The sequence below is a fragment of the Coptis chinensis genome, chromosome 8 (genome assembly GCF_015680905.1).
Source record: "Coptis chinensis isolate HL-2020 chromosome 8, ASM1568090v1, whole genome shotgun sequence".
Lineage (NCBI taxonomy): Eukaryota > Viridiplantae > Streptophyta > Magnoliopsida > Ranunculales > Ranunculaceae > Coptis > Coptis chinensis.
Window position 1 is genome coordinate 12,489,739 of NC_141463.1, and position 288,358 is coordinate 12,778,096.

Sequence of the window (288,358 nt, forward strand, 5' to 3'; positions counted from 1 at the left end):
CCCTAGCCCAGACAAGCCCAGGAAACCAACTCTATTATATTACTACCACTTACATTAGAAAACATAAGGAACAGATAGATACATTCACTCACCACTGACAAGATTCAAGAAACATTGGACAAATTCTCAGTAGCCAGAGGCTCCAATACGCTCTCCACAATGGCTCCAACAACAGCATCAGAAGAAGCACCAGCGACGGCCTTGTCAAGACGACTTTGCATGAAATCGAGAGAAGTACCCAAAGGTAGAACATCACATGCATCTTCAGGTACGTCTAATACTGGTGTACCCAAAGCCCGCATTCATGTTCTTCCTTTAGAGCAAAGTATGCATGCTTGAGCTCTACATAGTTAGTATCCATAGCATTGTAGGCGTCATTCGCTTTTTGGGCGACTTCCTTGCAGTGTTTGGCATAATTAGTAACAGTCGCGAGCTCTGCCTTCACCTGAGTGAGCTCGTTACCCATCACGATCTTATCCAGACAGCCGTCCTCGTACTTGGACTTCATCTCATCGAACTCCTTCTTCTTAGCGATCTGAACATCCCTCCATCAGTTTCCATCAGTTTGTCCACAAGACCTTTATCCGATTCAACGATCTGAGCAGTCTCTTTGAGCTTCTGGTACCCGCTAATGAGCTAGCAAATGAACAAAGGAGATAATCATGTGGAGCCTAACTAAATAGAGGTCGCAAACAAAGGACTCTGAATAGCATTTACCAGGCACAGAGCGAGATCCATTAACCTCAGATTCTCGACAAGGTCCTTGGAATTGAGATCGCTCTGGTCACTGTCCAGAGCAATACTCTCGAGCAAGCAGGACGCCAGCTTCACAGACTTGTAGCTGCAATCACCCCGCTGCACAGTATGCTTCACCTAGGAGTGCCTATTTTTTTTTTCGAAAACCCAATTTTTACGAATTTCGATCTAATATTTTTCCGAATTTGGCTATGATATTTGTGTTTCGATATCCAAAATTTCGATATCTGATTTTTCCGAAAAATAATTGGATCGGAATTGGATGTGTTTTCAAAATCCAATCCGATCCGATTTCCGATTAATTTCCGAATTTTTAACATATAGCGATCTGTTTCATATAGTTACTAAATTAAAACTGCAGATAGTTTACAAGCCAAATAAAAACCCTAGAGAAGTAGAACATTGTCTCTCACACAATTTCAAAAAATCAATATTGTCATTCTAGTACATGTCTCAATTTCTCCCATCTTCCTATTTATTGAATTAATGCATTAACATGAAGAAAAATCTTGCTGAATGAACGTATTATAAAGTCTAACTTGTTTACTGAATTAAAACATTTCAAAATGATTGCTAAATGAATGTATTAACTGGATAAAAAAAAATGGTTATCCTAAAAGAGAATCTGATTATATAATTCAAATTTCCGATTTACTTCCATATTTTGTGGATTCTGAAATTTTCAAAAAAATTAGATTTTTCAAACTTTCTGAATTCGAAAAAAAATTGTCATCCAAAAATAATTGGATCAGATTTGGAAAGGATATAGCCATCCAAAAAAAATTGGAAATTTTTCCGAAATCCCTTTATCCGATCCGAAGTCACCCATAGTTTCACCCCCAGCTCATCTACATACACAAGATTCCGATCCAGATCATTATTACCCATCACAGACTTCCCAGTTACCTTACCAAATACTCTCACCTTCACACCCGAGGTACGTGCACCAGGGACAGCGAGCTGGCTCTGACTAGCCTTAAATGCCTCTAAGTCCAAACTGCCCAAATCGAGAGCAACCCGTGACCTATAAGTGGACTCAGGACACCCACCAGTTTGCTCAACCCCAAAGGTAGGTCGGCGACCCTCCACCCTGGCACTTTTACCAGGCCTAGTGTCGGACGGACCAACTTTCCTCTTCAACTGAGGCTGACACACCGCGACAACAAGGTCGTCCATCACCAGCGGGGAGCTCTCCCCCTGCTGCCTCCCAAGCTCCCTAGCAACAACCTCTGAACTCCCCCCAGCACGCGGCCCAGATCGCCTAGTAGTTCCAGCTTCTGCACCTGAGCTACCAGCATTCCCACTCGTCCTCGTTGGCCCGGTATGTACCCGGCGGCGATCTTCTCAGCGTTATCAGGTTGCTCCCCTCTCTCTCCATCCCAGAATCAACCTCTGAACTTATCACAACATCAGCTCTTGCTCTCCTCTTTTTTTTGCAGCCTCCTCGACCTGATTCCTTCACCACCACGCTCAGTAAAATAGCCCGAGACTACTGCAAGGAAATCTCTCTTCTCAGATCGATGAAGTCTGGCAAACCTCTCGATCTCCCCACGAAATCCCCAGATTCGAAATAACAACGTCTGCCACAAACAAACAACAATCAAAGTCAGTATTACCAACGAAAAAGAAACACGAAAACATTACAAAAGCAAACATCAGTACACACGTACCATCAAAGTTACAACTCATACACCTCAAACTACTTCCAGCGACACAATAGTTACCCTTTAACAACAACGGTCTTTGCTCCCAAGACTCGTTGCTTACCCCATCCAGAACAGAAAACTTACCAGTTATAGTCTGAATACTAAAGTTGTTTGACCTAGATCGCTTTACAGTGAAGTGCTCAAGCACATCATCGAGTCTTATATCGTACTCTCCAAACTCATTCAACAGGTCGAAAACCCTAAAAAGCCTCTAGTTGTTCCTAATGAACTGACATGGAGCCTTCCCACAGAAGTTCAGGATATCACAAGTCAATTTTGAGAACGGCAGATGCAACCCCGCTCTCAATTGCCTTATACACACAATAACCCCTCGATTTATCGATACAAAACTACTGCTAAATACGTTATCTACATTACCCAGGTCGTGTATCTCCAAGTCGGGGATGTTAATATCAAATCTAGCCCTAATTTCTCCAAAGCTCATAACCGCACTTCTATTTACAACACTAATTGGTAAACTTGAAGAAGAACCATCCTCTACAAGATCATCACTCGAGATAGAAAAAACAGACCCAGAAACTTCGTCCTCCACCATATCTTTAGATCCTAGTGATCTCTCAATAATCTCATCAGAACGTGTGTCATTGGAGTCTGACATTCTTTGCACTAAGAAGGTTACAAACCTAAAACAAAAACAATATCTACGAAAGCGAGAGAGGCAAAAATAGCAGAGAAACTAACCTGATACTCTAAAAGCTTTGCAAAGTTCTAAAAAATGTGGGAACGATGGCTCTTCAGATCACCAGCAGCGTTTTGCGTAAAAAATCTTTCAGTTCCTAAGGCAAGTCATGATTGCACTCAAAACCCTAGACGACACATCACCCTATGTCCTGTCTTTTCAAATTCCATGAAACGAGGCGGTTGCAATTTTAGCTCACACCTGTTCATTTCCTCACATGTGCTAAACACGTGCCATCGTTCTCTCTCATCAAGTCATTCCACAAAAAACCGACCTACTGAGATGGGGCTGTGTGAGGGAGTAATATTCACATCCAATGAATATCACACACGTGTCTAACACACACATAACTACCAACCGACCTAGTATCCTTGTCCTCATAGCTCGCTCATAGTGACTCAAATCCGGCAAGCAACATATTCAACTCGCACCAAGAGTGACCACACCACCAACTGATCTTACCCATTCATCCTACGAGCTCGCTTCAAAGTGACTCAAGTCGAGTGGACAATCTCGTCCAACAACAACCTGCATAACGCTCACTCTTCTCGTTCTACAATGGCTCGTAATGTATGTGTTTATTACAATCTTCCAGACCAAATCTCTAAGTACGCACCACAGTAAATGCCCTTAACTCTCCATCATGGCTCGCAAGACTTGGACCTGACCTGACGCGGGAGAGCAGAAAGTACGGGCACCTTGCCTATATAAAGAGGATGAGGAACTACGTCTGACCTGATTCAAGTCTCCCCCCCCCAACAGAGAGAGAACTTGATACGTAGGCAGTTCGTCCACACGAATTCGATCAATTCAATCCCTTAAACATCTTTCTCCCCTCCAATCACCTATATCAGTAAGGTTAACGAAACATAACCTTTACAACAGTGGTGAACCAAAATGCTCAAGCTATGAGAACGATAAAACTAATTTGCTGAAGTCTCAATAAATAATCGAATCCAGGTTGAAATGACTTTTTGGACATATCATTATTGCTCAACAAGAGCTAGGACATGATGATTATTCACTTTCATGAGTGCTCAAAATGAACCCCCCAGGCTAAAGATGATACTGTGAAATGTGAATGATAGTAGTAGTAACAAGACATTGTCACACACTTTGAATGGTAGCTCTCATAATATCATCCGATGTTACTGAAACTCATCCAGGGCGATGTATCTTGCGCAAGTGGAAGCTTTGCTAAAGATGACACCCTATGTACAAGGTCAAGAACTGTTCCCAACGACAATGCCCAATGAAGGTATTATCATTGAACTTAACGGTTAAAGACTTTTAACGGTTATTGCAAACTACCCCAGTCAGTGTGCTTTAAGAAATTTATGTTTCGAAAGCAAGCCAGATACTCTTTTGCCTTTAGTGGATTTCGATACAATCTTCACTGGATTTCTGCGTTCAAATGGTGGTTGGCATTTAACAGAGGGAGTAATTTCTCCAAGTTAGAGCATTCCCAATGCAAGACACTCTTATTCACCTCCACGTCAGCTCTATTTTCCCTCTTTTTCACTGTTTTGATGAAAAGCAAGGTGAGGCTACCCAATGCAAATGTGACTATTATTCTCAGACGGAATGTTTGATTCTGTCTGAATGTAAAAATCGAAAAAATGCGCTGGACGGAATGAAACATCCCGTCCGAAGTTTTAAAAAAAAAAACCAAAAAAAAGTCGAAAAAACTCGCGAGACGGAATGTTTCAGTCCAAAAAAAAAAATTTTTTAAAAAAAACACACGAGACGGAATAAAACATCCCGTCCGAAGTTCCCAACTCAACTACTATCTCGGTTGAAGGTTTCACTCACGTTTTGATTTGGAAAAATAGTCACCTTGATATTCACCTTTGCATTGGGCAAAGGTTTTTGACCATTCGGAGGTGAATATTGTCACATCCCCTTGATATTCATCTGCATTGGGAATGCTCTTATGATACTTGGACAGCGAGCAGATTAATATTGCAAGCTCAGCACATCAGATTACTGCGACTTTTCTAATTATATAGCGCACCCTTTTCCGTTTATGCTAGCACTGGTTATTATGTCATTCGAAGATGATGGTGAGTTAGAGCTAGGTATGTAGGCCCACGGGAAATTAAGGGGGATTTCTACCCCGTGCTTGGTGCTCACGAGTGGTCGGGAGACTCTCACCCCTCCACCTTTGTTTTAAAGAATTTAGTGCCATGTCTAATAGCAATTCTTACCGTAAAAACGTAAGAATTGGATTACAACAGTCTATGCTAGGTGATTAAGTTGGATTCGAGGTGGATTCAATTCCCCTCTAATTCTTTATCTAGATTCACATTTCAGTATTCCGTAGCATTCCGTTATTCGTAACTTGTCAATTGAATCCACCCCGTAGTATAGAATTCCCCTCGTAAATCTCTCACTAGACTTAAGACCAATTAGTTAACTACGAAATCATTCCATGCTAAAGAACTAGGAGTGGAACGAATCATCTACTCCACCATATCTCAATTGGATTGAGAGTAGAAAACTTGATAGCTTCCCGTAAAATTAGTTTAGTTTACTTATGTTTTGAGTTCATCGTTCATTTCGTAGGTAAACTACTCTTTTTATCGGTTATCAAATGGCGTCGCTGCCATCTTAGTTACTGTTAGCATTGTTTTCGTAGTATAATTAGTCATTTTTAAGTCCCATTAAACCCACCCACCCTTGTTTGATTCATACTGTGGTTGTCCGTTCAGCACTTAAATTTTCTTCGCGAAAATACACTGAGGCGCACTTGCGCCCAAAAGGAGCGCACCTGCCCTCAAAACACTGACATTCGCAAAACCCTCAGGCGCACCTGCGCCCAAGGAGAGCGCACCTGCGCTCAAAACACTGGACATTCACAAAACCCCCGAGGCATTATGCCAAGGAGAGCACTTACCAGCCGAAATGAATTTTGCGGTTTTCCACGGTTTTTTTGAACTTCGATTTTTTAAGTTTTTCGGTGTTCTAACTTGTTATATACACTGAACACGCGAAACAAGACGCTTATTCATAAAGCGAAGCAAGGACGTAATCGTATTCCTTTCTTCCATACCTCACATCTCCGTTAAAGGTTTATACTAATATATCAAGATTGTTTGGAGTGTTGTCGTGTTTTAGACTTAGACTTGCATGAGATTAAGGTCCGGTGGGAGAAAAACACCGAGCGTAATTAACCGTCAACGCCAACAAACAAGCCTATCGAAAGTATACCAATCACTACACCTCTAGCTACTATCCCACACACCACACCCGACATAATGGCTAAAGAAAGAGAGACTACTCTCTCCGACTTTTACAAAAAGCCTTGCGATAGCCCCTAAATCTTGCATTGTTCTAGCAGACCCGGTGGGGATTTTTGAATCCCCAAATATATTTAATTTGTTACCCGTTTTCATGGTTTAGACCATGAAAACCTTATCGGACACGCGCGTAGGATTGAACAAGTCCTTACAACATTCCATCATCCTACGGTTGGTGCGGAACAAATTAAATTGAGGGTTTTTCCTTCACCTTAGCCCGATAAAGCGTCGTCTTGGTTAACTGCCCAAGCGCCTAATTCTGTGGACTCATGGGCTAAACTTGTTCAATTATTTATGGAACATTTTTACCCACCCCTAAAGACGGATGAGATGCTTTCCAAGATTCATTTCTTTCGACAGAATCCTCATGAATCATTTTCTGAGGCTTGGAATCGTTTCACCGATCTGCTTATAGAGTGTCCACACCATAACCTAGCAAAAGACACGTTAGTTCGTGCCTTTTTCAAAGGACTTCTACATCACCATAAAGAAGTCATTGACATAATGAATGGGGGTAGTTTTCTAAGTAAAGGAGCCTCGGAGGCTTACAAATTTTTAGAAGATCAAACTAAACGCAATAATAATTGGGGTGGTAGTGATGATATCCCACGCTCTGCTAGTTCTTCTTCAACAGTTAAGGCCGCCGGTATGTTTGAGATGAAACCCGATCCAGAACTTAAAAATTTAATCGAATCTCTAACTAAAAAGGTAGAGGCTATTTCTGTTCAACAAAAGCCTATCCCCATCATGAATGTAAACTCCAACCCATGTAATTTCTGTTTGAGTCTTGAGCACCCTGACTCCTATTGTCCTCTCGCCTATGAACAACAACAATTAGAGTAAGATCATGCTTGCTCCATTAATAGCTATCCTATTCCTAATGCCCCATGGAGACAAAATCCCAACTTCAATTGGCGAAACAATCAACAAGTTACACCTCCAGGGTTTAATAACCAAAATGTTAGGCAAGCAAACAATTATAACCAAGCTCCACCTAGGCAAGGGACAAGGACAAGGTCGGGGAATTATAATAATTATAACAACCAAGCGCAACCACGACAAGGTCAAGCACAAGGTCAGGGTAATTATAATAGTTATAATACCAATAGAGGTATCATTCCGATTAACAATAGTAACTATCACAACCCACCCATAAATAATCAACGTGAGATAGTTCCAATTAAGCACCACCCGTGACTACTACACCTACACAACCGATCGTGTCGGCGCCTTTATACAAAGTTACCCAACAACTTTTCCAAACAATGACTCAATCAAACCAACAGATCTTACAATCCATAAATTAGGGCATACAACATTTAGCCCAAGAGAAAGCCCAACCAAAAGGCATGTTTCCGTGCCAAGCGATACCCAAACCCTAAAACCAAGAAACCTTTGAGGTAAACGGTAATACTAGTATGGAAACTACAATGCGTAGGTGAGCTAAATGCCATCACCACTCTCCGCTTACGGAAGAGTGGTTGATAACAAAGTAACTATGCCTATAGTTACCCCATCAGTACTCCCTACACCGGATATCGAACTAGATACCGAAATAGAAACTAAAGAGCCTACTACTATAGAGGTACCAGTTAAACCACAACCTAAGAAACAGATACCCAAGGTTAGACATCCAGTTGAGCCATACGCTAAATATAGAGAGAAACCACCGTTTCCCCATAAATTAGCCATGCTAACCAGGGATACAAACTTTGAGGAGATTAGGAACGTTTTCAAAAATCTAACGATAAACCTTCCTTTTCTCAAAGCTATTAAAAAGCTACCTAACCACGCTAAGTTTCTTAAGGAGTTGTGCACTACTAGGCGTAAGACCAACATACCTAAAGACGCCTTTCTAACCTGAGCGGTTCCCCAACTTTATCGAGAAAATAATGGAATTGTTAAGTACAAGGACCACGTAGTCCCTCTTCAGAAAATACACCTTAGGAGATTCCCACACGATGACCGCTTTATTAGACACGGGCGAAAAGTGTTAACTTACTCCCATTTTATTTGTATAAACAAATAGGTCTACGACAGAAATGCAACCTACAAAAATAACGTTGCAGTTAGCGGACAGGTCTATCCAAGTATCCTAAGGGTATAGTGGAAACGTGCTTGTTAAGGTTCGGGATTTCTACTATCCTGGCTGATTTTGTTATCCTCGATACGAAGTCGCTAACGACTCTGTATCCGATCATCTTAGAAGCGTCCCTTCTTGGCAACTGCCAACGCGCTTATAAATTGCCGCGATGGTAAGATGTCCTTATCTTTTGGCCATCTTTCTGTTGAGGTAAATGTTTTTAAAATGATGAAACAGTTACTAGAATCGTCTATAGATGGGGAGGTTAGCATGATCGAGAGCTTAGCTCAAGATTATTTTAACAACACGTTTCCCGAAAACAATATGTATAAATTCCTTTCTTTTGGAACTTCAGATTTTGTAAATGACTCCTACTTAGAGGAAGTCAACACCATCCTTGAGTCCACACCAATTGTAGACCCGTCGGTTGCTCCATATACTGAGTATGAAGATTTGCTACCTAAGCAAGTATTCATTACGCAAGATAAGGACCCTGATGAAACATCTATTGACATTCCTTCCACCCCAGTGCTTAAACCTCTTCCCCCGGAGTTAAAATATATTCAACTTGATCCGGATGGTAGTCATCCGGTAATTATATCTTCTTTGTTAACTAAGGATGAAGAGACACGTTTAATCAAGGTGATTAGGGAACACCGGTCTGCGATTGGTTGGTCCCTAGCCGACATTAAGGGAATTGACCCTAATGTTTGCACTCATCGTATCCATTTGGAGGATAACACGAAGACTTCTCGCGAACCTCAGCGTCGCTTGAACCCTGCCATGAAAGAGGTGGTTAGGGAAGAAGTGTTACGATTACTCAATGCGGTATCATATACCCAATCTCCGATAGCGAATGGGTAAGTCCCATTCATGTAGTTCCTAAGAAATCGGGAGTTACCATGGTACGTAATGGGAAGGGTGATTATGTTGTCACACAAGGTCCTATGAAATGGAGAATCTGTATTGATTACAGGCATTTAAATGCTATGACACGAAAGGATCACTTTCCTTTACCTTTTATAGATCAGATGCTAGAACGTCTAGCTGGTCATGCTTTTTATTGTTTTCTAGTCTGGATGGCTACTCTGGCTATTTTCAGATTATTATTGATATTGATGACCAAGAAAAGACAACCTTCACATGTCCCTTTGGAACGTATGCCTATAAACGAATGCCTTTTGGCCTTTGTAATGCTCCTGGTACCTTCCAGCGGTGTATGCTTCATATATTTAGCGACATGGTAGAGCTCTTTATGGAAGTTTTCATGGATGATTTTTCTATCTATGGAGACTCCTTCACAGATTGATTGTCTAACCTGTCTAAGGTTTTGACACGGTGTGAAGAAAATAGCCTCGTTTTAAATTGGGAAAAGTGTCATTTCATGGTGAAAAAGGGCATAGTACTAGGTCACATTGTATCTAGTGATGGCATCGAAGTAGATAAGGCCAAACTAGATAATATAGCGACTTTACCTAAACCACGGACTGTCCGTGATATTAGAGCCTTTCTAGGCCATGCAGGTTTTTATAGGCATTTTATTAAAGATTTCTCGAAAATAGCTAGGCCTTTAACTAATCTGCTTTTGAAGGATGCAATCTTTGATTTTAATTTTAACTGTAAGCAGGCTTTTGAAACTTTAAAAGTCAGCCTGCAACCTCTGCACTAATTATACAGCCTCCGATTGGTCTAAACCTTTCGAACTCATGTGTGATGCTAGTGATTATGCGGTTGGTGTTTATCTTGGGACGTAAACTAGATAATAAGTCCAATGTTATTTATTATTATGCTAGTAAAACCTTAAACGATGCTCAAATGTAATTATACAACTACTGAAAAAGAATTCTTAGGCTGTCATTTATGCTTTAGATAAGTTTCGTCCTTATTTGGTTGGTTCTAAAACTTTAGTTTACATGGACCATGCAAAACCTTAGGTACCTTCTTGCAAAGAAGGATGCTAAGCGAGATTAATCCGATGGATTCTTCTCCTACAAGAGTTCACATTAGAAATAAAGGACAAAAAGAGGGTCGAAAACGTAGTTGCCTACCACTTATCTAGACTTACAAATGACGATAATAGTGATTACGAGTCCATACCGACTTTTTTTTTTTGATGAGCATCGTATGCTATTTTTTCAAAGACCATGGTATCTTGACATTGTAAATTATTTAGCGGCTGATGTTATTCCTTATAATTGTTCAAGAAATGAACGTAAGAAGTTCTTGGCGAGTTAAATTATACTCTTTGGGATGAGCCCTACCTTTTTAAGTATTGTGCGGATCATATTATTCGTCGTTGCATTCCCGGTGGGAATATAATGAAGTTCTATCGTTACGCCATGACAAAAGTGTGGTGGCCATTTTAGTGGAATGAAAACAGCCGCTAAAGTTCTTCAATGTGGATTTTATTGGCCTACCTTTTTTAAGGATGCCCAAAGTGCATTGCAAGGCGTGTATTCGTTTTACAACAACTTGGGCTTAATCCTGGCGTAATATGATGCCATTAAATCCAATCATGATAGTAGAAATTTTTGACGTTTGGGGCATTGATTTTATGGGTCCCTTCCCTGTTTCCCACGGTTTCATTTATATTCTAGTTGTCGTGGACTACGTGTCTAAATGGATAGAGGTCATGGCTTACCGTAGCAATGACCATAAGACAGTGGTATTTTTTATTAAGGAGTATATTTTCTGTCGTTTTGGCATTCCTAAAGCCATCATTAGTGATGGTGGAACACATTTTTACAACAGATTTGTTGCATCCCTAGTGAAAAAGTGTGGAGTTACACACAAAGTAGCAACTCCTTATCATCCACAAACTAGCGGACAAGTAGAAGTTTCTAATAGGGAAATCAAAAAGATTTTAAAAACAACTGTAAATCCAGATAGGAAAGACTGGTCGAAGCGTCTATCGGATGCCTTATAGGCATATAGAACTGCTTTCAAAACTCCTATAGGTATGTCTCTCTTTAGACTTGTATTTGGGAAACCTTGTCATTTGCCCGTTGAAATAGAGCACCGTGCTCTGTGGGCTATAAAAAGTCTTAACTTCAATATTGATGAGGCCGGTGTCAAAACCTTGAGTTGCAATTGAATGAGCTTGAAGAAATCCGTGGCGATTCTTACGATCTCCATGAAAGGATTATAAAGCTAACATGAAACATGTTCATGATAAGCAAATCTTAGCGCCAAAAGAGTTTGTGGTTGGTCAAAAGGTTTTGCTTTACAACTCCGCCTACATATTTTCCGGGGAAACTAAAACCCGTTGGTGCGGTCCTTTTTAAGTTCTTGAAGTCACCCCTTACGGGGCAATCACCTTGGTAAATCCCAAGGATAACAATACTTTTCAAGTCAATGGCCAACGGTTAAAACATTTCCACGAGCTTCTGTCCCCTTATGTAGAGGAAGTCCTTTTACAGGACCCTGTCTATGAGGACAGACCTTTGTCAAATGGTGCACTTCCTTTCACTTCCATATAGTGGTAAGTGCACCATTCAGGTAACCGGGCCCTCCCTATAGAGTGTGTGGCTGTAAGTACCGGATCATAAGTCCATGTTTCACATAATTCACGTTTTCCACTTTTGCATGTTTTCTCGATTTTAGAGTCATATTCCTCTATGGAGTGAACTATGTATTTAGTGTTTTTTTTTATTTTCTAAAATAAATAAATAAATAAATAAATAAATAAACTTAGATACTGTCGGTCTTTCCATCCGGATTGCTTGAACTTTCCATTGTGTTGCTTAGGCCCTTTAGTCGTAGTTCATTCGGGTTGACGTAATCTATAACTTAGATTTCCTTCGTTCACATAACTTACGTCACACACGCACTTCGAGGTATTTTTCCACCTTCTTATACGTCACCCATGGTTGGAATTGAGTGTTTTATGGATCATTGGATTGGAAACTTCCCTCTGATCATTTCCATAACTCATTCGCCAAAATCGGACCAGTAATGAAGCAACAAATTGAATTTGAAATTGCGCGAAATATCGAAAAAGTTCGGAATTCGAATTGGGCTTGGGCCCAAACCGCACGCACGTGTGTGCGTCTCCTTCCTTCCCAAAAACGCACAGTCTTGTTTCCTTTTCCATCCCACCAGTTACCAAAGTTTAAAACAAAACCTAAACACCAAAATAAAAAATAAAAAAAAACAAAAACACACCTATCTACACCACGCCCATTGTAACCACCAGCCCGAGTTCTCTCAAACAAAATTCCCACACCACCGAAAACAGCCACCAATTCAAGCTTCCAACACCACCGTACCCACCATCGCCACCACCAGTGTTTTTAGGTTGTTTTACCGTTTACAAAACCATTGGTTGCTTCAAAAACATCAATAGCGCTACGACGAAGAATTTTACCGGAACAAGCATTTAGGCTCGACCGTTTCACGCCATTCTACGCGGCGGAGATGATTAGGAGGGATTGGAATGGACTGTGGTACTCGACTGAGGAGTTCTACCACTGTGATTTAGTAGAACAGTTTTATAAGAAGCGAGAATTGGAGGGGGATAGAATTTTCATTAAGGTAGCAGGAACGAGGAAGGAAGTAACGCGATAGTTACTGGCTAAGTTGTTAGGCGTTGCGCCTGAAAGCAACCTAGAAACTACCATTCAGGAATCCCAGTATACTAGAGTTCCTGCTTTGATGAACGATACTATCGTGGAGGGTGAATACAATACGAGTTCTCATTGCGTCTGCCAGTCAAGTCTAAGAACCAACCAACTGACTGTAGCTCAGTGGATTGGTAGGAACGTCCTCGGCAAAGAAAAAGTCAGCGACATTGGTCTGCAATGTCTCCACGTTCTCTGGATATTGCAAACAAATAAGTATAATTTCTTCATCCTCGAGTTAATTTTAAATGTGATTAGAGGAGTGGGACAGAGCACTGCGCCCCTTCCAGTATTGATCACTAAGATCATGCTGTCCTTTAGAGCTGTCGCAAAATTGATAAGCACCCAAAACTGTATTATAAAAACCTGTAGAGACATAACATTTCGGTCAATTTTGTGCTTAATAACCATGAAATAATCGCATCTTCGTGCTTTTGCGGGTTGGAGCAACTAATGTAAAATTATGATAAAGCCGACATTTAAGCACGGAATAGGGGTATACACATGCCTTCCGATCAAGCCCATGTGAAGCCCAACAAATTCGGACTAAAGCCCAAAGACTCAAATAGTACGTAATCCAAATAAACGAGATTCGTGCACAGAAGCATCAAACTTCCGAAGCTCATATCTCTTGAACCAGGACTCCGAATGCGACGAGTGAGCTGCTCCGACGATCAGTGCGATGAACTCTACAAATAGGCGGGAAGTTGTAAAAATGCCAAAAGACCGGACTGCCATTGGACACTGTACGTGGACCCACTAGGCGGGCCCATAAGATTTGATGAGTCATCATGCAAGTCAAGACAAAGGTGCAAATAATTGGTGCAAATTTGACACCTTGCATGAAGTTAATGAGTTAGTTGGATTTAGGTGATGATTATCTAAAAAAATGAAAGGTGTCAAATGGGGGTTAGTTGTGGATAAGTGAAAAATAAATGAGAGGAGAGTGTTTCACGTGGGAGAAGAGAAAAAGGCTCTCTTATGTAAAGGGGGGCTGATTTTGGGAGTTGGAAGCTTTTACTTCCTTGACTTTTACTTCTCATTTACATCCATGTCTTTAATTTTGTTTTTAGTTCTTAGTTTTTTAGAGAAAAGCTTGTAACTTGTTAATGGGGGAACTCTCTCTAGTTTTTAATAAACTCTTCTTCATTTAGGTAAACAGGTTGTAGTTTTCTTGTTTCATTCTCTTTCTTTTTCATTTCACATATCTTCTTGTAGTTTAATTCAATCCTAGGATCATGAGCTAAAACTCTCCCAAGGGAGGGTTAATGATGCAATGTGAGGATCACGCTACAAATTTAGGATTCCAAAATCACTACTTAAAAGACTTCGGGTTCTATTTTTCATCCCGTCCCAAAATGACCGAGATTGACAATTATCGATCAATTGTTGTAAAAAGTAGAACTAGGAGTTGGAATGATATTTCGAGAGATGAAATATCATTTCAATTCTACATGCTAGCATGATATGTTTAGAGATAGGTATATTATGTTAGGGATTTGAGATGGTAGCGACCTGTTTCTAAAAGACTTGTAGCTAGGCCTTGCATGAGTAGGATTAATCCTTCCCTATCTCTCTCTCTCTTTCATTTAACTATAAACAAACTTACAAATTTTAGATTACTTGTGTAAAAAAAATCTATCTATAAAATCCTTCTCACTTAGTTCTCCAAAGTGTAGATTCCAGTTGTGATCATTTAAATTCTTGTCTTAGAAGTTGGAACGAAATCCCTACTCGAACTAGATTGACATTTTCAAAGAAAAAAAAACAGTGAGTAAGAAATTATTGAGTTTTAGCACGTAGTAAGTCAACTTCTAAAAACACTGAAAAGTACTAAAAGATCAAAAATCTACTCCTACTGTGATCAAATTGCATTCTAATGCAAATATTTATATGAGTTGCATCTAAGAGACTTGGCCGTTGTCTGAAGGAAATGTAGTAGAGTCGGAGAAGAAAATGGAAGATATGACATGGTTGGATGAAGATGCTTTGGATAGTTGTAGTTCTAATTTAGAACGCATGCAAGTGCTGCAAACTGGCTTGTGTTGTGTTTATCGTATTTGCAAAGATATCCGAAGTAGAAAGATAGTAATTCGAAATAAACAAACGAACCTTCAGACGAGAGTTGAAATGCTCGAAAGGGGTCAGGAAAATGTCTTAGCTAACATAGAGACTATCACCGAACATAACACAGCCTAGTATACAGTACACAGAGCTGAGATGGAAGCACAGTGCTTGTTCCAAATAGAGATGCTACGACGCATGCCACCCTTGGAGGGTTCTATTTCAGATGAGTCTGAGAGGCATGAGCGTCGTCGCCAAAGAACGGATGGCGCAGGCAATTCATCATTCCAAGACCAATCTCCATCTCCGGGTCCAGTTTCATCACGTGGCTAGGAGTTTCAAAGAATGTTATGTTTCGATGTTATTTTGTCTTTATTTATTTTATGGTTTTATTAGTTCCGATATTAGTTCAATTTTATTTAGAATTTGGTTGTTTTATGTTGTTTGAATTATTTTATATATATATATATATATATATATATATATATATATATATATATATATATATATATTGGGTTATTTTCAAATTGTGCATTGCTTTTATCCTTTACCCCACCTTCCCGAATTGTTTGGGGGTGGTATTATTTCACCTAGCACAATTCGTTATATCCTCATCTTTTGTAAATTTGTTTTGGAGTGCGGGTTGACAATTTGGCCGATATCGGCATATCTATGATTAGATGTGGTGGTAGGATGAAATTTAAGCGATTTTAGAAGTTACTATTCTAGATTCAGCCTAAGATATATTTACGTTTATAATAGAATCCAGAATATGGGTTGTTTCCGTTTTCGTTTTGGAAATTTCTGTTTCCGGCAATTGCCTTAAAACGTTTTGGAAATTTCCCGATTCGTTTTAGGAACTCAAACCCTATATAAACTGCATTCAATCTCCACACAAAAACTCACACCTCTCACATTCAACCATCACCCTTCACTCCCACATTTTCCCTTCTTTTTCCTCTCACATTCCGCGGTTCGGAACTTCGGGCCTTTTGCCCTCTGTGGGCGCCACTTTCAGCGCCTTAACTACTGCAAGAAATTCTAGTCGAGGCGCCTTAGAGAATCTTGTAACTTCGAATTCTCCTGAGGCACACACCGCCCCATCTGAAGCCACTGGCACCGCTCAAGTACTGAAGTCAATTCTCTGGCGCGACTGCGCATACCTTTCCGTAGATGCGAAATTTCTGATTTTGGGTGAGTTGTTCCAGGATCGTTGCAGCTGTCCCCGAGAGTTGTTTTGAGATGACATCTCCTATAGTCATACCTAAACAGTCTTTCGAGGCCTTGATGGGAACCGATACCTACGGAGCATCATTCCACGAGAAAATCGTGCAGTTAGGATGGAGACATCTTCTGGTGACTGATGACGATTCCTTTTCACCTCAGCTAACTGATTTTTTCTATAATCATATTACATTCTATTGTACCCAAGAAGGAGAACAAAAATTTTCCCTTGCTATTAATGACACGACTATGGAATTCAATAAGAATTTGGTAGCTTTGGTTTCGGATTGCCCTTGCCTGACCCTATGTTCACGTGGGGGTATATGACAGATAATTCATACCTCTATGAATATGCATATTTCAAAGCGCATTATGGGGGAGGGGTATTTCGTGTCATGGACCAAGAGCAATATAACATAGCCCTGGGTAGCCTATCGCTGAATGTAGGCACAACCATGTTATTCATTATGATGAATATTTTAGGGGAACGATAGTTTACTTCTGCCAATAGTACCGCTGGTGGCGTTTTCCTTGCTCTAGCTGAGGGACGTTGCCGATATGACATTCCCCGAGTTTTAGTGGCTACTCTGAAGCGAGCCCATACCATGAGGCATAAGTACTTTCTTATGCCTGTCTTGGTTTGCCGCATTATCTTGCGGTTTGCTTACCGGTGATACGTACCCGATTACCGCGGATTGGAAAAGGTCGAAATCATGAGACCCACCAATCACGTGGTCGATCATTCGAGCCATGACTTGGCGGGATGGCGGTGCAACCTCAATTGGTTGCCCCTTACACCCCATCGGACCAAGTGACACTTTCGAGAGGTTAGCAATGGTTGATGATACGGCGGAAGAAGCGTGGCAAGTTGTTATGGCATGGCAAGGCGAAGGAACCTCACTTCTTTATAGAAGAAGAGGATGAAGAGGATGACGAGTAAAAGCGAGAGAGAAGGTAAGTTTTAGTTTCAGTTAGTGTCTGCTTATGTCCCAAGCAATTTAATTATGTTAACCCCATAATGGGTGGAACTCTTATAGAGTTGCGTCAATTTTTATTATTTCCTATATTAGTATGTTCTAATCTTGTTTTGCAGATGTTCCAGAATTTCACACGTTTCCATGGTATTTTTCTACCCTCTTTATTTAAATGCTTTGAGGACAAAGCATGCTTCTTGTTTGGGGGGCATAGAAACACGTGTAATTAAGGCGTCTGTTAGGATATAGATATATATAATATGCATTTGTTTTCAAGTTAAAAATTTCAAAAATATAAATAAATAAGTTTATGCTATACACTTAGGAATATTGGTATTGTTTTCTTTCTCTATGCTCTTAACAATCTAGAAGTCTCACATAGCTTTTGCATCAGAATAATTGTTAGAAACTTAGGTTAATATGTAGGTAATAATCTTTGCATCTATCTATAAATATATTACATGAGTATCTATGATTGTTAGCGATAAGTTTAAAATCTAGGCTAGAGTACTTATTCTACAAATCCTGTGAGAATATAGCCTAAAGCCTTATATGAGCGAAACATTTGAGAAATGACACAAAGGAGAAGTAAAATCCGGATAGAGAAATCACACGTCCACTTGCTTGATCACTATGCCATATCCTAAGCGAGAATTTAGGCCCTCTTTGGATCGATATAGCCGAAATTCAAACCTATGAATTATTTTCCGCTAGTCGCCCCTCGAGCCTTTCTTTAGCCTTTCCATAAACCACAATTCCTTTACCCCTTACAAAAACAAAACAAAATAAAATTAAAAAAAAAAAAAAAAAAAAAATCAACTTACCCAATCTATAATAAGTCCGAGAATAGAATGAGTGAAGAAAGAAAGAAGAGAAAAACATGTAAACAAAAAATTAGTTAGTTGCTTGAGGAAAAAAAAAATTTTCCATCCAAGGAAAAGAAAAAGAAAAATAGAAATAAATAAAAACTCCAAAAATAGAATAAAAGGGAGTCAAAAGCCAAAGAAAAGAAAAGGAAAAATATGGTTAAGGATGGAAACAAAGTATAGAAGTAAAAGAAAATAACAAGGTTTTCTCTAAGTTACATAATATAAAGACTCTATTATCTCAGACTTGTCCTTTTGAATATCCATTTCCTTCCTTCTTAAACCATCTCCTAATCCCCGCAACACCTAATAAAGACCTCTAACTCAATTAGGAATAGGTTAGTGTGATAGTAAGTGACAGATGTGTTTGATCGACTCCGGCTTCCTTGTTTGTCATTGAGATTGTAAGGTAAAGTGTGCCCACTGCACACTAGAGTAGTTAACTTGAGCGGAAAAATCAGAGTGGTTTTTGTCTTGACATTTATGTGAGAACCTACTTAAGGACGCTATCCCGAGTTTTCAAAAACTAACCTGCTAGGCATTTCATAGTATTACTCATAGTATATATATTTGTATCATAGATGATTGATTATTATGCATATATTAGCTTAGGTTTTTGACTTGGTTATTCTTATTCATTTGCTAGTGAGATGTATAGATAGTTGGGACATGAATGAGGAAACAATAGTTTTATTTCACTGGAAAACTCTCACGAGGCTATAACTCGTCCACTAGAGAATTCCTAGTGGTTTAAGGCCTTATTGCATATGGTAAATGCAATCGCACTAAGCGAAACGATAGTAGTTAGAACTCCATTTTTGGTCACTTATTCTAATTTCTCATATTTGCTTGAGGACAAGCAAAATGCTGTTTGGGGGTGGTTTGATAAGAGCCCAAAACTGTAGTTTTAACCCCTTAACAATCATACTTTTAGACCAATTATGTGAGTAATAATTACGAGTTAATACTGATTACGTGTTTTTATGCATTTCAGGCTTCAAAGTAAATTATGTGCAGAAATGTGCCACTTTAGCGAGATAAAGGAGCAAAGGTCGGTTGCTAAGGAGTTCTGTGAATAAAGGCCAAGATTCAAGGAGACAAAGCCTTTGTAAAGCCCGGTCAAAATCTGAAAAGTCAACACGGGAAAAAACAGTGCACAAGTCAGCAGAACTTCCGAATACCATATCTTTGGATTCAGACCTCGGAATTGGGCCTACCTTATGTCAAAACGACCGGCTCGGAAAGAGCTTTCCAATGGTCTAAGACTTGGCCTAATCAGAGGAGTATAAGTAGACGAAAAGTCTGTTGAAGCCGAATCCAGCTAAAAAAGGGTCTATGGACTGAAGGAATTGGGTTTTGGGGCCTGATTCTCTGGCCTAAAACATGGCTCCAAGCCCATGCACGATTTTTTGATCTGAAACATATAAAACAAAAGCTTAGCTCTTTGTTAATGGTAGCTAATTAGACCTAAAACTATAGATAATTCTAGATCTAGTTTTAATTGTTTTTAATTCAGTTTAGCTTCATTTCAATTCTTGTTTTAGATTAAACTTTTAAATCATTGTTCTTCATTAGTTTGATAAATAAAATAGCTAGTTTGTCAAATTCAATTTTTGTCATTTCAATTTATAGATCTAGTTTCAATTCTTGTTTATTATCATTTCTTAGTTGTTAAATTAGATTGAAGTATTGTTAGTTAAATTAGTCAAGTTAGAATTTTGGTATGATGTTTAGTTATAATTCAATGGGAAATAATGGTTTGATGAATCAAGGCTAAAACCTCCATTAGAGGGGTTGATGAAGCCTTGATGAAAACTTAGTTGTATAGTGTAGAGTCTATTCCATTCTAGAAGGTCGTGTTTCGCCATGAGAATGGGTGGACGACCTCACATGCTAGTTATATTTGGTAGAAATGTCATGTTAATTAGGGATTAGAACGAGCAATTCTTACCGTAAAAACGTAAGAATTAGATTACAACAGTCTATGCTAGGTGATTAAGTTGGATTCGAGGTGGATTCAATTCCCCTCTAATTCTTTATCTAGATTCACATTTCAGTATTCCGTAGCATTCCGTTATTCGTAACTTGTCAATTGAATCCACCCCGTAGTATAGAAGTCCCCTCGTAAATCTCTCACTAGACTTAAGGCCGATTAGTTAACTACAAAATCATTCCATGTTAAAGAACTAGGAGTGGAACGAATCATCTACTCCACTATATCTCAATTGGATTGAGAGTAGAAAACTTGATAGCTTCCCGTAAAATTAGTTTAGTTTACTTACGTTTTGAGTTCATCGTTCATTTCGTAGGTAAACTACTCTTTTTATCGGTTATCAGTGTTCTTCCGCACTCACTTCCAGGAGTTTAGTATTGTATTATAATGGATATGAGATAAATTTTAATTTTTGTTAGTGTCTGCTTATATCCCAAGCAATTTAATTCTTGTTATCCCCATAATGGGTGGAACTCCTATAAAGTTGTGTTTGTTTTTATTTATCTATATTAGTATATTCTAAATTTGTTTTGCAGGTGTTCTTCAATTTTCACGTGTTTCCATGGTATTTTCTACCCTTTTTATTTTAATACTTTGAGGACAAAGCATGTTCTTGTTTGGGGGTGGCATAGAAACACGCGTAATTTAAGGCACCTATTACGATAATATATATATATATATATATATATATATATATATATATATATATATATAATATGCACTTATTTTCTAGTATAAAAATAAAAAATAAAAAAATATAAATAAATAGTTTATGTTATACACTTAAGAATTATTGTTATTATTTCTTTCTCTATGATGATAATAGTCTAGATATTTCACGTTAGCTCTTATATTAGAATAATTTTTAGAAATTTAGGTTAATATATAGGTAATAATCATTGCATCTTTCTAACCCCCTCTTGAATTTGAATATTGATTATGATTAACAGCCGAAAAAGCTTGATTCACAGTATTATTTTACATTAAATTGAGATTCCTCAATTCAATATTCAATTCTTCTGTTAGCAACAACCCATGTAATTCATCCAAACTTACTTGTTCAGTTCTCATTATCAGAGATGTACCAAACGTATCATAATCAGAAGATAATCCATTCAAAACATACATTATCAAATCTTCTTCCTCAACAACACTCTCAATAGCAGCAAGATTATCAGAAATTTCTTTTACTTTCTGTAAAAATTCAGAGATAGTTGAGTTACCTTTCTTCAGGTTTTGAAGCTTTGATTTGAGTTGAAGCTTATGCGAACGAGAAATTGATGAGAAACGTTTTTCCAGAGTGCTCCATAGAATTCTTGCTGTTGGAGCTCCAACAACATAAGGAAGTAGTGATTCGGAGATAGTAGCATTTAACCAAATAAGTAAGTTTTGACCCTTCTTATTCCATTCAGTAAACTCTAGATTCACAGTATCAACTCTTAATTCTCCAGAACCAGTGACTAAAATTTCTCGTGGACACACTCATGTTCCATCGATGAAGCTTGTTAAACCATTGCTTCATAGAATTGGAAGAAATAAAGACTTCCATAGCAGATAATTGTCTTTGCTTAGCTTGATTGGAACAAAATTAGCAATATTGGTTGAGGTATTCATGATGTTTACTGAAATCGATGATTGATGTGGAAGAAACCTGAAAAATGAAATCAAGAACTTGATTTCGTGGTTGATTGAGCATAGATCTTAAATTTGAAATGGAAATCAAAAGCTTGATTCCTTGTTTCAATTGATATGAGTAAAGATTGATTGAATCAAAGGTTTGATTCGATCAGAAAACTTGATTAGAGAAATTGGTTTTTGAGGATGAGGAAATTTATTGAAAAAGGATCGAGATCACCATTTGGTGTTTCTCTGCTCTGATACCATGTTGAAAGAAAGTATTCTCATTAACTAATCATTCATTACAATTACACTTTATATAGTATTACATTCACAGTCTAACTGAATTCAGAACAGAAATCTAACTAACTAACAGAATACAGTTTCTTTACTAACAAACTTTCTTCTAGAAACTAGCTGACGTGGACTGTTGTCTAGGTTGTCCCAATGTGTACACACCTAACAATCTCTGCATCATCTCCTTCTCCTCATGTAACAATAGCACAGTTGGGACTTGGGAACAATATTGCAAGCGCCCCACCTAAACTATGGCCAGTCACAAGTCACAACAAACTTGGCATTCTTGCTCTTTTCCAATAAGTTGTTGAGCTTACTCCTTACACCATAAAAAGCGGCCATCTCTCCCATTACTAGTACCTTTTACTTGCCTATGAACTCCTCAATATTACATAGGTGAACTTCATTCTTCAAGTCAGAGGATATAACAGGCTCTATACCATTTGAATCGTGTGTTGTGACTGACAGAGCATTATCAGAGAGTAGTCGAAGTCTGTGCTCCAATCATCTGCATCAAATGGCTCGGAGGAGTTCTATAACGAATAACCGATTTTAAGAGTGAGAGAGACAACGATTGAAAAGTTTTCGTATTGGGGGAGAAAACTTGGAAGATGGAAGATAGTGGATTGGAGAAGGTAATTACTAATTACCTCCAACTAATTGCAAAAAAGCCTTTGGAAACCATGGGTATTCTTAGCTGCTAAAGCTAAGCACAAAAGTTGTGTTTCATTTGGAGCATTTTCTCCTGTTGAATATTAATGGTCTTTGATTTATATTGCAAAAAATTTACAAATATTAGCAAACTCAAAATCCCACCAAAATTGGAATAACAACCAATCTACTAATAATCTCACATAAGTCTAACAATTTAAAATGCACATTCATAATCTAATCTGATGAACTCAAGTACATAGAGACTCATACTTGTATTTCAAAATTACAGATAAAATACACAAAATACATTTTGGAATGAGTTTTCACTGACATCAATATGTTCTTCCTTATACTCAAACCTCACCAAAATTACATTTAATATTGAAAAGCACAAAGACAAATAAAAGTTTGGAATGAGCTTTTACTAACGTCAACCTATTTTTCATTAGGCTAGTGCCTAGTGCTTATTATTCTTTTTGGCAGCTAGGTTAGATGGGGAGTTGTGAGTTGTGAGATAGAAACAAGTAGGTTTACAAGTTTTTCTTATATAAGACAAGTTATTAAAAGTATTACTACTGTAAGTGATAAATTACAAAGGACAATGTTATTTAATTGGAAATATTTAACAAGGAATTGGATAGTTATAATATGGTGAAACTATAACTAGGGTTTAGTTAGGGCCGGGTTAATGATGGCTGAATTAGGGTCGCGCCTATATTTCAGAACCTTATCCATAGCCCTGCCTTAGAAGGCATTAGGACCGGGCCTGCCCTCCTCTAAACTCTGTGAGAGCTTGTGAGATCTTTAGTTGTGAGAGATTTATAGGGATTAAGGTCGGCCGGGTTAGGATTCCACTGAAACTGGCAATCCACTAACTTCCATCTGCCACAAAATCTGTAGAGATCTCTCCCAGAAACCAAGCCTTTGACAAGACATTAGAGCTGTGTTATATAGACAAAAATTTAAGAGGGTACTCTACTTTCTTTTAATACTTCCAAAAAGCCGAAGAGCATCCATATATCTGTTCCCCCCTGTTCAATGCACTAAGCAACATTAGAAAGTTTAAATGCTTTGGATATCAATGCCCAATGTTAGCTATATTATATTTGTGAACATGATGGCGTGATGATTAGGTTTAGGACCATCTGATCAGTTAACTCACCTGAACTAATAGTGATTATACTAATATAGTTACTACATAATATAATTGACTGGCATGTTGATATTTAACACTCAAGGACTCCCTATCCCTTTCATATTTTTTATAATATATCCGGTATAGGCGTTGAAAGGGTTATGTTTTATACAACTTATGTGTGCAGTTTAGAGCATCTTTAGGAGAGCTACCAAAAAAACACCAAAATTTTGAACAAAAAAAAACACCAAACCAAAAAAACACCAAGCAACTTTAGGAGCAACATCAAATTTTCACCAAAGCAACTTCGCTGGCGGTTTTGGATAAACCGCGTCATATATAGCCGATGGTTTTACCAACACCGCCCACTAAAGCCCAACCGACAAAGCTTAAGCCCACGCGTTGTTCGAACACCGGCGTGCTTACTTTTATATAAACAGGTCCAAAACCGCCGTTCAAATCACTTTCAACTCCTCCCTCAATTATAAACCCTCTCCTTAGTTAAAAAATAAAAACAAAAACCTACCTAAACTCTTGAAATTTTATATGGATCCTTTTGAACCTTTCGACGGCGATGATTGGCAGTACACAAATGACATTGGCAATGGAGGAGAAGAACCCGATGAAGTACAATACGGTGGGGGAGAAGACAGTGGGGGAGAAGAACCCGAGGATGTCGCGCCGACTGATAGACATCCCTATGTACTATAGTATCAGATGAACGACTTCGATTGGCAATTTGCACCTGGTGAAGCACTTGATATGGAAGTTGTGTCTTCTACACGTGATACAAAACACGTGTCGAGTGCAGTGGCTAATACTCAGGTAATTAATTAGTTTTGATTAAATATTTTGAATATTAATTAGTTGAGTTGGACCGATTAATTATTTATCTTATACGCATTATTATTTTTTCATAATATCAGCATGTTATTGACTACCCAGTTAGATCGGCTTTACATGGTGTTAGAGAGTGGTGGAAGGTTATTAAGAGTTTGGATGAGTTTGTACATATTAGAGATAGTATTTTGTATACACCTTTGGGTCTTTTGGTTGATGTGGATTATGAGAAGGTTGATTGGGCAGTGGTCATAACTTTAATAGAAAGATGGTGGAGTAGAACTCATACATTTCATTTCCCTTGCGCGGAGTTAGGGTTCACACCACTAGACTTCACTATGATTTATGGGTTGAGTATCGGTATAGGCCAACCGATACATTTTCATACAAATTATGAGAATATGGATAGTATGCTTATAAGTTTTTCTCGCTTGGGTGCGGATGCTTATGATTCTTCTGGTATTAAGCTATCTTATATTAAGACTGCATATATGGAACCCCTCTTAGATCCTGATACACGAGCGGAGTTAGCTTTGACTGTTCTACCTGGTAGTGAGGGTGCTGATGTATATGTTAGGGCTTTTTTTATGTTTTTTATTGGGCATGTTCTGTTTTCCAATGGTAATTCTATAGTACAACTGGGATATTATGCTTATGTATTTGATTTGCATGCTATGAGAGATTATGACCTGGGTAGCTCAGTATATGCCACATTGATAGCGACATTAGATAAAGCTTCACAAACATTCGGAAGTAGAAGTCCTCAGATTGCAGGATTCACAAGACTTTTAGAGATTTGGTTTCATGAGTACTTTCGAACTCTTTGTCCTAACATAGACATGATTGCTGATACTCGCCCTAGATTTGGTAGTTGGTGAGGGCTTCACTTGACTCGTAACAGGGGGCATATTAGAAATAATGTATGTATGGCTCGTGCTCAGATTGATATTAGATCATTGTCATCTATTGAGTGGAGACCTTGGCGTTTGACTACTGCCTTTGACGATCCAGTTGTGCAGCATGCTTATGTGTTGTCCGTCCGTCCGTTGTATTTGCCGCCGCGATTTGTATGGTTTGATGGTTTGTGGCGCGGGATGTTGGATGTCGATTGACTAGACGTTATGGAGTTCAATGTGCTCCCATGCCAGATGTTAGTGATGCGAAGTCGTGGGATAGAACTCAAGTTCATGAAGTTCATGCCAGTGGTGGTCCTTGGCCAGATGCGTCTTCTTTTATTGTTGAGCAGACTGTTGATCAGTATTATAGATGGTGGAACCGTGTCTCCATGGGTCCGTTGTTGCCCTCTGTTAGTCGGGCTAGCAACTTTGAGTTTGTGGGCCTGGAAGGGATAAGACGTGAGCTACGTATTCCTCATCTACCACAGCCTGTTTACAACCCACAACCTCTAAATGCATATCATCCAGCTCCTGTGTCTGCCAGTAATCCTCAGATGTTTGCCGTGTGTGGACCTGATGAGGAGGCTACTTACATTTCCATTCCTAAGGTGCCTCGTGCTCGTTGCCATGAGTTAGAGCCGCAGATTGATCAGTATACCACGATAAGTTTAGTTATTTTATTTTTCTTATTCATTATATATATAATATGTACTCATAATGTATTTTCTTAGATTTTCGGTGAGATTCGGAAAGATATGAGAACCGTTTGTATGTTTGATGGGATGAGAACTACCGTGTATCATTATAGCCAAGAAAGGGAGGAGGCATATTCTCAAACATATCAACAATTCCAACGTCGCGTGATGACGAGACTTCGAAAAGCGTGTGAGGATATTCAAAGCAGTGTATCTGCCAACAACATCGGGGATATGAGGAACTTCAGTCGATAGTTAATCTTCGATGCATGCAGAGAAGATCGTGATTCTCCGGGGTTAAGAACTTAGAGGAGCGACTTAGGAATATCCAAATAGAGAGGGAGGGATCGAGTGGTAAGGGGCATAAGAAGAGAGCTAAATAAATTTGATGTAATATGATAGGTTTTGGATTATTTTGGATATTATATGATTATATCATAATCATAGGTTTTTAATTTCTTTAATTTTTTCGATTTTGAATCACAATTCTTAATTTCTTCAATTGCACAATTATTAATTTCTTAAATTCTATGCACAACTCATAATTTTTCAAGTTCTATGCACCACAATTCTAATTTTCAGAAAAAACGCACGCGGTTTTGCCAACACCGCGCTCATAGAAGCCCGAAAATGCGGTTTTGCTAAAACCGCGCCATAGAAGCCCATTTAGCAGCCCAAGCCCACGCAGTGTTAGGAAAACCGCACAGTTTTGGCAAAACCACGTGAGTGATTTGATACAGCATCAAACCTGGAACCAAATATTGGCCGATTTGGTGTTTGGTTTGGTATTTTTTTAGTGTTTTCATCAACATGTGACTCTCCTAAAGTTGAAAAAACACCAAATTGTTAGAAATTTGGTATTTGATGGTAGGTTGATATCACTCCTAAAGATCTAAAGATGCTCTTAACTTGGTCTTGAAAATCAGCAAAAGATTGGATTCTTACTGTCCATCAAATCATAGCTTAGTTCAACCTTTTCTGTTGTTTCAGATTGTGGGCGTAGACTCTGCAGAACTATTGCACACCTTCACGCCTTGCCGAGAAGTGGATGATGATAATAACCCCCCACGGAGCCTCCCATAGTAAAAATGTTCACAAGTTCTGACGGACAGTGGTTAGCTGCCATCAACTGTTTTGGAGATATATATGTGTTCAATCTTGAGATACAAAGGTGAGCATACCACCAGTTAGAAAATTTTCATTGTTGATAGTCTTTAAGCTCATATTAAACCTTTAGGCAATTATCAAATTATCATATGTTGTCAGATCCACTTTATTTTTTTCTCCCCGTTTTAAACTTAATCAACACTCTGAATATGTACTTTGTCGTTAGTATGTACTTTGTACACCTGCATGCTTTGTGACACAATAGGTTTGTTCATACAGGCAACACTGGTTTGTATCCAGACTGGATGGAGCTTCTGTGACTGCTGGTGGGTTTCCTCCTAATAATAGCAATGTACTGATCATCACAACCTCTTCAAATCAAGTTTACGCATTTGATGTGGAGGCGAAGCAGTTGGGAGAATGGTCAAGGCGTCACATGTTTGTTCTGCCCAGAAGATTTCTTGAATTTCCAGGGGAAATCATCGGGCTCTCCTTTCCACCCTCCTCACGTTCAACCTCTGTTATTATCTACAGTGCCAGGTGCGCGTTGCTCTTGCGCCTTTGTAAATGTTTAACCAATTGTATGTTAGGTGAATAGTGGGTGAATAAAGGGCTTGGTAGGTGGGGTTCCCTACCGAAATCCCTACCAAAGGTGATGATAATCTAGTGAAAACATTGGTGCCATTTCAAAACTACAGTGTTGTGTGTCTATTTGCATTTTCAATTTTTGGTAGTTGATCCCTATTTCAGAGTTGTAAAGTGTAAACGAAGTTTATTCCTGTCGGTAAAGATTACTTATTAAGCAAAGTTTATACCGACTGGATCCTTCAAAGTAAAAGAGAACATGACTATTTTTGTTTTTTTTTTGTTTTTCTATTTATACATGAAACAAGGAAAATGCACTTGTAGCATTTGTGGCAACAGTGAATTTCACATTGATTGGTATCATTCTATTTCATCGTCACATTTCTTATTTTTTTGTTAATTTTCAGGGCAATGTGCTTGATTGACTTCGGAATGCCAGTAGAGAAAGAAGAGGAAGAGAGAATGGTTCGGATATATCTTTGAAGAAATTGAAAAATTCATCCGATAACGCAGGGTTGAAGCGTAAAAGAAAAGATTCAGGTCTAGAACATAAGCACAATGACAAAAAGAATTTTGAGCTTGGTGCTTTTAAAGACCCTGTTCTATTTGTTGAACATCTATCAAAGGACTCATTGTTTGTCATGGAGAGACGTAATCCAGAAGTTTGATGCTCCAGTCCACAGACATATTTTTGGTACTTAGACATGCCCTGTTATATGTGTTTGCAGCAAAGGAGGATTTTGTGACCATCATGTGTTATTGTTCTGGTGGTCGCTTGCTGGATTTGAATAGCAAAATGTGTAAAAATATTCATTGGTAGAGAAATCTGCTAGAAAAATGGATTTGCACAAATCTATTGAGATATGAATTCCAAATTACTCCACTTGAGATGAAATGGGTTTCTCTTGAAACAGTACGTAAAGTGAAAAAAAACATTTTTGAAATGGTGCACTGGTTTGAAACAGTGTATTATGTCGAAAATGTGTGACCTTTCGAAATAGACACTATGTTGAAACAGTATTTTATGCCGAAATGGTGTGTCCTTTCGAAATATGTGACTTTTCAAAGAATTGCTTATTTTTTCCAAAGAGTCACTGTGTTGTTTCGAAGATGCATCACTCACCTATAAAATAGTTGATGAATTTAGAGAGAAAGACATACCAGATCAAACAGAATTATGATTTTTCTCTTCTCCCTCTGTTCTTAGTCAAATACTTTGTTGTATTTGCTGAGTCTATAAAATTGAAGTGCTAGCTTTCTATAAAAGAAATTTTGTTATATCTTAACAGACAGTTTCCTATCAATCTTCAAGCATCGTGAGGGGGAAAATCTGTCTTAAGGACATAGTGAATCTTCACTAGGCTCGGATTTAATCATTGGTAAATTAAGTTCATTAATTGAACTAGATTTGTTTGTTTGTTGAACTAAATGTTCATTCATGATATATTTGTTATATCAATTTGATTTTTTTTATTTACTTAACAATAAGTGTATTTTTTGAATAAATTTCCTACAAATTTTTGCATACAAGTATGTTGATATTCACAAGACTGAATAGTCAACCATTTAGTACTAATTTTGTTGGTTATTGGTTATATTCACAAAGAGTTACAAAAACTCCAGGCTTTGAACCTTATCTTACCAACAGGCCGATGTCTTGTTTGAAATATCTTGGTTCCGCTTTCCAAGTGTTTGCCTTTTCAAACAGTCGCACCTTTTCGTTAAGTTCACTTTAATTCCACCCATGTTCAATGAACCATCTTTGTTTAAACCCAAACCATATGGCGCCAAGACTATTACAAAGACCATGGTGGTTATTTAAGTTATTAGACGGGCATCCATTAAATTGGATACAAACTAGTGTGCTTCAAGCACTTCATCGACTTTCTATTCAATCAGTATGTGAACCATTCCCTTCTTTCACATCTTTTCAACTGGATTGAAGGAATTTCAAAGGTCACCTTAGCGTTCACTACTAAAGAACTGCCAAAATATATAATTTTTGAGTGTGTAATTAACTAGAAATACATACCTGTCCCAGTGCATGGAAGCATCATAGTGAGAAATTCATCATGGAAGAAGCTAAGATTATGTATCTTCTTGAATTAATCAATTCAAAATTGAAAATTTGTTGAAGCATTACTCAAAAGACATCAAATGTGGTGTTTTACTCTAGGAGAGATGAATAAATTTCAAGAAAATCCTCAAAACAAACGTGCATAGCAAGGTCCACTATAGAATTCATAACATTGGACAAGGCTGGAGAAGAAGTAGAGTGGCTTCGAAATTTCTTAGAGGATATTATAAACTTGGCTAAACCTGTGCCAACAGTGTATATACACTGTGACAGCCAATCTGCTATTGGTAGAGCATAGAGTAGCATGTATAACGAGAAGTCTCGACACATACGTCGTAGACATAACATCGTTAGACAATTGCTCTCAAATGGAGTTATCTCAATCGACTATGTAAGGTCAAAAGATAACATTATGGATCCGCTTATAAAAAGTTTAACAAGAGAGCAAGTGGAAAGATTATCAAGGAGAATGGGCTTAAAGCCTTTGATATAATCAACCAAGAGTCTTTATAATGAGAAAACTAACCTAGTTGACTGGATATTACCCAAGAAAAAACTGAAATCATGCCTTTCAGATGAATTGTCTGGTTTCAATGGCTGACCGTGTTTTTCAGATCAAGTTCCTAATTACAACTTCTGAATCACGTTCTCCTTCTCAATCATCTTTTTCAAGTATACATAGCGCTTGGACAACATGTAAGGCATAATATCGCCCTGCAAACAACGTCCAATCCTCTCCTTTCTAGGTACAAACGAAAAGCATAGAGTAAATCCTCATCCAAATCCAGTTCGTATGCAATATTCTGAGTTCCAAACACTTTGAGTAAAAGCCGATCAATGACAACAACTCTAAATCCATCACGCTCCAAAGTGCAAAATATTTCTAAACAAGGTCGTTCATCTTCTTTGACCAGTGAGAGCAAGACAGCTATCCCAGTCTAGTACACCTTGTATGCTCTCACCAGTCACCAACCCACTATAGCCACCATATTGCCTTTCTAATACGATTCCTGTTTTATCAAGTATATCAATGATTTTAAATGGAATTATTTCTTGGAGACATCTTTCTTGTCTCAGCACCTCATCGTATTCTTCATCATACCAGAAAAGATTACTGTCCACATCCGAGAAGCAAAATGGAAGAAACACCGTAGCAGGCTTTTGTACCACCATTTGCATGGGATATACGTACAACGTTGTTGTTGTTGTGTCGAAAACGGGGGAAATTAAAGCAGACGTGATCATCTGACTACCTAAACTTTTCTCCCTACTATTTTTGTACTGGAAAGCAGTGGGGACAACAAACAAACACGTCAAGGCTGAGATATTTTATTTTCTTTGAAAAAGAAAAGACGATAGAAATTCCATTAGGGTTAAAAAAGCAACCCACGACCCGACCCGGCCCATATGATGAACTCCCGCCTGACGTGCTTTCATTTCAAACGTGTCCTCATTTCTCTAAAAAAATGGAAATCACAGAAGAACAAAGAGCTCGGGCAGAAAGAAACAGATTAGCAGCATTAGAAAAACGTAAAGCATCAACACAAGGATTAATGGGTCTTTTCAAATGTCGTAAAATTTCACCAGAACGCCAAGAACAATTTCTTCCCAAATTTCGTGCCCGTCTCGAAATTTGCTCCCCAGACTCGTTTATGATCACCCCATTGCCACTTCCTGGGTTTCCATACACCGGGGAATTCGATTGCTTGCAAAAGCTCAGTTCTTGGCTCTCATTTGTAAGAAAGTTTTTTCATTTACCTTTTTTTTTTTTTTTTTTTATATATATAAATATACACATTATTATTATTAGTATTAATCTATGACCTGTGTGGGTAGGGGTCAAACTATTGACAATTCAAGTCGAAGGGGTGTGATTTTTCATAGTTTTTCTTTGTGTAAATTGGTGAAGGAAAGTGTGGAGCATTAAGGGCGGTTGAGGCATAAGCTTGGATGTCCAAAAAATGGGGAAACAAAAAACTCTGAAAAGAGATAAAAAATATGAGATACAACACGAGTTATTAGTTGTAGAATTAAAACATACTTAAAAGCTATTAGATCTTTTCAATGTTTACTTGATTGCTACGTGAGGTTTAAGTGTAAGTAAGGTCACTTTCATTTACTTTTCATCTAAATGGTATCGTGTGATACTGTGATGTTTATGTATAATTGTGTAAAAGATTCCACTGGTGTAACTTGTTGTTACAGAAAGGGAGATCTAGTTGATATATGCTCCATTTATTTTGGTACGTATTTGGATCTTGGTTTGTTTGAATCCCATTGTTTGGTTAAATATATTATGAGAAATTAAATATTTTTTTTTTGGTCAAATTAACATTTATTGTTTCCGTCTTTTCAAATGCTGAACAGGTTGACCCTTCACATTATACACAAAATCATGGCGTGAAAAAGCTTCTGTGTATAAGCTCGAGATTATGATATGGTGCTTAAATGTTTGAAAAAAAGGTTGAAGGCGTTGAGCCCCAAGAGATCCCATGGAGAACGTTCAACGTTGTGCATAAAGTTTCAGAGTCTTTTGTTGCCAATCGTTGGATTCCTTGCTTGCCTGAGCATTTGCGGACGATGATGTTGATAAACTGTTAAAATTTCTGCCAAAAGTTTTGTCTGATGCACTTCTTCCTTTTCAACGTGATGGTGTGAGGTTTGGTCTCTTAAGAGGTGGATGTTGTCTCATTGCAGATGAAATGGGGCTGGGAAAAACTATTCAGGTACTACTTTAAGTGATATGTGCCATGTTGTGTGTTTTTTTTTAAAATGGCTGATTGTTACTGCTTTAATTGGACTTTTTTGCTTACAATTTTCACAAAAAAGGTTGCTGGAGGTTTGGGTGATGATTTGTTAATTCTTATTACAAGATTTTACCCATTTTATATGTGCCAAGTGTCCCATTCTTTTAATTTGACAAGTGGAAGTTAAACAGGATTAATATGCTTATTTCGTCTTTTTTGTTTAATTTCTTGGAATAGTATCATTTGGAATCCTGTGTGCATCCTTTTCTGGTTTATGTATTGCTATCATATTGTTAATTTCAGGAAACAGTATAAACACTTATGTGGTTTCCCAATTTGGGTTTTTTCCTTTTGATTTAAGGTGTGTGTGATTGTACAAGAAAACAGTCTGCTTTAATTTTCTTTTCAGTAGAGAAAGTTTATATGATAAGCTGTAGGGAGCATATATGGCGAGTCCCAATTTGGGTTTTTTACTTTTGATTTATGGTGTGTGTGCTTGTTTGAGAAAATATTCTGGGCTAATTTCTTTTTTAGTAGAGAAAGTTCATAAGATAGGTCATAGGGAGCATATATGGTGAGAGATCAGAGAATTTTGCTACCCTCGAGAACTTTTTAAGGTCTGTTTCATGGGAAACTTTTACTAGGAGAGGCTTGGGAGACATTTCATGGAAATGATTGGAGGAAGTGAAACTGAAGAATACAGCTTCCCTTCTCGTGAAAAATCTGCACTCAGATTTCCCTTCTGAACTAAACATACCCTTAATATTCTTTTGTAGCTTTGATAAAAAAAAGTAGTTCTTTGTAGCATGGAAATGTTCCTTACCTGTTGCTGTTGTTCACAGTAAATTTGATCATATATGCTCATATTTTGTCCTTTTGGTTTCCACGAAAAGAAGAATCTTATTTTTGGCGTGAATGCTGATCATTGGCAGGCAATTGCAATTGCTTGCTGCTTTCTGAATGAAGGTTCTATACTTGTTGTTTGTCCGGCTATTCTACGATTTTCATGGGCAGAAGAATTGGAGCGTTGGCTACCAATTCTCTCTCCCAAAGATATCCATTTAGGTATGCATCGTGAATTCTCATCCATTTTTTTGTTTGCATTAATGGTAACTAGTAACCAATATTTATGCAATCTGTTTACGCACTTTTTTTTTAATATATTTTTATTTCTTTATTTTTTTGGCAGTTTTTGGCCATAAAGACAATCCTGCCAGTTTAACAAGATGTCCAAAAGTTGTCGTTATCTCTTATACGATGCTTAACCGTCTACGGAAGAGCATGTCAGCATTAGAATGGGCTCTTTTGATTGTTGATGAGTCTCACCATATACGATGTACAAAGAGAGCATCTGAGCCAGAAGAGGTAGGGAATGTGCCTTCCATGCTGACATTGTATATATTCCCAAGCCATACACACACACACACACACACAAATACATTACTACTGATTTTTGGGATGATTTGCTCATCATGTTTGTCATCTTTGTATAGTGATCTGCTCATTATTTGTAACATAACATAAAATGGTCTGCCTAGAATGTCGCCATTCTAGGATCCTCTGTTGATAAAGTTATGTTTTATGAACCCAATGGCACGGCGCGTGGGATTGTTTTTTACAAAAAGTCAGTCCTTGAATCATCTCTCATAGTGTGAAATCCAATATGTGATCTCCGATTTTGCGTTTTTATTCAATATATTATTCAGAAACGAGAAGCTTGAAGAGGATATATCTCCTTGCTGTAGTGTCTTTATGGAAGCATTTCTCTCCTTCTTTGAATCATTTGATCTTTGAAGTTTGAGGAGATTTCCTCTATTTTCAACAAAACAGCCTTTGGATTCTTCCTCTTCCCTCTTGAAGCTTTTATTCTTTATCAATCCTGAAATTTTTTCGAGAAATTGCTGCAGTTCCGCGTTCCAGTCAATATCTCGCACGGCGATTGGTTATTAACCCCAGCTTACTTCAAGCCAATAATAATGCCACTTGATGAATTCTTGGATATAATTCCTATATTTTAGTTTTACAACTTTCTTTCACTTTATTACAATTGTGCACTCTGTTTTTTTTTTTTTTCTTCAATTTATGCATTCCTATTGTGTTGCTAACAGATAAAAGCCATTCTTGATTTTGCGGGAAAGGTCAAACGCAAGGTTTTACTCTCTGGGACACCTTCTTTGTCAAGGTTGTGTACTGACCTTTAAAATAGGTTATTGACAATGCTTGATTTATATTCTTGTTTGTATATACAAAAATATAGATTTGTTGTTTTTTCACCATTTCACTTTACTGTAGCCTATTATAGTTTACCTGCTTATAAGAAAAACTCCAAAACTTTAGTTTATTTCCCATTCAAAATTCTTGGTCTCTTTTTCTTGTTCAGTCCAGACATCATTCGGATAAAAACTTCTTGTTGTACAGTGACATGCCTCTACCATCAGTTAATGTGATAACAAATTTAATGTAGGAACTATTAATTTAATATATTTATTATCGTTTAGTATATATATATATATATATATATATTTTATCTTTTTGGTTGAGACTGGTAGACTATAGACTGTGTACTAGATTCATGTTGAATCTACACAAAGCATGCACAATGTGATGCTAAACATAGAAAGAATAAAGGAGGTCAGACTTGTTAGATGGGAAGGTTCCTGCATCTGAAAAGACAGATTGCCCATATTTTCTTTCATTTCCGGAGAATTACGACCGGGGGGGGGGGGGGGGAGGGGTGTAATTCACCCCTCGGGTAAAATACGAACAACACCTACATTCAAAGAAACTAGGCTGGTCATCGAGCTACCTGAGTTGAGTATTGCCATGCTCAAACTCAACTTGCACCTTTAGCGAGCATGCTCGAGCTTGACTCGAACTCTACTTCGATCTATGGGGATCAAGCTCGACTCGCTCGGTTGTGCTAATAGCTCGACTCGGCTTGACTCGTTTTGAGCTAGAGTTCGAGCAAACACTCAAGCTCAGTTATGCTCGTTTGAATTCGAACAATTTTTTTGATGAAACATCTCTATATAATCAAAAAGACAAACACAACATAATCTAATCTACTAAAATTGCATAAAAATGAAAACTAACAAATACCCAACACTTGAAATTGACTTAAAAAACCCAGAAACAGAATAGATCTGTCCTTTAATAGCCATAAGCAAAGTTTTTTAGAATCGGATCCATCATAAACATTCAACTCTTCTTCAGTAACTTCCCCAACTTGTACAGGTGGTGCTAAAGGTTCCATCTCAGCTTCATAAGACCTTGGTCTTGGACTCTTGGTGGTGGAGCTGTGGAGGTGGTGAAGCAAATAACCTAGAAGCAAGATAATAGAAAGCTATTGCTAATTTGCTATACCTAAAACCGTGAAGAAAGTTGATGGTGACAGACCTGTGTATGCTATTATTGATTCTTTTAAGTATGTTGGGGCGTTGGGCAAGTGGGTACGGGTCAATGGGTCATAGCTTTATGGGTTGTGGACTTGTGGGATATAAAATGGGTATGGGTATGGGCTTATAAAACACGTAGCTCACGAGCTACTCGAGCTCGAGCTCGAACTCGAGTTACTCGCCATCTAGAACGAGCTTTAAATTAAGCTCAAGCTTGACTCATATTTTTGCGCGGACGAGTTTGAGTCAAGCCTTCGACGAGCCGAGCTCGAGTTACACGCGAGCAGCTCGATTCGATGACCAGCCCTAAAAGAAACCCTTTTACCATTAGAAAGAACTTGTTGCAGTTGGATATCGTAAGAAATTCTAACTACTACTTCAAATACTAACGTGAAAATCTCTATGAAAATACGAAATAGTGTAGATAGTCAACAATCAACGAGATTGAGGTATTAACATAAACAAAATAACTTCAACCATGAAGAATATGAGAAAACAATGTTGCCGCAGTTGGCAACTGTTAGAATTAAAATAAGAATAAGAAAAGTGTAGGTTGACAGGCTCTTCTACCATTTGTCAACTTTCTATCCTAGCAAATCAAAGATTAAACCCCAAATCTTTTGATTATGTCTGACATTATGTAACATTACTCCATCACGCTGCGTTCTTATGTTCTATTTTGTGTTTCTTCCTAGGTGATCATAGGCCGTATGACATATTTCATCAGATAGATATGTTATGGTAAGTCTTTATGTGCCTTATATTGGAAGTATGACTAAACTAGATGAAATTTTATTTTCTTTATTTTTTGGATGTCCTCTGTGGTTCATTAACAATGATGCCACTTTGTGTAGGCCTGGCTTGCTGGGAACGAGTAAATACGAGTTTGCAAAAACATACTGTGAAGCAAAAATTGTTCAAGGTGCTCAAGGGAAGGTTTTCCAGGTATTCCACTGGAGTTGATGGAAGCAAGTGAGCTTTGCATATGCCGTTTTTTTTTTTGGCAGTTCAGCTATTGCTGTATGTTTCTTTATTCCAAAAGAAAATTCAATCTGCCGATTTTCCACGTTTATTGTCATTTAAGTTCCGAGGTGCTGTGAAAAGTTAAAAAAGATAAAATTGAAAAATCATGTGGTTTTGATCTTAATATTATTTTAATTCTGTTCAGTTTGGTGCAATGGTATTTTTGTGCAAAATTAACAGTGAGGTGCTCTGTGATACCTTGTGGGTGTACCCCAAAGGGGGTATGTTTGATAGGAGCCTAGCTCATTAGCATGATGGTAACACCATGGTTTAGTCCGCATTTAGTTAGGAAGTTGTCCTAGATCATGGATATATCATATATGTAATTATTTACCACATCATGCTGCCGAGGCCTTTTGGGGTAAAACCCAGCAACTGGGAGGTTGAATTGCAGTTTGGGCTCACTGGGACAACATTGTGGATATTAACTAAAATTAACTTTTATCTAGCTTTGGGAATTGATATCCTCAGCAGAATTATTGATGATTCCTTTGGTTCTTGGGGTGAAAAATGTAGTTTCTATAGAATGACTCGAACAGTTGGGACAGGTGTGACACTTCGCCTGAAAAAGACGAACCTATGCTTGCTGGGTATACCGACAACATCCACTGTAAATAGTTAAATACCAGTTTCCCATACTTGAGTCTTGTAGGTATACTTATTAATATACTGTCACCAATTGTTGATGTAACAAAATTTAACACCAATGCTTAGAAGACGATGCAAGTTTCAATTTTTGAGAAGAGAAATTGCTATTTCTTACTTGAGTTTCAATTTTGAGATCCAGTAACATTTACTTGTTCCATTCTTCAGGATTTCTCTAAAGGTGTTCGCTTGGAGGAGTTGAATGTGTTACTTACACAAACTGTCATGGTGTGCTATGTCTCTCTACTGGATTTCTTTTGTACTATCATTCAGACTTGTATAAACTATAAAGATGGTGCAGCAACTAGGGTTTTACTTAGTTACTTGGTTGAAGATTGATATTCTTCATACTTCTTTTTTAATGTGTGGAATCCTGATTTCTTTGTCAAATCAGTCGTAGTGGACCAGATTAATTGTTAAAAGTTATTGAAGCAAACAGGGTTTAATCCCATATACCCCCACCACCACCAACCCCACCCCTGTGAAATGGTTTAGTGGAAAGTTTGTGGTTGTTCCCCTAAAACCAGAGGCAGACCTAAGAAGTAAAATGTTCTGCTGCCCATCCTCAAGTTGTTAGATTTGTATGCATAGGTATTTTAAGGATTTTGGAAATGGCATTAAAGTAGAAATTTAGCCCCCTTTTAAAATCTTACATATAACTTTGTTTTAACTTTTAAAAAAGTTTTTAAACCCTTGTTTTTTGGTTAACCTCCATGCCTGAACCTCAAAAAACCAACTTCAGAGATAGTGGCAACTAAAGAAGATAAGAATCTTCAGTATATCAGGAAAAAGATGCCTAATAACTGGCATCATCTATTGGGTTTTGCATGTCGATTGAACACCCCCACCCACCTGAACTCAATTCCTTGGTCTGCCCCTGGCCTAGACTATTTTTTAGGGTTGCTATGTTATACCTGGTTAAAGTAATATACAGTGCTTAACTTCGTTTGTTGTTCATGAATAGATAAGGCGTTTGAAAGAGCATTTGTTGGTACAACTACCACCTAAACGTCAGCAAATTGTAAGTCTGGTTTTAGGGAGATCAGATATAAATATGGCAGTGTCAGCTATGAAGGAAGGTGACACCAGCTCCATGGAAAATAGACAAGAAACAGAACCAATGGCGAACAATTGCAGTTCTGAAGATGATGATGATGTCTCTGGGATTCCAGAAAGTGTTAGTGAGTCTGATGGTAATTTCTAGACTTTGACCAGTAATTTATGCAAATAATGTAAATTTATGAGCTATTTTAAATTGTCTCTTTGAAATTTCAGTTACGTTTGCTGTGGTAAGTGTGATCTAGCTTAATCTTTGGGAGTGTTATCCAACAAATTTTAGAACGAATCTAGGTTAATTCCTGCTTCATGCCTGTGATACGGACTGCCACTGTATTGTAATTTTTCTAGCAAGAGGAACAAGAGAACATATATTACTCCATCTATGGAGAGAACTTACAGAAAAATGAGAAATGACATGTAATGAGTTTGATATGAGTTCATTAATTTGTCCTGTGAAAATGACAAACACTTGCATGAACGGTCAGTTACTTTAAACAGCTCACTATTATTCTGTTTTTTCGGATTGGAACCGTTTAATTTTTCAGAATTAGTAGTCCTGTAGGTACTGCTATCCATCAATCCTTGAAAGTCATCATTTAAACTATTACTTAACTCATTCAGTATAATATAAACTCTAGTAGCGTTATATAGCTGATTTGTTGTAAAGATTTTGACAAATTGTTGAAGAAATGGGATAAGCCCTTGCTTAAGTGTTTAATAAATGAATCAAAGACACTGCTATAGCCTGCTAGTTGTAGGCCGCAGTGCATGACCAACCAGGAGAATCTGTGTACTTTCCTATATAGGTCATCTTTGCATGCCAAAATGCATAAAATGAGCGCAGGTTTACAGGTGTGCTTTTCCTGTATTCAGAATTTCGCATAGTTGTTGTGATTTGCACAGTAATCACGCTGAAAAGTAAGCTCCGAATCCTACTTTTATGCAAAAATGGTGTTTTTAATGCAAACTGAATGCAAATGCTATTTTCAATATGCAAAGGGAAGCATAGTGTTTGATTACATAGTTATTATATGGAAAATGTAATTTAGATAGGAAAAGTGAGAATAGAGAAAGAGGGAGGTTGGAATTTTCTCCTTTTTCGGTGGTGTTTCCATGTGATTTAAGTTTGAATGAGAAAAACACTATGCAACCTGTAATTTGCAAGTCTGGAGGGAGAGGACATGGTCTCCCCTTGTTTGGTGAAAAGCAAGGATGAAATGTAACAAAGTTTTGTTGCCCTGTCCTCTTTAAGCTGTTCCCGGTCATGGTCCCTCCTTGTTTGGTGAAAAGCAGGGCTGGAATGTAACAAAGTTTTGTTGCCCTGTCCTCTTTAAGCTGTTCCCATGCAAGGACCTCAGCTCTATTCTTATTGTTAATATTTTTTTTATTTTTAATTTTTATTAGTTTTACTCTTTGCTATTCTTATCTTCTCTATCATTATAAAAACATGTTTTACTGTATGTAGAAGTTCATGAAACTAAAATTATCCAGTGTCATGTTGGACAATTAAGAAGCATAAGCGATGGTGTGAGGAAGTTCTTAATACAGATTACGATATATATATATACAGGGGGCCAATCGTAAAAATACATACTTATTTTAAGTTAAAAGTAAGTACGTAAGTAAAACTTCATCTAGACAATGAATTCAAACGTAATATTTTGTGGATATGATATATTCACCATAAAAATCATCTCCACAAAATTTTAGCTCATTTGGAAACCTCTAACCTAGATAAAATATGATTGCAAAAACTCGACATTTCTGGACCGTTAGATTTCTTCTTAAAGATGACATCAATTTTTATCTAAGTTAGAAATTTCCAAATGAGTTGAAATTTTGTGGAGATGATCTTTATGGTGAATATGTCATACCACAAACCATTATATTTGAATTCATTTTCTAAGTGAAGTTTTACTTACATACTTATTTTAACTTACTTCTAAGATCGGCCATATATATATATATATATATATATATATGACATTTGCAAGCTCCAACATCAATGTCATTATATACAGTGTTCTAAAAAACGCTAGGCGGTAGTCGGGCGGTGGGAGAGCGCCTAGTGCCTAGGCCTTCTAGGCAGTGCCTAGACGGGCTAGGCGCTAGGCGGTTTTTTTCCTAATATATATAGTAATATACACATATACTACAAAAAATAAAGAAAATCATTTACCATAATTCAAAAAATAAACACAAACAAAAATACTTATTACAAAAATGTGTAATAGTTGAAGAATATTGACTTCATATAAAAACATACTCTTTGTTATAGTGACATAATTTACATTAGACTTAAGTATTTTAAACTCATTTAAATCTTAAGCCTATAATCGGCCTTTATTTTTTTTTTTTTTAACATTTAATCATTTAAAAAAAAAAACTTGACTGGACCGCCTAGAGGCCGCCTAGACCCGCCTAGCCCGCCTAATCGGTCCGTCTAGACCCGCCTAGTCGGTTCACCGATTTTTTAAACGACTAGGGCCTTGGCGAGTCGGTTGGGCACCGCCTAGCGCCTAGAGACCGCCTAGGCGGCCGCCTAGACCGATTTTTAGAACAGTGATTATATAAGATGGGTTCTTGCAGACATCCATATAGATTTTGTTAGTCATTGGTTGACGATAGAAATGGGGTTTCCGTGTGTTTAATTTCTTAGAGTAACTACTATGTAATCTAGTTTCTGATTTTTTTGTTTGTTTGTTTGTTTGTTTTCCAGATGAATGTGGTTGTCCCAAGAGTTCAAGGGAACTTTCTAATCAGGAACTTGGTATTGCGAAGTTTTCTGGGTTCCAAAAATGGCTTGCCATCCACCCAATTGTTTCACAACCGGAATCTGAAGGATATTCAGACGTTGATCTTATCTCTCATAAAATGATAGTTTTTGCTCATCACATAAAAGTTCTTGACAAAGTACAGGTGAACATTTTACTTGTTATTCTTCTCTGTGATAGTGCGTCTGTGATGGTCAAAGTAAGTTCATAATGATAGATTGATAGAGGAGTTGCTCATTATCTCTGTTTCAATTCCTTAGAATTTCCTTTGTGAGAAAGATATAAAGTTTGTTCGTATTGATGGGAAGACACTTGCTAGAGACAGGCAATTAGCTGTACAAGAATTTCGATCATCTCCAGAGGTCAGTTATTTTGCTTCTAACTTCTTACACTGTTCTGTGAACACTGCTTATTTATTTTTTGAAGCTTTGGCTTGGAAGTTTGGTAACACTTCCAGTGGGCCTTGAGGCACCGAGAGCCTTTAGATGCATAAGGTCCAAAAAAGCACATTTAAAAAAGTCCAAAAATATAAAAACAAATAAGATATGATGAGATGCTAAATTTGTATGTATGAAGGAATTAAAACACACCCAGGACTTGAGATATGAGATACAACCTAAGTTACATTGACATGGATACATGTGTCTGTATCCAATACGGATACAGTGTCCGACTTGGCAAAAATGTGAAATACCAAACATTGAGGTATATCACATGCAATATGAGCCTGTGTTGTGTTGGACACGTATCCGACAGATTATTTCTATAATATGGCATGTCCACGTAACGTAGGATACAACATGTCATTTGAATAAAATGAATAAACTTAAGCCTCATAGCCTGCGAGGGTGTGAGGCTCAGAGGCAAGCCTCAATGTGTTTTTTTAAACACTTACTATCTCCTTCTCTCTGAACTTCACTTGTTGCTTTGCAGCTGGAAAAGTAAAAATGTTGTTGAAATATGTAAACCTGTGAATGACAAATTTATTTTGCTTTTGTTCCTTTTCATTGTTCAACTAATATCACCATGTTTTTTGCGCTGTAGGTCAAAATAGCAATAATTGGGATAACTGCTGGGGGAGTCGGAGTGGACTTTTCATCTGCCCAAAATGTTGTTTTCCTGGAGTTGCCCAAATCAGTATCAGTAATGCTTCAGGTATTGGAAATGTTGTGAAGCTGTTTAATCTTAGTTTGATTTTCTTAAATTTGGCGCTTTTGCACATGGTTAGCTTTTAGCAGCAAGTTCACATATACTGCTTATGGACTTAGCTTAGCTCACGACTTCATGACTATATATGTGTACTAAAATTATATATTGATTTTGGTAAGTTAGGTAAATTCTAAGCAAGATTGAGAATGGATATTTTAAAGTTGGGCCTAAATGATGTCAAGTTTGGTCGAATTTCTTTCAGGGTGGTAGTTGTATAAACTTTGTATGGCAATCTAAATGACCTGTCTGTGCTAGACAAATTTTTTTCCCCTTCAATTGGTTTTCTAGTTGTAAATGTCAAATTCGTGGTATATTTATCAAATGTGAAATTAATCTCCAAACTTGTACAAACAACATGTTGAGTTGATTAGGATTTGCTCGTGCCATCTGGCATGCATGAATTCATAGTTAGGCATTTTTTTTTCGTTTAGTTCTTTTCTTATTCTTATCAATTACAAATGTTGGCCTTTTTTTTCTCTTCTATACCGTTTTACCCTTGTAAGTTGTAACTATCCCTTTTTTATCCCATAAGTACCCCCTTGTAACCACCCCTAAAGTCCCATACCAAATGAAACCTGTTAAACTGACAAAAATGCCCCTAAAAGAGCTTCACTATTTTAGACGGTCAGAGCATCCTTATATTGGGGAGGTATTTTAAAATTTACTGCAGTTTACAAGGCTGGTTTTGGTTGCATGGTCCCAATTACAAATCATGGGAACATGAAAAGTAAAACTATTTGAGGAAGTTGTCATTTCTTAAAACTTTTAATTTTTATAAATTATTTACGGCAGCAGTCTACTGTAATGCATCTTTTATACGTATTTATGTATCCCGTACTTGAAATATCTTATGCTCCATGCATGCAATATATTACCATGTCTGTCCCTAAAGTTCACTTTGATTCGAACTTCAAGAAAATTTTAGGGTTAACTAGTATTACTGCCCCCCCACCCACTAGATGAGCCAATTAGGATTTCCCACTCACTAGATGGGGGGGGGGGGGAATTAGGGTCTCCCTCCATCCCCCAAAGTACACACAAAAAAAAAGTCAACTTGGGTTGACCGTGTTTTTTTTGTGGGGGAGACCCTAATTTCCCATCTAGGGGGGTAATACTCGTTAACCCAAAATTTTATTTTGTTGCTCTTCTGCTTCATGGCTGACTTCGTCTGGCAGCTCTTTCTCTACTCCCTCTCATTAAGTTTGTATGTAGATTTTAACGTTTATCCTGTGTCCTAGTATATTGGTTATTCTTGCTGATCGATGTGGATGTTTTCTATTTAATATGAAAAGGCTGAGGATAGAGCTCATAGGCGAGGACAGACTAAGGCAGTCAACATATATATCTTCTGTGCAAAGGTGCTCACTGCTTCTTAGAGAAACCTAGTTTATGGCTTTTGTGCTTGTGATTTCTGAAGAGGATTGTCGTATTTTAGGATACCTCAGATGACCTGCATTGGCAGTATTTGAACAAGAGTCTCCACCGTGTTTCATCAGTGATGAATGGCAAGTATGATGCAGTTCAAGAGATTGCGGTAATATACTATCTTTATATTGGTGTATATGTTTTTCATATTGGTTTACACTGTTTAGGAAGTGCTTACCCCTTCAAAAATTCATAGATGCTACATTAGTTATCTGTAATTTTGATCTTCCATGTCCAAGTCATAGATGTGGTAGCTTTTGGTGTTTGTGTTTACTTACGATTTGGCTTTTTGTGGATGTCATCTTTCCATCATGGAAAACAACCCGCAAAAAATTGGCTCATTTGGAAATTTCTAAAGATGCCAAACAAAGATTCTAAAATTTTAAATCATGACTGTTAAAAAAAAACCACATTTTCAAATCAACTTTTGAAAGGGGTAGAGATTTCGAAATGAGTTTAAATTTTGTAGATATGATCTTTATAGTGATAAGATCATACCCACAAAGTATTAGCTCTTAGTTCAACTTAAAAAAGGGTGTTGTATAAACTATTGTACAAAAAGTGTTGTATATGGATCCCTCATAGAGCCACTCCCACTCCAGCCACATCCTAGCTACTCCCAAGATGTACAAAGCCATATCCCATCCTACCAGTTGAATTAAGGGCTGGTATTTTGTAGTTATAATCTCCCCACCATGAATAACGTGCCCACAAAATTTCGGCTCATTCAAATATGTCTAACCTAATAAAATGTTATTATGAAATCGGAAAATTCTAAACCGTTAAATAAAAGTTCAAAATTGAACATTAGTTTTCGCAAGGTCAGACATCCAAATAGGGTGATTTTTTGTCAGGATGATATACACTGTGAGCATATCTTATCCACAAAAAAATCAAGTCCTAATTCATTTTGTACGTCTTGGGAGTGGCTCTGCACGCCCCCCCCCCCCATATATATTGGGAGGGATCAATATTCCTGTTGGGGGGGGGGGAGATATTGTGCCCTATTGCCCCTCGGGAGATGTCCCTTAGAACTCTAACACATATTACATCATCATTCATCACGTCCCCCCCAACATACATCCTTGGCAAGACCACAGGTATCATAATCCCACAGGTAAGCAGTGGTTAAGTGGGGACAATATCAACACTTCTATATGGTGAACACAGATTTTGAAAACCAGTTTGTGTCAGTTTACTTATAATTTTGTACATAATCGTCTTTTTTGAAATTTGAAAATCTTGGTCCTACTTGGGCTTAAATTCCTTTTCTTACTGAACAAATTTGATTTGTGACAAACGATTAACTCAAATGAGAAATGTTCCAGATTCAGTTCCTTGAACCTATGATTTTTTTGTATTGGCAGATAGGGGGAGTTTCTGATCTTCGTTCAAAAGAAAGGCGTGCCAAATTTGTGGAGCCAGAAGAATATGATATTCAAGACAGAACAGTTGAAGCTGCAGATGAAAATCATGACATCAAGAGTGATAACACTGTTTGTGAAGACATGTTACAAACGAAAGAAGTATGAAGCAAACTCTCTGAAGTAGATCCCATATCTAAGAGCACTTCCATAATATTTAATATGCAACTTTTCGAGGCTTCTTGGACCAATACCTGATTAGGACTAAGTTGGCAAGATCAATCTGATTGAAACTAATTAGTAATCATATGCACTTGGGGATCTTAGTACAGCTCATTCTGAATTTCCTTAAAAGTAATTCCACGGTAATCCAATTTTATGAATGTACAGGATGATGGGGATTCTGATGCGGAATTGGTTAGGAGTTCTGGTTCAAGTGAAAGCTTAAAATGCTCCAGTTCAGAAATATGGAGTATTAGAAGGTACAGTGAGGTTTGTACTAACATATTAACCAAGGTGAGTTACATGGTGAGCTGTTGCAGAACATAGTAGTCAAATATTCTTTTCTCATCATGATCACCACCACATAAATACATCCTAAAGTATTTTGTAGTTGGAGTTGCAGAAGGAAAAATTGTTCTTGGCACCTGATGGAGATAGAAACATATCTGTTCAAGTCAATGAAGCCAATTCCATTCCTGCTGATTCACTTCGGTTTGAGGTAGAACATTGAAACAGTTTACATACCCTGATTCCATTTATCCAGTAGCGGTCCAAACTACATGATTTACATCTGATGCTCGATTAATTTTAATCTTCGAAATCAGTTTACTCTTATTGCAGGACTGAAAGAAATTTTGATTGAGTCCATGGTAGGATTATAGAATACATTGAATTTGCACCACCTATGATAGTGAATTTGGTGTCGGACTACCTTTTAAGACTACTTTCTAAGACTTAAATTTCACACAGACAAAATGTCAAGTTGGTCAAATACTTCCCTTGAACTTACTGAAATGAGTATCTTCAGGTCTTTGCTGTAAACTTTTATTTGCCTCTGCAGGTTAGCCAATTTACTGGCGAATCCATTTGTACACTTATATTCTTGGAGAGGACTCAACGCCAAGGCCATTGTTTGAGAATTTTTCGAATCGAGGAGCTTGAGTCACTGAATGATTCTGCTGTCAATGAAAGGAAGGACAGAAATCCGAATCTTTTGAAGGAAAATCCTGCTTATAAGAATGTTCTTTGGACATTCATCAAGGAGTGGAATAACCTGAGACCTATTGAACAAAAGAAACTGTTTGGGAAGCCTCTACGGTGTCCACTAAGCCTTGAACTGTGTTTTCTGAAAGAAAGCATTTCTCATTGCAGTGGGGTATGTTCCTTAAAAATTAAGCCGACTAGTTTTTCCTCCAACACGATGTCATTGAACAAAATTTTGTTTTATCAATTTATGAATTGCTGTTGTCATGATAGGGTCTGTTGAAAGGTGGAAGTAAACGTCGCATGACACCTTTGAGTGAGATAAGCCATCCACTGCCAGAAAATGCTGTCTGGAAGAAGATTTCTCTATGTATTAGCTATAGGAAAAAGGAGATAGAGTATGTTCAGGGTTGGAGCATTACTGGTGAACCACTCTGTAAACTCTGCCAAAAACCGTGCAAGTAAACATCTTATTATCAATGGTTTCTCATAACAATGCTTGGTTTCATGTCTAACGCTTTTACATTTGTAGGGGCAAGTTTGCTCGGTCACCAGAAATATTTGAGCATCTGTTCTGTCAGTTTAGCTGTGCTGAAGGGTACCGTGTAAGAACCAGCCAAAGATTTCTTCGAGAGGTTAGGACACGTATTTCATGCTAAGCAGATGTATGTGCTTGTAATCCAGGTTATCTTGGATGCAGGCACTTTCAGTTCAACTTGGTTATTTATGTTATTTGTTGTACGCCTTTTTTCTCAGCATGTCAATTAGTGCTAACGCTAATGAGTATTTCCAGGAACTTTTCAAAATAGAACACGGTGTTTGCAGAGGCTGCGGGCTGGACTGCCATAAACTTGTACGCTTTATAAGACCATTGCCTGTTGCAAGGAGGAAAGAGTATATTGTGAAAGTAGCTCCAAAGCTGGCAAGTGATAAGAGATTGTGAGTCATCTACTTTAATTCTTTTGAACAGAAGGTGCTAACATCATTTTCACTCATCTAAATAAATTGCTCATAAATCAGTAAATTTGCTCCGTTTTTAATTGCTGACTACTCATGCATTTTAGATTGATGCAGAAACTAACAATTTTTCAAGATTCGATCGCTTAATATTGATGATTTATAGATGATTTAACATATTTAGTCAAAACATAACAGCAACAAAAATATTGAGAAGGTTAAAACTTTTTTTTTTTTGGTTGGCGAAGAAGGTTAAAACTTGCATAAGCAGGGATTGGAAAGGGAACTTAAATTTTCACGGAGCATTTTTACGTACGTACAGTTTTACGATTTAGCTAACATAAATACTCTCGCATCTTTTAGTAAAACCAAATAGAACTCTAATGATCTATAACGTTTCATCTTCTTCTCTAACAAACCAGGTAAAATCAGTCTTCTCTTGTAAAACCTCGGATAAAGAAAATGAGTAAATTTAAACCGAAATAATATGAAATTGGATTGAAACACTAGAAGGTAAAGAAAAGAAGGGGTGAAAAATATGAAAGCTGTAATTTTAGCATATGGTTTTTCCAAATCTTCCCAATTACATCTTTGGGGGAAGAAGAATAGACACAAGTTGGAAAAGATAATGTTATTCAAGTAATCAACTCCAATAATTTGAAGCTAACGAATTAATCAATTAATTGATTAACAACTGTTAAATTGCCAATTTCTCCATAAGCTCGAACTTATGTGAGGAGGCGAGGAGCTAATTCTATTAATATATTAGAGTAGGCTCAGGGACATTTATATATGTCAACACTCCCCCTCAGCGGGACACGTTGGAAATACACAGGTAGAAGGACTGGGACATCTTCACCTGGCAAGAGTTGAACCCGCGACCTCTCAGAAACCAGAGGCTCCGATACCATATTACCATGTGAAATTGCTAATTTCTCTATAAGCTCAAACTTATGTGAAGGGTCAATTCTATTAATATATTAGAGTAGGCTCGGGGATACTCATATATGTGCTAATTCTAAATTGGTTTTCGGTTATTTACTTGCAACAAAATCCCACTTTGATTTTCTTTGATGATTCATACGATCCTCTTTCCATGTGACTTAAAGTTGCAGGAAAAAGAACATGATTGTTTAGTCTTTGAATCCCAATTTGATTTTTTTAGCTTCTTCCACTTTTTAATCTCTAAATTTGCAGAAGTCTTGAAAGTGGAAGTAATTTAATTTGGAGAGGAAACGTAAGTGCAGAGCTACTTTAAGGTGTAAAGATCAAAACACAGCTTTACTTGTTGGAGAAGATGAATCATTTCGTTCGTGAAAAGTTAATTGACAACTGTGTTTCCTAAAGTAATTGTAGACAAGAATTAGGACCTCTGGGACAGACCTAAGAACCCATTTAAAAATAATTTTTCACATTTTCAGTAGAATTTTGCTATTATATGTTTTAATAATTCGAGTAACCAACTACATGCATTATTATTTATTTTGACTGTATATCTTGCAGTACCTAGTGTGGTTATTCTACCACTTACGAGATTATTTATTGATTGTGCAGACTTGATAAACTTGTAAATGAACCCAGAGAAGGGAATGCATGGCATGCAGACCACATGGTAGCTGTCTATAGGGGTGGAGGTGTAATTTTTAAATATCTTGCAATATCATTTCTTAGGAACTTTACACTTGGAAATGTAGATTCTCTGGATGGACCAATTTGATCCTTACCTACGTTTGATCGATTCTAAAACTAATCTAATCACTCTTGACTGTTAAAAACCTTTTGATAGGGGAATGCACCGTCGATAACATGAGGACTCTCTGTGTGGCTTGTCATAAAGAAGTTACTGCAGCTCAAGCAGCTGAGCGACGTGTAACTAGGATCAATGCTAAAAAACGACTCAAAGGGATCTTGCTTGGCCTCAGCAATGGCAGCAAAATTGAAACAATCAACTCTAGTCTAATGGTAGACGTAAGTTGAATCTTTGTTCAAAGATGCATCTCTCTTTTTTCATTTGATTTGATTTTATGTTTTTCCCAAGATTATTTGCACTTTAGAATTGATATTTTGTGATGTTAGGTCTTCAAGTGATATGGTGCATTTTTTAAACTAATTCAGATATTATTTTAGATCAAGTGCTATGTAGAACAACACTGATGGTGAATTCCAGTTAATGGTTTAAAATGAAGAAGAGTCATGACTAATCTGTCTTATTATCTGTTAATAATAGGTTAGAAATCCATGGTTTCCTGATACAGATGTTCTTTTTTGCGAAGTTAAAGGGTGTGCATGCCTACCGAGAAACCCTGGTCATTAGAACTTGTCACGACTAACAAGTAATCAAGACCAAGATTTCAAGTATCTCCGTTCCCAGTCTTTAAAAACCAGTATTGCAAAAAAAAAAATCTCGAATGAAGACGGAGAATGGCGTTGATAGGAGGATTTAATGAACTAGCCCACTTGTCCTGATGTGAAGGGTTAAGAAAAGAAAGAAAACATTGGACCCTTACCCCCGGGTTATATCGTCAAAAACCTCATGATTATGATAAGTAGGGCCCATTTGTTTTTTATCAAAATTTCATTTTTATAGAGATCTGATTAATTTATTAATAAGAAAAGGATAACCTGGATTTCATTTGTGTTTTTTAGTGTGTACTTTTGCTGACTAGACACCTCATCAATGGTGTTCTTATTGACCATCAGTTCAAGAACCTAGCGGATCAAAACCATCAATTTATAGTTTGTCATATGGTCAGATACTCATATGTGAATGGAAGCTATGCACCAGCAAAGTAAATTTTACCATATTAGATTTAGAAGGAAATTAAATGTGTAGATGGATTCAATTGGAATTAGCCAATGATTATTATTTGAAGGTACATCAAATACATGATACAGTATCCAATTCTCAGATTTTGAAAAATGAGCATTTCCTCCTTTCTTATTCTACTTGGCGCTGTCCATATTAGCATCCATAAGCGTAACTTATTAGATGTTTTTTAGGTTTCCTTTCTTCCATATCTTGAACTTCCCAAAAGTACAAATTGTTCCTTGCTGCAGTTTAAATATTTACTTCTCCGGACTATATTCCCTCTGCTACCGTGAAAGATAATTTTGTGACTTTGCCTCCTAAATAGTAGTAGCTCCAGTCCCTACTGTATGATGTTACAGGTTTTGGTTGTATAACAAGTTTAATAATGTCTTGTGGTTTTTCAGGATGAGGATGAACTGCTAGTTAAGGTGCCCGGTAGTGCCTACACTGGAAGTGAACTGAAATGTCTTTGCACTGAAACCACAACTACAAATTATCAGAATAATTCTTTTGGCGAAAGCTAAACTATTGAAATTGAACATAATAATTCCTCCACGGGAACCACATCCACTGAAAGTGAACTTATATGTTCCTTAAGCGGAAGAACAGCTACTAAATACGACTCTGTGAGCATGAAAGTTCTTCCTGCAAAAGATCAAACTGGTCATTATAGCTAATGCTCATGCTCCGAGAAGTTTGGACAGTATTTATTACATAATTTCTTCATGAAAGGCTCAGTTATTGCATTAAGCGCTAGAGGAGCCTCCAGCAGTCCAGCTTCTGCACAAATACGCTTTGTTTGAATTGCATGACCGAGGCATCTTGTGTGCAACCGTATGTTTTCTGAGAATTACCTTGTTATAAGAAATGGCTGGGAAACTGAAAGCTGATGGTCCATCTTGCTTGGTTGACAGCTCCTCTGGTTAGGATTTGTATTTGTGTATCTCTCTTTATGCATGGAAATTGTGAGGTGAAATGAACAGAAGCATCAGATGAGTGTACATGTATTCTGCACAGAAAGTTATATATACAGGATTTGTTGTATCAAAATTCTTTGAACAAATGGTAATATGCACAAATCCTATTATGTTGCATCAAGACTCAAGAGTTTGTTTGCAGTTCATCGAAAAAAAAGATAAAAAGAGTTTGTATGCAGCTTCATTGTTGACTGCGTACACTGTCACGACACATGGAAAGGCACTCATCAATGAACATGCAGTTCTGTTTTTATTTGATTGTGCCTTCTCTGAAGTGTTAGCCCCGTACAGGAGCTTGTACTTGCATGGTTCATCCTAGTTAGGATTTCAGTTTTATTCTTGTAGAGTGAATCACTCCCAAATCATACTGTTATGTGTGGTTGCTTCATCATAAATTTCGTCATTTTCCACTTATGTATATCTGCATATGATATCTGAATGTTACCACCAGGCACCAGACTACACACAATCCGGATGCAGTACAATGACGGGTTTTGAAATATACGTAAGCTACTGGACTCATACCAATTACAACGTGTTAGTAGAAATGGACCATGTCTTAGATTGTCCAGTGTCGTAGAAGAAGATGAGCGCATCTCAAAATTTGATCTTATTTCAAGGGAAAAGTTCGTGAAGTTTTTGTGAGGGTATCTAAGCTTCTCGAAAGATATTTTTCCTATCGGTATGACGCTATGGTGCCCTCCACATTGAATTTAGAATAGGTGTGCACCCTTAAGCATTTGTAAAAACAACATAAAATCCTAAAAAAGCTAAGCTATTTGTTTGTTATTTTTAAATAGAATACAAGTTCTCCAATTATGGAGTTGTATTGTTGCTGGGGCATCACACTCTGATGGTCCTAGATGTGTATTGGTCTTTTGGATGAACCATGCATTATTAGTTTTAAATGAATAGAAGAGTTGGGCCATTCCCTCTCCCCTACTACGGACAACTGCTGCCATCGGGTTCTGCATGTGTCTGCTCATTTCTAGCTTCACATACAAGTCTCACTAATTACTCGACAGTTTATGTACTTCGTCTCTTAGATCTATATATCTGCATGAGTGGATGTTATTATTTCCGCACTCATTTCAGGTACGCATGTACTTTGACTTCGAGGTTTCCTTCTTTATATTTTTTATTTTTAAAATTTTCTTTTCTTTTTCCTTAAGTGAAGCTCGTGTATTCGTAATTTCGTATTACTTGCTAGGAATTTTTGGATGAATTTAACAGATAAATATAAAAAAGATATAGCTGATCAACCATCCTTTAAGGCTTAAGCCCATGACCTTTCAAGCACGTGCCACACATCTTGGCCCCAGAATCAGTCCCATATTCACACTGGGTCAGTGGCACAAGTACGGGAATGAAAAATCTGTGTCAATTGCTCAACTTGAGGATTTCATAAATGCACAAGCCTATGGTTCGATGTTCGGATATAGTTTGAAGACTTGAAGTACCTTCCCTTTAAACGTTAAAGTGAATTGAAAAAGCAATTTCGATACAAAAACTGATATGTATAGAAGTCGTGAAGGTCGCAGTAATTACTAGGGGTCTTAATTAAATTAAGCTGAAGCATAAAACTATTCTTATGGTATAATTGATTATGGATACCCATTTGCATGTCCTTTTCTGCTGCAATTGACATTTGTTAGTGCTTTTGTTGCTTCTATGGTTGTATGATTCGCTTCTTATTCTTTTACATTTGGAAATGGACAGAAGAACGTTTGCATTTAAAATTTTCCTATAGCAAGCGCATCTTTTATAAAACAGAAAGATAAACTGAACACATGTTTGCGTTTTAAGGTTCCTTTACAATCGCTACTCCTTGAGTTATTATTGACTCAACCCTTTTTGCTATTTTCAGGTGAACTAGTGAAGGGTATGGTGCATTGTAGCATTGGTGCGCATATATAAGATTCTGAAGCAAATTTGTTGGATGAGATGCCTTGGTACAAAAAGCTATCGTGTTATCACTCTCACTTAATCCAAAAATAGACCTGAAACATCGACCAAGTTATCAGACAAAAAAAACTGAACGTCACAAAGTCGTTAAAAATACTTAATCAATGGCTAAGTGGCTAACAATAAGCAAAACAAAACTAAATGACGGATGGGCCCCGACAAGAATATATAATTGTAGTAGGAAACAAACCTCACATGGGAGAACATGCATTTCCTTCTAAAGTCCAAGTCACCCCCTTCAAAAATTCCTCACTCCACCCATCCATCCATTTCTTATTTAGGAGATTTTCGCACAATTTCACACCTATTTTCAAATCATGTATGTATGAAACCGTTCTCGTAAAGTAAAATATTGGAATGTGTCGAGCAAAAAAACATGTATGTATCATCTTAGGGTAAAAGCACAAGTTGGGTACCATAAATCGCGGATATGATAGTTGTACGTTGCAAGCCAAAATTTTCAATGCCGGTAATGGGGGTAAATGCAAAGGAAAAAAAAAAAAAAAAGCATTCAAGGCCATCATTCGATTATACCAAAGCTCCAACTGCAAACAGTCATTTGTCGGCCAAATGGTTATTGAGCAAAATTCTCCTCGTCGTATACACAAACTTCTTTGTTTGGTAGGGTTAGGTACTTAGGTGAAGTTAAAAAAAAAAAAAACTCCACCGAAAAGATTATTAGGAGTTTTAATTACAAAAGAAATTAACTCCTAGGAGTGTAGTATACATACATATGTATATTATATAGTGATCACCAATTCATATAAGTCAAAGTAAAAGTTATGGGTCCAACATAAACACATTTTATATCGAAAAAGGCGAAAAATAAAAAAAATTGGACCTCTTCTAACAGCCATAACTGTTTATATGGTTTGATTGTGAAGGCCTAAAGCTAGAAAATTAATTGATATATACATTTTATACTTATTGAGTTGGTCACTAGTGTCGGTGGTGGTGGGAATTTCCTAACATAAAGGGCATTCACCAACTGATTTTTTAAAAGAACAAACAAATAATGGTGATTAGGAAAGTTAGCCTAAATTCATAGACCAACAGTTCCGGTATTTTAAAATTTTCCGTCAAGTCGAAAACCAAAACATCATTGAAATTCCAGGTCTTGTTAGCATATTCCGGTAAATATGAGTTGGTATTGAGTATTGACATAGAGTAGAAGTTTCTAAGAATAAAAAATTATTCATTGAATTTTGGCATTTGGAGCCAAATTAATGTCAATGCCTCTATATTGAGCTGATGAGCATCTTGAAAATTGCAAATGGATATATGGATAAATAGCAGCAAGTGAAAGACTTGCCACGCTTAACGGCCAAACTACCACTGATGCCTCAAATCACGATTAGAATGGGCCCATTTGTATTAGTTTAATCACACCCTTTCTCCCCGACTCATTCCTTTATAAATCCCCTCTTCATCACACTTGCTCTCTCACACCTCTTTCTATCCATTCTCATTCGATCTCTTTTACTGTCAGGTTCAAGAGAAACAATGGGAATGCCTGCTTATCACTCACTTTCTCTCCTCTTCCTCTCTTTACTAATTCCTATCCTCATTTCCTCCTCACCAGTTCAAAATCCTGATCTTGTAGCACAAGAAGTAGTGAGGTAATATATTCCTACATTATTGTACGTACATTTTTCAGTACTAGTACACACTAGTAGACACATATATGGTACGGTAGTCAGAGGTCATTTTGTGTTATATCTACTAACTAGCATTCTAGCATACTTATGTCCGCATGGACTTCCACAATTATATGAAAGAAATTCTTATACAAGTAGCTAGTTGAATTGTTGATATTTTTTCGTGACACGTATACTAATGTGTCGTGCTAACATTTGCTTTCTTCTTCAGCAAAATCAACAATTCAACTAGGAGAAATTTGGGCTATCTTTCATGTGGAACCGGAAATCCAATAGACGATTGCTGGAGGTGCGACCCAAATTGGGAGAAAAACCGTCAACGTCTAGCTGATTGCGCCATTGGGTTCGGTAAACAAGCCGTTGGTGGTAGAGATGGTCGCATTTATGTAGTAACAGATTCTGGGAATGATGACCCTGTGACTCCAAAACCAGGAACTCTTCGACATGCCGTCATACAAGATGAGCCATTGTGGATCATTTTCGAGCGCGACATGGTTATTAAGCTCAAGGAAGAACTGATCATGAATTCATTCAAGACCATTGATGGTAGAGGTGCAAGTGTGCATATTGCTGGTGGACCTTGCATTACTATACAGTTCGTAACAAACATCATTATACATGGTCTTCATATACATGACTGTACACAAGGTGGGAATACGAATGTAAGAGATTCACCGAGCCATTTTGGTTTTAGGACATTATCTGATGGTGATGGTGTATCGATCTTTGGTGGTAGCCATGTTTGGGTGGACCATTGTTCTTTATCTAATTGTCGCGATGGCCTCATTGATGCTATTCATGGGTCCACTGCTATTACAATTTCAAACAACTATTTGACCCACCATAACAAAGTTATGCTCTTAGGGCACAGTGATACTTATACTCAAGACAAGAACATGCAAGTCACCATTGCTTTCAATCACTTTGGTGAAGGCCTTGTTCAAAGGATGCCAAGGTAAAAATCTTCACTGAACCTCATATTGCTCTTTATCATCATATCTTCAATTCAAACATTAGTCAAACAAATATTATACCAGATTGCCAAATATATGCTCTGTGTAAAGTATTTATTTACTGCTGTATAGATATAATTAAGCATATGTAGTTTCGGTACGTATTCTTATTTTGGAAGCGGTCCTTGAATTGGTCTTGACTCTTATTTTTGTTTGGTCTTTTAATTCACTTGCAGGTGTAGACATGGATACTTTCATGTAGTGAACAATGACTATACACATTGGGAAATGTATGCTATTGGTGGGAGTGCAGCACCAACCATCAACAGTCAAGGAAATAGATTTCTTGCACCCAATAACATGGATAGCAAAGAAGTGAGGAAGAAATGACTTTATTTCTTTTACCTTACCTTTGCACAACTTTATATTAACTCCCACAATTTATGCAGATAACCAAGCATGAGGATGCACCAGTGTATGAATGGAAGAATTGGAACTGGAGATCTGAAGGAGACTTGTATTTGAATGGTGCGTTCTTTACGCGATCTGGTGCAGGTGCATCGTCGAGCTATGCTAAGGCTTCAAGCTTGGGCGCAAGGCCATCTGCTCTTGTCGCTCCGCTCACAACAGCCGCAGGTGCACTCAATTGCAGGAAGGGTTCGCGATGCTAGTCCAAAACTCCGGAACAGTTGCCATAATTATATTCGACACCATGGTGATGGTGTGCACACTAAATTAACTACATATAAGTTTAAAATTTTAGGTGTAAAAGTGCAAGAAAGGGACATGAATGTCCCAAAGTGTAAGTAAGGAAGTGTCGCATTTCGGTTTAGTTTCATTTTTATCTTTTTTGATCTCGTATTACAACCTCGGCCTGCTTACTATAAAACCCTTTTGGATTCTAAAGACTCCTAATGGGGCTAGTAGTAACAAGTGCAGAAGTGTTGATAGATTGAATTCACTATGTATTGGATTCACACATCAAAGCTTAATTTAATCTTTTGATTCCTCTTGCTATCTCGCTTACCATATATCACCTTACTCATTGTTCTCTAGCATGGGAGACTGGAAAAGGTTTGCAAATAACAAATATATAGTGCCTCAAAAGACAAAAATGAAAAGAAGCACCAAGATCTTTTTAAATGTACGCGCGACATTACATGAAGGAACAAGATTCCTTATACAAGTTCACTAAATAGATTTGTGCCGAAGGGGTGAGATTCCCTTGGCCGACACTAGGATTTTGTATAACACGACTAGCTGTTTTGACTTTTAATATACCTGGATCAGTAGTGAGTAGACCATATATGATGGCACGATTGCAACTGTTTATGCAACATTACATACATTCTAAAGTAAAAGGATCAGCTATCTATGCAATATGAGGTAGTGTTAGACCCAGACCCACACCCACCAAGAAGAGGATAGATCCATGTGTAGCATTTCTATATTCTCAATCCCGAAACAACCATCCATGGTCCATTCAGACCGCCCCCATAACTTGTGAACTACAAGAAATTGTACAGCAAAGGTATTCCTCTTTCTCTCTTGAATTGAGGCCAGATGGGTGGAGACGTGGAGTCTCATACATATAAGCTATGATTGAATGGTTGTTATTTGTTGGTAGGACGACATAGAGGGTGCACATGCCTTCGGTTTTAAGTGTTAATGGAGCATTCTTTCGTGGAAAAGCAAGTTACTAAGTGGTAAGTACATCTTTGACAAAGTTGCGCGCTTCCACATGCAACCATCTCACGTATGATTAATACTTCAATAGACATAATAACGATTGCCTATAAAGTTTCCTTCTAAAAGTTATTTTCTCCCACAGGTTGAGTTGCCCCAACTCGCCCCACCAACCTTCATTATTAGGCCACATTCCTCAAATAGTGATACATGCTCTTCCTCTTAACAGGCACGTTGCAAAGTGCAAACAAAATCATCCAACTAAAATAAATCGCCAATATAGAGCTAGGTCAGCTAGCTATCCCATCTTTTTTAGTTACCTCTATTATCACCTATATGACTGCATTTCATTAGAAGTATACGGTGAATCAAGGTCGCATTGCTCTAGAAGACGAAAAGGCTGCATGGTGCTTTGCACATCACAGGATGTTCTTTTGTCAATCTCCGTTGCTCTAACTTAACTTACCACAGCAAGTCAGCAACACTATCGTTTTTTTTCCTTTTTCTTTTTCGCTTGACAGCAACACTACCCATTGTGTCTGTTCTTTTGTCAATCCCGTACATGCTTCCTTTAGTGACAATTGCGGAAGACAAACAAAAGAACAGTCACGTAATATCATCAAAGATACAAAAGGTTCACGCGGTCACGCCTAGAAGTGAAGTACTATCTTACTAGTGACAGAATGACAAATGCAGAGGACTTGTCTAAACACAACTCATTCTTTCATAAATCAAGCTCCTACATATTAGTCAGAGTGTCAGACTCCAAATCAAAGTAGGAAACAGAATTCGTAGCTAAAATTATTTTTTTAAAACAACCATGGTCGACAAGTTAGCAATGCTTTTGCAGTAAAGAAAAAAGCTGTATGGCCAGAAAAGTCACAGTATGTAAGCCTACGACCACAGTGATTCAGATTACAAGGTTTCAAGCCATAATCCTTCAACAGTCACATTACGATCGCCACAGAGCATTAATATTCTTATCAGTTATCACTCATGATCTGATCAATGATGATCCTCTGTCAAAACCTCCTAAACTACACACAACCCAACCCCCAACTTCAGTACAATGGTATATATATGCCATCCTTATCTTACTGAAGCAAAGTGGTGGCAAAAGCCCCTGAAGGTCTCACTATGAGTCAGAAGAACAACAGGTGCAAAAGCTTCAAGCATTCACACAAGATTATTCTTATTGCCGAAACGAATACCACAAAGAACCTCATTCAAAATTACTAAACATCTAATAGACCGTACATTTAGGAAAGAAATGCGCATGACTAAGATAGCAACACACAGAAAAGACATATTGGTCATCCTACTAACAAAAGTATTGTTACTAAGGAACCCTGATATCCATATTCCCCAATTTGATGTTGAAGTGTTGAACGATCTATCGGTGCGGAGCTGATGAGCCCAAGAGACTATGAACTTTGAAGAGCTTTATACTCCCTTAGAAGGTAACGTTAGAGGAGTCTAAGACTGCAATAAACTCTACAATTGACCTACCCTTCAGATTATGCCAATATATACATCTGCCTACAACACATGAACTTCATGCAAATGGGCTCAGAAGTGTGCATACGTCCATAGGTGCGGTCTCGTAAAATAGATACTAAAACCAAATGAGGAAACATCACCTCTTCAATTCTTCTTGTCAAGTTCCTTTACCTGATATACCTTTTCTGCAGAGTTAAAAATGGACATTTTCTTAATCTGCTAATTGAACAAAAGGAGAGTTGACAGAGCTGAATCTAAGGTATTGACAAGTAATCTCCAAAACCCGCAAATATATATTTTTTATAGAGGTATTGTCCTAGATTTCATCAATTTCCTATACTTTCCACTACACATTTAACATGGTAGATATTCAACTCATCGACCTATATCAACTGTATGACAATGTTTTAATAAAATGTTTAACAAGTACCATTCTTCCAAAATAATTAAGAAATCAAATTCCTTCAGTACATACCAGTCATCCAAGGTAATACTAAGTAATTCAACTCTTCTAATTCTTTGCTAATTTGAGATTACAAAATATGCTTATCCTTATCCACACCAACCAATTGTCTTGTTCGTCCTAAAACCTGTTTCTGACTGTTCTGGCTCAGGTTTTGGTGGTGATCTCCATTCTCTTGGTTTTGCAGGGTCCACAAAAATAACCCACCCATCTAAAAACTTTGCATTCATTTCCTCTCGAGCCTTCTCAGCCTCCACGATGGTTGCATAACTTACAAAAGCAAACCCCTTTGACCTTCCAGATGCTCTATCAACAACAACTTTTGCTGCAAAAATATTATGCAGAGAAATTATGACAAAATGTTACGTACAAAAATATATAGGAAAAATGAAGAAGGAAAAGCTAGATCAACTACCTTCAAGAATCTGGCCAAAAGGAGAAAATGCCTCTTTAAGCTTTTCATCTGTGGTTTGCCGAGCAAGGCCTGTAACATGTATATCAGAAAGAAGGTCAGGTAAGTCCAATTTGTTGGAGTCTTGTATCATTTAATCATACACAGGAATGTACTATTTTATTGTATCAAAAGGCCCAATGAATTGGGATTTCCCTATCGGGCCAGGTCATTTTGGGACAAATGGACATTCATCATAAACGACAGAAAGGGGACGAGCTTCGAGATAATGATTCAGAGTTCTTGCAGAGTGGAACCATGCAGTATCAGACACGAGACAGATCATTCAAAGAACAAGGCTTTCTTCGAATAAGCCAACTCATTTGGGACCCTGCAGATCCATTCTTTTTCCTATTTAGTTAATTAGATCAGCCTTTTGTCTCTGTGTTCTGGTAGTTTAAACTGGCTCTGCTTCCTCTGATTCCTAAGGAAACGCTTTCATTCTCTTTTGTATGAGCTCAGTTGGCTAATTTCAGACCTCATTTTACTTTGTGTATCTAGTTTATGGACATTTAATTAGCACATCTATTCAAACTATTCAAAAGGGGACTACATCCCCAAAAAGTTTATCACACGCATTTGTCGAAGGTAATTTCATTAGAATAGAATGTCATAATTGAAGGGGTCAGACTGTTTGATAATTAAGATGTTCACACCCTTTTGTTTGATGTAGATTCCATGGATGAAGTATCAGAATTAAAGGGGTCAGAGTGTTTGACCATTAAAACGAGCACCCTAAACCAATTCAATGTCTATATCTTCCACTCTACACTATACATGAACAAAGAAGTATGTCATCTACGACATGGAGTGGGGAAAGAACTAAAAGGAACTACAACAATCAAAATTACGAAAGCTTAAATGGAGAGGGTGATCTGTGTGCATAAAATGCTAAACTAATCTCAGAGTTAATTAGCATAGCACCGTCATCTCAGAGTTAATCAAGTGAGCGGAGCAAACGTTATGGGCAAGAGAGGGGGCAAAATGCCATTTTGTTGGGTTTTGTCTGTCCTCATCTCTTCTCTTCATCAGTAACTCCTCCCTCTCCCTCTCCCTCTCGACTCCCTTTCAATCTCTCCTCCTCCCTCTCCATTTTCCATACCCTTCCAATTCTCCGCTCACGCCCCCACTGCTATGCAGTATACTAATTAGCGTAGCACCTGTGTCACCTTCTGAAGCTACCTAGATCTTAAGCATATGTTCTAGCTTAGCACAATAGAGAAACGTTCTCCTGTAGTGGAACATAGGATTGCCAACAAAATTAACACATTGCATAGCGGACATGCAATTTTGCGAAGATCATATAGCTGAGAGGGGGTGGCAGCCAACGTCAATGTCGTAATAGTCTCACACAAAGAAAAATCTTGTCAGGTTTTTAATGCACTTCTAGACTGATTGCATTGTTCTGACCAAAAACAGGGATGCAGTGTTGATTAAATGCAAAACTAACAGGAATTTACCCTAATAGATTAGTTTGTTTTCCGTATTTAAACTTAAAACCTAAAACAAGTCAAAAAGCCTACTGCCCATATCTCCAGTCCCCTTACCAACAACTATGCAGTTCACAAGTGAAACTGATCCAACCAATATAAAAGTTACTAGTTCAATTAAGACAACTCCCAGAGTTTATTATTGTACAAACAAAATAAAGATGGGTACTTGATTGTTATAAAAAAAAAATAAAACACGTACCGCTAATGAAGAGCTTTGGAGTTGTGAGGGGTGTAGTAGTAGCAGTAGTGTTTAGACGGATTGGGATCAATCTTGTCCATTTCGGCTCAACAGCTGAAGCCGCCGCCGAAGAAGCTGATCCGCCGTTTCTAAGGATGCGACGTAATGTTAAAGCCAGAGCCATTCTTCCCCTTGGTACGGAAAGTGATCAAATCGGTATATATATATCACCGAAACTTTCCAATATATCAGCGTATTTCAAGTGGCATACCGACTCAATTAGTTTTATGACAAAAAGATCTTGGATTTGGGTGTGGGTCGGGTACTCGGGTATCTACTAAAAAACCTGGATTTGGGTATGTGGGCCAGACATCTCATCCAGTCCGGTGTTCATTTCAAATTCAACTGTCTTGGAATTAATATGCACTCCTAGTTTAACGCCATGACGTCTTTATCCTTCATTGGAGAAATGGATAGATAAATGCTTCAGGACAATTTTATGCAAGTGGAAGTAAGGGAAGGCAATGCAACCAAGTGGCTGACTGGATGGCGAACTATATATGCGCTTCAACGTTTATTTCATTATGAAATTTTGTATGAAGATGTAATAAGATGTTACTATCCAAGAGCTAGGAGCAACTATATAGGTCTCTCTATATGCAAACCACGCTTGTTTAAATAAATAAAGTGACGATTTCATATGATCAAACAATGTCAATGTTGATAAAGATTGATAAATATTTGTAATGTCGATGCTAAATATTAGGTTGAGTTATTTTGAAAGAAATTTATGATTTTGACTAGTAGTGTGGTAGTTGACCAAATTATTTGAATCTCCCCTTCATATCAATCATCAATAGTTGGCCCGGTTGACCTAGTCATTTGACTGGTATAGAGTCTATGACACTCTGTTAAGAAGAACTGAAGAAGACCGACAATATCTATAGGGGCGACTACACCACATGGCCTAAGAAAAAAACCATCCGAAAGTCAATTGTGATTGGCTGGTTTAGAGAGAGAAAACAGAAGAGAGGAGATAGAAAGAGAGTTTGAGTTGTTATTTTATTTTTATCAAACCAATCACAGTCGATTTCGAACGTTTTTTTTGTGCTGGGCCATGCGTTTTAGTTCTATCCATACCTATATCCTTTCAGGTCTAGGCAAAAATAATGCAGAGAAAGGGTGTAAAAATTTGTCTGAAAAATTAACGTGATTGCTCACAGCTCACCCCATACTAGACTTTCAAGGTCAGGTGGTGGTGGTGGGGTATTTCAAGGCGTCCAGGAGATGAGAGGTTGTATTTAAGGATTTGGTAATATGAGTTCCAACTTTGCTCCATCAAACATTCTAATTTCTTCATCTTATTCTACCCTATAATGAGGCGCACGCCAGTGAGCACTTAGCCGAAAATACCGTTCGTCCGTTCGCACACTTTTCTTTTTTTTTAAGCCCCATCCAACCACAAAACTGAACCTTTTCCCATCTATATTAGTGGACCTACAAAAGAAAGAGAGAGACACGAGGTAAGAGGGGAGAGAGAGAAAAACAATGTTTGAAAAACACGTGTAATCAAGTTATTGCTCATTATAAAAAGTGCTATGCACGTACATAGAGAGTAGTTTGTTTAATGATTAATCTGAAGTTCAGTTGGTATAGTAGCATTTTGTATTTCTCGTTTTTTAAACATTAAGGGTGTGTTTGTTAACTGCCAAATTTCTAGTGGGAAAATATAAGATTTGCCAGTGTTTTCCCACTATAAATTTGCCAGACAAATCTATAGTGGGAAAATTTTAGTTTGCAAATGTTTGTTTGCAAAAATTTATAATTTTAAATATAAGATTTGTCGGGCCATTGCAAATTTTGTTTATACGGTTTTTCTCCAAATGGGCAAATGATATTTCAATTTTTGGAGATATTTTTTTGTTTTCAAACTCAATGAAGTATAACAAAAAATTAAATAAAATACAAATTAAATAAAATAAAATACAATACAACTCAACTTTAATAGTACACCACCACCACTCCACCACACCCACCACACCACCTAATTGCACACACTAGGGCCACATGCCCCCAAATGGTTAGATGGTTCGCTCCGCCACTTGATTAAACGGGCTAGTGCTATTTTGTGTTTAATTTCTCTAACATTTGGCGCTTTGTTTCATTATGTCATATTTGATATAAGTAAGGGATCGAGGCAAAATGCAAAATGAAGAGCCATTTCTTATAAACAACCACACAAAAATTGGAAACGAATAGCGTGAAAAACAAGGGGAACGAAACAACACTCGGGATTTTTACATGCATGTTAGTAAAAACGGTGGTTAATAATAATAAAGTCAAAGAGACCTTCTCAAAGCCGAATACACCGCAAGCCAACCCTGCCACTGGAAGGATGAACTCCGGTCCCAAAAAGAATGTGGACTTTGGATTTTGCATATCATATATTTCTTCACTCCATGCTCATCAACGCTTCCACATGAATAATCGATTACCTATACCCAAGCAAAGAAGGCTTCAAGGGGTTCTCAAATTTCGAAGCTTCCTGCATAAGTTATCGAATTATTCATCAAGATTTCAGCGACTCATCACATGCGCCAATAAAATGCACAAGGAGAAATGTAGCAGCCATCGTCACATGCGCCAATATTGATTACCTTTCTCAAAACAAATGGTGAGGATAGGCAATACTTTAGGAATAACAAATACCAAGACTGATTTCAGAAGATGGATGACTACGATGCTTTGTCCATCAACTGTATTGGGCTGAGAATGTTCGACTTTGTTAGTTTCAACAATGCAGCCATTCATAATCATCTCCTCTAGCATGAAACATAATGTCTAACTCACACACCTGCATTACTGGGTCACTTTTCCATTTAATGATAAGCAAAATGAGGTTGAATTCAGAGAACATACAATTTGCAAAAACTCATCCAATTTTTTTTCAATACATTATGTACGCACTCAATTCAGAAAATATTATGTATATATGTAACAAGAGGTGGATTGAAAATTCTCACTCATCGTCGTCGTAGACATTTTTTCCCTCAAAAACAAGATCATTGTATCTAATGAATCGAGGTTTCAAGCAGTAGTAGCAGCACACCACCACCACTCCACCACACCCACCACACCACCTAATTGCACACACTACACACACTACCACACACACCAACCAACTACACACACACAAAGACTCAACAAGAACACACAATAAAATATCCAAAAGTAACATCAATGTCACTTAACAATAATATATCGGTCCACCACTTAACAACAATCCCACAAAAATATATAGTTCAAACATAAAAATAAACCAAAAAACAAGGTTGAATCAACGTCCAGCTTGTTCTAGCCTCCTAAACAACCATGAAGCCTTGATATCCTCTTTAAGGCCCAAGAAGACCTTTAATAAGCCTATCATTCTCGACCAAACCAAGTCAAGCGACCTTAAGAAAAGCTCAGATTCATATCGGAAGAAGAGACTCGCAAAGCATCCTTCAACAAATCTATTTGGTCTACTTCTTCTTCTTGTGGTTCTCGGTTTGAGGGCCTCGCAATTTTGTCACCGCCGCTTAACACCTTAAACGGGGGGTTCAGTATATCCTCAAAGAATCGAGACTTCCTAGTCTTCTTAGAAGTAGGTGTAGTGCTTCTAGGACCACTCTCAGTTTGAGAAGTATCCCCACTAGTATCTGAGGGAGCACCAAAAGTTGAGGACTCACTAGCATCAGAATCGTCACCCCCATCTCCTTGGGTTTGCCTAGAATCATCTAAACAAGAAGTTGAAACAAAAAGTTAATTTCAAAACTAGTTAGACACACAAAATTCAACTCTATTTACATCTAATCAACTTACCTCCATCCACCATGTCATCATCGAACCCACTATTGCCCCCTTTCTCCAACTGCATAATCATTCCCAAAAATGAGACAACATTCATTCATAGTAAGGAAATGATTTCTCGCCTCGAGAGTGTTTGCCAACGGATGAGCCTAAATCCCACAATATACCAATTAATATGGCATCCAAAACCAAATCCTATAAAAAAAATGAGATTATTTTATTACCTTTACATAACTCTCTCATGCATTCTCATCTCAGATCAATTCTTTTGGTCTCTTTGTTGAAAGACAAACCAAACCCACTAGCATCAATCAGATGTTTCGCAAGAACTTGCCAAGCAAGTCTCATTGTTTTCAACCTCGACCGACATTGTCTCAAACACAATTCATTCCAAGTCGCAGATTGATCTCATCAGCAAGACGCTTCAAGCTCTTTTCCTCCACCCATTATCTCGCCCTTGCCCCCAAAGAGCTAACTCCTCTAACAACACCTCTACCAAGATGGCTTCCATGTTGGGATACCATCTAATTTGGGGCGATCTTGTTTTCACAACTTTTTTCTGTTTTCCAACCATACCTAGTTTGAAGCAATGACCAACAAAGAACATAGCATAGTAACATATCAAGGTAACAAATAAAAAAGATTGCATGTGAATAAAACATTATAAGTAGTTGAAACATAATAGTGTCTATTACAAAAACAATCTAATAAAATCATAAGTCTACTACAAAAACATCACTCATAAAATCATAATATCTATTACATCACTCGTTATCTGCCCACATTGCAATTGACAACTCATCCCTAAAATTAGTCCACCCAATGCTTGCCTGCATATCAATATTCATATTTGGAGCATTCAGAGAGTTGTCAGCCTCTTCCTCATCATCAGTGAGCTCCTCATCACTTAATGTATTATCAGGATCTTCTTCTCGCAAGAAGTTGTGCAATGCACAACATGCAAGGATAACCTTTGTGTGTGTTTTTGACATCGTGGAAAACTGCATGCCTTAGATAGGCAAATCGCTTCTTCAAGAGACCGATTGTCCTTTCAACAACAAGACGTAAAGATGAATGGCTTAAAATTATATTGTTCTTTATGATTTTGAGGTTGAACTTCACCGATCTCTCTAAGATGGTACCAGACACCACGGTAAAGGCGTGAGGAACCCCGGCACTAAAGCAAATCCAAAGATCCGCAAGATAGTACTTGCCATTTGGAACAGTAAGCTTATGCCCGGACGAGCCACAACACTCCTCAACAACCGGCCCATCGTGTCTTAGATCCCTCCCACCCTGCTAGCACGTATGTGAACCTCATGTCAAATGTGCAAGCTACTAACACATTTTGGGTCACGACACCTTTCCTGTTACGATACCTAGCCTGTTGCGCTAGTGGTAAATTGATTGGAAAGTGTGTACCATCAACCGCACCCACAACGATCCTAACATAAAAAACTTCATAAATATTTATTGAACTATTAAACATTGAAATCAGAATGATCCTATCCATTTTCCAAAAAGTTGACTGACCTTGAAATAACAATGCCAATGATGTGTGTTGGTACACTCGCGAGGGGAGTTATCAGCGGTAGCATTTGTTACTAACTCTCTGAATAAACAAAGGATTGCATCCAACACAAGATGGAAATAACGGTGAACTGTTTCTCCTGAACGGAAGAATTGAAATGTTTCATTCCGATTACGCATGTCATGCCCAACAGTGTTGAGAAATAGGGCAACTTGCTCTTCCAATGTAACATGTCTGCTTTCACGTAGACCATGACCATGCAAACGAAAGTGCACAAGTTTACGAACATTGATCGCCTCATCCTTAATTGCTCGTGGCAAAATCATGTCGCTGCTTGTATACATCCTACCCAATACATTCTCCGCACTTGATCCCAATTCCTACGAGGACCTCTAATAAGAGCTGGGGAGCCCTACGCTAGGCCTATACCTCCCAATATACATTCTCCTATACCACCATGTCATCATTATATATGCACTTATAACTATAAGTAGAAATGCCACTAACCTACGACCGCGCTCGTAATCATTCTACAATATTTCAAAAAAAAAAAAAAAAATTAATAAAGTATACAAATTCATGTACTCAATTAACTAAACATACAAATTGATACAAACATACATGCATGAACAATGTAGAGGAAGCTCACCAAACAGAAAAATGACAAAATAACAAAACAAAGACAAAGACATACTACGACACCAAACCATACCCAAATTCAAAAATAAGCAAAGTAGCTAAAACCATATAATAAGAGAAGATTCGAAACAAAGGCTATGGTTCACCAGGTTCTACACAGACAATATTTAAAAGGGCATTCCCTAAACTCCTACAAGAATTAGACCACCACAACAAAAGGTTCATATTATTGGATCTATAGAAAATTTCCTTGCTTTTTTATGACGTGTGAAGTTTCCATTCTTGCAATTTGTTAGAAGTCAAATTGCATTAGGTAAACCTACTCAATATGGGAACTTCGTATTAACCTTCGATGGTTTTAGCAAGATTTAGTTTCCTATTGTAAGAGACTGATTGGTTGGGTATGTAGTTTCTTTGTATGGGATGTCGCCTAGCGCTTAAATTTGGTCGAAGTTATATTTGCCTCTTTTTATAGGGTATTATTCCTCACAACAGTTAGTTGACAATCGATTGCTGATCAAATGATATCGAGAAAGCTTATATGGACCCGACTCTACAAGAGAGAATATAAGTTGATTGAGCGAAGTTGATTACTACCTGTTTTGGGTTGGCTTAATCTTTAGAGTAAGAGGAAGTGGGCGCTTCCGTTGTCCTTAACCAATGTGGGAAGCTTATTGCTTAGCAAAGATTAACGCACTTATGAGCTTCTATTAAATGTGTGGCTTCTTTTGTTATGACGATGTTTCTTTAGATGATGGCACTAGATGGGTGCAAAAAGATTCTCACGCGGTGCATGCGGGAATGATGGCATAGGTGCTATAGCTAATGCTTATATAGCATGGGACATGTCGTGTTTAGGATATCTATTTGCATTTAGCTTTCTTTGTGTCATAATCGGCTTCTCCATATGCAATAGTATTGGTGGAATCATTCAAACAAATGAAGGAGAGGTCTTAATTGGGCTTACACAAAAGGGAGGAGAGAGATCAGTCCCCATATAAGGAAATGAGGGCATTCCAATTTAAATTAAGCTTTGAGAGAAATAGACAGATGATTAGGTCAGAAGTTACGGACTTATGCCCACACGCCAAGTTTTAATATTCACGATTAGTATACATAGAAGAAAAATAATATAGCAGAACCAGTATTCAAATCTCAAGGCATCAAACCGACCTCTGAAGTCTGAAGAAGGACGAAATCACCTTTGCTAGTTTCTAATTTTTAATGAGAGAAAATTCAATCAATCACATTGTAAAAGACAGTAATCATGATTGAATTTTCTAAAAATACAAGGCAGATAAAATCATCTCGATAACGGTAACGCGTGCCTTATGTAGAAAATTTACCCAAAGCAGAGATTTGACAAGTAATAGTGAAAAAAAAAGATTGAGATAAGAGAGAAGAGAGATAAGAGCGAGTAGAGAGTATACCGAAAAGAGAGCGAAGTTGATGAGAGGGCAAAGGAGAGAGAGAGAAGAGAGATCGAGTGGGAAAGTTGTTTCTATTTGCAAAGGAGAAAGAGAGGAGAGATCGAGAGGGAGAGTTGTTTCTATTTTCCTATCATAGTGGGAAAATACCGGGTGACTAATTCAACTTTGGGGAGGTGTTTTCTATTTTCCCACTTCTAGTGGGGATAATTTGATTTGCCGGCTAATTCCAAATAGTGTTTGCCAGGGCCCTTAAATACACCCAAACACTGGCAAATGGTGCTTCTAGTGGGAAAATACAATTAGCCACCCCCATTTGCCAGTTAACAAACACACCCTAATATATTTTGGGAACAAGGATAGGGCGTTCTAAGACTTCTAACGGCTGAAAATGGGCTTTTCTTTGTATTGTTGTTTATTGTTGTGTAGCCCAATGATTCACACTTTCTTTATGTTTATTCTAGATGAGGCCCAATTCAAACTTGTATGTATATTGTTTTGTTTTGTTTTTTTGCCCAAAACTTACCCTAAGCAGCCGGCAGCGCTCTCCTAGCTCCGCCCTTGTTGTAGAATGATCTCAAAATGAGTGCACATTACAAACATAAATATAAACAAAAGCAATGGCATAGGAAAGAAGGAATGCACTTTTGAATTATAAACCAGTTAAGTACCCACTTTTTGGGTACAGAGTTTTTGTTAGGCTAAGTCCAATGGTTTGGTGCGCCATCCCGCCAAACCACAATAGCATAGTGTATACAGTTAGCGGCTTAGCGTTTCCCAATCCAATGGTTTTTTTTTTTTGGGACTCTTCAACCGCCATTCCTAATAAAGCGTGTGGAAAAAAAAAAAAAAAAAAAAAGATTTTTTAGACTCTCAACCGCCCGCCAATGGCGGGTAGGATTTTTTTTTTTTTTTTTTATTAAGACTCTCAACCGCCCGATTGCCTATGGCGGGTAGGATTTTTTGAGACTCTCCAACCGCCATTCTCGCAGCGTGTGGGGGAAAAATTAAAAAAATATATATATATATTTTTTTGACTCTCTAGCCATTCCCAAAGGCGCAGTGGTTTAGATTTTTTTACCGCCACTTTGAGTGGCGGTGTAGACTTGACGCTATCCCGCTAAAACCGACGCTATATATAAGTAAATTTATACCGATAGCGTTTGCGGGTTAGCGTTTTGACGCACCATTGGATCAAAATTTCCGTGATATTTGGTGTTTTGCCGCACCATTGGACTTAGCCTTAACGAGAAAAAAGGTCGACTCTACCAAAAAACAAAGGAATTGTTGGTTAGAGAACTGAAAGCCAAAGTCAATTGGGAATCTACCAATATTGTTCTTCGAATATAGTAATTTATGATGCTATTTAAAAAGGGTACCCTTTAAAAAATCAACATTGTATAGTGTATTTATCATATCAAGTGGGTAAAATATATTGCACCATTTTGCCTCGTAAACGGCCAGTTCAAACTTCAAAGTTCTATATGCAGAAATTTTGTATTTTTGGGCGGCTTGGGAGCCAGAATTTAACTTTGGAACCTTGGAAAGGGTAGCACAATTGGTCCGGCCTTGGGTTTGCTCTTCAATAGTCACTAGTTCCATTCCCCTCAAGGCGTTCCATTCCCCTCAAGGCCACTGGTGAGGCAGTACCTAGTCGAATTTCCAACCAAAGCCCCGGGATTAGTTAAGGTGCGCCCCGGACACCCGGTTAGCAAAAAAAAAAAAAAAAATCATACCCCAAGCATGTATCGGGTATACTGTAATTTACAAAATTAAAGTTAAAATCAAATTTGGTACAAAAAAGATGGTGTGATGTAGGATTAAATTTGCCCAATGACCAAACTACATAGCCAAAAGTTTTGTTTGGCGGAATCTTTGTGTTCTGGTTTACTTCTGGAGCTGAATATCCTATACAAAAGTAGGTCCTGCTTTTATCTTTATTCAACACTACTCAGAAGTCACGATCAGAAGATCTATCAACTATTTGTATCAACATTTTGTACCTGAAATTAAAATATCTGAAGGTTTCAAATCGGCTAAATTTGGTATTGCTCTGTTCCAATTTGTAGCAAACCATGATACATAACAGACTAACACGAAATTCTAGCGAAAAAAATCAGACTAACACGAATTCATGTATTTCGAGACGATCCAATGGTTAAATAACACGGTTACAGAGGAATCGGACTCACTATTTAAGCTATGTTTGGCGGTAATTGGATTGTTTCACACTTTCACTAACATTTAAGATGTTGTAATGTTATTGTGTTCAATTTGGAAAGAGCATGTAGGTTAATCTCGGCATCAAGGGTAAACAAAGAGTAGTGCATTTTTTGTTTTTTAGACAACACCCTTACACCGCTTTTGTTTTTGTATTTTGAATTGGTAATCAACAGTTATATATACATTAATTTAGCAGAGATGTTACAAAAGATCTCTTCGTGTCTAATACATCCATTAGTCATGGAGGAGGTACATCCATCCATTCTATAGGTGAAGAGATTGAGTTACCATAAAAAGCAAGTTGGTGTGCAACTATATTAGTGTTTCTTGGCACCCAATTAAAACAGAAAGCATCATAGGTAGTAATAATATCTGGTGCATCATATAATAGGAGCTTTGATTTCCAGGCCAAGCTAGCCTTCTGCTATTTTAGGTAAGTAATAGCAGACCTTTCATCCATTTGTACTTCTAGTTTGGTGGCATAGAACTTCCTGCTCCATTCAGCTGCTCAGAGTAGGCATTTGCATTCAGTTTCTTCTACACTACTTGCTTCACCATGGGCAGCTAAAGGCAATCGGGGGCCCTAAGCAAAGTTTGAATATAGGCCTTATAATATTAATATATACTAATAAAATTGTTACATCTTATGGATTTGTTTACGTTATTTCATATGAATGCAAATCTCAATTTATTTAACAAAGAATTTAGAATATAATAATTATTATAAAAATTGATCCTAACTTTTATTTTTTATTTTTTTTCTTTATTGAATAGTCATCTCATAAATTTGAAACTTCAATAATTAATTTAACAAAAAAATGCACAAGAGAGAGAGAGAAGAAAATTTTTATACCAAATAAAACAATATATATAATGATGGATTATAGAAAAAAACCAAAAAAGACAAAAGAATAATAGAGGTAAGATTGAAGTGTTGGCTTTAATGCCCCATATTTGATTATTTGTTATAGAGTGATGAATAATTTTAATAAATTATAGAGACATGTATGTATTTTTTTGGAGAATGCGAAAATGCGAGGAAAACGAAAGTGTTTAACGTGATTTTATAGTTTCCAATTTTTCAATGTAAAAACATTTATCTAAGGATTAAAATAAATGAAAAACAATAATAATAAGAGTTTTTTTTTTTTTTTTTTTTTTGGCTAATAAAACAATAATGGGCTGTGAGCTAAAATATATTGGGGCCCTTTGGGCTGCAAGCCCTAAGCGGCTCCTTATTATGTTATGGGGAGAGCCGGCTCGCTTCACCCCTTCACAATCGCGATTCGCTCCTCTGCAGCCGAAAAGACACAACCGCTAGCGAACGCTAAACTTTAATGAGGTGACCAACCATTAAATGCTATGTTGTACACGCGTTGTCATGTCAACTCTAACACTAATAATATGCTAAATGCCTAAGAGCATCTCTAGGTGGTGGTAGCATACTCTTCAAATTTGAAGAATGCTACCACAGAATTTGCTATCAAATTTCGACCAACTCTAGGTGGTCGCAAATTCGTAGTCGCAAAATTCATTGGGGACCCACCTGCGCGACATTAGTATTTGGCGCTACGCAAGATCACCGTCATCGAACAATGGTACCGGGCGCTACCATTTCTAATGTCGCGTCTTTGCGTTTTTTTTAATGTCGCGCGACAGTCGGACTTTTGTCATTTTACAAATTTTTTCAACTCAGTCACTCTAGTTAGTAGGAAAAAAATGAGTTCCGACGCCGAATCCGTCTATAATAACCAAACACGATGGAGTGGTGGAGATGAGGAAGAAGAAAAAGCAGCATACGTTTGGGATAATCCTAGTGGTGATCTAGATGATGAACCAACCAAACTTCCCGAATCGAAATCAAGGAGTCGAAATTCGACGATCCATTGTTTGCTTCAATATCGCCAAAGTCGATTTTGAATTTCTGAAGCTATTGATTTCAGCCATCTTAGGCCGGTGTCTAAGAGATTTCATGATAGGCATGTCTCAAGAGTTGTTCTTGAACAACAGGTATGTATTTTAATTTCATAAATTAGTAGTAGTAGTAGTTAATTTTAGTAGTTCAATACGTTATATTTTTTATTTTTATTTTTTTTAATTTTAGTTTCATTTTTATGCATTACATCGGAGATGTGTTATGTATCGGGTTGATTGCACTCCACGCGCTTAGGGCGTGGTGGGATGATATTAAGAAAGTCGGTGCACTTGACCATGTTAGAGATGCAATTTTAGCGACTCCCTTTGCTCATCTAGTTGACATCCCTTATAATAAGACTGACATTCATGAAGTTATTAATGGTTTAGTTGAGAGATGGTGGGATAGTACACATACTTTTCACTTCCCTCGAGGGAGAGTTGGGTTTCACTCCATTAGATTTTTGCATGATATCTGGTTTGAGTATAGGATTAGGTGATCCGCCGAGATGTAGCAATCAATTCCGTGAGTTGTGCCCAAATGATGACTTTCTTCCTTTGTCGACCGAGGAGTCATATGACGCCGATCTTTGGTGTTAGGATTTCTGGTATCAAGGCTGCATACATTACACCGCTTGACTCACCGATTCAGATTGCAGTTTTTGATAGATTATTTGTCACTTGATTCGGATGATGGTCAAACACATGTTGATGAGTATGTAAGAGCTTTACAGATGTATTTGATGGGTGTCTTTTTTTCCTTATGGTCATTCCACGATTAATTTGGGATATCTAGCTAACTTTGAGCACTTGCATGAGTTAGGCGGTATTGATTTTGGTGGAGCCATATAATCGTCATTTGTTCGTTGTTTAGATAGGGCGCCTCGACATACCGGGTGTTGTCGTGAGTCCCCGGATGGGAGGGTTTGTCATTCTCTTAGAGGTATGGTTTTATGAGTATTTTCGTGCTGCAAATCCTATCCTCACAGAGTATACCGATGAGAGGCCTAGGCTCAGGGCTTGGCACGGACCTTGTCGGCGCCCGACCGGTGAGATCAGTCATAACATAACTTCTGTCCGAACCCAGATCGAGCTTAGCACACGAGCTTCTATTGTTTGGAGGCCTTGGAGGACATCTGTGCACATCGACGCGAATGACTGTAGATATGCATTGTTCATTTCTCATAGGAGGATGGTATTCACTTGTGGGAGTGATATGGAGTGGTATTTAGGGATAGATGTTACAGATACCTCACACCATACTTTGGTATCCCTCCCCGATCCGCCTACCCATGTATCGAGGCTAAGGACATGACCTTAGAGCAAGTCATCGAGAGCGTAACGCATTGGACTTGGCTACGTGCTTCGACCTAGTTACATTGCAGACTTATGAGCAAGATTTCTACCGCATCGGGTTCGGGGTGTCTATTGGTCATTTGCTCCCAGTATGTAGTCGTCACATGCAAACATTCATACGGTTAGCAATTTGGGTGTCGACGCGTGAATTCCAGATTACAACCGTCCACGGTGGCGACGCTTCACTGGACCTGCACACATTTGTTCCAGCACCAGATCCCCCTCAGTCAGAGTGGCCTTGGGTTTTCAGTTTGAGCGATCCGAGTGGTCAGACGATTTACCAGCCCATTTCTTCTATTGATGCCACTCGGTCGTACAGTTAGAGCCTAACCTTGGACATCTATCTCTGGTAATTATTTTTATTGGTTTTGTTTTATTATTTTGGTTTATTATGAAAATGTCAAAAATTATTAATGAATAATTATTTCAGGATGACCTACGCATGAGATATGAGACAAGCATTACGTGTAAATGATGGCTTGCTCCCTCGGTATTCGCTACAAGTGTTGAGAGAGAGACTTCTTTCCTGTGCTCATGTGGATTATGACGATTTGCAACGCCAGATTGATGAGTTACTGCTTAGATTGATCGCGAGAAGGGTGAGTTCATCACAAAGATGGAATGACGGAGAGAGTTCACCTGATGGGCGGTCGAGGAGGAGTTCACGGCAGAGAGGAGGTATGTAGGATAGTCTAGGAGGTTGTTGTATGACGATTATTATTATGTTGTGTGATTTAGAATTGTTCATTTGATCATTTTGATATGTTGTGTGATTATTATTATGTTGTGTGATTTAGAATTTACTTCCTTTGATTTAGCAAATGAATTACAATTTTTATTAATAGAACGACAACTAATACATGATTGCAAAAACATAAAATAAAAATAAATAAATAAAATATAACTATTACATATCACCCTTATGTAATACTACTAGAGTTACTCTAATTATCAAGTCAGTCATCATTTTCTTCATCATTGACTTCTTCGTTGTTGGAAGCTTCATTTGTACTACTTGCTCCAGCCTTTTTTTCATATTTAGCTACAATTGCATCTTGTTTTAGCTCTAAAACCCTTCGCAAACGAGGATTGACATTGTCGAGTGACATTGCCAACAACCTAGTCTCATTTTCCTCCTCTCTAACACGGAGTTTTTCTTGCTTCAAAAATAACTTTTTGTGTCTTCTCTTGCTTCAATTTCATCATACTTTGAAATTGCTCATTTTGAATCTCTTCTTTATTTCTTCGACTTTCTTTAAAAAGCTTCAAGAAAATCATCCATATTTTTAGCGATGGATGCAACATTACCCTCAACAACAAGTAGAAAGCAACTTTCTTGTTCTTCTCAATTTCTTTTGCTCGCTTCCTACCGACTGACCTCTCCAAAAAACCTTCGGTACTGCTAGGATCGTACTCCGAGTACAGTGAAGGTGAAGGGGTAGAGTAAGGCGTTGAAGGGGTTGAGGGTGAAGAATCGAAACCTTCAACATCTCCGGATCTTGCTTTCTTCTTTGGTCTTGGAGCAAGCGTTTCATTAAATATCGAAGTTCTTTTGCCACTTTTACGTATTTTTACTAGATTATAACAATCTTGCCATATCCATGGTTTTCCGAAAGAGTAGCCGCGATAAGTTGTTGTTGGCCACCAAAGCTACGTTTATTAAAAAAAAAAAAAAAAAAAATCAATATCAAGTAGTATATAAAATGAAGTATAAATTAAACGAAGTATAAACGAATCTTACAATGTCTTCACGTCCCCACCCGCTTGGAGGTTGTTCTTCAAGCTTTCTTAGTATAGCATGATATTTGTTGAAGAACGGTAAAATAATCGTCCAACGTTGTGAGACTCCTTCCACTTACGGTTCGCGGTCAAAACCTTGAATTTGATTCATTCTAGCCATAATTCGTCCCCAATAAACTTGACCCGATTGATCATTCCCTACTATAGGATCTTCTCCAATCTCAATCCATGCTCTAGTAAGAGCAATATTTTCTTCATTTGTCCAACTTGGACCCCTTCCTTGTTTTGGTTGTGACATTGAGAGTGTTATGTGTGAAAGGTTGAGAGTGTTGTGTGTGAAATGGTTGAGAGTGTTGTGTGTGAAAATGAAGAAGGAGATGAGTGTAGATATAGGAGGTAGAAATCCGGCCGTTTTTTGCCCGTTTTTTTTCCGTTGGAGCACGCGACATTAGTAGTGGCGCGCGACAGTTGTCACAGCCCGAATTTCTAAACAATTAAAAAAATGAATATTTGAAATATAAATATCTCAAACATCACTTGGTTCAATTGTCTAAAAACCCAGGCTATGACGGGGTGGATACAACACAAATCAAAACCTAAAACCCACATCATAAACAATCTTAACCACAAATTCAATCTCTAAAAATTCTCTTTATTACTTTATACAAGTCTATCTTCCAAAAAAAAAAAAACATCAATATAATATTCTAAGAATAACAGGTCCTCAACATCGTATTCTCATGTCATACTAAAATGTAAACTACGTTATTACATCTTTCCAATAAGAATCAGACCTAAAAGAAAACTAACGGACTGCTCCAAGCAAGAATCCAAATCACACGCCGCGGTTCCACTGCCTTCCACCTATGTTCCCAAGAACACACCCACGTTGCCAAAACAAAGCAAACATGGGTCAGCAAATTGAATTTGCTGGTATGAGTAGACTAAACACATATAACCATTATCATACTTTAATTATTCAAACAATCCCTTTATTTTATCCCATAACTCAATCATTCACGGCTTGGAAGGCATGTGTAGTTCCGGCCATTTTAACCTAAGATAATTTCTTCCCAAGCAAAACTTCCATTTTATTAACTTCCATCTTATTAACTTCCATCTTATTAACTCATTCTAATAACTCCTTTTAATATCTAAATAATTGAATTACACTTACCGATATCCACCGGCCAGATAAGGGTAGGACCGCCCCCCAAGACAAAATGTTATTAAGTCCTACCCTCCTGCAAAAGAAAGTTAGAACTTCTATATATCATATGTAGATATTATATTAGGTATTCAAAAGAAAACCCAAACACTCACATAATCAAATTAATTTCTCTTATTAATAATCAATTACTTTTCTTATACACATATTTCACAACCTATGTACCTTAGGTCATTCCCCTCACATTTCAAGGAATACCCAACCTTACATTCCCTCAGACACTCAAGGAATACAACTAACCCGCAAGGCGAATACCTTAGTTCCTCTCTAGGGTAGTCCAAACAATCTGGTCATTCATGGCACATTCAATGAATACCCGGGTCATTCATGGCACATTCAATAAATGCCCACCTAACATATGACATCAACAGTCATAAAACTCAATTCTAAGACTTGAGGCGTGGAGAGTTCTAAAAGAGGTGGTAAATTTATTTACGCATTATTGAAATTTATTGTATATATTATTTCAGAGAACGTAGGAATGTCTTGATTCAATTATTTTTGGTTTACGCGTTATTAATTTCATGGATGTCTAAGTGTCAACGTTGTATATCATAAAATACTGCACAATCACATATTAGTTAATACACGTACACACGTATATATAGAAAGGTCTTAGCCTAAAGCCAAGCACGTTAATAGTCCTAGACTTATCCTATTAGACTGAATCATAATTTAGGAAAAAGTCAAATTTTCGTGTCAATCGGTCAAAGTCAACCCCCGGTCAAAGTCAACAAATAACTCGGTCAAAGTCAACAAATAACTCTGGTCAACCCGCCTAAACTCCAAAACCCAAAAGCCCAAAACCTAAGGCCCATAGTCTAATCTAAAAGTCAAATTTAAAAATCCAAAACCAAAAGAGAATAGCCCACGATTTTGGCCCAAGCCCAAAATCGTTTTGAATCTTGTTCATCTCCTTCTTCTCTACTTTCAAACAACCACTACCGACCACCACACAGCCACCACCGCCACCCATCAAGAAAACAAACCCCGCGGTTTGTTTCCTCCATAAAACCCCCACCTACCCATATCAACAAATCGTGATTCTCAAGATCTCGCCAAATTCAATTTGACGCCATTAAAGCCAATTCAAGCTTCAATTGTCAATTTCCAACACCCAAATCAACCCCCAACCATCAACATAAACCCAACAACAACAAAGAACAAAAATTCATACACAACAAACATTCAAAACAACACCAAAATTTGGGACGGTTTGAGTTCTTGTTTGAACGACCATTAATGGTCGCTCAAGCTTCACTTCACATCCCCTCATCCTCAAACAAACACCTCCACTTCACCACGCCGGTCAAACATCATCAATAGCATTCACAGTTATCAATTCAACCATACAAGTAAAACCATACAAAAGAAAGAAGAAAAAAAACAAGGAACGGTTTGATGCTGGCGATGGCGGCGCCGTCACCACACTGAAATCCGGACTTCGGCAATTTAATTGCCAAGAGTCGCCCTAATTTCTCTACTGCAGGGGTTCAAAATGGTGGCTAACTATTTACAAAGTTGACAAAAAGAAAAATGAGAAAGAACGGCATTAATGGTGTGTTTAAATCGAAACCAATAAAAATAATGGTATAGTATGACTACTCACAATAACAGTTTATATGGACAGTAATTTCATAAGTTCTAAACACACCAAAATCATAGTTCTAGTAGTGGTGAGAGATAAAATCTACTCACCGGTATGAACAGCTCCTACGAATTTCTCTGAGTCCGAGCCGTCGCGCTCCACCCTCCAGAAATCCAGCTTTCATCTCTGCCTCCATTTTCATTATTTTATTATTCTCTGAACCCTATTTTCTAGAACAATGTGTTTATATACTTGGGTCCGAAACCCAAGCCCAACACAGACTCGGGCCCAAAACCAAGCCCACGATCCCGAGTCCAATCCGGCCTAATTTTTAAAATAAACAATTTATTTAATTAATTAAATAGAAAAATACGTATAAAAACACGGGGTGTTATAATATACACACCTTAAAAGGATCTCGTCCCGAGATTCAAGGTAGAATGTAGATTAACCAAACAACAGTACGTCAAACAATTAAAATGAGACATACGTGTATACGCAAGTATACACACCTTAAAAGGAATACACATATACAATATCATATAGATAGACATACTAATATGCAAATCACATACTTTGAAAATGTATCTATATAATATTGAACCCAAGAAATCACGATATCCGCTAGCATACACAACTCAAAAAGAATAAATGTAATTAGTTTCTTCAATTGCCAACACTTAATTAAAACCATTATTTCTCAATTTAGCAAAACCCATATTCTTCAAATTAAGTCATACTAAGAAGGCAATGTAGTTCCTCTCACACCGAGGCAATCAGTTCCTCTCTTAATATTTCCCAACTAGTCCAAGCGTTCCACATTTAATATACATTTAATAATTTCATTTCCCAACAATCTTCCCAGTCAAATCTTTTCACTAAAAAAAAACTCACAAATTCCCTCCACCATCTTGGTGTTTACACATATATCAACATTTCTCTCAGTGTCTCACAAACACCACATGTTTGAAGATAAAAATATAAAACGTATAGACTGATTCATATTATCAACGGCCTACACTATGTCCACCATCACATAGGATCAAACACCTACAATGTGATGTATGCATACTGGCTCACACACCAACAATATGCAAGTATACACTGGTTCACACACCAACGATGCATACTAACTCTCTACCATCACATAGGATCAAACACCAACGATGTGTGGTATGCATACTGGCTCACACACCAACAATATGCAAGTATACACTGGTTCACACACCAACGATGCATACTAAGAGATGTTATGTATATTGGATCACACACCAACGATATACATAACTTGGACAATATCAAATATTTCAAATCCAACCTTTATCAAAAGGGTTTTCTTTATTCCTTGGATAATTCCAATTTACTCAACTATGAAATTTAAAATAACAATTTTTTTCTTTAGTCAATACTTACTTAAAAATAGAAAACCCGTTAGGAAAACAACACTATAACATGCAAAAATTCGATTATAAATTTCATAAGAAATTAACCGTTAAAACAAGCATTTTATTTTCCTAATCATATCCCAACATTCCACTATAAAAGTACACACAAAAACAACAAGCCAAACCAAATACCACAGAGAAACACTCCAACTACCCATTCACCACAATCCGAGGATCACCTAGACCTTCACTATCTAGGCTAACCTAGGCTCTGATACCAAAATGTCACAGCCCGAATTTCTAAACAATTAAAAAAATGAATATTTGAAATATAAATATCTCAAACATCACTTGGTTCAATTGTCTAAAAACCCAGGCTATGACGGGGTGGATACAACACAAATCAAAACCTAAAACCCACATCATAAACAATCTTAACCACAAATTCAATCTCTAAAAATTCTCTTTATTACTTTATACAAGTCTATCTTCCAAAAAAAAAAAAACATCAATATAATATTCTAAGAATAACAGGTCCTCAACATCGTATTCTCATGTCATACTAAAATGTAAACTACGTTATTACATCTTTCCAATAAGAATCGGACCTAAAAGAAAACTAACGGATTTGCTCCAAGCAAGAATCCAAATCACACGCTGTTCCACCGGTTCTTCCACCTATGTTCCTAAGAACACACCCACGCTACAAAACAAAGCAAACATGGGTCGAAGAAATTGAATTTGTCGGTATGAGTAGACTAAACACATATAACCATTATCATACTTTTAATTATTCAAACAATCCCTTTATTTTATCCCATAACTCAATCATTCACTTTTTGAAGATGTGTAGTTCCGCCATTTTAACCGCATAATTTCTTCCCAAACAAAACTTCCATTTTATTAACTTCCATCTTATTAACTTCCATCTTATTAACTCATTCTAATAACTCCTTTTAATATCTAAATAATTGAATTACACTTACCGATATCCACTTCCAGATAAGGGGTAGGACCCCCCTCAAGACAAAATGTTATTAAGTCCTACCTCCCGAAAGAAAGTTAGAACTTCTATATATCATATGTAGATATTATATTAGGTATTCAAAAGAAAACCCAAACACTCACATAATCAAATTAATTTCTCTTATTAATAATCAATTACTTTTCTTATACACATATTTCACAACCTATGTACCTTAGGTCATTCCCGCCACATTCAAGGAATACCCAACCTTACATTCCTCAGACACTCAAGGAATACAACTAACCCATGGCTTAATACCTTTAGTTCCTCTACTGGGTAGTCCAAACAATCTGGTCATTCATGGCACATTCAATGAATACCCGGTCATTCATGGCACATTCAATAAATGCCCACCTAACATATGACATCAATAATCATAAAACTCAATTCTAAAGACTTGAGTGGGAGAGTTCTAAAGAGGTGGTAAATTTATTTACGATTATTGAAATTTATTGTATATATTATTTCAGAGAACGTAGGAATGTCTTGATTCAATTATTTTTGGTTTACGCGTTATTAATTTCATGGATGTCTAAGTGTCAACGTTGTATATCATAAAATACTGCACAATCACATATTAGTTAATACACGTACACACGTATATATAGAAAGGTCTTAGCCTAAAGCCAAGCACGTTAATAGTCCTAGACTTATCCTATTAGACTGAATCATAATTTAGGAAAAAGTCAAATTTTCAGGTCAACTGGTCAAAGTCAACCCTGGTCAAAGTCAACAAATAACTCGGTCAAAGTCAACAGTCAACTCTGGTCAACCCGGCCTAAACTCCAAAAACCCAAAAGCCCAAAACCTAAGGCCCATAGTCTAATCTAAAAGTCAAATTTAAAAATCCAAAACCAAAAAGAGAATAGCCCACGATTTTGGCCCAAGCCCAAAATCGTTTTTGGGTACTGTTCATCTCCTTCTTCTCTACTTTCAAACAACCACTACCGACCACCACCACACACCACCACCACCGCCACCCATCGATAAAACAAACCCCGCGGTTTGTTTCCTCCAAAAAACCCACCTACCCATATCAACAAATCGCGATTCGTTATATCGCCAAATTCGAATTTGACGCCATTAAAGCCAATTCAAGCTTCAATTGTCAATTTCCAACACCCAAATCAACCCCAACCATCAACATAAACCCAACAACAACAAAGCAACAAAAATTCATACACAACAAACATTCAAAACAACACCAAAAATTTGGGACGGTTTGAGTTCTTGTTTGAACGACCATTAATGGTCGCTCAAGCTTCACTTCACATCCCTCATCCGAAACAAACACCTCCACTTCACCACGCCCGGTCAAACATCATCAATAGCATTCACAGTTATCAATTCAACCATACAAGTAAAACCATACAAAAAGAAAAAGAAAAAAAACAAGGAACGGTTTGAATGCTGGCGATGGCGGCGCCACCACCAAGATGTCCGGACTTCCGCAATTTAATTGCCAAGAGTCGCCCTAATTTCTCTACTGCAGGGTTCAAAATGGTGGCTAACTATTTACAAAGTTGACAAAAAGAAAAATGAGAAAGAACGGCATTAATGGTGTGTTTAAATCGAAACCAATAAAAATAATGGTATAGTATGACTACTCACAATAACAGTTTATATGGGCCGGTAATTTCATAAGTTCTAAACACACCAAAATCATAGTTCTAGTAGTGGTGAGAGATAAAATCTACTCACCGGTATGAACAGCTCCCACTTAATTTCTCTCGAGTCCCAGCCGTCAAGGCTCCACCCTCCGTGAATCCAAATTTTCATCTCTCAGCTTCCATTTTCATTATTTTATTATTCTCCTCGAACCCTATTTTCTGAAACAATGTGTTTATATACTTGGGTCCGAAACCCAACACGCACTTCGGGCCCAAAACCAAGCCCACGTATCCCCGAGTCCAATCCGACGAATTTTTAAAATAAACAATTTATTTAATTAATTAAATAGAAAAATACGTATAAAAACACGGGGTGTTATAACAGTGGTAATGGCGCCCCCTTGTTTGTGGTCAAAGTCAAAAAGTGGCGCGACATTACTATTGTCGCTCCGCATCCGCATCCAAATTGCCAAATTTGCGAACAAGAATGCGAACAAACAGGTGATGCGACCACGAATGCGACCACCTAGAGTTGGAATTCCGGGAAATTCCGACGCATTTCTTCAAATTTGAAGAATGCGACCACGGATACGTCCACCTAGAGATGCTCTAAACCATGCCAAAATGACCCCTTGCGAAATCATCATAAACACCTGCTTCCAGCCCCAAAATAATCCATAATCAAGGACATTTCCTTGAGGTTAGTGAGTGTGAAGACTATAGCGCATACCAGTTCCAGTCCTAATTATATGTCTTTCTTAGGGATTATGGTATCGGTGATCACCTGTCTTCCCATAAAGAAGGATTATCGCATCATATTTATTTTAAAATTTTCTGAACAAAGTTTTGCGCTGTTGCAATTTTTTTCTCTCAGGAACACCCTAGTACCCTACAAAAATTGTCATTGAACCGATAACCATCTTTCGGCTAACGTAGCCCCGTCTGTCCCTCGGGATCAACAACGGGTAGTACAGGAATATTCACGACTGCGCTTGTTTTTTAACATACTAAAAATTTTACATACTTTTGAGGTTTTTTCACGTGTGCCAAGTTGCGAAGAGTCAACTATTTGTGTATGCAGTTTTCTATTCAAACTATTGAACGAACACTTGCATAGCTGCATCTACAATTAATATGTTGACCGTAGTTAATTGGTCGGTCCTAAACAAAGTTGGGTTAACCATAAACTTAAAAGTTTAAACTCCTATCCTTCACTATCTATAAGTACACAACTAGATATCTCAAATCAAGCAAGCAACCAATAACAAAGAGCAAAGAAAAATGGGAAGCATGAGTGATGAATCCACCAATAATGGCCTTTCTGTGCCAGGTGAAACGAGAGGGAAGGTTATCAATTGTAAAGGTAAGTGATCCAATCTCTCATATTTCTTCCCATCTCATTACCATGTTTATGTTCACTATCAGGATAACCTTATATATATATCAAGCAGAGTTGTTCATATGTTTATATGTGTATCGTGTTTCAGCTGCTGTAGTGTATGGTCCCGAAGAGCCATTAGTTATAGAAGAAGTGCAAGTTGCTCCACCTCAAAAAATGGAAGTTAGAATCAAGATCCTCTACACTTCTATATGTCACACTGATCTTAGTGCCTGGATAGGAGAGGTAAGAAATAAGATCCCATCTAAATTCATTATTCCTATACAAAAAGATCAATCCTTATGCTACAAATTTCATTTGACAGAACGAAAATCAACGCGTTTATCCTCGAATTCTAGGCCATGAAGCTGCAGGGTATATCCAAAATCTTCTTCAACATTGCCAAAATATACTTAAGATTTTACACTCACTTGTCACTTCATTTTATCATGTTACAGAATTGTTGAAAGCGTTGGGGAAGGAGTCGTCGACATGAAAGAAGGTGACCATGTGATACCAATATTTAACGGAGAGTGTGGAGATTGTGTATATTGTAAGTCAGAGAAGACAAATCTTTGTGGGAAATATCGAGTTAACCCGATGAAAAGCGTCATGGATATCGATGGCAAGCCTAGATTTTCGACTCCAGATGGAAAACCTATCTACCATTTCCTCAGCACTTCTACATTTAGTGAATACACTGTCCTTGACTCTGCTTGTGTTGTGAAGATAGACTCAAAAGCTCCTCTAAAGAAGATGAGCCTTCTAAGTTGTGGAGTTTCTACAGGTACAATTTCAAATGATCTCACACAATATAAATATGGTAGAAATCCGTTAGTGGCGGTACTAAAGTAGATGTATGAAAAAAACATTTAAAAATAAAGAAAAGAAATAACTGGTTGAGATTTTAGATTATCACCTTACTTCTTTGCTATAGAAAGAAATTAAAGAGAACAAGCTTAATTCCCTTTAATTGTACGGTACCCTTAATTGTAAGTGAATCCAAATGCCTGAAATATCTATGCACAATCACCTCATAACTTGGAATTTTTGGCGGAAAGGGAAGTTACTTGGTGCTTAGGTCGGGCAATACTTTATGAGATAGTGGAATTTATCTATTTATAGTGATGGGCCTCCAAAGCTGTTCAATTCATATATTTGACTAAATAATAGAATTGATAATGAACCATTGTACAACAGTACAAGGAGGCGTAGATCTCTTAATAATTATTTGGATATGAGTTGCCATCCGGAAAAAATCTATTTTGTTATAGAAAAAAAATCCATTTTGTCGACATTGAAGAAGAAAATTATTTCGTTCCTATATGTAAGTCAGGACTTGGTAGAAGTGGGAATGCCCATTTGCTTGTCTGCTTCTGACGACTATGGTTGGCTTCATTTCCAACACAATGGGAGTCCAATACTTAATTTAGACTTTGGATACTTCTAATTCAGTAATAAAAACTAGTTGCAATTTTAAATCAGACACTGCACATCATGAAATGAGACAGTGAGATTTCTTGACTTTGGTTGTAGGAGTTGGAGCAGTATGGAACACGGCCAACGTTCACTCTGGGGCAAGTGTAGCAATATTCGGTTTGGGTGCTGTTGGACTTGCGGTAAGTCCAAAACCAAGCTCAAACAATATTTTATTTTTTTGTTTCTTTAATTAATCATTTTGTAAAGTATTTACTTCCATTAATATTGGTCAATGGTATACACAGGCCGCTGCTGGAGCAAAGTCCAGAGGTGCTACTCGAATTATAGGTGTTGATATCAACAAAGACAAGTTCATCAAAGGTTTATTTACTATTTTCAGTGATTGTTAGTTTGTTTTAGAAGTCTTAATGCTACACTCTTTTTGTGTTATTTTCCCCTCTAATTATTTGAACAAATTAATCCAGGTAAAGCAATGGGTATGACAGAATTTATCAACCCAAAAGATTTGAATAGGCCGGTGCATGAGGTAAGTTTTTTTTTTGGTTCTTTTATTTTTTGCCATCAATGATTTCGCGCGTCTGTTTGAACTTATATAGTTAATATAATGTGTGTGACTTACACTCCTAAAGTGTTGCTATAGTGTCCACAAGCACATGTATTATGTTGTTCAAGAAATTGGTAAAGAAAAAGCCAATTTTGGGTTAAAATCACTTTCTATCACAGTAAGTTTTCAAAATCACTCAAAAGACACATTTCAAATACAAATAACTCAAAAATGCATATTTTCAAGTGTAAATAACTTATAAGGACAAATAACCCGGATTTTAAAAAGAAAACAAAAATCGATTTTACCATTCTATTGTTTTGTGCACTTTGTATGTGCATATATACTTCAATTTGAATTGGATAATAATAATAAAAAAAAAATACGTATCATACAATACATTGCTTATCTTGCATTGTATGTCACTAGGGTATGCCCATGCCTACGACCCGTGAGACCTCAACGCGCCTGCCGCGCTACCCCGACAACTCGTTGTGCCTTTGGCGCAAGGCGTACACATGCTGAAACATGTGTCTTCGACCTGAAAAACAACCGTGCGCCTTCCGGTAGAAGACCGGCCAGCGCCGGCACAAAAACAACTCATCACGCCCGCATACTGTATGTCGTCTTCGCCAAACACAACTTCGTCGCTGGCGCAAAGGCCGGTGCCCATTATCCATAAGCCTAATAACATCAATTGGGTGGTATTAATCGCGATCGCCAAATGTCGATTTGGAGGCCAATATAAGCCATTAGGCTGATTTTTGGATGCCTACCCCCACTATTACAATTTTTTTTTAATTGAGCCCATGCTCATGGTTCCAAGCCCATAAAATATTCAATCCATAAAAATTTTGTCCAATTTTGACTTTTTTGTGTGGAGGTGGGCGAGGGGAGAAAAACTGTTTAACTCATCCCATAAAAAAAATTTAATTCACCCTCCATGAATTTTGAGTGACTATGGTTAGGGGGTGTGTCGACCACGTCTCACCTTATGACGTGGAATCTGTCCTCCCACTCCTCCCTGTTTTGTTAGATAGATTGTGTGTGCATACCCCAATAGGTACACACTGAATGTGCATACCTCATTAGGTAATGTCCACTAATTGTTTTGCACATTGAATGTGTGTGTATAAGCACATTGATTGTTATGCATACTTCAATCGTAGAGACACTGATTGTTGTTGTGTATAACACAATATGACAATAGGTATGTACACTGAATGTGCATATTCCATTAGATAATGCATGTTGACTATTGTGCATATGCATGCTGGATGTGCATACCTAAATAAGTCGGGTCGTTTTTCATTTCGTGAATGGGATAAACTTGATATTTTACCGTCGGAGATTTTGGAAAAACAATTAGTTTTAAGAGTGATTTAAGGGCAGAGAATTGTCCCTTTTGCTTGTTCTCGGCCTACATTGTCGGTGGTGCTGCTAATACACAACAGCCTTGATGTCTGTTGCTATTATTTTGAAGATGCCATTACTCGGCAACCAACCAAATTATGTACTATAAAAAATGTCAGTAAAAACAATAACGACACCACAAGAATACATATATGATATATCTATCTACATCAGTATTATATTCTATCAGAAATTAATTGTTCCATTATTTGTACAGGAAATAAAGGACTTGACCGATGGAGGGGTACACTACACTTTTGAGTGTTCTGGAAATTTGGACGTTCTTCGTGAGGCTTTTTTGTCAACTCATGATGTACGTATACGATTATATACGTCTATATTCATCCGTACACGCGTCAAGATGTTTTCCATTTCGTGAATTGGGACCTATTCTTAAGGGTTCTTAACCATGATCTATACCATGCTCATCAAACGACTTTGAACAAGCATGGAAAAATCAAATTAAGTGACCAAAAAATTTGAAATGTCACCATAATAATAATCAACGGTTAAGGAGGATCCAAACCGAGTTGCTAGACAGAAGTAGTGAACGAAAATATATTTTAGGCATCTAGTTTTGATTTGTTTTCATTCTTTTTTGATATTTTCATTTACCAAAATTCTATAGCAATCGAATCTTTTGAACCGAATTTGTGAACACACTGAAGTGGCACTCATCATGCAGGGGGTGCGTGTGTATTGGTCAAAGAAATACTGAAAATCAAGGTCTTTCTGTTTGCCACGTGAGTGTGTTCACAAATTCGGTTCAAAAGTGTGAGTTGCTGTAGAAACACTCTTTCATTTATGCAATCCCGGATAGAGGGTGGCGTGTTTTTTTTGGTCTCAACCCAAAATTTGCGGTTCTTGCACAAGTCTATTGTCAATGATAGACCATGGAACTCTGACCTGGGCTAGACTTCAAATATCTAGGTTGATTTGAATAGGTTTGTCTTCTTTTTAAGTTGAGAATCATCCCAAATATCAAGTTGAGAGAGGCATTTTGTTTTTACGTGATCGAGATCCGTATAACAAGCTAAGAAAAGTAAAAATATATCATCATCATCATAATTAATTAATTATTCATATCCAACACTTTTTTTTTAACACTTGCATCATATAACATGTGACCTTGATGTTACGATGTTGCGATTGACCTCGAGTCGTTGACAGAACTTATGTTTGTCTAGATGGTTGATATAATGAGCCAAAATAGAAGTCCTAATTTTGAAAGTTCACAAACGTCCTATAGGCACCTTAGCTGATTTGTTCGAAACAATGAAATTTCCGAATATGCCTTGTGAAAATGAGCAGACCACCAGATTTCTGTTCCATATAGTGGCATACTTCTTTTGTCCAAGGCACTCAATGGGTGCGTGGGAGGATAAAGTCTACTAGTGATTTCTGTTGTGGTCTTCAGCTAGATGCTTTGCTAGATCTATGAATAATGAGTTTGTGATTCTATGAGGAGCTCCCTAGCTCATTGCAATTCCTGGTTTGTGTCTATCCTGTTCTCACTTCTTTGGGCTTAGTCAATAGCTCCCACTGGTAAACATTCCTGGGCAACCGTGGCTAGTCTTAAAGTTGTGATGGATTGGAGCTCATGTCGGCAATGTACTTTAAAGACATTAATAAAATGAATTATAATTTTGCCGATCAAAAAAATAAATTGAGCATACCTTCGAGAAGTTACAAATTCTAGTTTCAAACAGGCTTTTCAGTTATTTAATATGACTATATGCCTTGTATTAAACCTTATATTTGAGTAACAATATTATAAAGGATTAACGAGTATTACCCTCACTAGCTAGATGAGCTAATTTTTTTTTGTGTGTATTTGGAAAGGAAATCCTAATTTCTCCATCTAGTGAGAAAAAAATCCTAATTGTCTCATCTTGTGGGGGATAATACTGTATAAAATATACATATTACATCCCATAAAAACTTAGTATTATATGAGTTCATCTATATCCCATTTCAGCAATCGTTTTTTCTGACAAAACTCGCGTGAGTACAATTTTGTTAATTATATTTCATGACATATTCAGCATACTAAAGTTTTTTATGTCAAATACTTGACATTGTTAATTATAGCTAGTTGACTAGCCACCAGCCTGATTCTATTGGAACAAGTGCATAATCTGAACATAGATTGCCATATTTAAATCCATGATGAGGACAGTGTGGATTTTATTTTTAATTTTATGTATTATTAAAATTATTTCGATAATGACAGTTGATATTCCTTGAATAATCTCTAGTTTAATTTTATGCAAATTGAAGAATTGGCTAGTGGTTACATCATGAAAGCTTCTCAGATAATAATACAATTTCATACAATATCAGAAATATGTTATCAATTTATCACTTCACTGTCATAGTTATATTGGAACTAATTAGTAAATGACACTAGATTATACAAGATTGGAGTTTGTCTTTCCCATGGCCTTGGCGGCTTGCATGCCTGTATCCCTTAATTGAGTTGACTTCCAAAATGTAAATGGGCTTTAAACCCATGAAGCAAAAAGAGTAGGGCCTATGTGTAATCTGAAATAGGCTATTAACTAGGGAAATTTATGTGTAATTCATTTTACAGGGATGGGGATTGACAGTAATTTTGGGGATTCATCCGACACCAAGAATGCTGCCTATCCATCCGATGGAGTTGTTTGATGGTCGGAAAATCGTTGGATCTGTCTTTGGAGACTTCAAAGGGAAGACCCAATTGCCTCATTTCGCCGAGGAATGCATGCGTGGGGTGAGTGTCCCACTCTTAATCCTAGTATAAAATAAATAATAAGTACGTTTATATGTTGAATTCCTGTGAAGTGCTCTCATTACTTTGTATATATTATGTGACATTTGTTTGCATTATTTGGGTGGTTTCAGGTGGTGAATCTAGATGAGTTCATAACTCATGAGCTTCCATTCTCAAAGATAAATGAAGCATTTCAGCTCCTCATTGATGGGAAATCCTTGAGATGCGTTTTACAGCTTTGAAATTTTATGTATCTGGACGAATGTAGTCTGTGTGTATTGTGTAAGGTTTCTATGGGTTGGGCTTGGCTCTTGGACTTTTAATGGACTGGCTTGGGCCACCAGTTCAAACCCATAGGCCGCCAATGTAGTTTGAATGTAATAAAGATATGGAGGATTTTCTCCAATATACATACATGGTCAGTTGACTCAGTTCAGTGACTGTAACTCGATCCGCAATCTACACTGTCATGCAGGCATGATTCTGAGGATAGTTTGTTTTTCCTGAACAAATTATGTATGTGACGTTATGTCATCTTCACCTAAACACAGTCACACAAGAACAATGACACCAAATTGAGACAGTTGGCCAATAAGCTCCTTCATAAATGGACTATATACCAAACACACCTCTCATTGCACATGCAGTACAAGCCCAAAGTTTTCTGTACACCATCACCCCTGTAGTGTATTAACCTGAGCTGTTTCCCCCCCCACTACAAGACTCCTTATACCGATACTTACTGGTGCCATCCGCCACAAAAAAACCAAGGCGGTCAGACAGCTAGATCAAGATCGGTAGAAGTTAGATCTAAGCTTCAGGCTGTGGTCAACCATTGCATACTATGCAATAAGTTATGTTAACGGCATTTGAAATGACCCTGTTGAAACTCAAGTTACCAATGCTGACAAATCATCACTTAGATTATCACCTGAAGATGAAAACTGCTGCTCTGCATTGGAAGGACCAAAGAGCAGCTCCAAACAGAACGAAGGACCACATATAGATCTGCCGTTGTACCCAACCTTGTCCATATCCCGTAGAGAGAACTGTAAAGGTTCAACAAAAAGACATGCATAAATAGTTGAGAAATATTAAAGTTTCCAACAATGGGGACTTCACAGTAAACATGAAAGGAAATATGTCAAGTTCAAGAAAAACTACTGCCTACACCAAAGGCCTCATCTTTCGTCCAAAATGCCTACCGATACAGACAGCTGTTTCATTTTTTATATCAACAATTCTAGCTAGGTTACATTTTTAAGTGAAAGTGTGAAACACACACCACCAGAACAGCACAAACGTAATAAGGTTTCTATTTTAATTAACACCCCCACCCACACACACACACACACACACACCCCACCCCACCCCACCCCACACACAAACACCTCCCCAAGTGCTGGTGGGTGTTGAACCCATGCATGTGGTAACAAATACAAGCTTGCCTGTGCTAACAAGTACAAACTCTACCAAGCTACCAACTCAACTAGCTCGCAAGTCGCACCTGCAATATAAAATAAAGTCTAGGATATTGATTAAGTGTAAACACACTCTCTTTTCATATAGTCTTCATATCACATTAGTATGTGTCTAGGGATTTACTGATTCGTCGTGTCCTAAGTTGATTAGGGTAAACACAAACAAGTTAAGGGGAAGAAAAGATGTGCGCACCTGCAGCAAAGCAGCCTGTAATAAAAGCTGTGTTGAAGCAAGCATAAAATAGACGTCCACCGACCATCTTTTGGTAAAAGATAACTCGAACATCCCCTGTTACCTGGCCAGAACAAAAACATTTTATTTCATTCTGTGAAACCTGCACATATATACGCATTTTCTGTGTGCCTGACATGGGTGTGTTATTGATGGCTTACCTGTAAGGGTTTCTCGAAATAATAGTCAAGACAAGTCTTCTGGTAAATAACTGAACTTTCTGTGTCCATCTGCACTACAACACGGGGTGCCTCTGTTTCAGGTTTCTTGTCGTCCTCCTCGCTTTCAATGAAGGATAGGTAGTATCGTGGGCTGTTTGTTCTATGATAACCTTTTTTGATTTCACGACAACAACTCCTAGTAACTTCCACACATGGTTGGTACAGTTGGTTAGGAACCTGTTCCAATGTCGCCCAAATATACAGTCACTAATTATCCAAAGAAACATAGAGAACTTAACAGGGGGACAAAGGATGTCCAAAATCAAGGGTCTAAAACTCATTGGTTGACCAAGTCAGCTTCATTTTGAGGCCCCTATCTGTGTTGGTTCAAGTGGATGATTAGCTTATTTCCCTATGAGAAATGCTAGCAGGCTAACTCAATTATGAGTTGCATACACGCGCCACCTCATGAAAAACAACCACTTTTATCTTGATCTATAACCTGTACTTAATTAAGTTTGGGAATCCAACTCAAAACCAATTGCAATGAGGGGAGAGGCCGATGAACGTATATACTATATTACAAGGCTTCAAACATCCCATGTGGGACTAGAATAAACATCACCACGCCCCCTCACGTGGTTGGTATCTGAGCCCAATACGTGGACAAACATACTTGGGTGATGTGGAGTAAATGGGGGCAATGAGCTCTTTGGGCCAAACACAATAGCCAGAACTTTTATACTATAGTGCAAGGCTTTATAGATCTCAACACGCCACCTCACTTGTGGCGTTACTTGAGCCTAACGGGTGGACATCGTACTTGAGTGAGGCGGAGTAAACTTGCACGGAACTTGCACCAAATACAATGCCTGCTCAGATACCATATTAAATTTGGGTATCCAACTCAAGGCCAATTGGGCATTGGCAATGAGTGGAGAAGCCTAGGAACATATATAATATACTGCAAGGCTTCAAACAACCCATGTGGGACTATGCTAAACATCTTAAGATACTTGATAGCAGAATCTTAATGTCAAAACGGTTGTTTCTAATGAGGTGGTGTTCTAGCAACTCACATATGTGTTGCCTACTAGCATTCATAAAACTGTCTTTCAGTCACTTTTGCTAACTTAAAGCAATTTGCATATGTTGAAATCAAGAAAAAGAAGATAAAATGTTGCAGAAACTATTAATTCCGAGGCATATGTTGCCTTCGTACAAACCCAAACTCTAATCTTGAAGACTAACAGCATGTACAAAGACAGGAGTTCAATTTTATCAAATGTACGTATCGTTTCTATGCGTAAACCCTACTATTTTCCTATATAAAGATGTGTAAGAGAAGGCTGAAATGAACCAAGGTCATATATTCTTTTCTCTCTTCTTCTCCAGACTTTTTCTTCTTCTTCTTCTTCTAACATTCAATAGTCAATACTAATATAATTTAACTCACATCATCAAAACGTTTCTTTTAATCATTGAGATGTTTTCCTGTGCAAGCTCCACCTAAAACATATGTCTCTCCAGACTTCTAAACGTGGGGAAAGCTCAGAGCTCCAGAAAGAATGTTGACTGAGGCAGACACTTGTGAAGCAGCTAGGCTACGAATGGAAAGCAATTGGTCTAACAATCACTAGTTGCTGGCATGACTAAAAAAATATGCAAAACTCCCATTGATTACAAACAGCCATTACCAACATGCTTCTAAAGTATGGAACTTAAACAGCCGAAAGAGAAAAAATTTGGCAGCACATGCATGAGGAAGAAAAAACATAAGGCACCTTCAACAATCCTCTTTTAAGTCCAGAGCGACCTTGAAATTCATGTATCTAGACCTAATTGAATGGAACAATAGGATTGACTCAAGTCCAATCATTTGGAATAACTGCCCTGTGTGCCTGCATGGTATATAGCAAAAGGTTGCATAGCAAGTGTGGGTGAACTACGTCTAATACTCTTTAACTTGAGTTAAGGCAGTGATAGTAGGAAAATTATAAATAAATAATTCAACCAAAGATCGCTACTTGCCTTTTGCAACTCTGAGACAACAAAAAAGACGGCGTTACTGTTAATTGTATCATAAAGCCGGATTCTCCGCAATTCTCGACTACAAGGTTGCGGTAAGTTTACATCAGGAGGTCCACCGTGAACTTCATTCTGATAAGTCAATGTCTTCGACCAATACCCAACATAACGTCGCTGGCTTGGTATTGAAACCTATTAAGGGTAAGAAATTAGTATGCTTGTACACTAGTGCAGTTACAAGAATTAATTGGAATGGGTATATATATACCTATATATTCACAAACTACTAAGAATAGTTAGCATAATGACACTAATTTCGCGCAAACTACCGAAAAGTAAATTCAATAAATGACACAGACACTTAGTATGTAATTCCGCCAACTTCGCCAAGGTCAAGTTTGGGCCTACTGGAACTCTGACGGTGGTTTCAACTCTACTGCTGATAACGTGCCCATTTAACCACCTCCCTGCAAGCTAGAGGTATGAAGTTTTCTTGAAAAGGCTTGGTGCTAAGTAGAATCCAGTCAATCACTTGCGATTCCATCCTTCGGACAGTTCATAATGGAAGTGGGACTAAACTCTTGGTGCAACCACCAGCCCTTCTGGGGTAGCTACCTTTCCAGTATACCTTCGTAGACATAACGTTGGGTATCACAGAAATTGTCACATTTCCAGGAAGTTAAATTTTGTTCTAAACACCAGGACCTAAATACTTGGATTCTCAATGAAAGCTTGGTCATCACCAGAGGAAATGGGTGAACTTTTTGACTTCAATCTTCAACTGTGAGTGATATTGCACATCATGTGCAGGTGCCGACTTGCAAAGTCCGTAAAAGCTCTGGGTGATGATACCAGAGGTCTGGGGCTTGAACCCAGCCAGTATCAAAGATCAGAAGAAGAAAAAAAACATGCCATAGTTATGCAATTGGCGGTGTCTTTATATGGGGTTGGACCTGAGTAGTCCTCATGTTATACATATAATGTCAAGTTATGGCAAGCCATGAAATTTGACAGTAAAAACGAAAGGATGCAATCTTGACAGCTCATACAACGAGGAATAGATGATCAAGATGGCATCCATGGCCAACACATCAAACCATACATACCATTTTGACTGTCAATGAAAAACTCCAAAATGAGATAACCAAGGGTAACATCCCCAGCACGAATATATTAAGACTTACTCCTTCATTGTTGACAGTCCGCTTTGTCTGCATACAGCTGAAGAGCCTCCTCTGCTGACATGCCACAGTAAACCAGATAGGCACAAACCATTAAGCCAGTCCGACCTTTCCCTGCCTGAAAAAGTTAAGTGGTCAGTACTGAGACTAATATATAACGTAAAATATACAGAAGTAATTTCATTGCATGTATATTCTTTCTTCACAGAGCCCGTGTTCAAAACTCTGTATCTACATTGTAACTCCACTGCACAAATATAAAATTTGATTTTAAATTTAGGATTGCCATGAGCCTAGTAAGCATTCATGTTCTTGGATTATGATTTGTCCAATTTACAGGGAAATTATATACTTGCAGGAGTCTGTTACAAAACTGTTCTCATATCTCTCTAAATGAAAGCAAGACTTGCTGAGTTCACCGACGAGAATACTAACATGATTTGATTGTTCTGAAGTTGACCAATTTGGGCAAGTCAAAAGTCGCATATCATTTATTATAAAATTCTAATTACTTGGGCTATTTGTTTATTTGGAAATGTTTTTAAACCAGGTTGAGAAAAAATTATGGCAATCAAAGATACTGATCAGGTCAACGTGCCCAGAACAAACATGGCGGGGGCACTCTTGAAACAGTAGGACAAATGAAATAAAGTTAGTGAGCCATACCATGCAATGGATAACTGCAACGTTCTTTGCATCACTAGCTAGCCATGAATGCACACTTTCACAGAAAGCCTTGATCATATCAAGAGAAGGAACATGGTTATCATCAAATGGGAAGATCTCAACGCGGCCATGGAAATGAGACGGATCATAGCTTTCTTCTACACACAAGTTGTAGACCTACAAAAAAGAAACCCCAAGACAAAATAAGGAAAACAGTGCAGATCTTTTTCGGAATTGATCATGGTAGTAGGGAACCGTTAGCTATATAAATATAATTTTCATTTGATTTATCTGAAGAAAAAATAAATTGTATTAAGGAAGACCGAAGATGTATTTGATGCTGTAGTATGTAACAAGGAAAGGCCAAGGAAGAAAACAAGTTTGTAGATTTAAATAGCTGCAAAGATATAGTGAAACTAAATATTTTGATAAACAGGAGTTCCTGTCATTCTATGCTGGAACATCTTCTGATAGAAAGAAATGAAAATAGAACTAAATAAGTGCAAAAAAATTAGCTTATATACATAACAAGTTCTTTTTTATTCCAAAAGAAGAAATCTCTGTCTTATGACTTTCTCATTAACTTTAAAATTCATAGACAGAAGCAGTAGAACATAGAGTGAGTACAACACAGTACATCGGGTTATATAAATGTTGCCACGGAAGCAATGAGTACCTTGTAATGCCCTGGGTGCCTCATGTCTAACACAGACTTGACCTGCCAAAGAGGATTCCTATACATTGCCCGCGTACGTTCTGCAGGGAATGACATCGCCAATACGCGATCAGTGATGTATGACATGTCAAGATCATAACCGTCAACAAGCATTCGCCTCCTTTGCTTAGAGACCAGATGATGAAGGTAGAACTTTCTTGTGAGAAAACTGAGCAGGTGAAAATGACTATGGTGCACCACTGTGTTCCCTGCCTTCCCCACACCTGGCTTCGAAAGTTTCAACCCCATTGTGACTGATCTAAAATAGTTTTGAAGGTGTTTAGCTATACATTACCTGCAATATAGAATCTCACCATTAAATAGCAATAAGTCTTTTGGCATTTACATATACCATCTTCTCCTTTCTCAGCAGAGAGAAGAAGTTTTGAAAGGAACTCATATATGAAAAACACAAATTTTCTTCGTAAATGTATAGAATGCATTTCCCGCTTGATGAATATAATGCTCAAATAAACTAGTTATTCGGTTATTCCCCACCTATGTGCAAAAAAAAGTTGTTCAAGTAGCAAAGAGTAAGTAAGAAAACCAATATGAAGATGAAGAATACGATATAAATATTGAAAAGAAGAAGTGTGTTTTAGTATCTTCCTATAATCCACACTGACTTGTCGCGAAAATCTTTAAGCAGAGACCGCATTTCCTATAAACGCATTGTTGTAATTAATTAATTGATTCATTCAGCAACTACAATTCTATATCCATTATGACACATTATGAAAGCTCAAAAACGCTGAGTCGAACAAACACATTACCATTATAACAAATATTAATTGCAAAATACATCATATTAGCATAAATATACCAGAAAACAATAATAATAATAATAATAAGGATGGGGAATTACCATGAAGCGAATTCTAGGATTAACCCAGAGAAGATTGGAACCCTAGAAAACGCAATGCAATGAATGAGGTGATGATGTTAAGGTTTGATGATCTCCATCATAATTTGGGTGTGATACAGATAGATAATATTTTCTGTGCGTTTCGAATTCATAGTGTCTAATTTTGGAGGGAGTGGCAGCCTCATTTCTCGGCCAGCAAAACTTGGCGCATTCTTAGGACAACCTTCTCTCTTCTTTTATAGCTTTTGGTCCATCTGTGCATGCATGTGTGCACTTCATTATATTTGTTAGTGCAAACTGCAAATTCAATAATTTAGACTAACTCCAAAGGTGCATCTAATTGCTATATATATGCGACAATAATACTGATTCTGTTAACCTCAAACACTACTTCTCCAATTATTATTGATTTGCCCTTTAATATAAATAGTCAAACTCCATATTCCATGTGAGTTTTGTTTCTGTTGGAGACATGATTGGATAAATTTGGTGTCGTCGATAAAGAAACTTTTCAGAGGCACATGTGGGAAGAAATTGTACGTGAGGTCTCCTATTTTTTGGAAAGGAGTGCATGGGCAATATAATAAAATGAAAAGTGGCTTCATTTGGAGAACTTTGATATCAACTATCAAAGGAGTCATACATTAAATTAAATTAGATTAATAACGAAAAAAGGAAATTGTTTAGGAAGGCTAAACAGTAGAAGATATTTTGAGGGGCTTTGGTTACATGTCTCAATCTCATGGGGGGTCTCTACCTGAAATGTGAAAGACACACACATGCAAGTGGGGGATGCGAAATCAAAATATTTATTTATTTAGCCGTCCTAATAACGACAAAAAAAATCTCTCTTCAATCCATTGAACTTGTCAATACTAAGAAGAGTACACCCCAACACTTCTTAGTCGAGGTAAATTTCTTTAACTCTCTAATGTTTGTTGATTTCGTTTTGATGTAAAAAATATAATCTTTGTTTCTAATTTTGCATGCAGAAGGACTGCATTTGTTGGAATTCATGGGGAATGTTTTAGATGAGGTGAGGAAATTTTTATTTGTTTGTTTCTTTGTTTCTGTGAATCTATTTGTTGTTATTGATTGTTTGATTGAGTTTTGAGTTCAATTATGTGGTTGATAGAAAATTTGATAAATTGGAACTTGTAAAATGATCAGAAGAAGCTCTGCTTGCTTGTGTATTATTATTTTCGTTCTTGTCCTTTTTGTGAAATTAATTAATAGTGTGTCTCTGTTTAGTTGAATTTTCCAGTGCATTATAATGGGGGGTTTAAAAGGAGTTAGAAAGTGTACTCTCTATAAAATTTGTGGAGAAGGTGGAGGGTAAGATTTTGGGTTTACATGGATTATTCCTTTGTTGTGTTCGTTCTAAATAATGGTGCGACTCTAGGCTGATACCGTACTGTAGGCATCATTTTTTATAGGAGTTTAATGCCGGTAGAACTCACGAGGATATAAAATTTGATATAGGCTTGGTGTCTTGCTGATTTGAATCTTGTTTTAAGATTTGAAATACTGTCTCTCTTTGTCATCATTATTTTAGCTCATTTACTTCTAAGGGCAATGTCGTGACATCATGAAAGAAATGCTCAAATTTTAGGTGTCACCTTCAATATATCCGGAAAAAAAATGTTGCACGGCTAACTATTAACTAGTTTACTGATTAAGTTTAACTGGAGCAGGGTGGTCATTTTGAGTCCCAACTAGATGCCCATCAAATCCGTCAATTCCGTTTTATTGAGTAAAAAAAACCCTTACATTACTCAACGTCTCTTTGAGTTTCAGGTCTCCTAAAGTTTTAACATAAATTTCTCAATCCAATTGCTCACTAAACCAAATTTTTTTTGCACAGATATGAAAGATCTGTCAAAAGTGAAGCTGGTAGCCCATAACCCTTGCGCCTTGTCATGGGCTTCCAGACCACACTGACCCCAGTATAATTCACGTACTCTTTCTCCTCATTTAATTAGAATAGTGATATATGTTATATTGGTTTGCTTCTTAATAGACCGTATGCTGATATACTTTTATTCCTTAATTTTTTGAACTTCTGAATTTTAAGTTATTTATAATTGCCTTGTTTCAGGTATCTGCTTAATGATCTCCGATCGTGCTTTGTTTCAGTTAATTGAATCTTCCATCATAACTTCTTACGAGTATTTTCAAAATGAAAATTAGTTGCGAGGTCTAAGTTTTACACTCAGTTTGGGGAGTTGCAAGCTGGATGATGATAGTTGCGAAGCAGTTCCGTTGTATACACTCATCGAGTTGTTTATGCATGAAAGGTCATTTGGATGAAGAAGCAATATTCCATATATTTGAAAAACTGAACTGGAACCCTAGGTTGATTGCTACTTTATCCTGTGTCTGCAAGTGGTTTGATGACATTGCCAAACGAGTTCTGTGGAAAGAGTTCTGCCGGGCACGAGCCCCTAAAATGATGCTTGATCTGCAATCTAGTGGAAGTCACAATGTGGATGGGAACTGGAAAGCACTCGAAAGCTTCTCATTTACTGTTCAGGTTGCACCAAGGGTGGCCTGTTTGGTAGCATTCAAATCCCTGGCCACTTTGTTTATAGAACACGTTTTTCTAGGACATCTGGGAAAAGTTTTCTTTTACCCCAGTGCAGAACAGATGTGTTGTATGTTTCAGATCCCTGTGAGCATCTTGACCAAGGGGAGGAAGGTGATGTTGGATTCTTTCGGGGAGTTTTCAAGTCGTTTCCACTTTCTAAAGTTCGAAAGATGCTTATTGAGAGGGAAGCCAAGCTTCATCCAACTGAGGTGTGCCCATATTGCAAGGCAAAATTGTGGAACATGCTACAAGCCAAAATGATACCACGGAGTGCAGGCTGCAGGTTGGGTTCTTCACGGATTGTATTGAGTATTATGTGTGCCTCAATGGGCATATGCTTGGGGTCTGCACGCTCTTACCCCTATCTGATTCGGAGGAGGCATCTGAGGTGGAGTGATTTTTAGAGCTAGACAAAGGTACACTCACTAGGCAACAGTTTTATTTATTTATTTATTATGCTTTTTGTAAGAGAGGAAAATATTCTGGTTTAGAAAGATTTTAAATAATTGATATTCTTGACACAACAGGGCAACATGCTTACTTAATATCAGTGTCATTGGATGAAAGTTGATACTGTGTTTGGAAATTATGTTCATACTGAGATGGAAGAAACAGGATACATTTGGAGAATATTGGATCACTTCACTTGCAGGGTTAATAATATTTCATTCAATATATTCAACCAATTATATGATTGTGTTAAATGGCAACCCATGTTAAAACGCCTTTAAGCCTCCAGGCGGGAGGCCTCCTTTAGGCCTGAGGCTGTCATCAGTGGCATACGAGGCATAAGCCTCAAATTCTTTTTTGTAAAAGTTCTTGAAAATTCTAAACAAATACTAAATATGTCAAGAAAAATACAAAACTTAGTGTCATGTCAACAGATTTACTTAAGCAAGATTAAATTGAGGCTATAAATTTTACCTGTTAGTGACATTGATGAGCTGCATAGGATAAAGCTTGAATAAAGCAAGAGATATAGCATTACAAAGGACAAGAAAAATGGCTGAGACCTTAGATACTCAACAGGTAATATGTCAACATCAAGATGCTAATTATTAGGGAATTATAAGTGCTATATTGAAGTAGACAACAAAAGTTCCCCATTTTAACATCTAAACAAGAGTTGATAACAATAAGACAAGTATAAAACAAAGCATAGATCCATAATATATTTTTTTTTTTTAAAAAAAAAAAAAAAAAAAAAAGCAACAACAACAATCTAAGGAAACAAAAAGTAGAAAGACAGTCTGCGAGTTTATGAGAAGTGTAAAGCAAAAAAATTGGAGAAAATTCGATCTCCCAATCGATTCTCCATCCTCAACATCTTCATTGTTCTTACATCCAAGGAGTTGCAATTAAGGTTTTAACGCAACATGACCTATTTAATTGTGTGGGACTTGTCTGTAATTTTCGTACTTAATAGTTTTTTTTTTTTTTTTTTTTTTTTAAAAAGATTAAAAAGGGCTTCATCAAGGCTGAAGCCTCAATAGGCCTCGAGGCATAGGTATTGAGGTGTGAGCCTCTTCAATTAACAAAGAGACTTAAGGCATGAACAATTGATGGTTACTCTCGTCAGATGATCTGGAGTATCTGTGTATGGACTGCCATGAACAATTGACCCATTACTGATGCAGAACCAATCGTTAGTATCATCAGACTGGAATGTTTTTTTGAATCTATGATATCTTAGTTGGGACCCATCACATGGTGAATAAATGAACAATAACCAGTTGAACTCCTTTCTATGCATACTGAATGTAGTAAGAGAGCAAATTTGATTTGAATGCGCTTTCCTCTTATGCATGTAGCATTCTGCCATAGCCTATTGTTACTACTGCTGCTATGTAGGCTGCTACTTTTACTTTTAATATCGTTAATAGAATGTTGCTCTTGTTACTTAAGGGTCAATTCATCTTTTTTGTGCATTTGTAACGTATTTCTCCCGGCTTTTTTTAACTCTATTACTCTGTCTGTTTGCGGTTGAAAAGTCCAGGAACCCAAGATATATATATATATATACAGCCCGGCTCCTAAAAGGACCTTAAATAAGTACTAAATCTAAAACACCCACAACTTCACCTACAAAATGATTTAAACCCTAATCTTTTGTACATATGATCTGCTAACTATAAATAACATCTCTACAAAAATTCAACTCGTTTGACAATTTTTAACACTGGCAAAAGATGAATGCAAAAACTAGACATTTCTAGACCTTTATATATATATTCAAAAGTGGAAAACAATTTTATCTAAGTTAGAGGATATCAAATGAGTTGAATTTTTGTAGAGATGTTCTTTATGGTTAGCAGATCATATGCACAAAAGATTAGGGTTTAAATCATTTTGTAGGTGAAGTTGTAGGTGTTTTAGATTTGGTACTTATTTAAGGTCCTTTTAGGAGCCGGGCTATATATATATATTTTATCGGTAAAAATCAATTCATTGATAATAAGATAAAAATGTAGTGTTACAAGTAATAGGCTAAGTAGCAAGGAGCTACTCAATGCCCAAGAGGATCCCCTATACCCGGTTACAAACCCTTTTATAGTCCCCTATGCCCAAGATCCCAATATATTATCTTTAGTGTTTCACTAAAGCTACAGAATTTTGCACTTGAGGTAGTTTCTTTCACTTTTTGATTAGGGAGACTCCATTAGATCTCGACAAAACTATAACTTATCTAATGACCTAAGCTACATGATCAATATCTATTTCACACGACTAATGTTCCATTCATGACGCCTTGTCTACTTTGCTTCCATTACTTTTCCTTTATTAATTATATTTTACTTTACCAAGCAAAATGAAAGAGTATTCTATTCTAGCTTGATATTATCTTATTTATGTTTAAACTGTAATCAGCTCGTTTGATACATTTTTTTCTCTTTCTTTAGTGACAGATAATTAAGCAACATGAATTCATTCATCTGTTGAATCTGATTTAGCTGTGCTAACGCAGTGATAGCAGTCATCTTGTGGCTTATCTTTGACCAAACAGCTTCTGCCATGGTTTCTCAACATAAATCTCTCCACTTGTGCCAAGATTACAAAAGCTGCTCCCTATCTTTCTGTAACACACCTATTTTTCCATTCCAAGGTCAGGAGCTAAAGCCGCCCATTTATCAATTGTTTGTTAGTGCTGTTATTGTGAACGCTGTATTACTCACATATGTATCTAAAATCAGTTCAATGTGCAGTAGTTTAATACTCTGTCTTGGGTTGTTTATTATTCCTGTATAATTGGGTCTAGCGAGTACACTTGTTAGTATCTGAAGTTGATAACAAATTTCTGATTAGCCACTCACTGCATTAGTCTTCACATTGCCTGTAAGTGACTAGAAAAAACGCAGTGCTGTGTAATGAAATGTTTCCTTGACTTCCATGATACATTCACACTGCTATCATTACATGCTGCTTTATAATGTTACATTTTTACGCTTCTAAGACCTTGCAGATTACAAATTATCGCTGAAACTAGGTAGCATTGTCTTGTAGGAACTTTGATTCGATATCAGAAGCAGAAACATGAGACTGGAAACTTTCCTGTTGACCTGATCTTGTTGGCTTTTTCTTTTGTCTTCATCTCTTCATCTCTTCTTCTCTCCTCTGGCGACAGCTCTTGCCCCTCCGCAATTTGATCAATTCTTGTTATGTCATTATGAATCGTTGAACAGCCCTTTGCCCTTCTCCTCTCTATTTCACTCTGCACATAAGTAAATGAAGCGGTTAGGAATCTGTAATCCCGCTTACAAAAGTGTTCAATTACAGAGAAAGGGAATTGGCACCTCTATTCTATCCGCTCGACGCTTAGCTTTTGCCTTCTTCTCCTTTTCCCAGGAAAGAATGGTGGAAGTCATCCTCTCATGCCTGCAGATTCCGTGTGTTAGATGAAACAAATCTTATCATATTTTCTTATACTGTAAATGCTCAAGCTAAGTATTGCAGTCTTGAAGTATATGTGTCATGTAGTCAGTTTCTTGTGCTTTATAATGTTTTCCTTTTGCTCTTTCTGATTAAAAAAAAATTGATATTCATCCCTTGGATATGCCAGCCTACAGGGACAGTTCAGTTGGTTACCATTTAGATTATCATGCTATGCCGCTCAAAGAGTGAATTTACCGTTTATTTATTCTTGTCATCTGATCTTTCTCCCAAGCCGCCTGCCTTTGTTTCCCCAACGACTGATGCCGTTGTTTTCTCCTCTGTTCGACCTCCAGCAGTTGGAAATGTATCATATACAGTTGGTCTAGCATCTGCCGTGGTACCAAACTTTGTACTACCAGTGCCATTCAGGTGTTTGTCAGCAAAAGTTGGAGACTTTTGATGCTTGGAACGCCATTCAGGTGTTTGTCAGCAAAAGTTGGAGACTTTTGATGCTTGGAACGGTACGCACACCCTTCTGTGGCATCTTTTGATTGTCAGTCCAACCCTCTGGTGTTATCTGCTCTGCCACCTCAGGTTTCTTCATAGAAGCTTCACCTGTTACAGACCATTCCAAATTTCCAATTATTTTCCCTAGAAACTAGGCCTACTGGACGAGTCATTGCAAAAGTGAAAATCGCCTTTTTCTTCCTTACCAGAAAAACGCCTGGAAATTCTACCGGCAGTGCTATCCTCCTTTCTGCTCATGGTTCTGGTCAATGAGGTTTCAGGTCCTTCACTCAGCTTTCTTGGAGCCTGTGATCCTTCTTCAAGAGCGGTGATGGCGAATGCTGCTGCTGCGATTGCAGTTGCAAAGTCGTAGTTACCATCGTTATCCCGACTCATTTCACCTGAGAATTGCCTTCGGAACCAGCTTTGTACCTTCTTCCCTATGATGAAAGTAAATAAATGTGTTTAGGGAATAGTTGATACATTGCAATTCTTAGCTTTATTTCTTTAATCATATTTTCTCTGCCCATACACAACTGCTTATAATGAATGTGAGATTTTATTCATCACTTGCTACCTCCTTTGAAGGATTGCGTCTTTTGGAGGGGTAACTTTCTTTCTCTAACGTAACTTCGCCCTTCGTCACTATCCTGTCCTAAACCAGAAAATCTCACCCTAACAAAATGATCAGTGATATCAGAAGGAACATAAACAAAAGGAATGGAGATTAGAACCACAGACGTATGGCAGGACTAAAAAGAAAGCCAGCAAATGGTGATTAGAGTATTAGACTATGTTTGGGATGTGTAAAGTTAAGCATAAATGTCAACAGAGATCACTACGAGTGACATTTTTGCGAATGCTAAACTGATTATTCAACTCTTACTGCAAGTAAGAAGATGCGCTAGAAAATAATTATAGCATATGCATGATGATGTCTATGATCACCTTATCTGCTTAACCAAATTTTCCATTCTTTGGAATGCTTCAAATCGATTTTCTAAGTTGAGTATTGGAATCAGAAGAATAGGGACACTACTTTTATACGAAGGTAAGGGAAGCCAAGGCAAGAGTTGAAGGTCTGTTGGCGTTAGCCGATAGGTAGTAGTGAAATGAGGGTGGTGGCAAGCAAACTGATATGCTTTGCATGCAAAGACAACTTTTGTATCAAATATCTGGTGGACAAAGAAAAGTATTATTCCTTTTTCTTGATCCTAAGTTCCTAACATGGTTGCTTTGGCATGTCAAACATTGATCGATTCTCTTTCATTTTCTGATGCATGGGCACTACTCATATTGCCAAATTTATTCTTTGTTCACCTGCGTTTCTCCGTTTTTGTTTTTTTGTTTTTTTTAGCTAAAGATAATCTTTTATTGCTTTGTAATTTTATAACTCGTTCATTACAGACTCCTTGGATATCCATATTTGTTCAACTAAGTTGATAAATACTTTGTTCAAGCCCATTTGAGTTTATCAAGGGGATTGGGGTATTTGCATTTACCACAAGGATTTTATTTGTTTTGTTACATTATTCACAGAAATTCAGTGTTCCTTTTTCGTCAATCATTTAAAAATTTATATGTCATGTGCAATAATTGTGCATACAAGATCATATATGTATGATCCAATAAATAAAAAAGAAAGGTTTTCAAATGAAAAGCTGAATTCTATCAGCGTGCTGGCCTTTGGCCAAGGTCTCCTCCGATCTAAGATTTGATTGAATTCGACCATAGAACAACGTAGAATTATGCAGGCATGGCACTATGGCAACATACAAATACGGAAATAGTTATATGAACTCCACCTTAGAGTGACTCCAAAGTTACTCCACTCTTAATAGTTGACTTGCCAAATGAATTGAGCTAATTTTATGTGGAGATATACATCACATGATGGAGAGCACTCCCACAAAAAAACAGCTCAATTGAATACGTTTAATATTGTCAAAAATTGTACCGAAATTAAAAGAATATGAGTCGTTGGATAATTTTATAACATTAATTATAAATGATTTTTGACGAGGTTGTTCATCTTCAAATGAATTGATTTTTTGTGAAGATGATCTTTATCGTGTGGAGAACATCTCTACCAAAAATTAGCTTCTAATTCATTGTATTTAGTGGTGGAGTTTTTTAGAGTCATTTTAACTGGAGTTCATATAACCATCCCCTACAAATGCACTCATTGGCCTCATTTATATATGGCTCTTTAAGTCTTTTAATTAAGTTTTCCAATTTCGTATAAAGTCACTTTTTCACAATATGGACAAAATGGCTAAGAATATCAAATGCTCTATTATTGCTTTTAAGTTCATCAAACAATGGATAACTTTCAAATTAAGCCCAAAAAAACCCCAACCCACCAAAAGATAAAAGCTTAGCCCATAAGGCAATCATTATTGACTAAATCAACAACGATCTAATATTTTTGTGCTACCCAAATAATAAATTGCACATACCTCAGAAGTCTTTGGATCTGCCGTACCATAATTTGTGAGGAGAATTTATAGCCGCCAGATGGGGCCATGCAGGCTCCACACCGGCCTTTTTTATTAGATAGATACTTTTATTAAATGTATAAAAGATACAAAAGTGTCTGCCCGAACAAGGCGAACTGTGAGAGATCAGAGGACCTCACTTACAAGACCTGCAAGTACTGGCAGAAACTCTAAAGCACGGACGCACCTATCAAAACCGCTTTATACGCGGACGCAACGCTATCGGACGCGGCATGGACGCCGGACGCCATCAACACGGCAACCCGCAAGACGCGAAATCTAAACCGACGCAGTCAAGACGCAAGACGCTGCCAACATGGTCCGACGCTGATTTTGACCCAAAAATAAAAAATAAATCAAAATAATATTAAAAACTCAATTTTTTTTATTTTGTTTTGTTAAGACTTATGATATGTTTTAAAATTTGATTAGGAAAATTAAACTTAATTTTATGGTTATTTATCTTTAATAGTTTTGAATTTATGAATGTTGACTAATTTAGTTTATAATGTTTAATTTATATAAAATAAAATTATAAATATTAATTAATTTCATATTCCTTTGAGCTCCTCACCTCCTCCGCTGGCCGTCCATCCTGATGAAAAACAAAAGACCATATAATGCATAAGAAAAGAACACCCTAAACTACTCTCCTAAACTATTAATCCCCTTAGCTCCTCACCTCAACGATGATATCATGCCAATACAAAACAATGTCCTTGAAATTGTAATTTGTTCTTTCCATTAAGCCAGAAGTCCAATACCCTAAGAAAGCCTTAACTTTTATACAAATACACCCTACATCTGGTGGTCTCCTCCTGAAAATGTGATTGTTTCCAGCCTTCCATATAACCCAAATCATAGCATAGGGCACCAATCTCCAAATCTTTGCTCCAAACCTCCTACTTCTCAGTCTCGGCGATGCAACTAGCCATTCCTCCACAATATCAATCTGGACAATTCTTGGGAAAGCACCCCCAATCGATCGGTTGCATAAGAACAGTCCAGCACTCCAAAGCAAAATGACATGCATGCTAAAAATAGATGCATGATGGATTCATTGAAACTACTATACATACATAGAACAAATGGGGAAACATTGAAACCTCTCAAATCGATGAGTCGGCCGTTAGCGTCATCTCGCGACCTTGTAACGCCGACAAAATAAAAAAATCTAACCTTGAGCGGATTGAATAGGAACTTTCCATACAAGTTTCATAAGAGACCTCATATTGCTTGTAATGATCCGAACTATCATGGGCATGCAGGGCTTCATAGAAAGAACTAACATAAAAGTTACTTCTTTGATCCACCTCCAACTCGCGTGCTCCAAGAGTCACTTTGTTCCGTAAAGATTATTTTCCAATAGAGCAAAAATATTAACATATTGCTCTGTCTCCCAATCATTACATGCCCGCCGAAGGTGAAGGTTCCAACTGATGCCATTATGGTTCATCTTACCAAAATCCTGTACCACCCCCAATTTCTTACTGGAGACTTGATAGACAAGAAGAAACTGATATGATAAAAGTTTGTTCCCAACCCATAGGCATTTGCCAAGTAGATTAGCTATCAGTTATCACAATAAAACAAAGATAAAAGACTTCTAATTTTGCACACCACCGTCTGACCCAGTTCCGTTAGTATTCTAAAATTACCCCTAAAAAAGAGTCGTTATTACATTTTGTATTTTTCTTATTTACACTTGAAAAAGAGTTGTTAAATACCCGTTATACCTTTGGTTCAGGAATAATTTTGGTATTAGATGGAATACCAACGGAAAAGAAATGGAAGTCAAACGGCGTGGGGGTAAATCATGATATTTATAAATATTGAGAGTTTTAGAAAAATGTGAGGATTTTAGAAAAATTAACCCTAAAATAAACACCACACCAAACAACTGGTAAAAAATCATAACAAACAAGTTGCACAAAACTGGTCCCTTGAGAATATTATGATATAAACAGAAGTAAAGCACACCTACAAAAAATTAACATTATTATGAGTTTATGACTGTCTCTTTCAAGGAGTACGTGCTCACGGAATTTCTAATTTTGCTGCAAAATCTGGAATATAATATGCATGATGTCGCCCACATATTCCTCCCAAGTCACGAATAGTGGACCGTGCAGCACATTTCCTTTCAAATTTAACGAGCTCAACTAGTTGGGTTGCAGCAGACGGAACGATTATGGGGTGTGATCATGTGAATTGGGTCTGCTGCCATTTTTTTAACGCACACCTATTAGCTTGAAATATTAGAGGCCATGCCAATATGGTCTGCATAGTGCATACTAATGAGTCCTTCTGGCTCACCTTATAAAAAAGAAAAATTGAGATGCACACCAACTTAGATCACTTTGATCTCGATAATGGTTTACCCTCTTTGATGGAGAACTAACGATGTCTTGCTCGACACTTTTAGCATGTCCAAAAATAGAATCCCACTTTTTTAGAAATGGTTCTAAACTTCTAATACTACAACATGGACACCAAATTAATTAATTAGCTGGCCCCATATTATTAGTTGTTAATTAACACAGTTCATGATATAAATTAAGCATCGGCCGGTACCCATTCACAAGAGTGAATACTAAGAGACATAGAGAGGAAAGAAAGAAACAAAGAGAGTGTTGCATTGAAGTATATATTGATGGGAGGAGAAAAAAGAAGCATCATTGTGCCGATATTATGGATGATGGTTTTGGCATTAATGGTTGTAACAAGGACACAAGGAAAGCGGATTAACTTGGGAGGCGTTAAAGAACAAGGATGGAAACCTGATTATAACTACACTGAATGGTCCATGAAGCAACGTTTCTACGTGAACGATTGGCTTTGTAAGCATATATCCATCTCTCTTTTCCTCTTTGCATAGTTTCTTCTACTAGTTAAAATAAATCGTAAAAATATAGTTCCTCTTATTGCTCTTGTACGTGTGTCTTGTTTTTATTGCATAAAAAGTATTGACGAACAAAAATAATACTTGTACAATCATCCCAAGTCACAACCCTAATTCAAAGAGACGGAAGTAACTCTGCTTTTCCCCCAAAGGTGGGGTGGCCGTAAGGGCTGTCAATGGTTTGAAAGTAACTCTGTTTTCCCCAAATAATGGCTGTCAATGGTTTGATAACTAGATAACCGAACCAAATCGATAAAAAACGGTTTGGGTTTTGATAATTTGATTTATTTTCTACCGATTTGAAACCGAACCGATAAGATATTAGTTTGGTTTTGAGTTTGTCCTCTACCAAACCGATATGAATCCGAACCGATAAAATCGATAATATGACATTTTAATAATATTTATAATTAATTTTGTATATGTTTATCAACTGTGTAATTGTAATTAATTGATTTAATTGATTTTATAATTTATGATTCATATTTGGTTTGCAATATTTCTTATCGGTTCGGGAAACCAATCCATTGACAACCCTAGGCGGCGATCCTTTGTACTTTAGAAAATTTACGTGTTTCAACCAGATTTTGCTTTTAAAAGAAAGAAAAAGTACATAACATATATTTTTTGCACGAAAATTTTTGTTTGCAAAACCAAGAAATCTAAAAGGGTAATAGCTTCGTGTTTTTACAAGATAAAATTTGTCCAATAATTTTGTTCTTTTTATGTGACAGATATTCGATATTCTTGGGTTCTACAGGGAAATTTTAATTGGTTTCCAATTACGAAATTGTGAAATAAATTAGAAGAATAACTTAGTAATGATTAAATTGATTAGATGATATTCTTTTTGTTGCGAGATAATTTTCAGTGAAAACACAAACCTTAGGGAATTTAGAAAATAAACCAAGTCATTATCATCATCATCGTGGTCATCATTAATTAACTTTAATTTTATAATGGCTCTGAAAACTCATTCTTTTGGGATCCACTAAAATGGGGAGAATTTGTACAGCTAAGGTGTGTTTGCATATATATAACATTATAACGTAATTTGGTATCAAACTACTTTTTGTGGAACGCTTCACAACTTTGGGATAAAGCCCCATTAGCAAGATTATGGCCCAAACACAGTGCACCTAATGGCTGTCAAAATAACCAACTAGAAAGGACCTTTTGAATTGATTCCAAATCATCCAATAAGAAACACTGAAGTTTGAAACTTTGAACTTGTTCCCAAACAGTGATCACTTCAATGCATTAAAGCTTTATCCTACTGATATTAATTATCTCATCTAATTGCTTCTCACATTGATTCTTTTTGAACTTCAGATTTTGGATACGACAGGAAGTTTTATAATGTTCTTCAGGTGAACAAGACAGCTTATGAGAACTGCATTTCAGAGGACCCAGTATTTAATGTTACGGGAGGGGCAGGAAGAGATGTGTTTGAGCTGAAAAAACCAGTAACATATTACTTTCTAAGTGGTGGAGGGTACTGCTATCATGGCATGAAAGTTGCTGTACACGCTGAAAATCACCCACCACCACCTTCTGAGCAACCTTCACCACCTGCTAAGAATGGTTCCCAATCAAACTTTGGCACCTACAACATAATGCTACTACTAGGCCTAGCCGTCATTACCACCCTGGCTCTTCAAATCATTGTACTGAGATAGTGAGACACTGAGACCATATACTTTGAGGAAAAACACAGGATTGTGCTAAAAGCAGAAAATACTCGTAGTTAGCAAAAGTGCATGATTTGTTTTCGAATTATACAATGAATTTGTATCATCAATAAAGATGCATATTCTGATGTGATTGTGGTAACTTTTTATACATAGTTATTAAACAATGAAATTGTGTGTCTGTGTGTAGATCAGCTAGCTCGCTGATAAAAAAACTTCCTGTAGGAGTGTGGTCACATTAGGCTAATCAAAGAGAAACTATGTGATACAACAAGGGTTCGAGCTTAGTAGAAATGCTACCGTAATTTTCAATGATTCCAGTTGTGATTATCAATGATTCCCAGTGTTAGGCGAACTAAGTAACTTAATTGGGATATACGCAATCCAAAATGATTCTGAATTTTGGTTTCGTCTTGAGTTGGAATAACAAACTGCAATATCCCTCGAAGATACAATATCAATACTCAATTTGCATATTAGTTCAAGATGCTACCAAATTTGTATAAGCATAACACCTGAGGGTATGACATTACTCATCATCGAAGTACAACATCAGAGGGAGGAGAAAAAATCAAAGCAAATGCAACTTTTCATATATTTGGTATTTGGTAACAAAATTTATCAAAATTTCAGGTATCCTTCTAATTCTAGCTCTGATACAATTAACTTTCAGGAAAAGGATCCAAAAGACATCAAATCATGGGAGCCAAAAAAAATAAAAATAAAAAATACAGTGACTTTGCCAATGTAATTGTTTGTTGCTGAAATCCTCCTCCAACCCAATCAGAGGGTGACAGCAGCTGATTCAATAATAATTTCATATATCGATATTCCATTGTCGATTGCCAGTAAGACTATGATGCACCATTCCAAGAAATCGGATTTTCTGTTATGAAGGGCTTCTTGAAGGAAATGAATGTTATGCTGCAAAAGGACACCAAATACAGATACCAGAGACAATCAATTTGACTTTACAACCAAATAAAGTCAACAAATCTACGACAAAGTTTTGTAATAAACCCATAGTGAATGCAAATTAAGTTATACTCATACTCATATGTTTTTCGGATCTTTCACTGATGTTTTCGGGTGTCTCTGAGATTGGTTTCTGATGTTTTTTGTGTTTATTGTATTTAACATAACCAGATGTTTTTAATGGAAATGCTCAATTTTGGTCGGAAGGTCCAGCAAGGGATGTCGTACGTATTTGAGTGTTTTCCCAGTGAATTTGCAGTATTCCCCATGTCAATTTCTAAATTTGGGCACACAATCAGTACCAACAGGTCATTTAGAAGTAAAGAAAAGATAACGAAATTGAATTTGGTACCTCTACAAACTTCAACTTGAAATCAAGGTTTCCAAAACGCTGCGTGACCTCATATTCCTCTCGGAGATACTCTAATATTTGCGCATATTTTCCATCTCTCCAAGCAATTTCCGATCTGAAAATGGAAGAAAAGATAAATGAGGGGCACCAAATCAATATCCCAAATGGAAGCATAAACGAAGGAATCACAAGAGCATACATGGTAAAGTACCAAAACTAAAATTTTAATAATAACTCAATAAAACACAAATTTGTAAGAAGCAATATGCTCCTTATAGCTTGATAAAATCACAAAAACAACACACATCTCCACCAGGAACCTCATGTAAACACTTTGAGAAACTCCGTTGGAGGAGATGTGATGTTTACTTCTATGTTCCTGAAACCAGCTGTCTATTATAAAAAAATAAGATATAACAAGTGAATATCTACTATGGTATGGTTAAGACATACCTATCAAAAAAGACCAACTTTCAAAATTACATCAGCTAGACTTGAGTTTGCCTTCCTACTAGTTGAAATAGCTTCTTTCTCTCCATGGTAAAGTGTCCCGCCTTTTCCATGATGCATTTATATCTGTAAATTCTCCAAGTATACCATCAACCTAAAAAGAAAACGAGTTTTAATGAGCCTCACGACAAATTTAGTACACCTTCTTCCCACAACTTACCAATTACCTTTCTCTCTCAGGAGATACAAACTAGTGTTCAAATTGCAAACTCCAAAAATCAATATATGTGTGTCATTGTTCCAGAATGTGTATGTCGACAGGGTGTGCAAAACCATATTTTATTATCGTTTCTTTTCTTCAACAAACAATATTTTGTTAATAATGAAAAGAAAGTAGTGTGACACCTTTACCAAGACATAAGGGTCTCGGCTACAGAATTAGTCCCATCTTAAGTTAAGCTTTGGTTTTATATGTTCGAGATCAAAATCGTGCATGAGCTTGGATCCATGTTTGAAATGAGGAAAATCGAACCCGAAACCAATTCTTCGGTCAGCAAAGGCCTCTTGGCTGCAGTTGGCTTCAACAGACTTTTCGTCCACTTCTGCTTCTCTGATTGGATCAATGCTTAGACCATTGAAAGCTCATTCCGAGGCGGTCATTTTGACATAAGGTAGGTCCTATTCCGAGTTCTGAGTGCAAAGATACGGTCTTGAGGAAGTTCTCTGGACTTTTTAGGTGCATTGACTTGCCCGTTGACTTTGACTTTTCAGCTTGACCCGGCTTTTTAGAAGCGCTTTGTTTCTTGAATCTTGGCCTTTAATCACGTAACTCCTTTAGCAACCAACCATTGCTCCTTTATCTAGCTAAAGTGGCACATTTCACATAATAGACTTTGAAGCCTGAATGTATAAAACACGTAATCGCGATTAACTTTCTTACTTATTACTTTCCGCATAATTGGTCTAAAAATATGATTATTGGGGTTAAAACTACGGTTTTAGGCTCTTATCACCATCATTTCATGGAATTAAGGACTAGGGATGGAGGTCTAAAGATGATAGTACTTTCTGAAACTCGATACTCAGATACTTTAATTATTGTTTGTGAGAATAATGGAACCGCGGCTTTTACTTTGTCAAAAACTGATTTTTTTTATCGCGGCAATCACCCTCCCCAGATTTGGTCTCATCGGAACGTGTGACCCTACCCGAAACAAAGTAGCAATGGAAATATTACAGATACTTCACTTATAGTTTAGACATTATTCTCACCTGAAAAGATACATCTGGTTACAAAACAACCATCAACAGCTCTAAGTTATATCCATTCATGGAGCAAAATACAAGGACAAATTAGAGCTTTCTGCGACAATTTATGGTAGCCGAGGGGCGGATTAGGCATAAGAAACTAGAGAACCAATTGAAACTTGAAGCAAAGCTTCACGAGCTTGAGGTAATGACTTTATTCATGTTAGTTGGTTAGTTCTTAGAATCTCTATTCACTCGAACTTTGAACGCATGGGTTTGGGGACCAATGACGGTGGTATGCATTGTGTGGACGGGGTGGTGCGGTGTGTGAATCTGGTGGTGTGGTGGTTTTGTTGTGGACTGGTGGCAAAGTGTATGTGGATTGTTGGTGTGTAGTGTGTGGTGGTGGGTGGTGGCGGCGGTGGTGTCAAAACGCAGATTTAGAGTTTTAGAAATATAAAAGCCAAAAGCATATGTGAGTGTTGCCTCCTCCAAACAACCGTACTACAAGATGCCTATAATGAGTCTAGGAATAATTCCCACAAATCAAACACGCCCTACATATACTTTCAAATATTATCATTTATAGGCTTATACCTAAACCTCTAAACATTGAAACCCCCGTGGTAGTCACAAACGTGCATGGGAGACAAAATTGGGCTCGAGGTGAAGTCTAAAAATAAGCATTTTGTAGTTTTGTACATTAGTTGCCGAAACATTTTATGAGGCCTTTTGTCGCAGACATCAAAGCATCATAAAGTCGACATACCTTCAATTGAAGAAGAGGGATTATCGGTTGGACTAAAGTTTCTTTGATGCATCCTTTGATAGGACAATTAACAACGAGCAATCGGAGCAATTCCGAAAAAGAACTCGAGGTGGGGAATTCTAGCGTAAGCATACAAAAAAGTCGAGCCCAAAGACCTAAAGATGCAGAATACTTGGCAGCAGGTTGGGCAATGCTAGCAACCGGGGAAGGAGAACTTCCGCCCACCGGTAGGAGATAACCAAGGAGTCATCACAAGACCTTCGGGGAGGCCGGAAGAAGCAAACCGGAGGATTACCAATGTGGTCGCAGCCATTTTGTAGACTCGGATAGAAGTAGTGCTAGGATTTGATTTTGTAGAACTCGTTATTCATTTACTTTAACGGGTAATGAGATTTTGGGTGAAAGGATTGGTAACTAATAACTTTCTTGAACCTCAACACTAGTAGGCACTTAGACAGGATAGATCTATATATATGATGCTTGCTAGATTAGTAAAAAAAAATCATATGTCGAAGCTAGATCAAGCTAGATAGGGAACCACATCATTTAGATCAGTACAAAAATACATCAATATATCAAGCTAGGTATCCTACAAAATATCAAATATATTAAAGCACTTTTTATACTTAATATATATATATGGCCGCCTAATTGGGTGTTACAAGTGACAATGTGACTGACACATGTAAACTAGACCCATATGTTAAAGAAAACAATACACATGCCTCTTGAGTTTTCATTCTAAGGCTGAAATTGTCGATATGCTTCGCAAACACACATACAATGATGAGCTTGATACTTACAATTGTTTGAACTACCTCCTTTGTGGCATCATCAGCATATTCACCACTTTTGTCTTGTCGAAGCTAAACGCCACAAAAAGAGATCTATCATCTTCATTTATAGGTATCCCATCTTCTATTTATTATCAATTACAAATAACCAAACCAACCAAGTAATATTAGATTACCTACATTGGTTTTATCTAACAACCTTAAATATAATATCTACTTACCATCTTATCGATAAGGCCATCATAACCTAATTTGCTTAGTCAATGGTTACACTTGTTCAAGTTTCTTCTTTCCAATTGAATCTTGCTTAGTTCCTAACAACCCAAATGAAAATAGTATATTATTTTATCACACCTTAACAAAATTATAAATTTATTAGAAATGAAAATTCAAAGGAAATGATGATATATACCTAGAACTCTTCCGATAACCTTATTTTTACAAATTTCTCCCAATCTTGCTTCTTAACATTCGGATAGATTTTTGGTGGATTCATTAGATCGTGGTCATCTATGTAAGGTATGACAAAATATTTTGTCCAATAATTATTAAATTTCCATCATATCTTACCACATTCTTTGCAATCCTTTTTTCTTAAACTTAGGATCCGCCTCAAATTTTTCCCTCGCAAATAACCAAGGCGAGATGAGTCTACACTTCTAGAAAGACAACAATAATAATTCAAAATCAGTATAATAGGCAAAAACAACCTTACCAGCACTCAAAATCAATCCCATACATCATCTTTTATTTGCTTGTCAACTTTCATCTTTTATTTTCTTGTCAACTTTCATCCAGTTTGGGTACTCAGCTAGTGGAACCATATTTTTAACTAGTGTGCCAACCCAATTACTGAACTCACTTCGAATAAATGCACCTTTGATCTTTCCTTTCGCATTAAACTCCACCACAAGCTTACCTTTAAAATGCTTAGTGAGTGAAAGCTTTTTAGCTTGACCCCTAACACTTGTAATATTGTCACCTTCCTCGATTGGATGCTTCCTTTTTTTTTGAGATGATTTGGCACTTGTTTTTGGATCCATATCTAACTAAACCTTTAAAAAAAAAACTATAGAATAGGAAAATCATTAGAAGATGACATGATCAATAGAAATAAGCATGTCTATGGCAAAAACCTAATATCATAATTTGAACAGAACCAAAATAATCGTAAGGCCAATACATAAAAGACAAAAGTTGGTCACAATCTCTTATTAACAAACCAAATTTCGATTCCACCACAAAAAACAATGAAAACTAATAAATCAAGAAGTTTTTTTATGCTCAACCCAAGTGCCCTCACAATCTTCATGGACGTAAACTGACTGAGATTCGTCATTAACTTCCAATGAGTAAACATTTGGCAATTCAACAAAATTGTCATCTCCTACATGAGCATCAACGAGCTCATCATCATTATCGTCGTCGTATTCGTGAAAGCATCTTTGAGGAGATTCTACAACAACTGACCACGTTGGGTCAAGTTGATCAGGTACATAGAAAACTTGACCGGCCTGAGAAGCTAGGATGAAGGAATCAAATTTATGGCCAACTCTACCAAGATCCACTAAAGTGAAACCCATGTCATCTTTCCCAATTGCATTCTTGCTATCAACCCAGTCAAACTTGAACATTGGAATCTTGAAATTTGTATAATCAAGCAACCATATTTCAACAATAACATCGTGAGAAAGACATGTTCAAAAAAATCGGTTTTGATCCTTTCAGGCTTGAAACCTCCGGTGTTGTTTTTTGCCAAACTCACGCCATTGTTTTGATTTACTCGTAAAGCGTCTTGCCGTTTCGTAGCAAAACGATAGCCATTAGTGACATAGGTAGAATATTTGTAAACATGTGCCAAAGGCCCCTTCTGGATAGGGTTCTATACTAAAAGCATTACTTTTGTATTAACTCTAATTCTTTATTTTTTTAATGAGAATCATATGGGCAAATGTTGTGCATATTATATATGTTATTAGTTATATGCATGTGTCTAATATTTTATGTTGTAGATGATATGGTGTGTGGTGACCCCATAGAAGATCATATCATCGGTACCTTATAAAGTATAAGTAAACGTTCACAACCTATATGGATTTGGACAAACCATTAGTATGGTTGTAGTATGATATGGTATTAGTCTATCTTAACTATAGGATTACACTAGTACACTTTGTGTGTATTGAATAGGACCAAGTGAGGTTATTTCTTTTTATACTGACTATATAAGAGAACAAACACTTTTGTTATTATGGATGCTTGTCCTCTTAATCCGGATATAATAACGGCACTTACGCATTGTACATTGCTTTTAAATCATCAATGAGTAAGATTCATTTGTGAATCAACAAACTCGATGGATTGGGTAATGACATTGTATGTAAGGTGTGTTGTTGATTATAGAAGGAATCTGTAACCCACAGGAAGTTGGGTTGATGATGTCCCCTTGAGGAGCTCATAAAGATTGTCATGTAAACCCTACAGGTGGATTTATTCAGACATGACAATGAGGTTGAGTGGTACTACTCAAGGACATAAGAAGTTGATTGATGTAGTTGTCAAGAATAACTTGACTTAATCAACGGGCATTCGATATCTTAAACACGGGGAGATCAACAAGCATATAATATGGAGCCTATAAATATAGCACGTAATTTGGGATTAGGGCAGTAGTGCAACAATGGCCTTTAGTGGAATAAGCCATTTGTTGACGGACTTGGGCGCAGTGTTCGGCTTAACATGGGAAGCCCAAGCCCGTCAGGAGGCCCAACCCTAATTTCTCCTCATGGTCCCTGTTATAGCCTATAAATAGAAACCCTTCTCTCCTGGCCAAATTCACTATTCATTATTTCATTTTTTATTGGAAAAGAGAGGCAAGGAAAGAGAGAAAGAAAGGGTTGGTAGATCGCTTCCCACAGGGGGCCAGGGCATAGAAAGTCTAATAGCATAGGCTAACAAAAATTGCTTAAATCCATTGTTTCATCATTAATTGATGAGAACACTTGTTCCCCATCGGGTCAATAAAAACCTACAATTATCATATAAATAAGCGATGCGATGAGGAGAATAAGATTCATCAAGACTTACCATTAGAGGTCTGCCAACCCGATTGCGCACAATCATGTTAAGGGAACTAGAACCCATAGGTGTCACTCTCGAGCAATTCTTCAAAGGATCTGCTGCCCTCTGATGATTTGAGGAGATTTTATAGCAAACAAACACACTCTTGAACTCCTAGAATTTACTATAGAAAAACCAAAAAATATAGTACTGGATGTATGTTGAACTAAGGGCACGGGCGCACTCAGAATGGCTTATGTCAGAGGGCGGGCGCGCATTCTATTGATAAAAACAAATTCTGCGATCTTTGGATTACAAAGACAGCGCCGCTTCTATGTTAATGCAATATATAGGGGATAAGCCTCCTCGAGCAAGACTTGTGATATGAATTTCAGAGGTGCAGAGTGAAGTACATGGCGTGCCATGTATTTATAAGCCACAAGCTTCTTAAACAAAAGGTTCCCAAATTGATAAGGAAAGAGATGGAATAAGAAAAGGGCTTCTAAAACCAAAATAGAAAAAGCCAAGAGCGGAGACTCCACAACCAAACCTATATGGTTTTAAGCATGGAATCAAAATAACAATCTTGATGCTTCTAACCCTTGAGGTTGCACCAAATAACAGTAGCCAAATCTAGCTACACTCTATTAGCAGGATGCTCATATAAACTATATTCCTTAAGCATTGCAATATTAATTCCAAAAACAAGTAGATATGGTAAAATACATTGCTAAACAAATAATGCCACCCCCAAACAAGTCGGAAGGGTGGGATTCATGAAAAATAGATAGTATGCGTAGACAAAAATTAAACCAACTTAAAATTCAAATAACAACCAACTTACATAATCTAATATTAACTATTTAAACTAACAACTGGGAATACTAATTCTACTAAAATAGGGAAATTTTCTTAAAAAAATAATACAAATGAACTAGCCACGAGGAGGAAGCCCCCGACACTCCGCTTTCCAGAGTCAGAGAGGAAGAACCATCATGAGTTTGTCAGGGTCAGAGAACTTTGTCTTCAAACATGCCTTTGTTGTTCCCATACAATATCCATAGACTTCCCAACGCCATTATAAGTACGAGCGAGAGTCTCCATGTTAGCCTGGAGATCCTCGTGACTATCACCGAGCAACTCAATATTTGACTGAAGCTTATCTTGGTTACGGATAATGGTACCTTGCCTAGTCTGGATGGCCTCACAGAGGTCACTAAGAGAACATTGGCCTATTCGGATCATCTCATACTAGTTATGGAGAGATCGCATGCCACGATGAAGTAAGGAGAAACAGGCTATATCCATAGTAGCCCTTTCCAAGGCTCCTGCATCAAAATAGGCTGCATCTTCCTCCTCCTACTCCTCCAATTCTATCTCAGCAGCCAAAACTTCTGGCAAATTCCATTCCATCTTAATATACTCTCGATAAATACGTGCATTCTCATGCAACTTCAACTTAACCTTACTAGATTTCAGAACACATCCCCAATACAACATAATCTTCGTGATCAATGCAGGGAAAGCTGCGGTCAATTGACCAACTGCTATAATCTCATTTAATAAAAATTCGAGGATGCAAAACCCATACCTTCTATTCTGAAAGGTTCAGAGAATATGCAGACAACTCGAATTTATGTCACTGGCTTTCGTGGTGTCAATAAGATTCCTGCCAACCCATTGAGCCACCGCCAGTTAGTTTCTTCTCAGAGACGATTGACGAACACAATGCGACCCAGGATTGTAACATCCTTCCAACACCGTCTCCATCATTAAAGTACTGATACCTCCAAGTTGAGATTCCTGCATGGTGACTACGATGTCTCTTTCCTCAATGCCAGTAATCTCAGCCAACACTGCTGTACTCAACTCCTTACGACTACCATTCACATCCAGTACAATCTTACGACCACTAATCTCCCTCTTCTTGTAAAAAGAGAACACCAAATCAGGGTGATAAAAATCATCAGCAGGATACCACAACCCTTCCCACTTCCTAATACGCATTTCGGTATCGAAGAAAGGTGCAAACTGTGCACTAGAAAAAACTTGTTCTAGAAGAATTTTTGGGTTTTAGGAGCCATGGAGATCTGGAATTGGATATTGTGGTGATGGTTAAGGTGTGGGAGAGTGAAAAAATAACTCGGTTGAAATTGGAAGGGTAGGTGTGTGGAGGTAAGGGCACGGGCGTGCTTCATATGGCCTGAATAGGAGGGCGTGCGTGCTTAATTTTTTTCTTTGGTTCAGGCGGTGTTCTTGAGTGGAGGCGAGGAAGAAAAAGAGGAAAAACGCGTGGGGTTTTAAAAAAAGGAGTCACTTGCGTGGCACATGACCTCATAGGGTTTTAATTTTCGGGCCCAAGCCCAAAACAAATCCATAATGCCCATCATGTCCTATGCCTCGTATAACTTAAAACTAAAATTCCCAATTCGTTAACAATCCGATTTTGGCGAATGAGCTATGAAAATTATCAGTAGAGAAAATATAATCGAATGATCTATAAAAAAAAAACTCAAATCTAACCGTGGTTGACACATAAGGAGATGGAAATTGCCTCAAAATGCGTGAATGGTATAAGTTATGTGATCGAAAGAAATCTAAATTCATAGATAGTGTCAACCCGAATCAAAGCATGACTAAACGACATAAGGAATAAGAATAGGAAATTGAATGGTCAAGAATGGAAAGACCAAACACCCCACCCCCCAAACAAATTTTTTGAAAACAGGGTTTAGAAAATTTGTTTTAAAACGTGGGTCTTTTAAAGTTAGATTCTCGAGACTTACTAGACTAATGTTTATTGGGTTTTAATATTTTTTTTACTTTTTATGAAAGGTTTAATATAAAAGAAAACAATATAGCAATAAGGACGTAAATCACTCCATAGAGAAATACGTCTCAAAAACAAGAAAACATGCAAGAGTGGAAAGCGTGAATTATGTTAAACGTAGACTTATGATCCGGTACTTACAGCCACACACTCCAAAAGGAGGGCCACGTTATCTTAATGGTGCACTACCAATATATAAGGAAATGAAAGGAAGTACACCAAACATCAAAGGTCAGTCCTCATAGACTGGGTCTTGTAAAAAGACATTCTCCACATATATGAACCTTAACTCGTGAAAATGTTTTAAACGTTGACCATTGACTTGAAAGGTATTGTTGTCCTTGGGATTTACCAAGGTGATTGCCCTATGAGGGGTGACTTCAGTAACCAGAAAAGGACCAGACCAATGGGTTTTTAATTTTCCTTAGAAAATAAGCAAACGTGAGTTATAAAGCAAAACCTTTTGACCAACTACAAACTCTTTATGCAAAATCTGTTTATCATGAACACGTTTCATGTTAGCTTTATAATCATTTACGAGATCATAAAAATCGCTACGGATTTCTTTAAGCTCATTTAATTACAATTTGCGTTTGACACCCGCCTCATCAATATTGAAGTTCAGGGTTTTTATAGCCCACATAGCACAGTGCTCCAATTCAACGGGCAAGTGACAAGGTTTTCCAAACACAAGTCTAAAGGGCAACATTCCTATAGGAGTTTTAAAAGCTGTTTGATATGCCCATAAGGCATCTGTTAGACGCTTAGACCAATCTTTCTAATTAGGATTGACTGTCGTTTATAATATTTTCTTAATTTCCCTATTAGAGACTTCTGCTTGGCCACTAGTTTGTAGATGATAAGGAGTTGTCACCTTATGGATAACTCCATATTTATTAACTAAAGAAGCAACAACTCTATTGAAAAAATGTGTTCTGCCATCATTAATAATGGCTTTAGGGATGCCAAAAAGAGAGAAAATGTATTCCTTAACAAAAAAAAAATACAAGTGTCGTATGGTCATTGCTACGGCAAGCCATGGCCTCTATCCATTTGGAAACGTAGTCCATGGAAACAATAATATAAATAAAACCGCAGGAAATAAGAAAAGGACCTATAAAATTAGTGCACCATACATCAAAAATTTCCACTACCATAACGGGATTTAAAGGCATCATATTACGTTTAGTGATACGCCCAAGTTGTTGGCATATAACACACATCCTGCAGTGTACTTGGGCATCTTTAAAAAGGATAGGCCAATAAAAACCACATTAAAGAACTTTAGCTGCCATTTTCATACCACTAAAATGGTCTCCACATGTGATAAGAGCCCAAAACTTTAGTTTTAACCCCTTAATAATATTACATTTAGACCAATTATTTTTATAATAAATAAAAGTTAGTACTGTTTATGTGCTTTTGTATATTTCAGGTATTGGAGTCAAATATGTGAAGAAATATGTTACTTTTGCAAGAGAAATGAGCAAAGGTTGGTTGTTAATAAGTTTTATGATTAAAGCCCAAGTTTCAAGGAGAAAAAACATTTTTAAAGCCCAGTCAAAGTCAATGCGGGCAGAAAAAGAACATAAAAGTCAATAGAACTTTCGTAGGTCGTATCTTTGGACTCAAACCTCGGAATTGGGCCTACTATATGTCAAAACGACCTGCTCGGAAAGATATTTCTAATGGTCCATGCATTGACCCAATCAGAGGAGTAAAACTGGATGAAAAGGCTGTTGCAGTAATTTCTAGCAAAGAAACCCTTTTTGGACTTGAGTAATTATGTTTTAGGCTTGATTTAGTGGCCCAAAACATGGCTTCGAAGCCTATGCACAAAAATTGTAAATCTAACATCTCCTATATAAAGAGGACTAAGGCAACTTTCTTAGGGGATAACCCTAATTAGTTTAATTTTAATTAGCACTCTCTCCTATTACTAAAAGAGAACCCATTAGATAATAAATTAGTTTTCTTCTTTTGTTTTAAACCATAGTTATTGTTTTATTAGCCTAGCCACCTTAATTCAAGTCAAGTTATCTTTATTAAAGTAGTTCTTCATTATGTCTTGTTCTACTTATCATTTTGTTTATCATAGTCTCATAATTTATAGCTAAACCTCCATTTAGAGGGTCGATTAACGCAGCTTGATGAAGACTTGATGTATTAGTATAGAATAGTTGTAGTAAGATATTCCACTCTAGAAGGTAGTTAATTCACTATGAGAATGGGTTTCAATTGCCTCACATGCTAATTAATAGTTGGTAGAGATGTCATGAATAATTAGGGAATAAAAAGACATAACCTTTATGTGGAAACATAAAGATTAGAAATACTACAAAATCTACACTAGCATATTAAGAATTAATCAAGGTGGAATCAAATCCCCCTAATCTCTTTTTCTCATTCGCATCTTCTCATTAAATTGCCATAGTATAATTCAGAATATCTTAATTAGTTATTTTCGTCATATTAGTATAATTAAATTATTGCTCTCATTAATATTGTAGAATTGTTAAGTTAGAGAAATTTACGTCTAAGCAACTAGGAGTGGAATGAATTCTGACTCCAATTTTATTATAAGATAATTGAGAGTAGAACTTTGATAACAACTAGTGGTAATTCACGTTTTTACTTCTACCAAGTTTAATTAGTTAAGTAGGAGTAAAAGCGTGTTTTTATATTTATCAAATGGCGTCGCTGCCATCTTAGTTGTGTTTAGATTTGTTTCCCTTTGTGTTTTCAATTTTACCAATATCCCACTTCACCCACCCACCCGATTGTTTGTGTTCTCATTGTGTTTATTTTTTTTAGAAAAAACGGGATTTTTTGCTCTTGGAAGTCGATTTGAAATTTTTTTCGAAACAGTACCTTGATCGCACCCGTGCCCCTAATACCTCTATTTTTTAGCGTGCCTGTCCTCTTTGTACTGGATTTTTTTTTTTGAAATAGTACTTTGACTGCGCACGCGCCCTTGGTTACTCTAAATTTGAGCGCGCCCGCGCCCCTTCGGAAGAAAGCCCGATTAACCGGTTATATACAAGCTCTTTTTTTGTTCAAGTTATTTTATTATTCAGTGTTCCGAACTTCTTCAATACACTAAGATTGCATATCAAAGACGCTATTCATACACGTAGCAAGGAGGCATTCAGGTACTCCTTCTTTCACTCCTCGTCTCTTCTATCAGAAGAGTTTTAATTCTAGTATATCAGGTTGTTGTTTGACTGCTGCTAGTGGTTTTTTTTTTCATATTGAATTGGGTTTAGCCTTGCATGAGATTAAGGTCTGGTAAGAGTAAACCATCTAACGTTATCTATCGTAAACGTCATCGCACACGCCTATCTAGAATACCACACACTACACCTGCATCAATGGTTTGAATTTTAAAAAGCGAGACTCCTCTCTCTAATTTTTACAAAGCCCTAAACGATAGCCCTAAGTTATGCATCGTTCTTGCAAACCCAAGTGGGGATTTTCGACTTCCCCTAATATATTTAATTTGTTACCGTTTTTCATGGGTTAAACCATGAGAAGCCTTATCAGCATATCATTAGGATAGAACAAGTTCTTACCATATTTTATCATCCTACCGTAGGTTCGGAACAAATTAAACTAAGGGTGTTTCCTTCCACCCGAGCGATAAAGCGGCATCTTGGTTAATTGCCCACGCACCTAATTCTCAGAGACTCATGGGCCAAACTTGTTCAATTGTTCATGGAATAGTTTTACCCACCACACGGAAGACAGGATAAAATGCTTCAAAAGATTCATTTCTTCCGCCATAATCCTCATGAATCCTTTTTAGAGGCTTGGAATCGTTTCATCGATCTTCTCATTGAGTGTCCACATCATAACCTTGCGAAAGAGATGCTTGTTCATGCCTTTTCAATGGGCTTTTGCATCATCATAAAGAGATTCTTGATATAATGGGGGGTAGTTTCCTTAGTAAAGGCTTTTAGAGGCTTATAGGTTTTAGAAGATCAATCTAAGCGTAATAATAAGCGGGGGTAATGATATCCCTCGCCTCGCTAATTCTTCTCCATAACCAAGGCTACCAAGATGTTTGAGGTTAAATTTGATCCGATCTTAGAACTCTAGTCGAATCTCTCACAAAAAGGTAGAAGCCATTTTTGTTCAACAAAAGCCTACTCCTATCATGAACATCAACTCTATTTCATGTAATTTTTGTTTGAGTCCTAAGCATCGACTCCTATATTGTCCTCGTCTATGAACAACCATCCGCACAAAGAGGATAATGTTTACTCCATAAATAGCGAACCTAACGCACCTTGGAGACAAAACCCCAACTTTGGTTGGCGAAATAATCAACAAGTTACACCTCCGGGTTTAATAATCAAAATGTTTGGCTAGCTTAACAACTACAACCAAGCTCCACCAAGGCAAGGACAAGGGTAAGGTAATTATAATAATTATAATAATAATAGAGGTATCGTTCGGTTAATAACAACTATCATAACCCCCCGTTAATAATCAACGTGAGATAGTTCCCGCCACACCACCTATGGCCACTACACCTTCACAACCGGATCGTTTTCGACACCTACATGCAAGCTAACCAACAGATTTTACAATCCATACAATAGTTAACCCAAGAGAAAACCCAACCGAAAGGTGTGTTTCCAGGTTAAGCTATACCAAATCCTAAAACACCAAACACAGCCTTTGAAGTAACCAGTAATACTAGTAATGCAAATTTACACGTAGGTGAGTTAAATGCCATCAGCATTCTCCGTTTTGGCAAAGTGGTTGATAATGTCGTAACTATGCCCATTAATACACCACCAGTGGTCGTTGAAAATGAAAAATTACTAGATACCGATATAGAAACTAAAGATCCTACTCCTGTAAAGGTACCAGTTAAACCACAACCCAAGAGGAAAGCGGCCAAGGTTAAAACTCCTATTGATCCATATTCTGAATATAGAGAGAAACCAACATTTCCCCAGAGACTAGCCATGTTAAATAAGGATACAAATTTTGATGTAATTAGGGAAGTTTTTAAAAATCTAACGATAAACCTATCTTTTCTTGAAGCTATTAAAAAATTACCACAACATGCTAAGTTTCTAAAAGAATTGTGCACTACTAGGCGGAAAAAAACATTCCTAAAGATGTCTTTTTAACTGACAGTTTCCCACTCTATCTGAACATAATGGAATCTGTAAGTACAAGGACTCGGTCGATCCCCATCAGATAATACACCTTAGGGGATACCCACATGACGACTACGCTATTAGACCTGTGGGCGAGTGTTAACATACTCCCTTATTATTTATATAAACAAATAGGTCTAAAAGATATGCAACCAACTAAAATGACATTGCAATTGGTTGACCGTTCTATTAAGTATCCTAAGGGTGTTGTTGAAAACGTGCTGGTTAAAGTTTAAGATTTTTACTACCTAGCTGATTTCATTATCCTCGACACAGAAGTCGCTAACGACTCTGTTCCTATCATTTTAGGGTGTCCCTTCTTGGCAACTACCACGATGGTTCGATGTCCATGTCCTTTATCCATCTTTATGTTGACGTAAATGTTTTCAAAATGATGTAACAGTTACCCGATACAACTATTGAAGTTAGCATGATTGAGAGCTTAGCTAAAGATTATTTCAATAATACATTTCCAAAGAATCAGATGCACAAATTCCTTTTCTTTGGAAGTTTCGACTCCGACGCTTTCGTCCCCACACTAGTAGATACCCCTCTTATGGATGAAGACAAAGATCACAATTTCGACTCCTTGGACGAGATTGATGACTTTCTCAAAGATGCAGATGAATACCATAATTATGTGGATGCAACCAAGCTAGATGAGGAATTCGACGAGTTTCTAAAAGCCTGTGATGATCCACCCTCTCAAGAACTACCTAACACACCACCCAACCATCACCCACCTGAGCTAATCCCTCATAAAATCTAATCATTTACCACCACCTCGATTCCCCTTCCTCCACCTTTTCAAAGGAACCTTGAGTTTACACTTAACCTTTTTGCTTCTCCGTTGCTTCATGACTTCCTAAACCCATCTGGTAAGGACATAATACCCAAAAAAGAGTCACTTGACATATTTATTTTCAGATGTGTGATAATACCAACCCATGCCACCAATGAGTTTTGTGCTAAACCCACATTCTCATTTTTTCCATTCCTTCCCTCTAAACCTTATCCATATCTCACATATCTTCCACAACCATCCATTTTTTCACGATCTTTCACTTAGCTACCCTTTCGTTGGAGAAAAAAAAAGACATTGTATGCTAAGTTAGGTTCTAGATCCTTCAGTATTCACTCTCATTTTGCTACGCCACGTCATAGGAAATCTTGGTACCTAATTCTGTTTGGGTTTCCAGTCCGTGTTAATTATTTATGGACAGACCCGCAACTCTTTAGATTGTTGATATATGGTAAACTACATATTAATTATATTTTAGATAAAGTCTCGAGTATCTGACTATAAAAGACTCATTTTATTCTTTGGTGTACTCCATTCCAATCTTATATTATAGGAGTGCACCATTAAGATAACCGGGCCCTCCCTTTCGAGTGTGTGGCTGTAAGTACTGGATCCTAAGTCCACGGTTAACGTAATTCACGATTTCCACTTTTGCATGTTTTCTCGATTTTTGAGTCATGTTTCTTTATGGAATTATTTATGTCTTTATTGCTTTATTGTTTTCCTTTATATTAAACCTTATTCATAAAAAAAATAAAAAATTTTAAAAACGATAAACATTAGTCTAGAAAGTCTCAGGAATCTGACTTTAAAATACCCACGTTTTAAAACAAATTTTCTAAACCATGTTTTCAAAAATTTGTTTGGGGGTGGGGTGTTGGTCTTTCCATTCTGGATCACTCAACTTTCTATTCTGGCCTTTCCTCATCTCGTGGCTAGTTTGTTTAGTTGTATTATTGTTTTTAGGAAATTTCCATGTTTTTAGTAGACTATTTTTTTATTTCCAGTTGTTCAGTTAAGTAGTTAATTTTGGATTATGTATTTGGTTATTATTTGAATTTCAAGTTAGTTTAAATTTTGTCCGAAAGCATGCTATCTATTTTTTTCATGAATCCCACCTTCCCGACTTGTTTGGGGGTGGTATTATTTGGTTAGCATTGTATTTTATCCTATCCACCTATATTTGGAATTTAATATTGCAAGGTTTTGAGAATATGGTTTGTGTCAGCATGTTGCTAATATGGTGTAGCTAGAATTAACTACTCTTGGTTTGTGCAACCTCAAGGATTAGAAATTTGGATGATTGCTATTTTTAATTCCAGCCTAAAAGCTATAGGTTTGATTTTGGAGCCTGTTTCTATTTTGGTTTTAGAAGCCTTTTCTTATTAAATGTATTTCCGTATCAATTAGGGAAACTTAAGGACCTTAGATTAAGAAACTTAGGTTATATAAATACATGGGATGATCTAAACTTCACACAACACCTCTCACTTCATACCACATATAGCACTCGGAGCGCGCACGCCTTCTCTGATGCCTTATAAAAGAGCGCACCCGCGCCCAAGGACCTGGAACACAGAGTCAAAGTTGAGCATGTACGCCCTCTTCCATAGACCATTCTGAGCGCGCCCGCGCTCTAACCTCAACATACCTCCAGTTCTATTTTCTGCGGTTTTTCGCACTCACTTCCAGGAGTTTAGTAGTGTATTTGTTTGCTATGAAATCTCCTCAAATCATACCGGAGCAGTCCTTCAAAGAATTGCTCGAGAGCGACACCTATGGATACTAGTTCCACGACTTGATTGTGCAAAAAGCGGGGATGGCAACCTCTAATAGTAACTCGCCGATAAAACATATTCTCCTACGCCATTCGCTTATTTCTATGATCATTGTAAGTTCTTTTATCGACTGGATAGGGAACAAGTGTTCTCTATCACCATTGATGATGTAACAATGGACATAACCAAGTTTTTGGTAGCCTTTGCTGTTGGGATGCATATGCCTGCTCCCCAAAACTCATGGGGCTATATGTCTGATAATATATACCTATATAACTATGAGTGTTTCCATGAGACTTATGGGGTGAGGATTTTTCATGTAGAGGACCAAGGGAATCTTAACGTAGCCCTTGGTAGCCTGTCCCTTAACGTCGGCACTATCCTGTTCTTTATCATGATAAATATCTTAGGGAAATGGCATTTTTCTTCTGCGAATAATGTCACTTGTGACATCTTCCTTGCTCTAACTGAGGGACGTATGCTCTATGACCTTCCCCAGACCTTAGTGTCCCTAGACCTTAGTGTCCAGTTTAGCACGAGCCCAAAGTATGAAGCATAAGTACCTTCTTATGCCTATTTTGGTTTGCCACATAATGCTATTTTTCTTTCCTAAGTTCTGTACCCGTTTCAAGATTGCATTATACTCTCTTTCCGTGCAATGATTTGGCTGGGGTGGAGGCTACAACCTAATTGGGTTGCACCTTACACCCCATCCGACCAAATGGCTTTTTAACAGGGTTAGCAAAGGTAGATGATAGATGGCATGAGGCCTGGCAAATTATCATGGCTTGGCAGGATGCAAAGGAACCTTACTTCTTTATAGAAGAAGAGGATAACGTTTAAATGCTGGATATGAGGTAAGTTTTACTTTTTGTTCATGTCTGCTTATGTCCCAAGTAATCTTTTTTGTTATTCCCATAACGAGTGGAACTCATATGGGAGTTGCATCTATTTTTATTTATCTATATTAGTATGTTCTAAATTTGTTTTGCAGGTGTTCTAAAATTTTAACGCATTTCTGATAAGGTTATATACTAAAAACATTACTTTTGTATTAACTCTAATTCTTTATATTTTGAATGAGAATCATATGGGCAAATGTTATGCATATTATATATGTTATTAGTTATATGCATGTGTCTAATACTTTATGTTGTAGATGATATGGTATGTGGTGACACATAGAAGATAATATCATCGATTACCTCTTTATAAAGTATAAGTAAATGTTCACAACCTAGATGGATTTGGACAAACCATTGGTATGGTTGTAGTATAATCTGGTATTAGTCTATCTTGACTATAGGATTACACTAATACACTTTGTGTGTATTGAATAGGACCAAGTGAGGTTATTTCTCTTTATACTAACTATATAAGAGAACAAACACCTCTGTTATTATGGATGTTTGTCCTCTTAATCTGAATATAATAATGGGCACTTACGTGCATTGTACATTGTTTTAAATCATCATTGAGTGATGAGATTCATTTGTGAATCAACAAACTCGATGGATTGCGTAATGACATTATATATAAGGTGTGTTGTTGATTATAGAAGGAATCCATGACCCGCAGGAAGTCGGGTTGATGATGTCCCCTTGAGGAGCTCATAAGGATTGTCATGTAAACCCTGCAGGTGGATTTATTCCGACATGACAATAAGGTTGAGTGGTACTACTCAAGGACATAAAAAGTTAATTGATATTTTTTGTCAGTAACTTGACTTAATCAATGGGCATTCAATATTTTAAACACAGGGAGATCAACGAGCATATAATATAAATGCTGACACGTAATTTGGGATTAGGACAGTAGTGTAACAATAGGCTTTAGTGGAATAAGCCATTTGTTGATAGACTTGGGTTGTGTGTTCTGGGCGAACATGGGAAGCCCAAGCCCGTCAGGAGGCCCAACGCTAATTTCTCCTCATGGTCCCTGTTATAGCCTATAAAAAGAAACCTTTTTCTCTGGCCGTTTTTTTCTAAGAGACATCACTCAAGCAAAAACAGATACAATTCGGTTCTAAGGTTGTGAGAGAGAGAGAGGCCAAGTGAGAAAGAAGAGGTTGGAAGATAGTTGCCCACTGGCGCCCACTCGTGCATAGGAATACAAAGGAAGATCAAGAGGTTTCTTTGATTCGGATTCTCGAGTTATCACAACCGATCTACAAGCATGTTTTGTTTTGGAGTGGCATAGAAATACGCGTAATTTAAAGGCACCTATTAAGATATATATATACTATGCACTTAGGAATATTGGTATTATTTCTTTTACGTGATGATAGTAGTCTAGAAGTTTCCGTTAGCTCTTAAATTAAAATAGTTTTTAGAAACTTAGGTTAATATGTAGGTAATAGTCATTTCATCTTTCCATAAATATATTGCATGAGCATCTATATTTATTTTGACATTAAGTTTCTAAAATCTAGGCTAGAGTACTTATTCTACAAATCCTGTGAGAATATAGTCTTAAAGCCTTATATGAGTGAAATATTTGATATAATGACACAAGGGAGAAGTAAATTCCGAATAGAGAAATCACATGTCCACTTGCTTGATCACTATACCATATCCTAAAGCGAGAATTTAGGCACTTTTGGATCGATATAGCCAGAAATTCAAACTTATATGAAATTATTTTCCGCTAGTTGCCCCTCACGAGCCTTTCTTTAGCTTTTACATAAACCACAAATCCTTTTACCCTTTTACAAAAACAAAATAAAAATAAAATTAGCCTACCCATTTTTGAATGAGTCCCGAGAATAGAGATGAAAGAAAAAAAAAAAAAGAGAAAGACATGGAAAACCAAGAATTGTTAGTTGCTTCAAATAAGAAAAGAAAGGAAAGTTTTCATCCAAAGAAAAAAATATATATAAATAAATAAATAAAATAAAAAGTTAGAACTCCAAAAACATAATCAAAGGAGTCAAAAGCTAAAAACCAAAAGAAAAAGAAAAAATGGCTAAGGATGGAAACAAAATGTAGAAGAAAAATAGAACAAGGTTTTCTCTAGTTACATATTTTGAAAACTCTATTATCTCAGACTTATCCTTTTGAATATCAATTTTCTTCCTTCTTAAACCATCACCTAATCCCTGCAACACCTAATAAAGACCTCTAGCTCAATTAGGAATAGGTTAGTGTGATAGTAAATGGCAGATGTGTTTGATCGACTTCGGTTTCCTTATATGTCATTGAGATTGTAAGGTAAAGTGTGGCCACTTACAACTGGAGTGAGCGAAACTTGAGTGGAAAAATCAGAGTGTTTTTGTTTTGACATATATGTGAGGACCTACTTAAGGATGTTATTCCAAAGTTTCATAAATGGACCTGTTATTGCATTTCATAGCTGTTTCGACCCCCACCTACGTGGCAAACGTCCATGGGTAGGAGTCTCCACTTTATTCGTTTAATCGACAGAGCTAAAGCCCAATTCACAATATCATGGATCAATGTATATGCCCATTAACTCATGTGGCTAAGGCTGAACCTTAGCCACATGGCTTGCCACTAATGTACGTTGATTTATGTCCAGATTCGTTTCTTATCAAAGAGATAATTATCAGTTGAAAGTTATAGTATATCACAATTACTCAAGCTACAAGATTACTTGAGCTACAAGGACTCTCTACTCTACCTATATAAATACCAAACTATTTTTCATTCAGAACTACGTTCTTGAGACTTGATCCCACTAATAATTTGGGTACGTAGGCAACCGCAAGGTACAGTCTCATCATTCCCCCGATCACCATCATTTTTCTAATTACTTTTCTACGTTCTTCGTCTTTTTTTCATCAACACTTGGTGTTTTGATCATATTTGGTGAAACATAATTGGCTCGCCGTCTGCGGTTCTTATACTACACCCTCGATCACGTTCTGCGAAAGTTATGACGCGATACCGAAGAGCTTTAAGGTCCCGATGTGATTTCGGCGATCATCACGAACATGATAGTCAAGGACAACTTTGGTACCGATTATAATACCTTCTAATCTGTCGTTCCACCAATGCGCCAAATTATTCAGCGTGAGGTTATTGCCTCTGACGATTCTCCAGTATCTGATGCGGATAATGTAAGTCATATGTCTCGAGAAGCACTTCTTCAAAAGTTAAAGACAGTCCACAAACAGAATAATTACTACATGCGTCATCTTAAACAACGCACTCCACTCGTAGATGATGTTGGATCTGTCACACCACAACGTTACACACGCCAACGACATAATAGTGTGTGGGATCGTTTAAGTGGTGAGGATGAGATTCGCGATATTCGCAACAGCTATCAACGAGTTAAGAGTAATGGGCGACGAATTCCCCGACCTCCGCCGAGAAATCTCCACCCACTTGGTCACGTTCTCGGTAGGCAAGGTACTGCTAATAATCGTCCGACTGCACCCCACGATCCTACAAATTTTTAGCAAGTCCCGAGGAATTCAAATGGCGAACAGAATAATGATCGCACTCATGATCGGAACCATCAGTATGGTGAAACACTTCAGCAACGCGGTTCTTATCATTCCGAACATTATCGTACTGAAAGCCCAACGTACTATCCACAATCATCTCGACACGGAAATGATGAATCTTCGTCATTTTCTTCTCGTTCTGTTCGCTCCCATAGGCGTCATCGTGACTATGATCACAATCCAACAGATACGGATCTGATGACTCCTCAACGTGTCAGAGAAATGATTACAAAAGCTCTTATGGACAGCGATTCTTTTGAATCGACACTAGAAAATCTGGCAGTTGAAGATGGTATTTTGGACAAATTTTCTTTCGCCGTCCAAAGGGCTACTCATAACAAAGACTTCAAACAACCAGAGTTTGATCAATATGATGATGTCGAGGGTTGCCCTATGCTTCATGTGATTAATTTCACAAACAAACTGGTTTTATCGGGAGGTGATGATACTTTAAAATGCAAACTTTTCCCTTATACATTAAAAGGGGAAGCGTTGGTATGGTTTAGTGAATTACCTCCGCGCTCTATTCGTCGATTCAAGGACTTAACCGAAAAGTTTTCAAGACATTTTCATCATAATCTCAAACGTCCAAATGGAGTCCGAGTTCTTTTCAACATCAAGCAACAACGTGAGGAAACTCTCCGTAGTTTTATCGTAGCGTTTTCGCGTTTTATTGCGCGCTGAGATTTACGAGCAATCCGATCTAATGGTGGTTTACGCTTTTAAAGAAGCTATCTTGTTTGATAAAGATGGGTTATACAACTCTCTTGTTCGGGATATTCCATCTTCCCGACGTGCGTTATACCAGTGAGTTCAACAATTTATCAATGTTGAAGACGACACGGCTGCTCGAACTTCTCGTGACAAAGATAATAAAGGAAAGGATTTCAATGATCAGCGAAATAAACAGAAGAATCCGACTTTTGACCAACAGCAACACAGTCAGAAGCCTCCGTATAAGAAAGAAGACTCCACGAGCAGGACTGGAAAGCCTTTTACTGATTTTGAATTAACTCCGCTTAATACCAAATATACGGTAGTTTACGACAAAATCAAGGATAAGAGTCTGCTCACTCCGCCGTTTCCCTTGCGCGACGACACTAAAACAACTCGCGATAAATCATTATGGTACAAATTTCATAATGATTATGGTCATGAGACGGAGAATTGTCGGTCTTTGCAGGGAAGAATTGAAAAGCTTGTGTAGAATGGGAAACTTGATCAATATGTGCAGAAGAAAGTAACAACTCAAGCTTTAACTATCACTGATCACAATGTCATTAAGGTTGGACATGCCATCATTGATTCATTGTCTAATACTCAGCGGAAAACTGCTTGTCGTTCTAAAGTCAAATATCTGTCTAATTTGTACGGTTTAGCGGGATCAATTTCGTGGAAGGTTTCATACGGAGACTATTGAAGATGAACCATTATGTTTCAATCGACCAAGATCTAATGGGCGTGCATGTTCCTCATTATGATCTTTGTCGTGATAACTGCATATATCAGTTGTATGCGTGTACAACGTATAATGATTGACACTGGTAGTTCAGCTAGCGTCATGTTTTCTGGGTGTTATCGCAGTATTTCTTTTATTGATAACTTGGTCACCCCTGAAAATGTGCCTCTCGTTGGTTTTGATGGTACCGCTACTCATTGCGTTGGAAAGGTGTCTCTCCCGGTCACTCTTATGCAGAAGGAAGTCAATATTGATTTCTTATTGATGGATTGTAAATCCCCTTACAATGTCATCCTTGGCCGAGATTGGATTCATTATATGGAAGTTGTCGTCTCAACATATCATCAAGCCATCAAGTTCCCATTCAATAAAAAAGTCTGTAAGGTGCGCAGCGATCAACTGGCATCTCTAATTTGCCACGACAATGTTCTCGATGATTATAAGAAGTCTGAAGTTGTTGGACGAACTATTCTGAGTTCCAACGCCGTCAAATAGCAATTACAAAGATCCGGGACCTTCGGTTTACTCGCCAATAGAAATGTTGAAGGACCCCGACGGTCGATCCACTTTTAGAAGTTCAAATTGGCCAACTCCACGAAGATACTACTTTTATTTCAGGTAGAACTTCCGTAAGAGGGAGAGACAAGAGCTTATTTTGTTATTGCGGAAGAATAATCATGTGTTTGCTTGGCGAATAGAGCAAATGCCTGGTATAGATCCTTCGGTGGCTTGTCATAAACTCGACATTAATCCTAATGCAAAACCAGTTCGACAAAAGCCCCGAAGGATGGGCCCCGATAGAAAGATGAAAGTGAAAGACGAAATCGACCGTCTCTTGTTTGTTAACTTTATAAGGCCTGTGACTTATCCAACATGGATGTCAAATGTTGTCACAGTGCCTAAAAAGAACGGCAAATTACGTGTTTGTATCGATTTCACAAATCTCAATAAGGCTTGTCCGGTTCATCCGTATCCATTGCCTCGTATATCTGAAATGGTCGATGCAACATCTGGGTTTCAGCGTTTGTCTTTATTGGATGCTTATTCTGGTTATCATCCGATTCTGTTATTCATTGAGGACCAAGAGTTCACTCCATTCATTACGGACCAAGGCATTTACTGTTACCAGGTAATGCCTTTCGGTCTGAAAAACTCTGGAGCCACATATCAAAAGCTAGTCAACACTATTTTTTCTGACCTACTTGGAAAGACAGTCGAAGCATACATCGACGACATGGTTGTCAAATCTACATAAGCACCTGATCATCTTACTGATTTGCAAGCTGTTTTCGACAGACTCTCCAATTTCAAAATGCGTTTGAATCCGGCAAAGTGTTCTTTCGGTTTATCATCTGGTAAATTCTTAGGATACATGATGACTAGACGCGGAATTGAAGCAAATCCGGATCAGATTCGAGTTGTCCTTGAAATGCCTTCTACGATGTCAAAGAAAGAAATTCAACGACTTACAGGACGCTTGGCTGCCCTAAATCGCTTTATATCTTGGTATTCTGATCGATGCAGTCCTTTTTTCCAAACATTGAAAGACGCAGCAATTTGGACGGAGGACTGTGAACTTGCATTTCGTCATTTGAAAGCATACTTAGTCCAACCTCCAGTTCTTGCCAGTCCAGTAACGGGGCAGCCTATAGGTCTGTATTTAGCCGCCACTGATCATGCCGTAAGTGCCGTCTTATTTGTCAACGGTGGCGATAGGCGTCCTATATTCTTTGTTAGCAAGACTCTTACAACTGCTGAAACAAGATATTCTCAAGTGGAGAAAATTGCATTGGCTTTGGTTCATGTTGCCCGACGTCTTAAAGCTTATTTCCAGGGACGAGTCGTCAAAGTTTATACGGAATATCCACTGCGAAAGCTTTTTCGTAATGCTCAGGAATCAAGTCGCCTTGCAGAATGGGAAAGTTACCTTAGCGCTTATAGCATTGTGTTTGAAACTCGAACAGCTGAGAAAGGACAAGATTTGGCTTCGCTAATGGCTGATTTTCCAATTGAGGATATTCTTATGTCTGACGCATTACTAGACGAAGAGAATGTCGTCGACAACACGCCATTACCTCTTAGGGATGATGATTTGCCAAACTTATCAGATGTATCTGCTGATTGTTGGATTGTTTACACTGATGGTTCGCATAATAAGTATGGCTCCGGTATTGGGTGTGTAATCTTGCAACCGAATGGAGAAAAAATTGAGAAGTCAGTGCGTTTAGGTTTTAACGCTTCAAATAATGAGGCCGAGTACGAAGCTGTCATTTGCGGCTTGCGCACTGCTCTTCACTTGGGGGCGACTAAGCTACAATTATTCATAGATTCTAAGTTAGTCGCTAGCCAGTTTGGTGGATCGTATGCAGCTTGTGACGATAGAATGGCGGCTTATGTGGACTTAATTCATCGGATGGCTCGAAATTTTGATTCTATCAGTATTGTGCAGCGTCCGCGTCATGACGTGCGACATACGGATTCTCTCTCATATTTATTCGCGGCAGTTAAGTCAGCTAAGGCCAGATTACCATTGAATTTCAAAAGGAATCGAGTATCGATCTGTCCATCGAGGATGTGCGCGATATGTACATCACTCAAAATTGTTTTTTCATCAAGACATTTTCTGAGGAATCACGTCATGCCAATTTGATATCTCTTGTGCTGACTCGGAAGCGCAAGCGTGATCTTGATAATCAAGCTATCATTGCAGAGAAAACGCTTGATCCACAACTTATGCTATCAGATGACCACAATGATCCTGTCAATGATATTGTTTCGGTCCATACCGACGACGATCATGAAGCTGACAATGCTCCAGAGGTTCCTGATATAGAGCTAAGTTTTCCACTTACACCTTGTGACGAAGATGATTGGCGTCTTCCTTATATCACATATTTACATGATCACATCTTGCCTCCCGATCATAAAGTAGGTGATCGTGTCAAACGCGATGCTTGGAAATATTGTCTCATATCGACTTGAACGGATTTAAGGTAACTTTATCGCAAAGGCACAAGTCTTAACCCTATGTTTCGTTGTCACCAGAGTGAAGGTTTGCTCGATCTGGCGGAAATTCATTCAGGCCTATGTGGGAACCACTCCCCGGGGCTAAGTCTCGCTCATAGAGCAATGACACAAGGATACTGGTGGCCGTACATGCAAAAGGATGCTAAGCGTTTGTCTGAGAAGTGTGTTCCTTGTAAAAATATGCTAATATGGGAAATCTTCCAAAGAACGGAACTTCATCCAATCTTGAGCCCTTGGCGTTTGCAAAGTGGGGTCTTGACATCGCCGGTCCTCTTCCTCAAAAAGCTCCTGGCGTTGTTTGTTTCTTACTCGTCATGGAATCGATTATTTTACCAAGTGGGTGAAGCTATGCCCTTAGCCCGGATCCATGTTTCAGATGTTAAAAATTCTTATGGCGAGACATTGTTTGTCGTTTGGTATTCCAACATCATTGACTTCCGACAATGGCAAACAATTTGATCTTTGAAGAAATTCGACAATTTTGTTCTCGACTTGAAGATTAATCACAATTTCTCGGCACCATACCATCCTCAAGCTAATGGACAAGCTGAAGCTACTAACAAATCCATTCTTGCAATGCTCAAGCGACGACTTCAACAGGCCAAAGGAAATTGGGTTAAGGAACTTCCTGCGGTTATGTGGGCTTATCGAACCACACCTAAACATTCAACTGGATTTTCTCCGTTTAATCTTGCTTACGGTATGGAAGCGGTCTTTCCTACAAAGTTGATGACACCAACCACACAAACTTCTAACGTGGAATTGGAGTCGAATGATCAAGCACTTGCTCAAGCCAAAGCCTTGATAGATGAGACAAGAGAGGTTGGTCTTCAACAGTTAATTCGTTATCAAGCAGATATGAAACGAAAATATGATAAGAAAGTTCGACTTAAAGTGTTTGAGAAAGATGACTAGGTACTCTGTCGAAAGACAAGGTTGATAGATTCTGGTAAATTTGGAGAAAACTGGACAGGTCCATACATCATAGATCGCCCTGCCACCAAAGGATCTTATTTTCTCCGAGATTTAGATGGGAATGTTCTTAATAAGCCGTGGAATGCGTTTCATCTGCGCAAGTTCTATAAGTAGATTTTAGTTGTGTTTTTCCGTTATCCTGGAGAAATAAAATAATACAATATTTTGTTTCCAGTTCAGGCATGTATTTTCCGTTGTTATCTTTGTATTTTTTAAGACTCGGTAATCAATAAAGAAGTAGTTCTTTCACTTTAGTTCCAATTGTATAATTTTGGTTTTAGCGAACTTTATAATCGCTACAACAAAATCTGGCGAAATTACCACGTTTAATTTCGTCAGTCTAAGTTGAACGCTTTTACGCTCGCTTAGTCGTTACTATCGCTACAACAAAATCTGACGAAATTACCACGTTTAATTTTGTCAGTCTAAGTCGAACGCTTTTATGCTCGCTTAGTCGTTACTATCGCTACAACAAAATCTGACGAAATTACCACGTTTAATTTCGTCAATCTAAGTCGAACGCTTTTACGCTCGCTTAGTCGTTACTATCGCTACAACAAAATCTGGCGAAATTACCAAGTTTAATTTCGCCGCCTAAGTTGAACACTTTTTACGCTTAGCTTTTTAGTCGTTACTATCGCTACAACAAAATCGCGAAATTACCACATTTAATTTCGATGGGTCTAAGTTGAACGCTTTTACGCCGCTTTTAGTCGTTACTATCGCTACAACAAAATCGATGAAATTACCACGATTAATTTCGATGGCCTAAGTCGAACGCTTTTACGCCATTAGTTAGTTACTATCGCTACAACAACAAAATCGGCAAAATTACCACGCGTTTAATTTTCGTCGGTCCTAAGTTGAACGCGTTTTTACGCCGCTTAGTCGTTACTATCGCTACAACAAAATCTGGCGAAATTACCACGTTTAATTTCGTCAGTCTAAGTTGAACGCTTTTACGCTCGCTTAGTCGTATTATCGCTACAACAAAATCTGACGAAATTACCACGTTTAATTTCGTCAGTCTAAGTCGAACGCTTTTACGCTCGCTTAGTCGTTACTATTGCTACAACAAAATCTGGCGAAATTACCACGTTTAATTTTGTCAGTCTAACTCGAACGCTTTTACGCTTGCTTAGTCGTTAATATCGCTCCGACAAAATATGACAAAATTACCACGTTTAATTTCGTCAATCTAAATTGAATGATTTTACGCTCGCTTAGTCGGTTACTCATGCTATGTCAACATCTGATGACATTACCCCGTTTAGTTTCGTCAGTTCTGCGTCGGAGCATTTTTTCGCTCAATCGAATTTTGCAAGCTTAAACTTAGCATTAGGGGCGTTTCATTCTATTTCGTGTCATCTATACAATTCAACAACATTGTCAGTTTTCCACAGGTATGTTATCTGACATCACAATGATATTCAATTGGCAACACATACTTTATTTTATTCAAAAAGAATTTTTAGCTCTATGGTATTACAAACGCAAAATCACATGATCATTGGTTTGGGCAAATCCAATGGTTCCTTACAAACTTTTCGCATATACAACTCGTACAAATATTTGTAATTCATCTTCTCCGTTCTAGTTCATCTCCGTTTCTATTAAAGTCTCGTCAATTGTCTTACGGACGATTCACAATGTGCCATTTGCACGTGATCTTGGCCGAGCAGCCTTCGTTTAAATCGTCATTCGCTTGTTATTTTTTCTCCGCCTTTTTGCGACGCGTTTAAGTTCGATCTTTGGTCGCCACGAGTGCTTTTAATTCTATCACATCTGCTTTTAAGTGTTTGTGTTCTTCCATTATCTCACAGGCTTTCCCAAAGTCTTCGTACGATCTCTGCTCAGCTTCTTCCGTCCGCTCGGTTAAGTTTTTGTTTTCGTCTTCTAACTCTCTGTTGGTTCCGCTTAACGCTTTGTTTGCCTCTTCCAATTTTCAGTTGAATCTTTTCACTTTCTCTATTTCTTCTACGGCATTGACTTCATTCGGATCGATACTTTTCTTCGCAACTTTTTCATGAATTTCTTTGGCCCGTACTACCACCGTTTTAACCTGCGGCGAAAAATATTCATTTTCATCAATCTTTTAGACTTAAACACAAGTTTGCAATAAATGATAAATAAATAAATAAATAAATAAATACTATCATACCTGGTTCATAGTATCAAAAATCATTGACACTGCTCTGTCATATTCTCCGATGTTCTCCGTATTCTGGTCACAGTTTTGATATTTTTCGAGCCCCTCCATTGGCGTGGTCTCTGGCGATACCTTCGCTTCATCGTCCAGACTTGAACATCTTTGCTTCATCTACCAATTTCATCGATTTAGTGTCGGACATAAATTTCTTTACCATCCTAATGCAATAGTAAAAGTCAACGGTCCACTTACTGTTAACAGATTCTGTGGTTTTCCTCCATGAGTAGTATTACCCCGGACAGTACTTGCCAGTGGTGGTTGGATTCTTTGCTCCTGCATTTTGTTTTGCCGTTTGTTTTCTTTCACCGACTTTGTGTTCTATTTTGCACTATTTTTGTAAGTATCACGGTTTCGTTCTTTTCCCCGCCATTCTTTTCCTGTATATACCAAACCAGAGCGAGATATTACATCTCCCCACACTTTTACATATATATGTTTTCTACGGTACATACCTTTTCCTCTTTGTGTTGAGAATGTACTTTGTTTCGTCAAGGCTGTTTTGTGCATTGTAGTCTCGTCCCTCGAGGCATCATACATTGTAACGTTGGTTGTCTCTCTTGATCTCTGTTCGCCCATTTTCTTGTGGAACATCTTCTTTTGTACAATTCGCTATTTGTGTTTGGCAAGCTCAGCACTAATTCTCGCTGTGTTAATTCCGTTCCATCTTCTTTTTCACTATCGCTATTGCTGCCAAATATTGCATTTCTGAGAATCTTATTTTTCTTCGCCATTTCACTATGTGTCTCCTTGGACCTATCAAGCTGTTGTTCAATACCCCCATAGTGTTAGAAATCAACAATATCATTGAAATAGCTCAGATCTACCAATCTTTCGTCAGAACATTCATGAAAGAAGAAACGAAGGTTGTTCTCCACTTCCTTGTCCAATTCAATGTTTGGTAGTGTACTCGCATTTTATGTTAGACACAAAATAACTCGTGTTAGTCAACAGTTTACTCGTAGTACACTTTTCAATACTTATATTTTGGCTTACCTCGAAATTTGTTCGGTACTTTAAACTCGGCCGGATTCCACTTCCCTCTAAGCGTACAGAAATCTATCCCATCGGTGTATACTTTTAGGAACCCTTTAAAAGTTCTCGTTTGAATCCTTGAATTCAACTTCAAATTTTATGTACCCTTTCGTCGATTATGGCTTTCGGTCATTATCAACGCCAAGATTTCTTGAGCCCCAAACCTTCGTTATATTCATTTTGTAAATGGTGCTCGTAAAGATTAACCGTAATGATATTGGCGGTTGTCGGTGCAATTTGCCACCACTCCAATAATTGCGCAATTTCTTTGTTCAACGGAATTGTATTCCCGCAATTTAATTGTGTGTAAGCCATTACTACTTCATCTTCTTCAACTTTCGTTTCAAATTTCGTACACTTCTTCCATCTCAAATTTCTCGAGTCCTAGTATTTTTTCTGTATTTCCTTAAAGCGACCATCGACGCGGTTTCAAGTAGTCGCCAGATGATTCACCTTCTTTCCACCTCACCAAGTCTCCGATCGTCATCGAAGTTTTTTTCTTCTCGATTATCTTTCATCCGCGGTAATACTGATCGTTTCTACCCAAAAAAAAAAAAAAAACCGGGTCGATAGCTCAAAAACTGGATGCAATAGCTCCACAAGGGTGAACTGGGTCAGATCAAGGCAACACAGGTACGGTGCCCCTCCTTGGCTGGCATGACACCTTATCATGGTTTGTATTTCAGTTCCAGATGCACCTGGCCATATTAATAAAGAGCAGGTACGGTGCCCTTTATTAGCTACTAAAAAGAGGGCTTTTTGTGTCACTTATTTTTTTTGTCTTGTGTCATTTACTAGAAAAAAGTGACACACAGAGTTTTGATGTGTCACTTTTTTATGGAAAGAGGGCTGATGTGTTGCTTCTAGGAAAAGTGACACAAGTAATTTTATTTTTTGTGTCCCATGATTTGAAAGTGACACTAGTGGTTTGACTTGTTGTGTCACTTCTGGGTGTAAAAATGTCGAAAACAAAATTAACAAATTATAGAAATAAATAAGCGGCAAGAGTACGAGTTTTTTTTTCTCGATAACGACACGAGTACGAGTAATTGCTTCGTATGCCATAAAATTCAAAATCGTGATTTGGGCATGCGGCTATATTTTTAGGTTCCCTCCCAAAAAGAACTAAAACTTACTAAACCTAAAAGGAAAAGAAATAGAAAGGGAATAGAAATAGAAACTAAAGTCGTTTAAATCACTTAGGACTCATCACTTAGGGTTAAAAAACGGAAAAAAATAGAAGAAAAAAAAAACATAAAAGAAAAACTCTGTCTCGCAAAAAACGAGACCTCACCGTTCGATCTTCCTCCAAACTTCTCACCGAGGTTCTATAGCAACACACGCGCTCTCTTACCCGTCTCTTGTCCATCCCTCATTTTCCGGTTCGCTTTCCAGCTGTCTCTCTCTCTCTCTCGTGAGCCAGAAAATAAAGGTAATATTTTTTTTTTGTTTTTATTTAATTGTATGATGTTTTGGATGCTATTGAAAATTAATCTGATCAAAGTTTTGTTTTTGAGTCTATTATAGCACTCTGTATTTGTTGTTGTCGAATGTTTGAGTCTATACAGGAAACGAAACATAAACTTTTATAAAAAATGAAACGTAAACTTTGATCAATAACATTCGAGATTGAATGAAAGGGAATTGGAAGGTTGTGCTGTGAGAGACATGGAAGAGTAGTAGGAGGCAGCTACAAATTTGCCAGTTTATTGGATGTTCTCAAAACACGCAGAACTTGTGAATGGTTGATATCCACACATAAACTCATTTTAATTGTGTATTTCTTGTAGAAGGTCTAAATGTAGGATAAATAGGTATAGACCTTATTAATATGACACTTGCAGTTGTTGAATACGTTGAAGAGAATTGCTGCAACAAGAATCTTGAGTTAACAAGAATCTTGAGTTACCCTGAAACTTGTAAGGCATATGTTGCTTGTTTCACTAGAACACATGAACCATATTAATCTCACGTACATTAATGCTGGTGGTCCTGTTTTTTGGAAATATGCATCCCTTATAGTTTTATATGCCTGGGGTCAGTAGAAGAAAAGAACAAGATCTCCACATTATATATAACTCATTATATCTCATTATTTGTTGATATCTCATTATAACTCATTATTTGTTGTCGTCGAAAGTTTACGTTTCATTTTTAAGTCTATATAGGAAAATTAATCTCGAATGTTTTTTATTGAAGTTTACATTTCGTTTCTATCACTGCTATTATATCACTCTGTATTTGTTGCACACCATTGATTTCATTACTATTTTATGGTTTGTAAGATGATATGAATTACAAGATTACATACACATGTTCATATGACTTAAGAAAGAAAAAAAAAATTGAAGGCTAGAGAGAGTGTAAATTATCGACTTCATTCGATGCTTTTTGTCAAAATTTTCTTATTGTGTAATTTTTTATGCTTCTATTTGGTTATTGAGTGTAGCCTAAATTGGTTAGTTAGATTTCCAATGTAATTTGATTTTGCATAATACCATTATCATATCATCTTAGACTTACTTAATGTTTTTCCTACTAATGTGCCATGTGTTGATATCATCTTGCCATGATACTTTATTTTTGAATGTGTGGTCTTTGTACTTGATTTTTTTTTTTGACTCTGTTTTTCTTTAAGAGATCGGTTTGTTGCATTTTTCTATGATATGGATAAGTCTTGGATGTCCAAGGACCGGTTAACAAGTGAATATATTCAAGGAGTTGAAAGGTTAATTAGTGTTGGAAAGGAAGAAGGAAGTTTCATACGTTGTCCATGTAGAGATTGTTCAAATATCAACGAGTTAATTAAGACTGAGGTCTAAAATCATCTTTTTGAACATGGTATTAGCCAAGGTTACACTATTTGGCAGTTCCATGGTGAAAGCTCTCTATTTTTCGAGACCCCGACTAGTTTTACAGAACAAGACACTTTTGGACATTATGATGAGGTTGAGACTTCTGAAGATGTTGGACATTATGATGAGACTGAGACTCCTAAAGATGTTGAATATTATGATGAGATTGAGACTCCTAAAGATGTTGAATGCATGAAAGAAATGGCAAAGGCTGCAGAGGACCATTATACGATTGATTTTGAGAAATTTAAAGAATTGCTTGAAGATGCTAAAATGCCTTTGTACGAGGGTTGCTCAAAATTCACAAAGCTATCAATAGTTATTATTTTATTTAATCTAAAAGCAAATAGTGGGTGGTCTGACACAAGTTTTTCGAAGTTATTGAAGCTACTGGGACAGATGCTTCCTCAACCAAATATCTTGCCGAAATCCTTGAATGGAGTCAAGAAAACATTGTCTGTTTATGGGATAAAGTACGAGAAAATACATGCATGTCCAAATGATTGTATACTCTATAGGGGTGATAAATACAAAGATGAACCTATGTGCCCTATTTGTGGAGTCTCAAGATATAAAGAGAACAAGAGAGCGACCAACAAATCAGGTGGAGTATCAGTAAAAGTTTTGTGGTATTTTCCACCAATTCCAAGATTCAAGAAGATGTTTCAATCTGCCCAAACATCAAAGTCAATGACATGGCATGTCGATGAAAGGGTGGTTGATGGTAAGATGTGCCACCCAGTAGACTCTCTAGCATGGAAGTTGGTTGACGAAAAATGGCCAGAATTTGCAGTAGAATCCAGAAATCTTCGCCTAGCACTTTCAGCCGATGGAGTCAATCCACACCGTACTCTTAATACTAAGTACAGTTTATGGCCTGTTATGCTGGTCACATACAACCTCCCACCGTGGCTATGCATGAAAAGAAAGTATATGATGCTTACGATGTTGATATCAGGTCCAAATCAACCTGGAAACAATATTGTCGTCTACTTGGCACCCTTGGTTGATGACTTACATGTTCTGTGGGAGATAGGGGTGGAGGATTATGATGTGTACCGTCATGAATCATTTATACTTAAAGCTGTTTTGTTATGGACAATCAATAATCTTCCTGCGTATAACAATCTTTCTGGGTGCACTGTGAAAGGTTATTTTGCTTGTCCTATTTGCGGCGAGGGCACGTCCTCAACCAGGCTTAAACACTCTGGGAAGAACGTATACATAGCCAATAGAAGATTTCTTCCGCGCTATCATCCATATCGAAGACAAAAAAAAGCCTACAATGGTAAAACAGAGTTGTGGGAGGCACCTAAACCCTTATCTGGTTTGAAAGTACTAGAAGAAGTTAAAGGGATCAAAGTCATATGGGGAACAAAGGGAACCATTACGGGTGCTACCAATTGTTTTAAGAAGAAATCAGTTTTTTTTTTAGCTTCCATATTGGAGATATCTAGAACTCTAATATAATGTGGATTTTATGCACACAGATAAAAATGTATGTGACAGCATTGTTGGGACCCTACTTAACATTCCATGTAAAAATAAATACACCATTAAGTCTCGTCTTGACCTCCAAGAAATGGGTCTAATGACAGAATTGGCTCCAACAATTGGGGAAAAGCGATCGTTCTTCCCTCCAGCTTGTCACACACTATCTAGAGATGAGAAAAAAAAGACTATGCAAAACTTTGCATGAGTTAAAAGTTCCAAGTGGATACTCTTCGAATTTTAGGCCTCTTGTCTCGATGCAAGATCTAAAACTGCAAAATATGAAGTCACACGACTGTCATGTTTTGATGCAGCAACTTCTTCCGGTTGCAATAAGAACAATTTTGCCAAAGAATGTGAGATGAGCAATTATTAGGCTATGTTCTTTTTTTTAAGGCTATTTGCTCAAAAGTAATAGATAAGGAAAAATTGCCTCAAATTCAGGAAGACATTGTGCTCACAGTATGTTTGCTGGAAAAGTATTTTCCGCCATCATTTTTCGACGTTATGATTCATCTAACAGTGCACCTTGTCAGAGAAGTTAATCTTTGTGGTCCTGTATTCTACCGATGGATGTATGTATTTGAGAGGTACAATGAATTATATATTACCCTTTAATATTTCTTAATGCGCTTTTCTTTATAAACATTACTATTGTGCAATCTCTTAGGTACATGAGTTAAAGGGCTTTATACACAATCGAAATCGACCGGAAGCTTGTATTGCTGAGAATTACATTGCAGAGGAAGCAATTGAATTTTGTAGCGAATTCTTACCTGACTTAGATGCAATTGGGATTCCTCTCCATAAAGATAACACTACCACATATTTGATATCATCTGGAAATCTTCCCCGAGGAAGTACCCATAGTCAAGTAGATAGAAAAACATTAGACTAGGCATATATCTATGTGTTGTAAAATACAAGAGATGTTCAGCCTTACATCGAGTAAGGTTTCTTTAGTTGTTCACTTTAAAAGTCTATTTTAGTTCCTTGGTTTCGGATTCCGATAGCTAACTATTTTATTTTGTGGCCTAACATGATAGAGAACATATGAATTATCTGAAGGAACAACAACCTCGTAAGTAAAAAAAAACCCACATGGTTGCATGCTGAACACAATTGCTTATTTAGTGATTGGCTTAGAGATAAGGTATATTATAAATTGGTATTTTTTTTGTTTTTGTTATTTTTGTATGTTAATTTAACTTAGATTAGGATTAAAATGTTTACACAACAATGCACAGGTTTTGCTCGGGAGGGGAAATCCTGGCAACATGGTGTCAAACATCTTGAAGTGGGTATCGAAGATGTAGGAACCGTTATTTCAGAATGTAAATTTCTACAAACCTTGAAAACCATGCGCAGCAGAATTAATGGGGTTCACGATTTTGATTGGAAAACATACCTTTAGATCGGCTAAGATAACTCTGAGAATATAAGATATATGAATTAGCAACCTATTGATCTTCTGTTGTATTCCTATCCTTAGATTGGACGTTACTACTAAAAGAAGGGCTTTTTGTGTCACTTATTTTTTTTGTCTTGTGTCACTTACTAGAAAAAAGTGACACATAGAGTTTTGATGTGTCACTTTTTTATAGAAGGAGGGCTGATGTGTTGCTTTTAGGAAAAGTGACACAAGTAATTTTATTTTTTGTGTCCCATTATTTGAAAGTGACACTAGTGGTTTGCCTTGATGTGTCACTTGTGGATGTAAAAATATCAAAAACAAAAATTAACAAATTATCGAAATAAATAAGCGACACGAGTAAGAGTAATGAAAGTACTTAATAATTAATTATTCAGATGCCATGAAACTCAAAGTTATGATTTTGTGCGCGCCGCTATATTTTTAAGTTCCCTCCCAAAAACAACTAACTTTCTAAACCTAAAAGGAAACTGAAGGTGTTTAAATCACTTCGTAACTTAGGTTAAAAAAGAAAAAAAAAACAGAAGAAAAAAACCAGAAAAGAAAAACTGTCTCGTAACCATTCTTCTTCCCAAATTCTCACCGGTGTTTTATTGCACCACGCGCGCTCCTCACCCATCTCTCGTCCATCCCTCGTTCTCCGGTTCGCTTTCCAGCTCTCTCTCTCTCTCTCTAGCAAAAAAATAAAGGTAAGATTTTTTTTTCGTTTTTATTTAATTGTCTATGTTTTGGATGCTATTAATCTGATCAAAGTTTTGTTTTTGTGTGGTAGCAGTCTATTATGTTGCTCTTTCAGTTGTTTCTTTGGATTTTTTTGCTTTTGTCATTTGTCAAAAGCTGTGGGATTTCGAACATATGCGTCGACCACCTCTAATCTCCCCCGTTTGATACGTGTTGTGCCCTTACATTTTTCCTCAAGACGCTTTTATTGTTTGGTTACCCACGAAAGTTGTATTATAAAGAAAACGTTCTTCTATCCTGTTTTGGCCTCGAAAGCAACTTTTTGCATTCTTTTCATGTTTCAAGATCTTTACCAAAAATTCTTTTGAAGTATTTTTGTTTTACTTAATTTTTTTTCAAGTAAGAACCCTTCTCTCGCTCATAGGAAAAGGGCATTTTGACAGTGGTATTCTCGGATGGATCCTTGTGTATTTTGCTCTTTGATTGCCATGTTACCCTGTGTTTCTTGCTGAAAGGGCTTTGGATTGCATTGTTTGAGCTCTATCAAATATATCAAGTTTAGATAACTATGTTAGTTTTGATATGTCACTTTGTTGTATTTTGATCAACGGTTCTTTTTGGACACCGCTTTAGGGAAATACTAGTATTATGATCGGCAAAGATGCATTAGTGAAACTTAAATCTCTTTTTAATGGACCTTTAAATGTTGTTTGTACTTAATTGATTCATTTGTGCCCATTTCTTCTTTTTGGATTTTGGTGAAGAAGCAATGCTTGGAACCTAGACTAGATCGGATTGTTATATTTTTATGGATCATTTCCTCAGAGGAGGGGGCCGACCCGACTTAGGAGACTCATGAAATCGAAAGAGATTACACTTGTCATTGTGTCTAGCATTTTCTATAGATCTATAGGAATTTTATGGTGTAATCTTGGATCAAAGATATATGGTTAGGTCTCAGATATAGAATTTCATTGACAAATTGTCGGTTAGGACCCTTTGCATTGCTTTTGGTGCCCTAATGTTTCAACTAATTCATCCATCTTCTCGATGGGCATAATAATGAATGAGTGCAGCAGTTGTGCATTTTATGAATGTTGCAAGTGATATCGGTTCATATGGCCGATCTTTTAGCCCGAAAGCACGTTAATTCTGAATTCCTGTTGTCACATGTATGTTGATTGTTGTATTTTCAATCTGTTGGCTGTTGATATATATTGTTTGTAATTTAGTTATTTCCTGTCCTTGTAAACATCAGGATGAGAAGTTTTACAGGGTACCAGTTAATGTACCCACTTTCTTACATTTGCTAAAAGCCTAAAACTACTTCGTAAGAGCCACTTTTGGACTGGTTCAATAAATAAAAATTGGTTTTATATAAAAAATGCAAAACAACATATGCAAATGGGAAGCAGGTGCACCCTTTACACTTAATTTGTTTCTCCTTATGGTATATGATTTAGTAAATCCCTGCCTGGCTATTCTATTTTAGAAACTCAGAAGTAAAAAAAAAGTGGTATGGTACATCATTTTGTTGACCGAGTACAGTGCGAAGAGATTTTTTAACCCTTGTATATATAGCCCACCTCATCTAATTTGGCGGTCCTATTTTCGAGTGAAACACTTATGTTTCAGCAAGATTGTCATTTTGGTTTCTGGTACAACGTATATGCGGTGTGAATTCTTGTAACGCAAGTTCAATGAAGTTTCCAGCAGTTATGTTCCACTAGAGAAGTCAGCTGTGGAACTCCATGTTGCATAAAGATTTTTAGTAATCTTGATTTATCAGATTCTCAATCACAAGGCAACATTCATTAATACTCAATCGGGCTCGTGCCCCTTACGTGACGGCGAATATATATATATATATATATATATATATATATATATATATATATATATATATATATATATATATATATATTATTCAAACGCGTGTCCGGGACGATCCGTTTCCTATATTTTTGAAAAATGCCGCGGTCCGCAGATCCGTGTCGGTCGTGATCCGTGGTCGCATGTCGGTATCCGTGCTTCTTAGCTTCTATTTGGTTATTGAGAGTAGCCTAAATTGGTTAGTTAGATTTCCAATGTAATTTGATTTTGCATAATACCATTATCATATCATCTTAGACTTACTTAATGTTTTTCCTACTAATGTGTCATGTGTTGATATCATCTTGCCATGATACTTTATTTTTGAATGTGTGGTCTTTGTACTTGATTTTTTTTTTTTTTTTTTTTGACTCTGTTTTTCTTTAAGAGATCGGTTTGTTGCATTTTGCTACGATATGGATAAGTCTTGGATGTCCAAGGACCGGTTAACAAGTTTAATATATTCAAGGAGTTGAAAGGTTAATTAGTGTTGGAAAGGAAGAAGGAAGTTTCATACGTTGTCCATGTAGAGATTGTTCAAATATCAACGAGTTAACTAAGACTGAGGTCAGAAATCATCTTTTCGAACGTGGTATTAGCCAAGGTTACACTATTTGGCGGTTTCATGCTTAAAGCTCTCTATTTTCGAGACCCGACTAGTTTTACAGAACAAGACACTTTTGGACATTATGATGAGGTTGAGACTTCTGAAGATGTTGGATATTATGATGAGATTGAGACTCCTGAAGATGTTGAACGCATGAGAGAAATGGCGAAGGCTGCAGAGGACCATTATAATGGTGATCCAGAAATTTAAGGAATTGCTTGAAGATGCCGAAACGCCTTTGTACGAGGGTTGCTCAAAATTCACAAAGCTATCAATAGTTATCATTTTATTTAATCTGAAAGCAAATAGTGGGTGGTCTGACACAAGTTTTTCGAAGTTATTGAAGCTACTGGGACAGATGCTTCCTCAACCAAATCTCTTGCCGAAATCCTTGAATGGAGTCAAGAAGACATTATCTGTTTATGGGATGAAGTACGAGAAAATACATGCATGTCCAAATGATTGTATACTCTATAGGGGTGATAAATACAAAGATGAAACTATGTGCCCTATTTGTGGAGTCTCAAGATATAAAGAGAACAAGAGAGCGACCAACAAATCAGGTGGAGTACCAGCAAAAGTTTTGTGGTATTTTCCACCAATTCCAAGATTCAAGAAGATGTTTCAATCTGCCCAAACATCAAAGTCAATGACATGGCATGCCGATGAAAGGGTGGTTGATGGTAAGATGCGCCACCCAGCAGACTCTCCAGCATGGAAGTTGGTTGACGAAAAATATCCAGAATTTGCAGCAGAATCCAGAAATCTTCGCCTAGCACTTTCAGCCGATGGAGTCAATCCACACCGTACTCTTAGTACTAAGTATAGTTTATGGCCTGTTATGCTGGTCACATACAACCTCCCACCGTGGCTATGCATGAAAAGAAAGTATATGATGCTTACGATGTTGATATCAGGTCCAAATCAACCTGGAAACAATATCGACGTCTACTTGGCACCCTTGGTTGACGACTTACATGTTTTGTGGGAGATAGGGGTGGATGCTTATGATGTGTACCGTCATGAATCATTTATACTTAAAGCTGTTTTGTTATGGACAATCAATGATATTCCTGCGTATAGCAATCTTTCTGGGTGCACTGTGAAAGGTTATTTTGCTTGTCCTATTTGCGGCGAGGGCACGTCTTCAACCAGGCTTAAGCATTCTGGGAAGAACGTATACACAGCCAATAGAAGATTTCTTCCGCGTTATCATCCATATCGAAGACAAAAAAAAGCTTTCAATGGTAAAACAGAGCTGCGGGAGGCACCTGAACCCTTAACTGGTTTGAAAGTACTAGAAGAAGTTGAAGGGATCAAAGTCATATGGGGAACAAAGGGAACCATTACGGGTGCTACCAATTGTTTTAAGAAGAAATCAGTTTTTTTTAGCTTCCATACTGGAGATATCTAGAACTCCGACATAATGTGGATTTTATGCACACGGAGAAAAATGTATGTGACAGCATTGTTGGGACCCTACTTAACATTCCACGTAAAAATAAAGACACCATTAAGTCTCGTCTTGACCTCCAAGAAATGGGTCTAAGGACAGAATTGGCTCCAACAATTGGGGAAAAGCGATCGTTCTTGCCTCCGGCTTGTCACACACTATCTAGAGATGAGAAAAAAAGGCTATGCAAAACTTTGCATGAGTTAAAAGTCCCAAGTGGATACTCTTCGAATTTTAGGCCTCTTGTCTCGATGCAAGATCTAAAACTGCAAAATATGAAGTCGCGACGATCGGTGTCATGTTTTGATGCAAAGAACTTCTTCCGGTTGCAATAAGAACAATTTTGCCAAAGAATGTGAGATGTGCAATTATTAGGCTATGTTCTTTTTAAGGCTATTTGCTCGAAAAATAATAGATTAGGAAAAATTGCCTCAAATTCAGGAAGACATTGTGCTCACAAGATGTTCTTTGGAAAAGTATTTTCCGCCATCATTTTTCGACGCGTTATGATTCATCTAACAATTGCACCTTGTCGAGAAGTTGATCTTTGTGGTCCTGTATTCTACCGATGGATGTATGCATTTGAGAGGTACAATGAATTATATATTACCCTTCAATATTTCTTAATGCTTTTCTTTATAAACATTACTATTGTTCAATCTCTTAGGTACATGACCGTGTTAAAAAGGGCTTTATACGCTAATCGAAATCGACCGAAGCTTGTATTCTTTGAGAATTACATTGCAGAGAGGAAGCAATTGAATTTTGTAGCTTAATTCTTACCCGACTTAGATGGAATTGGGATTCCTCTCCGTAAAGATAACACTACCACAGATTTGATATCATCCGGAAATCTTCCCCGAGGAAGTACCCATAGTCAAGTAGATAGAAAAACATTGGACCGGGCACATCTCTATGTGTTGCAAAACACAAAGAGATGTTCAAAATTTTACATCGAAAGTAAGGTTTCTTTAGTTGTTCACTTTAAAAGTCTATTTTAGTTCCTTGGTTTCGATTCGATAGCTAACTAGTTTATTTTGTGGCCTAACATGATAGAGAACATATGAACTATCCAAGGAACAACAACCTCAGTAAATCAAAACCCACATGGTTGCATCTTGTGAACACAATCGCTCATTTAGTGATTGGCTTAGAGACAAGGTATATTATAAATTGGTTTTTTTGTTTTGTTATTTTTGTATGTTAATTTAACTTAGATTAGGACTAAAATGTTTACACAACAATGCACAGGTTTTGCTGGAGAGGGGAAATCCTGACAACAAGGTGTCAAACACCTTGAAGTGGGTATCGAAGGGGCCTTTGGCACATGTTTACAAATATTCTACCTATGTCACTAATGGTTATCGTTTTGCCACGAAAACGGCAAGACTTTTTACGAGTAAATCAAAATAGTGGCGTGAGTTTGACAGCAACAACACCACAGGTTTCAAGCGCAAAGGATCAAAACCCAATTTTTTCGAACATGTCTTTCTACGGTGTTATTGCTGAAATATGGTTGCTCGATTATACAAATTTCAAGATTCCAATGTTCAAGTGTGACTGGGTTGATAGCAAGAATGCAATTAGGAAGGATGACATGGGTTTCACTTTAGTGGATCTTGGTAGAGTTGGCTATAAATCTGATTCCTTCATCCTAGCTTCTCAGGCCGAGCAAGTTTTCTATGTACCTGATCAACTTGACCCAACGTGGTCGGGTTGTTGTAGAATCCTCCTCAAAGATGCTTTCACCGAATCTGACGACGATAACGATGATGAGCTCGTTGATGCTCATGTAGGATATGACAATTTTGTTGAATTGCCAAATGTTGACTCATTGGATGTTAATGACTAATCTCGGTCGGTTTACGTCCCGTGAAGATTCTTGAGGGCACTTGGGTTGAGCATAAAGAAACTTCTTGATTTATTAGTTTTCATTGTTTTTGTGGTGGAATCGATATTTGGTTTGTTAATAAGAGATTGTGACCAACTTTTGTCATTTATGTATTGTCCTTTGCGATTATTTTGGTTCTGTTCAAATTATGATATCAAGTTTTTGCCATAGACATGCTTGTTGCTACCGATCAATGTCATCTTCTAATGATTTTCCTATTCTATAGTTTTTTGTAGGGTTTAGTTAGATATGGATCCAAAAACAAGTGCCAAATCATCTCAGAAAAAAAGGAAGCATCCAATCGAGGAAGGTGACAATATTACAAGTGTTAGGGGTCAAGCTAAAAAACTTTCACTCACTAAGCATTTTAAAGGTAAGCTTGTGGTGGAGTTTAATGCGAAAGGAAAGATCAAAGGTGCATTTATTCGAAGCGAGTTCAGTAATTGGGTTGGCACACTAGTTAAAAATATGGTTCCACTAGCTGAGTACCCAAACTAGATTTAAAGTTGACAAGCAAATAAAAAGATGATGTATGGGATTCAAGTCTTTGGTAAGGTTGTTTTGCCTATTATACTGATTTTGAATTATTATTATTGTCTTTATAGAAGTGTAGACTCATCTCTGCCTTGGTTATTTGTAGGAAAAATTTGAGGCAGATCCTAAGTTTAAGAAAAAAGGATTGCAGCAATGTGGTAAGATATGGCGGAAATTTAAGAATTATTGCACAAAATATTTTGTCATACCTTACATAGATGACCCCGATCTAATGAATCCACCAAAAATCTATCCGAATGTTAAGAAGCAAGATTGGGAGAAATTTGTAAAAATAAGGTTATCGGAAGAGTTCCAGGTATATATCTGTCATTTCCTTTGAATTTTCATTTCTAATAAATTTATAATTTTGTTAAGGTGTGATAAACTAATATACTATTTTCATTTGGGCTGTTAGGAACTAAGCAAGATTCAATTGGAAAGAAGAAACTTGAACAAGTATAACCATCGACTAAGCAAATTAGGTTATGATGGCCTTGTCGATAAGATGGTAAGTAGATATTATATTTAAGTTTGTTAGATAAAACCAACGTAGGTAATCTAATATTACTTGGTTGGTTTGGTTATTTGTAATTGATAATAGATAGAAGCTGGGATACCTATTGATGAAGATGATAGATCTCTTTTGTGGTGTTTAGCTCGACAAGACAAAAGTGGTGAATATCTTTGATGATGCCACAAAGGAGGTAGTTCAAAAGATTGTAAGTATCAAGCTCATCATTGTATGTGTGTTTGCGAAGCATATTTGATATTGTGTAGGATACCTAGCTTGATATATTGATGTATTTTTGTACTGATCTAGATGATGTGGTTCCCTATCTAGCTTGATCTAGCTTCGATTTATGATTTTTTTTTTACTGAACTAGCAAGCATAACGATGAACGCTCCGACCTGAGATTGAATGTAGTCTAGTAGTAGGCACTTCTAGGCACCTTTCCATCAGGGTTCGGTTCCAAACCCCTTTTGAGAGATAGCTTTCAAAGCTTCTACGGGCATGGCTTTTCACAGCCTTTGCTTGCTACCTTTGACTTCGCCGCTTATCCCTCCAAGGCTTCCTTTCTTGAAAGCTTCCTCTCCTTTTAAGTGGAGTGATCTTTCGCTTCCTCGACGCATACCCGGAAATAAAGATCAGGGTATCCCTATTGAGTAAGCCAAAGCAAGCAACTGTCTTTAGTTCTGACGGGAAGCTCCTCGCTTCTGGAGGGTTTGATGGACTTATTCAAGTGTGGGACATCACTTCAGGTAGTCTCAAGTGTACACTTGAAGGTCCAGGAGGGGGTATTGAGTGGGTTAGGTGGCATCCAAGAGGATATGTGGTCTTAGCTGGTTCAGAGGATTCCACAGCATGGATGTGGAATGGAGACAAGAATGTCTTTTTGAATATGTTTTCTGGTCATAGTAACACTGTCACGTGTGGTGATTTTACCCCTGATGGTAAAATGGTTTGTACTGGTTCAGAGGATGCATCATTGAGGATCTCGAATCCCAGAAATGGAGAGTGTGTGCATGTTGTTAGAGATCATCCATATCATACGGAGGGACTGACATGTTGAATTGATAATAGATTGTCATCCGTGATAAGTTTAGATATTATAATAATTAGCACCATTTTCCATATCGCAGTTTAGGTTGTAACGAAATTGAAATATTTATAGTGAGCAGTTGGCTTGTTTTACACTGTTTGAAACTTGTACTGAAGTTTTGTTTATAAGCTTAAAATTGAGAGGAATTACTGTACACAGAGACCTTTGATGCACAAAGACACGTTGATTATTAGATAAAATTTACGCCAGTTACATTATAATACCTGCTATAGGTAATCATATGGTACTAATCGAGTTATGAAGATATGGTTCCTGAAAAGATCCGAATTCTGTCTACTCTAGCATTGGTTGCCCTTTGCCAAGATAGATCACGCCAGGCAGCGGTGTTGGATCGCTATCACATCCGGTGGGCACCGTGGCATTCTACCAAGTTTCATGAGAAGACTATCGATTCCATCACCGGTGATTACTCAAAATGTTCTGTTGTTTTTGCCGAGGCTCTCTCCGCCGCTAGTAATGCTTTTTGGTTTCATCCTCTTCGGTTGCTTCAAGATTGCGTGAAGCGGGATTAATACCTACTCTTCTTCCTCTTCTTAAAGACACGAACCCCAACATTTACATTTGGTTAACCGCAGAGTTCATGTTCTTGAGGCATTTATGGATTATAGCAACCCAAAGAAATGCGACCGTTCGAGACTTGGGGGTTAGACGACACTATTGCTCGCGTCTCAAGACGAAGTTTGTTATATTGAAAGTGGCTCCAAGAAACAGGGTGAAGACTCTCATAGTTTTGGTAAGGGAAAACAAGTTGTCGATGTTGAGGCCGGGCGAAATGGATAACAGTGCACCTATTTATTCGATGGATTGGTTGCATACCACCGCAGCCTATTTATTCGACTATTTATTCTCGACTCTCATAGATCCTACTTGTTTTCCTATCTTAGATCTTTGCTGATTTGCCATCCGCTTTCACGAGGCTGTAATGGGTGGTGTTATTTGCTCTCTGGCGAAGCCATTTGCATGCATACCACGTGCTTGGATGCATTGTGCTTGAATAACAAAGGCCCGCAAGCCGTTAAGGATTGCAATGCTTTGAGGTCCTTTGTAAGAATATTTACTTCGGGACGTATATGCGGGCTCTTTTGGGGATGCTCCGGGATCATTGTCTACGTGGATTGGATGAACTCTACCGATATATGTATTTACTGCATGTGTACCGCATCACGTATCGTGTAATCGTATGTGTACCGCGGTAATCTTTGCATGTGTACCCGGTAATCGCATGTGTATTTACTGCATGTCACGAGAATGTATTTATCGCATGTCTACCGTGGTAATCGCATGTGTATGCGTGATCACGAATTAAACTCTACCGATATATGTATTTATTGCAAGTTCAAACAGTTATAAATGAGATCTTTACACTATTTTCAGTATTTTGCTCTTCTTGTACCGTGCGGTTTTGCCATTTTGGCTATTTTCCTCGTCTTGTCCAAATGTTAGACTTGGTCTTGTGGTGGTATTGGCATCGCTTGCCCACACTTGTGCCACTTTATCGTAAGGTTTTCAGATCACAACTTTGAGGTTAACAACACCTCAAGCAAAGGGTGTTGAGCTAAGTTGGACTCTATATGCATTAACTTGGTCAATTTCTTGCAGATACTTTTCTATTTATGGTTAGTTCATCCAATTGAACCACCTTACCTATAATAGTATAATACTATCTTATTTTCTACGACAAAGTAATATTTCTTTTTTCTTATTATAGTATAGATATAGAATAAGTATGGCTCCACCTCCAGATGAAACAACTATTGCTACTATAGTTGAGATGGGTTTTACTCGAGCCTTGAGGCAGGTGGAAACAAACAGTGGAGCCGCCAATCGAGTTATGAAGATATGGTACACAATCCAGTTGAACCATAACTTTTACCAGATCTCGAGTCACCACACGCTTGACACGTATCTCGCCAACTGAAGTTGAGGTGTTGGCAAGATCTACAATTCCAATATATCGGTATCTACTCATCTTCTCTGTCTGAAGAAAGATAAGAATAATCCGATCATAAATTAGCTTAATTATTTACATATCGATATTATCTCCTACACATTGACTAAGTTTTCTATGATGGTTTTTAACGATATACTACTCTTTGCGTAAAACAGAATGACAATCTTGAAAATCCACCGTCTTCGTCTCTTCTTAGAACAGCCTGTGGTCGCTCATTCGTTGATTTTGAATTTTATATCTATTTTTGCAGGAGGAGCTGAAAAATAAGGTAGAGGAGGGGGTTTTGGCAACGGAAGGAAAGAATGACATACTTACTATGGCATTGGGAACTCCAGAGCCTAGTGGTCGAGTTAGGGCGGGTGGACAATATACGACTCCCACTATGTACTTCAATCTTCCTAATAAAAGATCAAAGAAATATCACGAGGATTTGGAAGTGAAGTTGAAAGAGAAAGAAGCTCAAAACGAGAAGTTGAAAATTTTGGTGCTACATGTGCTTAAAGAACAAGGTGAGACTAATTCACCAAATGACGATTTTAACTTGAGCGAAGTTGCTCAAGCAAGGACCAAAACTTCGTCAACTCGTTGCCATTAGAAAATGTGGAATCTAATAGTGCCAAAAAAGTGATAATAGGCATAAGGTGATTGGCAAGTCTAAGCAGGTAAGTTTTTTGGCTTTAAATTTGTATTTTTGATTTTCTACATATTTCAAGTGTTCTCTTTAACTAAACTCATATTTAATGTATAGAGAAAAGATGGTGGTCAACAAAAAAAAGGTGTGACTTCAGTAAAACTTAAGTCGAAAAATGTACAGGTAAGCTCATTCTATAGTTGCCTTAACCATGTTATATTCATTGTGGTATAATAAATGCAGGGAATGATACGTAGCTTTTTTCATTCCTTTATTCCAAGTGCTTCACATATACTAACTTGATGTACACTTCGTCATATAGTCAAAAATAGACAACGGAAAGAGCATTGTGGATTCCGAAAAACTTAAAGCTAAAGATGGGAAGGTAAAAAATATTTTCTTAATAAAAAAAAAGGTTGATTAAATGTTTGTGTCAAATTTGTTACTAGATAATGTTGTTTTGTTTTGCTTATTTGTTATAGGAGTAAATGCAGGGGAATGATAATGTAGTTTTTTTCATTCTTTTATTCCAAGTGCTTCACATATACTAACTTGATGTACACTTTGTCGATAGTCAAAAATAGACAAACGAAAAGAGCATTGTGGATTCCGAAAAACTTAAAGCTAAAGATGGGAAGGTAAAAAAAATATTTTCTTAATTAAAAAGGTTGATTAAATGTTTGTGTCAAATTTGTTACTAGATAATCCTGTCTTTGTTTTGCTTATTTGTTATAGGACCAAGATTGTAGATTGGCATTGGGATCTAAAGACAACATTGTTGCCGAAGGTCGTGTTTTAGCAAGGAAGGGGCCAGAGGATACTGTTCACAACATGCCTTTGGGAGAGTCATATATGAAGGTCTCAATAAATAAAGCATTGTGTGGTGATGCCTTTCTCCCAGTTCGAAACGGCGATGAACATGTATTTGTTAAAGATGCAGTAAACTCGTTTGTGGCATGGCCTAAGGAACTTGTGATACTTAAAAGTGACGAGGTAGTATAAGGATATGGATATTTGTATGGTAATTTATTTAATTTTGTTATATAAATATCAATTTTGTTCATCAACTTTTTGTTAGGTAGAGAAGCGTATTCCACTTCCGCGGGGCAGTATTCAATATAAGATCAGAAAGTTTGTGGATTGTGTCGACAAAATAGTGAAAGAAAACGCTTTTATAGAAGTTCCAATGGTTGGAACTCTTTTCCATGATGAGATGGAGGAAGTAACGAAGTTCAAAAAAGATGAGTTGATGGATGTGTGTGAGAAGAGAATGTTAAATGGTAGCTGCATTATCTCCTACATGAGGTATGAATAATTTGGTGAACTTATTTGTGTTAGTTATAATTTAACTTTTCATATGCGACGACTTAACAGAATGTATATATATGTTGTAGATATTTATATGCGACTTTTGGAATTGCTCGAGCAAAGTATGCATTTGGTAACCCAGAAAGTTTTACTATTTATACAAAAGATGATGAGAAGGCTCGATATATTCAGAAGTTGGCTGAAGAACACGGTGATCGTGTGCTTTTAATTCCTTTCAACACAGGGTAACTGTGTTTATACATTTGTAGTACATATACATTATTTTCATATAATTAAAATTATTTTATTTTTATTTTTATTTTTATTTATTTTTTTCCGATTGGTTATATAATTAAAAGTACTTAATTGAATTTGTATCCACATAACTGGTCATGTAGGGGGCATTGGGTCTTAATGGTTCTTGACATACCATCAATGGAAGTGTACTGGTTGGATTCTTTAAAAGATTTTCGTGGGCACGGATCCAGCTTTTAAAAATTATTAGTAAACACGTGAGTTTAGTCTTTATTTATTGTATTTTTCATTGTATATTTGATTCTATCTTGAAAATAATGAGAATGAAACAAATGCATTTTCATTTTCAGTGCGATCAAGACATCAAATATGTCCAAAGGAAAGAGAAAGATGAATCCAAATCCAAATTGGAACTATGTGACAAGTAAGCTTAGTTTCTTTGGAGTACAATACAAAGTATCTTTCAATTTGTGTATGTGTTAATGCAAGTATTAATTATGTATAGTGCCCACAACAACAAGGAGGGATTGTCGCGGATATTATGTATTGCGCTTTATGCGAGATTTAGTAGAGGATCCTGGTCCACCGATAAAAAAGAAGGTGACTACAAAGTAGCATTATTTTTCATATAGTCTTAGCTAGCTTATAAATTGGTGCATTTGTAAATATGGTAGGCAATGCATTGCCTGCATCATTTATTTTCATAATATTTATAATATATTTTTCGTCGAACAGGTATTGGAGTTCTCTAGCAAGAAGAGTTACACCAATGAAATAGATGAACTTCGTCTTGAATTCATCGACTTTATCCAACAATTTATCGAGTAGTTAATTTGGGTAAGTGGGTTTCCATATTTTCCCTTTGTTTATGTATATATATACTTTTCTTATCGTTTTTTTTTTTCTTACTTGTATAATATACCCTTCTTGATTCACTTGTTTTTTAATTTTATATACTAGTCATAGTGGAATGACGACTTCATGATATGATGCAGGTGTCATGGATCGATGGATCGATTAACAGATGAATAGATGGCAGCTAGGTTTTTGGTGTTGGAAGTGCGCACAATAAGCTAAGATATTGCTAGGATAGTATTGGCGTTATGTAGTTTTTTTTTTTTTTTTTAATTATGATTCTTTTGGTATTGGAATGACTTCTTTTGTTGAGAGTCAAACTAGATGAAAAATACTTGGTTTGATCGATGAAATCAATAGAAGTTAATTGTTTTAAATGTTGTTTCTTTCTTTTGAGTGGATGTTGTTTTCAGATCATAAAAGCAAAAGTTAAAGTGATTTTGGTTGTGATGTTTTGATAAATGTATGTGGATGTTGTTTATGTCATAAAGCAGGTTAATGGGATTTTGGTTATGACGTATAGGATGCAGGTTGAGAAATGAATACGATTGAATACTAAAATGAGAAAATGTTTTTAAAAAAAAATTATTTTCATTTGTCTCACTTTTGAAAAAAGTGACATAATATCTATTCAAAGTGACACAACTGACCACTCTTATGTGTCGCTTTCTTTTTCATATGAGTTATATGGAGTTGATTCCCAAAAGTGACACAAGAAGTAAGGGGCTTTTGTGTCACTTTTGACGTACTTGTGTCTCACTCTGGTCCAAAAGTGACACAACTAGTATACTTAATGTGTCACTTTTGACGTACTTATGTCTCACTCTGGTCCAAAAGTGACACAACTAGTATACTTAATGTGTCACTTTTGATGTACTTATGTCTCACTCTGGTCCAAAAGTGACACAACTAGTATACTTAATGTGTCACTTTGACGTACTTATGTCTCTCTGGTCTAAAAGTGACACAACTAGTATACTTAATGTGTCACTTTTGACGTACTTATGTCTCACTCTAGTCCAAAAGTGACACAACTAGTATATTTAATGTGTCACTTTTGACGTACTTATGTCTCACTCTAGTCCAAAAGTGACACAACTAGTATATTTAATGTGTCACTTTTGACGTACTTATGTCTCACTCTGGTCCAAAAGTGACACAACTAGTATACTTAATGTGTCACTTTTAACGAAATTATGTCTCACTCTAGTTCTAAACGGATACAACTAGTGTCACTTTTAATAAGCTTAATCGACGGACACTCTTTCTTAAAAGTGACACAAGAGGTTATTCTTAAGTGTCACTTTTATTAACAAAAAGTGACACATTTAGTAAGGCTTTTGTGTCACTTTTGGTAGAACTTTATGTGTCGGGGGCTTATAGGTCACTCCAGAATTAGTTTCAAAAGTGACACAAGTGACTTCTTGTGTCACTTAAAAAGTGACACAAAAAGCCCTTCTTTTAGTAGTAGCGCTGCACCGTATCATATTGGTTAATATGAGTTTGAATGTGAGCGCCATCTTCAGTGCCAAAACAAATCAGTATGGCCACCTCACCATCTTCTCCAGCCGATCTTCAGAGGGTCTACAAACAAACCAAAGTTAATATGTTTTTCGCCACCTATGTTGACCCTTACAAGCCAAGGTAAGGTCGTTTTCTCTATCTTTTTTTCGTGATGCTCGCTGCTGATGGTAACGACCCACGAAAATCAGCACCGCCATGCATTTTTTCCACACCTGGTTTCTCCGAGTCAGCGAGAGATATCTACCTCATACCACCCGAGCTCCCCACCAAGACAGGTTGAATCTTCATGGGCCAAGGGGTGTTTGGTGATATCTCCTACTCCCGCATGCTTGATGAGTGAGATGTTGGGGAGTACGCTTGCTGCACCCTCTACTGCTGTTTCTGCAGACAAAGTAGCCAGGGAACGGATTGCTATGGCACTGAAGGTCAAGCTAAGGTTTTCTCCACTTTCAAGGGCAGGACGTTCTAGAGCCCCAAGTGTGAGTCATTAAGAGCCTACCGTGTCAAAACAAGATATATGCGAAGAGCTGATGGTGAGAGAGCGTACCTCATTGCGACGGAATACAACGTTCTAGAGCGGCAGTAATACAGAAGAAGACGAGCTTTATGCGACTTCAAAACTTTTCTTGCCTACGGCTGTTCTATTGGATGAGCTTACAATGTTTTTTCTGGATTGGGATATGCGGCCCCAGCACTTATATAGGATTATGAGCGGGTTTTCCAGTGCTGGTGGGATTCTTCTCCAACTCCAACTTTATCTATACTCTCAATTCTTATCTCATCCGAACACTTTGAGTCCAATTCATATTTAACTAACTTTTATTATTATTATTACTAAACTGCCCCTATGTTTAATTTTCAACGGTATAATCCAAGTATCGCTATTTCGTTGGCACGCATCGTCGAATTCAAATTTCGTATTATTACGTGGACGTTGCTCTGCTGTTTTTTTAATCGATTTTTTTTTTTTTGCAATTTTATTTCTGTACATTTTCGGCCATCTTTTATTTAACTGCATTGCGTCCCGTATACGTTAGTTTGACATTATTTCGTTACCGCTAATTCACGATTTTTTTTTCGACAGTCAATTTTCCAATTATTTCTTTTCGCACGACACTTCGTTATACATTCCGCTAATTTTTCTTTCTTCTTTGCCATATGAACTTTGTTCGCATGCCAAAGAAGGGGCGGTGTTTCAACCCCCACCTACATGGCAAACGTCCATGGGTAGGAGTCTCCACTTTATTCGTTTAATCGACAGGGCTAAAGCCCAATTCGCAATATCATGGATCAATGTATAGGCCCATTAACTCATGTGGCTAAGGCTGAACCTTAGCCACATGGCTTGCCACTAATGTACGTAGATTTATGTCCAGATTCGTTTCTTATCAAAGAGATAATTATCAGTTGAAAGTTATAGTATATCACAATTACTCAAGCTACAAGATTACTTGAGCTACAAGGACTCTCTACTCTACCTATATAAATACCAAACTATTTTTCATTCAGAACTACGTTCTTGTGACTTAATCCCACTAATAATTTGGGTACGTAGGCAACCGCAAGGTACAGTCTCATCATTCCCCCGATCACCATCATTTTTCTAATTACTTTTCTACGTTCTTCGTCTTTTTCATCAACACTTGGTGTTTTGATCATATTTGGTCGAAACAATAGCATAGTTCATTATATATATGTTTATCCGTAAATGATTGATTATTATGCACGTATTAGCTTAGGTTTCGAATTGATTATTCTGTATTCATTGCTAGTGAGATGTATAGATATCTGAGAATAAATAAAGAAACAGTAATTTTATTTCTTAGTCATTGTAGTATAGATGAAATTTGTGAGTAACTTCTCTAGAAAACTCTCACGAGGCTATAACTCGTCCACTAGGAGATTCCTAGTGGTTTAAGGCCTTATTGCATATGGTCAATGCAATCGTACTCGGCGAAAGGAGATTAGTTAGAACTCCATTTATGGTCACTTATTTTAATTTCACATATTTGCTTGAGGAGAAGCAAAATGCTATTTGGGGGTGGTTTGATAATAGCCCAGAACTATAGTTCTAACCCCCTTAATAATATTATATTTACACTAATTATGTTTATAATAAATAAGAGTTAGTATTGTTTACATGTTTTTGTGTATTTCAGGTATTGGAGTCAAATATGTGAAGAAATATATCACTTTTGCATGAGAAAGGAGCAAAGGTTGGTTGCTAAGAAGTTCTATGATTAAAGCCCGAGTTTCAAGGAGAAAAAACATATTTAAAGCCCAGCCAAAGCTGAAAAGTCAAAGTCAAAGCGTGCAGAAAAAGAGCAGAAAAGTCAATAGAACTTCCGCAGACCGTATCTTTGGACTCATGCCTTGGAATTGGTCCCACTATATGTCAAAACAACCGACTCGAAAAGAGCTATCTAATGGTCCAGTCCTTGACCCAATCAGAGGAGTAAAAGTGGACGAAAAGCCTATTGCAGTAATTTTCAGCAGAGAACCCCTTTTTGGACTTAAGTAATTAGGTTTTGGGCTTGATTTAGTGGCCCAAAACATGTTTCCAAAGCCCATACACGAAAATTGTAAACCTAACCTCTCCTATATAAAGAGGACTAAGGTAACTCTCTTAGGGGATAACCCTAATTAGTTTATTTTTAATTAGCACTCTCTCCTATTACTAAAAGAGAACCCATTAGATAATAAATTAGTTTTCTTCTTTAGTTTTAAACCCTAGTTATTATTTTATCAGCCTAGCCACCATTAATTCAAGTCAAGTTATCTTTAGTAAAGTAGTTCTTCATTATGTCTTCTTCTACTTATCATTTTGTTTATGATAGTCTCATGATTCATAGCTAAACCTCCATTATAGGGGTTTGATTAAAGCTTGATGAAGACTTGATATGTTAGTATAGAATAGTTGTAGTAAGATATTCCACTCTAGAAGGTAGTTAATTCACTATGAGAATAGGTTTCAATTGCCTCACATGTTAATTATTAGTTGGTAGAGATATCATGAATAATTAGGGAATAAAAAGACATAACATTTATGTGAAAACATAAAGATTAGAAATACTACAAAATCTACACTAGCACATTAAGGATTAATTAAGGTGGAATCAAATCCCCCTAATCTCTTTTTCTCATCCACATGTTCTCATTAAATTGCTATAATATAATTTCTAATATCTTAATTAGTTATTTTCACTATATTAGTATAATTAAATTATTGTTTTGATTGATATCGTAGAGTTGTTAAGTTAGTAAAATTTACGTCTAAGCAACTAGGAGTGGAACGAATTCTGACTCCTGTTTTATTATAAGATAATCGAGAGTAGAACTTTGATAACAACTAGTGGTAATTCACGCTTTTACTTCTGTCGAGTTTAATTAGTTAAGTAGGAGTAAAAGCGTGTTTTTATATTTATCAACACGCTTTGTCACTACAACAGAAAAGACATTTAAAATCACTCCATAAGTGATGTCAAAAATATACGACGTCACTTTTGCAAGTGATGTAACTGGTGGCGACGTGAAAAGTCAGGGTTTTCCACATCACTTTTTAAACGATGTCCATAAGTGATGTTACTTCACATCACTTTTTAATTGATGTCCACAAGTGATGTTATAACTTTGCATCACTTTTTAATCGATGTCCACAAGTGATGCTATAACGTTACATCACTTTTTAATCGATGTCCACAAGTGATGTTATAACGTTTAACATCTCTTTTTAAGTGAAATCAATAAGGCCGATTAACATCACTTAAGAAGTAACGTCTCATTTAGATTCTAAATTACTTGTAAAGTGATGTGAAATAACTCTATACATCACTTTAAAAGTGATGTCCCATTTATCAAAATAATTAAAAATAATAATAATAATAATAAAAATAAAATAAAATTGCCAATATTATCCAAATATAATACCATTTTCCTAGTCATTTATCATCAAATAAAGATGAAACGTATCTTAAAATCACATTCATCACACAAATATCATCTCCAGTTACAAATATTACACTAAATACAAAAAATTGTAACGAGCCAACATATACCAACAAAATCTAATCTACAGTACCGAACTGAGCCAAAGAGAATACAATCACCCAACCAAGAACCTATCACAGCCTGACTTGATGCAATCAATTTAATGCAAGAACCTATCACAACCTAACAAACCACTATGTTTTCTTTTTTCTACAGTACGAAACATTGTACTAGAAAATCAATGCAGACTTGTACTCATGCAAGAATAGTTTGACAATGTCTGGATCTTCATGAGAAGCAAGATAGGCTATACAAGGAACAAAACCACGCAGTCAGATAATGTACTTGATAGCATAACAAGTTTTCCTGCATCCATCTTACACAAACAAAACCCTTGGAGAGTCACCAAGAGAAATATTCTTCAAAGCACGTCTGGAGATATTAGCATGGTCAAAGATGTAAGGCTCAATACTCCTATTATTTTCAACCTAGAACATGTGATGCATTAAATGAAGCGAGGAAGACCAAATGAATAGAGAATAAGAACAATAAAAGCAAATACTATTTTGATTTAACATATATTTATATTTGAAGATGTCATACTGTGCTAAGAAATTCAGCTTTCATTTCCGAAGCAAGAAGTTTCCTGATGAAAGAGCTGACAGTATGAACAACATCGGGATTTGCAACCTCCATCATATCCATGATCTCCCCATCTCCAGGAAGAGTAAGCACCTTTGCGATGAATTCCTAAAAATTATCAAGTAGTAGTTAGAACTAATGAGTAAATTGATCCTGCATTATAACTTATTCCAGCTTTAAAAGACCGACAAAGATGTACTTTGTTTTGATGAGAAATCAATATGGATCTACCTATTTTAGCAAAGAACCTTCTATGCAAGAGAGGCGAACCATCTTTGTCGCGTCGAAAGATCCTGCCGCAGAGTCCAACTTGGTTAAGTTTTCTTGAGAGGAGAGTGAAGAGCCAAAGCTGACAAAGAAGTAACCAAAGATGTAGAAAGTGCCTTAACACAGTGAAAGTGACTTCGTTAGGACTCTAAATATACTAACACAACTTCACACAATAGGGCTCTCAATGCCCCCATCAAGTAAAATGTATCATCATACCCTCCGGCGCCAAGGCGTAACACGGACACAAAAAGCCAATCCAAGAAGGCATTCAGAGAGATAGCACCCATGCTGATCAGAAAAGGCTGTTTCCCATCTCCTAAAGCATAAAACACCATGACTAACAACTCTCGGACGATGTAGAATGGGGAGCCAATATCATCTGTTTTATACACAAAAAGTTTCATGATGTAGAAATTTTAGTGGATTTAGTTCATTCATCCGTTTGGCAAGAATCAACTTGAAACAATCCGGTTTATGAAGAATAAACTACCCAGAGAAACAGATATACGGTGCCTCGGTCATTGGTATGCAACTATACAACTGTTAGAATTCTAAGAGGAAGGCCCAAATCGCCCGAGGGAGATGTTCCACAATGCTAGTAAATATATATGGGTTTGACAAAACTCTATTAAATCTCAAGTAATCGTTATACTCGACTTTATCCAAGCCGGAGTCGATAGAAGACTTTGAGTCCATGTAAAAATTTTGGGTTCAAAACCGTTGATTTGTTTTTTTTGAAAGTCACGACTAAGTTAAGCATAAGCTTCACGGTCATCACTTGTCCCGCCTCCCAACTATATAACACATATATACCCATCACAATGTGCTTTGTTTTAACATATTATGTATTTCCGACAATATCAAGAAAAGGGTAATAGACAAGACATACCGATTAAATTCATCCGAATCATGCGCTAAAGTAGAAAAAGGTGTCACTTTGAGTGAGATCAGAATCAAGACAAATAGGGTAATCTGTAGTCCCTTAAGATAGATGGAATTGGTCTCTCAAATATATTTGGAAATATGAACTCGTCTTCCTTCTACTTTGCATCATAAAGAAAAGTTTGATTAATGAAAAAAATTAAAAACTCTTATTTGGTCTACTTAAAATCAGCATTGGGGAATGGGGCTAGGTTAAATAGAGGGAAGATCAAAGCTTTTGAGAAGGGCTTACCCTCCATCTAGATGTTCCTTGAAAATTTGGTCAAATGCCCGACAAAGTTCCAAGATAGTATATAAATGAGCCTGCAAGGTAAAGTTGTAGCAAATTTGGTTATGAACTTGAACTCTCATTGATATAGCTAGATCTAAGAACTCAAAACTCTATTATACAGATAGCTAGATCAGTGAACGCAAAAGTCACTACAAGACAAACATGAGATAACATTGTTCATACCCCTGCGTCAAGAGCAATAGGCCTGCCAAGGTGGTCCATCTCAGATTCAAGTTCATCAATGGTTTTGTTAATCAAGGATGTGATATTTGGTATGCGTGCCCTAATAACTGCCTCCAAGTGCTGCAAAACATAAAAGTACAAAAATGAGTTTCCATATTCATGATACCATCCAAGTGTATCATATCCTTTCTACGCAAAACCATATAATTGATAAAGGGAAACCTTCCGACCTGAGTGAGTGACAAATGTTTCATCCAGGCTTTCCGCCTTTCCAAAGAACTAACGCAAACAAGTAGCAAGGTTTCTTGAATGGGTCCTCCCAGAGAACATAATGTCTACCACCCTTCAAAATGAATGAGACAACAATTAAAGTGAAAAAACTAACATGAAGATGATTTAGTTCCAGCCCAGTCCATATTCCGTAAGATGTTAAAAATACCTCAAGTTCTCCTTGTTCAATTAGGTTCCCATTTGATAAAGAACTGGATACAGAGAATACAAACTTCTCCATCTCATTGCCACATTGAGTATGACTAAATTTTGGGAGGCTTAAAACTCTTCTAACTGGTAAGTCCTTAAATGTATTCAAATAGATTCCGTAAGTCTAGGCAGCCTTTGTTCTCATTCAAGAAAGCAACCAACCTATTTCCTCTACCACAACATCAAGACATGTTGTATTCAAGAGAAAGTAATCGACAGACATCGCAAAAGGAACCATGCTACCCGCTTATGGAAGAAAAGGTACCATCGATACTATGGCTATGTAGATCAATGATTAGGCTTGAACAAGAAAATCATTAATTAAGCTTTTATTTCGCGGTCAAGTATCATTCAAACAATTGAGTTCAACATTCACAAGAATGAAACAATTTCATGTATCACCCAACATAAAATGAGTTGTGTGTCGATTCATGGTGTAGATGGTCTATTAAAGAAGACGACCTCCAAGATAATAAACCCATATGTAACTCTTAAGTAGTCAACTCTATATCTATATACTATACCGACGTAACTTTTATTTAACATTTTCTGAAGTTAATAAAGCGACAACTAAATTTTTATGATGAACAGATATGGAAGTTAATGGTGTTGAACCTTTTTCTCTTTTTCCTATGCCTATTGTTTGTTTTCGTTGTTTCATTTTCTTTTTCTTTTCCTTTTAAATTGGGTTTGCCTACTGTTCTTGTAGGTGAAGATATTTGTCCACCTTTCCAAACTGGATCGTTCCTATCTGCAAGCTATAGCTACAAACTTAAATGTGTATAGACATAAACTAAAGGGGACAATATCGAACAAATATTAAGTTGCAGGGGCAGATTTAGAACGAGGATAAAAATAAATGTAAAGAGCTCACTTACCATGTCAACCACAGCTTGACTACAAAGAAGGGCAACTATAACTTTTATATTTTACTTCTGGTTGCAAAGATTTGTTCAAAGTTCTGCGAATGATTGCCTCCCATTTAGGAATTGGCTTGTTATCTTCAGCTCCAAGTACATTCCCAGCATTCCTACAAACCTACAGTCTTGCTCGAAGCTCTTCAATCTCTTTCTTTTGACGCTTCAAAAAAAAGCCGATCTGGCCAAAAATCTGCAAAAGAAAAGAATGATAGGAGTTGTTACCAAAATCACTATAAAAATCTCACCACACCAACTCAAGCCATGCACATGTTCTATCTCTATTATATTTTGAGAGCTTAAATTCATAAGAATAAGAGTTGGGGACTTTAAGAGGTCCCAAAGAAAAGAAGAAAATGCAAACAATGAAAGATATAGTGCAGAAAAGACCTCATTCACACGTACGGTTTGTAACACGAACGCTTCTACTTGCAAACTGAAGACTACTTTTTGTTTCATCAAAGATGAATCTGCAATCACATGGCAAATAGTATAAGCATAGAGTTGCCCAAATATATTTATCTTACATTATGCAGGGAAACTAGTAAGAACCATAGTAAATTTAGAGAAGACTACCTGTGCAAGGGTTATATTACATATGATTGTAGTGTTTGCATTTCCACCAAGGGAAGGTTGCAAAATGCGCGTCAGCTTGCTGTCACGATATGGGACATGTCCCCTACATCACATGGTAAAGAATGTAAGGAAATAGAAGATAAATCCCAATAAATCTATGTGTTAGAACAACTGAATAAAACCTACCCTTGGCTCTCAACACCTTCACTTAGCTTCTTTATCACAGCCCAAGTGTCATCGGGCTTTTATTTATATGAGATCCCTCTTTCAAGCGTGCATTCTCAAAGACTAGTCTTAGCAAAGACGCCTCGAACCAGCTAGGTCAACTAAATTCTACAAACAAGATTTATTAGGACTAACAGAATATTGAAAACATGAATAAGTATGTTAAGATGTCCCACATGGGATATGTTAAGCCTTGCATAAAAAAAAAAAAATATATTGACCATTGTATTTCAACAACATTCTTTGGGTGATCGTTGACCATCAACCTAGTTGTTCGCCATTGCAATGGAGACTTTTAGTCGCTTGATCACTAAAGCTATGAACCTTACTCTTCCACTGTTTCAAAACACCCAATGCCCAAGACACTCAATTTCATGGATCAACAAGTCAAAGTGCTCATGCTCAAGTGTACTCTCCTAATTATTGAAGCATTTCTGAATTGAGAGTTAATTTTGCTAAACCATTGCAAGGATCATACGTCATGAGGTTGGTATTTCCCTTCTAGATACTCGGGCCTCCCCCTTGGTGTTTCCTTCAAGCTCAAGTCTATGTGGAGCCGCATGGTCAGATCATTAGAAACTAGGTTAGGAGGTTGGCAAACGAAACTGCTGTCTAAAGGTACAAGATTGATCCAATGTGAAGAGCACCCTTGCAAATCTACGCATCCACTACATGTTCCTCTACACTATTCCAATAAAAATACCCGAGACAACAGAAAGAAATATGAGGGACTTCTTATATGGTTTAACCAAAGAGAACAAGAATATTCACTTAGTGGTGTGGGAGAAATAAAGAGCACCGACGGAGAGTGGACTTGGCCTTAGAAGATAGAGCCTATGAACCAACTTCTTCTAGGATACTGGTTATGGAGATAAGACCAGGAGCACGATACTTTGTGGTCACTAAATCTGAACATGCATGGAGGCCTAAAGCCTTAAACAGGTGAACCAACCACAAGGGTCTGGAGGATGGAATGGCATTATAGAGGTTCTCCCAATCTTTAAGAACCAATATCATGTGTAATCTTGGACACCATAAGATTTTGGTCTGACAGATGATGGAACCCTTTCTACTTGTACACCACCTCTCCCTCTAGTTATCAGCTAATTGTAAAGTGTAAACTCATTTTGTATCTACTTACAACTGAATCTCTCTCACTTGCATTCATTGCTTTTATATATATCACACTTCTATATATAATTAGCTTTTATGTATCACAGAATAAAATAAAATTTCGAGAAAAACAAAGCGACAAAATTTGCTAACAACTAATGTCCACTTTCATGTAGTTTTACTTTACCGATCAAATAATAATAATATTAATAATAATGTCTATGTTATCTAAAATTAGGAAAACCACACTCCCAAAATTAGGACTCGGATTTTCAAAATAACTATTTATTTATGCAAAGGAAGGTGCAACTTCTCAATAATAAAATTTCAATATTTCTTTGGAAATGTTTAATCAAATTAAGGGTAAGACAGGTGGCAAAGTTTAAGAACCAATGGGAGGCACTATGTTTATCAATATTAAGCCCACGTGACACACATTGATGCACTGCCACTCGCAATAGGAAACCAACTTCTTATTGATGTTTTGATGAATTTTCTTTTATCTAATTGTCTGCTATACTCATTTGAGATAGTTTCATTTGATGAAGTTCTTTTAAATATACAGTGTAAAGCAGTACCTGCTTTGAGATCTGAGCGTAGCCCAGGTTCCCAGTTCTGCAGCGCTCTACTGATTCCCAAACGCATTGCTCCAACTTGTCCTGTGCAAAAACAACTTAATTAGATAGAAGGTGTTTATGAAAAAATAGATAATTTTGCCCCTTTTAATCAGTATGTGCAGACTAAAACGTCAGTTGAAAGATTCGACAAGATTAAGTTTTCCAAAAGAAGAGTCCATACGACTTGGAAATCCCACTTCTAAAACTTGACCTACAAAAGAAACTACCTAGGAAACAGGCAAACCACAAAAGGAAATGGATATAAACACGAGATGAGTTCTATATCATATTCACTACTTTCAAAAAATCTTAGTTGTTCACACTTGGAGGCAAAAAACTTGAAACTCTGGCACTGAACTATATAACCATATCCAATATATACAACTGGAAAACTGGAAACAGTAATGTTACATAAAATGATTTGCATGTCAACATGTTTAAGGTGCATGTTTCTATTTATGGAGCTTATTAAACTCAATCCAAGTCCTATTTACCAGCTAAGATCGACCTTCTTCTAAATGACCCTATGAAAATGGTCCAAATTCTAGCTTAATAATCAAGATTAATTATGACGCTCATCAAAGATTAGAACCTGTCAATGCACAGAATTAAACAGTGGAGGGAATAAGTGCCCATGTTTGCGGCTGGGTCTGGAGCTACACTTGAGTTCGAGGACTATTCTGGCTTTTCCTGAGACATTTTCGTAAAACATCAGTTCGTTGTAGTGAAGTCAAGCAGAATTGTATTAAGAGAAAAGATGCTGAAAGCACTAAGACTCGAGGAGATATATATATGTTCATTGGAAATATATATATTTTTTTAAATAAAAATAAAAAAGAAAGAAAAGAAGTGGAGATGCATATATTTCCAGAGGGAATTCATTTTGTGGTCATTTTGCCAAATCAGCACCTTGAGGCTTAAGCCTCAATGCACTTTCTTAGACCTTGCTTGCATGTAATCCACTCAATGTAACAAAAATACAAGAATCCAATTAGCTAAAGGTGGTAAAAAACAGGGTATAGAAACCAGTTCAAGTTCCAGCTTTGTATCTCCTACAATGATTAAATGATTCCAATTCTCACTTTCCTAATGCACAACATGAATCTTGAGCTACTCGTCCAATTAGTGTACTAAACTATACGCCTACTAAAAACAATGAAATACAGTTTTAATCTCTGGAACAACATTACACATCTTAGAGACCATACATTTCTAGAACAAAGAAAAGCCCGACTTGGAGTACTCTGGAGAACGGTTGGAAGAGGAGGGACAGGGACAATTGATGATCGGGATAGATCAGGGTCATGTGATTGGGTGGATCGTTCACGGTTTCTGGTGGAGAAGTCTGATGGCAACTGCAGTACTGGTGTTGCCTTGGTGGTCATCCTTAGCAGTTTGCTTGTTTTTAATGCTTCTTTTTCTACCCGCTTTTGTTTGTACTTTTTTGTCTGAAGGTTGCCTATGCTGACCATGGTGGTTTGTTGGTCTTGTGAGTGTTGAGTTTTGCATCATTGCATGTATGTGGGGTTTAGGATCGTGGGCATTTCTGCCCTATTAGCTACTGGCTAATTCTATAGGTGTTGATGTAACTCTCTTTGTATCAATTTGATATCTGCTATCGATAAAAAAAACAAACACCCCCTGAACCTTCCAGAAGGCTGCCTATGTAGAATTTTGTGACTTTAACCTCTATATGTATGACAAATTGTAAAAGCAATAAATAAATAAACCTCACCTGAGATACCACCTCCTTTCACAGTACACTTGACATCCCAAAGACCCAAAGTTTTCGTCTCACAAAAAGGTCGAAGCAGGTCGGCACGATGATCGATAATCAAAGTAAACATCAAATTGCTTATCGTTCACAAGAAATTTTCCCTCACCAGGTTCAATCCAAACACGAGCTACACTGCACTTCCTTCTTCCAGTTCCATAAGCTCTTCCTTTCTCATCGACCCGCCTCACTCGTGATTTGTCAATTTCCTCCTGCTTCCGGCGTTCTATTTCAGCTCTTGTACAACTCTTCTGACTTTTCTCAGAATTAGTGTCTTCAATTTCACTTAGAGGGGACAATCCCTCCACTCCTTCTAAATCCTTCAGAGCGATCAAACTGTCTAGCATGGCATCTGTTATTCCGGCTGCTGCAATCAGGTCTCCAAAAGCACGGTTCGGACCTGCCAGTTGTTCAAATGGAATAGTGAAATTAATGACTTGCACTTACAACAAATATAATTCTATTACATTTTCCAAATTTTCTCCCCAAGCCAAGTATAGGGGTGCAGTTCATATAGGAAAAGCCATAATGAAAATTAAAATTGCCTTATTAAGCTACGACACAGCTTAAGTGCATAAATGTCTCAACTTTAGAACAACACAATATGTAGGAAAAAGTTTTATCTGAGAACAAAACTCTTCATATTGGTTTTGGACAATTAGGCAATATCTATCCATCAAGAAGATACTGACCAATTCAATTTTAGCTCTGCACTTTTGCTTCTTTTCATTTAAAATGAGTTAAAACTTAATTCCAGAAGTCACAACTTGCATAAGAAATTCTTCACCAAAAACCAACTCATAATAGAGTTCAAGTTCCTAGAAACCATATCACGGAAGCAAGGATATGCCCTTTTCCTACAATGGTTTGCATCTTTGAAGAACATCAAAGAAACTTATCATTAACGGAAGCTAATGCCATCCAGCACCTCACCCATCACCATGTTTAATTTCAAAGAGAAAACATCAAATTTTACTCATTATCCTATACTCTGTCTAGCATCAATATATGCTGAAGACTATGGCTATAACTTTTTTAGTCGTATATCCATGTAATTTCACCAATACCAAAAATATATATATATATATATATAACCAGGTCAGAAACATATGCATCCTACTGCTATATACAGTAGCAAACATGTGCTGACATTTATCTATATTAAGTCACTAACTTATATTATAAAGAATTCCTCACCGAAAAACAGCTCATCTTAACATTCTCCAAACTCCATCAAATCAAGAACCTGTTCTGGGGTGGCAACAATCTCTTCCTTCAATCCAGCAACAAATATCCCCCTCTTCAGAAGAATATAATCAATCACCAATGTTAACTATTATTCAAAGATATATGTAATACCAGATTCATTTACTAAATTAGGAGATAGGTACCTCGAGGTTTTCATGAATCTATAATTTTCGATGTTCAGGAGCTAACAAGTCGTTGATCTCCTCATTGTAAATTTCCATGTAGGACATGCGCAGAAGAAATTCCCGATCCAAACTGAAATTAAATAAACATCAGTACACTAAATGTTAGTGGTGACACTTCTGAGAAAAACTTATAAGAAAAAATAGCTGACCCACGCATCGTATGTGTTTTCCCACTGTTGGTTTGCCCATAAGAAAAAACAGTGCCTATGAGAAAGCAAGCATGAGATAGCAACCATGAGTAAGCAGGTCTTCATATTGGTGATAGAAAAGCACCAATGAGAAAATACAATCAGCTGAAACATTCCACTTTTGTCCCTCGCATCAACTTGCATACCCTAGGTCTTCATGTTTCTTGGTGATATAAAAAAGTATCTAAGGTGGTCTCAGGTTACACAAATCAATGCAATTACATCACCAAGACAACAAGTATTACAAATTTAGTCTATAGTCTCCTACCAAAAGATAAAAGATAGAGAGGGAAACAGGCACATTGCATAACATTGATAAAGCGGATGATGCAAGGACTAAGGTTTTAAGAATAGTAGGAAACACTGATAATATACATGACGAATTACCTGTATCATTCCAGGATGATCCTGGACATTGTTCCCAGGCCATGGTGTTCCATCTTGCATTGTCCAACCCTCCTTGGGAACCTTCTTTGCCATGTCAACCAAACTATTTATCCGAACCTTAAAGCCTCCGTACTCTCTCTGAAAACGAAATGATGCAATCAAACACTTAATTTGAACTTGAATGGTTTCATAACCATCAGTAAAACATAGTTTAAGTAGATAACACTAAGATAAGATCGGACAACACATCCAACTAATTTGTCTACGGCCAACAACATAATTTCTTCTAACAGGGTGCGTGTTTGTGCTGTGTCTGGGAACTGAAAGCAGACATACTAGACAAAAATAAACCAAATATGGACAAAAGATTAAAACCTTCATTGCACATCGTTCTCTCACAAACTTTGGATGGACTTTGTCTTTTAGATAGTCAATCTTCTGAGAAAAGTACCACTCAGGGGCTCGAGGTTCTATATTGAACTTTTTGTAGAATGTAACCCACTTCCTTGCAAATTGAGGGCGACGATCGAGAAAAGAGCTTCAAAAGTAAGCATAGCAGCACCTATGGTACAATAACATCATTCGAAGTAGTACAGAATCCACATTTGTGTAAATGTACATATAGCTGTAATGCGACAAGATAAACATTTCAGGTTCATGACAATCCATGTTCATACTTTTGAAAAGCCTCGACTCTAAGCAAAGTTTTTATGCGTCTTGACAACTTTAGCTCCCTATTGAGCACAAATACAAAATGAACAATCAAATAATGCAAACCATAATTATCAAACTAATTCCTAAAAATTATCAAGTAGTAGTTGGAACTAATGAGTAACTTGATGATTTTGGTTATGACATAAAAGTAAATACAAAAAGAGGTGAAGTAAATACCGTGTTACAGCAGTAGATCATCTGCTTCACTCCCAAACTTTGATATATTTTAAAAAGTGAAAATTTTAATTGCAATACCCTATACTCTTCCCTTTCCCCTCCTCCTTTATCCGGGCTTGGGACCGGCATTGTAAAGCTAGCGACAACTTTACAAAGGCGGAGTTAAAAGTGTTGGCCTGCAAGAAGCAATAGAGAACAATCAATATGGATATATGAATAATGATCAGTTCTAAAACCTGCAAACGGATCAATAACAAAGCTAAGAATAATAAAGAAAACAGATACATATAGCACCAAGTAGAAGAATCTAAACCATTCACCATTCATTGAGTCCAATTCCAACTAACACAACTGCCCAAACACGCATAATTAAAAGGTCTTCAAAATTTAAGTGTTTTCAAACAACAAAAGACTAGCTCTTAAAATTGAGTGCACATCACAACTTAATTATGGAATTGGTTGGCCAAGCCACAAAACTAGAGAGACATCTTCTTCTATCGTCTTCAAAGCGTTATTCCCCTAACAACAAGCAAGATCCTTTTTTGAATTGCAACTTCAACGTAAACCTTTGAATAACCCGGGCCTAAAGGCTTAGTATGCATCAGAGTCTGGCTTTGGATCATCAAGATACCACAATCCTTACGCCCACGACACCTTCAGGGAACAAGTCTAAACAACTTGCACTTCACAACTTTGGATTTAGTACCTGTGATGAAAACAAAAGATATACATACATGACTCTAGAAATTCACATGTTAAATGAAATAGCATTTAGCAAGGATAACATACTGAAATCAGATTTTGATTGCTTTGGGCAGATGGACTTTGATGGTCACGTTGAGCCCCGATGAGTAGGTCTTTGCATAGATACAACTTTGGATTTAGCCCCACCCTTTACGAAAACATGAAAGAAAAAAAAAAAAAAAAAGACATGAAATTTTCAAATTTAATGAAATAGGATTTAACATGGAAAACTTCATGAATTTTGATTGCTTTGGGGCGGATGGACTTTGGTGGTCACGCGTCGACCCTCAAGAGATCTTTTCAGTAGACACATCTTTCGATTTAGTCCGTCCCTGTACGAATATAAGGAAACAATAATATAAATGTAAATCTAGGAATTTGAAATTAAAAAAAAAAAAAAAAATAGAATCCAACATTGTATACATACAGAATTCAGATTGTGATTGCTTTGGGAAGATGGAGTTTGAGGGTTCATTGCCACCTCTAGAGAAGGTTGAAGGGCTAATGGTTTGGCTGAAAATAATTTTGATGTTAGTAAATCAAAACAAAAGTATATATGGAATCCCCAAACAAATTTGAATACCTCTTCACTATTCAATAGTTTGGCAACAAGTTTCTTGACGTAAGACATTTCTTCCAATACAAAGATCATATTTCTCCGCAATTCACTCATTCTCCCATTGCATTGTTGGATACCATACAAAGTAGATGGAGTAACTCCATATCCCACTCCCGCGCCGCGCCCATTAGGATCGGGACCTAAAACTTGTGAGAGGGCATCTCCTCTTCCACATTCTATATCACAGTCTATTTCATTCAACTTATCCTATAACAGCAACAACAACAACAACAACAACAAGAATAAAAAATATAACTAGAGTCGCATGAAAATCGAATAAGCATGCCTTTAATCTTAGAAAATATTTTATGAACAGTGAAGGACATACTATTTTCTCTTTAGCAAACTCATTTACTGGTTCTCCGTTTTTCCTCTTGTGGCCTGCAACCCATACAGTACCTCTTGTAACAGGCTTACCAATCTTACCCTTTTTACGTCTCTACAGAACAAGGAAATAAAACATTTCACATATATATTAAGTACTCTTAAGGGGGAAAATCTTCACAAGTCAAAAATAGATCATTCAATTACCAACTCATCTTCCAATCTTGCATAACCTTTACGACTACAAGTATGGGGCATCTTGTGGTGTTGAACTGCCTTCTTCCCATTTTCCCTTAGTTTCTACAAAAAAATAATATATGAGTCTTGATATGCAAAATGGATTTTATAACCAATATAATGTATGATGAATACCTTGTATCCTTCAAGTGAACAATTTGCAACAAATGCTTTCCAATCGGGTAACTTTACATCGGTTGGACAATGCGCTAATTCTAGCTTGGTCGATTTATCATATGCATCATAAATTCGATCTCAATTTTGTTTTGAACCCACGCCAGAGCTTCCCAATAGACTTAAAAGTCTGTTTTCTATGCGTTCACGGTGCTACAAAATGTTCTTTGTAAAAAGATGCATAAACAAATATTACTATATTTCTTTAATAATATATAACTTGCCATGTAAATAAAGAAATTTACCTTTATAACAAATCCACATTTTGTCCTTAATCTCGTGTGTTACTTTATGCCAAGTAGGATAGCCAATTGGAGTAGCGTCCCCTTGCTACTTTGCCCAAGTAATCTGTATAAGTTCGAATTAGGACCTATAGGTAGACCTTTTTCATTAAAGTCAAGCACAAGTTTTTTGAGCTTGTTGGATCCAATTGATTCAGGTTTTTGCCCCCCCGTGTTGTTGGCTGGTTGAGGATCATTGAACCTTCGATGCATTACCTTCTCCTTCAGTAGTCATTTTCACGTGGTTTTCCAACCATTCGTCATCTTCCATTTCCGGTCATGATTTCCATTTTGTTGCTCACTTGGTAGCTTTTTCCATATCCCCGATTTTTATTTGGTTGATCCCTTGGCAACCTTTCCACTTGAACTTTCTTACCATAAACTTTATTTGGACTTTTGGAACCTTGTACATGACAAAATAAATTGGTATAATATACTCACAACCACACCTTAATGACACAATCACAACCGAAGCATAATTATTTTTCTAAGTGGAAATTAACAATATACACAAACCTGAATGTGCACGCCCACTTTTCTTAGATGCTTCTACAAGTGCTCTTTTAAACTTTTGAACCTTAGCTCTTGCCGCTTTTTGGTACTAGACAATCCAAAACAAACGAGAAAAAAAAAATTAAAATACTACAAATACAAAGGCGAATAAAAATTGAGAGAATCAAAATATCTTACGGGGTTAGTTCTCTAGTCTTTTCCTTTGTCATTCTTCACATGCATTGAAAAGATTAGAAAATACGTATAGCCAAAAACAAAACAATCATATACATGGCACTTAGATAAAATAAAGTACATAATTTGATCATCACCATAACACAACATGCCTTGCACCATTATAAGAAGCACTCACAAAACAAAATAAAGTCAATAACTAAATAGACAAAAACAAAAACCACATAATAATCAGTCTAAATGGACAAAATGAAAACAAACAGACCCAATTACACTCTATTTTTTTTTTTTTGTAGCACCCAAGTTCCCTCACAATCTTGACGCTTATAGACTTCGCCTTCTACGTCACCTTCGATGTCATTAACTAGCTCCACACTTGCAAAAGGTGGTGGTGCAAGCACATTGCTAAGGTCCTCCTCCATTACTACATTCAAAAATCACGGAATCCACGAGAAGGTGCTTTCAAAACCACATACCAACTGCTGTCATGTGATTCTCGTGAGTAGAAAACTGGTTCAGCTTGGGATGCAAGGATAAAAGGGTCTTGCTTGTGTGTTAAACTTTGATGCAGATTAACTAATGTGAATCCCTCTTCTACTTTGATCCCACTTCCTACGTTTGCCCAATCACAATTAAATAATGGGTACTGAAAAACACCATAATCTAGCAAAATTATCTGTTTTATCACACCATAATATGTCACATCTTCCTCGATTTGTGCGGTGTCTTTAGCACTTGCCCTACACAAGCTACTAGTGACAATGACACTCCAGAGTTTTGAGTTCCTTTTTCTCCATCCTTTATGTGGAAGCGGTAGCCATTTATCAAATAACCTTTATAGCTCCAAGCATCGCAACGAGGTTCATCCGAGAGCCAATCCAACATATCAGATACATGTTTGGTTTTTTTCTCATTTTCAATCTAAAGACAAACAAAAATTGAAAGTCAAAGTCTTACATCAATTAAAACTTCTATAAATTTAGATAACAAAACCTGCTTCTTCACCTCAAGCTTAAACCACTCAATCGAACGCGTTTCAAAGATGCTTTGCTCTAAAAAGCACCTTCATTTCTTAAGTAGTTTAGGTTCCTATGGATGAGCAGCGGATGAGCTTTTTTTGTGTCTTCTATTTAAAAGGTGCTATATATATATATATATATATATATATATATATATTATATATATATATATATATATATATATCTATTTTATTTTTGTCACATTAAACATATTAACTTACTCAATGTAATTTGAACTTCTTCGAAATTGAACAAAATGCAATGATGTGCTGCTTCAACCATGTCTCTTGTTAATGTAATAATTGTCCCCTTCAATAGTGGCTTACCTTCAAGAATACTAGATTTGGTGGACTCATCATTATAGTCTTCATTTCTACTTGGTTGGTCATTATTAATATCAACTCGCTTCATATGCTCGGAAAAAAATGTTACACTCTCTTCAGCCAAGTTACATTCCGCCATGCACCCCTCGGGCCGTGCATGATTCCTTACACTTGCTTTCAAATCCTTCATATACCTATACTCAATAAATAATCAAATGTTTAGAATGCAACACTCTACAAACTAAAAGGTGTATCTTTTAGCTAAAATATATTGTAGTAATAACAGGGAAATAAAAAAAAAAAAAAAAAAAATTAATACCTTTCAAAGGGATACATCCAACGAAATTGCACCGGTCCTCCAAGGCACACCTCCCGCACAAGATGAAGCGTCAAGTGTACCATAATGTCAAAGAAAGATGGAGGAAAATATCTTTCTAGTAAACACATTGTCACTACAACTTCATCCTCCATTTGTTCCATTTTTTCCTTATCAATAGTCCTTTGACATAGTTCATTAAAGAATGAACAGAGTCGGAAAATTGCATTCCTAGGCCCTTTTGGTAAGAGATTCCGCAAGGCCAAAGGCAACAGTTGTTGCATTAATACATGGTAATCATGAGACTTCAAGTCATATATAGCATAGTCAGACAAGGAAACACGGCATGATATATTGGAACTATACCCATCAGGTAACTTCAGCGCTTTCAACCTTTCACAAAAAATTTGCTTCTCACTCTTTGACAAGGTGCATTGTGATGCGGGAAGTAAAGTTCTACTCCCATTCTGTACAGGATGCAAGTCAGGTCTTAATCCCATTTCTTCCAAGTCTTTCCTAGATTTAAGGTTATCCTTTGATTTTTTTTCAGATTCAACAAAGTTCCGAGCAAACTTTCACAAATGTTTTTCTCTATATGCATAACATCTAGATTATGAGTTAACAAAAGAAATCTCCAGTATGGCAAATCAAAAAATACAGATTGTTTCTTCCACAATTTTGCACCTCCAGTTTTTTTCTGCTTACCTTGTATGCCCTTGCCACGTTTTCTTTTTTTCTTTCCTATAGGTTTTCCCCAATCATCTCTCAAATTCTTTTCGGATCTTTCCCCAATCATTTTCTATAGATTTTACCCGAGTAAAAATCTCATCAGACTTCAAAGGAACCGGCTTAGCCCGTGTTCTTGCTTCCCATTAAACCAACTTTTCTTCAAACGATATGGATGATCATCTGGAAGGAACCTACGACTTCCCATGTAAGAGAATTTCATGCTATGTTTTAGCCAATCTGCACATGTATTAACGCCACACCTGGGACATGCTAATCTGCCCGCCGTTGCACATCCGCCTAGGTTTCCAAATCTTTGGAAAATCATTAATGGTCCACATTAAAACAGACTTTAATGTGAAGGTGGATTTTCGGTATGCGTCATACGTTTCCACACCATCTGTCCACAAAAGTAGCAGGTCATCAATCAATGGCTTTAAATAAACATCTATGTCATTACCTGGCTGGCTAGGACCGGGGATTATCAATGTCAACATCAAATACTTCTTTCACATGCACATCCAAGGAGGTAAGTTATATATTGCCAAAATGATGGCCAACAACTATACCTCGAGCTAAGAGTTGCGATGAGGATTGACACCATCAGCAGACAATGCCAGTCGAAGATTTCGTGCTTCATCACCGAAAGAGGGCCAACTGCTATCAATATGTTTCCATGCAGGACTATCAACCGGATGACGCATGTTTCCATCAGTACTCTCATTGGATGCATGCCATGTCAACTGTTTTGCCATTTCGATTGATCAAACATCCTCTTGAACCTTGGAATAATAGGAAAGTACCTCAAAACCTTTTTTGGAACCTTTCGTACTTTTTTGTATGAGGATCAGTTTTCCATCATGTAGTCTTGCACTTTCGACACTCACATCATTTTTAAAATCACCGGTGTATAACATGCAATCATTTACACATCGTCGATTTGCTTATAATCCAGTCAAACTTCCTTAACAAGCGCCTTGCTGAATTATTTGACTTTGGAATAACATTACCCTCCCGGAAACATATCCTTCAACGCCTCTAAAAAACTCAGTAAAACCTCTATTAGACAAACCATGTTTAGCTTTTATGCTATACAGCGTAACAACTGCTTCCAACTTCGTATACTTGCTACAACCTTCATACAATGGCCTTTCAGACTCCTCAACTGCCTTTTGGAATTTGGCTTCTTTTTTTGGATCACCAGAAAACTCTTCTTTCTTATTACTCTCATTTGTCGCTTTAAGCATCTCATAAGTCTCAGTGAAGTTAAAGTCCGTAGTTTCAACTCCTTCATCTACTACATGCACTTGCCCTTCTTCTCCATGCAAAACGAAAGGATCATAAGTCATATCAATACCCTCAATGATCAAATGGTCTTTTACAATATCGGGACTCAAATGGTTAAAGTTTTTGCAACTAATGCACGGACATCTAATGCTTGTTTTATCTATCAAAGGAGCCAAAGCGAATGCGATGAATTCATCAACAGCATTTTCGTACTCATCACTAGCTCTGGAAAATTTCAGTATAGTCAATGATATATGTACATAGTAATAAGCACTTGTTTCAAATAAAGCAATAAAAGTGTAAACTATTTAACCTATTTAAAGTTCTCCAAGTCTTGTCCATAACGTTGCTTATATTGAACCTACTATATCGAAGAGGAGCACCTAGATGTATAAGAATCAGAACAACATTAGCGATGAGTCAATCCTAACAAATCGGGTGAGAAATTAAGTGATGCAATCGTGGGATGCAGTTCCCACAAATATGTAGATCTCAAATGTCTACACACTCTTGACTCTTGAGTGTACCGGTTAAGAGGTATATTACACGGTGAGATGTTGTTGCATAAATCTTGAGATATAGTTACAACTAAAACTGGATCTATTGATTTGTGATGACACGGTCATGGTGAGCAGTCACTTAATGGTAGGAATTATATTAGATTATACTACCATTCAACCAAAATCAATGACCAGAACTTAAGGCACAGAGCCACATTTCAGCAAAAAAGAAAGAATACAGAAAAAATGTAGTACTACAAAAACTTATGAAGTAGAAAGTGTTAAACATCCATAAGTTTGTTTGGTACGTATGAACACAAGGCAAGCCCCACCATACTTGAGGTCTTGATATTCTACTAATTTTGAAGTTTCACCTATTATAGTCAAGAATCTTCAACCAACGAGAAATTACCTGGGAATTTCAGCAATTCAAGGCGACTTGGTAATTTAAAATAGAAGGAGCATACAATGGCACATTCTATAACCACTAACAGTTACACCTTTGTTCTTATGTAGCGACCAGCCTCATTACGTACAAGATCTATCTTATTGGCATTACATTAATGTGAATTGAATCTTGAGAAATGCTATATTTTATAATTCTTTGACGTCGAACTTTCTTAAACTTTTAAATTCCTAGTATTTAATGATCATGTTCTTATTTATAAGTTCCACTTTCCTATAGAACTGCAGTGTCCAAAATTCTATCTCCTGTCGGCTCAGAAGATGGAGAAATTCATTTCGTTCATTATGGTTCTCTTCCTAGTAATAGGCATGGGATCAAATTGATCTTGTCCAAACAAAATCTTCTTCTGAATTGATCTCTAATGGGCTTAATCATGTTAACCATTCTCCTAACAGCTTATTCAATCCCACAACTTCCTAAGTGACTTGTGAACCATTATATGAAGTCTTGCCTTGTGCGAAGAATCTTTGGGGACAGCTGCTTCTTGTTGTTCTGTATTACCTGCTATACCTTGGGAACAATTATGTTGCAGTTGGAAGTGAAATAATCCTCGACCAACTTCGGACCCGGTATCGTTGGAGCCCGGAGCATTCCAGATCCTTGGCACTTCCAGGCGCCACCCTAGCCTTTGGTGAGTTGAATTCAACTTTTAAATTCAGTATCCTTGGCACTTCCGAGCCACCCTAGCCTTTGGTGAGTTCGATTTCAACTTTTAATTTTTTATCTTAGTAGTCCTATTAACCATATATTCCGTAAATATTAAGAAAAACTGATATTTGTACTTAAGATCCTCAACACATTATACATAGTGTTTAGATGAACTGCCCGGAATATTTTTTTTTACAATTGTTTCAAAGTATGAAATTGTATTTATTCTTGGAACTCCACCAACAGGGTAGCATCCCCTTGGTAACACTAGTATATTTAGTTTGTCTAGAGGTTATATTTCCAAGGAAATTGTGTTAATCATGTTGCATGCTCTAGGGTGCCAAACCTAGTTGGATGTCCAATCATGATATATAAATCTTCTGATACTATACTGGATTTGTTGCACTGATCATGACATATAGCCTTAATTATTATCCTTTTTCTATCTGGACATGGCCAATTTAGAGTGTAATTATCTACATTTGTCTGTAACAACACTCAATATTAAGGATAAATGGTCCAAGATAGTGACCTTTTTAAGAAGGCAGTAGTATGTGTTACAACCTCAGCAGTAACACCAGATTATCAAAAAGCAAGAAAAAAAAATCATTTTAAAGGACAAGGTACCTCTATATAATAAAGGTCGGGCAGTTTGATGCTAATTTATGAAGAATAATATTTAGTTGGATGTTATGGCGACTTCTGTGTTCTTTTACATGATAGCTCACTTGATCCACGGACTATGGTTTTAATTAGCTCCCAAGGTCACTTAATTTAGCCCAAGGCTTATCGTTTCCTTGGCACTTTCGGCAGTAATTTCCCTTTTCATCTGAGAGGCAGGGTCGAAATCTGAACCGGCCGTAAACGCACCATGCAGACTACTAAATAACATCGATAGACCTCATCTAATTAAGGGAATACTTCAATAATAGGCCTCAAACCCAAACCATGAGTTATCTTGTAACTTGTAAAACCGGACTCCATGACTACCATCTAGACATCAAGTATCACCATTGCAGTATCATCATGCCCAATTCCACACACACAAAAAAACTACTTAATGACACAAAAAAATATCGGGAAATCGAGTATGGAGAGAGGGAGAGAAAAAAAATAGGAACCTGTTTGCGTTTTCTTCCTTCGCTCACGTGTAACTGAAAAAGAAGATTCTTTTTTTTTGAAGAAATCATGAAAACAAGGTATAAATTAGTTAATTTCAAACTGGTATATGAGAAGAAAATCAAGAGGGGAGGAAGAAACAAACCTGCTTCGCAATAATTTTCAGCCGACTTTCTGATTTTTCCCATAATAGTTTGCCCTAAGTATAACTTATACCAAGTTCTAGCGCGAAACCAAAATTTTCGATGATCGAATTGGCGGTTTTTATTTCTAATTTTGGTTTAAGGGTAGTCGAGCAAACCAGTGGCTGTTTAATTTCTATTTAATCTAATTTTTCGATGGTTTTTCTATTCAAAAGGGAAACCAAAATATATTAACTAGAAAAAAAACGCGGTCTCTTTTATTTTTTATTTCTCGGCTAGTCTAGGACAATGCCCAAAATATCGCCCATATATCGGAGATATATCCGATATATCTCGTTTTTTTTGTACACCGATATAGAAATATTCGATATATCTCAACCGAATATTGAATTATTTTTTTCCCAATATATATCGCAATTTCCGATATAATGATATATATCAACCGATATATACGATATTTCCGATATAAAGTATTGACTTTGACCGATATATTGTGACGGTATTTCGATATAATCGGAAGATATTTTTCGATATATCAACATACAAAACAAAATTTTGACTGGTCAACAAAAAAATAGATATCTCTGATATTTTTGATATATTCGATATATATCGGTTTTTAGGTACATCGAAATATTCACCGAATTCAATATTTTGGACCTTGGTCTAGCAAACCAATCACGGGCCTATTTCATTTCTATTTAACCTAAATTTTTTTTCGATTGTTTTTCTAACTAATTAACTTAATAATTAATAGGTATATCATTAATAACACTTCTGGAAGTCACATCACAAGTGATTTCAAAAACTTGGCAAAATCACTCTTAAAGTGATGTTGAATACATAGATATTACATCACTTTATAAGTGACACGGTGAGTAACAACACTTTTAAAGTGATGTTGAATACATAGATATTACATCACTTTATAAGTGATACGACGAGTGACGTAAAAAAGTGTTACTATATCACTATCATGACATCACTTATTAAAATGATGTTGTACAACTCTACTAAATCAGTCTTTTAAATAAGTGATGTTAAAAAAAGATTGTGATAATTATTACATCACATGTTGAGAAAAGTGATGTCATAGTTTTCATATGACATCACTTCACTGAAAGTGATCTAAAATTAGTGATGTCATATGTCATATTTGTTGTAGTGTGTCATGGCAAAAGGATAAAACCTCATTATATTCCCACTAGATAATACAACGATGAATAATCTGATCTGCACAATACTTAAAAAGGTAGGGCTCATCCCAGTAGTATAGCTTAACTCTAGCCAAAAATATCTTACGTTCGCTTTTTAACCAAACATTAGGAATAATATTATAAGCTAAAAAATTCACAATGTCGGCATACCAAGGTGCAAAAAAAATAGAATAAAGGTGCTCATCAAGAAAAAAAATCGGGTATGGACTAAGAGTCACTATCACTGTCATTGGTTAGTCTAGATAAGTGATCGGCAACTACATTTTCGACCCCTCGTTTATCCTTAATTTATAAGGTAAACTCTTGCAGGAGAAGGATCCATCGGATCAATCTCTGTTTAGCATACTTCTTGGCGAGAAGGTACCTAAGAGCTGCATGGTAAGTATATACTAAGGTTTTTGAACTAACTAAATAAGGACGGAACTTATCTAAAGCATAAACCATAGCTAAAAATTCTTTTTCCGTAGTAGTATAATTTTTTTGAGCGTCATTTAAAGTCTTACTATCATAATAAATAATGGTGGACTTATCATCTAGTTTCTGGCCTAACACAACACCAACATCATAATCGCTAGCGTCACACATAAGTTTGAAAAGTTTAGACCAATCAGGAGGTTGTATAATCGGTGTAGATGTTAAAGCGGTTTTTAATGTTTCAAAAGTCTGTTTGCAGTCATAATTGAAATAAAATATGGCTTCTTTTAAAAGCAAATTAGTTAAAGGCCTAGCTAATTTTAGTGGTGTCAAATGGGTCGGGCCGGGCTGGCCCGGCCCCTTAAACAATGAAGCCCTCATGCTTTGAGGGCCGAGCCAGCCCTATCCTCATTTACCTCGATGGTCAGGTCGGGTTGGGCCAATGCTTAAATCTCGAAGCCTTTACCCGCCCCTCAACCCTCTCGAGAGGGCTTGAAGGGCCGAATACTATGTTATACATTTGATTTACAAAATAAATTTAGAAACATTAGTTAAAAATGATAAAATCGAATGCACTTCACAATTAAAACTTCAAACTACTAAAAAAACTTGTTAAAGTTGTATTAATTAATTAAGATCAGTTAAATTCATTTTATAAAATATTATAATGAAATTATAAGGTTGGCAGACTTAATAGATAAACATTATTTTAAGTGATTTTTAGCATATTAATGCTAAAATGAAATATATTGTAAAAATATTTATTAAAATATATGTAATCAATGTTGAGGGCCTAATGAGGGTCGAGCTTAAAGGAGGGCTTAAGTTTCAAAGTCTAGGCCCTTACCCTCCCCTCAAAGGCTTGAGGGCCGGGTAGGCCCAGCCCACAAATGTGTGAGGGCCTCATTTTGAGGGCTTTTTCGGCCCATGGGCCGGGTCGGGGCGGGCAGGCTAAAGGTTTGAGGCCATTTTGACACTCCTAGCTAATTTTGAAAAATTCTTGATAAAACGCCTATAGAAACCTGCATTGCCTAAAAAGGCTCTAATGTCATGGATAGTCCGTGGTATAGGTAGAGACGTTATTTTATCTAATTTGGCCTTATCTACTTCTATGCGATTATTAGATACAATATGACCTAGAACTATTTCTCTTTTAACCATAAAATGACATTTCTCCCAGTTTAAAACCAGATTCTTTTCCTCACACTGTGTCAACACCTTGGAAAGGTTAGACAGGAAGTCACTGAAAGAGTTTCCATAGATAGAAAAATCATTTATGAAAACTTTCATAAAGTGCTCCACCATGTCACTAAAGATATGAAGCATACACCGCTGGAAGGTACTAGGAGCATTACAAGGCCGAAAGGCACTCGTTTATAGGCATATGTTCCAAAAGGACATGTGAAGGTAGTCTTGTCTTGGTCGTCAGGATCGATAATGATCTGAAAATAGCCATAGTAGCCATCTAAAAAACAGTAATAAGCATGACCAGCTAAACGTTCGAGCATCTGATCTATAAAAGGTAAAGGAAAGTGATCCTTTCATGTTATTGCATTTAAGCATCTGTAGTCAATATAGATCCTCCATTTCATAGGAACTCATGTGAAAACATATTCACCATCAGCATTACATACAATGGTAACACCCGATTTCTTAAAAACTACATGAATGGGGCTTACCCATTCGCTATCGGAGATGAGATATATGATACCCGCATCGAGTAACTGTAAAACTTCTTCCCTAACCACTTTTTTTATTGCAGGGTTCAAGCGACGTTGAGGTTCATGTGAAGTCTTCGCATTATCCTCCAAATGTATGCGATGCGTGCATACACTAGGGTCAATCCTCTTAATGTCGTCTAAGGACCAACCGATCGCAGAACGATATTCCCTAATCACCCTAATCACCCACGAATTTTGACCGTAGCAAGTAGATTTATCCTAGTTTTGTCTCTTTAATTCTTTTAGCCACAGTTTAATTGTTTACTTAGGCTGTGGGTGTAGCCACGAGAGAAACCGTGGGGTACGTTATTTTTAACTTTGACAGTTGTTCCACCCATTTTGACCGTGGGGGGTAGGGCTCTAAATCTCTAATATTGTGTGGGCAGACCCAAACACTAAAACACTCGGAAGAAAAAACTACTGGACAGTTCTGTTCTCTCCTTCACACACTTCGCTTCGTCCCCCACCACTCTAGGGTTTCCAGTCCCATCAAATTGGGATTCCATTAGTTTAATTGAGTTGGATTTAACAGCTAATAGATTATCAACATTTCTTTGCGTCAAAATCTGTTTGATGATGCTGGTATTAAGCCAATTTCTCGGTGGAATGAGTTATATGGAATTCAAGTATGAGGTTTTTATCTGTTATTTTCATGATTATGTAGTAAGTTTATTAGAACTTAACATTTTATTAGTAATTTCAAGCACCGATTTTTTTTCTAGGGTTTAATTTTAAAATTGGAAGAACAAAAAATTTCAATTTTTCTGCTTCATTTTTTTTCTTTTAATCAAACATTAGATGAAGTGGTTAGAGTAATTTTCGTTTTTCTTAACAGTCGTTATTTTAATTAATTTGTTCTAGTACCAGTTTGGTTTTGGTTTTCAATTTTTTTTTTCTGTGGCACCCTTTCAATCGTCTAAATTGCATCAGCAAGGGCTCATACCAGAAAGTCAAAGCAGAAATCTTCCTTTACTCTCCTTTCAGGTAATATTTTATACATTTTCTGTTATATATAATGATTTAAGTTAATAGGTATCTTTTAAATTCTTGTTTCATTCAGCAATAATTGGTTTCCCATTATATTGGAGTAGTGAGTTGATCTGTGATTGTACATGTACAGGGATGCTTAAGACTATATTAGTGATTTTGTTGGTGGGATTTGAGGCATGGACTTATCAGGCCATTCAACCACCACCACCTAAAGTTTGTGGTACCCCTGGTGGTCCACCTATTATTACCCCTACAATACAGCTCAAGGATGGAAGGCATTTAGCATACAAGGAGTATGGTGTATCGAAAGATGAGGCCAAATATAAGATTATGTTTGTTCATGGATTTTATTCTTGCCGTCATGATGTACCGTTCTTGTCCAAGGTAATTCATTGAATGCAGTTATTATTTTGGGTGCATGTATGTTTCTTTGATACTTGAATTGATTGATTGGATGTGAGTACTTGTAGGAATTTGCGGAAGAGCTACATATTTATTTGGTGTCTTTCGATAGAGTTGGTTATGGAGAGAGTGATCCTAATCCGAAGCGGACAGTGAAGAGCACTGCTTTGGATATAGAAGAACTTGCTGATCAGTTTGATTTGGGTTCTAAGTTCTATGTGGTGGGATATTCTATGGGAGGACAAGCGGCTTGGGCCTGCCTAAAATACATCCCTCACTGGTATGTTGTACCCAAGCTCTTCCATTCTTAATTCTTAATAATTCTAACAAGCAGCTTCAGCGTATGATTTGTAAAAGTCAATTTCCACAGAGTTACTGAACACAATGAAAATGTGAAATCATAGGTGTTTCCTATCTATGTCACTTCTCTCCAAAACTATTCTTATTTGGATTGAAGCCCTCAGTATGAAAAACCAAACTATTCAGCCATCGTAGTTCAACGCAACTGCGACCGGCCCTCAGTACGACAACGAAGGTATGGGTTTCTCATTTTTACCTTTACAACTCTTGTTTAGTTTTTCAATAATCATTTTGATATGTTGGACTTGTGGGTTAGGGTCTGAGGGACGTGCAGAGAAAATAAATTTTTTGTTGGGTTTAGTTTTGTTTTTTAAGTGATTTGGATTGAAGCCCATGAATCATTGTGTTTTAATTGTTTAATGCTTTGATTTAATTGAGAGTTTATGGTAATTTGATGGTTCAAAGGTATTAACTTTACTATTTTTATGGATTGGGGTTGATGAATATTGGGTTAATTGTATGTAATTTGGATTCAATTGAGGATTTGTATTGTTTTTATGTTGTGGGCTTGTTCACATGTAAATTGTCAATAACTTTGAGTCAACTGAAAGTTTCTGTGATTTTTCTTGTCTAGAGTTATTAGTTTCATTATTTTTGTATTGATTGTGTGGCTTATAATGGCTTTGGTATCAACGTTGGTGGAATTTGGGAAGTATTGGAACTGTTGATTCACTTATAGGAGGTTAAAGCTTTTTGCTCAACTGGTCGAAGCCCCACTTATAGGGTCTTTGATTCTATCCCACATGAAAAAGTAGAATAGACTTACTGAGGTTTGGCTTTCGACATTCTGAACATTTGTTTGCTGGAACTGGTTGTATATATATTCTAGTTGAAGGAGCAGGTGGGAGTATTATTCTTCATCGTTCAATCTAATTACAATAAATGAAATTAATGTCGAATTGTTTATGGAAGATTAGATGCTTGCCTTTGTTGCTTACTGCTAACGAAAGAGCAATGGAAGTTCCAGTGAACTTGGAAGCTAGGAGACGTATTTCATTTTTTGCGACATGTCTTTTTATGGATATTCCATTTGCTCCAAAAGTTCGGAATATGCTGTCTTTCAGGTTTGATTCCTTAAGTTTACCTACATATTTCGTCATCCCTTAAATTTCTTTATGTTCACTATTTCTAGTCTCTTTTTAGTTTTTAGTATATCCTCGCACGTAAAAATTTCATATCAGATGATGATTATTGATAGTCTAGTGCTGGGGATATATAGTTTTTCTATGAGTTCATATTCTCTTTGAATTCAGTGTTTTGACTCCGCATTTGTATACTACTACAAATTCAACTATACCAAACTATACTACTACAAATTCAAGGCTTCTTTACAATTAGAAGGCTTCTTGCAGTAGTCCTATTCAAAACTTGTTAAAGAGCTCTCCCCATATAGAAACTATTGCCTTGGAAGTAAATCAGGTTTTAAAAAAAGCGGTGTCATTCCTTTTATTAATAGTTATTTATCTTCTTCATGTGGCCAGTAGTGTGTTTACGTAAAATTCTATCATATATCATATTTATCGGTATATACACCAAGTGAGTATGCACCATAGGCATCTAGGTGAGTAGCCGCTTAGACTTTGGTCCGTATCTTGGTGAGTAGTAGTTGAACTCAGAAGAGCCTTAAATCCTTATCATCTTAAAGCAGGTGAGCTAGAGACCTAACGTATAATTGCAAATGTGCTGGACCAAGAACAAAATAAGAGAGCTTCTCTTAAACCTCACTATCTTACGCCTTCAACAAATGCTAATTGTCTCTCTTTATTTATTTAGTCAAAACAAAAACTCGTCTCTTACTTAGTAGAGCCAATCAGTTGGAAGCTTGTGGGAAATCTTTTGAAGAATTTCAATGGGTTAATTATTGATGAGGTTATGTTTGAAGTGTTGATTGGGCAGAAATTTCCAGCAATATTCTTGAAATATCTATCATCAATTGGTGAATAGGTAAGAACTCTCGACTTTAGTTCTCTGTGTCATTGAAAACCCAATATACACTTAGTTCGTTATACTCTCTTGACTTTAGTTCTCTTTGTAAATTGATTAAGATGTGGAAGTTTCAATGGTAGACTAGCTGCTTGATCCTTTCTTTTATTTTCTTTTCAAGTTGAGTTTGAACGAGTTGGATGGATTATCAAATTTGATCACGTCTTGTCTTTCTTTTTTCAGATACGCTTAGTTTTGGCTTCTGATCCATTCTTGTAGGGTATGTTGATGTGGGGAAGTAATTTAAGCTTTAGACGCGTTAGTGAATTATTGGAAGGTTTGTTCTTCATAATATTGACCACTCACCAATGATTCCCACAATGGTTTATCTGGATAACTTTTCCTCTGAATGGTTTGTCTTTCTTCTTCATCAGCCAATTTGTATAAAGTGTCGTTGATGATAGGACCTAATGAGAGAGTATATTGTTTAGAATTAGGCAATTTAAGGGTGTTTGATTTTTTGAAATAATTCCAATGGGAAACCTTTAGTTTTGTAGAAAATTTTGGATCAACCTTTTGATTTTGTGGAAACATTTCACAACTCTACAATTTTAATTGTGTGGAAAGGTTTTGTCAATTAGTGGAGAGGAAGAGTTTGCATGGGTGAGATTAGAGTGATTAAATTTGTTTAGTTCTTTGTTTGCTTCTTATTGTTTGAGTTATGATGCACCATATGATTTGCTTCAAACCTTCCTAATACAAGGTTGGAAATGGCGAAGCACTTTGCCGGAAGGTGTAACCCCCATATATATATATTTGTTTCTTTCTTTGATTTTCATGGTTTGTGCTTGTATAAAAATTTATACGTAGTGTTTACCATTAACTTGCATGCATAGATGTATCGAAAGAAGAGAGGCCACGTACCAGCAGGACATGGACGTATTGGAAAGCACCATAAGCATCCAGGAGGACGTGGTAACGCAGGAGGAATGCTCCACCACCGTATCTTATTCGACAAATACCATCTTGGTTATTTCGGTAAAGTTGGTATGAGGTATTTCCATAAACTCCATAACAAGTTTTACTGTCCTATTGTTAATATTGACAAACTCTGGTCATTGGTTCCACAAGAAGCTAAAGAAAAAGCTACCAAGGATAATGCGCACCTGTTTTGGATGTTACTCAAATGGGGTATTTTAAAGTTCTTGGTAAAGGTATGTTGCCTGTGAATCAGCCTATTGTTGTTAAGGCTAAATTGATTTCCAAGACAACTGAGAAGAAGATTAAGGAGGCTGGTGGTGCTGTTGTTCTTACTGCCTAGGAGGTGCCTGATGTTTTGGAAATTTGGTTTAAAGACTTTTTTTATGTTCTATTGTGTAGGTAAAATGTTTATTTTGAATATGGTAATTTAAGTTATGTTTAAGATATGGTTATATGCTCCATTTTTAATTGCTGGATAAAAAAAAAACTTGTGTGCATGGATGAGTAACTTTTATATACCTGAGACATGCTTGTTTTCGGGATCTTGGTTAATTCGATCCATAGCTTTTTTTTATAGATCTTTCGGGATAATTAATGAGGTATAGGATGGTTATGTGATTAGTGGTTATTTGTAAGTGTAAAACCTTTGTTAGAGCATTTGCAATGCAGGGGGTTTCAAGGGGTTTGTGACTATAGTCACTAGCTTTGGCCAAAAACTGCTCTGCAATGCAGAGGTGATTATCTAGTGAATATTTTGCCCAGTTGATTTCAAGGTGAAACTCATCATTGAGATAGTGGCTGACTTGTTAACTTCGGACGGGATGTGGGATTCCGTCTGGATTACAAAACTCACCAGACAAAATCCATCACCCCGTCTCGCTATATTTCTTTTTTTCCAGACGGAATCAAACATCCCGTCCGGAGTCCTAATGGCTAGTTTACCAACGGTTAGAAAGTCAGAACGGTCAAAATAAAAAACTTTGGTATATATACAACATTTCTTTTATTTCAATTCACACTTCTAACAATCATATATCATATTTCTTTTTCATTAAAATTAGTTCTTCAAAAAAACAAAATATCAAATGGCATCAACTCAAGCGTTTTAAGCAAGTGGTAGCACTCAAGCAAAAGGAAAAACTCATTTTAGCATGTCCGAAGATCAAATTCTATGTCTTGTTTGGATAAAAATTAGTGAAGACTCCATTATTGGTGCTTTCCAAAATGCAAAAGGATTTTGAAATTGTGTAACAAACGAGTTTAATCAAGCACGTGGGTCGGATAGATCTTCCGATTAAATTAGTGGTAGATGGAAATATATTTCAAAAATGATAAACAACTTCGTGGCAATTGTGAATGCGCTGGAGGCTCGACATGCAAGTGGTACAACAATACAAAGCCGGGTGATTACAACGTTGTCAATTTGGAATTTATTGATTATCTTAGTCTTAGTCTAATTATCTTAGTGTATTTATTATTTCCATTTTAGTTTTAGTCTAATTATTATTTTAGTTTAATTATTTAAGTGATTATTTTAGTCTAATTATTTCTATTTTATTTTTTAGTTGTCCGAGACAAGAATGACATACCAATTACAAGAAAAAACGGCTTTTTCACTTGATCATTGTTACGTTATACTAAAGGATAATCCAAAGTGGAGTAACGTTTTTGAGGCAAGGTCAAGCCGCCCCACAAAGGGAAACGGTCGCAAAAATGATGGTGAAGATTCAACTTCTAATTCACCAAGTGTTGGTGGAGTTTAATTGGAGGGTTCTCAAGAAATAGAGCGTCCTCAAGAAATGGAGCGTCCTCTTGGATCGAAGAAAGCCAAGTCCAAGAGGAACCAAGAAAAATCAGTTGGTATGTTGGAGGGTTACTTTACACGTTTAGAGGATACATTTTCACAGGATGCAAATGAAACACAAAAATGCTTAGAACTTAGGGAAAGGAAACTTGCATATGGTCAAAGAATTGTGATGGTAAGAGAAGAAAAAAATCGGATTCAAATGGAAAAAAATCGGCTTCTAAAGATGTAATATGAAGCTAAGATTTTAGCAACCGATACAAGTGTCCTCCATCCTGATACAGTTTTTTTAATCGAGCAACAACAAGTTGAAATACGTGCTGAATGGGCAAGGGTTAGAGGTGGTTCTAGCTCTAACTAAGCGTATGTAATATCTAATATTTTATTTTAATTAAAGCACTATGTATTTTAATTAATGCACTATGTATTTTTATTTCACTGTCTTTTTAATTAATGCACTATGTATTTTTATTTCATTATATTTTTAATTAATGAACTATGTATTTTTATCTCACTGTTTTTTTTAATTAATGCACTATGTATGTTCTTTCCAATATAATTATTTTCATAGAAATACAATTAAAAACAGTGAGATAAAAATACAACTCATTAAACACATAAGAACTTATTGGAATTACATAGGAAATACATTAGGAAATACATAGGAAATACGTTGGAACTTAATAGTTCACGTTAGGAAATACATAGGAAATACTTTGGAACTTTATAGTTCGCGTTAGGAAATACATAGGAAATACACTTTTATTTCCATTTTAATTTTCGCCTCTTTCTCCCTCTTCTGGATCCGACCAATTTGGATCATAAATTGGTACCGGATCTGCTGTTTCTTCAATGCCAGTTCAATTAAAAACATGCTCAACTAAGTCCTTCTGAAGATTAGTATGTGTAACTTCATTTCTGATCTTATTTCTTGCTTCAATCATCTGATAGACAAAATGAAAACCATCATCTTCCTGAAAGAGATAAGGTATTGTTTCTTTCCTCTGACCTTTCCAATTCTAAACTCCACTTTCATGTTCATTCTCAACAATCATATTATGCATTATAATGCATGCCTTCATTATGTCTCCAAGAACAACAACACTATGACAACGCGCAAAAGTTTTAACAATATGGCATCGTGCCTGCAAAACTCCAAACGTCCTTTCAACATCATTTCTTGCAGCTTCTTGACGTTGAGTAAAGATCTTTTCATGCTTATTTCTTGGATAGTGAATGGCTTGAACAAATGTGCCCCATTTTGGGTAAATACCATCAGCAAGATAATATCCCATATCGTAGTCATTACCATTCACATTAAATGCAACAGCAGGAGCCTCACCTTGCTATAATGATTCAAAAACATGAGAACGATGAAGCATATTAATATCATTATGCGAACCTGGTAATCCGAAGAAGCAATGCTAGATCCAACAATGTTTGTCTGCAACGACTTCAAGTACCAAAGTTGGTTCCTTCTTGTACCCTACATGTGTTCCAGCCCATCCACTTGGACAATTCTTCCACACCCAGTGCATACAGTCGATTGATCCAAGCATTCCTGGAAAACCCCTTGCCGCATTTTTAGCTAATATCCTGGCAGTGTTTGCCTCAGTTGGTCGTCTCAAGTACTCTTCCTCAAACGCCGTGATTATTGCCTTACACCAACGCTTTATAGATACATTTGCTGTGGAATCTCCAATTTGTAAATACTCATCCGTTGAATCAGAAGAACAACCAGTTGCTAATTATGCAACTGCAGCTAGTCCCTTTTGTAACCCAGGAATTGCTTGTCGACCCAATCCATCCACCTTGTCTTTAAAGTAATCGTCGAATGATGCAACAGTTTTCAACATATACATAAAAAGCTCTATTGTCATCCTGTACCTTCGTCTGAACTTATGAGGAGGCCACCTACACGGTGTTGTGAAGTAATCCCTCATTATCTTTTGTTTACTGAAATCACCACCATCTCTAAACGTGTACTCTCGCCGCTTCATCGGATCCACGGCGTTTGTGCAGTATCCACATCTTCAAGTTCAATGGTCGCTTGAGTCATTAATGCCCCAATAGATAATAAGCGCAACCTCCTCCTCCTCCTTAGCCTCATCATATCATTATGCTCATCTCTTACTCTTTCCATGTAGTCAGTCTTGATTGGAAGTACTGGAAAACGACACGGTAAAACCGAGGAAGATGAACTATTACTACTAGATCCTCCCCATAACCTTTGGTTAAATGCAATTCTTTCTTCTCTTGACATTTTTTCTATTTTTAGCTTGGTTGTGGGGAAGAAGATGGCTGTTTGTTTGTTTGATCTAAAAGAAAGAAGAGTAAAACGAAATATGAAAGGTAAGGTCACATGTGATAAGGTCACATGTGATAGTTCGATTTTGGTCCACTCTCCAATTGACAACACATTTTATCAGATTTTTTTTTTTCACTCTCCAAGTGACAACACATTGTATCCAAATGTCTATCCAAATGTATCCTCAATAATTCCAATTTATGGCCCACCATTCACAAATCCAATGTATGGAATAGTAAAAGGCGCAGTGGGAAGGAACCATGAACCGTCTCGGTCTAAAACTACCAGACGGGATGTTACATTCTGTCTCGGTCTACACTATACACTATTCCTGTCAGAACCTGTTAGGACCAAACCACCTACAAAAATGAGTGATATTCCATCAAAATTTTCTGTTTCAACCAAGACATAGGAAATTAGTTAAATGCGAGGTCTAGCCTAACCTACGAACTTTTGGAATGAGTGAAATGAGTGAAACAAGTGGAATGAGTTAAACGAATGTGAAATTTTTGGAAACATACGAACTTATAATTTTCTAAAATTTTTTTGCCATAACCTCATTTGTTTTATTGACATATTCATATCCAAAACCTGCTAATATACTTTGAAAATAATAAATAAGATAAACAACAATCATAAACAACACCCAAGTCTAACACAGAAACTCGGTAAAACAACTAACTTATAATTTCTGAAATTTTTTGGACATAACCTCCTTTGTTTAATGACATATTCATATCCAAAACTTATCAAAAAAACAACCTACTAAATCAATAGTCGTTACAAACAACAATCCCAAACGCCATAAGACAAGTAATGGCGCACAGTTATTACAAACTACAAAAAAAATCTACTAAAACCTCCTCCCCCTACGAGAAGGCTCGGTCGAAGAGCTCTCCCCCCTACGTCGTTGTCGTCTCTCTGGTTGAGGTTGAGCTTGAGGTGTGGCATTGCAGCATTCTCCAACTCTTGCACACGTCTCTGAAACTGCAAAGTTCGATTCCGCTCTTCTTGTAAGCACTCAAAACTGCGACGAGAGGACTCCATGAAGGACGCACGCATGGCATAACTGAGAGAGCTATAGTTAAGGAGCTCCGACCTTACTTGATCCTTTTTAACAAAACTAATGCATTTTAGGGGTTATAGTGAATAATAATAATAATAAATCATGAATAAATTCAAATCATACTAACCTCGACTAACTGCTCAAACTGTACTAACAAATCTGCTACCATTGCGGCATCTACTGGTGGAATAGGTATGCTCATATCTTGCCCCTGAGAAGTAATCATGCTCCAGTGCCAAAGGTCATCCTCATCAAATGTCTGTGGAGTTCTTTGCAGCATGTGAATATCATGAAACACCCTGGGCTGTGATTGTAGCAACTCCACTCCTTTTGGGAAATGAATGTCGGGCCTCAATGCTTCAGAAGTAACCCTTTCAAAATTGGTGCCCCGGTATAACGCACCTAGCAAGAGACCTCGACCAACCATCTTCCAATACAAGTCATAGTCTCCCGTAAAAATGAAAGCCGATGCGTCTGGCCAATCATTTGGGTTTACCCTATAGTGTGAAAGAGCAGCAGGAAGAATATCAGAGGCTGTCATATCTATGGGTGGTGGGTAAGGTATAACAATCTATCTAGATACTTGCCGCCAATATCTGTCCCCAAGGTACCATGCAGTTACTGACCCTATAAGTATCATTCGCCGCTGAGAAAGAAATCTTGCTTTATGACACATATAGGATAGTCTACGGTACTCAGTGTTCTCGGAAACATCTGGAATATCCCCATAAGGGGTCTGAAATATGAAGGACTCAGCCTAGGGTTGCCACTCAATGCGGGTAGCTCCTAAAAGCTCAATATGCTGACGAGTGTTGTGAATATTATGCGATAGATCCCCATACCCCCTCTGCCTACGATGAAGCCCCCATGCTTGAATACGTGGAATCAGGTCATGAGTCTCATCCTCTTCAACACAGGATGCATCACACGTAAATGTTCATACCACCAATACTAAATCAATAGAATAAATACTAAATATATATAGAATAAATAAACAATAGAATAAATACAATATATATATATATATATATATATATATATATATAAACAGGTCAACATTAACAATTAGATAAATAAATGAAATGAAATGAAGCCCCCATGCTTGAATACGTGGAATCAGGTCATGAGTCTCATCCTCTTCAACACAGGATGCATCACACGTAAATGTTCATACCACCAATACTAAATCAATAGAATAAATACAATATATATATATATAAATATATAAACAGGTCAACATTAACAATTAGATAAATAAATGAAATGAAACAATAACTTAATAAATAAGACTTACCGGTATAATCCAAACAAAGCCGCACAAATTGCCTTTAGCGACTTTCGTCTCAACTGCGAGGTCTAGCTAGCGGTAAAGGTATGCCAAGATGGATTGACCCCAGTCATAATCCCACATCCTCTCTACGTCTGAGACAGCGGCCATCCACCCAATACGTAAATAACTATCAGCATATCCAAATAATACCGCGCCAACAAAGTAGAAGAGGAAGGCACGTACATACTCGTGGATCGACTCCTCACCAATATGATAGTTTTTCGGCTTCTCCTTGAGTCTATTCAAATATCTCGAAGTAAACCAACTCATATTTATAGCTCCTCCCTTAAACTGCTCTGCCGGTAATCTCAAAAACCCGTCTTCCTCATCATCTTCATCCAAATCAAAACCTTCAAAGAAACTCATCGCCATAGCAAAAACCTCTAAATTTTCATCAAAAGGAACGACATCTCCATAACCAATTGGGATACCCATGAGCATTATGAAATCAAGAGGGGTAATCCCAAGCTCACCCCATGGGAAATGGAATGTGTGGGTAGTTTGCCACCACCGCTCAACTATCCCAAACAACAACGCTTGATCATTTTGTCCCAAATTAGAATTCAAAAAATTCCCAAATGGTGTGGCAGCTATAATATTGGTAACCATGATAAAATTAGGATCCATTTTTGACTTCATACAACGCCACCATGACACAACATTTGAAAGTGCACAATGCACTTTCCATAGGTGTACTTCCTACATTCAACCAACACGTAATACGATATAATTACAGCTAAATTTTTTTTAAAACAATGCGACAAATTCAAACTAATTACACAACAACAAACTTGATATAAACTAACATAAATAATAATAATTAACATAAAAAAAAAATCTAAAACTTACTTGAGACTCCGCCACTCGATTGGCTACGTGTCGGACCGATGTTGACGCTAATGGTGGGTGTTCCTCGATTTCACAACGCGGTGGAAAATTGAACCCAAGTTCAATTTCGTCCTCCACACCCACATTTTGCGTTCGCGATGACGAACCTTTTTGCCCCTTTTTTTTGGAAATTTTAAAACTTCCAAACCATCTACTACGCTCTTCGTGTGGTGAGGTTGGTGGGGATGCATTGGGGGGTGGAGAAGTCATTAGGAATGGAAGTTTGTGATAAAAGGTTGTTAATGGAGGCTAGAAAATCGCAATGGAGGCTAGGAAGAAAGTGAAAATGGAGCCTGTTCGCGTCTGTTCATATTAAGTAACCAGACGGGATGTTACATTCCGTCTCAATCAAAAACCTCTAGACGGAATCTAACATCCCGTTCGAGATATTTTCTTCACCTTTGCATTGTACAACACAACTTCACCTTGGTTTTTACCAATTTGGTGAAAATGGGGTGAATAAGTGTTGAGGTGGCGGTGATAAGGGGGGGGGGGGGGGGTGGAAAATAGTCACCTGCATTGCAAATGCTCTTAGGTGATCGGTGGTTATTTGTGGATTGCAGGTGAAAAGATCTAATAATTGAAATATCAATTATTATTATTATTTTTTAAAAAATGACTCTGCCACGGTTTATAGCCATCACAAAAATAGCAGATCCCACGGACCAAAACCGTAGGAACAACTGATCATTTCCCACGGACCAAAACCGTAGGGAAAAGTGACCTTTTGCTAAGGATTATCCAACAGTTTATGTCATGGCCATACCGATGGCAATAGCTGATGCAAAGACCGTCGCTATTGGTAGGTTTTCCCCACGGTCATGACTATGGGTAGACCATTTTCGACGCACAAAAAGCCCACGGTCCTGCGACGGTCCAAAACCATGGGAAAAGGTTTTGGACTGTGGGATAAAACCTGTTTTCTTGTAGTGAAAATGGATATATTTCAACTCAGCAAGAAGAGGTTTAAGCACAAGGGTGGGAGGAATGGGTAGAAAGGCTTCCGGAGGGTCTTCGTCTAGAGTAGTAAAGACTTGTTTAGGTAAGAGGCCTTCAAACTCTGAAGATGGAGCTACAGAAGGATCTAAGATAGGAGTAAACTCGAAAAGGGCGTTGACTTCCTCTACGTAGGAGTCATCGTCGAAGTTGGAACTTCCAAAGGAAAGGAATTGGTGCATCTGATTATCTGGAAATATGTTGTTAAAATAATCTTGAGCTAAGCTCATAATCATGCTAACTTCTCCATCGATAGTCGTATCGGGTAACTATTGCATCATTTTGAAAACATTCACCTCAACAGAAAGGTGTCCAAAGGACATGGACATCGAATCATCGCGACAGTTTGTAAGTGTGTTGGCAGTTTCCAAGAAGGGTCACCCTAAGATGATAGGAACAGAGTCGTTAGCAATTTCTGTGTCAAGAATAATGAAGTCGGCTGGGTAGTAAAAATTTTGAACTTTAACAAGCATGTTTTCAACAACACCTTTAGGATGCTTAATAGAACGGTCATCTAATTTCAACGTTATTTTAATTGGTTACATATCTTGTAGATCTATTTGTTTATATAGATAATAAGGGAGTAAGTTAACACTCGCCCCTAGGTATAATAGAGTAGTTGTCGTGTGTATCCCCTAAGGTGCATTGTACAGTAGGATGACCAGGGTCCTTGTACTTAACGATTCCATTATGTTCAGATATAGTTGGAAAACTGTTCAGTTAAAAGGGCGTCTTTTGGAATGTTTGTGTTCCACCTAGTAGTGCACAACTCTTTTAGAAACTTAGCATGCTGTGGTAATTTTTTAATAGCTTCAAAAAAAGATAGGCTTATCGTTAGATTTTTAACAACTTCTCTAATCTCATCAAAATTTATATCCTTTTTTAACATGGCTAGTCTCTGGGGAAATGGTGATTTTTCTCTATATTTAGCATATGGGTCAATAGGATTTTTATCCTTTGCCACTTTCCTCTTGGATTGTGGTTTAACTGGTACCTTTACAGGGGTAGGATCTTAAGTTTCAATTTCGATATCTAGTAAATTTTCATTTGCAATGACCACTGGTGGTGTATCAATGGGCATAGTTACGGCGTTATCAACCACTTTGCCAGATTGGAGAGTGGTGATGGCATTTAACTCACTTACGTTTAAATTTTCGTTACTAGTATTACCGGTTACTTTATAGGCTGTGTTTGACATTTTAGGATTAGGTATAGCTTGACTTGGAAACACACCTTTTGGTTGGGCTTTATCTTGGGTTAACTGTTGTATGGATTGTAGAATATGTTGTTGAGCTTGCATGTAGGCATCGAAACGATCCGGTTGTGAAGGTGCAGTGGCCACAGGTGGTGTGACAGGAACTATCTCACGTTGATTATTAATGGGTGGGTTGTGAAAGTTGTTATTAACCGGGACAATACCTCTATTATTATTATAATTATTATAATTACCTGGTTCTTGTATTTGCCTTGGTGGTGCTGGGTTGTAGTTGTTTGCTGGCCTAACATTTTGATTATTAAATCCCGGAAGTGTAACTGGTTGATTATTATGCCAACTGAAGTTGGGGTTTTGTCTCCAAGGTGTGTTAGGGAAGCTATTTAAGGAGCAAATATTGTCCGGATGTGCGGGTAGTTGTTTATAGATGAGAGGACAATAGGAGTCGGTATGCTCAAGACTAAAACAAAAATTACATGGAAGAAAGTTGATGTTCATGACAGGAGTAGGCTTATGTTGAACAGAAATGACTTCTACTTTTTTTGTGAGGGATTCGATTAGAGTTCTAATCTCGGGATCAGGTTTAACCTTAAACATACTTGCAGTCAAGGCTGCAGAAGAAGTAGTGGAGAGGGGGATATCCTTTCCCCCCTCTCCCCCCCAAGTTATTATTACGCTTGGATTGATCTTCTAAAAACCTATAAGCCTTTAAGGCTCCTTTACTAAGGAAACTACCCCCATTCATTATATCAAGAGGCTCCTTATGATGATGAGAAAACCCCTTAAAAAAGGCACGAACAAGCATGTCTTTTGCAAGGTTATGATGTGGACACTCCATAAGAAGATCAGTGTACCGGTTCCAGGCATCTGAAAAGGCTTCATGAGGGTTCTGGCGGAAGAAATGAATCTTTTGAATAATTTCATCTGTCTTCCGTGGTGGGTAAAACAATTGAACAAGTTTGGACCATGAGTCCACGAAATTAGGTGTTTGGGCAGTTAACCAAGACACCGCCTTATTGACTAGGGTGAAAGGAAACACCCTCAGTTTAAATTGTTTAGAACCTACGTTAGGATGATGGAATGTAGTGAGAACTTGTTCTATCCTACGTATATGTTGATAAGGCTTTTTGTTGTCTAAACCATGAAAAATGGGTAACAAATTAAAAATATTCGGGGGAATTCAAAAATCCCCCACTGGGTCTGCAAGAACGATGCATAACTTAGGGCCATCATTTAGGGCTTTGTAAAAACCAGAGAGAGGAGTCTCTGCTTTTTCAGCCATTGATACAGGTGCAGTGTGTGATATTCTAGATAAGCGTGTGCATTGACATTTACGATAGATAACGTTAGATGGTTTTCTTGTACCAGACCTTAATCTCATGCAAGGCTAAGTCCAATATGAAAGAAACACGAACACTAATCAAACAAAAACTTGATATACTAGAATTAAACTCCTTTGACAGAAGAGACGAGGAGTGAAAGAAGGAAAACCTAAACGCCTCCATGCTACGCTTTTGAATAGCATCTTTAATACGAACCAGCTCAGTGTCTTGTAGAACCTTGGAACACTGAATCAACAATTATTTCCAATTAAAAGATGACCTATAATTAACCTGTGTAAATCGGGCATTCTTCAGAGGGGCGTGGGTGCGCTCAATTATAAAATAACAAGGGCTCGTGCGCTTTGTTAACTTTTTTTTTAACAGACTTCTCGCGATTTCTTAATGGGCTGGGCCTTGAAACTGGAATGAAAACACAAAACAAACTTATTGGAAGGCAGGGCGCATGCGCGCTTTGAGGGTACAGCTTTGAAAATTTCTAGTAAACTTCTCATGAGGCTAGGAGCAAAATCCTATTTTCAGGAAACAAAAACACAGTCAGGAATCAAGGAATTAAGGCGGAAATAACCAAACACTTACGAACAATAGGGTGGGTGGGTGAATTAGGCTGTTTGTAGAATTGGAAAACTAATGGAATTGAGTTCTAAAGACAACTAAGATGGCAGACGCCATTTGATAGAATGAAAATTAAGGTTTTACTCCTACTTGCGCTAAAGAGACTAGGAAGAAGTAAACTATAATTTGCATGTCTTTTTATATCAAAGTTCTACTCTCAATTATCTGATAGGGTTATATACTAAAAGCATTACTTTTGTATTAACTCTAATTCTTTATATTTTGAATGAAAATCATATGGGCAAATGTTATGCATATTATATATGTTATTAGTTATATACATGCGTCCAATACTTTATGTTGTAGATAATATGGTGTGTGATGATACACAGAAGATCATATCATCAGTACCTTATAAAGTATAAGTAAAAGTTTACAACCTAGATGGATTTGGACAAACCATTGGTACAGTTGTAGTATAATCTGGTATTAGTCTATCTTGACTACAGGATTATACTAGTACACTTTGTGTGTATTGAACAAGACCAAGTGAGGTTGTTTCTCTTTATACTGACTATATAAGAGAACAAACACTTCTGTTATTATGGATGTTTGTCCTCTTAATCCGGATATAATAACGGGCACTTACGTGCATTGTACATTGCTTTAAATCATCAATGAGTGAGATTCATTTGTGAATCAACAAACTCAATGGATTGGGTAATGACATTGTATGTAAGGTGTGATGTTGATTATAGAAGAAATTCGTGACCCGCAGGAAGTCGGGTTGATGATGTTCCCTTGAGGAGCTCATAAGGATTGTCATGTAAACCCTACAGGTGGATTTATTCCAACATGAAAATGAGGTTAAGTGGCACCACTCAAGGACAAAAGATGTTGATTAATATAGTTGTCAGTAACTTGACTTAATCAACGACCATTTGATATCTTAACACGGGGAGATCAACGAGCATATAATATGGAGCCCATACACATAATTTGGGATTAGGGCGGTAGTGCAACAATGACCTTTAGTGGAATAAGCCATTTGTTGACGGACTAGGGTCGTGTGTTCTGGGCGAACATGGGAAGCCCAAGCCCGTCAGGAGACCTAACCCTAATTTCTCCTCATGGTCCCTGTTGTAGCCTATATAAAGAAACCTTTTCTTCTTGGCCGAAATCAATGATTCAGTGATTGAAAAAGAGAGGCAAAGAGGCAAAGAAAGGGTTAGTAGATTGTTGCCCACACACCGTCCATTCTAAGAATAGGAATACAACAGAAGATCAAAGAGGTTGCTGATTCGTAGAGCTTGGATTCTTAGAGTTATCACAGCTGATCAAAGGTATGATTCTAACCAAAATCGTGAACACCCCTTATTCCGCTGCGCATGGGTTTTCACGGTTTGTAAATCATTCGATGCAACCATAACGGTTCCTACATTATCATGTAATAAAACTAAAGTAAGAATTCATTCCACTCCTAATTTCTTAGATAATAGCTAATTCCACTAATGATGAACAATTAAACAGCATGAGAGTAATGATTTAAAATAGAACTAATATGGTGAGAACTAGTATTGAATATATTCTAAATTAAACTATGGCAATTAAATATTAAGATGTAAATATAAAGAAGGAATTAGAGAGATTTGAAATCCACCTTGATTAATCCCTAACATGCTAATATAGAGTTTGTTGCAACCCTAATCTTTATGTTTTCACACATGGTTCAATATAAACGTTAGGTCTTTTTATCCCTAATTATTCATGGTATCTCTAGCCAACTAATAATTAGCATGAAAGGAAGTTGAAACCCATTGTCATGGTGAATGAACTATCCTCTAGTCTAGGTTTATTTTACTTATTGCTAAATAGAAAACCCTAGACTTGAAGCTCTTTAATACAACTATTCTATACTAACACATCAAGTCTTCATCAAAGCTTCTATCAAACCCCTCTAATGGAGGTTTAGCTATGGTTCATTAGACTATCATGGAATAAATAATAAGAAGAATAAGACATAATTAAAAGAATACTTGTATTAAAAGTAACTTGAATTGTATTAATGGTGGCTAGGTTAATAAACATAAACTAGGTTTAGACTTAAGAAAAGAGGTAAGAGTGAATTAGAGTTTTACCTTAGGCCTTTTTATATAGGAGAGGCCTAGGTTTACAATTTCGTGCATGAGCTTTGGAGCTATCTTTTAGGCCACTAAATCAAGCCCAAAACCTAATTGCTTAAGTCCAAAAAGGGTTTCTCTACAAGAAATTACTGCAACAACTGTTTTGTCCACTTTTACTCCTCTGATTAGATGAAGGCCTAGACCATTAGAAATCAAATCGCTTTCCAAGCCGGTCGTTTTGACATATAATAGGTCCAATTCTGATGTTTGAGTCCAAAGATACGGCCTACGGAAGTTCTGTTGACTTTTATGCTATATTTTTGCCCGCGTTGACTTTGACTTTTCAGCTTTGATTGGGCTTTAAAAAGGCTTTTTCTCCTTGAAACTTGGGCTTTAACCATAGAACTTCTTAATAACCAACTTTTGCTCATTTCTCTTGCAAAAGTGACATATTTCTTCACATAGTTTACTCCAAGACCTGAAATACACAAAAGTACGTAAACAATACTAACTCTTATTTATTATAAACATAATTGGTCTAAATGTAATATTATTAAAACTACAGTTTTGAGCTCTTATCAAACAACTTGATTGATAAAAGAAAACTTGAAAGAAACTTGTTTGATTGAATGATTGAGACATAAACTTGAAAGAAATAACTTTGAATGAATGAATAAAAACATAAACTTGAAATAAAAAGGATTGAATTGAATAACAAAAAGAAAAACAAACTTGAATGTAAATAACTTGAAAAATAAATCCTACACTACTCCTACATGACACTAGAATAAGTCTAGGTGCATTCTCTCCTCCTACTTTTTGGTTCTTATACCTTTACTTTTACAAAAGTCTGATTTACTGTCTCCCTCTACAATCAAGACACCTCACCATGGTTGCTTTTTGTTTTTTCTTTTTCTTTTGCATATCTTCTTGATCAAGCTAGGTTTTGAGAAAGTCTTATTTTTGTATCAAGGACATCCATCTCTAGTCTTCTGAGTTAAGAACGTGACATTCAGATCTTTGTTTTTAAGTCCTTACCCTTTGACCTTTGACTTTGACTTTGACTTTTTAAACATTTTTTCATAACAACTTCGATTCTTCATAATAAGAGTAAATAAGGCTCTTTTTGGTGTTAAGATGCAGCTTTTATGGTAAGTGGTCTGAATTGCTCTGTAACATGAAAAAAGCAATATAAGCTATGAGTTGTCTTTTCATTATGCGTAAGAAGTGATGTAATACAGTAATGTAAGGGTAATAAAACGCACATTTGGGAGCTGATCAACTAAGCACTTCATTTGTCCTACATGTCTGATTTTGTTCATATCCCAAAAGAAGTTGGGACCTACTATTTGCCAACTTCTTTACAAGTTCTTCTTATCTTTCATATTCTTCCACAGTAGGCCATTCATCCAAATCAAATAATGCAACAAGTTCCTCTTCAGAGGATGGTTCATCATCAAATGCCCCCTCATCACCATCACTATTACTTTAAGTACTTCAGTGATGCAGATGAACAAGTTAGTAAGGCCTTCCCTATCTTCACTAGCATGCCTCCACATGTACATCAACTTATCATCTGATATAATTTGTTTAGTTTCCTGACCATGCACCCAAGTTATCTCAATAACAAGGTTTGACCATGAAGTAAACTTTGAAGTAATCCACTGAACCAAACCAAGAACATGTACCCTAGTCCGATCTCCATTTAAGAAATCGAGAGGGAAATTTTCTAAAAATTTAAACAATGAGAATTTTGTTGCGGTGGTGTTTAGGGGGGGATATTGGGTTGTGGGGAGGTTATCAACTTGAGGGGGTGAGAATATTAGCACCCTTCACAAGTTTTCCCCTATATTTGTTTCATAACTTTGAAACTCATTATTCCTTATTGTAAGTTATTATCATATAATCACTTATTTATATAGTACTTTAAACATTAGAAATTCGAAGTTGTAATAATATGTTGATTTCATGAGAAATTCAAATTCTTATGGTGGGCTTCTAGAGCTATTTTTGAGTACGAAGACTTATGCTCGACTACTGAAAACTTTCGCCCAAGCCAAAAAACAAAAATTTACTTTTCTATTTAGACCTTCAAATAACTATAACAATATGTATTATGTTTACTCTACCTTCTAAGGATTAAGTGCTTGAGAACTATATCAAGAGACAGTTGTTCGAACCTACCAAGACCTACATACTTCAAACTAAAAATCATAACAAATAACTGTAGCTTGAATGTGGGATAGTAGAGTTCTATCCAAACATTTTGATTTGTTTTGACTACCATTTAACAACAAATAATAGTAAAAGAAAAGTTTCATGGATGTTAAAACAACACTCTTATAGGATATAGTTTGTACTCGTTTAATACAAAAAAATTATTTATATATTTTTATTTATTTATATATTTTTGTTTGATTTGTTTATGCAAATATAGATAATCTCTTATTTTGATTGTTATAAGTGGCGAATTTAGGAAAGAAGCAGGCTCATGCTTGATAGGTAAATTATTTCTTATTCATTTGGTTTCTATTTTTGATTTTAGTTATTGAGTGGACTTCATTTCCTATGTGGCATCAAAATCCTATTCTCTCTTTCCAAAATTCAAAAAAAAAACATAGAAACAAATTAATAACAAACAACTAACCTAATTAAATATCTAAAACAAAAAACAGTAACAAATAAATCAAAAGTATAAATAAAGAGTAGTTCTACTCAGACTCCCTCTATACTCCCTTGGGACTCCATTTCCTACGTGACATCAAATCCTATTCTCCCTTTCCAAATTTCAAAAAGATAACATAGAAACAAATTAATTATAAATAACTTACCTAATTAAATAGCTAATACAAAAAAATAGTAACAAATAAGTCAAAAACCTTACCTATATTTCCACAAACTACAAATCAAACAAATAAATTAAAGAAATAAAATAAAGAAAGAATAAACCTTAACACCAAAAAAGAAAATTGAATTGGGCACCCAGGTGCGAAACAAATCAACATATTTTTTTACATTTATATATACAACCATACATATTAACCATTTGTTCAAGTCAATATATAGAGAACCATTCTAAATTAATATAAACTAAAGCAAAGTGGTAAAAAGTAGAATTTTGTGAGAAGAAAGAGAGAGAGAGGATTGAGAATGAGGAAGAGGTGAATTTTTTGGGGTGTTTAACCTTTTTTTGGGTCTTGGTTTTTTTTTTTTTCTTTCTTTGCTTTTTTGTTTGATTTGTTTGTGGAAATATAATTAAGTTTTTTGTTATTTATTTGTTTCTATTTTTATTTTTTGATTTTTGGAAAGAGAAATATAATTTGGTTGCCACATAAGATATGGAGTCCTTATGGAGTTATTAAAGGAGTCTAAATAGATTTTTTTTTGATAAAGAAAGAATAAACCTTAACACCCAAAACAAAAAGTTGTATTAGGTGCCCAAGTGCAAAACAAATATTCTGATTTCTTGACATTTATATACACCATACATATGAACCATACAACTCATCTTTCTCCAAACATTTGTTCAAGTTAATATATAGAGAACCATATGAATTATTTAATTTCCAAATTAATATAACTAAATAATTAAAAGTGGAGTTTTGTGACAAGAAAGAGAGAGGGAATTGAGAATGAGGAAGGTGAATGTTTCGGGCGCCCAACTTTTTTTGGGGCGTTGGTTTTTATTTTTTTTTTTTTTTGTTTCATTTGTTTATGGAAATATAGGTAAGTTTTTTGTTATTGATTTGTTACTATTTTTGGTTTTAGTTATTTAATTGGATAAGATATTAGTTATTTATTTGTTTTTATTTTTGTTATTTGATGTTTGGAAAGAGAAATATAATTTATGTAATGATACATGATAAGCGCATAAATGTTATATATTTATGCTCAATTCTATATTAGTTAGTTCGTTTAATTTATTCGCTTGATTTAGTTAGTGTGTTTTCGGTGATTTTGCAGGAATTTAAGTTAAGTTGATTAAATGTGGCAAAACTAACGAAAATACATGAGTTCAATGTTTGGTTGGCTGACATTGGTTTTACTGTTCAGTGGAGGTGTCCAGTACCGGTGAATAGACTGTTTGTGTTGGATGGCTTGATTATTGGTTTTGGGCCTTTTAACATTGGGCTAAGAAAAAAAGGACAAAAAGGAATTAAATGGAAATGGGCCCATGGCTTATGGGCTTAAGTACACCCACGTGACCAACAAGAAAGTTTCAAACATTCTTTGTAATGTCCGAACCCAGCACATGCCTTCATTAGTTAAACTAATGGCCACACCACTTCCTGTCCATCCTGGATGCACCGTATAATCCCTTATGACCTCCCATCTCTCACGCGAACAGGAGCAAAGTTTCCCTTGAATTCCAACAGCAGAAAAGTTCGAGACTTAACAAATCAAATATCCGAACCGACAGAGCCGCACCATCTGATCACCCATGGGCTTAAACCCTTATTTCTAATTTCGTTTTTCTTTTGGAGAAAAAACAGTATCCAATTCCTAAGAGACGTGAGCAGGTCGATCTTTGGGTTTGCAATTCGATTCCGAATCGCTCGCATATGTTCCACCGAACTCCAAACTTTCTAATGAGAATCAAACTCTTGGGGTTAGTCGAGTATATAAGAAAGAGTAATTAGAACTTAAAGGGGCGCTCCAGAAGATCCAGAAGACAGAACAGAATATCCAGAAAATCAGATCTTGGGGGAGGAGAAACTCGAGTTAGCACCGGCGGAATTGAAGCTTGGGCAAACCGAATTGGGAGAAGATGACACCACTGCTGGACTACGGTTTTGCGATGATTATCTCTTCTTTTAATTTTGTTTTTCCCTTCAGTGATATTGTTATGTATAGCTGAACTCCAAGTCTAGGGCAGATGAAACCTTAGGCTAATGTTTGTATTTTTTTGGGATTAATTTCGATGATTTCCAGTTAGTTTAAATTGCTATATTCTTCTAGTTTCATGTATTGATAGCTAGCTTATATCTTTCATATAGTATGTCACGCATGCTTTATAGTTCGATAATCGTTGCTATTAGTTAAGCCTGTTTTAACTGTTGACGTCAAATTTAGATATTATTCGTGCCGTAAAAAGACGAGTAATCTTTTGAGTTTGATATGTAGTGCCGAAACTTTAGAAGATACATGTTTAGTTAAGATTATCATGATCATATCATCGAGAAAGTAAGGGTTATCTTTCCTTCGTGCTACTCGTATTAAATCTGGAACATTAAAATTACTCTTAGAAATATAAATAGAAGTCTACGGTGGATTCAATAGTCCTAGAATTCTCTTCCTATTTGATAAAACCCAATTATTTAGTTTATAGTTTTCATAGTTTAAATAGTTTAGTGAGTAGTTAATTTAATTTTCCATAAAAAGAATATTGTCGAATTAGGTTAAGTAATATTTTAGTATTCAATTGTCCCTAAATAGCAATCCCTGTGGGATCGACCCGTTTGCCGCAACTATTTTCAACGATAGCTGTGCGCTTGCGGTTTAACTAGGGTTAGATTAGTCTATTTAATTAGACCGACTAAATTCCTATCAAGTTTTTGGCGTCGCTACCGGGGATTGCAGTGGTACAATTGAGTTTTAAAGTTTTATTTATCGTGATTCGTAGTTTAAATTTAGTCGTAGTTTTATTATTTCTTAGTTCTCGTGTCTAATTTTGATTTTCGTAGGCAGTAAGCAAAGATTTCTTCTTACAAGGTTGATTGTCATGATTTTGTTGTGGACTTTGTGAAGTTGCTTGCTTGTCGTCACCCGGCGTCGCAAGTAGCCCTCAAAGGCTCACGTCGGAGGTACGTCTCTTTCCTTTGTGGGTTGAATTTTGTTTGTTTCGTGTGCTTTGTTTGTTTTATTGTTTCTTGCATTTAGGAAGGTTAAATCACATTGACCAGCCTTATACATCTTGCATTAGGACAGGTTTTAGCCCGCTCACTAGAAAAGCTCTTTTTACACGTGGATCGAGTGACAGTGCTTTTGCACAAGAACTGGGAATCGTGTTATTTGGGTTTAGGAGAAAATATATTAAACAATATTTAAAATTCAATCTGGGTTGAAATATTTGTTTGGTATTGTTTGTGTGAGCATCATTTGCATCATTTATTAGAGTCTTAGGTTTTAGAAGTGGTTTATGATTGAGACTCGATCCTATAATCCAGAGTTAGTACCATTTGATTCAGAAATTGAACGGACACTCCATAGGAAGATTAGAAATCTCGCCGAGTTAGAGATACCCATAACCTTTGTCAGCAATACACCAATTTTTGTTGACATGGCTGACAATAATAATGACGTTGTTGCCCAAGTACCTAGGTCCATTAAGGAATTCATATATCCTACTAGGACGACTCGACCGTCTTGCATCGTTCCCCCGCCGACCAATGCTAATCACTTTGAGTTAAAGCCTCTGCTTGGGCTACTTCCTAAGTTTAGGGGGACTGATGAGGAAGATCCATATCTTCATGTAAGGGAATTTGAAGATATTTGTGGGAATGTTAAACTTTAACAGTTTAGCGATGAGGCTATAAAGTTGAAACTATTCCCATTTTCTTTTAAGGAGAAAGCGAAGAGTTGGTTTCACACTCTTCCATCGAATTCCATAACGGGTTGGGAAAAGTTATGCGTTGTGTTTTTAAAAAACTTTTTCCCTAATCATAAGGCGACTGCTTTTAGAAAAAGTCTATCATCGTTTTGCCAAAATGATGGAGAGTCATTATGGAAGTGTATGGAGAGATTTAAGGACATGCTCTTGCAGTGTCCTAACCATGGCCTAGAGAAAGGTAGGATAGTCCAGATTCTCTATGAGGGTCTTGATTTTAATTCTAAGGTTATGATTGAGACCATGAGTACTAGAGATTTCTGTGATAAGACTATAGATGAAGCATGGACCTTTTTAGAAGAAGTCTCTGAAGAGGTCCAACAATGGGAAACTAGCCGTGAGCCTAAGAAGGTGGCTAGTAGTATTACACAGAATGGTTTGTTCCACGTTGACAAGGAATTTGACACGAATGCTAGGATGGCCGCTTTAATTAGAAGAGTTGAAGTCCTCGAGCTAGAAAAAGAGACAAAGTCTCTAGCTTCGGTTAACAATATCGACGCCCCTGGTTGTGTTTTGTGTGATAGTCTTGATCACGTTATAGATAATTGCCCTGGCATAACTACACAAGTCAATGCTTTTAATTCATACCAAAAACCAGGCAATAATCCTTTTTCTAACACGTATAGTGGCGTAACCACCTCAATTTGTCTTGGTCTAAGGGTATACATCAGGGAGGCCCTGTGGGTAACTCAAACCCAGTACCACAGTATGCACCTCAACCATCTAAAATTTCACCTATAGAAGAAGCCATTGCTCAATTATCACAAAACACCATGAAATTCCAGGAAACAACCCAACAGTTTATGCAAGCCAGTCAAACTGCTACTCAAGATAATGATCAAGCCATTAGGAAGATTGAACTCACCATAGGTCAAATTGCTAATACTTTGAATGAAAGGGACAAGGGTAGGTTTCCTAGTCAACCAGTGGCTAATCCAAAGGGACAAGATTTAAATAGGCTCTAACTTGAGCCAAGAGCACCACCAGGAGCAAGCTAAGTCTATTACCATTCTTAGAAGTGGTAAACATATTGATAATAGGGTTGAGATGCCTAGGGATGTTGAGGTCAGATCTGATCCTATAGAGTGTGAGGGCGAGAAGAGTGATGTAAGTGGTTCGAATAGTCGTGATGCTTCTAAGAAGTGCTTAGAGCCTCATACGTCTTTCGAGTCTAGTCATGTACCATCCTATATACCAAAAGCCCCTTTTCCTAAGAGGTTAGTTCAGGCTAAGAAAGGAAATACTTTTAATGAGATAATAGAGATGTTTAAGCAAGTTCATATTAATATTCCGTTACTTGATGCTATAAAACAAGTTCCTTCTTATGCCAAGTTTCTTAAGGATATGTGTACGCAAAAACGTAAGTTGAACGTGCATAAGAAAGAAAGCTTTTCCTTGAGCAAGTGAGCTCGATTATTCAAAACCGCGACTCCACCTAAGTTTAGAGATCCGGGGATGCCCTACTATATCCCGTGTTATAGGTGATCATATGATTGAGAAGGCATTACTTGATTTGGGGGCTAGTGTTAATTTGTTACCTTATTCAGGTTTATTTTTTACTTGGTCTTGGTAAATTGAAACCTACGCCGATTACACTTCAACTGGCGGATAGGTCTGTCAGGGTTCCACGTGGTATTGTTGAAGATGTTTTGATTCAGGTTGATAAATTTTATTTCCCAGTTGATTTTATTGTTCTAGAAACACAACCTGTTCAAGATCTTAAACACCATATTCCTGTCATCTTAGGTCGTCCATTTTTGGCCACATCCAATGCCATCATTAACTGTCGTAATAGAGTGTTGAAGCTTTATTTTGGTAATATGACTACAGAACTTAATGTGTTTAATGTGAGTCAACAACCTCCTGAACCTGATGATCTTTGGGATATTAATCTTATTGACAGTGTGGTTCACAAGACTTTCTTGGAAAGTTATTCTGATGACCCTCTTGAGTCTTGTTTAACTCACTTTGGTGGTGATTTTGATGTGGATAAGTCTATTTGTGAAGTAAATGCTTTGCTTGATGCCACCCCAATCTTAGATACTAATAAGTGGAAAACCAAGGTAGAACCTCTTTCTCCTTCTGAGTCTAAACCAGTTCTTTCCATAGAGAGTCCTCCTAAGCTTGAGTTGAAACCATTACCTGATACTCTTAAGTATGTCTTTTTGGGGCCTGATGAGACCTTGCCTGTTATTATTGCTTCTAATCTTGATAGTGAACAAGAGAGTAAATTGCTTAGGGTTCTTAGAAACCATAAGACAGCTTTAGGGTGGACTATTGCTGATATTCATGGGATAAGCCCCACTGATTGTATGCATCATATTCATCTAGAGGAGAATGCTAAACCAACCCGTGAATTCCAGAGACGGCTTAATCCTAACATGAGAGAGGTAGTGAGAGCCGAGGTTCTCAAGTTGTTAGATGCGAGTATCATTTATCCCATCTCTAATAGTCAATGGGTGAGTCCGGTTCAGGTTGTCCCTAAGAAGTCTGGTATTATGGTAGTTAAGAATGCGAATGGCGAGTTAGTTCCTACCCGTATGACTACTGGGTGGCGTTTTTGCATTGACTATCGTAAGTTGAATCTAGCCACTAGGAAAGATCACTTTCCTCTTCCTTTTATTGATCAGATGCTTGAACGGTTAGCCGGTCATAAGTATTATTGTTTTCTCGATGGTTATTCCGGTTATTACCAAATATGTATTACACCTGAGGATCAAGAAAATACTACATTTACTTGTCCTTTTGGAACTTTTGCCTACCGTCGTATGCCATTTGGGTTATGTAATGCACCCGGTACCTTCCAGAGATGTATGCTTAGCATTTTTTTCTGACATGGTAGAAAGGTTTCTTGAGGTGTTTATGGATGATTTCTCCGTATTTGGTGATTCTTTTGATGAGGGTTTGCACCATTTGGAATTAGTGTTAATTTGGTGCAAGGAGAAGAATCTTGTGTTGAATTGGGAGAAGTGTCATTTTATGGTTAAACAGGGTATTGTTCTTGGTCATATTGTTTCTACTAAAGGAATTAAGGTCGATAAGGCTAAGATTGATGTCATTTCTAGTCTTCCACCACCTAAGACTGTGAAAGATATTAGGTCTTTTTTAGGTCATGCAGAATTTTATAGGCGATTCATTAAGGACTTTAGCAAGATTTCTCGTCCCTTATGCAATTTACTTGGTAAGGATGTCGATTTTGTCTTTGATGATGATTGTTTGAAAGCTTTTGAGAAGCTTAAGCATTTATTGACTACCGCTCCTATCATACAACCACCTAATTGGAATGTACCTTTTGAGTTAATGTGTGATGCATCGGACTATGCTATTGGGGCTGTTTTAGGTCAACAGTTTGATAAGTTGCCCCATGTAATTTATTATGCGAATCGAACTCTTAATGATGCCCAAATGAATTACACTACAACCGAGAAGGAATTGTTAGCTGTTGTGTTTGCCTTAGACAAGTTTAGGTCTTATCTCATAGGGTCTAAGGTTGTCGTGTTTACTGATCATTCGGCTTTGAAGTATCTTCTTTCTAAAAAGGATGCTAAAGCGCGTCTTATTCATTGGGTCCTCTTATTACAAGAGTTTGACATTGAGATTAGGGATAAAAGTGGTAGAGAACGTGGTCACTGACCACTTGTCTAGGCTTATAGTAGAGTCTTCTACTAGTCTTTTGCCTTTGAATGAGTCCTTCCCTGATGAGCAACTTTTTGTTGTCTCCCAGTTGCCTTGGTATGCAAATATTGTTAATTATCTTGTTATAGGTTAGTTTCCTTCTCATTGGAGAAAACAAGATAAATCTAAGTTCTTGCTGAGGTTAAGTATTTTTTCTGGGATGACCCATACTTGTTTAAGTCATGCCCTGATCAGATTGTTAGGAGATGTGTTTATGAGAGTGAGTTTCGTAGTATTCTCTCCTTTTGCCATGACCATGCATGTGGTGGTCACTTTGGTCCTAAGAAGACGGCTGCTAAGGTTTTGCAGTGTGGTTTTTATTGGCTTACTCTCTTTAGAGATGCACATGAGTTTTGTTTAGGATGTGATCAATGCCAGCGTATGGGTAATATTTTCCATAAGAACATGATGCCTCTTTCCCCTATTTTGGTTGTTGAGCTTTTTGATGTGTGGGGTATAGACTTCATGAGTCCTTTTCCTCCTTCCTTTGGCTATCTTTATATCCTCGTCGCGGTAGATTATGTTTCTAAATGGGTTGAGGCGGTGCCATGTAAAACGAATGATCACAAGGTTGTAGTTAACTTTTTGAAATATAATATATTTTCTCGTTTTGGTACTCCTCGTGCAATTATAAGTGATAATGGTACTCATTTTACAAATCGTGTGTTTGAATCGTTAATGAAAAAGTACTCTATTACTCATAAACTTGCTACCCCATACCATCCCCAAACTAGTGGCCAAGTTGAAGTATCTAATAGGGAAATTAAACAGATTTTACAAAAGACGGTACGACCTGACCGTAAGGATTGGTCTCAACATCTTAATGATTCCCTTTGGGCTTATAGGACTGCTTATAAGACTCCCATTGGTATGTCTCCTTATAAGCTTGTGTTTGGGAAGGCATATCATTTGCCTGTGGAATTAGAACATCGTGCTTTTTGGGCCATTAAACCTTTTAACTTTGACATGCGTAGAGCAGGTTCACAACGTAAGCTTCAATTGAATGAGTTAGCTGAGTTAAGGAATGAGGCATATGAGAATGCCAAGATTTACAAAGAGCGGACTAAGATTTTTCATGATAAATCTATTCTTCACAAGTCCTTTGAACCTAATCAAAAAGTTTTACTATATAATTCTCGTTTGCGTCTTTTTCCTGGTAAGTTACGTTCTAGGTGGACTGGTCTTTTCATTGTTAAAACTGTTTTTCCTTATGGTGCTGTTGAGATAGAGAATCCTACGGATGGTCGTGTGTTTAAGGTTAATGGTGAACGCTTGAAACCATATCTTGATGGTTTTGCTAATAAAGATGTGGAAGAGGTGGATCTTATTGATCTTGTTTATCATGACTGAATGCGTATGCTTGTTGTATTTTAGTAGTTTAGGTTTTGTTTTTCTTTAGTAAGAGTCGCTTCGCATTGTTCCCAAATACTTCATTCTAGCCCCTAGTCTCCATTTGGGTTAACCAATGAGAAACATATTATTGTGATTTTCAGGTTATGACAGGTTTTATATTTATGAAATGTCGAAAATATAGAGGAGACTCTGTCGAATTTTTTTGAATTTTGGGGCATTCATTTTATGTTTCGTTGGTAGACAAAGTGCTAATCTAAGAATTGGGTGTGCGAAGCATCATCTGCTAGAGACGTTAACTGTAGCGTTTATGGGAGGCAACCCATGTTTTTATTTTTATTGAGTCTTTTGTGCACGTGTATCATGCATTCCACTCTAGCACCTTTTCTCTGCCTTTTTGGAGACATGTAACTCTATGGGATGAGACACGTGACACATTTTAGTCATTGTAGTAACTTGGTCCTCTTTTATATTATCATTGTTATATCTTTTGTGAGGTACTAATTTCTACAGGTGACTCAAAGATATTATTTTTCATTTTTGGAAGCTCTTGGTAACCTCTTTCCTTATATACTTTTACTTGTCCATGTTGTTATCTTTTAAATTACACATCTATGTTAACATTGAGGACAATGTCTACAAGAAGTTTGGAGGTGGGAACAAAATGTTTGTTTAGAGAAAAATAAATATGTCCAACATGGTATGATTAATGGTGATTTTCTATGATGAGAAATTAAAAAAAAAAAATTGATTTCTAAAGCCACTGATTTTCAAGGAATCTATGAAGTTAAGAGTCACTTTTGAAGTTATTGTTGCTTTTAGACTATTTTCTACCTATAGAAATAGATTTTGTTGATGAAAGTTTAAGCCAAAGTAGAATATGCACTATTAGCCACCTAATACATGTCAAATTGAAGAGTAATTTAATCTCCTAGTGAACTAGAAAAGGAATATAGAGACTTAACCCGTGAGACTTGAGCCTTTGAATTTCTTGGAGAGTTTTTACGTAAATTCAGAGTCCAGGTTGACTCAATCATTCTTTTGTGCTTAAATTCGTTGTATAGTCTCATTTTTTTTTTCATATTTTGGTCGATCACGAAGTGACATCAACTAGGGAGATAGCCATTAGGTCTTGTAGTCTATTCGAAGCGGAATATCATACTGATAAGTCAAGTAGTTAACCAATTATCCTTTATTTATACCACATAGTAGGATTATCATGTTAACCCTTTTTGAGCCTTATATATTAAGCCTTTTCTTCTTAAACCAACTATCCTTAACCCAGCTCCAAATAAGGAGTGTAAACCCACATTATTGGCCTTACCCATATTTCTGAGAATTTCTAAAGGACTAAGGAGAAAGCTAGAAGAAAGAAGATTTGGAAGGAAAATTTACCAAAATCAAATGAAGAAAATTATTCCTTTTGCTCAAAGTGATTCAATAGAAAAGAAAGAAAGAAAAAAAAAAAAAAAAAAAAAAAAAAATATATATATATATATATATATATATATATATATAATATATATATATATATATATATATATATATATATATATATATATATATATATATATATATATATATATATAAGAGACATCCTTTTAATGACATCCTTATTGTACATCCTATCAAAAAGTGCATTTCAACAATGAATTAGTGGCTGATTTTTTTTGTAGATATATTCTACCCACCATGGATTATATCTCTACAAAAAAATTAGCTCAATTCGATAAAGCCTTGTCAAACTTAAAATTTTTCTAGACCGTTAGATAAAATTGCAAACTTAAACAAGATGACAAAGTTCCACATATTGATTGAGCTAATTTTTGTAGAGATCTAATCCATGAAGAGTAAATTATATCTACAAAAATCATACACTAATTCATTGTTGAAATGCACTTTTGATAGGATGTACAATAAGGATGTCACAGCTTAGGATGTCACCCCTAGCCAAACCGATATATATATATATATATATATATATATATATATATATATATATATATATATATATATATATATAAAAGAAAAAGAAAGAGAAATCATTGAGCAGAAGTAGTGAGAAAGTCAAGTAACGTGGTCTACAAAGTGAATTTTTTTTTCGAGAAGGTCAAGTACAAGATGGTCTTTCGTTTATTTTCAGAAAATTTTGAATCATTTTTACCCTTTTCTTGTTAACCTATCTTAAGCCCCGTCTTAATACCCAGACTTATCACAAAAGTATGATATGAAGTGTAGAATAGGCGAGAGGATGCTAAAGTGAAGGACCCGACAGTTCACATGTGATTGATGTTCTTTCCATGAGACTAAATTGTTTTTGAAATTTCTTAAGTCCGTCTTTCTGGCTAAGTATGTGGGATGTTCTATTATTTTACTCATTTCCCTGCATACAGAGGTAAAATTGAAAACTTCTCTGAGAGAGAGACTTTCTTGTGAGTGTATGAATGGTAAGGATTAAAGTTGATATATTCTTTGGATAACAAGTTAGGAATTCCATTACTTGGATATGAGCTTGTATTAGTTTGGCTAAACACACACACGCTTTGGTTTGGCGCAGTAATCAATGATTTCTATCTTTGGAAGTAGTGATGTGTCTTGGTGATAATGACGTAAACTGTGGTGATAGATGATTTTTTACCTTGTTTATTAGTTGGCAAAAGTTGTTATCTCTGAGAAAAATTATATCACCAATGGTTATGCTATGTTAATGTTTGTGGGTACTGTTTCTGAAAACCCTCACGAGACTAAGCTCGTCCACTAGGGGTAACCTAGGGGTTTAAAAGGCTTGTTACACATGCTAAGTGTAATTGTGATTCCTATGAAAGTGAGTTAGGATTTTTGTTTTCGTTATTAGTTTAGTTTTAGTTTTGCTCGAGGACTAGTAAAATATAAGTTTGGGGGTATTTGATAAGCGCATAAATGTTATATATTTATGCTCAATTCTATATTAGTTAGTTCGTTTAATTTATTCGCTTGATTTAGTTAGTGTGTTTTCGGTGATTTTGCAGGAATTTAAGTTAAGTTGATTAAATGTGGCAAAACTAACGAAAATACATGAGTTCAATGTTTGGTTGGCTGACATTGGTTTTTATTTCATTCATTGGAGGTGTCCATTACCAGTGAATAGACTGTTTGTGTTGGATGGCTTGATTATTGGTTTTGGGCCTTTTAACATTGGGCTAAGGAAAAAAGGACAAAAAGGAATTAAATGGAAATGGGCCCATGGCTTATGGGCTTAAGTACACCCACGTGACCAACAAGAAAGTTTCAAACATTCTTTGTAATGTCCGAACCCAAAGACATGCCTTCATTAGTTAAACTAATGGCCACACCACTTCCTGTCCATCCTGGATGCACCGTATAATCCCTTATGACCTCCCATCTCTCAAACGAACAGGAGCAAAGTTTCCCTTGAATTCCAACAGTAGAAAAGTTCGAGAATTAACAAATCAAATATCCGAACCGACCGAGCCGCACCATATGATCACCCATGGGCTTAAACCCTTATTTTCTAATTCCATTTTTCTTTTGGAGAAAAAACAGTATCCAATTCCTAAGAGACGTGAGCAGGTCGATCTTTGGGTTTGCAATTCGATTCCGAATCGCTCGCATATGTTTCACCGAACTCCAAACTTTCTAATGAGAATCAAACTCTTGGGGTTAGTCGAGTATATAAGAAAGAGTAATTAGAACTTAAAGGGGCGCTCCAGAAGATCCAGAAGACAGAACAGAATATCCAGAAAATCAGATCTTGGGGGAGGAGAAACTCGAGTTAGCACCAGTGGAATTGAAGCTTGGGCAAACCGAATTGGGAGAAGACGACACCACTGCTGGACTACGGTTTTGCGATGATTATCTCTTCTTTTAATTTTGTTTTTCCCTTCAGTGATATTGTTATGTATAGCTGAACTCCAAGTCTAGGGCAGATGAAACCTTAGGCTAATGTTTGTATTTTTTTGGGATTAATTTCGATGATTTCCAGTTAGTTTAAATTGCTATATTCTTCTAGTTTCATGTATTGATAGCTAGCTTATATCTTTCATATAGTATGTCACACATGCTTTATAGTTCGATATTCGTTGCTATTAGTTAAGTCTATTTTAACTGTTGACGTCAAATTTAGATATTATTTGTGCCGTAAAAAGACGAGTAATCTTTTGAGTTTGATCTGTAGTGTTGAAACTTTAGAAGATACATGTTTAGTTAAGATTATCACGATCATATCATCGAGAAAGTAAGGGTTACCTTTCCCTCATGCTACTTGTATTAAATCTGGAACATTAAAATTACTCTTAGAAATATAAACAGAAGTCTACGGTGGATTCAATAGTCCTAGAATTCTCTTCCTATTTGATAAAACCCAATTATTTAGTTTATAGTTTTCATAGTTTAAATAGTTTAGTAAGTAGTTAATTCAATTTTCCATAAAAAGAATATTGTCGAATTAGGTTAAGTAATATTTTAGTATTCAATTGTCCCTAAATAGCAATCCCTGTGGGATCGACCCGTTTGCCGCAACTATTTTCAACGATAGCTGTGCGCTTGCGATTTAACTAGGGTTAGATTAGTCTATTTAATTAGACCGACCAAATTCCTATCAATACACAATCCTACTAATTTGACCTACTTAGCCAACCTACTAATAATAATAATCATTGATTTACATTATTTCAGTGCAAACCAATGTTATCCAAATAGTGAGTAGCAATAGTAGGTCTAAAAAGTAGGTATGTGTAGCATCACTCATATAATTTGGATGTCGAAGTCCCAAGGGAATTATTGAGGGAGTCTAAATAAATTTTTTGTTAGGTATTTAATTTGGGTAAGTTATTTCTTATTGTTTATGGTTTTTTTGGAAAGAGAAATATACTTTAGATGCCACGTAAGACATGGAGCCCCAACTCACAATGAATAGGGATGCCACTTTTTTCCGAAAACCGATTCGATAATTTTCAGAATTTGACACTGATATTTGTGTTCCAATTTTTGTAAAGTCCGATATGCAAATTTTTCGAAAAAAATATGGATCGAATTAGATGATTTTTCAAACAAAAAAAAAAAAAAAAAAAAATATATATATATATATATATATATATATATATATATATATATATATATATATATATATATATATATATATATATATATATATATTTTTTTTTTTTCCAAGTGAAAAAATTTTATTGATAATGATAACGAGTTTCACAAATGATTAGGACAAGCGTGCAATAAGTTGTACCGCAAGTTCTTTCTAAATGGCAAATCCTATCCTCCTAAAAACAAACTCGTTAGAACACTACAAAATAATTGATATATACCTACGGACAAGAGCCGTAGCCTTAGAACTAAACTTACGGACTTCATTTGTAACACAGCCGTCCAAATTTGTTCTGTTGGCATAGTCTATGGCATGGATAACATCCGTCGGCACTGTCCGTCGGCATAGGTTATCTATTGGGATGGTTTAATTAGGGATCTTATCTGTCCGCATTGGTTAACTACGCCGATGGTTTTATATGGGTTAAAATATGTAGGCATTGGTTATCTATACCGACGGTTTTATATGGGTTAAAATCTATAGGCATTGGTTACCTATACCGACGGTTTGGTTTGGGATTTAGTCTATAGGCATTGGTTACCTACGCCTACGGTTAATGTCCCCAAGAATGGGCTGACGTGTCCATTTTGTAAATATGAGATCAGCCAAGGATAATGTCCGTCGGTTTACAATAATTTTTTTTAATTTTTTTTTCTATATATATTTGCATAATTCAAATTGTATCATGAAAATTGAAAATAGTTTTCCTGTTGATACATATCCTATGTAACACCAAACCATAAACCAACTTACAAAATCTGCAAACACAAATCATATATCTCAAGTAACATTCATTTTGGCAAAAAACATATTCACTTCACATCTTGAAATTACCAAATATTCACTTCACATCTTGAACTTACAAAATATTCACATCACATCCCCAACAAGCTAGCCATACATCCACAACCAACAGCTAACCATGTAAAAAAAACCTAAGAGCACATATTGTTTTTAGACGAAAAAGTTCATTCAATAAACAGTTCAAGAGGACAAACTATGGGATGCAAACACCAACAACTCCTTGGGCCATATAACACCTCCTTGCATAACCTGACCAAGCGTCCTTATCCATCCATTATGAGGGCATGGCAGTGTTGCATTATGGTCATGCACAACTTGGACAAAAATTTTGAAGTTCCCTTCTTCTAAAGTCCTTTCCCCATAGTCTGTGTTAGGATCGACGTCTTGTACAACACCTCTAGCAACAATATCAAGCGGCCAACCTCCACGCAATTCACAATCTTTGCCAATGTAGTGCACATTTCCCAGCTGCAAAGAAAACATTTTAATTAAAAATGTTGATTTCAAGTTTAAATCGTATACATAAAGCCATAGAACCTTATACCACATGCCATACAAATGCAGTCTTTATCTAGTTTTTACTCCCGTCAATCCAAATAATTTCACTAGCTGGTATTACATGCAACATAAAACAAAAGAAAAAGAAAGTAAAAAGTTGTCAAATAAAGACAAAAGATAGTATCTAAATAACAGCAAGTTGCAAACACATTATTCATGACAACAGAACCAGAATAGAGACAACTACCATCAAGTTCCCGGATAGTTAGGCTTTGTGGTTTTGTCCACTTGAGGGGCTTAACAACTTCCCATGTGAAATCAGCCTCATCCCTACCAAAATGACCATAAGCTGCTCCAGACATTATGGAACTTCGAGAGGTACTGCGAACCCTCAAACTCGGCCTACACTGTGGAGAAGATAAAGCCGCTTCGATAGGGCGATATACCTCCGCTTCTACTACCTCATTCCTGTCCTTCCTGCTACTGCCCAATCAGTGGGAAGCTTTATAGTTGAGGTCATGATTCATTCCTCAAAGGGTACTGCGGAGTGACTTTCCCCACTAGAAAAAGAAGAAGTGATATTCAAGTAGGTAGCCCCGAAAGCCGAACTCAAAGAACTTGTTAGGCTCGAGACCTGACTTAAAAACTAAGTAAATTTGGAAGCACAGGGTGGGACTATTTACCGATAACCAAGGATCATATCTCCTCTTTGCCCTCCCTTGGTGACTACTTTGGATGTAATAGACCGAGTACTTTTCTTGTCACATATTGTCAATGAAGAAACTTCTGTTTACTTCACTACAGGTAAGCTATAAGGGTACTAGTTCTCGAGGCCTCTTTTCTCACTATCCCACCATTTCATGGTTTGCTTGGCTGCGGAGCGGCTTTCTCCCAGTACGAGTCGATTCCTGGCCTATGCTCTTCTTGGTGATGCCGTAATCATTGTTGATAATAGGGTGGCTACTGAGTCTAAGTCCCTCTTGGAATCGTGAGTCTTTCTTTCCCCCCAAAACTCTTGAATTTCCTGGGTCTAGTTTGCTAAGCAAGACTTTGTGTCAAGGCGGGGTCATGTGATCTGTCTCCAGTCTAGTTGAGATTGTTGCGCATGTGCTGGCTTCGGCCTCATGGCGGTGCAAGATAAAGATTGTGATAAGAAATTCTCCATCTTTGCCCGGGGCAGATTATCCTTTAGAGTCTTGGTTGGGGCTTAGCACCCCGTTAAACCGTTCTCTCTATGGCTTAGTGGTCTATTACCTGATAAATCTGCTTAAACTAAAGGTTAGTACCGTTAGAGTTGACGTTAGGAGGGCAGATTCAGTTGATGTTGATTCTATTGTTTCTGTTGAGTCTGTTGATCTTGTTGAATCAGCACCAAAGGCAGAGGAAGCGACAGCTCGACCAACCTCCCTAAACTCCACTATCTAGAAGTAGGCTTAGACAAGCCATAGCACGCCTGTAGCAAGAGTTGCTGTCTTCAAAAACCTTCCATTTCCACCTCTTAAGGTCACAAGCCACCCATTTGTGGTCTTGTTCAAGACATGCATCAAGAACTACATCAGAGATCTGGTCACAAAGCTTGTCTGGGTGTCCCTTGTTCACAGATTCAAATGTAAATAGGAAAGGCTCCATTATATCAAGCTTGAAAGCAGACTTTGAAATCCCCAAGAGCTGAGAAATGAGAGGGTTTTTTTTCCTAAATGTATTTGCTCAGTGCTAGTACCACATGAATAGGAATTAAACAAGATATTAATGTATAAGACTATCTGTGTTATTAGTCTACTCCCTCTATGTGTTCGGATATTATTCAGTTTTTAACACTTCCAACTATACAACAATGGCTCACAACAATAAGAGCTAAAGGTGTGAAGTTACTATCCGGATGAAAGGCGTGTGGAAGTAGGAAGGCAACAGTGTTCAGAGATAGGTCTGGCTCATGCAAATTCAGAAAATCAAAATTTAACTACAAGCACTACAATCAGAAATATCTTAGACAAATGCAAATGCAGAAAGTAAAAATTTAACTATAAACGCAGTCAAAAATATCCCCCCAACAATGTAAATGGATGCCACCTCGCTAGGACGAGTACATATGGGGCAGGCAAAAGAAACTAGGTCTAAGTCTTCTCCTTCTAAGTGTTCCCAAGACCCTACCCTATGTCAATTTCACAGACTTTGTACTTACAAACTCATACCACATCCTCAAACTAGACACTCACTCATATACTTTGTGCTTATGGTCTCATACCATATTTCCCTTAAACTACCTACTTTCAATAAAATGATGACAAGTTAAATATTTACAAGAGCACTTGGGCATTGATGACTAGCATGAGAATGAGGTGATGTAACATTGTCAGTACAAGTTCCTCTTTGGCTCATGAACATAGCTCTAACCTCTTCCATCTGCCTCAACATTCTAGCATCCATATTCACCTCCATGGCCTCGATCCTCCTCTCAAGTTGAGAGTTTGCCATCATCAAACCATCATTCTTTTTCATCAAAGAGTCCCCCTTTCGCAACACAGTTTTAGAAACCCCTGTACCGAGGCCCAGGAAACGACCCCTGCTATCTCGCCCAACAACCTATTTTCAGTGAACAACATTGAGAAAGTAGACAAACTCAAATAACAAGTTACCATGAAATGCCAATAACTATACCTTGGCAACAACATCTCCAGCCAAATCATTTTGGGACTCAGGATGCTCAGCAACATGATTCTTAATTGAATTCTATTAAGATTAACAAAATCAGTTGAAAACTATGTACTATGTACTAAAGAATTAACTATGTACTAAAAAAATTAAAACTAGTATAACACACTAACCATTAATTCTTGTCTCCGCAGAGTCATTTCCTTAGGTTTGTGAATAAGCATATATGATTCAGTCCTAGTAATTTCTGATTCAGGAATACCTTTCCCCAAAGCTAATTCATTCCGAGCTATAGCCACTGAAGTTCTTCCCAGACATGAAGGCATACTTTGTTGCTCGTGATTATTTTTATTCCTTTCACTCATGGCCATCATATTTTAATGTAATGACAAATCATCAAAAATTGAAAATTAGTAAAAACCAAGAACACGTACATTGAAAAGAAATAATTAACCAACTATGACAATACATAAAACAATATTTATAAACACATACATGATAAGAGCCCAAAACTGTAGTTTTAACCCCTTAACAATAACATTTTTAAACCAATTATGCGAGTAATAAATAAGAGTTAATGCTGATTACGTGTTTTTATGTATTTCAGGCATTGAAGTCAATTATGTGCAGAAATGTGCCACTTTGGCGAGATAAAGGAGTAAGGGTTGGTTGCTAAGAAGTTCTGTGATTAAAGGCCAAGATTCAAGGAGAAAAAACCTTTAAAAAGCCCGGTCAAAAGCTGAAAAATCAAAGTCAACGAGGGCAGAAACAACACACAAAAGTCAGTAGAACTTCCGAAGACCGTATCTTTGGACTCAGGCCTCGACATTTGGCCTACCTTATGTCAAAACGACCAGCTCGGAAAGAGATTTCCAATGGTCTAAACCTTGATCCAATTAAAGGAGCAAAAGTGGACGAAAAGCCTGCTGAAGTCAGACCTAACTGAAAAGGGCCCTGTGGACTGAAGAGATTTGATTTTGGGCTCGATTTTCCGACCCAAAACATAGCTCCTCAGCCCATGCACTAAAATGTGGATCTTGTCTCCTCCATTTCAACACACAAGACTTAACTCTTAAGGGATACTTAGTTTAGGTAGCAAGTAGCCATTAGAGGATATTTCTAGATCTAGTTTTGAGTTTTATTCCATTAATTATATTAGTTTTTAATTATTGTTTTAGATCTAGTTTTACCTTTCAATTAATTAGTGTTAGAACAAGTAGATTATTATTTTAGAATCAAATATTAGTTCATAATAAAGTATTCATTTTCATCTAAATTTAGTTTATTAATTAAATTCTTATTAGTTTTAGAATTGTCAAATTCATATTTAGTTGTTAATCATTTCTTAGTTGTTAATTAAGATTTGAATTATTGATTAGTTCAATTTATTAAAGTTAGAATCTTTATATGATGTCTTGTTTGAATTCTATGAGAAATGATAGTTTTATGAATCAAGGCTAAACCTCCGTTAAAGGGGTTTGATGAAGCCTTGATGAAAACTTGATTGTGTAGTGTAGAATCGTTATAAGAGTCTATTCAACTCTAGAAGGTAGTTGATTCACCATGAGAATGGGTAGAACTTCCTCACATGATAGTCATTAGTTGGTAGAAATTGCCATGAAAGATTATGGATTAGAACAACCAATTCTTATCGTAAGAACGTAAGAATTTGATTACAACAATCTATGCTAGTTTATTAAGTTGGATTCAATTCCCCCTAATTCTTTATCTAGATTCAAACCTTAGTATTTCCGTCATTTCGTTATTCGTATCTTGTTAGTATAATTTGCATCGTAGTATAAATTCCCACCATTACTCTCACTAACTTTGGCTAGGACTGATAATAGTAGAAAACATTGAATCCTAAAGAACTAAGAGTGGAACGAATCTTTTACTTCACTCTATTTCGATAGATTCGAGAGTAGAATAATCTTTGATAAATATAGTACAAGTTCAGTTTTAGTTTTACTTGCATTTAGTTTCATTGCTTATTTGTGAGTATAATTAATTATTTTTACGTTTATCAAATGGCGCCGCTGCCATCTTAGTTCCCTTTAGTATTGTTTTCTTTAGAATTGTTAGTCTTCCAAAGTCCCATAACCTACCCACCCTTGTTTGATTCTAACTGTGGTTGTCCATTTCAAAGACGTAAATTTTTCCTCATGAGAATTACATGGATAGCGACCAGCATACTAGGCAAAGCTAAATTGGAGTGCTACCTACCAAACGCCTAGAACTCGGTTTTGAACGAGCGACGACGCTAGCGAAAGCACTGGAGCTCAATTTGACTCGAGCGACGACGACCTACTTAGGCCTATTCGAAGCGTGACCCCTGCTCAATAAACCGCCCGATTTCCACAGGTTTGTTTCAAACTTCCATTTCTTCAAGGTTTTCAGTGTTCTAACTTGTTATATACACTGAGCACGCATATATAAGACACTATTCATAAGCGAAGCAAGGAGGCATTCAGGTACTTCTTTCTTCAACACCTCGTACCTCCTGTTAGAGGTTCATTCTAGCATATCAGGATTGTTTGGAGTGTTGTCGTGTTTAGTTAAGATTGGTCTTAGCCTTGCATGAGATTAAGGTCAGGCAGAAGAAAAATTCCTAACACAATCAACCGGCAACATCAACAAACACGCCTTTCTAGTATACCACTCACTACACCTCTAGCTAATATACCACACACCACACCTGAAATAATGGCTGAAGAAAGAGAGCCTCCTCTCTCTGACTTTTATAAAGCCTTAAATGATAGCCCAAAATCTTGCATCGTTCTATCAGACCCAGTGGGGGATTTCCAAATCCCCCCAAATATATTTAATTTGTTACCCGTTTTTCATGGGTTAGACCATGAAAAACCTTATCAGCACATCCGTAGGATTGACCAAGTCCTTACTACATTCCACCATCCTACGGTTGGTGCTAAACAAATTAAACTGAGGGTGTTTCCTTTTACCCTAGCCGATAAGGCGGCGTCTTGGTTAATTGCCCAAGCGCCTAATTCTGTGGACTCGTGGGCTAAACTTGTTCAACTATTTATGGAACACTTTTACCCACCATTGAAGACCGATTAAATGCTTTTCAAGATTCATTTTTTTCGATAGAATCTTCATGAATCATTTTCAGAGACTTGGAATCGTTTCACCGATCTTTTTATAGAGTGTCCACACCATAAACTCATGAAAGACACGTTAGTTCGTGCCTTTTTCAAAGGACTTCTACACCACCATAAAGAAGTCCTTGACATAATTAATGTGGGTAGTTTCCTAAGTAAGGGAGTCTCAGAGCCTTATAAATTTTAGAAGATCAAACTAAGAGTAATAATAATGGGGTAGTAGTGATATCTCCCATTCCGCTAGTTCTTCTACAACAGTTAAAGCCGCCGGTATATTTGAGATGAAACCCGATCATGAACTTAAAAATTTAATCGAATCTCTCACTAAAAAGCTAGAGGCTATTTCTGTTCAACAAAAGCTTATTCTCGTCATGAATGTCAACTTCAATCCATATAATTTCTGTTTGAGTCCAGAGCATCCCGACTCCTATTGTCCTCTCGCTTACGAACAACAAACATTACAACAAGATAACGTTTGCTCAATTAATAGTTATCCTATTACTAACGCCCCTTGGAGACAACACCCCAACTTCAGTTAGAGAAATAATCAACAAGTAACACCTCTAGGGTTTAATAATCAAAATGTTAGGCAAGCAAACAATTATAACCAAGCTCCACCACGACAAGGTCAGGGAAATTATAATAATTATAACAATAATAATTCTAATTCTAATGGAGTTGTCATTCCGATTAATAATAATAACTATCACAACTGACCCATTAATAATCAACGTAACATAGTTCCTGTCACACAACCAGTAGCAAATACTATTCCACAATCAGATCGTTTCGATACCTTTATGCAATGTCAACAACAGATTTTACAAGCCATCTAACTTTCCTTATAGCAGTTAGCTCAAGAGAAAGTACAACCCAAAGGTGTGTTTCCAGGTCAAGCAATAACTAATCCTAAAATAACAAACACAGCCTTTGAGGTTAACGGTAATACTAATACGGAAAATACAAACATAGGTGAGCTAAATGCCATCACCACTCTCCATTCTGGGAGAGTGGTTGATAACAACGTAACTATGCCTATAGTTACCCCACCAGTAGTCCCTACACTAGAGATTGATCTAGATACTAAAATGGAAACTGAAGAGCCTACCCCTGTTGAGGTACCAGTTAAACCACAACTTAAGAAACAGAAAGCAAAGGTTAGACATCCAATTGATCTATACGCTAAATATAGAGAGAAACCACCATTTCCCCATAAATTATCTATGTTAAATAGGAATACAAACTTTGACGAGATTAGGGAAGTTTTCAAAAATTTAACGATAAACCTACCCTTTCTCGAAGCAATTAAAAAATTACCTCACCACGCTAAGTTTCTTAAAGAATTGTGCACTACTAGGCGTAAGACTAATATTCCTAAAGACGTCTTTCTAACTGAACAGTTTCCAACTTTATCAGAACATAATGAAATCATTTAGTACAAGGACCCTGGTCGTCCTACTGTACAATGCACCTTAGGAGATTCCTACACGGCGACCGCTTTACTAGACCTGGGGGCGAGTGTTAACTTACTCCCGTATTATCTATACAAACAAAGAGGTCTACAAGAGATGCAACCTACTAAAATGATGTTGCAATTAGCGGATCGATCTATTAAGTACCCTAAGGGTGTGGTTGAAAACATGATTGTTAAGGTCCAAGATTTCTACTATCCTGCTGATTTTGTTATCCTCGATACAGAAGTCGATAACGGCTATGTTCCGATCATTTTAGGGTGCCCTTTCTTGGCAACTGCCAATGCGCTCATTAACTACCACGATGGTTCAATGTCCTTGTCTTTTGGCCATTTTTCTGTTGAGGTAAATGTTTTTAAATGATGAAACAGTTACCAGATTCGTCTGTAGATGGGGAGGTTAGCATGATCGAGAGCTTAGCTCAAGATTATTTTAATAACACGGTTCTAGAAAACCAGATGCATAAATTCCTGTCTTTTGGAAGTTCAGATTTTGTCGATGACTCCTACTTAGAGGAAGTCAACACCATTTTCGAGTCTACACCTATCGTAGACCCTTCTGTTACTCCATCTACAGAGTTTGAAGACCTGCTGCCTAAGCAAGTATTTATTACCCAAGATGAGGACCCTACATAAGCATTTATCGATATTCCTTCCACCCCGGTTCTTAAACCTCTTCCTCCTGAGTTAAAGTATATTCAACTTGATCCGGATGGTAGTTATCCGGTAATAATATCTTCTCTGTTATCTAAGGAGGAAGAGGCCTGTTTAATCAGGGTGATTAGGGAACATCGTTTTGCGATTGGTTGGTCCCTAGCCAACATTAAGGGAATTGACCCTAATGTATGCACTCATCGTATCCATTTGGAGGATAACGCAAAGACTTCTCGCGAACCTCAGCGTCGCGACCCTGCCATGAAAGAGGTGGTCCGGGAAGAAGTCTTACGGTTACTCGATGCGGGTATCATATACCCAATCTCTAATACCGATTGGGTAAGTCCCATTCATGTAGTTCCTAAGAAATCAGGGATTACCATAGTACGTAATGCCAAAGGTGATAATGTTGCCACGCATGGTCCTATGAAATGGAGGATCTATATTGATTACAGACGTTTAAATGTCATGACACGAAATGATCATTTTCCTTTACCCTTTATAGATCAGATGCTTGAACATCTAGCTGGTCATGCTTTTTATTGTTTTTTGGATGGCTACTCTACCTATTTCCAAATTATTATTGATATTGATGACCAAGAAAAGACTACCTTCACATGTCCTTTTGGAACATACGCCTATAAACGAATGCCTTTTGGCCTTTATAATGCTCCTGGTACCTTCCAGTGGTGTATGCTTCATATATATAGTGACATGGTAGAGCGTGATAAGAGCCCAAAACTGTAGTTTTAACCCTTTAACAATCGTACTTTTAGACCAATTATGTGAATAATAAGTAAGAGTTAATACTGATTACGTGTTTTTATGCATTTCAGGCTTCAAAGTCCATTATGTGAAGAAATGTGCCACTTTAGCGAGATAAAGGAGCAAAGGTCGGTTGCTAAGGAGTTCTGTGATTAAAGGCCAATTTTCAAGAAGACAAAGCCTCTGTAAATCCCGGTCAAAAGATGAAAAGTCAAAGTCCACGCGGGCAGAAACAGTGCACAAAGTCAACAGAACTTCCAAAGACTATATCTTTGGACTCAGACCTTGGAAATGGGCCTACCTTACGTCAAAACGACTGACTCGGAAAGAGCTTTCCAATGGTTCAAGCCTTGGCCCAATCAGAGGAGCAGAAGTGGACGAAACGTCTATCGAAGTAAACTGTAGCTGAAGAGGCCTTTTTGGACTGAAAGTATTGGGTTTTGGGCCTAATTCTCTGGCCTGAAACATGGATCCAAGCCCATGCACGATTTTTGGATCTGAACATATAAAAACCAAAGCTTAGCTCTTTGTTAATGGTAGATAGTTAGGTTAGAAAATAAGTTAGGTTAGGAAGCTAATGTTAATGGAGTTTAGGGTTAGAATAATTTTTAGATCTAGAATTAAATCTCCATTTTAATTAGTTTTCATTTCCCTTGTTTTAATTTAAAGTATTAAAATATTGTTATTGCTTCATTAGATAAATTAAGTAGTTTATTATTGATCAAATTCGATTTTGTCATTTATCTATTGCTTAGATCTAATTTCATTTCTTGGTTGTTAGTCATTTCGTAGTTATTGATGTTGGGTTAGATTATTGTTTAGTTAAATTTCATAAAGTTAGAATCTTTAGATTATGTTGTATTCAATTTCATATAGAAATGATAGTATAATGATATTAGAAATTTCACATCACCCATTACTCTCACCATTGTTCCTTTTGGGTTTGATTAGTTGAATTCGATTTAAGTCTAGACAGTTAAGAGTGGAACGAATCCTTACTCATTATATTGCATGATTATGTTTTGAGAGTAAGAAGAATTGATTTAAATGTAAGAATATTTAGGATTACTATTATTTAGGATTTCTAATATTTTTACGGTTATCAAATGGCGCCGCTGCCGGGGATAACAGTTGTTAGATTTCGTAGTTAACTTTGAATTTGGTAGTTAAATGTTGTTTGAATTTCAATTTTAATATAATGTTATTCTTTTCAAATTGTGCATGGATTTTATTGTTAATCCCAACTTCTCGAATTGTTTGGGGGTGGTATTATTTATTCTATCATGATTTGTAGAAGATCCTCCATTTTAGAGTTTGTTTTGGAGTGAAGGTTGAGAATATTGTCGTAATTGGCATACCTATGATTAGATGTGGTGGTAGGATGAAATCTAAGAGAGTTTAGAAGTTACTATTCTAAATCCAGTTAAAAGATACCAGGGTTGTTATAAAATAAAAAATATGAGTTGTTTCCGTTTTCGGGTTCGAAAATTTTATTGTTTCCGGAAATTGCCTTAAAGCTTTTTGGCAACCTACCAATTCGTTTTAACAATTCAAAACCTATAAAAACTTCATTCATTCTACACTCACAACCCACACTACACCTAACTTCCATCTCTCATCTTTCACTCCCACGTTTCCCGTTGTTCTTCACCATTTTCCCAAATCGACACCTCGAGTGCACTGCTGAGGAAGGAGGCACTCGCGCCTACACATTTATCAAAATTTTTTGTACAGAGGCTTTTCGGCTTAAGTTGAAGCGACTTCGCTAAAACACTTGTAACTCAAAACCTCGAGGCGAATTCGCTGGAAGTGGAGCGACCAGCGCTACCGCCTTCGTGAACACGAAAAATTCCAGTTTTTTGCGGGTTGTTCCCGGGTGATTTGTAGCTGTTCCAGAGCGTAGTTTTGAGATGACATCTCCTACAATATCTTTGGAATAGTCTTTGAAGAGTTGTTCAAAGCACTACTTATGGTGCTTAGTTTTGAGGTGATCACACACCGTAAAGCCGGGAACCGCTTATGGTTCTTGCTAGCATTTGTTCTTGGACTTGCCATGCCCGCTGAAATACAAGACCCATGATGCTATTGGGTAGATAATATGCATGTCTACACTTATGACTTTTTGCATGAGGCTTATGGGGCAGGCATTTTCCGTATCGAGGACCAAGGCTTAATATAACGCCGCCCTTTGGTAGCTTTGGGTCCATGAACATAGGAGGCTGTTATGTTTTGGATCATGCTAAACATTTTAGGGAATGGCGTTTTTTACGTGAATGATGTCACTTGCGGCGTCTTCCTTTTTTTTAGCCACGGGACGTATGTGCCATGACCTTCCCAGAACCTTGATGTCTAGTTTAGCACGAGCCCATAGCATGAGGCATAAGTATCTTCTTATGCCTGTTTTAGTTTGCCGTATTATGCTATGTTTCTTCCCTATTTTTTGTGCCCGTTTCACGGATTGGGTTGGGGTCGAAATTGTGAGACCCACCAATTGTATTATCCGATCTTTCCGTGCAATGACTTGGCAAGGGTGGAGGATACAACATCATCAGGTTGCACCTTACACCCCATCCGACCAAGTGGCGCTTAACAGGTTAACATCCGTAGATGATAAATGGCGGCAAGCTTGGCAAATTATAATGGCATGGCAGGATGCGAAGGAACCTCACTTCTTTATAGAAGAGGAGGATGACGAGTAAACGCTGGAGTGGAGGTAAGTTTTTATTTTCAGTTAGTGTCTGCTTATGTCCCAAGCAATTTAATTATGTTAACCCCATAATGGGTGGAACTCTTATAGAGTTGCGTCAGTTTTTTTTATTTCCTATATTAGTATGTTCTAACATTGTTTTACAGATGTTCCAGAATTTCACGCGTTTCCATGGTACTTTTCTACCCTATAGAAACACGTGTAATTAAGGCATCTGTTAGGATATAGATATGTATAATATGCATTTGTTTTCAAGTTAAAAATTTTAAAAATATAAATAAATAAGTTTATGCTATACACTTAGGAATATTGGTATTGTTTTCTTTCTCTATGCTCTTAACAATCTAGAAGTCTCAACGTAGCTTTTGCATCGGAATAATTGTTAGAAACTTAGGTTAATATGTAGGTAATAATCTTTGCATCTATCTATAAATATATTACATGAGTATCTATGATTGTTAGCGATAAGTTTTGAAATCTAGGCTAGAGTACTTATTCTACAAAATCTGTGAGAATATAGCCTAAAACCTTATATGAAGCGAAACATTTGAGAAATGACACAAGGGAGAAGTAAAATCCGGATAGAGAAATCACACGTCCACTTACTTGATCACTATGCCATATCCTAAAAGTTTAAAGAATTTAGGCCCTCTTTGGATCGATATAGCCGAGAAATTCAAACCTATGAATTATTTTCCGCTAATTAGTCGCCCTCCGAGCCTTTCTTTAGCCTTCCATAAACCACAATTCCTTTACCCCATTTACAAAACAAAACAAAATAAAAAATTCAACTTACCCAATCTAGAATAAGTCTGAGAATAGAATGAGTGAAGAAAGAAGAAGAGAAAAACCTGTGTAAACAAAAATTAGTAGTTGCTTCAGAAAAAGAAAAGAAGTTTCCATCCAAGGAAAAGAAAAAAAATAGAAATAAATAAAAACTCCAAAAAATAGAATAAAAGGGAGTCAAAAGCCAAAGAAAAGAAAAAAAAAATATGGCTAAGGATGGAAACAAAGTATAGAAGCAAAAGAAAATAACAAGTTTTTCTAAGTTACATAATATGAAGACTCTATTATCTCGGACTTGTCCTTTTGAATATCCATTTCCTTCATTCTTAAACCATCTCCTAATCCCGCAACACCTAATAAAGACCTCTAGCTCAATTAGGAATAGGTTAGTGTGATAGTAAGTGGCAGATGTGTTTGATCGACTCGCTTCCTTGTTTGTCATTGAGATTGTAAGGTAAAGTGTGCCCACCGCATTAATCGGAGTAATAAACTTGAGCGGAAAAATCGAGTGGTTTTGTCTTGACATTTATGTGAGGACCTACTTAAGGACGCTATTCGAAGTTTTCGAAAACGAACTCGCTAGGCATTTCATAGTATATATATATATTTGTATCATAGATGATTGATTATTATGCATATATTAGTTTAGGTTTTGACTTGGTTATTCTTATTCAATTGCTAGTGAGATGTATAGATAGTTGAGACATGAATGAGGAAACAATAGTTTTATTTCTTAGTCGTTGTAGTATAGATGAAGTTTGTGAGTACCTTCATCGGAAAACTCTCACGAGGCTATAACTTCGGCCCACTAGGGAATTCCTAGTGGTTTAAAGGCCTTGTTGCATATGGTCAATGCAATGCGACTCAGTAAAGCGAGTAGTTAGAACTCCATTTTTGGTCACTTATTCTAATTTCTCATATTTGCTTGAGGACAAGCAAAATGCTGTTTGGGGTGGTTTGATAAGAGCCCAAAACTGTAGTTTTAACCCCTTAACAATCGTATTTTTTAGACCAATTATGTGAATAATAAGTAAGAGTTAATACCGACACGTGTTTTTATGCATTTGGGGCTTCAAAGTCCATTTTATCTGCAGAAATGTGCCACTTTAGAGAGATAAAGGAGCAAAGGTCGGTTGCTAAGGAGTTCTGTGATTAAAGGCCAATTTTCAAGAAGACAAAGCCTCTGTAGAATCCGGTCAAAAGATGAAAAGTCAAAGTCCCGCGCGTAAACTTGCACAAAGTCAACAGAACTTCCAAAGACCATATCTTTGGACTCAGACCTCGGAATTGGCCTACCTTACGTCAAAACGACTGGCTCGGAAAGAGCTTTCCAATGGTCCTAGCCTTGGCCCAATCAGAGGAGCAGAAGTGGACGAAAAGTCTGTCGAAGTCAACTATAGCTGAAGAGGCCTTTTTGGACTGAAAGTATTGGGTTTTGGGCCTGATTCTCTGTCCCGAAACATGGATCCAAGCCCATGCACGATTTTTGGATCTGAACATATAAAAACCAAAGCTTAGCTCTTTGTTGATGGTAGATAGTTAGGTTAGAAAATAAGTTAGGTTAGGAAGCTAATGTTAATGGAGTTTAGGGTTAGAATAATTTTTAGATCTAGAATTAAATCTCCATTTTAATTAGTTTTCATTTCCCTTGTTTTAATTTAAAGTATTAAAATATTGTTATTGCTTCATTAGATAAATTAAGTAGTTTATTATTGATCAAATTCGATTTTGTCATTTATCTATTGCTTAGATCTAATTTCATTTCTTGGTTGTTAGTCATTTCGTAGTTATTGATGTTGGGTTAGATTATTGTTTAGTTAAATTTCATAAAGTTAGAATCTTTAGATTATGTTTTATTCAATTTCATATAGAAATGATAGTATAATTATATTAGAAATTTCACATCACCCATTACTCTCACCATTGTTCCTTTTGGGTTTGATTAGTTGAATTCGATTTAAGTCTAGACAGTTAAGAGTGGAATGAATCCTTACTCATTATATTACATGATTATGTTTTGAGAGTAAGAAGAATTGATTTAAACGTAAGAATATTTAGGATTACTATTATTTAGGATTTCTAATATTTTTACGGTTATCAGAGCGTTTCATGGAAGTATTCATGGATGATTTTTCTATCTATGGAGACTCTTTCATTGACTGCCTATCTAACCTGTCTAAAGTTTTGACACGACGTGAAGAGAAGAGTCTGGTTTATAATTGGGAAAAAAGGCATAGTACTAGGTCACATTGTATCTAGTGATGGCATCGAAGTAGATAAGGCTAACCTAGATAAGATAGCGACTCTACCTATACCACGGACTGTCCGTGATATAAGAGCCTTTCTAGGCCATGCAGATTTTTATAGGTGTTTTATCAAAGATTTTTCGAAAATATCTAGGCCGTTAACTAATCTGCTTTTAAAGGATGCCATTTTTTATTTTAATTTTAACTGTAAACAGGCTTTTGAAACTTTAAAAGCCGCCTTAACTTCTACACCCATTATACAGCCTCCCGATTGGTCTAAACCTTTCAAACTTATGTGTGATGCTAGTGATTATACAGTTGGTGCTGTCTTGGTACAGAAACTGGATAATAAGTCAACTGTTATTTATTATGCAAGTAAAACTCTAAACGATGCTCAAAAGAATTATACAACTACTGAAAAAGAATTCTTAGCTGTCGTTTATGCTTTAGATAAGTTTCGTCCTTATTTGGTTGGTTCTAAGACTCTAGTTTACACGGACCATGCAACCCTTAGGTACCTTCTCGCAAAGAAGGATGTTAAGCAGAGATTAATCCGATGGATTCTTCTCCTGCATGAGTTCACATTAGAAATAAAGGACAAAAGAGGGGTCGAAAATGTAGTTGCCGACCACTTATCTAGACTTACAAATGACGATGATAGTGATTCTGAGTCCATACTGGACTCTTTTCCTGATGATCATCTGTATGCTATTTTTTCTTCACCATGGTATGCTGACATTGTGAATTATTTAGCGTCTAATGTTATTCCTTATGATTGGTCAAGAAACGAATGTAAGAAGTTCTTGGCCAGAGTTAAGCTATACTACTGGGATGAGCCCTACCTTTTTAAGTATTGTGTGGATCAGATTATTCGTCGTTGTATTCCCCAATGGAAATAAAATGAGGTTCTCTCATTATGCCATGACAAAGAGTGTGGTGGCCATTTTAGTGGTATGAAAATAGCTGGTAAAATTCTTCAATGTGGGTTTTATTGGCCTACTCTCTTTAAAGATGCCCAAGTGCATTGCAAGACGTGTGTTCATTGCTAACAACTTGGGCGAATCACAAAGTGTAATATGATGCCATTAAATTCAATCATGCTGGTAGAAATATTTGACATATGGGGCATTGATTTTATGGGTCCCTTTCCAGTTTCCCACGGTTTCATTTATATTCTAATTGCCGTGGACTATGTGTCTAAATGGATAGAGGCCATGGCTTGCCGTAACAATGACCATAAAATAGTTGTGTTTTTTGTAAAGAATACATTTTCTATCGATTTGGCATTCCCAAAGCCATCATTAGTGATGGTGGACCATATTTTTGCAACAGAGTTATTGCATCTCTCATGAAAAAGTATAGAGTTACACATAAAATAGCAACTCCGTATCATCCACAAACTAGCGGACAAGTAGAAGTTTCTAATAGGGAAATCAAAAAGATATTATAAATAACTGTAAATCTTGATAGGAAAGACTGGTCAAAGCGTCTATCTGATGCCTTATGAGCATATATGACTGCTTTCAAAACTCCTATAGGTATGTCTCCCTTTAGACTTGTATTTGGGAAACTGATAATGGTGAAATGAATAGCTTTACCTACGAAATAAAGCAATGAACTCTAAACGCAAGTAAAACTAAACTTAATCTTATCGGTCTATATTTATCAAAGATTCTACTCTCAAGTCTATGAGATATAGTGGAGTAGAGTGATTCGTTCCACTCCTAGTCCTTCCGCATGCTATGTTCTCACGTGTTTGTACTCTCTACTTAAAGTCTAATGAGAGATTTACGAAAAAGGGAACTAGACTATGATGCAACTACCCACGAAATGCAACTAGTCGACGATGGGAATAACTAAGGGAATGCTACGTTGATTCGATGATAAGGAGTTAGAGGGGAATTGATTCCACCTTAACTCGACTTAATCCCATTAACTACAAATCGTCAGTAATCGAATTGAATCGCTTCAGCAGAACAATTGGTTCTTCCTAATCCCTAATTACACATGGCATTTCTACCAATTAATAACTAGCATGTGAACGATTAAACCCATTCTCATGGTGAACTAAACGTTTCTAGAGTGGAAAGGAAATTACGACGAATCTATGTTAATCGGAATCAAGCTTCCATCAAGGCTTCTCAACCCCCTCTAATGGAGGTTTAGCCGAGAATCATTATGCAATCATTTCTGATTAAATTTAAACTAAACATGATATAAAGAATTGAAATTTACTTAATTAAACAATAATGAAATCTAATTTAATGACTAAAATGCAATAAGGACAGGAATTGAAATTGGATCTAGAAATGGAAATGACAAAAATCGAAGTTGATAGAAATACTACTTTATTGACCTAATCAAAATGAAGAACAAGATTCCAAGGTTTAATCTAATACAATAATTGGATTTGAAACTACACTTAATCAAAAACAATTAAATAAAACTAGATCTAGAAGCTATTTTAATGGCTACTTTCTATTCTAAGCTACTTTTATTTTCTAACCTAAAAATCTACTATTCTCTACTAAAAAATCTACCATTAACAAAGAGCTAAGCTTTTGTTTTTATACATTCAGATCCAAAAATCGTGCATGGGCTTGGAGCCATGTTTTGGGCCAGAGAATCAGGCCCAAAACCCAAATCTTTCAGTCCAGAAAGGCCTCTTCAGCTGCAGTTGGCTTCAACAGACTTTCCGTCCACTTCTCCTCCTCTGATTGGGTCAAGGCTTAGACCATTGGAAAGCTATTTCCGAGCCGGTCGTTTTGACATAAGGTAGGCCCCATTCCGAGGTCTGAGTCCAAAGATATGTCCTTCGGAAGTTCTGCTGACTTTGTGTCTTTGTTTACGCCAAGATCGACTTTTCAGCTTTTGACCGGGCTTTTAGAAAGGCTTTGTCTTCTCGAAACTTGGCCTTTAATCACGGAACTCCTTAGTAACCGACCTTTGCTCCTTTATCTCGCTAAAGTGGCACATTTCTGCACATAATGGACTTTGAAGCCTGAAATGCATAAAACACGTAATCAGTGTTAACTCTTAATTATTACTCACATAATTGGTCTAAAAGTATGACTGTTAAAGGGTTAAAACTACAGTTTTGGGCTCTTATCAAACCACCCCCAAACAGTATTTTGCTTGTCCTCAAGCAAAGATGAGAAATTAACATAAGTGACCAAAAATGGAGTTCTATCTACTTCTCGTTTCGCCGAGTGCGATTGCATTGACCATATGCAACAAGGCCTTAAACCACTAGGAATTCCCTAGTGGATGAGTTATAGCCTCATGAGAGTTTTCCAGTGAAGGTACTCACAAACTTCATCTATACTAAAATGACTAAGAAATAAAACTATTGTTTCCTTATTCATGCTCCAAACTATCTATACATCTCACTAGCTATGAACAAGAATAACCAAGTCAAAAACCTAAGCTAATATATGCATAATAATCAATCATATATAATAAACATATATACAATGAGTAATACTATGAAATGTCTAGCAGGTCCGTTCTGAAACTCGGAATAGCGTCCTTAAGTAGGTTCTCACAATAATAGTCAAGATACAACACTCTGATTTTTCCACTCAAGTTTCGCTACTTTAGTGTGCAGTGGGCACACTTTACCTTACAATCTCAATGACAACAAGGAAGCCGGAGTCGATCAAACACATCTGCCACTTACTATCACACTAACCTATTCCTAATTGAGCTAGAGGTCTTTATTAGGTGTTGCGGGGATTAGGAGATGGTTTAAGAAGGAAGGAAATGGATATTCAAAAAGGCAAGTCTGAGATAATAGAGTTTTCATATTATGTAACTTAGAGAAAACCTTGTTATTTTCTTTTGCTTCTATACTTTGTTTCCATCCTTAGCCATATTTTTCTTTTTCTTTTCTTTGGCTTTTGACTTCCTTTTATTCTATTTTTGGAGTTTTTATTTATTTCTATTTTTTTTTTCTTTTCCTTGGATGGAAACTTCTTTTCTTTATTTTCTGAAGCAATGAACTAACTTTTGTTTACACAAGTTTTTCTCTTCTTCTTTCTTCCTCATTCTATTCTCAGACTTATTCTAAATTGGGTAGGTTGATTTATATTTTATTTTATTTTTATTTTGTTTTTGTAACAGGGTAAAGGGATTGTGGTTTATGAAAGGCTAAAGAAAGGCTCAGAGGGGCGACTAGCGGGAAATAATTCATAGGTTTGAATTTTTGGCTATATCGATCCAAAAAGGGCCTAAATTCTCACTTAGGATATGGCATAGTGATCAAGCAAGTGGACATGTGATTTCTCTATCCCGATTTTACTTCTCCCTTGTGTCATTTCTCAAATGTTTAAGCTTCATATAAGGCTTTTTAGGCTATATTCTCACAGGATTTGTAGAATAAGTACTCTAGCCTAGATTTCAGAAACTTATCTGCTAACAATCATAGATACTCATGTAATATATTTATAGATAGATGCAAAGATTATTACCTACATATTAACCTAAGTTTCTAACAATTATTCTAATGCAAAAGCTATTGAGACTTCTAGATTGTTAAGAGCATGGAGAAAGGAAAACAATACCACTATTCCTAAGTGTATAGCATGAACTTATTTATTTATATTTTTGACTTTTTAAAATTTTAACTAGAAAACAAATGCATATTAACTCTATCTATATCCTAACGGATGCCTTAATTACACGTGTTTCTATGCCCCCCAAACAAAAGCATGTTTTGTCCTCAAAGCAATTAAATAAAGAGGGTAGGAAAAATACCATTGAAGCGCGGAAATTCGGGGAACATCTGTAAAACAAGGTTAGAACGCACTAATATAGGAAATAAAACGACGACACAACTCTATACGAAGTTCTACCCATTATGGGGTTAACAAGAATGAAATTGCTTGGGACATAAGCGGACACTAACTAGAATGAAACTTACCTTATCCCCCGCGATTACTCGTCATCTTCCTCATTCTCTTCTTCCATAAAGAAGTGAGGTTCCTTCGCGATCTGCCATGCCATGATAATTTGCCGGGCTTCCGCCATTTATCATCTATTATTGCTAACCTATTAAGAGCCACTTGTCCGGCCGGGGTGTAGGGTGCAACCAGATGAGGTTGTATCCTCCACCCTTGCCAAGTCATTGCACGCGGAAAGATCGAATAATACTATTAGTGGGTCGTGCGATTGTCGGCCGTAATCCAATCCGTGAAGCGTGTACAAAAACAGGGGAAAGAAACATAGCATATAATACGAGAAACTAGAACGGGCATAAGAAGGTACTTATGCCTCATGCTATGGGATCGAGCTAAACTAGACATCAAGGTTGGGGAAGGTCATGACACACATCGTCCCCGTGGCTAGAGCAAAGGAAGACGGCGCAAGTGGCATCATTCACGTAAGAAAACGTCATTCCCTAAAATGTTTAGCATGATCCAAAACATAACAGTTCCTATGTTCATGGACGGGCTACCAAAGCGACGTTATATTCCCCTTGGTCCTCGATACGGAAAATGCCCGCCCCATACGACTCATGCAAAACTCATAAGTGTAGACATACATATTATCTACCCAATAGCACCATGGGTCTTGTATTTCAAATGCCGGGCATAGCAAGTCCAAGAACAAATGCTAGCAAGAACACGGTAATTTCCATTGGTTCATTATCAATGTTGATGGAGAACACTTGTTCTCCATCCGGTCTTTCAAAGAAAATGCAGTTATCGTAAAAATAAGATGCTAAAGTCGGAGAATAAAGTGCATCGATCTTACCATAAGCGGCTCCCGATTAACGAATGTGATAAACCCACGAAACCAAGCACCATAAGTAGTGCTTTGGAGCAAATCTTCGAAAAGACTGTTCGGTATCAATGTTGGAGATGTCATCTCAAAATTACGCTTTGGAATAGCTGCGAATGATCCGGATACTACGCGAAAAACTGGAAATTTCCGGTCCACGGAAGTTAGGCCGAGTCGCTCGATAGGTGCTTGTCGCTCTCGAAGAAATTGAAATTTCCAGTGTTTGAGTGCGGGTCGCGCTCAGCTTGAGCGCGAGCGCACTCTGACAAAAACTCAGAAAAAAATATATCTGAAAGAAGCGCCTCTGTAGAAGCGCGAAGTCTTCGGAGTTGCGTAAACTTCGGAAAAGGAGCCGAAACGAGGGAATCGTGGGAGTGAAAGGTGAGTGATGGAGTTTAGGTGGAGTGTGAGTTGTGAGTGTAGATTGTATCAAGTTTATATAGGTTTTAAGTTGCTAAAATGGATCGGGAAGTTGCCAAAACTAATTACGGCAGTTTCCGAAAATTCTAAAATTTCCAAACCCGAAAACGGAAACAACTCATTTTCTTGATTCTAATTCAAACCCAGTATCTTTTAGGTTGATTTTATGATAGAATGTACCTATTTAATCTAGATTTCATCCTACCATGATATTTATTCATATATATACTTAAACAGCCATATTTTCACCTTGACTCCGCAATAAATTCTAACACGAGGGTTATATAAAAATAATGCTTGAATTGATAAAACCACCCCCAAACAAGTTGGGAAGGTGGGATCAATATGAAACAACCACGCATACTGAAAATAACCCCTTATATTAAAATTTACATTCGGAGTACATTACACTACAAAATTCAAATTACGGAAATAAACTTGCATTAAAATAAATAACAATAATGAAATTACAAATAAAACATAAAAACATCAAACGATGCTATCCCTAACTACTCCGAATCGGTGGCGGAAGGCACACGCCCCGAGATCGCTCTGAGCTCGATGGACCAGCACCATTCGTCTTTTCGGGCGACGGGCTCGTGTCTCGAGGGTGTATCCTCAGAAGGAGAGTCCCCGTGAGGTGGGAATCGTGTCAGCATCTCGTCCCGGAACTGGCGCTGAGCTTCTAGCTCGGCCCTCATCTGTTCTCACCTCTCGTCCTCTTTCTGGGTATGGAGCTCGAAGTTATGATGCATTGTGTTGCTGTCGAGTCCGGAGGTCTTCACAGATAGTGTTGAGCTTAACGATGCCCACGATGGATCACAGCCATGCATTCAGATCGACCAACACCTCTCCAAGGCATCCTCGTCAAAACACGCCAAGTCCTCCTCATCCTCCGAGGCATCCCCGATTTCCCCGGCCTCCTCTTCATTCTCAGCTCCACCATCCTCTTCTTCTTCTTCTCTATCCTCAGCCAATCTCCAAACCCGTTGGACACACTCCTTATAGATGCGAGGGTTACGGTGGAGGGTGATGTATGTCCGATCGATCGCTGAAGCTGCTCAACTTCGGCATGATCTTTGTTATCAACACGGGGAGAGGGCAATGACCTCCCTACTCCCCTAATCATGCTCAGTAAAAACTCTAAGATGCAGAAGTCATACTTCCGCTCCTGGAGTATCCATAAGATGTGGAGGCAGTTCAAGCCAATGTCGCTGACCTTCCCCTTCCCCTGGACGTTCTGACCAATCCACTGGGCTGTAGCCAGCTGGTTGGTCCTAAGGGAAGTCTGTCGAACACAATGCAATCTCGCATTGTAGTCGCCTCCAATAACTGTCTCGTGCATCAATGGCTCTACCCCATTATGTTGGGACTCCTGCAGGGTGACATCCAGATGGATTCTAGGCGGAATGCCTAGAATCTCAGCCAATAACCCAGTCGTCACTTCTTTCCGCCTCTTCGCCACAACTACAAAAATCCTCGTCCCTTCCAACTCCCTCGTATCATAGAACCGTCGGACTAAGTCCTCGTGGTAATAGGGTTCAGTCAAGTACCACAAGCTACTCCAGTCTCGACTGATCATCTCGTCACCGTAAAACGGCGCGAAGTGGTCGGCGGTAAAAGCTTGCTCCGGCAAAATTCGGCATTGTTGAGCCATTGGAAGTTTGAATATGATTTGGTGTTTGTAGAAGGTGTAGGAGTAATGAGGAACGACTCACTGATCAAAAACGATGGTGGTGGTGGTGTGGTGGCGCGGCAGCTTTGAATTTTTGAATTGTCGGTGGTTTTTAGTGATGGAAATCGGTGGTGGTTGTGGTGGGAAGCTTTTAGGTTAGATTAGAAATCGATTTGAATTGGGGGCGTGGGTTAATTTAGGTTTTCTTTTTATTTTTATTTTTTTATTTGTTTCAAGCTTTTGGGCGTTAATGGCGGAATGGAGGAAGAAGATCGCGACTGTTGGCTAAGGTAAGGGCGCGGTCGCGCTGTCGGTGGGCGCGGGTTGGGCCCAAGCCCAAAATCGAAATTTGTGATTTTTTCCGATTTTTTGCGAAACTTCAAATCAAAATTGCCGCTTCGTTACCGGTCCGATTTTTGCGAATGAGATATGGAAATGATCAGGAGAGAATTTCCAATCCAATGATCCATAAAACACTCTATTCCGACCGTGGATGACATATAAGATAGTAGAAAACGCCTCGAAGTGCGTGCATGACGTACGTTATGCGAACAATTGAACTCTATTACCATGGATTATGTCAACCCGAATCGTAATACAATAAAACGGCCTAAGCAACTCTAATGGGACATAAATATTTAGTAATGCGGAACATTTAACACCCCACCCCAAACAAATTTTTTTACAATTGAAGCTTAGAAAATTTGTTTTTAGCAAGATGGGTCTTTTAAAGTCGATTTCGAGACTTCCTAGGTTACTATGCTTATTCTTTTTATATATATATATATATATATATATATATATATATATATATATATATTTTTAATTTTAAAAGTAAAAACAATAAACAATAAAGACATAATTCACCCCATAGAGAAACATGACTCAAAAAAAATCCGAGAAAACATGCAAGAGTGGAAAACGTGAATTATGTTTAAACGTGGACTTAGGATCCGGTACTTACAGCCACACACTCCATAGGGAGGGCCCGGTTACCTTAATGGTGCACTCACCAATATATGGAAATGAAAGGAAATGCACCAAACACAAAAGTTGAGTCGTTTATAGTCAGATACTCGAGACTTTATCTAGACGTATGTATGAACATGCAGTTTATCATATATCAACAACCGAAATAATTGTGGATCATTCCATAAATAAATATCACAGAAAACATATCCAAACACAATCAAGCACCAAGATTTCCTATGACTCAACCTAGTGAAATGAAAGCGAAGTCGGATAACCCTATTATGTAACCTATCATGCACCTTATTTTTCATTTTTGAATGAGTGGGTGCTCTAGTAAATAAGTGTGGAAAAGTGAATGGTTGTGGAGAATATGGTGGATATGGATAAGTTGTAGAAAGACAGCCTGTAAACAATGAGGATGTGGTTTTGGCACAAAACTCATTCATTGTGTGTGTAGGGGCTGTCTCAATTCTGAAAATGAAGGTGTCAAATGGTTTTTCTTTCTGAAGTAGTTGTTTACTAGGTGGATTTAAAAAATTATGGAGCACGGGAGAAACAAAAGGGTCGAGTGCAAACTCGCACTACAAGAAACAGGGTCTTTGGTGACAAAAGTTTTAGCGACGACAGTATATCGTAGCCAATGGTCACTTTTGGCGACGTTTTTAATCGTTGCCCATACTATTCTAACTTGCTTTTGAAAAATATTTTTGTCGACGTTTTTAGCGTAGCCAAAAGTGGCAATCATTATTTGTAGAACGAAAATAGAATTTTGGCGACGAAGTCAACGACGTAAATTGATTTTTCTATTTAGCTACGTTTTTTAGCGTTGGTGATTGTATTTCATTACCGACGTTTTTTCGAACCATTGCTACTAATGGGATTTCAACCACGTAAAAATATACGTCGCTAATTCACTTTATAATTTAGTTTATATCTAATTAGTTTAGTGACAAAATTTTTTTATATATGGCGCTATATTTTTCGGTCGAGCCCGCTATATTTTTAGCTGTTGCCGCCCCATTGTTTTAAGAAAACACAAAGAAAAAATTAAATAGGAAACCTAAGTCTCCAAAATAGAAAATAACCAAGTTTAAAACCCGACTTTCCTCCCCTTCTCCCACACTCATCTTTCTCAATACTGAATCGCGGCAACCATACCAAATCAATACACCAACCTTTGGCTTGAGGTGGCTAAAGGTGATCGAGGTTATTTCAATCCCAACTACCAGAACCCACCTTACCTTAATATTGGTTATCTGATAAAACATTGTTTCGCAGGTTCTTACACAAAGATAGGAGTTCTCAGATTAGCCTTGCGCTAACAAAAGGTGGAGAGCATTAACTTCCCTGTACATTGGCAGCGTAAATCAAACTTCATTATCAATTGGTACACTTTACACTCTCGCTCATCTTCTAGAAACCTTAAATTAACCTATGAACTGTTTTTATGAAGAGAGGCTTGACTAGTTTTGTATTGTTGTGTTAGTTTGACATCCTTTCCTTCTTGTTTGATAAAATGCTTCATAGAAATTTATATTCACTAGTTTTTAATAGCATGGTTTGTAACAAAAGGTCAAAGTAACAACAGGGAGCTCTCTATCTATCTTTCCCTCTCTCGAAATTAAACAAAGGTGAAGCCACTACAAGAAACAACACCTACTTTCTTCATCTATTTTATTTCCTTTTTATTATCAGTATAAAATAGAATTTAATATTATATGATAGCCACTTAATACTGTACAAGAGTGAAAATACATGATTTGGTTAGGGATAGAAGAACATAATAGGTTTGGATAAAGTAGATTTCATTAGCTTGGCTGATACATAGTCTGATGGTTGCATCTCTTACTTGATTTAATTGATTTTTATGTTTTCATACCCCTCATAATTTTATGTTTTCAATTTTGGAACGAACATTCTAGTTACTGATCAAAGCCTACATTTTATAGAGCTGATTTTTTGACACCACCTGCTTAAAGTAACCAAGAGGTGGTGTGCTTACAATGACTCATCAATCTCAATTTTGGAACAGGAAAAATAGAAAGGGGATATAATGCATAACCTTAGATAATTAGATTATGAAAGAGTGGAGAGAGGGATGCCCAACACATTTTTTAAGAACTTGAAGTCTTTTTTTCACCGAGGGGATTATATGTTAGTCTTTGATCCTAGAGTATTGAATTGGCATGGTAAAGATTTATGAAACAAAAGGTTAGTATCTCCTAGGTGTAGGTCTAATAACTGTTGAGCCCATTCTCTTAGGCGTAGGCTTCCCTTCCGCCTAGTAGAATTCTTCTTGCTACTCCATCAAGATGGTCGATGCACCGTCTTGCTTGATTCATGTAGGATGGGTTGGTTAAGGCGAAGCAGGTTATAAAGAATCCATTCAATTAGATGCGGTTCATTGGCGTTGCCCTTTCCACTCCTTTACCTCTTTAACGGGACAGACGGTTGAACTCAAAGCTGCTTTGGAACGAGAGCTCTTTTGTCTCCGATTCCTTTCAGCCGAACTACCTTTCCCCGAAGGAATGGCGGAACCGGGACTTCTTCATCGAGCGCATACTTCCATCCGCCCGGGAAGTGCGGTTGAAGTAGAGTCGGTAAGCCCAGTTGTTGATGAATTATACTTGTCCCCCGAATCAATGAAAGGGGCTAGCGCCAGATTCGAGTCGAGTCTTCCCGTGGCCGGTCGGAAGATGAGGTCGCCCTTTTCCTCTTTATTGACCGATCCGCTGGACAAGTGGGTGATAGATCCCGGTCTATCTCGTAGTCTCGGTGGCCTATGAGGAGTCCGAGAAAGCTGCCCTTCTTTCATTCCCATCCTCGGTAGGTCAATCTTACCCGTCGCCTGTTGAATGAATTCCAGATTGCCCGCCTAGGAATCCGCTATTTTTTCCGTTGGGCTTGGGACGCTTAATGCTTCTCCCCATCGAGCTCAGACCCTTCGTTCGTTACAGGGCCGATTGACGTAGGGAAGGAAAGTGGGCCAGTCGGTTCGGTGAAGACTTTTCCCCTCGGAAAGGATAACCCCCATTCCATGCTCTAAGCCGATAGTCGAGTGGCTTTACGCCTCCTCGCACCTCTTTAAATTCTCGTGTTGGTGGGTCCCTTAGCAGCTTTTCCAACTCCCTATCTTTCTGTTATCGTATCTCGAGAGAAAGAGACATGGCATGGAAGGGAGGATCAGTTTCGGGTGAAGACTCATCCGAGTATGCCTCATATGTCTTTGGCAAAGTCGAAGTTCTTTTCTTCTTCATCGTGGAAACCGCTCAACCTCAAGGTTGGGAAAAATCCCTCTACCCCAACCGAATGAATGGCGGATTTAATCTCTAAAGATAAGGTCTTCTTCCATGCTTATACCATTTCGGGCTTCCATTTCACCGCTCGGTTCGAGAGTACTATGACCCGACTCGTTTATCTATCCCTTTCCCGACTTCGGTGTTGGAGGATTGCTAACCCAACTCTTTGAATCTCGACTAAGCCTATTCCCCGAAAGTACCGCTTTGCTAACTACACGGCTAACGGAACTTGGTAACCGTTTCCTGCTCTATCTCACCACCCCTATCCCTGCTGAGGGTTTGATCTCGCGACGATTGAAGCTTATCGATCCCGTTCGAAAAAGAACTTAATACCGGCGCAAAGACTCCACCTCCGCACGAACAAAAAGACTCAAAACGCTAAACAAAAGCTTATTAGTCGGTGGGTACAGATCTGTTCTATCTCTCTCTTATCTCTTATCCCAAGTGAGCATTCGATCCTCCCTTTCAGATTCTCGTAAGTGATGGTCCGAGATCACCCATGCTGTATTTCTATCCCTCGTCAATGAGCCCACAAGGGAGGCTAAGACCGCCGACAAGAATAGACTTCATGGGCTACGAGACGCCGCCATTACTCGGTCCATACTTTCCGACCGGAGGGACACTAGTAGGAGTCCGAAAGGATGGCGTTTAAAAGACGCGATACTAGTGCCGATACCCATGGGAAGAGTCGACATAAGGTAAAAGACAAGTGTCCTTATCTAGAACGACAATAAGGACTGCGAAGTATACCATGGCTCCATACGGCAAACTACAAGCCTGGCCTAGCCGAGAAAGACAACAAGACTTTCTTCTTTCAAATGAAAAGAAAGAAAGAGATTTCAATCTCTTTCGCCGGCTCCCCAAGTTGAAGATCGGGGAAGAATTCGATGTCAGCCCTTCTTTCTCTCCCATCCAACTATTCCTTCATTTCATAGGGTTCACTCCCGCACCAAGATCGGACCCGGCCCTTGGGTTCTATTTCGCTTTTCGTGCAATAAAAATTCGGACGTACTATCGAAGTTGCTAAACTCCGAATTTTGGATCACTCATTCGAAGAGGTCATTTCAAGACCTGCTTTGGAAAGTAATTCCTTAAGTAAACATCTTTTGTCAATCGAGGATAAAAGCATGTCAAAAAGCCGTCTTTTAAGCATGGTGGAAGATTTCTAAGTGAACCCAATGTTATGCTTAACACATCCAATTCGAGATTGAGATACTCGGCCAACGTAAGACTTCTCGAGCAGCCTCTTTAATAGATGAATAGCACGCAGCGGACCTACCTTCGGGAGTCTCCCTACACGAGGTCTGAAACTAGCAATACTGACTTAGGATTTTCCCCTTTCTATGGTGGAGGAGTTTCATCCACTTCATCCACGGCCCACCAGCGTAAATAAAGGAAAATGGGTAGCACCATTCCTATTTGAGTCAAGTTACATCTTATATAGCTATCAACCCGAGTTCCCCTCTGAGACGGGATCCTATGTAACTACACCCTTAGCTAAAACTATCTCTATGGTCCATGGAAACTGGTCTCCATGTGCTTCGAGACTGCACAAAAGCTAAAACTATATGGAGGGAGTCAACTCCATTTCACTTTCACCCAACAACCCCCAGAGGGTATCCTCACTTGGCTCAAAACCAACCGTCTCAATCGTGACAAGCGACACCAATCAAATCCCATGGAACACATTGTTCACCTTCACATGCTGGCACCTTTGGCTTCAAAGGAATAACCACATTTATAAAAAAAAAAAAACTCCCCGATACCAACGCGCCGCGCCCCCGCAATCGTACTAGATTACTATATACGCAAAGATTATAAGACAATTGTGGGAAATGAGCCCCAAGCCACATATAAAAACATAACTTCCTGCACTAACCGGTTAAAAAATATAGTGAAATCCATAAAGGCGGTCAATGCAAACCAACGAAATCGCCCCGATTTAGAAAGACAATTCAGCATTGAAGGAGACATTTGTTCACAACCTTAGTCAACAATTGACGAAAAGAAAAAGAAGATGACTAAGGAGTTAGATTGAAAAGCAAAGCGGTGCTAAGCGCCCTTAAAAGGTGTAGCGGGTCCTCCATTTGTTTTTCGGGCTGCATCTCAAGTCGCTCTTAATTTGATTTTTGCATCTTTCTTTCTCCCATGCTTTTCGTTGGTCAACAACCAACCTCCCATAGTTCGTTCTTAACTACTGTGACAGGAAGGAGTCTCTTTTTTCATGCGGAGGAAAAATGAGATCTTGGAAAAGCCAACTCATGTTTCCACTCCATTTTTCATTACGAAGATGTATCACGCCGGATCCGTTGCTCAAACCGAATCACGCCAACGCGTTATGGAAGTTCTGGATCGTTTGAAATCAGAGTAGTACCAAAGGCACCCTCGATTTCAGAATAAAAAAGGAAAATTAGCTATGGAGATTCCGCTACATCGAGAGATTCATCTGACACAAAAAGGAACGAAAAGTCGTTTTGATCCAATCCATTCTTGGGGTCCGATAAAGACTTTGGATATGTCGGTGACCTAGCACGACAAAGCACTCTCGAGGGCTGGAATGTATCATTTTTCGGTCAGAATCTCGACGGTAATGTCTGTTAGATTCTCGGTCGAAATATGGGAAAACTCCATTCTATTCTCGATGGAAACGGAGTTTTGCGAATTCTCCCCGAACTGGAAGATCATTTCGAGATCTTCGAACATATTCGAGGGTTCAATGTGACTATTGTCACTTCGGCCAACACACAAGATGAGACTTTACCACCGTGGAGCGGCTTTTTGCAAAAAGATGAGGGGGAAACTCAGTAAGATGTCGGAGAAGTGAAATATATGAGATCACAAATGTAGATTGCTCGCGGCTAAATATGAATTGAGACGAAAGCTTTATAAAGCCTTTTGTAAAGATCCTGATCTTCCTAGTGATATGCGGGACAAACGCCCATATCATATTGGAAAGATAGAATATCACCGCGTGAACATAACATTAAGTTGCGAATGTAACTCCCGAGGGATCGACCACTATTCTAAATAAAGTAAGGCGGAGAACTGTTGTTCATTGGAGCGCCGGAGTGCGAAGCCTACCATTGAAGTCAGAGTGTGGGACTGAGCCTTCCGAATGATAAAGACCAAAAAGTGCTTCATTTCGTTGGTAAAACCAACGCCCATATCATATTGACTTTATCTCGTCCAATAAGAGTTTCCGAGAGTCACTTCCTAAAATTCTCTCCTTTCCAAAAAGTAAGGCTGCCCCGAACTAAGCCCCACCCCTTTAATGAAAGACCCTCGCCCCGCTTCCTATTCATTTGTGGGTCGGGACCCGAGGGCCTTTTTTTTCTCCAGAGGTTATTCCGTGCCCCTTTTGTGACGGTGAAATATATATATTATTCACCCGTGTCCATGACATATCCGTGTCCTATATTTTTGAAAAATGTCGTGTCCGCGTATCCGTGTCATGTCGTATCCGTGTCGCGTGTCGGTATTCGTGCTTCCTAGTTGCTTGTAAGGGTTGTATATCAACTACTTTAATTGTCAATTAAGTTCATTTTCATGTAATAGCACCCACTTTCTTCACCTATTATATTTCCTTTTTATTATCACTATAAAATAGAATTTAATATTATATGATAGCCACTTCATACTGTACAAGAGTGAAAATACGTGATTTGGTTAGGGATAGAAGAACATAATAGGTTTGGATCAAGTAGATTTCATTAGCTTGGCTGATACATAGTCTGATGGTTGCATCTCCTACTTGATTTAATTGATTTTTATGGTTTCATACCCCTCATAATTTTATGTTCTCAATTTTGGAAAGAACATTCTAGTTACTGGTCAAAGCCTACATTTTATAGAGTTGATTTTTTTTTTCTCTTAAATTTTGGCAAGTCTTATTTTTGCTTTCACCTTTTATTGCTTTCTTGATTGTTCTTAAATATTTTTACAAAGTTTTGTTTAGTTTGTCTTGCTCAATGATTACTATTGAAAGGGGTAAGCATGTTTTTATGTTTGTGACATAATTTATATGTTGAAAGATAAATTATTTCTTGTAGTTTTGATTTTTGCATGTATGATTATATACTAGGATTCATTTTAATTCTTGGGTATGATAAATTAAAGTTAGATATATATGCTTAATGGATTTGTGAGTCTCTTTAGTTAATCTGAATTGTCAAGACATTACATAACTTAACAAGATTATATTGACCCATTTTTTCTCAGAGGCACCTAAGAATTAGTTTAAGTAATAGTCCGATTAGTAACAAGTTATTGCAAGTTTATCCGAGGTCCGGTAGCATCCTAGTATTTGTTATTCTTAAATGAGTTCAAGAATGGAGTTTGAATCCAATGCCTTGAAGTACATGTCGAGCAGCCTCGTTTTTGCTTCCTATATATTTGGCATGTAGTGAGAGGGAAATAGCTTGTTTTTAGTCCCACACCCTGCTTTTAGAACCTTGTAACATACTATAAAATCAATAGGTGAGAAATACCAACAAACACGACCTTATGTTTAATTTAGAATGTGATATGTTAAATAGGCTCACACATTTAAATCCTCGAGTCATAAGGAGACAAATATGGTTAATGTGGAAAATGTTGTGAAATGCATGGTGTTTGCTGTTTATTTATTATTTATTAGTTAAATGATCATTGTCTTATGAATTTTTAATAGGAAGAAATATGGATAAGAGTTGGTTGAATATGCCACATAGGCATATTCAATATGCCCAAGGTATTAGGGATTTTATTGCTCTTGCTAGCAATCATTTAGACGGTGCAGGTAGGGCCCGTTGTCCATGCAAGAAATGCAATAATAGGATGTACCGACACTTCCAAGAAGTAAAAGATCATTTGTATGATAATGGTTTTGATAAAGATTATACTTCTTGGATATACCACGGAGAACCTTTAGACGTCGCAAGTGATGACGACGATGATGATACTGATTTAGGTAGTGAAGGTGTACGCTATGATGGTTTGGATGACATGCTTGAAGATGTGAGACAATCAACACATAGAGACAATCAGCGTCGGGCATCCAACATGGGGAAGCTAGCAGTAGTTACATACCCGATGCAACCGACGGGGTGCATTTATCGCCATCATAATACGAAAGTGATGGAAATACAATGTCATTTGATAGACTCTTAAACGGTTGCCAACCTCTCTATCGGGTGTGAGAAATATAGCACGTTGGATTTTCTCATGAAGATGTTCCATTTGAAGATAATTAATCGTTGGAGCAACAAATCTTTTGACATGGTCCTTGCGTTGGTTAAGTCAAGACTACTACCGCGGTGAGAGGCTCCCAAAATCTCACTATGAGGCTAAGCAATTATCGGGGATCTGGGCCTAGGTTATATCTCAATACATGCATGCCAATATGATTGTGTGCTCTTCTGGGGGACAGAGAACAAGGATCTTGAAAATTGCCCTGTTTGCAATGCATCGAGGTATAAAATTAATGAAGGTAAGACTAAAAAAGTACCAGTGAAAGTATTACGGTATTTTCCACTTAAGCCAAGACTTCAACGGTTATTTATGTCGAGGATGACCGCTGAGGACATGAGATGGCACAAGGAGAAGCGAGTTGGGGAGGAGAATATACTCGCATCCTGGCTGATTTCGAAGCTTGGAAAGAGTTTGACAAGGAACATGAGTGGTTTTCTAGTGATCCCCGCAATGTCCGTCTTGGCCTAGCAAGTGACGGGTTCAACCCTTTTTCTGACATGAGCAGTATCTATATCATGTGGCCAGTACTGCTTATGCCATATAATATGCCCCCTTGGAAATGTATGAAGGAGCCGTTCATTTTCATGTCTCTCCTTATCCCTGGGCCTAAAGCTCCTGGAAATGACATTGATGTGTATTTACAGCCATTAATAGAGGAACTGAAAGAGCTGTGGGTACATGGTGTGGATACATACGATGTCGTAACGAAACAAACATTTCGGTTGCACGCTGCATTACTATGGACTATAAATGACTTTCCTGCATTTGCTAATTTATCTGGTTGGTCTACAAAAGGCAAACTAGCATGTCCAACTTGCAACAAGGATACATGTTCTATGTACTTGAAAAATGGCAGGAAGTTATGTTATATGAACCATTATAGGTTTTTGCAGCCACGACATCCTTTGACAAAGCGTGCTAGGCAGTTATTCAGTGGAAACAATTGGAGCAGGTTGCCTCCTAACAAGTTGACTGGGGAAGATGTGTTAAAGCAGTTAGAACATGTTGAGGAACAAGGGTATGGAAAGCATCCAGAATACAAGAAGAGGAAGCGTCATCGAGGACCGAGTTGAACTGGACAAAGCATATCATATTTTTCGATTACCCTATTGGCATACCCTTAAATTACCCCACAACATTGATGTTATGCACACTGAGAGAAGAATATTTGTGAAAGTGTTTTAGGGACATTGTTGAACCTAGATGGGAAGACAAAAGATTCAAAGCAAAAGCTCGGTTGGATTTGGCGAATTGGGTATTAGACAAGAGTTGCATCTAATTCTAAGGGGTAATAAATTTGTTGTACCTCCCGCATGTTATACATTGTCTCTTGCTGAAAGAAGGATTTTTGCGAAAGTGGTTGAAAACGGTGAAGTTTCGGATGGTTATGCATCAAACATTTCTCGATGTGTAAATGTTACGACCGCAAAGTACATGGACTGAAGAGTCATGATTGTCATGTACTTTTACAACGAAGTTCTCCCGGTTGCGCCGTTGTTTTTGGCTAGTGACGTATCTTCTGCTCTAATTGAACTAGGATTCTTCTTTAGAGAGCTTTGCTGCAAAACGTTAAAAGTAGAATTACTCGAGAAATTGGAAAAGGACATTGCAGTGATACTTTGTAAGCTCGAATTGATTTTTCCACCAGCATTCTTTGATGTCATGGTCCACTTGGCGAGTCCACTTGCCTCGTGGAGGCAATAGTTGGTGGACCTGTATAATACGGTGGATGTATCCAATTGAGAGGTGATGTTCATAAACTATATTCTACTCATTTTGGTGCTAAAATACTATCATACTTTGATACCTCATCATCTAACTTTACTTATATAACACTTTATCGCAGATTTCTCAAAACTCTCAAACAATATGTTCGTAATAGGGCACACCCAGAAGGTTCCATTGCAGAAGCGTACATTGACTCTGAATGTCTCACTTTTTGTTCAATGTATCTCCAAGGAATTGAAACGCGGTTCAACCGTGAAGATCGTAACTACGACGGTGGTCAAGTGAAACAAACCAAGGGGTTGCATGTTTTCTCACATAATGTTAGACCATTGGGAGCTCCGAATTATATAACAATGAGTTCAAAGGATTTCAACAAGGCTCGATATTATGTGTTAAACAATTCAGAAGAAATATCATCATATTTAGACTAAGTGTCTTTTCTGATTAGATGTGTCGTATGTAGATTGTGTTAAATCAATCACGAAAGATAATAATACTCATTTTGCAGTGAGCATATGGTTGAGCTACAAAAGCAACACTCGTGATTTGGAAAAAGGGGGAACAACATTTTCTTTGAATGGTTAGGGCTCGCGTAAGTGTTAAATTAAGTTGACATGTAGTTAGGTTCACTCGATTACAAAAGATCTTAAATTATTATTAATTTTTTTCCCATTTGATAGATGGAACAACTGTACTATGAGAAATCTCCCAAGGCAACCGATGATTTATATTCACTATCATGCGGTCCCGATCATCGTGTGACTCGATATAGTGGTTGCATTATCAATGGAATTAGGTTTCATACCAAGGATCGTGAGAAAACTCTACGGACTCAAAATAGTGGTGTGGTTGTTAAAGGGGATGACCAATCAAATGATATCGACTTTTATGGTGTCCTGGCAGATGTTATAGAGTTAGAATATATATTTGGGAAACGAGTTTGGCTTTTCAAGTGTGATTGGTGGGATGTTAGTAACAAAAAAAGGAATCCATGTAGATAGATATTTCATTAGTGTTAATGTGTCTAGGAAGTGGTATAAAGATGATCCGTTTTTGTGTTGGCCACACAAACAAGTCAAGTATTCTATGTGGCGGACACCAAATTGCGTGGTGATTGGCAAGTTGCACGAAGATAGTTCATAGGAACACGTTTGATGTTCTAGAGAAAGAGGAAGAAATCGGAGTACATCGAGAATCTCGAGACTTATCAACAAGAGGAGCAACTCATAGTTGATGAAATTCTAAGTGATGAAGTTATGCTTGTGCAAATGAATAGAGATGATGTGAACCTAGATGAGGCTGAAGAGGTTGATGCAAATGAGGTCTTTAACAATATTGTGGACGCTTAACGGTGACCGACGATACAATTATGACCAATGACTATGACATTGAAGAAGATGATACATTGATAGAATATTGTACTGAAGAGGAGATTCTTTCGAGTGATAATGATACCGATATTGATTGATCATAATCAATGTAAAAGCTTGTTATTTTTCTTCTATAAAATATATATTTCTCAAATACTTATAAATGTATATCACACATTCATACTTGTAGGCTTCGTTTTTATTGCCTTTTGATATTGTACTCTTCTTACTCTTCTTTTATTGCCTTTTGTTTAAAAGTATTGTACTCTCTAGTGTCCACTTTGTGTTTCGTGTTAGTTGTCAGTTCTTAACCATGTGTTAATGGCCACATTTGATGGTTCATAACCTGCCTTCTCTCTTTGTTATGGTATCTCTACATTTTTTGTGTTTCGTGTTAGTTGTCATTTTTTTTGTCTTTCACTGGACTAGTCCGTTAAAGCTATAATGGTTCTAACATTATGTGTTGTCTTACTTCTGTTGAGGTTTTTACTAGTAGCAACACCTCATAGTGTGCACATGTGGCAATACATGATATATTGTGTTTTTCTTACTATATATAAGCTCGTGAGCTGTGTTTTATTTGGTCATATCTGATCCTCATAGTGTGCACATTTAGCATTCATGTTTTATTTGGTCATATCTGATCCTGATAAAAGTTCAGATTCGTGTAACTCTAATAAATGAATTGTGGAATATGGTCCACCACTTCACATCTGAATTGTTGTATCTTGGTAAGTTCCCTTTTTGCCATTGTTCTAAGATTTTTTAGTGCAGTCCGTGTTTACATTTTTTTCCTAGAATTTTGGATAATAAACTTGAGATGAAAGTTTCACGTTCTGTTTTTAGCAAATTATTTATTCCTAAAAATAATGTGCGTACAAGATACAGGGATGATATCTTTAAAATGTTAACAATATAACTCATTCTCAATGGGGATTTGTCGATAATGCATATCAAGAGTGGCATCTCTATATTTTGTTTCAAGTAGTGACTTTAACAGGTGTCGTAGTTATTGCTCAAGGGATAGATGTGATCTGGTTTGGGGAATGTTTTTTTTGCGTCCAATTCCCAGTGAAATCTTTTGAGTCTCTGGTGCACTTCACATTTTCATGTGAGTAGTTTCTTTCTTTGAAAGCAGTTTCCTCCTTGTGTTTTATCGATAGTTACGGTACGGGCTCCAGAACGCAAAAAAGGTCGGCCCGCTCTTATCCTAGTAGCCGCATCATCTCTTCACTAATTGCGCCTTCTTATCGATAGTTCTTCCTGGCTTAGTCCATCCATCAGATCTTTTTCACAGACCTTGTGAAAGATTATGGGGAAGCTTTGGGGCTGTGCCTCTTCATTTTTGGTTGGCGATTGGCCATAGGGGAGTAGAGATCAACCGATCATCACCCTTGTATCCGTCTTTTTCAGGGGTAAACTGCTCAACCACCAAGATAGGGGAATGAAAGTCCTTTTCTTAGCCATGGATCTCACTATCGGACTTGCTCTTCCGGTTGGTGGGTGAAAAGGGTATGTGGGTCGGGTTCATCGAGGCGTGTTTGGACATTTGAGTCTGCTTGTTCTTCCTTGTACTTCGACACTTTCTCAGATATTTTTGGTATGAATCTTCTTATATACGAGAGTCTTCCCAAATAGCTCTTCTTATTAGTATTCTCCTTTTTCCTTTATATAGTACTTGCGTGGGAACAGTCGCCTTTTAGTGTCTTGACCCCCGATGAATAGAGTCGAATTTCATGCCCTCCCATGGTTTTCAATCAAAGACACGTCTTGATTTGGATAGGACCTTGTCTGTCCTAATGTAAGTATTTGGAGGTTGTATCGTGCTAACATGTGTGGTATTACTTACACATGTAAAGGTTAAGATGTGACTTGAAGTTTTCATTACTCACAAAGACATTGTAGGTTGCTAGTTACTTCTTAAACCCTCGAGGGTTCATGTTGATTATCCTTTCTATAGAGATTCATTAATATTTGATATTAACTTTGAATCATGAATATGATCTGATTATAGGTGTGATTTACTCTTTGCTTGAAGTAAATATTAAACAGGTTCAAACTTTCGGGAACCTTTTCTTCTATTGCCTTTTGATATTGTACTCTTTTTATTCTTCTTTTATTGCCTTTTGTTTAAAAGTATTACTATTTAATTTTCTTTGGTGTAGCTATGGCACCTGGTCGTCCACTGCGTACTCGTGTTACATCACAGTCTCAGGCCACTCAGCCCGCGCAAGATGGTTCTAGTGTTGGTATAATTCTTTCTTAATTTTGTACTATTCTTCTTCATACTAATCTTTTACGGTTCTGCTAGTGTTGGTACAATACTTACTAACAAATATCTTGTCTTCTAAATAATTATGAAAGCCAAAAAACGGGAGCCTAGAAAGAAGACCCAAAACCTAATTCTTAAGAACCACTTAGCACGAGGGGGTGGAAAACCGAGGATAGAGATTGCTATTGGGAAAGATAGGCCTGTATGCAATTGGAGCCAACAGTGGATCACTGAGCTTGGCGTCATTGCTAGGTTTAGAATACCGCCTTTTGCCCATTCTTTGGAAAGACGGATCGATGATCAAAGGAAAAGTCTTCACAAGCTTGTTTTGGTAATTGATGTTTGTTTATTAATTGTTTCTTTTACTAAACTCTTTAAAGCATCGTGCTGAAAATTACGTCTTTATGATATCTCATGCGTATTTTATTTTATTTGTTTTGTAGGAAAAGTTTGACATGGACATCCATCTACCACATGTCGAAACTCATTTGTTAATAATTATATTAGGGATCGCTTTGAGATCATAGGTGTGCCCTTCACAAGTACTACGTGAGCATTCCAAATAATGTGAACAAAGCGTCAACACCCATTTGATGGTGTATCACAAGAGTCGTGGGAGAGATGGTGCGATCTGTGGGAAACAGATAAGTTCAAGGTAAGTGAGTTTACTCCTCTTTTTTAAAGAAGAGGTTATGGCGCCAAATTCAATGTGGGAAGTGGTAGTGCTAAAGGGTTGGTTGTTGTACTTATACACATTATAATAGTTCTTTTATGATGCATTGTTTATTTGTTTTAACCGGGATGTTAGTGCGCATAACCAATACCGCTCATGCCTTGTCGTCAACCATTGTCTTTGGTTCAAAATCTTTTTGTCTTGGATCCGTCTTTGACATGGTACACTTAATTGATTAATTTTAGATATTATAAATAGTTTTCTTTTTAGTACTAACTTTGGAATTTTGTCGTCTTTTAAAATGACACAATTTGGTTGATCCGAGACTCAACAAGAGGTGGGATGATCGCACTATATCGTAAGACTCATTTCAGTGAGAAAAGTATTTGGGTTTCTCTGAAGCAGAAAATAATTATGTAATTAACTTCGTACTTTACCCTTTAACTTAGCTAAATCGTACTTTTGTGAGATAGTTATATCTATTTGTTTTCTTTTTAGGGAGAGAATGGTGGAATTACAAAATCAACCTACACTAGAAGGTTCTAACCCTTTGGTGAAGAAGAGATTTTTGATGAAGTCTTGGAAGTAAGACTGGTTATAAGCGTGGTCTTGGACATGGCGAGGCACCCCATCCCGTAAGCGTGTGGCTGGATATGAGCACCCGGATGTGGATCGGTTGAGAGCAAAGGGCGAAGAGGCAGAGTCTCAACTAGAAGAGTTGCGAGGATGGAAGGAAGCGGCTCAAGAGACACAAGAAACACACCGGTATAAATTCAACAACAACAACAACGCCGGTTGGACTATCTCATGGAGAAGCTTGGTGGTCCTCCTTCAATGTGGTATGATTTATGAATTTAACTGTTTTACGATATGTGTTGGTGTTGCTTGATTGGGATATAGTTGTTTGATCGGAATGAATAAGCCTCCATATCATGTTTTAGGTTGTATATAGTCCATTCAGTTTTGGTAAATGGAATATGGGTTTTTCACCGTCTTGGGAAATATATTATTGTGATTTTCAGGTTATGACAGGTTATTGTATTTATGAAATGTTGAAAATCTGAGAGGAGACTCTGTCGAAATTTTACTATAAAAAGTCACATATCTTATCTTAGGTATGTAATTGTTTGAGATTTGGGTAGACATAAACTTTAAGTAGATGACCTATTAGTTCATAGCTCCTCACTAAATTCTTCCACCCCTATTGTTTGTGGCTTTATTTATTTATGTTTAAATTAATTAATTTAGATTTACTTTCCATAGTATTGATTTGATTAGTTCTATTTAACTCTATTCTATAAGTATGTATCTTGCAGTATATATAGGTCTACCTTACTTGACTATGTTATGTAATTTTGAGGTGATTTGTTTCACGTTAGCTGTGTTGGGGTGGGGTTTCCTGTTGGTGGTTGATTAGCATGATAGGTGGGTAATCCTTTTTGTTATGAGGGAGGGTAGAGCTTTTTATTTTTTTCATATTGTCTGAGTCAGAACCTTTAGTTAGACTGATCTTGGGTAGGTTCCAAACCCGCGGATTCATCTCAATGCTACTTGGGGAGATAACTTGTCATCTTCAATAGAACTTGTCACCCAATTCATGTGTTTATGTGGAGTACACATAAACAGAGTCTTCTGGTGAATCTATTGATCGAAGGGGGTTTTTTTATCGAAGAAGTTCAGCCATATTCAGAGTCTTCTAGTGAATCTATTACTTTGGAAGGGTCAACCGATTCCTTTAGTACTATGCCTACTGAGGTTAAATCCCTATCTGTTGAGTCTAGCTCGAATGAAGATGAGCCAGTGTATATGAACCATGATGATCCCATTGAAGCTAACTCTAGATTTACAAGTGAATATCCAACAGCTACTACTGTGGATGTTGTGAGTGATGTTGAATCGAGCCCATTGGATAGAGCTGATGGTCTTGTTAAGGTTGATGCAATGGCTAATCGGAGGAGATCAATAGGATCTTGACTTGGGTATCTGGAATCAAGTTCCTTGAGTTTGAAGTATCTTGATGCAACAGGAGGGAGTTCTTTCGGGCGTGAGGTTCTTGTGGAAACACCTCAATTGCTAAATGCAATAAAGAGTAGATTTTAAAGGAATTTTCAGCAGATCTAATGCTTGTCATATGAGGGTGAGATACATGAAATGGTGAGACATCTTGCATTGTTCCTTCACTGGCTGGTTCAAATTCAGTTACAAAAGTTGTACAATAGGGGAGACCTTTCACCTATACCTTGCCAAAATTTAGTTACCTATACCTATACCTTGCCAAAATTCAGTTCCTTCTGCTGTTTCAAATTCAGTTACAAAAGTTGGAGAATCAATGCAAGAAGAATTATACGGATGTAGATGAAGCCCAGCAGCCACATAAACACATGAATAGGATACACAAGGTTGTTGTGTGTGTGTTTGGCAGTGGCCTTTGGTAATGCTTGCCAATGTTGTCTCTTGCCTCACTGAATTCTTCCCCCCTTCTGCGCCGCCGCCATGCATCGCCGCCACCGCTTCTTTGGACATTAGAATGTGAGCTGTGAATTATTAGACATTCTTATTTGAAGTGGAAATGGGATTTTGGCTTATATATTCGTGGTCTTTAGAGTATATGCTTTCCTTAGTGCCTTGCTAAGGAGGTATATAACCGTCTTCTTGAGACTCCTCTAGCCTTGTACCTTTGTGCCTCTTCATATTAATGAAATTCTTGTTTTGTATATAATTCCGATCTTAGATTTATCTCAATGAATACTAGCTAGTAGAGGTCTAATGGATAAATTATTTGGATACAATTTAAACTTAACATAATTGTTAATAGTTCACCGGATTTTAATTTTGACGTGATGAAACTATTATATTTTTTGTTTCAATTTTTTTTTTTTTTTTTTTGTGGTCTAATAGATAATATCTTTGTATGCAGATAATCTTATGCCAAAATGGATCGGTTTGGTATTAGTTTTTGTGAAGAAATGGCGTTTTGGAATTGCAAGAGGCACTAGAGGAATCTAAATGTTATTTATTATCATTTTTTATTTTGTGAAGATGGTTCATTCTCAAGCTACTTGAGGGATGTTTAGAAATGTTTTTGTTTAAGTTAATACTTTTCTTAAGATGAGTTCAGAAATAAAAAATTATGAAAGGGATGATGCAACTCTCTTTTTTGTTTCTAATGGAGTGAATTAACTCACTTTTATTTATTGAAAATTTGTTGCTTAAGATAATTGATGTTCTGGTTGTGTTTATTTGTTGAATAGAGGGGGCAATCGGAAACGATATTAGTGATCAAAATAGTCTTTTGTGACGTATGTAGTGTGGGAATATGATTACAATTAACCAACAGCTACGATGAAAATGTCACTTATAACACTAATTTTTTTAATTTGTTTTACTTTTTCCGACGATAGAAACGTCACTAAAAATACACAAAATTCAAATATTTTAGATCTTTAACGATGATAACAACGTCGCTTATATAACCAAAGTTTCAAATTACTAATATCTTTAGTGACAATAAAAACATCGCTAATAAGATATTTGTTTTTTTAATTTTTTGGACTTATAGCGATGATTAAAACGTCACTAATAATGCTAAAATTTTCAAAATTTTCAGACTTTTATTGACGTTAAAAACGTTGCTAGTAATGCTTTATTACCGACGATTTTAAAAATGTCGCCAAAATTTCATCTTTTGCGACGTTACTGCAATGAGAATACCAAAATGAGTTAGCGACGAAATTAGAGAAATAGCGACAGTAATAACGTCGATAAAATATCGGCTATTTGGCGACGTTAAAATAAGCGTGGCTGCATATCATTGCCGACTATAGCATTAGCGGCGTTGACTCGACACTCCAAAAGCCGCCGCCAATTTGTATTAGCGACGTTTATGCGATTTTCAGCGACAATGTTTTTTGTCGCCAAAGACCCTGTTTCTTGTAGTGTCGGGATTCCTTTGAAAGGGTGGAAGGAGGGGAATCGAGGTGGATGTTGTGCAAAGTAGTTCTTGATAGGGTGATTCATCACCTGCTCGAAAAAACTCATCGAATTGCTCATCTAGATTAGTCATATCCTCGTTACTATGATAGTCCTCTACATCTTTGAGAAAGTTATCTATCTCATCCTCATCCGTAATATGTGTATCGACTAGTGTAGGGATGGAAATGTTGGAGTCTGAACTTCCAAAGGAAAGAAATTTGGGCATATGATTATCAGAGAACGTGTTGTTGAAATAATCTCGAGCAACGCTCTCGATCATGCTAACCTCTCCATCCATTGACGAATTGGGTAACTGTGTCTTTGTTTTAAAAACATTGACTTCAACAGAAAGATGGCCAAAAGATATGGACATTGAACCATCACGGCAATTAATGAGTGCATTGGCAGTTGCCAGAAAAGGACGCCCTAAGATGATCGGGACAGAGCGTTAACGACTTCTGTGTCGAGAATGACAAAATCGGCCGGATAGTAAAAGTCCTGAATTTTTACCAGAATATTTTCGACGACACCCTTAGGATACTTAATAGACCGATCAGCTAATTGCAACGTTATTTTAGTGGGTTGCATCTCGTCTAGACCTATTTGTCTATACAAATAAAACGGGAGTAAGTTTACACTAGCCCCCAAGTCTAATAACGCGGTCGTCGTATAGGAATCTCCTAAGGTGCATTATGCTGATGGGGCGACCAGGGTCCTTGTACTTAACAATTCCATTATGTTCAGATAGAGTTAGGAATTGTTCTGTTAAAAAGGCGTCTTTTGGTATATTAGTCTTACGCCTAGTAGTACACAATTCCTTAAGAAACTTAGCATGGTGTGGTAGCTTTTTATAGCTTCGAGGAAGGGAAGGTTTATAGTTAGATTCTTAAAACATCCCTAATCTCCTCGTAATTTGTATCCCTAGTTAACATGGCAAATTTTTGTGGAAACGGTGGTTTCGTCTATATTTAGCAATGGTATTACACGGGTGTTTAAGCGTGGCTTCCCTGTTTCTTAGGTTGTGTTTGGCGGGTACCTCTACAGTGGTAGGCTCTTAAGTTTCTATTTCGGTATCTAGTAATATAGCAGGTGTAGGGGCTATTGGTGGGGTAACTATAGGCATAGTTACTTTGTTATCAACCACTCTGCCAGAACGGAGAGTGGTGATGGCCTTTAGCTCACCTACATTTTCATATTCATTACTAGTATTATTGGTTACCTCAAAGGCTGTATTTTTTGTTTTCGGATTAGGTATTTCGTGACCAGGAAACACGCCTTTGGGTTGGGCTTTATCTTGAGCCAGCTATTTGGTTAAATTATTAACGGATTGTAGAAGCTGTTGGTTAGATTGAGCCATGGTTTGGAAAAGTTTTTGGCTCACTTGTATGAAGGTGTCAAGACGATCCGGTTGTGTGGGTGTAGTAGTCATGGGTGGTGTGACTGGAACTATTTCACGTGAATTATTTATGGGTGGATTTTGATAGTTATTATTCTAGGAACGATACCTCTATTAGCATTATAATTATTATAACTACTTTGACCTTGTGCTTGACCTTGTCGAGGTTGCACTTGGTTGTTATAATTATTAAAATTCCCCGACCCTGTCGCCCCTTGTCGTAGTGGGGCTTGGTTAAAAAAGCGTGCGTGAGGCCTAACATATTGATTATTGTACCCTTGAGGTGTGACGTTTTGGTTATTTCTCCAACCGGTTAGGATTTTGTCTCAAAGGGCGTTAGGTTCACTATTAATGGAACAAGCCTGTTCATAGGCTATAGGGACGATGGGAGTCGGGATGCTCGGGGCTCCAACAGAAACTACATGGATTTGAATTTACATTCATGGCGGGAATAGGATTTTGTTGAACCGAAATGGCCTCTACCTTTTTAGTGAGTGATTCGATTAGAGTTTTAGCTCGGGATCGTGTTTAATTTCAAACATACCGCGGCCTTAAACTGTATTAGAAGAACTAGCGGAGCGGTGGATATCGTCCACTACCCCCTAGTTGTTATTTAAGCTTAGTTTGGTCCTCTAAAAATTTATAAGCCTCGAGGCTCCTTTGCTTAAGAAACTACCCCATTCATTATGTCAAGGACTTCTTTATGGTGGTGTAGAAGTCCTTTGAAAAAGGCAACGAACTAACGTGTCTTTTCGCTAAGTTATGATGTGGACACTCTATAAGGAGATCGGTGAACGGTTCCAAGCCTCACGAAAATATTTCATGAGGATTTTGTCGAAAGAAATGAATCTTGGAAAGCATCTCATCCGTCTTTAGGGGTGGGTAAAAATGTTCCATAAACAGCTGAACAAGTTTAGCCCACGAGTCCTGAGAATTGGGCTTTGGGCAGTTTAACCAAGACGCCTTTTATCGGCTAAGGTGAAAGGGAATACCCTTAATTTAATTTGTTCCGTACCAACCGTAGGATGGTGGAATGTTGTTAGGACTTGTTCAATCCTACACATGTGCTGATAAGGTTTTTCATGGTCTAATCCATGAAAAACGGGTAACAAATTAAAAATATTTGGAGGGATTCGGAAATCCCCCACTGGGTCTGCTAGAACGATGCAAGATTTGGGGCTATCGCTCAAGGCTTTGTAGAAGTCAGAGAGAGGCCTCTCTTCTTCGTCGGGCATTGTGTCAAGTGATGTGTGTGAAATAGTAGCTAGAGGTGTAGTGGGTGGTATACTAGATAGACTTGTTTGTTGACGTTGTTGTGTAATTACGTTCGGTGTTTTTGTTCAGCCAGACCTTAATCTCATACAAGGCTAAAACCAAACTTAGCTAAACACATCAACACTCCAAACAATTCTGATATACTAGTATAAACCTCTAACAGGAGAGCGAGGTGTGGAAGAAAGGAATACCTGATTAGTCCTTGCTTGGCTTATGAATAGCGTCTTGTTTACGCTTGTTGGTGTATATAGCGAGGTTAGAACACTGAAAAATATGAAAGATCAAAGTTCGAATCAAAACCGCCGAAATCCGAAAAATTTTTTGTTAAAGCTGAAGTCGCTCTAATAGAAGCGTGATCGCTCGGTGTATCTTAAATTCAGAATAAAAGGCGGGTCGTGCTCCACATGGGGGTGGGTGGCTCGAGGTCCGATGAGTTAGCATGGTCGCTGGGCTCAAGGAAGAAGGCAAGGTAATTATAATTTCTGGCCCGGAATTTTTCAACTCTGAAATGGACAACCACAGTATGAATCAAACATGGGTGGGTGGGTGAAATGGGACTTTAAGAACAGTACTAACACTACGAAAACAATACGAAAGTGAAACTAAGATGGCAGCGGCGCCATTTGATAATGGTGAAATGAATAGCTTTACCTACGAAATAAAGCGATGAACTCTAAACGCAAGTAAAACTAAACTTAATCTTATCGGTCTATATTTATCAAAGATTCTACTCTCAAGTCTATGAGATATAGTGGAGTAGAGTGATTCGTTCCACTCCTAGTCCTTCCGCATGCTATGTTCTCACGTGTTTGTACTCTCTACTTAAAGTCTAATGAGAGATTTACGAAAAAGGCAACTAGACTACGATGCAACTACCCACGAAATACAACTAGTCGACGATGGGAATAACTAAGGGAATGCTACGTTGATTCGATGATAAGGAGTTAGAGGGGAATTGATTCCACCTTAACTCGACTTAATCCCATTAACTACAAATCGTCGTAATCCAAATTGAATCGCCAGCAGAGAACAATTGGTTCTTCCTAATCCCTAATTACACATGGCATTTCTACCAATTAATAACTAGCATGTGAGCGATTAAACCCATTCTCATGGTGAACTAAACGCTTTTCTAGAGTGGAAAGGAAATTACGACGAATCACGTTAATCGAATCAAGCTTTCATCAAGGCTTCTCAACCCCTCTAATGGAGGTTTAGCCGAGAATCATTATGCAATCATTTCCGATTAAATTTAAACTAAACATGATATAAAGAATTGAAATTTACTTAATTAAATAATAATGAAATCTAATTTAATGACTAAAATGCAATAAGGACAGGAATTGAAATTGGATCTAGAAATGGAAATGACAAAAATCGAAGTTGATAGAAATACTACTTTATTGACCTAATCAAAATGAAGAACAAGATTCCAAGGTTTAATCTAATACAATAATTGGATTTGAAACTACACTTAATAAAAAACTAGATCTAGAAGCTATTTTAATGGCTACTTTCTATTCTAAGCTACTTTTATTTTCTAACCTAAAAATCTACTATTCTCTACTAAAAAAATCTACCATTAACAAAGAGCTAATCTTTTGTTTTTATACATTCAGATCCAAAAATCGTGCATGGGCTTGGAGCCATGTTTTGGGCCAGAGAATCAGGCCCAAAACCCAAATCTTTCAGTCTAGAAAGGCCTCTTCAGCTGCAGTTGGCTTCAACAGACTTTCCGTCCACTTCTGCTCCTCTGATTGGGTCAAGGCTTAGACCATTGGAAAGCTCTTTCCGAGCCAGTCGTTTTGACATAAGGTAGGCCCCATTCCGAGGTCTGAGTCCAAAGATATGTCCTTCGGAAGTTCTGACTGACTTTGTGTGCTGTTTCTGCCCGCGTCGACTTTTCAGCTTTTGACCGGGCTTTTAGAAAGGCTTTGTTTTCTCGAAACTTGGCCTTTAATCACGGAACTCCTTAGTAACCGACCTTTGCTCCTTTATCTCGCTAAAGTGGCACATTTCTGCACATAATGGACTTTGAAGCCTGAAATGCATAAAAATACGTAATCAGTGTTAACTCTTAATTATTACTCACATAATTGGTCTAAAAGTATGACTATTGATAAACATAAAATTGTATAGAGTTTACCTACGAAATGAACGATGAAACTCAGAACGTAAGTAAACTAAAACTATTTATGTGTCTATATTTATCAAAGTTTCCTACTCTCAAGTCTATCGAAATAGAGTGGAGTAACGAATTCGTTCCACTCCTAGTGCTCTAGCATGTAATGTTTTCTAATCTAATTACTCAGTCTTAAGTCGATGAGAGCTTTACGAAGGTGATATACTACGATACTTACTGAATTTGATTACTTGAATTTAACTACGAATGCTATGAAAATATGATTGTTTTTGAATCTAGATAAAGGATTAGAGGGAAATTGAATCCACCTCGAATCCAACTTAATAACCTAGCATAGATTGTTGTATCTCGATTAAATGCGTTCTTCGCAAGCAAAATTTCGAGTTCTAATCCCTAGTGTTCGTGGCATTTCTACTAAATACTAACTGGCATGTGAGGTCGTCCACCCATTCTCATGGCGAAACACGACCTTCTAGAGTGGAATAGAATCTACAAACAATTCTACACTAACAACTAAGTTTTCATCAAGGCTTCATCAACCCCTCTAATTGAGGTTTTAGCCTTGATTCATCAAACTAACATTTCCCATTGAATCTAAACTAAACATAATGTAAAGAATTGAATTTTACTTAATCAAACAATAATGACATCTACTTTAATGACTAAAATGAAATAAGAACAAAAATTGAAATTAGATCTAGAAATGGAAATGACAAAAATCGAAATTGATAAAAATACTACTTTATTGATCTAATCAAATGAAGAACAAGATTCAAAGGTTTAATCTAATACAATGAATTGAAACTAATTAAACTCAGTTCTAAAACTAATTAATGGAGGCTAACTAATCTAGGTCTAACTATCTACCATTAACAAAGAGTGAAGCTTTGGTTTTTATACTCTCAGATCCAAAAATCGTGCATGGGCTTGGAGCCATGTTTTTGGGCGGAGAATCAGCCCAAAACCCAATTCTTTCAAATCCAAAAGGCCTCTTCAGCTGCAGTTCGCTTCAACAGACTTTTCGTCCACTTCTGCTCCTCTGATTGGGTCAAGGCTTGGACCATTTGAAATCTCTTTCCGAGCCGGTCGTTTTGACATAAGGTAGGCCCAATTCCAAGGTCTGAGTCCAAAGATATGGTCTTCGGAAGTTCTGTTGACTTTGTGCATTTGTTTATTTTGCGTGGACTTTGACTTTTCAGCTTTGACCGGGCTTTAGAAAGGCTTTGTCTTCTTGAATCTTGGCCTTTAATCACGGAACTCCTTAGTAACCGACCTTTGCTCCTTTATCTCGCTAAAGTGGCACATTTCTCGCGACATAATGGACTTTGAAGCCCGAAATGCATAAAAACACGAATCGGTGTTAACTCTTAATTATTACTCACATAATTGGTCTAAAAGTATGACTGTTACGGGGTTAAAACTACAGTTTTGGGCTCTTATCAGAAACCTTGTCATTTGCCCGTTGAATTGGAGCACCGCGCTATGTGGGCTATAAAAAGCCTTAACTTCAATTTTGATGAGGCGGGTGTCAAGTGCAAGTTGCAATTGAATGAACTTGAAGAAATCCATAGCAATTCTTATGATCTCGCGAAGGACTATAAAGCTAACATTAAACGTGTTCATGATAAGCAAATCTTGCGCAAAGAGTTTGTGGTAGGTCAAAAGGTCTTGCTTTACAACTCCCATCTACATATTTTTCCAGGGAAATTAAAAACTTGTTGGTCTGGTCCTTTTCTGGTTACTGAAGTCACCCCTCATGGGGCAATCACCTTGGTAAATCTCAAGAACAACAATACCTTTCAAGTCAATGGCCAACGGTTGAAATATTTTCACGAACTTTTGTCCTTTAATGTAGAAGAAGTCCTTTTATAGGACCCTGTCTATAAGGACTGACCTTTGTTGGTTGGTGTACTTCCTTTCATTTCCATAGATTGACAAGTGCACCCTTAAGGTGACCGGGCCCTCCTTATAGAGTGTGTGGCTGTATGTACCGGATCCTAAGTCCACGTTGAACATAATTCACATTTTCCACTCTTACATATTTTCTCGATTTTTGAGTCATGTTCCTCTATGGTGTGAATTATGTCCTTATTGCTTTTCATTTTTCTTATAGTAAGCATCTTGCATAAAAATTAAAAAATTCTAAATCATAAAAATAGTAATCTAGGAAGTCTCGAGAATCTGACCTTAAAAGACCCACGTTAAAACAAATTTTCAAACTTCATTGCCAAAAATTTGTTTGGGGGTGGGGTGATCGTTTTTCTATCCTTGATTGTTCAACTTTCCATTTGTGTTGTTTAGGATGTTTATTCGTATTCCAATTTGGGTTGACATTATCTATGAATTTAGATTTCATTCGTTGGCAAAACTTACGCCATGCACGCACTTTGAGGCATTTTCCATCTTCTTATATGTCACCCACAGTTGGAATAGAGTGTTTTATGGATCATTGGATTGGAAATTCTCTCTTGATCATTTCCATATGTCATTTCCATAAATTGGGCCGGTAACGAAGCGGCAAATTTAGTTTGAAGTTGTGCGAAAAATTGAAAAAATTTTGAAAAATCAATTTGGACTTGGTTCCAATCTCGTGCGCACGTGCCACGCACGTGCGTCTCTATCTTCAAACCAACAGTCGCGAGTTTGTTTTCATCATCGCCATTAACAAGCTTTAAACCCAAGAACCAAAATAAAAAAGAAAACCTAACTTAACCCACACCCAAATTCATTCCCACACTAAATATTCTCCAAACCTCTCCCACCACCATCCCCAACAGTTTCAACCATCGAAAATTAGAAAACTTCAATCCAAATTTTAACTGCCGCGCCACCACCATTGTTTTTTTTAAGTAAGGTTGTTTCATATTGCTTCCTACACCTTCTACAAATCCTCAAATCAGTTCAAACTTCCAATGGCTCTAAGATGAAGAATTTTGCCGGAACAAGCTTTTACTGTTGCCCACTTTACACCGTTTTTTCGTGACGAGATGATTAGGAGAAATTGGAATATGTTGTGGTACTCGACCGATTATTTCTACCACTCCAATTTGGTCAAACAATTCTATAAGGAGAGAGAGTTGGATGATCATAAAATTTTCATGAAGGTGGCTGGGACTAGGAGAGAATTATCGAGAGAGAAGTTGGCTGAGATTGTAGGCATTACACCTGAACGCCACCTTGAAGCCACCGTGTAGGAATCCTAGTATACTGGAGTTCCTGCATTGATGAAAGACACTCTCATGGAGGGTCAATACAATCCGAATTCTCATTGTGCTCGACAGTCATCTCTGCGAACCAACCAACTGGCTGTAGCTCAGTGGATTGGTAAGAACATCATTGGGAAGGAGAAAGTGAGCAACATCGGTTTGACATGTCTGCACGTTATCTGAATATTGCAAGAGAAGACGTATGAATTCTGTATCCTCGAGTTTTTGATAAATATGATTAGAGGAGTTGGGAAGAGTATTGCACCATTTCCTGCTTTAATTACGAAGATAATGTTGTCTTGGGGGACCAAGAACTGAGCGGACTATGTTGAAATTGCATTCAAATGAAATTATTTATACGGAGTGCATCCAAAAGACTTGGATGTTGCCGGAGGATAGGGTGGTTGATTAGGATGAGGAAATGGAGGACATGACATGTTTGGATGAAGATGCCTTGGAGAGGTGTACATCTGATTCAGAATGCATGTCAGTGTTGCAAACTGGTGTGCGTTGCATTTATGCTATTTGTGAAGATGTACGGGATAGGCAGATTATAATTCGAAATAAACAAAAGAACCTTCAAACGAGTTTTGAAAACCTCGAAAAGGGTCAGGATGATCTCTTGTATAATATGGGGACATTCCTTCAGCATCACGATGCGCATTATAAAAGGATGAAGGCAAAGATGAAAGCAGCAATGGGAGCACAACGCCTGTTCCAAGTAAAGATTCTACGACGCATGCCACCCCTGGAGGTTTCTGTTTCAGATGAGTTTGAGAGGCATGAGCGTCGTCGTCAAAGGACGGATGGCTCGGGCCCTTCTTCATCTCAGGCCCCATCTTCATCCCAGGCCCAATCTCCATCTCAGGATCCATCTTCATCACATAGCTAGGTGTTTCAAAAAATTTGTTGTTTTGATGTTATTTAGTTGTTTTTATTGTTTTTATTAGTTCGGATATTAAGTTTTTTTTAATTCAGTAGTTAAATTTGAATTTGATAGTTAATTGTATTCGAATTTCAATTTTAATATAATTTGGTTATTTTTTCAAATTGTGCTTTGATTTTATTGTTAATCCCACTGATAAAACGTTAAATCTGTTTATTAGTTTTTATTACTTAAGTCTAAAGTCCACAGTCTGAAGTCCGAAGACCAAAGTCCAAAGTCCGTATAGTCGTCCGTTTAGTCAAGTTACCTTACTCACGTGGCTTTAGTAGGATAAGGTGAGTAAGGGATCGTCCAAACCTTAGGGCTCGACAAGGTTCACAACTGGAATTACAACTTTTAGTGAGTAGGATTTTAGGTTTTTTTAGTTGGTTTAATTAAATTAATGGTAATGTAAATAATATAAATTACTATCTGTGATTTCGATGTAAATAAACAAAGATAGAGAAACAGGGAGAGGGTTAATCATACTCATGCAAGAATCATTTTTCAATAGTTTATATTACCACATCATTACAGCTCTAATTCGTCTCGAGTTCATAGACAAATCCGAGACGACATCGAGTATTGATCCCTAGCGAAACACGCACATCTCTGAGTCGCATCGCACTAGCATAAGGACTTGAACTAATATTTCATCTCTGGAATATCATTTCAGCTCCTGGTTCGATTCTACATCAGCTGGACAAATTGGAGAGCTGTCTGACACTAGAGAGTTGCACGCGAGACATTTTGGGTCTCTCGCAAGACTGTTCTGGAGCGCCAGCACTCCAAATTTGTACAGTCTCAGTCATTTTGGAACCGGATGTCTAATCTACACCTAATTCCTAAGTAGTGATTCTAGAACATTAAAGTGTCAATCCGGATTATCACACGAGCAGCATAACCCTCCCCCTAGGAAGGGGCGGATTAGCTCATGGTCATTGAAGGAATAATTAAACTTGCTGTATACATTAAATAAATAAATGTAGGACAGGAATTAAACTTGAAAAGAAATGACTTACAGTATTTAAGCTGCTGGAATGAAAAGGATGGAATGTAAGTGCTGAAATGAAAAACTACAAACGATTAACTAGCTAATGTATAGGCTAAAGCATAAAATGTTGAAGGCCGAATAATGAAGACCCTTCACGTGAAGTCCCAACATTTAACAGGTTTTGCTTCATTCAATTTGTTAAGATCAAAACTTCGTATTTATAAAGTTTTGTCTTATTATAATTTGTTTTGTCCTTTTATGTTTTGGTTTTGTCTTTTAGCCCAATTCAATTCAAACATTAAATTGGTACGTGTCTTTCCCATTGCAAGGTGGCACAAAATTGTGACCATCACTTGCCACCTGCCTATGCTGACTCGTCATGCCTTTTGGTCCCGCAGAGTGGGTCCACTTAGTGTGTCCAAAGATGGCTACCGATTTTGGCATTTTACAACTTTTGCCTTTTTGCGTAGAGTTCGTCACCCTGGTCGCTCTGGTAGTTCACTAGCCAACGTTGGCATCCAGATTTATCAGATGTGAGCTTCGGAAGTTTGCTGCTTCTTTATATGTGGACCCGTTCTGCACTTGTTTTGATCTTTTGGAAACTTCGGCTCTAGTCAGGCTTTGTTGAGCTTCACTACTAGGGTTGAGTGGGAAACTTCAAATATTCCAGTATTCCCGTACTTCGATGCATGTTTTATCATTATATTCATGTTAACTGCAGAAACCTGCAAAAGTATGAAAATATAATTATTACATGATTATTAAACACATAATCGACCAAAATGCTATGTCTCTCGGGATTTAATATTACAGTTTTGGGTGTTTATCACACCACCCCTGAACAGCACTTTGCTTGTCCTCAAGCAAAAAAGAGACATTAAAATGATAAGTGGTCAAAAATATGTTATCCTAAGCTAAATCTCATTTTGCAGAGTGCGGTTGCATTGACCGTATGCAACAAGGCCTTGAACCACTAGGAATGTAGTATAAATGAAGTTTGTGAGTATCTTCTCTGGAAAACTCTCACGAGGTTATAGCTTGTCCACTAGGTTCAGAGAAGATACTCACAAACTTCATTTATACTACAACGACTCAGTAACAAAGGCCCGTTTCCTTAATTACTCTCATATATCTATACAACTCACTAGCGGGGAAAACAAGGATTTAATTCTTTTGAAATTCAAGTTAATATACATACAATAATCAAAACATCTACGTATGAGCATTCATGTAGTGATCTTATAATGAAATGTTCGAGCAGGGCCGTTTCTGGATCCCTTGGATAGCGTCCTTTAAGTAGGTTCTCACAGGTATGTGTCGAAACACAATTTCTCTCTTATTTTTCCACTCAAGTTTTGCTATCTCCAGTGTGCAATGGGCACACGTTTCCTCACATACTCCATGACAATCAGAGGAGCCGAGGTCGAGAAATCACAACTACTACTTATTATCGCATTATCCTACTCCTAATTGAGCTAGAGGTCTTTATTAGGTGTTATGGGGCTTAGGAGGTAGTGTAGAAGAAAATGGAATAGAAAATTAAAAAAAAAATGATAAGTACGAGAAAATAAGGTCTTCGAGATATTTATACTAGAGAAATCCTTATTTTCTTTCCTGCTTCTAACATGGGTTTCCATACTTGGCTTTTTTAAGCTTTTGTATTCCCTTTTGATTTGATTATGGGGGGAATTCTAACATTGATATTTCCTTTGATTTTTGGGAACATATTTCTATTTTTCTTTTTCTTTTCTTCTGAAGCAGGTAACTGATTTGTGACAAGTTTTTCTCTTCATTTTTCCGCACTTCATCCTATTTCTCATACTCATCATCTAGGTAGGCTTATTTATTTGTGGTTAATAGATGGTTAATGATTTTTTGGTGAAATAGAAAGGGTTAATGAAAGGTTCAGTGGGGCGACTAGCGGTAAATTTTTTTTACAGGTGTGAATTTTTGGCTATATCGATCCAAAGAAGGCCTAAATTCTCGCCTAAGATTTGGGTAGTGATCAAGTAAGTAGACGTGTGAACTTCTCTATTCAGAAAAACTACTCCTCTGTGTCATTACTCACATATCACACAATTTGAGGCTTTTTGGTTAGATTCTTACAAGATATGGAAACTAAGTTGTTTAACCGTGGGTCCCAGAAACTTACTGTTGTGTACATTTAATGATAGTCAGTGCATGAATGCTCATGAAAAGATGTAAAAACTATTGCATACGTATTAAATTAAGTTTCTAAGAACAAGTCCTAATTCTAATGCTAGGGTGAGATTTCTAAATATTTTTCATCACAGAAAAGGAAACGAGAATTTGTCACTAAATATGTTTATTTAGATATAAAGTAAACTATATACAACTATGCATGCTTAATTTTTACGAAAGGTTCTCACCATTCCCAAACAGTCGGACGTTGTGTCCTCAAAGTGTTAAGAGAAAGAAATAGTATACCTGAGAAGCTTTGAGCAAAAATATAGCTGACATCTTCCACAGAAATTTATTGTAACACACTATATATTATACATCATAAAAGTGAAAGCACACTGTTAGATTGGCACACTGTTAGGTTATTTATTTATCTCACATCAAAACGTAAAACAAATATGTACATGCATCAACTCACATTGCCCCAACCACGAACTGGGGGATGGTCCATCCTTGCTTCGTCTTCGTAGAAATGCCATTCTTTTGCGTCAAGCCAATCTATCATAGCTTTCCAGACTTCGCTCCACTTCCTCTTCTTTGCAGTGTCCAGATGAGCTATCATTTTATCATCATCAAGGAAGGAACGAACTTTCTTTAGATACCTTGCAGGGCGCTGCCATGTCCGAAATCGCAAAGAACGAATTATCTTGTTTGTTGGACACATAGAGTCGACCTTTACCCAATCCCCGAAAAGTGGCATAAACTGGGAAGTATCGTCCTCACTATCCCGCATGCTTCGAATGGCGGCGGGGTGATATAGTGCTACCGAAAAGACCAAGCCCTCTTAAGGTTCTCAATTACTAGTTCTGTGATGTCGAAGGCGGTATGTTGCTGGGCCAGTGCATGGAACGTCTTACAAGCTAACTTTGATGTAGTGGAAAAATGCCAATCCCCCATGATGTTCAGAAGAATAAATAACATGGCAGTTCCAACATTCATGGTCATACTGGCAAGTGGAATAGTAAAGTCTGGCCATCGGCCAGCTTCGGCACGTTCACTGACCTGGGCAAGGCCATCGCCATAACGGGCGGCAAATTTTTCCTAAGAATAGTCGTTAAAGTTGTTTTCTATCATGTATTGGATGGGGATGTCTGGCTGAAAAGGAGGAAGGTCTAGAGCCATAACAACTATTGGCTCGTAAAAAGAGTGTCGGGTGTTACCAATACGGATTGTAAATCCGTTTAAAGGGAAACCCTGTACAGCAGGTAGATCTTCCATATGATCATAAAAATAAGTTGCCAAACCTGGGGAGTATGTCTGCTCCGGGTGTAGAATAAGGGAGTTCCAACCGACTCGAGTGATGAAGTCTCTGAAAAGATGTCTATATGCAAGAGAATTCAGCAACAAATGGAAAGATTGTTCTGGAATCATCTTTGGAGCTTCCATTGTAGAAGATGTGTGAAGAAAGATGCTACCTGTTAGACAAAGATAAACAAATATTAGAATATGATGAGAATAATTAAGTAAAAACAAATTACCATAGGGAAATTGCACTATATTTAAAAAACTAAAAAGAAAATGACAAAGAACATAAAATTCCAAAATTTAAATTGTGTCATGGGCCCAAGTAACGGTGAGGATCCTTTTGTGAAAGGAATAAATTTATAAGATCTTCGATGTTGTCAATCCTGGCAACAGGTCGTTGCATAATTTCACTCTGTATCTGGTAAATCTTGGCGTGGTTCTCCATTATGAGAGTGTGATTTGCCGAGAGCAGGTTGTGACTGTGCAAGAATTGTGCTTGTTCCTCTTCCTGTATTGTCCGCAGGTCATGAAATTCAAAGAGACTGGTGATGATAATGTTCTGACGTTTGTATAATGTCATCAGTCCTTGTTGAATTAAACGAAGACCTTCCATAGAATTAAATACATTGCTTAATGCATTTTCAATGAAGATGTTGTCAACAGAACAAGCTTCGTCAGTTTCTGTACTGACATGGTTCTTTGCAAAGTCGGGATTGCAGAAACTGTTCTAACAAACTAAGTGAATGGTAAGAATGTTAGCTGTTCTGAGAGGTGTATTAGGAGAAGTACTAGAAAAACCCCAACGTATCATGATAAGTGTCACAATGGTTAGCAAAGGAGCTGCCTTTTTCCTGGCTCGTGCGATAGCGTTCCAGAGAAATTTAATAATGCAAAAATCATTGCAGTTAGTCTGCAAGACCCAGAGTAGATGGAGGAGGGGTTTTGTTATTTCGGAAGTCTTAAATGTGCCGAGCACATTATGAGCTAGCCATTGGATCACAGATAATTGGTTCTTTTGCAAGGATCGCTGATAAACAACACGGTTTTTCCGGTTGTATTCACCGTGAAGGATAGTTACAAACATCAGATGCCTGATATTGTCGAATGGTGAATCCTGAAGGTGTACCCCTTGGTTTGTAATGGGAATTTGAAGTACCTCGGAGATAATTTCCATAGTCAATTCACGCTCCTATCCATTTGCACGGACAAAGAATTGCCCGTTTTGGAAATAACCATGTTTATAGAACAACAGGACCAATTCTCTGGAAAAAAATGCCTGCTTATGATGTAAAAGAGGGTACCATCCTCGACGTAAAATTTATGTGTCAAAAAATAGATGGAAAAAACCATTTTGGAAATTTTCCATAAAATTTTGCTCGGGCACGAAAATTTGAGTGAGGGCCATTACAGATAAAGTGGTGAAGAAAATAAAGTGGAAAAAGGGAAGTTGGTGTTTAGAGGTGTCTATCCTTGTTATAAATAGGCACCAATCCGATGATGTAGAAAATACGGATCGAGGTGTCACAGGGTAGTTAGACCACGTGTATCTTCTAAAATATGGCGCAAACGTTGATGTAGTGTGGATGAGAATAATGGGGCATGTGACAAGGAGTTTTTTTTTTTTTCACGTAAACAAATAGCATAAGTAGAAGGCAAAGGAATATGTAAATATAATATTACAATAAGATGTAAGACCATACAGAGGAGTGGAAATACATCATAATGATACGTGAAATAAAATACAAACCTAAATATTAGATAGAACTATATGCCACATTAACAACATTACTATAATAAAACAACCATGCATGAAGACTTGAGTAGCATATTCAATCTGCTGCTGCTCAAACTTTTCTAGTGCATCCATAAATCTTGAAACTTAGAGCGATCTAAAAACGATTTTTAGAATAAGAAGTGTAGAGGGGAGAAGATGAAAGGAGTGAAATGTGAAGAATGTGTTGAACTTATTTATAGAAGAAAATTGAGCCTTTTTCTGACCGCTTTTAGATGCGATTTCATGACCGTTTTTAGATGCGATTTCATGACCGTTTTCTAACCGTTTTGGAAAATGTTGGTTTACAGTAATATTTTGCCGTTAATTGTGACGTTAAAAATATATGTATATATTTTTATATATCTATATATATTTTTATTACTAATATTATTATATATGTTTCTACCTATATAATATAATATTGAAGATAAGTAATATACTATTTAACAAGGCAGAAATTTTGGAGAATGTAGGAATTGACAGACATCCTAAGTTTGAAAATAAAAATGCAAACACGTAAATAAAATATCTGACATAATTAATATACAAGAACGGTGAAAATAAACTGTCTACTGAGAATCCTCAGGGGCAGCAGGAGAATCCTCAGGGGCTACAGAAGAAGAACCAGGAGTCCTGCGATGTCGTGCAGGACGAGCTCCTGTGGAGGCTAACTGCTCCTGGATATCACCCAGAGTATCCAGCACCTAGGCCTGAAACTGATGTTGGTTTGCCATGAACATTCGCTGGAACTTGTTCTGGCGAGTAGTCATTTGGTCTTGAAATGCATTCATGGAAGCTCGCATTTCCTGTTGAAATTAAGCCCATCTTTGTCGGTCGTGACGACCGGGCGAAAGTGGTCATATCCGTCCTTAACTCGCCCAAGGCATGTTTCATCAATACCTGGCGAATGTACATGTCTCTCATGCCACTGTCCATAGGGTGGCTCATCTTACTCATAGCAGTCTCATCAAAGTAAGGGGGGTGAGATGGGCCTACGTAAGCGTGCTCAGCAGCCATTGTGATGTGGGTTCCCAAGGGGCCAGAATGTATTTCTTGAAGACAAGCATATTCTCATATAGTGGTATAAGGAGTAGCGGGGTGGCAGACAGGAAACCCAAATTAATCATAACTTGCGTTACAAGAATGGCAAGAGGGGCTGACCTGAGAGTGGCATGCATAATAATATCAAAAAGAAAGGTAACTATGTAGAAGTTACCCTTTCGCTCCTGGAGGATCCAGAGAAGGTGGAGGAAAGTCTTGTTGATGTCTGAGGGCTTCGAGGTGCCAATGACGTTCAGTCCCAGCCATTGAGTCACAGCCAACTAGTTCCGTCGCACCGAGCTCTTATACGCGCATTTCCCATCTATGTTGTACTCGCCCTCGATTAGCGTGTCAAGCATTAGGTCGTAAGTCTGTGGGTATACGAACTGCTGCTGAGTCAGCACGTGGTCGACCAGAGGAATGCCCGTGATCCCGAAGATCAAAACGGGTGTGACTTCGTGGCGCACACCTTTGACGGTAACCCAAAAATGGTCGCCATTAAAGCTCCCATTGTCGTAAAATTTCATCACCAAATCCTTAGAATAAAGCCCGCCATTAGTATATAACAAGTACTCCCATCCTCTAGAGTGAATTTCATTATCAAAGAATGGAGCAAACATCCCATTTTCGAATAAAGTTCCAAAAATTTTCTCCACACAAATTCGCCTGTTTTCGGCCATTACTGCTCTTAGGGAGAGGCTGGCTATTGATTTATGATGACGAGGAGAAATGGGACTTGCTGACGGAAGGGAATTGGATTTGGAGCTGTAGGAGTCGCACGCGAGACCTGGATATAACATGGGCCTGTCTCGTGTGAGACTGAATCGAGAGGGGACAAGATCCGGATATTGGGGAAGAAGAAATGTGTAATGGTGATGCATGTTTTCTGGTTTGTCGGGTTTAAATGGATTGAGAATTCGAGATTTGGTTGGGCCAAAAAAATTTCCCAAGCCCAACGCAAGCCTAATGCCCGATTTAAGCCTAAAAAATCTAAACGCTTACCCACGACTCGTTTGGACTCCAAATTGGATGAATGAGATATCAAAATGATCGGCACAAAAAATGCCATCCAATTATATGAGTCATTCTCAAAGGTCACAAGAGTTTTTGAAAAGAAAGGAGTTGTGTTTTATTTATAAATAAATGTTTTATTTATATACAAGGGAGATTACGTGAAAAACACTGGATGTCCAGAAGAGTAAATATCTAAATTCATAGGCAACTGTCATGTCGGCTCTGTAGTGAACCTAATCCAGCCAGACTGTAATTTTA

General features: G+C 37.2%; 12 protein-coding genes, 7 long non-coding RNA genes and 5 pseudogenes across 28 annotated transcripts; 15 read left to right on the top strand and 9 right to left on the bottom strand.

Annotated features, from left to right (window-relative positions):
* The first annotated feature begins 27,286 nt into the window (after nt 1–27,286).
* Nucleotides 27,287–28,988, top strand: LOC147480004 (WD repeat-containing protein PCN-like). The gene is made up of 3 exons (XM_086577717.1): nt 27,287–27,589; nt 27,805–28,065; nt 28,518–28,988. Exons 1-3 carry the CDS (start codon nt 27,507–27,509, stop codon nt 28,591–28,593), a joined length of 420 nt encoding a protein of 139 aa, XP_086433843.1. The 5' UTR covers nt 27,287–27,506; the 3' UTR covers nt 28,594–28,988.
* A 2,558-nt stretch (nt 28,989–31,546) lies between these two features.
* Nucleotides 31,547–51,850, top strand: LOC147480005 (uncharacterized). The gene is given in 28 exon segments (XM_086577716.1): nt 31,547–31,923; nt 32,555–32,585; nt 32,588–32,611; nt 32,614–32,651; nt 32,654–32,759; nt 32,762–32,913; nt 33,867–33,999; nt 34,124–34,299; nt 35,043–35,116; nt 37,035–37,070; nt 37,184–37,274; nt 38,166–38,225; nt 38,962–39,190; nt 41,776–41,975; nt 42,091–42,192; nt 42,875–42,985; nt 44,332–44,397; nt 44,475–44,573; nt 45,832–45,990; nt 46,219–46,344; nt 46,442–46,549; nt 46,892–47,206; nt 47,308–47,495; nt 47,567–47,669; nt 47,828–47,973; nt 49,546–49,625; nt 49,778–49,959; nt 51,205–51,850. Coding segments are annotated over 28 exon segments (3,525 nt in total). The 5' UTR covers nt 31,547–31,653; the 3' UTR covers nt 51,325–51,850.
* Nucleotides 51,851–54,748: 2,898 nt separating this feature from the next.
* Nucleotides 54,749–57,368, top strand: LOC147480006 (putative pectate lyase 5). Its single transcript, XM_086577617.1, has 4 exons — nt 54,749–55,361; nt 55,612–56,355; nt 56,590–56,728; nt 56,803–57,368. Exons 1-4 carry the CDS (start codon nt 55,246–55,248, stop codon nt 57,022–57,024), a joined length of 1,221 nt encoding a protein of 406 aa, XP_086433743.1. The 5' UTR covers nt 54,749–55,245; the 3' UTR covers nt 57,025–57,368.
* A 2,555-nt stretch (nt 57,369–59,923) lies between these two features.
* Nucleotides 59,924–62,331, bottom strand: LOC147480007 (RNA-binding (RRM/RBD/RNP motifs) family protein). The gene is made up of 3 exons (XM_086580632.1): nt 62,146–62,331; nt 60,418–60,486; nt 59,924–60,327 (listed from the first exon to the last, which is right to left on the bottom strand). Exons 1-3 carry the CDS (start codon nt 62,306–62,308, stop codon nt 60,092–60,094), a joined length of 468 nt encoding a protein of 155 aa, XP_086436758.1. The 5' UTR covers nt 62,309–62,331; the 3' UTR covers nt 59,924–60,091.
* Nucleotides 62,332–71,932: 9,601 nt separating this feature from the next.
* LOC147480008 (uncharacterized) lies at nt 71,933–86,549 on the bottom strand. The gene is made up of 2 exons (XR_015204406.1): nt 85,939–86,549; nt 71,933–72,376 (listed from the first exon to the last, which is right to left on the bottom strand). It is a non-coding gene; the product is annotated as an uncharacterized LOC147480008 (long non-coding RNA).
* Nucleotides 84,846–91,602, top strand: LOC147480009 (alcohol dehydrogenase-like 3). 2 transcript variants are annotated; one of them, XM_086577130.1, is made up of 10 exons: nt 84,846–85,004; nt 85,129–85,265; nt 85,345–85,394; nt 85,478–85,806; nt 86,556–86,638; nt 86,744–86,819; nt 86,924–86,985; nt 88,634–88,729; nt 91,010–91,171; nt 91,303–91,602. In XM_086577130.1, the coding sequence occupies exons 1-10, from the start codon at nt 84,923–84,925 to the stop codon at nt 91,411–91,413; spliced, it is 1,188 nt and encodes a 395-aa protein (XP_086433256.1). In that variant the 5' UTR covers nt 84,846–84,922; the 3' UTR covers nt 91,414–91,602. The 2 variants fall into 2 exon arrangements, with proteins under 2 accessions (XP_086433256.1, XP_086433257.1); XM_086577131.1 differs by lacking the exon at nt 88,634–88,729.
* Nucleotides 91,603–91,801: 199 nt separating this feature from the next.
* LOC147480010 (phosphatidylinositol 3,4,5-trisphosphate 3-phosphatase and protein-tyrosine-phosphatase PTEN1-like) lies at nt 91,802–98,768 on the bottom strand. The gene is given in 9 exon segments (XM_086577133.1): nt 91,802–92,227; nt 92,854–92,948; nt 93,046–93,282; nt 95,077–95,265; nt 96,258–96,281; nt 96,283–96,372; nt 96,921–97,097; nt 97,597–97,930; nt 98,501–98,768. Coding segments are annotated over 8 exon segments (1,266 nt in total). The 5' UTR covers nt 97,885–97,930; nt 98,501–98,768; the 3' UTR covers nt 91,802–92,061.
* Nucleotides 98,769–99,264: 496 nt separating this feature from the next.
* On the top strand, nt 99,265–104,475 carry LOC147480011 (EID1-like F-box protein 2 pseudogene; annotated as a pseudogene). Its single transcript, XR_015204979.1, has 4 exons — nt 99,265–99,410; nt 99,493–99,536; nt 100,599–101,503; nt 103,988–104,475. The product of XR_015204979.1 is annotated as an EID1-like F-box protein 2 pseudogene (transcript).
* A 118-nt stretch (nt 104,476–104,593) lies between these two features.
* LOC147480012 (uncharacterized) lies at nt 104,594–106,754 on the bottom strand. The gene is made up of 7 exons (XM_086578542.1): nt 106,413–106,754; nt 106,042–106,139; nt 105,671–105,904; nt 105,462–105,572; nt 105,213–105,369; nt 104,879–104,960; nt 104,594–104,796 (listed from the first exon to the last, which is right to left on the bottom strand). The coding sequence occupies exons 1-7, from the start codon at nt 106,436–106,438 to the stop codon at nt 104,605–104,607; spliced, it is 900 nt and encodes a 299-aa protein (XP_086434668.1). The 5' UTR covers nt 106,439–106,754; the 3' UTR covers nt 104,594–104,604.
* A 3,776-nt stretch (nt 106,755–110,530) lies between these two features.
* On the top strand, nt 110,531–112,543 carry LOC147480013 (early nodulin-like protein 20). Its single transcript, XM_086578543.1, has 2 exons — nt 110,531–110,802; nt 112,197–112,543. Exons 1-2 carry the CDS (start codon nt 110,616–110,618, stop codon nt 112,541–112,543), a joined length of 534 nt encoding a protein of 177 aa, XP_086434669.1. The 5' UTR covers nt 110,531–110,615.
* Nucleotides 112,544–113,119: 576 nt separating this feature from the next.
* LOC147480014 (uncharacterized) lies at nt 113,120–114,092 on the bottom strand. The gene is made up of 2 exons (XR_015205856.1): nt 113,883–114,092; nt 113,120–113,479 (listed from the first exon to the last, which is right to left on the bottom strand). It is a non-coding gene; the product is annotated as an uncharacterized LOC147480014 (long non-coding RNA).
* A 28,390-nt stretch (nt 114,093–142,482) lies between these two features.
* Nucleotides 142,483–143,248, bottom strand: LOC147480015 (uncharacterized). Its single transcript, XR_015203520.1, has 3 exons — nt 143,121–143,248; nt 142,881–143,039; nt 142,483–142,781 (listed from the first exon to the last, which is right to left on the bottom strand). It is a non-coding gene; the product is annotated as an uncharacterized LOC147480015 (long non-coding RNA).
* Nucleotides 143,249–146,626: 3,378 nt separating this feature from the next.
* Nucleotides 146,627–153,108, top strand: LOC147480016 (uncharacterized). The gene is made up of 5 exons (XM_086578544.1): nt 146,627–146,688; nt 146,809–148,208; nt 148,306–148,313; nt 148,977–149,166; nt 152,864–153,108. The coding sequence occupies exons 1-5, from the start codon at nt 146,627–146,629 to the stop codon at nt 153,106–153,108; spliced, it is 1,905 nt and encodes a 634-aa protein (XP_086434670.1).
* Nucleotides 153,109–153,130: 22 nt separating this feature from the next.
* On the top strand, nt 153,131–154,686 carry LOC147480017 (uncharacterized; annotated as a pseudogene).
* A 2,201-nt stretch (nt 154,687–156,887) lies between these two features.
* On the top strand, nt 156,888–157,458 carry LOC147480018 (uncharacterized). Its single transcript, XR_015205706.1, has 3 exons — nt 156,888–157,092; nt 157,192–157,284; nt 157,378–157,458. It is a non-coding gene; the product is annotated as an uncharacterized LOC147480018 (long non-coding RNA).
* Nucleotides 157,459–162,216: 4,758 nt separating this feature from the next.
* LOC147480019 (uncharacterized) lies at nt 162,217–162,767 on the top strand. The gene is made up of 3 exons (XR_015206371.1): nt 162,217–162,285; nt 162,375–162,533; nt 162,687–162,767. It is a non-coding gene; the product is annotated as an uncharacterized LOC147480019 (long non-coding RNA).
* A 272-nt stretch (nt 162,768–163,039) lies between these two features.
* Nucleotides 163,040–163,717, top strand: LOC147480020 (uncharacterized). Its single transcript, XR_015203656.1, has 3 exons — nt 163,040–163,143; nt 163,279–163,380; nt 163,539–163,717. It is a non-coding gene; the product is annotated as an uncharacterized LOC147480020 (long non-coding RNA).
* Nucleotides 163,718–169,219: 5,502 nt separating this feature from the next.
* Nucleotides 169,220–169,656, bottom strand: LOC147480021 (uncharacterized). The gene is made up of 2 exons (XR_015205754.1): nt 169,513–169,656; nt 169,220–169,397 (listed from the first exon to the last, which is right to left on the bottom strand). It is a non-coding gene; the product is annotated as an uncharacterized LOC147480021 (long non-coding RNA).
* Nucleotides 169,657–169,782: 126 nt separating this feature from the next.
* On the bottom strand, nt 169,783–178,287 carry LOC147480022 (small ribosomal subunit protein uS9m-like; annotated as a pseudogene). Its single transcript, XR_015205421.1, has 6 exons — nt 178,279–178,287; nt 178,138–178,219; nt 176,881–177,319; nt 175,107–175,187; nt 170,038–170,200; nt 169,783–169,900 (listed from the first exon to the last, which is right to left on the bottom strand). The product of XR_015205421.1 is annotated as a small ribosomal subunit protein uS9m-like (transcript).
* Nucleotides 170,753–171,485, bottom strand: LOC147480023 (phragmoplastin DRP1E-like). Of its 2 annotated transcripts, none has more exons than XM_086581239.1 (4): nt 171,448–171,485; nt 171,218–171,337; nt 170,996–171,066; nt 170,753–170,861 (listed from the first exon to the last, which is right to left on the bottom strand). In XM_086581239.1, exons 1-4 carry the CDS (start codon nt 171,469–171,471, stop codon nt 170,804–170,806), a joined length of 273 nt encoding a protein of 90 aa, XP_086437365.1. In that variant the 5' UTR covers nt 171,472–171,485; the 3' UTR covers nt 170,753–170,803. The 2 variants fall into 2 exon arrangements, with proteins under 2 accessions (XP_086437365.1, XP_086437364.1); XM_086581238.1 differs by having other exon boundaries at nt 170,794–170,864.
* Nucleotides 178,288–193,167: 14,880 nt separating the features above from the next.
* LOC147480024 (uncharacterized) lies at nt 193,168–197,979 on the top strand. Of its 5 annotated transcripts, none has more exons than XR_015204472.1 (5): nt 193,168–193,767; nt 193,904–194,157; nt 194,244–194,455; nt 194,580–196,479; nt 196,702–197,979. XR_015204472.1 is itself a non-coding variant. In XM_086577256.1 (5 exons), the coding sequence occupies exons 2-4, from the start codon at nt 193,906–193,908 to the stop codon at nt 194,668–194,670; spliced, it is 555 nt and encodes a 184-aa protein (XP_086433382.1). In that variant the 5' UTR covers nt 193,168–193,767; nt 193,904–193,905; the 3' UTR covers nt 194,671–194,710; nt 195,448–197,979. The 5 variants fall into 5 exon arrangements, 4 of the variants coding, with proteins under 4 accessions (XP_086433382.1, XP_086433383.1, XP_086433385.1 ...); XM_086577256.1 differs by having other exon boundaries at nt 194,580–194,710; nt 195,448–197,979; XM_086577257.1 differs by having other exon boundaries at nt 194,580–194,710; nt 195,453–197,979.
* Nucleotides 195,459–197,979, top strand: LOC147480025 (large ribosomal subunit protein uL15x-like; annotated as a pseudogene). The gene is made up of 2 exons (XR_015204473.1): nt 195,459–195,599; nt 197,355–197,979. The product of XR_015204473.1 is annotated as a large ribosomal subunit protein uL15x-like (transcript).
* A 19,816-nt stretch (nt 197,980–217,795) lies between these two features.
* LOC147480026 (uncharacterized) lies at nt 217,796–218,634 on the top strand (annotated as a pseudogene).
* A 39,259-nt stretch (nt 218,635–257,893) lies between these two features.
* LOC147480027 (Ribosomal L5P family protein) lies at nt 257,894–258,507 on the top strand. Its single transcript, XM_086580287.1, is given in 6 exon segments — nt 257,894–257,980; nt 257,982–258,025; nt 258,027–258,103; nt 258,106–258,193; nt 258,195–258,304; nt 258,307–258,507. Coding segments are annotated over 6 exon segments (540 nt in total). The 5' UTR covers nt 257,894–257,902; the 3' UTR covers nt 258,450–258,507.
* Nucleotides 258,508–288,358: the final 29,851 nt, after the last annotated feature.

What these genes read in the sequence shown, in the direction of transcription:
- LOC147480004 (XM_086577717.1), top strand. Translation starts at nt 27,507, where the DNA reads ATGTTCACAAGTTCTGACGGACAGTGGTTAGCTGCCATCAACTGTTTT. An exon ending in TTCAATCTTGAGATACAAAG is followed by an intron (nt 27,590 to 27,804) that starts GTGAGCATACCA and finishes TTGTTCATACAG; the next exon opens with GCAACACTGGTTTGTATCCA. An exon ending in GTTATTATCTACAGTGCCAG is followed by an intron (nt 28,066 to 28,517) that starts GTGCGCGTTGCT and finishes GTTAATTTTCAG; the next exon opens with GGCAATGTGCTTGATTGACT.
- LOC147480006 (XM_086577617.1), top strand. Translation starts at nt 55,246, where the DNA reads ATGGGAATGCCTGCTTATCACTCACTTTCTCTCCTCTTCCTCTCTTTA. An exon ending in CTTGTTCAAAGGATGCCAAG is followed by an intron (nt 56,356 to 56,589) that starts GTAAAAATCTTC and finishes ATTCACTTGCAG; the next exon opens with GTGTAGACATGGATACTTTC. An exon ending in ATAACATGGATAGCAAAGAA is followed by an intron (nt 56,729 to 56,802) that starts GTGAGGAAGAAA and finishes CAATTTATGCAG; the next exon opens with ATAACCAAGCATGAGGATGC.
- LOC147480007 (XM_086580632.1), bottom strand. Translation starts at nt 62,308, where the DNA reads ATGGCTCTGGCTTTAACATTACGTCGCATCCTTAGAAACGGCGGATCA. An exon ending in TCCAAAGCTCTTCATTAGCG is followed by an intron (nt 60,487 to 62,145) that starts GTACGTGTTTTA and finishes TACATGTTACAG; the next exon opens with GCCTTGCTCGGCAAACCACA. An exon ending in TTTTGGCCAGATTCTTGAAG is followed by an intron (nt 60,328 to 60,417) that starts GTAGTTGATCTA and finishes ATATTTTTGCAG; the next exon opens with CAAAAGTTGTTGTTGATAGA.
- LOC147480009 (XM_086577130.1), top strand. Translation starts at nt 84,923, where the DNA reads ATGGGAAGCATGAGTGATGAATCCACCAATAATGGCCTTTCTGTGCCA. An exon ending in TGGGTGCTGTTGGACTTGCG is followed by an intron (nt 86,639 to 86,743) that starts GTAAGTCCAAAA and finishes TGGTATACACAG; the next exon opens with GCCGCTGCTGGAGCAAAGTC. An exon ending in TGAATAGGCCGGTGCATGAG is followed by an intron (nt 86,986 to 88,633) that starts GTAAGTTTTTTT and finishes TTATTTGTACAG; the next exon opens with GAAATAAAGGACTTGACCGA.
- LOC147480012 (XM_086578542.1), bottom strand. Translation starts at nt 106,438, where the DNA reads ATGGAAAATTTGGTTAAGCAGATAAG. An exon ending in AATTTCCAGGCGTTTTTCTG is followed by an intron (nt 105,573 to 105,670) that starts GTAAGGAAGAAA and finishes GGTCTGTAACAG; the next exon opens with GTGAAGCTTCTATGAAGAAA. An exon ending in ATGACAAGAATAAATAAACG is followed by an intron (nt 104,961 to 105,212) that starts GTAAATTCACTC and finishes CGGAATCTGCAG; the next exon opens with GCATGAGAGGATGACTTCCA.
- LOC147480013 (XM_086578543.1), top strand. Translation starts at nt 110,616, where the DNA reads ATGGGAGGAGAAAAAAGAAGCATCATTGTGCCGATATTATGGATGATG. An exon ending in CTACGTGAACGATTGGCTTT is followed by an intron (nt 110,803 to 112,196) that starts GTAAGCATATAT and finishes TTTGAACTTCAG; the next exon opens with ATTTTGGATACGACAGGAAG.
- LOC147480016 (XM_086578544.1), top strand. Translation starts at nt 146,627, where the DNA reads ATGGATAAGTCTTGGATGTCCAAGGACCGGTTAACAAGTGAATATATT. An exon ending in TATATTCAAGGAGTTGAAAG is followed by an intron (nt 146,689 to 146,808) that starts GTTAATTAGTGT and finishes ACATGGTATTAG; the next exon opens with CCAAGGTTACACTATTTGGC. An exon ending in TGGAAATCTTCCCCGAGGAA is followed by an intron (nt 149,167 to 152,863) that starts GTACCCATAGTC and finishes GACTGAGGTCAG; the next exon opens with AAATCATCTTTTCGAACGTG.
- LOC147480023 (XM_086581238.1), bottom strand. Translation starts at nt 171,471, where the DNA reads ATGAAACATTTGTCACTCACTCAG. An exon ending in CTATTGCTCTTGACGCAGGG is followed by an intron (nt 171,067 to 171,217) that starts GTATGAACAATG and finishes TTTACCTTGCAG; the next exon opens with GCTCATTTATATACTATCTT. An exon ending in AAGGAACATCTAGATGGAGG is followed by an intron (nt 170,865 to 170,995) that starts GTAAGCCCTTCT and finishes TATGATGCAAAG; the next exon opens with TAGAAGGAAGACGAGTTCAT.
- LOC147480024 (XM_086577255.1), top strand. Translation starts at nt 193,906, where the DNA reads ATGCTTAAGACTATATTAGTGATTTTGTTGGTGGGATTTGAGGCATGG. An exon ending in ATGTACCGTTCTTGTCCAAG is followed by an intron (nt 194,158 to 194,243) that starts GTAATTCATTGA and finishes GAGTACTTGTAG; the next exon opens with GAATTTGCGGAAGAGCTACA. An exon ending in CTAAAATACATCCCTCACTG is followed by an intron (nt 194,456 to 194,579) that starts GTATGTTGTACC and finishes GTGAAATCATAG; the next exon opens with GTGTTTCCTATCTATGTCAC.